At 40.7% G+C, this 272,500-nt stretch overlaps 4 protein-coding genes across 16 annotated transcripts in view; 1 reads left to right on the forward strand and 3 right to left on the reverse strand.

The window, feature by feature from the left end:
* The window catches only part of dcun1d4 (DCN1, defective in cullin neddylation 1, domain containing 4 (S. cerevisiae)), a 108,423-nt gene extending 82,611 nt beyond the window's left edge, over positions 1-25,812 (reverse strand). For 4 of the 6 annotated variants that reach the window (XR_011353589.1, XM_069924682.1, XM_069924678.1 and 1 more), the window contains exons 1-2: positions 25,402-25,812; positions 24,546-24,866 (exon numbers count right to left, since the gene is read on the reverse strand). Coding sequence is in view for 4 of the 6 variants with exons in the window: in XM_069924678.1 (XP_069780779.1) it covers positions 24,546-24,576 (31 nt within the window). In the remaining 2 variants the exon portion in view is untranslated. The remainder of the gene's footprint in view (positions 1-24,545; positions 24,867-25,401) is intronic. The other 2 variants (XM_069924681.1, XM_069924679.1) reach the window with 1 other exon arrangement.
* A 5,416-nt stretch (positions 25,813-31,228) lies between these two features.
* LOC138757422 (PGAP2-interacting protein-like) lies at positions 31,229-123,364 on the reverse strand. 3 transcript variants are annotated; one of them, XM_069924684.1, is made up of 16 exons: positions 120,211-123,364; positions 112,582-112,773; positions 105,332-105,452; positions 104,299-104,453; positions 94,630-94,822; positions 75,918-76,000; positions 72,957-73,211; positions 68,107-68,223; positions 59,576-59,667; positions 59,254-59,359; positions 56,378-56,513; positions 52,960-53,109; positions 51,551-51,695; positions 43,844-43,905; positions 37,181-37,336; positions 31,229-32,242 (listed from the first exon to the last, which is right to left on the reverse strand). In XM_069924684.1, the coding sequence occupies exons 1-16, from the start codon at positions 120,443-120,445 to the stop codon at positions 32,140-32,142; spliced, it is 2,301 nt and encodes a 766-aa protein (XP_069780785.1). In that variant the 5' UTR covers positions 120,446-123,364; the 3' UTR covers positions 31,229-32,139. The 3 variants fall into 3 exon arrangements, with proteins under 3 accessions (XP_069780785.1, XP_069780787.1, XP_069780786.1); XM_069924686.1 differs by lacking the exon at positions 120,211-123,364 and adding an exon at positions 117,324-117,498; XM_069924685.1 differs by lacking the exons at positions 112,582-112,773; positions 120,211-123,364 and adding an exon at positions 110,202-110,337.
* A 154-nt stretch (positions 123,365-123,518) lies between these two features.
* Positions 123,519-161,985, forward strand: ociad2 (OCIA domain containing 2). Of its 3 annotated transcripts, none has more exons than XM_069924689.1 (7): positions 123,519-123,626; positions 152,810-152,891; positions 154,030-154,083; positions 154,974-155,021; positions 156,578-156,707; positions 160,526-160,633; positions 161,808-161,985. In XM_069924689.1, exons 2-7 carry the CDS (start codon positions 152,858-152,860, stop codon positions 161,821-161,823), a joined length of 390 nt encoding a protein of 129 aa, XP_069780790.1. In that variant the 5' UTR covers positions 123,519-123,626; positions 152,810-152,857; the 3' UTR covers positions 161,824-161,985. The 3 variants fall into 3 exon arrangements, with proteins under 3 accessions (XP_069780790.1, XP_069780789.1, XP_069780788.1); XM_069924687.1 differs by lacking the exon at positions 123,519-123,626 and adding an exon at positions 143,316-143,474; XM_069924688.1 differs by lacking the exons at positions 123,519-123,626; positions 154,030-154,083 and adding an exon at positions 143,315-143,474.
* Positions 161,986-173,797: 11,812 nt separating this feature from the next.
* On the reverse strand, positions 173,798-230,770 carry LOC138757426 (OCIA domain-containing protein 1-like). Of its 4 annotated transcripts, XM_069924694.1 has the most exons (9): positions 230,296-230,384; positions 211,104-211,385; positions 203,946-204,030; positions 186,072-186,125; positions 185,947-185,994; positions 185,457-185,586; positions 184,016-184,227; positions 179,660-179,815; positions 173,798-174,470 (listed from the first exon to the last, which is right to left on the reverse strand). In XM_069924694.1, the coding sequence occupies exons 2-9, from the start codon at positions 211,134-211,136 to the stop codon at positions 174,433-174,435; spliced, it is 756 nt and encodes a 251-aa protein (XP_069780795.1). In that variant the 5' UTR covers positions 211,137-211,385; positions 230,296-230,384; the 3' UTR covers positions 173,798-174,432. The 4 variants fall into 4 exon arrangements, with proteins under 4 accessions (XP_069780795.1, XP_069780796.1, XP_069780794.1 ...); XM_069924695.1 differs by lacking the exons at positions 211,104-211,385; positions 230,296-230,384 and adding an exon at positions 230,682-230,770; XM_069924693.1 differs by lacking the exon at positions 211,104-211,385 and having other exon boundaries at positions 230,296-230,586.
* Positions 230,771-272,500: the final 41,730 nt, after the last annotated feature.

A 272,500-nucleotide genomic window follows, 5' to 3' on the forward strand; every position in this document is an offset into this window, starting at 1 on the left:
ACAGTAACGAGGACAGAGCGTGTGCTGGGTGGTGTGGATCATTAATGATTGCAGCTGCTCTCCAATACAGGGTATTTGTGTGTGTTCCCCCATACCATAAACCAGAAGCAGCTTATCAGCACACTTTCAACCATATATCTGTAGATTTTAGCTAGAGTTTCTGTTGTCATACCAAACCTCTGCAAATTCCTGAGGAAGTCGAGGTGCTGACGTGCTTTCTTCACAAGGCTATTAGTGTGTTAGGTCCAGGAGATCGTTCCACCCAAAAACTAAAATTTGTTCACCCTCTCAATCCCTGCCACAAAAGATCACTGGATTGTATACTTCAATATTTTAATTTTGAAGAGGGGGGGCATTTGAATATAAACTCCCTTTGAATTTGGCAAATATAGGTTCTCCAACACGAAACTATGGTCAGGGAGGCATAGAGAAAAAAAAAATCTTTAAGATTGTGAACTTATTGTCTGGGAAGAATGAACAGCACAAACAGTAGACCTGAATTGCTCAATCAAAAGATGCAAGATTTTAGACCATAATGAACAGATTACTTTAATGCTTCCTGGTGATTAGCATAGCTGTTAGCACATAGCTATAACAGCAGCAGCAACCCGGGTTAGAATCCAGCACTGTCTGCAAGGAGCTTGTACATTCTTGTGTCTGCATCGATCTCATCTGGGTGTCCTATTTCCTCCCATCCTTCAAAAAACATATGGAGTTTGGAGGTTAATTGGTATATTTGGGGGGCACAGACTTGTAGGCCGGAAGGGCCTGTTACCATGCTGCATGTCTAAGTTTTCAATAAACAACTGGTAATTCTATGAGGTATCAAATAATATGAAATGAAAGCAGATATTAAAGCATTGTTTATTCAAGAGAATCTTGAACAATTACACTTCAAGACAATTTGGAAGCACATTTGACACGGGACCTGGAGAGAATTTTCTGCAAATTTACTCAAATTAGGAAATGGGAAATTAATCAAAACAGGCAGCACTTCTAGAATGGAGGTGACACCAGCACGGTTGGTGACCCAGGAGGAGCAGCCATGGTCTTTCAACACTTCTTCACAAGGTCCTACAAAGACCCCGTACCTGTAGAACATGGATGACAGCAGTTTTGACTCCAACATCAGAGGACTGTATTAAAGATGACAGCAAACCATATTTAGCAGCTGAACATCAAGAGACGCAGGCACCAAAAGAGAATGCCAACACCCACCTCTTGCATTGGAGAAACAACAGCAGCAGATGAGGTCAGCCTGGGGAAAACCACAGGGAGACTTCTGTTGGTTCTGCTGGGATACTCTATGGAGTGCACTCAGCCAACTGTGGCTGCCAAGGTACATGCCAGCTCAGGGCTCGACAGCAAAAGTCCTCACACCAAGCTGAAATCTGCTGGCAATCAGGTTTGGGGCAAAGACAGTGACATCAGAGGAGGCAGTGAAATCCACAGCCGCTTAATGATGTTTTTTAGACTGCAATGTCAGGAGAGAGAAAAAATAACACTGAAAAAATGAACGTAATTACTACCTGTGTGGTCGTTCACATGGGATGCCTTTTTTGACTGCAAGTACCTGAGTGAACAGTCCCCGGTGATTGGACGTGCAGTAGAGTGGATGACTGTCAACGAATTTTTTCTGGTACGATTTACACTGCAGGCTTCCTCCAAAAAGTTGTAGGGGCCCTGCAGGATAAATCGTGGTGCAGGAATTGACTCAAAATTCCTGCACATTCCTTTTTGGATTGCCCGTGTAGCGGCAAAATTCCTTGATTATGCCATTACACACCTGCAGTCTAAAAATCATAGTCTCTGAATGAACTCTCTCTTGTTTATATAATGATGCTTGTTAACCTGGCAACTGTTTGCCTTTGCAGAGTAAACAAAGGAAAAATTGTTTATTTTGTGTACAGAACAATAAATTGAATCTTGAACAGGAATGAAGTTTTACATCACTTCATGATTTGATGCAAGTGATTTTCTTCAAGTGTCACTCCACACTATTTGAATTAACAATAATTGTGTGAAAGAGGAACTGTAGCACCACACAAAAAAAAATGCTGGCCATGACTATTCAATGTTGAAGTACTTCAAAACTTTCCAGACAATCTGCACTAAGGGGGTGAAACAAAGATGTCTGCAAACACTATGATTGCAGTAAAAACCACAGTAAATACTGGAGGAACTCAGCGGGTCACACAGCATCCATCGGAGGTAAAGATATATTGTTGACATTTTGAGCCTGAGCTCTTTTTCAAAGTAGAAGCAAAAAACAGGAAGGAGTGTCAAAGAAAGGGGGAAGAATGGGAGGCAGAGGAGAACAGACCAACCAAAAGTGTTAATTGGATATAAGAAAACATGAGAAATTATTTTGGCTCTATGAAAAGAGACAGCGAAAAGGACAGAGAGAGGGGGACAGAGCTAGAGGAAAGGAGACAGAGGAATGAAGATGGGATGGGGGTTTAACAGAAACCAGAGAAGTTGATGTCACATGCCATCTGGTGGAGGGTGTCCAGACAAAAGATGAGGTGTTGTTGCTCCAATTTGTGGGAGGCCTCAGTCTGACAGTGCAAGAGATCACGGGCAGACAGATCAGCAAGGGAATGGGGCAGGGGATTGAAATGGGTGGCCACTGGGAGATCCATGCTATTGTGGTGGCCAAAACCAAGCATGCAACAAAGAAATCTCCCATTCTATGTCTCTCAGACATAGAGGAAACCACAATAGGGCCACTGGATGCAGTAATAATTATGTACAATAAAACAATTTTTTAATCATGTGTCAGACGTTGAGGCTGCATTAAAAAAAACAATTTTGTTACCACCTGGTGGGCCCCAACATAATCTTGAGTTAAAAGAAATCCATTCATACTACTTGGTAATTTGGATCCACCAATATTATGCAACAGCTCAAGTTCAAAATTTACTCTTATGTGTAATTGAGCTAGTGACTAGTAATGCTATTGAGAAAATGCCCTCATCCCTTTTGTATCAATTATCTGATCTGATAATCAAGTATCTTCTGTTCCCTGTTCAATCAAGTTAGTTTTGTCACAAAAACACGGTGCACGTACCATCACAAAATGCTGTTGAATCACAAAACAATGCTTTTTCTATTGTCAGCTATACATTGGTTAAAATGGGAGGGGGTGAGGCAGGTGTAGAGGAGATAAAATAATCTCTACATTTTTGCACAAGACATAAATTTAGTGGACTGAAGCATTTCAACATTGAAATCAAGTTGACACCTTTTGCTCAAGTACATAATTTAATTCACTTCAAGTTATTATTGGTAACTTTAGTTAAACTACATAATTTAACCCCTAATTATATTATGGAATAATTGCCAGATTTTATTTAATTTCCATAGTGCTGGAAAACAAAATTGCATGAGGAAAAAAAAATCAGGATTGCCAGCAGAATTATCTCCAGGTACAAAAGCTAGTAGAAAAATAACTTTTAAATCAACACCTAGCAATAAAGGCCAATACACGATTTGCATTCGTAATGACTTATACCTGGAAGTCAACCTTTTTGTGATCCATGCACAAGAATACCTGGATGTCTCTGCAAGCAACTCATTTGCAGCCTCTCTCTACTTAGTTAACAGTTTGCCTTTTAATCCTTCCTTCCAAAGTGTCTAGCCTTAACCTTAAACTAAACACTATTTGCCATATTTTTAGCCTTTCACCCAAGACCTATATCCTATTGCAGAGTTCAAATATCCTTATTGCAATCTCATCTATATTCTGGCCATCAGCAAACATGGATTCCTTACACTCAGCCCTTCTAAGCCATTAGAGAAGTATTAGTTGAGTGTTTAGACCTGCCCCGAAACTCACATCCCACCTTAAGTAATCCTTATGCCATAAATGTTCTGTGATTAGTAAGGGATTGCTTAAGGTAGTTTGCAAATGGAAAGAAAGTTTGAAAACCACTGGTCTAGACTGATCCTTGGATGAATAATAAAATAGACCCATTTAATCAGATTATATGTGATAATCTTCTTCAGCATGATGCTGAACCAAGCCATGAAAGACCCCAACAATGAAGACGCTGTTTACATCCGGTACCGCACGGATGGCAGTCTCTTCAATCTGAGGCGCCTGCAAGCTCACACCAAGACACAAGAGAAACTTGTCCGTGAACTACTCTTTGCAGACGATGCCGCTTTAGTTGCCCATTCAGAGCCAGCTCTTCAGCGCTTGACGTCCTGCTTTGCGGAAACTGCCAAAATGTTTGGCCTGGAAGTCAGCCTGAAGAAAACTGAGGTCCTCCATCAGCCAGCTCCCCACCATGATTACCAGCCCCCCCACATCTCCATCGGGAACACAAAACTCAAAACGGTCAACCAGTTTACCTATCTCGGCTGCACCATTTCATCAGATGCAAGGATCGACAATGAGATAGACAACAGACTCGCCAAGGCAAATAGCGCCTTTGGAAGACTACACAAAAGAGTCTGGAAAAACAACCAACTGAAAAACCTCACAAAGATAAGCGTATACAGAGCCGTTGTCATACCCACACTCCTGTTCGGCTCCGAATCATGGGTCCTCTACCGGCACCACCTACGGCTCCTAGAACGCTTCCACCAGCGTTGTCTCCGCTCCATCCTCAACATCCATTGGAGCGCTTACATCCCTAACGTCGAAGTACTCGAGATGGCAGAGGTCGACAGCATCGAGTCCACGCTGCTGAAGATCCAGCTGCGCTGGATGGGTCACGTCTCCAGAATGGAGGACCATCGCCTTCCCAAGATCGTGTTATATGGCAAGCTCTCCACTGGCCACCGTGACAGAGGTGCACCAAAGAAAAGGTACAAGGACTGCCTAAAGAAATCTCTTGGTGCCTGCCACATTGACCACCGCCAGTGGGCTGATATCGCCTCAAACCGTGCATCTTGGCGCCTCACAGTTTGGCGGGCAGCAACCTCCTTTGAAGAAGACCGCAGAGCCTACCTCACTGACAAAAGGCAAAGGAGGAAAAACCCAACACCCATCCCCAACCAACCAATTTTCCCCTGCAACCGCTGCAATCGTGTCTGCCTGTCCCGCATCGGACTTGTCAGCCACAAACGAGTCTGCAGCTGACGTGGACTTTTTACCCCCTCCATAAATCTTCGTCCGCGAAGCCAAGCCAAAGAAATGTGATAAGTAGTCAATTCATGTTAACACATCTCACACTCTTTCCCCCCCACCCCCCTTTCCACTTAACCTCTTATGAACCAGCTTTTAATGACACTTTGTCAAGTGCTTCAGGAAATCTAAACATATTACATCTACACACTTCTTTATTCAATTCTGCTTCTTATATCCTCAAAAATCTCAAGCAAATTTAATCAAACAATTCCCTTTCATCAAAGCATAGTAATTGGTTTAATTATTTTTATTTTTTCTAAATAGTTATTTTTGTTCTTGGTTAAAGATTCCAGCATCTTCACAATTACAGGTATTAAGCTAGCTGTCCCTCTTGAACAAAGCATCCTCCATGGTTTTGTCTTCTACCAAACATCATTTGATGTCTTGACAATTGCTACAACTGTTTATTTTTTTTTAAAAAACTTTGATCCTAGCTAGGAATCTCACTTTAATCAAATTAACTAAGTTTTTTAACCCCCCCCCCCCTCCAAAAAAGTCACTCATGCCGGGGATTGTTATTTGGAACTTGACCACTTAGAACACTATAGCACTGTACAGGACCTTCAACCCTCGATGTTGTGCCAACCCAAATATTCCTTTTAAAAAAAGTATGAAGCCCTCTATTTTTCTTCCATTCATGTGCCTGTCTAAGAATTTATTACATGCCCCTAATGTTTCAAGCTTCCACTGCCATCTCTTCCAAGGCATTCCAGGCACCCACAACTCTGTGTAAAAAAAAAAAAAAAAAAAAATTACCCCCGATATCTCCCCCAAACTTCCCTCCATTTACTTTGTACACAAGTCCTCTGGTGTTTGCTTTTCCTGCCCTGGAAAACAGGCGCTGGCTTTCCATCCTACCTTTGCCTCTCATAATCCTGTAGACCTCTATTAAAGTCTCTCATCCTTCTACACTCCAAAGAGAAAAGTTCCTGCTCTGCTAACCTTGCTTCATATGACATTTTCCAATCCAGGTAACATCCTGGTAAATCTCCTCTTCCCCCTCTCCATAACTTCTACATCCTTCCTATAATGAAGTGACCAGAACTGAACACAGTACTCTAAGTGTGGTCTCACCAGAGATTTGTAGAGTTGTAACATGACCTCTCTACTCATGAACTCAGTCCTCCTATTAATGAAGCTCAGCATCCCATAGGCCTTCTTAACTATCCTATCAACCTGTGCCGCGATCAAGACTGATGCACTTATTTGGTCCCCAGGGTCCTTCTGTTCATCCACACTCAAGTAACTCACCATTAACCCTATACACAGCCTTCTGGTTTGTCCTTCCAAAATGCATCATCTCTATCTGCCACTGTTCTACTCAACTCTACATCCAGTCCATATCCTCTTGTAATCTTTGACAACCTTCAGCTCCATCCACAACTCCTCCATCCTTCCAATCATCTGAAGACTTACTGACCCATCCTTCCACCCAGGTCATTTATTAAAAAAAAACACAAAGAGCAGGGGTCCCAGAACAGATCACTGTCCCTCCAGGCAGAATACTCTCCTTCCAGTTCTCACAGGCCTCCAGGCAGGAGATTTATCAATCTTAATATTTTTCTATTTATTTAAAAGTTTTCATCCATAATGTAGTTAATTTAAAAAATTGTAAATGCATACAAATATTACTCATACATATAGTACATTGCATTTTTTAAAAATACTTTATAAATTTTAAACCACAATATAATTAATTACATTCAAATGTAAAGTTTTTTTTAAAATTATTACATGTGGTAATATACTCTCAGCCCCCTCAACCCACCCCAAAAGAAAGAAAAAAAGGAAGAAAACTGGAGAATGCCAAGAAATAAAAGATTTATACAGAAAAATCTATTGGAGGTAACCAAGAAGTGAGGTCTTCAGAGAATCAATCACAGATGCAAACCAAAATTTTGTAAATATGGGCTCCATATTTTCCAAAAAAAATATTTATCTTGCAAATTACATATAATTTTCTCTCATGGTACACAATTATGAAATTCTGCATGCAATCTTTCCATGCCTAAATCTATTTCTGACTTCCATGATATTGCTATACATTTCCTAGCAACTGCTAAAGCAATTAACACAAATTCATTTGGATAACTATTTAAATTTAATTTCCCAACTTAATTTTGATTTAGGCACTCCAATTTTGGGGACTTAGTTTGAAGTAACTTATGTATTACTGAAATAAATTTATTTACAGTAGTGTTAGAAATCAATAATTTTAATTCGCTTTGATTAGGCAACTTCAAAATAGAACCTTTTTTGGCAGATAAAGAAGATTTAACTTGGTAATAACAAAATAAAGTATTACTAGGTACATTAAATTTTCCCCTCATTCTTTCAAATATTATAAATCTCCCATCATCTTCCATCTCCAAATCCTCAAGAATTAGTTATCCATTGAAAGAGGAATAATCCTTTTTTTTGACAAAAAGTCATTTTCCTAGATATTAAACCTTTCATACCAATTTCATTATCAATATTATTCCATAACTCAATCAAGTATTTCAAAATCTATGATTCCCTACTTCCAAATAGCATCTTAGAATTCCATTTATAAATAAAATCTTGAGAACGTAGCGGCAGCTACACTGCTCCTTCAATAACACACACACAACCAGACGGGTTGAGCTAAGTGAGCAGACTGGTTTATTGCAGGCTGCTGGGTTGCACTTATACTCCCAGCCCGGACCTGGCTGAGAACCGTGATGACGTCACCTGGGCGTCACATGGTTCCCCAGTGCAGGTTTCTGAGCCCCGTACTGGAAGGAAGGGAAACCCCCGACGGCACCATTTTGGCCGGCTGCCCTGCCACGTGGCTTACAAGCAGGGCCAGTTCGGCTGCCTCGTGGTGATCCGCCACACGAATCCATATCCCCTATTGCATCAAATTCAACAAAAGCCAAAGCTGGAATAATATCCAAGTTAAACAATACATTTATAAATCTCAATTGAGCTGCTTTATAATAATTCTTAAAATGAGGAAGACGCAAACATTCCCCCCCCCTCGTTATATTTCCAAGTCAATTTTTCAAAAAAAAACCCTTAGCATTTTATCTTTCCATAAAAATTTCCTAACCTCCATTTTTAAATCCTTTAAAAATTTCGAAAGAATTGGAATGAGAATAGATTGAAAAGATATTGAATTCTATGGAAAAAACATTCATTTAACACTAATTAAAGTGATAGGTAAATTAATCCTTTTTTAAAAAAAATAAATCAGCAACAATTTTATTAAGCAAAGGTAAATAATTCAATTCATATAATTTTTTTAAAATCATTATCAATTCTAATACCTAAATATTTAATACCTATATCCAGCCACCTAAATTTTGTAACTATTTTGTAATCTGTATCATCACCCACAGTCAAGGGCATAATCTCACTTTTTTCCCCCCCAATTAACTTTATAACCAGAGACGTCCCCATATTCTTTCAATCTAATCTAATAAAGAATTTTTAGGATCAATTAAATAAACCAAAATATCATCAACAAATAAATTAATTTTATATTCTTCTTGATTCACTTTAATTTCCTTAATCATAAATTCCTATCTAATAAATTCAGTTAAAAGTTCAATTGTCAAAATAAATAAAGCCAGGGACAAAGGACAACCTTGTCAACTTGACCTAGTTAATGGAAAATAAGCAGGAATTTGTCCATTAGTAATAACATTTGCCAAAGGGTTTTTAATATAAGGCTTTAACCCAATTTATAAATGTAGAACCAGTACCAAACTTCTCCAATACTTTAAACAAAAAGTTCCATTCCAATCTATAGAAGCCTTTTCCGCTAATTAATCTTGCAATACAGTCCGCAGAATAGTTTTATAAATAAAACCAGCTTGATCCATACGAATTAAATCAGACAGATATTTAGATAATATATTTGCTAACAATTTTGCAATAATTTCTAATCTACATTCAATAAAGTTATTGGACAATAAGATGCAGGATTTAACATGTCTATCTTTCTTTTGTACAACTGCAATTATTGCCGTTGAAAAAAAATCCAGTAAAGAATGAGCTTCCATTACCTGCTTTAACATCTCCATAAAAAGAGGTATTAAAAGATCCTTAAACTTATTATAAAATTCAGACGGAAACCATCTTCTGGAGATTTTTCATTCTGTACTGAACTAAGAACTTCATTAATTTCTCTTATTGTAAAAGGAGCATCCAAATTTTTAAAATGTCAAGCTAAAACTTTATGAGCTCTTTCTCCTAATTCACATCTTTGCTAAGTTATATCAATCAATTTTTCAGTCCTATACGTCTGAATCGCATTAAAATGAAACTTTTTCTTTATTAATTGCTTTCTTTTCTCATCCAAAGGCTTTTTTGGGGGCGAATGCCATTTCCAAATTCTGTATTTCCTAATTGATTAATCTCTTTGGTGTAATCTTTCTTAATTTTTGAAGTAAAACATTATTTGTCCTCTTTAATGTGCCTTTAATGCATCCCAAACAACAAATTTATTAGAAAGATTTTCAATTTAATTCTAAAAGCTACTGAATATACTTTCTTATAAAATCACAAAAATCTGTATTTTTAAACCTTTTTAACAATGTTGAATTTAATCTCCATCTATAAACTGTTTGTTCCTTTTCCAAAAATAAATATGACATTAAAAGTGGCAAATTATCAGTTAAAATTCTGGCCTAATAATCTATATTCATAACATTTCCTTGTAATTGTGCCAAAAAATTTTAAATTATCCTAGAATAAGAATCAAATCTATATGAATATAAAAAATATTCCCTTTCTTTAGGATTTAATCTCCTCCAAATATCTATTAAATTCAAATCTTGCATAACATTCAAAATTGCCTTGGCTGCTTTAGTTCGAATAACTGATTTAATAGTTTTATCCAAAACTGGATCCCAACAACAATTAAAATCCCCTCCTTCCAATATTTTTGATTAGTCTCAGCCAAATGCATAAATGTATCTCTAATAAACACTTCATCATCTATATTTGGTGCATAAATATCCAATCTTCAGAATAAATTTGACAATTTACTAATACAAATCTTCCCACAGGGTCAATAATCACTTTTTAAAAATAAAATTGTTATTCCTCTCATTTAGAGTTAAAAATAGAAACTACCACATGTCCAAGGGAATCTCCTTTCAATTTTTAATGTTCTTTCTCAGATAAATGAGTTTCCTGTATAAAAAAAAGCAATAGCAACTCTAAAAATTTCTTCAAATAAGCTGTCTTCCCTTTTATCAGATGAATGTTAGAACTTATAAAATTCAAAGTCTTACTATTTACCATTATATTAAATTCAAAATAAATTCTAAATCCCCTCTGCTTCTCCTCTTGGACCTCCTACATTCTAAAATCATTAAGTATTCCTGGCATCTCCATCAAGAAAAAGAACAGAAATATAGAAAAGAGAAAAATTAATACAAAAAAAACCATCAAAAAAAGTACTACTGGCCTCAAAAATGCCCCACTTCCGCAAGGAGAAAAAAAAATTTTTCAGATAGTCTTCATCATCTTCAGGTAAAGGTGGCAGCTTCAAGATCCTTGTTAACTTGATTAACATCATCAAGACAAGCAATCTCCTGCTGTATCTCCTTATCTGACATTTGCTTCTTCTCAATCTGTGGTATGTCTACCGTTAATAAATCAACCTGTTGATCCATTTTATTATTTGGAAGAGAATTGGCAAATTCTAAAGCTTCCATCTCATTGATGAAGAATTTTTCCTGATTATTCCCCAGAGAAAATGAGTATTGCAGGATGGCGAAAAGGAAACTTATAGCCCTTCTTCCAAAGTACGGACTTTGCAGGATTAAATTCCTTTTTCTTTTCACCATATTCACACTAAGATCCGCATAGAAAAATATTTTTTTGTCAGCCACAATCAAAGGGCCCTGAAATTGATGAGTTTTCTGGTCCTCTACTCTCAAAATAGTCTCTTAATCTTGATAACGAAGACATCTGATCAAAACCGACAGTAGCATTTGACCCAACATCAGTTTCTTTCAAAGTGCTCTATGGGTTCTATCCAATTCAAGAACATTTGGAAAATTTTCAGGTCCCAAGGTCTTCAGAATCTATTTTTGAAAAAATTGCACTGCATTAAGACCTTCAAAACCTTCTAGCAATCCAACAATCTTTACATTATTTCTTTGTATATGATTCTCTAAAGCAGTGGTTCCCAACCTTTTTCTTCCAACTCACATACCACTTTAAGTATTCTCTGTCATTGGTGCTCTGTAATTAGTAAGGGATTGCTTAAGGTGGTATGTGAGTGGGAAGGGAAGGTTGAGAACTACTGCTCTAGACCCAATTGTTACCAAAATATTTTGCTTGAGAAAAATTGTCATTGGCCCATTTCCTTTGGAGTTATGAAACCATGCACATAACAAGTCAATTAGGCACAACTAAAACAGTGTCTTTCAAATTTATTTCTTTCCACCCACCTACCACCTTAAGCAATCCTTTAAAAATCACAAAGCACCTATGGCATAGGGAATACTTAAAATGGTATGTGAGTTGGAAAAAAAAGATTGGGAACCACTGCTCTAAAGTGTCAATTTTTTGTAAGTTTTTTTTCCCCCCGAACACTCCAAGCTATAACTGAATCTTCCAACTTATTAACCACATCTTTACATTGATCCACTTCATCATGATATTCTTGTAAATTTTCTTCAACTTTTTGAACTAGCATTTTCATTTATCAACCACTTTAACATCTCTTCATCTCCTCAATTATCTTCATTTCTCCTTTAACAAATTCAAATTGAGTATTTACATACTGTTTAATAGATCCATACTGTAAATCCATTTTCTAACTCATTGCTTGCAACTGATTTATCAATTGCCTGCTCATTACCTCGCCTTTTAATTTCAGGTAAATTTACCTGCACAGCCTCTTATTGAAATTGAGCATGTTGATACTGTTCTTCTGTCTCCTCCTCCAATCTCCTTTGATCTTCCTCCTCCTCCTGCTCCATAATTGCTGGTAGCTGAAAAAAGCGTTTCCTGCTCAACCTCGGAGTACAAAGTAGTCCGACCTTGAAATTCAACCTTAGTAAGAGCTGGTTTTTCAGTCTCCCACAATAATTCCAGTTAATCTGTTTTGTGCATGCACTCTTGTGCTTGTAAACTTTGTAGTTCTAGTCTTCTTCGGGATGCCAGTGCCATCTTCTTCCGTTCCCCAGAGAGATGGCGCTGGAATCAACTGAACTCTTGCTCCCGTCACTCTAGTCACCCGTGGAGAAGGAGAAAATCCAGCCCGAGGCTCCAATGTTGAGGTAGGCCCAATTTTTTCAAATCTGGCGACTTCTTCTAGAGCCAGTTTTCTAGTTGTTGGAGGCTTTCCCTTTCTCACAGCCATAGTTAAAACTGTGCAGGCAAGATTCACAATAAAGTTTAACTAAATTTTAAAGAAAAAACTTATGTTGTTATTAATTAATTCTCCCGGGAAAGCACTTTTCCATGCCCCTTGCTCACATCATCATGCCACAAACCACCACCACACCCCCCCCCCCCGCTCTCCTTCATAACTCATGACCCTCCATTTTTCTTACATCCATGTGCTTATGTGAGAGTATTTTAAATTACCCTATTGTGTAGTCTCTACCACCATACCCAGCAATGTGTTCCAGGCATCCAGCATTCTCCCCAAACTTGTGTCCATTTACTTTAAACTATCTCCTCTGGTATTGGTCATTGCCACACTGGGAAAAATATGCTGGCTGTCCACCCGGTCTTCGTGTCTTGTAACCTTTATCCTTTGTCGCTCCAAAAGAGAAAATCTCACTTACTTTTTTCATAAGGACACATTTTGCATCCTCTTCAAAATTTCCACATCCTTCCTATAATGAGGTGTCCAGAACTAAACACATTCAACATTTTTCTTAATCTTCTTTGTCGATTGTTCAAATCCCAGGCTGTCTATACTGAGTCTGTAAGTTCTCTGCTTGTTTGCGTGGGTTTTCTCCAGGGATTCCAGTTTCCTCCCACCGTTCAAAGCATATCAGTGGTGTAGATTAATGGGGTTTAAATTGGGTGGCACAGATTCATGGGCCAAAATTGTCTGTAACTATGCTGCATCTAAAAAAAATTTAAAATTATTTTCCTAGACCACTCCAGAAAACTTGCTGGATACCGTCGTAACATATTAATTTATGATTTTTATAAAATCCATTCCTCTAATGGCTTGAATTCACCAAATCATTGTTCTAAATAGGGTTTTAAAAAAAATTGGTTTTGGAACAGAGTACAATTTTAAAAAAACGGGCCCTACAGCCAAAGTATCTATATTGAGCATGATGTCCAAATCAAAGTAAAACTCTGCTGCTTGCACCAGAGAGATATTCCTCCATTTCCTTTTTTATTCATGTGCACCTAGAATCCTCCAACACTACTGCTTCCACCTACCCACAGCAGCCAGTTCCAGGCACCTGCCACTTGGTTTAAAAATAAATCTGCCCCTGCACACCATCATTAAACCTCTTCCACTCCAGTTAAACATCTGTCCCCATGTGTATATAATGCTTTTTTACCTGACAGAAAAAGATTCTGATCGTCTCTCGTGACTTTATAACCCTTTATCAGGTCACCCATCAACCTCCTAAACTTCAGCTAAAACAACCCCAGTTTGTTCAAACTCTCCATAATTCATACTCTCTCAACAAGGCAACATCCTAGGAAGCCTCTTCTGCACTCTTTCCAAGATCATCTTATCCTTCCTGCAATGAAGCACACATTAATCTAAGTGCTGCCAAACAAAGTTTTATATGACTTTCTTAATGTAGTTTTGTCACTTTTAAACTCATTTCACTGCCCAATAAAGTTCACAAATCAGACACCAACTTTACCACAACATTATCTTGTACGGGCAATGTCAATTAGCTATGAATCTGGAACCTCAGAACCCTCCACACATCAACACAGTGTGTATTGTTTCTCTTACATATGACCTCATGAAGTGCAACATCCCACAATTGTCCCAAAAACTCTATCTGCCATTTATTTATTATATGAAACTGATATCTTGATATTTTCTATACGGTCCACAACTCCCGTTATCTCAAGGAATCAATAAAAATAAAAAAATAATTCCCTCCCACAAACTACCAAAGAGTATTTCAATTAACTGGGCTTGCCATTTCCAAAATAAAAGATTTGCATTCAAGTTCCTGGCAATTAAGTACAATTCAATACTGTCTAAACATTGCTCAAACTCATTCAAAATGCAAATACTTCAACTGTGGCTGATACACTAAGAGCATTAATTTTTCTATATGATTATTAATCTTCCATACAGCATAAATGCTGATGAAAATAAAGAAAAGGATTTGAAATACATTTTCTACATTTTCTACATCATTACGTCTCAAACTTTGCTCGATGGTGATGCAGTGAGGACAAATGTTACTGATATGACAAACTCATAATCTGACGACAAAAGAAACAAAAATTCTAAAACAAAACAAAAATCCAAATAGCCTGGGAATGGGTCAAAGTGACCAGCCCCACACCCCCACTGATTGTCCGTGAGGTTGAAACAGGTAGAATATAAGAAGTAATATTTAAGATGGTGAAAAAAGGCCAAGAACCACTGCTTTACATTCTTTCTTTGGCTTGGCTTCGCGGACGAAGATTTATGGAGGGGTACGTCCACGTCTGCTGCAGGCTCATTGGTGACTGACAAGTCCGATGCGGGTCAGGCAGGCACGGTTGCAGCGGTTGCAAGGGAAAATTGGTTGGTTGGGGTTGGGTGTTGGGTTTTTCCTCCTTTGTCTTTTGTCAGTGAGGTGGGCTCTGCAGTCTTCTTCAAAGGAAGTTGCTGCCCGCCAAACTGTGAGGTGCCAAGATAGTCAATGTAGAAATCACATTTAAAAATAGCAACCGAACAAAAACACTTTGATAATCTGTATTTCAAACATAGTTCAGTACTAAGAAATTCTGCATGGAGATCCTGCATTTTGTGAATTAACTTTTGTAAGACAGAAAACTGACCAGTCTCTATTCGCACTGCAAGATACTACAGTCTTTGTTTTATCGTGATATTCAAGTGAGGAAAAGTGCATAGATCAGAAAGCTGGTTTAAAAAAAATTACCAGGCAACAGTGATCCCTGTGTTAGTGTATGTTCTTAAATTTGGATTGCCTAAATTGGGGACCCCAAGATAGTTGAAAGATATCATTAGGGCAATTTCCAGTCTTGGACAGATACCTTTTATTGTTGATTTTTCAAGATGAAAGAATGCAAAATGTAATATAACTATGAAGAGCAAGTCACAGGTTTCCAAAAGAAACTTAAAAAGTGAATAGTTTTTTTTTTAACTAAAAAACTGTTGGAGAATGAATAATCAAATAAAGAAGTATTTATGGGGCAAAGTGAATAACTAATAATTTAACACGGTTTCGTTGGGTTGTACTTGTCCAGTCAGCTGCTAATAAATTTGAATTTAAACATATACTATTAGACAAAGGCCTTGAAAGTGTTCAATATTATAACTGATGAGTTAGGGCTTTAGATGTCCTCAAAAGCCAATTACAAGCTTATGAGAGGACAAAGCCCCATTTGGTTTTCATTTCTCTAGCTAGGTAGTCACAAGATACAATTATTTAAGTATGAAGCATTTCATTCCTATTCATTTGCCAGTTACCCTATTAATTCATTCAAAATTACAGATTATAGCAGAACTTCCAAATTGGTGGATAATTAGAACTAGTGAATTTCCAATACAAAATACATCACCAAAGAAATAAAAGCACTAGTAGCATAGCGCTACTACAACTGTCAAAGCACAAACTGCTCCAAATAAGTGGCTACAAGCTAACAGCCAAATTGGAAAGTACCTTCCCAGGTACTTAATTTTGAAGAGAGATAAAAAGGAAGAGGGGTAACCATGAAACATAGAAAAAGGATAAGTGCTTGATCCAGCTGAAAAAAAAAAGCACCATTAGGTTCAAGTCATTGGTGGCTGTGTTCTGTAGGTCTCCCCAACAGCAGTAATGTTGGGCATGGAATAAATCTGTAAATTAGAGGTGTATGTAACACAAATGATGGGTGACTTAAATCTGCAGACTAGGGAAGGCAGATTAGCAGTAATTAATTTGGAGGGCAAGGGTTAGTTCCTCAAGATTTTCAAGAACACTATTTTAGACTGAGAATTGCAAAATAAATAGTGATAGTTCAAGAGATCATAAATTAAGTTATACATTTAATGGGCTTCATAAAGTTTGGAACAAAACATTTTTTTTCCTTTATTTGACCCTGTGCTCCACATCTTTAAATTGACATGAGATTGAAATGTACATTCCAGATTTTATTCAATGTTATTTTGATATATTTTGGTTTGACCGTGCAGAAATTACAGCACTTTTTATACATAGTCCCTCATTTCAGCTCACCATAATGTTTGGGACATTTGGCTTCACAGGTGTTTGTGAGAACTCAGGTATTTTTAATTGCTTCATTTGCATCTTGCAGCGTAGTTTCTTCATTTCTGTCTTCTGCAGACAAAAGTCATAGACACATCCACACCTGAAGAGTGTTTCTCCTCTGTTGGACAGGTGTTTGGGGATTTTTCTTCATTATGCTGTCATCAGCAGTGGAGGTTTTCCTTGGCCTACCAGTCTCTTAGGAATAGTGAGCTCACCAATATGCTTTTAATGAAGTTCCAAACAGTTGATTTTGGTAATCCTAAGGCTTGGGCGATGTTTCTTACCACATTTTTTTTCAGCCTCAATGGCTTCTTTGACTTTCATTGGCACAACTTTGGTCCTCATGTTGAAAATGACAACGACAGCCTCCAAAGCTTACAAGCAAGCCTAGGTCTTTCTTTTCCCTGCACCAATGAAGCAATTAAACATACCTGAGTATTCACAAACACCTGTGAAGCCAAATGTCCCAAACATAATGGTGCCTGAAATGGTGGAACTATGTATGAAAAGTGCTGTCATTTCTGCACAGTCAAACCAAAATGTAAACAAACAACCTTGAATAAAATCTTGAAGGTGCACTTTAATTGCATGTGAATTGTTTGATTAAAAATTGAAAACTATGGAGCACAGGGGGAAAATAAAATTTTACACTCCCCAGCAGCAATTAGAAGGCACACAAACAAATGAGTTAAGTTTAACACAAAATGTATTAATCAAACTAACAATAATAGAATTAACTCAACAAATTTAACACCTGAACACCAGCCTTAAAGGCAACTCTATAGTCAACAATAGATTATTATACAGTGTATGTGGGGGGGGGGGGAACCCAGACCATTACAGTCCAGGCTGAAATGCCCCAAAATTCCCAAAAACAAAAAAAAAAACTCCCCAAGCCAGTTATGTCAAATCAGTCAGGGGAACAAAAGAATGCCTTGGGGTTCGAATGAGGCCACCACTGCCCTTCACTTCCTTTATATAGGAATTTCCACAATAACCTCCTGGTCACTATAGGAGGTTCACATCTCCCAAGACTACTTTAGGGTTCACAAGTGCCCTTCTGGCACGCGAGTCTGCTTCTTTGGACACCTTGTCCTGAGTGGTCTCCAAAGCCCTCCTTAGGGTTCAATAATGCCCTTCTGGCACACAAGTCCTCTTCCTTGAAAGGGGATAGGAGAGGCACTGGTTCATCCCGCACACTCCACCAAAGACGCTCTCCAGAACTCTGCCTCAGCTCTCCCCATTGATGGAGAGAGGTTAACAGCTACAGGCTTGCTCTCCTATGAGCCCATGGACTTCCAGGGCTTGGTTCCCATGCTTTGACAGCTGTCAAAATTTCCTAGTGGCAGTTTACCGCTACTACAGCTCCCAGCAGCTGTCAAATCCCCCCCACCCCGCCCTTAGTGGTAGCATAGCGCTACTACAACTGTCAAATCCCAAGCAGGAAGTTCAGTCCTGTAAAAAAATTGTCAAGGTCCATAACAAAAGTGTCTTTGTCCCAAACATTATGGTGGGCATTGTAATGTTTGCAATATCTAGGGAATTAAGGGGCATAGCTCAGCAGGTGAACACAGAATGTACTTAAAAGACATGTTCTTACTGGGTAGTAGAGAAAGCATGAAGGGCCAAATTGCCAATATATATTTTTATTTCTTCAAAGTTTCAATGCAGTTTGAGAAAAAGACCCACAGATAGTGCAGATATGAAGAAGTTACATAGAAACAAATTTATTAAGATAAAAATTAAATTGCAAAGAAAAATCAGTCACATGAAATAAATCCATGCAAGATGTTTCAAATTATCGTGCTTCTGGAAACAATAATAAATGTAACAAATCACAGAACCTTCTCTGCAATGCAAAAACTATTTTATTCAAGAAAATGGTCTGCTTTGCCTTCAGAAATTCACTTTTTCCAGAAATTCTGACATCTGTTCATTGCTTTTGTATTCAACTCTGAATATATTTGAAGATTGAATTAATCAACTCCTCACATCTTATTAACCAAATTAAAATCTCATTACTTTGCATCATACTATTCACTATTCTTTCATAATGTTTTAGTGTTTAAGTGACAGTACACTTCCCAGAATGTAACTACAGTAAAATCTGTGTTATTCAGAATTCATGAAACTGGCAAAAAAATTCAGAAAATAAAGATAAAAAATACTCAAATTTATAATTGCCATGCCTTGCTGTTAGTTTGCCAATCACGCCACATGCAATCTCAAGCTTCAGAAAATTCACTTATCCAGAATCTATGAATCTCCATAGGTGCCAAATACCAGGTGTTTTGCTGTACAACATAATATCAATGATCAAAAGGAAAAAACATTTATTAACTGTTTAGAAAACTGCAGGGCCTTTCAGTGTACAATATTTTTCCCTTTGTATTACAAATGTTTACCAACTAAAGTGCAGCATATTCACCAGAATCAGATTTTATTGTCATGAACATGTCACAAAATGACTGGTAGTTGGTTTGTGACAGCGTCACAGTGAAAATATTGGTAGAAATTACATTTTTTTAAAAAGTAAATATATTTGTGCAAAAAGAGAAAGCAAGGTGGTTCACTGTCCACTCAGAAATCTGATAGCTGAGAGGAAACAGCTTTTTTTGGTGATGACGGGAGCTGTCTTCCGTAGTAGCAATGTGAAGAGGGCATGGCCTGGGTAGTGAGGGTCCTTGAGAAGAGGCTGCTTTCTTAAGACCCTGCCTCTTGTAGAAGTCTTCGATGGGAGTGAATGCCAATAATGGCACTGGTCAAGTTCACAACACTTTGGAGTCTTTTCCTGCCCTGTGCATTAGCACCTCCATACCATACAGTGGTGCAACCAATCAGAATATTCTCCACAGTACACCTGTATAAATTTGCAAGATTCTTTAGTGACGTACCAAATCGCAAACAACTCAAGAAGTATAGTCGCTGCCAAGCCTTCTCATGATTGCAGCATCATGGAAGCCCTACGACAGATTTTCAGAGATGTTGACACCCAGGAATTTGATGTTCTTAACACTGTCCACTGCTGGCCCCTTGGTGAGGATTCGTTTGTGTTCTCCTGATTTCCACCCTTGAAGTTCTCAATCAACTCCTTAGTTTTGTTGAGTGCAAGGCTGTTGTTATGACACCACTCAATTAGCTGATCTATCTCCCTTCTGCACCCTTTCTCATTGCCAACTGCGATTCTGCTGACAACCATGGTGTCATTGGCAAATTTGTTGATGGCATTTGAATTGTGCCCAGCCACACAGTCATGGGAGTAGATGTAGAGTGAGTAGAGCAGTGGGTTAAGCACGCATCCTTGAGGTGCACCTGTGAGGAGCAGACATGGTGTCCAATTCATACAGACTGTGGTCTTCTGATGAGGAAGTCAAGAATCACTCACAAGCTACCGACCATGATTTTACCAGAGTGCAGTGAAATGGAGATTCTAATTTGAAAGGGGATCACCAAGAAATTTACTTCAGTAATGTACTTTCTACTTCAATCAGGCACTCCTCAGCAGGAGTTATACAAATCAAAACAAAGATGGGAATCAGACTTGAATATCAGTATTAATGATAAGACCTCGTCTGATTTATGTCATGATTGCATGACTAATACAATTAATATATCTTACCCTGCAGAAATTAAATTCTAATATATCTGATGCATGTTTTATATGCAGGGAAGAAACAGGTATCTTCTTACATTCTACCTGGTCATGCTCGAAACTAAAACCTTTTTGGAAAAACGCAAGAATTTTATTGAACTAGATTATTTGGAAGCAATTTCCATTAAGTCTAGAATTGTTTCTCCAAGAAAATATTATGGTCACAAGACCTAAAGGGACCAATCAGAATTTCTTAAGATTGTATTATCAGTGGCCAGGAAATGTATTACGGTTACCTGGAAGCATAATTCCCTTCTGGATATGGCCCGAGGGAATGCAGAAATGCATAGTTGTGATCCCCTGGAGAAAATTTACTGTACTTACAATTTAAGGAAAAAAATTGTGTTTTTACAGGTATGGCAGCCACATTTACAAATACAGGGTTGAATACTCAGGCACTTATACTATTTTTTGTTTCTCCCATATCTCAGATCTAGGTAGAAAAAAAAACTATTTTCTGAACTGAATTCCAGATCCCAACAGTTCCTTTTTCTTTCTTTCTTTCCTCTGTCTTTTCTTCATTCTATTTTTTTATTATTTATTTCTGTTCTTTTCTTCTTCTCAGGGGGTTTTTGTTTGGGGGAGAAGGGATGGGGTCTTTCCTTTTTTGGAAATTTGAACAATCTGTATCAATGATTCCTTTTCATTTATTTTATATATTTGTGATGGTTAATTATTGATACTTGTTTGATCACAAAACTAAAATATTAAAAAAGAATCATTCACAAACTGTTGTGAATCTATTGGAATTCTTTCAGGAAGTAACAAGCAGGATAGACAGAGGAGAGTTAGTGGTTGTTGCCTACTTGAATTTTCAGAACGCCTTTGAGGAGGTCCCACACGTGAGGCTGCTGAACAAGATAGGAGCTCCTGGTACTATGGAAAAGGAACCAGCATGGATAGAAGATTGGTTGTTGTAGTTGAGAGCATTGGGAGCAGTGAGAGAATATCTCACTGTAGAAGATTGGCTGACTGGCAGAAGGCAAAGAATGGGAATAAAGGAAGATTTTTCTGGCTGGCTGCCAGTGACTGGTGATGTTCTACAGGGGTCAGTGTTGGGTCTGTTAATTTTCACATTGAATGTAAATAATTTAGATGACAGAACTGATAACCTTGTGGCCAAATTTGTGGATGATACAAAGACAGGTGGAAGGATGGATACTGTTGAGAAAGTCGGCAGTTTGCAGAGGGACTTGGAGGTTCGGAATTACACAAAGTAGCAGATAGAATAGTTTGCAGGAAATGTATGGTCATGCACTTTAGTAGAAGAAATAAACTAGACTATATTCTAAATGGGTAGAAAATTCAGAAAGAGCAAGGCCAAAGGGATTTATGAGTCCTTGTGCAAGATTCCCTCAAGGTTACTTTGCAGGTTGAGTCAGTTGTAAGACAAGTGCATTTATTTCAAGAGGACTAGAAAATAAAAGTAAGGATGTAATGGAGAAGCTTCATTTGACCACATTTGAAGTGTTTTGAGCAATTTTTGATCTCATATCTAAGGAAGGACATGCTTGTGTTGGGGATGGTCCAAAGGAGGTTTCTGAGAATCAATCCAGTGATGAAAGGTTTAATGTATGAAGAATGTTTGATAGTACTGGACCTGTACTTGAAGGATTAGGAGAGGAATGGAGAACAAAAGTGGAAATCTCGTTGAAACCTACAGAATATTGAAAGGGCTAGAAAGAGTGGATGTGGAGTTGTTTCCAGTATTAGGAGAATCTAGGACGAGAGGGTACAGCATCAGAATAAAAGGATGTCCCTTGACAACAGAGCTGAGGAGAAATTTCTTCAGTCAGTGCATATTTAAAATATAAACTGGTTTTCTATGCTGCAGTCATGTGGACTGAATGCAGAGGTTAGAAAATAAAAAAGATGTCATTATTTGACACTGTTTACATTTATATAGTCTCATGTGGCTTGTTTTCAAATGAAATGCATGCAAAGATGTGAGTTAAGTGCTAAATAAAAGGCAAAGACCATCAGAGTGGGATTTCAGAAACTACCCATGTGCTAGAGACATGGCTAAGGAGATGGTGCAGTGGTAGGTGGAAAGAGAAAGCTTCAGAATTTTGTGTCATTGGCCGCTCTTCCAAGGAAAATAGGATTTGTACCAGCAGGATGATTTGTATCATAACTATACAGGGACCAATATCCTTGTTAGTGCTGCTTCAGGTAGGGGGGGCGGGGGTGTGAAGTGGTTAAATTAAGAGTTGCAAGTGGATGCTAGAAGTGTCAAGACAAATAGTGGAAAGCAATGTTGTATGCCTGCATACAAAGACAGAAATATAAAAGTTGAGCATTTATTTCAATGAAGAAAAGTATTTTACAAAAGGCAGATGATTTTAGAGCATGGCTCAGCAGGTGGAATTATGAAATTAGTGAGACTTGATTGCAGGAGGGGCAAAACTGGAAACTCAATATTTCAGTGTTCTGTTGTTTTAGACATAGATGGAAGGGAGGGGGATGAAAGGGGGATTGGTGGTGTTATCAATACAGAAAAATGTCACAGCAGTGCTCATACAGGACAGATAAGAAGACTCATCTATACTATATGGGTGAAATTGAGGAATGAGCCAATTTGTAGAGAGATAGCAGATGCAAGAAACATCAGGTTGTAATCGCCAATTTTAACTTTCCACATAGCAACTAAAACTTCCATACTGTAAAAGGGCTGGATGGGTTAAATTTTGTCAAATGTATTCAGGAAAGTTTCCAAAATCAACATTTGGAATTCCCAACTAGTCCAATGTTGGATTTCCTATAATGGAACAAGATTGGACAGGTAACTGAAGATCAAGGGAACATGTTGGGTCTGGTCCAGTCCTCCAAATGAGATTCTAAACTGAAAAGAAAATTTTGATGGCATTTGAAAGGATCTGGCAAGTGTGGATTGGGACAAGTTGTTTTCTAGCAAATTTGCTTGATAAGTAAGAGGCTATCAAAAGGTTACATTTTGAGAGTATGGAGCTTTTATGTTCTTGTCAGATTTTAAGACAAGACTAACAGGTCTTGTGTTGGCTTTCTAGAAATATTGAAGACTGTCCAAGAAGAGGGAGATGCATAGCAGTTCCAGGTAGCAAAGTACTTGAGGATTAAATTAAATGGAGAAGCCAGTCAAGGAAGTTGGGGAGAAAAAGGCATAGATGGCTATAAAGGGAAATCCCAAGAGCTTTCCCACATAATATGAAAAACAAAAGTCACAAGGGACAAAATGTGTCCTCATGAATAACAGAATGAGCACTGGTGCAGAGAGTCAAGAGATCTTGAATGAATTTTTGAATATGTAGTCAAGAGATGGGAGACAGAGGCAAAACAGCAGTGAGATCATGGACTGTATAAAAGTAGAGGGGTGATGTTTACTGTCTTGAGGCAAATAAAGACAGATAAATCCCTAGGGCCTGACAATATAGTTCCTCAGATCTTGAAGCAGGCTAGTGCAGAAATTCAGAGGCCCCAGCAGAAATATTTAAAATTTTCCTAGTCATGGGTGAGGTGCTAGAGGATTGGAGAAAAGCTAATGGTCTGTTATTCAAGAAATGTTCCAAGAATAATCCAGGTAATTATAGCCCAGAAAGCCTGTCATCAGTAGTGGGTAAGTTATTGGAAGGCAGATAATAAGGCCAAATATACTTGGATAGACAGGAACTGATTAGGGGTAGTCAACATGTCTCTGTGCACGGTAAGTCATGTCTAACCAATCTTTATGAGTTTTTTGAGATTATCAGGAAAGTTGATGAAGGAAAGGCAGTGGATATTTACCAAGACGTTTAACAAAGTCCCATGGGACTTGAGTCAAGAAGGTTCACTGTCCAGAATAAGGTAGCCTATTTGTCTCTGCTGACAATGCTTGACTTGCTGATTTTCTCCAGTTTTTTTTTCCCCTCTCTGCTCTAGGTTCCAGCACCTTTGCTTTGCACTACGTCAAATCTTAATTTAAAAACATTTCAGTTTATATGACTGACAAATGAATATTTGTAAGGGGGCAATACTAACTCAGTAGGAATAATAGTTAACTTCCAGAATTAGAATCAGATCATAGGTGATTTTAACACATGAGGAACAGCAAATATTCTAACCAAAACTGCATTACAACAGAACCAATTTAAGAAAACGAAGACTTAAAAAGATTGCACTAAAAATTATTTAAACGACTCAGATTTTAACCGTTGGCTCCTTGTCGCTGCTTGAAGAAACTAGTTGATCCATCCAAATCTGCATTAATCAGTTGACAGAAACCAACACGAAACAGTTTTCAATCCGAAAAGTTGATTGATGTACTTCACTGACATCTTAAAGGACAAGCTTCTACAATTAGACAATTACATGCAACGAGAAACCAACTGACCTGAACGTAGAATAATCACCATATCTTGCATAGCCACACCAGTGGGTGAATATGCCAATATGGGAGAGTAATGAAAATAATTTGGGTTAAATAAAAAAGCAGAGATGTACCAGCCAAGAAATACAAATTGATTTTAACGACTGACACAGAATCGGACCAAGCAAAAGAGGAGTTTCGGTAGACTGGCGTGCACACGCAGCTTGACTTCCAATCAGAGATGGGAAGGTGGAGCTCCGTTCCGAGTGAGAAAGGATCTTAAGAATGTTTCCCCAGCTCGCTGCGCGCAAAGCACTGTGGGGGTTGAAGTTCCCTTGTGACGAGCTGCAACGCAAAACCAGAGAACGTGCCGTCATGAAACTACAATTCCCATCATACGTCACGAACGTTGCTCCGGCGTTGACGTACTCAACCTGCTCCTCCTCCTTGACAGCCTTAAATAAATGCTCAAACCCAGCTTTGGAGAGTTAAAAGTCCCCACGCCCATAACCGGGGGGGGGGGGGGGGGGGGGAAAGAAAGAGAGAGGAAAATGCATAGGACCCTCCTTCACCAGTAATAGGAATAACGCCCCATTTTTAATCACTGCATTACAGTTCTTCGCTTTCAACTGATCAACAGAACGGGAAAACAATCAATCTGCCTGCGGTTTTCCGAAAAGGGGAGGGGGTGACAAATGGGATGCAAGCTGCGCCATTGCTTCTCTTGCCACTCACGTAAGATCTTGATTCAACAAAACGATATCGGGGTGGCGTGAAAGGAAGGCAATACACATCATTAAAAAAAGACTTTTGGATGGCTAGTCGCCAATACCGACAGCTAATGAGGAACTGTGGAGTCGTGTATGATGCTAATACTTACTGACTGCATCGGCGTGCATTTTCAGTGCAGTGAAGGGACAGAACACCGCTGGACAACCGCTCCGCTCGTGCCGGGAAAGCCAGCCAGTAACGACGGAAGTCCCGCCTCAGCGCCGCAGCGATTGGCTGTTCCTCCGATCGGTGTTGAGCGTGGCGTTCGATTGGCTACGAGAATGTCAAAGGCCGTGTTCGCGGGTCAGCGGGCGCCGGCCGGAGCCCGTCTCCTCCGGCACGGTGTGTGGCGCGGGCTCCTCTGTTCAGGTTATTTATGATCGTTTTGTTCTTTGCTTGAAGCCAACGTCAGCTCATACAGCGTCCTCGTGTGAATTTTATTTAATCCCACGACTAATTTTCACTTCCCTCCCCCACCAGCTCTCCATCAAGCCACACCCTCGTCGCTGCAGTAAATAATAGGAGCCGGGGCCTATCCTAGCAACAGCAAGCAGCGGACCAATCCGTGAGCGTCCTGCCGCAGTGTTTACTGGGGGTGAGGCTAGATGGACAAGCTGATGGCGTTGAGGTCAAGACGATGGGTTTTTAATAGACTGTATGTGTCTTTGGCACGAATGGTGTTCAAGTCTTACCCGTTGATTGCTCCGATCCCACTCAGCGGAATAAATGACTCGTATTCCTCATTATGCTCAACTTAAAGTTAGGTCGTTCTGGCGTATGAACACTCGTCGAGTGGCACAACATGGAAACAAGCCCTTTGCTCAATGCTGATCCCACCTGACTGCCCTGCATAGGGAACCTATCAAAATGCCCACAAATGTTATTAATGTGCCTGCCTACATAATTTCTCTAGCTGCTCGTTCCAGATACCATGTGTGAAAGAATGCCCATCTCTCCTTCAAACCTCCCCCAGATACTCATGTTGCTTCTCAGCATCCTTTGCTCCACACCGACCTAACCTGTCCATTCCCCCCCCCCCCCTCCGAAAAGTCAAGCCCTTCAATCCTAGTAAAACTCTTGCAAATCTTTTCTGGTGCCTTTCCATTTTAGCAATATCTTGTGGTATGGTGGCCAAATGTGGCTGAACCAATATTTTGTACAATCGTAACATGGTGTCCAAACTCTCATACTTCAGATCAAGTATTGTATTATTGACATTACATGGAATTGCCTTTCATTTGTCATAGATTCGCCATTGGTCCGGTACCACTTATGGTTAAAAAAAGAGTGTCTGTGGATTCCCCTCCAGGGCTCTTCCAGCCTCTGAGCTGCAGAAGACTGCAGTTCAATTCAAAGCATCAGCAACCCAAATCCAAACCTTCTGCACCTAGGGCCCTCTGTGAGCCCTCCTTGGCCTCCGCAACCTCTCAAATCCAGATTCCAATAACTGTTTCTCATGAGCCAGTATCCAGTAGCCTGGTGTGAGTGCTTTTACCTCAAATCACCAGCAGCCCACAGCCTGTGTGGTTTCCTCACCCGCAAGTCACCAACAGCTCACTGCCTGTGTGTGTCCTTCAGCCGCAGACCCTCTTTGCTGGGCTTCCACCGTGGTCACCATTCTTATGGTCATCTCCACTGCTACACCTTTTAACGGGGCTGTCCTCCCTGCTAATGGTGCCCTGCGCTGGTCTGCCATTCCCTCAGAGTCTACAACCCCCTCAAGGTCACTGGCCATTGGCAATCAGCTGCATGGGCGAGCGCTCAGTCTCTGCTCCCTGCTCTCTCCGGGTCCACATCAGTGGCAGAACTGCTGTTGCAGCAGCTCCGGTGGAGCCTCCATTTAAAAAAAAATACATAAAATATTGGTGCCATATTCTGAACCCAATCTGTAGCCTGGAGAATCATTTGTAGTCTGGGAATCAAATACCTGTTTATGGAAAGAACAAGTTTTATTTGTAGTAATAATGCTTCTTGAAGTCTGTTTGATTTAGGTAAGAGGTTGGAATTAATGTATGCATAAAGCATACGTAGTTGAAGGTTACAAACATTTTTAATGAATGCACCAATTCGGAGATTATTCCAACATTCCTATTAAAATTTTAATAGGGGCCAATTCTCGCCTCCTGAAGAGGGAACCCTTCAGTTTCTAATGAATGTTCATTGACCTGAAAATGTTAACTCTGTTTTCAGTGTGCAATATTTATTGATTTCTAAAATTTTGCATTTCTGTCCATTTATTAAGATTAGTCTGAAATGTGGCCAAATATTTGTTCAAAAGGAGATGCCAAGTACAAATAAAAGCCAAGAGCCCATCTTTTTTATATGTGACTAAACTCTAGTGTTATTCTTTGTGTCTTCACTGCTTCTAGTTTTCAGCTATACAATCTTGAGTATCAGTTGTGTATTGATAACATTGTGTTGAATTGCCTAATATTTTAAATCTTTTACAAATCCTAGCCTTGGTTTTAACTTTGAAATCTTTTGCAAAACTAACTTGCAGGTATACCCTTTAAATGTTAACCATTATAGGTTCATTCATACAGCACAGAACAGACTTTCATCCCAACTCATCCATTACCACCAAGCTGGCATTCAGGGCTCGTTCCATTTGCCTGTATTTGATCAATAGCCTTGCAAGTTCTTTCTATCTATATAGATGTTCAAATATATTTTGAACCTTAAAATTGTACTTGCTTCTAGTTTTCTTTGGCAGCACATTCCTGATACAAGCCACCCAAGTGGAAATAGTTGCCCCTCAGCTTCCTCTTCCCACTTACCTTAAACCCATGTTAAACTCTAGTTATAATTATCTATCCTGCAAAAAAAAACTTAAGCATCCCTGATGGGGCAACTTTCTTCATCAAGACTGAAGTGGCTGGTTACAAGGAATCAGTTGTGGGTGACAAGCAAACAAAACATCTCTCTGAAAATTGACAAGAACTTTCCTGAGCCATTAACTATTTACCTTTCAAGCACCAAAGCCTGGTGAACTTCATAAATGTTAAATTATGTGCACAATATCAGAATTGCCTGCAACCAGTGAACTTGGAAGAGTGAGAAGTGAGATTGGATTGAATCAAAGAATTTTTCTGAACTTATACACACATTACATACATGTGCATTTAGAATTAGAAGGGGGTTGTTAGGTTAATAGTAACTTTAAAGTGTGATTGTTTTCATGTTTAAAGATATTTAAAAGCAACTTTTGTTTAAGTAACCATTTGTCTTGGTGAATAGGGGTCCTCTGAGCTATTACAGACATCCATGCCCTGTGGTTTTAACTCCTCAAATAAGAGATATAGGCCACTTTTATTTATTCAAGTCAAGCTTCTCTGAATTTTATACACATTCCTTCAGCCTTGTTCTAAAAGAAACTATTTTGATTTATCTAATCTTTCCTTATAATTGAAATTTTCCAGTGTTGTAGTGACCAAAACTATGAACAAGAACTGTGGCCTGAAAAATTGTATAAAATTCTCAGATGATTGTCCTGTTCTTACATTCTGAGAGCACTCAAGATTCATTTATGATGGCTTTTAATTAAGATCAAAGCTTTAATACCTTCAGTGATATTTTTTATTAATTACTCTGACCTTCAAGTCTTCATTGTCTTCCACATGTTATCTTAACTAAATATTAAACCAGGGTTCTAATCACATCTGCTCCTAACAAGTATTGAGCTGTTTTAACATTCAATATTTGCAAGCTTTGGTGATCTCTTTGGTGACTGTTCCTTACAGGTCTATTTTCTCCCTTTTTATTATTGCTCATCTTCTTCAATATTCATTCCTTCCTTAATTATTCACCTCAAGCTTTCTCTAATAATGCACATTTAATGTTCTTTGATATTTTGTACTGTTGAGAAACAGTGAGGAAAGAGGAATGATCCACAGGTAAATAGAGTAAGCAGACAGCTGCTGTGAGATCTGGGATGTCCAGTTACAACAATATAGCAGAAAAAGGATTGGCATCCCAGGGTGAGGAGATTGACAATAAAGGAAGAGCCAAAAAAGTGCAAATTATTGCTCACGAGGTGATGGAATAAAGGAAGAATGCACTTTGTGCAAAGATAAATAAAAGGAAAAGAGAATGTGCATACAATTAAATGGGACAAAAGTAACAATAAATAAGTGAATGAACCTATATCTATATTAATAAGGAATTCTCATTTGATTAAGAACATTTCTTGACCAAAAAAGTCAATAGACCACACCAGGCACAATTCTATTTTTTAATTATATCATTGTATTTTGAAAGCAGAACAAAAAGTTAATGTCACAATTTTTTTTTAAAAAACATGTTCTAAAATGATATTAGTAACTTCAGTATTAAAGTCTACATTCAATCAAATGCAAGACTATTGCTATTATTCCACAAAAATTACATTATCATGTACTTTTTTCTGTCAAAGGAATGTTTGCATTCATACACCACCTTTCACATTTGGAAGTTTTAAAACACTCGTTTTTCATTGTCACTGTTCTGAAGAATGTGCCACAAGTGATTTTGTTTCGGTAGCCATTTTTTTCCATTCACCCATTTCATTCTAGATTTAACTTGAACCCATAAATTCACTGAACGATTAATCTTTCAATTTTAACCTCAACATTTTGGATGCTTAGGCACCACCTGTAACAACCTCAATTATTTTCTTCAAACAAAATGATCATTGCATCATCCTAATTAATCTATATTGTGACTTTGTTTCAGTGTATTTTTCAGGATGGCAGTTAGACAGAAATCGATCTGCATCTTAATGTTCTTTAGAAGGTTTCCAGTATAATCCTCAATCATACTTCTATGTCAGTGTGCTTTATTCTCTATCTTCATTATTAATATTTATAAAGTGGGAATAATCTTAATATTTATTTTCTACAACCTATTTATATAGAGTAAAACACAAATAATCTTTTAATCATTCAGAAATTCCAATGGTTCAGCATCTTTAGTCCTGAGGTTGAACCAAGGCAATGCATGTGAGGTATGGCCTTAGTTAGAGTCTATGGCACGATCAATGACCACTTGCAGACACGAAGCAAGAGTCAAAGACTTTATTGATCAGAAGACCCACATATGCTTCAACATGCTGCTAGCTCAAGTCCAAGCCAGGTCTGAGGGAGGAGACGAGGGCTCTCAGCCTTTATTAGGGGATTTTATTGGGAGGAGCCTGCCCAGCCCCGTGAGAACATGCCCATAGTACTGTGTTCCACCCCAGAGTCTAGATTGCCATTTGGATAGATGACTAATATCAGGTGTAGAATGTGGATGGTTTTGTGGCCAGAGTTGAGGTATAGAATTCCCTTTAAATTCACCCAGACTTCAATTGTAAACACCCCCCCCCCCAACACTCATTGAAATCACAAAAACAATTACACTGCCATTTAACATATTTTAAAAAGTAAAATAAAAATGTGTTATCTGCATATGTGGGATGATTTGTTGCTATATGTTTGAGAACTTGAGAAATTTATTCCTTCTGTGTTATTTTTGCTGCTGCAATTTAGTTTTTTTTTCTGGCTATAAATACAAATCTTCACAAGAGATAAATACTTTCCCTGAATATTAAGGTACCCATTTATGAGTATATGCCATTTAAGGTTGTTAGGGATCATTTCATTTATTTTGGTTTAGTAATAGACATTTTTGATTCTATTAGAAAACATTAACCTTATACGTGGGTAGTGTAGTGTGCACGGAGCCAGTAAGGTGTTAAATGAAAACTTCATTGGCATTCACAAGGGCAAATTCCGGAGAATTCCGGGAGGGTAACAATGAGTTTGTGGTACAGGTACACGATCCTTTATCCGGAACCTTTGAGGACAGTGTGTTCTGAATTTCGGAAAGTCAGATTTAAGCCCACCTGAACTGTGCTGCCGTATCCACCCCCACCCCCTTCCAGTCACCCTTCCATCTGCCCCCACCCCTCAGCCGCCTGACTCATGCTGCCGCCTCTCTCCCCACTTGCCGGATTTTGGATCTTTCCGGATTTTTGATGTCTGGATAAAGGATCGTGTACCTGTACAAGTTACCATTACAAAGAAGGTGGTATTAGATTTATTTTACATCTTAAGCAGATTTTAAAGGTGGACAAATCCTCATGATCTGTAAATATGATTCACAGGCTTATATGATCATCGGGGTCTCTCACAAATTTTTAAAACTATGCTGGCCACAGATGAAATACAACATGACTAGAAGACAGCAAATTTTTAAATTTATAAATTTACAACACAGTAACAAGCCCACAAACCCATGCTGCCCAATCACATCCAATTGACTTACAAACCCCAGTACATTTTGGAGGATGGGAGGAATCAGGAACCCTTGGGGAAAACCCATTCAGACAAAGGGAGAACATACAAACTCCTTGCAGACAGCACGGGATTTGAACCCCAGTCCCGATCGCTGGCTGTGCTAACCGTGCCGCTCAAATGAGGTCATCTGCTCAAGAAAGGCAATAGGCATAAGCCAGGTGATTGTATAGCCCGTGAATCAAGTCAATGTAGGGAAGTTTCTATTACTGACTCCTAGATTTATTTATAACAGAAACATTGGAATGAATCAACACAATGCTGAGAATGAGATTTAAGCAGAAAACAAGTGTGTTTTGCAAATACACAAGAGTAGCATGTGATTTTGTACTGGACATATTCTTGAAAGGTACATACAAATGAGTATTTTTTTTCTAACTGACTGCTTCCACCCCCTCCCCACCCTTGGTAGAGGTGTATTTTTTTTTAAAGTCATGTTTCTAAAGTTCCTGCTCATGCAGAAAAATATTCTTAAAAAAAGTTAAACAATCTTGTTTATACACAGAAATAACCAATGTGTTCATAGGCATTTCATTTCATTTTTTCCCCTTTTCAATCTGATGAAGGAAGTACTTTGGTGTGCTCATATGAAAGTGGTGAATATGTTCATGGTTGTGCCCAACCTTAAAAGACCCAAACCTAGGAGAGAAATACTAATTGTATTAATGGAAACACCAAAGTTATAAATGCATGCACAATATCATATGGTACACCAAATATAATTGTTTCAATGGAACTCAGGGCAAAAGGTTCCGGGGGGTGGGGAGGTGAAGTTTTTACAATGTACCTAAGAAAGCGTTTGATCAGTATGTCTTGCAACTAGATTAGAGAAAGGAGAGTACTGGGGCTAATTTAGAAATTGTAGCCAAGAAAATGGGATTCAGTAGGAGAGCACTTGGTGGACATAGTGACTACAATTTTCAAGGTAGTTATGGTAAAGGATAAAGTTAGAAAATTAAGGTCCTGAATTGGAAGAATGCTGTAAAACAGGACCTGGCAAAACTAATGGGAGCAGTTCTTGCAATAATAAGCATTCAGAAGCAACATGTTCCAATAAAGATGAAAAGCAAGGACAAGAAGCACAGAATGTCGATAGATAGAGGGTCTGGAAAAAAGAGAAAAAGGGATGCACATTGAAGTAAAATGGGGCAAATATGACAGGGTGTGGAAAGTGTAGGGGGTACTTGGAGGGCAAGGGAGGGCACAAAACCATTAATGGACAACAGCAAGAAAAATCCAAAGCATTTTATAAGTACAGCTACAGCTGTTTGGATAACATATTTGCTCTTTTCAAATTGTAACCCAGAAATATGAAATAAGAAATAAAGGTCACTTTTACAGAACTTTTAAAAAAAATTTTTAAAAATTTCTTCCAACTTGTGTTTCTTGACGGTAGTGACACAGCTTCAGATTACGGACTTTTTTAGGAACACAATCCCTCCCCTTCCACAACAATAACACATAGGTAGGTTATCTGTACATTAAGAGGAAGAGGAAGGGTGGGGCTCAAAAAGGGCTGAAGGAAAAATATTTCTGGACCACGAGATCAGAAGATATATGGCTGTAACACAGGAAAATGTCAGAGGTGGGTTATCAGCCACAACCTCGATGAAATGACTGCAAGTTTGAAGGAGCAGATGGCCTATCACTCATAATGCTGGGGTTCTTGTCCTCGTGTGATTCTGACCAGCCACCTTATCTGGAATAGTAGAATAATTCCCTTAAATACTCTCAACTCCTTTCTCCTTGAAATGAGTCTATAACCACTCTACTGAACCACTCTAAAGTGCTTCAAAACAATTTTATGTGCCTTTTTAATCCCTTTTATATCCAAAATAGATATGATGACACCTTCATATTACTTGATAATCAGTGTCATTGCTGAAGTTTTGCAATCAAATTCTTTGGCTCAAGAGGCTTTGGCAAGAAGAGGCTGATCTGGTGGAGCAGGAGTTCAAGTTAGAAAGGGTCACCCAATTCAAGGAACAAAAAGGGTTCAGTGGGTAGACACAGGTAAAGGCAGGTTTTAAATATCATTTTTTTCCTCTAGTCATGGTATGTTAGCCGAAGGAGGGGAACACATCTCTTGCAGAATGTGGATTGTCAAGAAAGCCAGTAGTATTCCTAATGACTTCATCTGAGTGCATCCAGCTGCAGCTCCTTACAAACCAAGATAAGGATTTGGAACTGGAGTTGGATGAACTCTGGATCATTCAGGAGCCAGCGGGGGTGATAGATAAGAGTTGCAGGACTATCACACCTAGGAGGCAGGAGGAGGGTAGGTGCGTGACAATTAGGAGAAGGAAAGGGAACATGCAGATAGTGCAGGGCTCCCCTGTGGCCATTCCCCTCAATAACAAAAAACTATTTTGAATACTGTTGGGAGGGGGAGTCGGGAGCAACCTACCAGGGACAAGCCATGGCAATCAAGTCTCTGGCAAGGAGTTTGGTCCTGTGGCTAAGGAGGGAAGGAGGAGAGTTGTAGTGTTAGGGATTCCATAGTTAGGGGAATAGATAAGAGGTTTTGTGGAAGAGATCAAGTATCCCAGGTGGTATGTTGCCTCCCTAGTGCCAGAGTCCAAGATATCTCAGATCGAGTTCATGGCATTCTTAGGATGGAGAGTGAGCAACCAGATGTTGTGGTCCATGTAGGGACCAATGACATGGGTAGGAAGGGTGAGGATATCCTACTAGGAGAGTTCGGAGTTAGGCGCAAGGTTGAAGGACAGGACCTACATGGTTGTGATCTCAGGACTGTTACCCATGCCACGTGCTAGTGAGATTAGAAATAGGAGGTTAATGCAGCTTAACTGGTGGCTAAAGACATGGTGCAGGAGGGAGGGCTTCAGGTTTCTGGATCATTGGGTTCTCTTCCAGGGAAGGTGGGACCTGTTCCAAAGGGACTATTTGCATCTGAACTAGAATGGGCACAAATATACTTGTAGGAAGGTTTGCTAGTGCTGCTCCAGGGGATTTAAACTAGATTTGCAAGGGGATGAGAACCCGAGTGCCGGGGCCAAAAGAGGAGCAGAGGAGAGAGGGAAAAGATGTGAAAATTGCAAGCATCATTAGAAATCAATGGATTTCATGTGGTCCAAATGTTCTTGGGGGCATCTATTTCAATGCAAGGAGTATTGTAGGAAAGGCAGTGGAGCTTAGGGCATGGAGTGGCACATGAAATCATGACATTGTGGCCATTAGTGAAATATGTTGCATGAAGGGCAGGACCGGCGGCTCAACGTTATGGGCCTCTGTTGCTTCAGAAGCAATAGAATGGGGCGGGGGGAGATGAAAGGGAAGGAATGGCATTGTTCGTCAGGTGTGCTCAGGCAGGACAGGGCAGAAGGCTTTTCTACTGAGGCTAAATGGATGAAGCTCAGGAATGGGAAAGATATGACCACACCATGGGGTGTATTATAGACCACACATTAGGCTGTGGATGTTATTTACATGGACGTCAGAAAGGCCTTTAACAAGGCCCCACAGGGGAAGTTAGTCAGGAAGGTTCAGATGCTACATATTCATGGTGAAGTAGTGAACTGGATTCAACAATGGCTGGACAGGAGAAGCCAGAATAGTGGTGGATGACTGCAGACTGACTAGAGGTGTGCCTCAGGGAGCAGTGCTGGGATTATTGCAGTTTGTCATCCATATCAATGATTTGGATGATAAGATGGTAAATTGGATCAGCAAATTTGCAGATGGCACCAAGATTGGAGGAATTATGGACAGTGAAAAAGGTTTTCAAAGCTTGTAGAGGCATCTGACCAGCTGGAAAAATTGGTTGAAAAATGGCAGATGAAAGTGTGAGGTTTTGCATTTTTGAAGGACAAGCCAAGAAAGGACATACATGGTAAATGGTAGGGCACTGAGGAGTGCAGTAAAACAGAGGGATCTGGGAAATCAGATACATAATTCCCTAAAAGTGGCATTACAGGTAGATAGGGTTTTAAAGAGAGCTTTTGGCATATTGAATCAAAGTATTAACTTTAGGAGTGGGAGTGTTAGAGTAAAGTTGCCCAAGATACTGATGAGGCCAAATTTGGAGCATTGTGTGCAGCTTTTGTTACCTACCTACAGGAAAGATATCAATAAGATAGAAAGAGTGCAGAGAAGATTTACTAGGATGTTGCCCAGACATCAGGAACTGAGTTACAGGGAAAGGTTAAACAGGTTAAAACACTATTCCCTGGAGTGTGGAAGAATGAGGTATTTAAAATTGAGGGGAATATACAGAGTAAATGTTGGTAGGCTTTTTCCACTAAGGGTGGGCGAGATACAAACCAGAAGACTGGAGTTTAGGGTGAAAGGGGAAAAGATGAGGGGGGGGAACTTCTTCACATAAACATTGGTGGGAGGGTGGAATGAGCTGCATGCTGAAGTGGTGAATGCAAACTCAAACTTAACATGGATGGGAGAGGTATGGAAGCCTATGGACTGGGTGCAGGTCAGTAGGATTAGGCAAAAAATAAAATCGTTTGGCAAAGTCTGGAAGGGCTGAAGGGGCCCGTTTCTGTGCTGTAATGTTCTATGGTTCTATTGACAAGGACATTCTAATTCTACCATCTGATTCAAAATCTCAAAAGGCAAGCAAGTTTCAGGCTGACATTAAGGTAGATATAATGTTAGGAAATGTTCCCACTGGTTATTGTCATCTCCTGGAATTAGGTTTGATAACTTATTTAATATTTCATTTGAAATGGAATTATATTTTTTGTTCTCTTTGATCTAAAAGATAACAAGCTTGTGATCTGAACTATTTGAGAATTAATTTCAATACAAATCCATGCACTCAGTTCATTAATTCAATTGATAAGATTGAGATAGGCAAGTTGTTTCCATTGTTAGGGGAGACCAGAATTAAGGGACATAGCCTCAAGATTCAGAGTAGTAAATTTAAGACAGAGATGAAGAGAATTCACTGCCCATTGAAGCAGTGGAGGCAACCTCAGTAAATATATTTAAAACAAGGTTGAATATATTTCTACATAGTAAGGGGATTAAGAGATATGTGGAAAAGGCAGGTCGGTGGAGATGAGCCCATCATCAGATCAGCCATAAACCCAATGAATGGTGGAGAAGGCTCGACGGGCTTTATAGCCTACTCCTGGTCCCATTTCATATGTCCTTATGATTTTACTCATCGTTTTTATTGAGACACATTTAAAAGCAGTTCAGAAATGTGGCAATCAATGCTTCTGTTTCATAACCCCTGCCACCAAAGTTTGATCCTGATCTTGGATGCTGACCAGGTGTTTTTGCATTCCCTTTGTAATTGCATGGATTTTCCCAGTTTCCTTTCAAATCTCAAAGGCATTCTGGTTGATTAATTGTTTATTGTAGATGGTTGCTAATATAGGTGGGTAACAGGAGAATTTATAGACTAGATCTGATGGGCATGTAAGAGAACAGGTTACAAGGGAAGTGGAAATGGGCCTAATGGAAATGCTTCAAACAGCAGCAGATTCAGCAGGCCAAATGGCCTCCAATGTCACACGGATGCATTTTCAGTGCTGGAATACCATAGAGTGGATTAATTTATCAATGTCACCTTGCTATTGACCTTCCATCACTCACCTAGGGTTAAAGTGAATTTCTTCAGGCACTTCCTCAGGATCAATTTCAACCTGGTTATTATCTTCATAATGATTTTGGTCGTCAGGAATCTGAAATTTCCCCAACTGGATTTCTGTATCACTTAGACCGCCATGTGAAATGCGGGCATAGCCCAATCTAAAACAAAGGGGTAAATTGAATTTTAGTCAATAGACAAGATGTTTTGACACACAAGTTACACTGAAGCAACTAGTAGAGATTTTATTTGTTTGAACAAGAACCGTTTTGTTTTATTTTAGCTGCATTCACCCATATAGTGGAAATGGTCTTTGGTAACTTCAAATTAGGAAGGATAAAAGTGTTTACGCTCTTCAATTATAGTTTATGAAAATTAGTGATTGATTGTTCACTAATAGCCCCTTGATTGAATCACCCATTTTACAGAGCGTGTTAAAAGTTCATTTTTTGAAAATTGTAGAGAAAATCAAGGACTGCTATACAATTCCAATATTATATCTAATAGAGCCTATGAAATTATTTATGATTGCTTTGACCCAATGGAATTGATCACTTTTTACAGTGAAGGTCAACCAAAATAATGTCATGATGCAATCATATCCTGGGATCCAAATTTCCGGTTCCAATATTTTGATGGAAAATATTGAGAGGCAATTTTCATGCAGAGTGTAAGAAAGTTTTGCCACACATTTGACCCATCTTTCTCTTATGGCAAACAGAACATGAAGGGGTGTTCAAAAAATTATTATAGCAAAGTCTTATAAGATTAATTCAAATAAGCAATTTTTGATAATCTCTCACCTGACCTTGTATTGAAAACATCACCAATAAGCATCATCCAATTGATTTTAATTAAGTAATGTTACTGAATATGTGACATAATTTTGGAACAAAATAAGATGAAAAAATTGCAGGTTAAGATGTCTGCTTAGACCTTTTTGTATTGAACCAAAACATTGAAACTTGAAATGTAAATCATAGTTTTTAGAAGGGAATTAGATCAATACAAGCAAAAAAAAAGGTGATGAGAAAAGAACAGGGGAGTGAATGGCAAGTCTTGTGTGTCTGACTCCTCCTCCTCCTCCTCCTCTTCCACAATGGACATCTGCCTTTTCCTAACTGCTAGACAGTTAACAGCAATATGGCAGCAAATTCTATTAAGAGATCAAGAGCACTAGATCAAGGAGGTGTGAGCTGGATTCAGGGCCTTCAACACAGGTTCACCACTGAACAATATGGTCATATGGAGGTGATAGAGGAGGCTATGTTGGATTAGACAGTGAAATCCACAGCCACTTGATCTCTAAAGACATTCTCCTTTGCTTCTCTTTCTTGTTTTAACAATGGTAATGGCCAACTCCACCTTTGTAGGTTAAACAAAGGAAACATTTTTGTACATCTTGGGTACATGACAATACATCGAATCTTGAATATTTTGCAGGATGTAGACATAAATACAGGCGCTCCCCTACTTCTGATGGTCCAACATGATTTTTCGGAGTTACAATAGTAAAATAGCCTGACTGTTGTTACTTTCATGTAATACGTTAAAGGTCATCACAAATATCATTGATTTTTCAAAAAACATTGATCATTCCTGTAAGGTGAACTCTTTGTAGCCTCCTTGGTCAATCAATTCTTTTAGTTCAGTCAGAAAGCTCTCAGGGATTGATATAGTGCTATCGGGAGAGAACCGGGCAGTGGGATCAGTATGGAGACGGAGACAGATATAGCACTGTTGGGAGAGAGCAGGGCAGTAAGATCAGTGTGATGACTGATACAGTGCAGGTATACCTGTATTCTTTTTTGACTTAAGATGGGTTTGCTGGAATGTGACCCCATTGTAAGTTGAGGAGCACTTGTATTCAAAGTGCAATTGCCTCTTCACATTTACCCTTCTATGACCTTGGTAACAGGAAAATAAATCTGGGCTTTTATTAAATTTTTCAGAATTAACTACTTTATATAGCCCCTAAATATGAATTTTGCCTTTAATGTACAAAAGGTATGGTAAGAGGAGTTGATATCCTCACTCCTTGTTTTCTCAGACATTCAATAAATTACCTTAGTGATTAAAAATCTCTCTGGTTTGAATACACAAGATTCACCCTCCAAAACTTTGAGGCAAGGAATTTGAAGGGCTCAAAATCCTTTTGAAAGAGAAACTTCTCACTCATTTTAGTGTAAATAGCAGCCCCTTGTTTAGTGGCTGTGCCTTCTGGCCCTCGACTCCTACAAATAAAATCCAAACATTTACTATATATACTCATGTAATAGCTGAATTTTGTGGACCAATTTTAGTTAGGGCGTTAACTATTTACTACTTTTGACCATGGTAAGTTTGAGGCATCAGGAGCTTGGATGGCCGGGACCGGGTGTTAAGTGCATGTTCAGGGCATCGGGAGCTTTGATGGGCAGCCAGTCAAGGCAAGGATCTGCAGTCGGGAGCTCGGATGGGAGAGCAGTCAGGGCATCAGGAACTTGGATGGGCAGGTGGCTGGGGCCTGGGCGAGAGTCAGCAGTCAAGACATCAGGAGCTCCAATGAGCGGGCGGACAGGGTGTCAGGAGCTTGGATGGGCAGGTAGCCAGGGCCTTGGCAAGGAATGGCGATCGGGTCATCAGGAGCTCCGCTGTTCTGAGCTTAGACAGCTTGGATGGGTAGTGGTCAGGATCAAAAATAAGGAAGGGGATCAACTTTTTACACGCAATATGGAAAATACCAGATTTTGGGGCCAAAAATGGGTGGGTGCGACTTTTACACAGTATTGACTATTATACTATATCAACTATGTGTGTGGTCATACAACCACTACACTGGATGCACTTCTATCAGCCTACTGCAGGAGACAACCACTGTACTTGCAGGTAGGCAGCAGGCTCCACCTGCTGGCTGTCAATCACCAGCCCATATAAAGAGTTGAGCTGGCCCTTTCAGGGACAGACAGTCACAGGGAGTCTGCAAAGTTACTAAGACTGATGTGTACAAGTTTAAGCTAATTAAAGCCTGTTGTACCATCTGTGGACTTTGCATCAGAATTATTCGCACAGCAGCGCTCACAATAATGTATCCTGTTAATCCCCATAGAACACTATAGCACAGAAACAGGCCCCTTCAGCCCTTCTAGTCTGTGCCAAATCATTTCTTTTGCCTAGTTCATCTGACTTGCACCCAGTCCATTGCCATCCATACCTCTCCCAGCCATGCACCTGTCCAAATTCTTAAATTAAAATTGAGCCCGCATTTACCACTTCAACTGGCAGCTCGTTCCATATTCCCATCACTCTCTGTGTGAAGTTCCCCCTAAACATTTCCCCTTTCACTCGTAACCTACATCCTCAGGCTTTTTTCATTGAGTATAGGTGAGATACAAATCAATCTACATTCATGCTGTATATCTCCCTCATAATTTTAAATACCTCTATCAAATCTCCCCTCATTCTTATACAGTCCAGGGAATAAAGTCCTAACCTATTTAACCTCACCTTGTAACTCAGTTCCTGAAGTCCAGGCAACATCCCAGTAAATCTTCTCTACACTCTTTCTATCTCGGACAAGAGAACAGAATAAAAACACACAAAAATACTGGAAGCATCAAGCCCAAAATATTGGCAATATATCTTTGTTTCCTATAGACACTGAAAAGATGGGCTAAGACCCTCCAGCATTTCAGTGTTTTTAACCACAATTACAGCATCTACAGACTTTGTCTCAGAGGACACAATTTCAGGATAAAAGGGCATCAATTTTAAAAAAGAGATGTGGAGACTTTTTTTCAGTCAGGGGGTTGCAAGTCTGTGGAATTCAAGCGGCTGTGGAAGTGAGGTCATTGGGTGTATTTAAGGCAGAGATTGACAGGCATGTGATTAGTCAGTGCCTCAAGGGTTACAGAGAGAAACCCAGGGAGTGGGGCTGAGTGGGTGAATAGATTAGTTCATGATTAGAATGGTGGAGCAGACTTGATGGGCCAATGGGCCTACTTCTGCTCCAATATCTTGTGATTTCTACATGTCTCCCTCTTTTATTTTCCCCATTAAAGTTCACAATAACGTTCCATAACACTATTTAACAATCATTAATGGACTTCCAGTACACTTTCCCAATTGCTTTTATTCTTGTGTGAGGCATTTAGTTTGAATGTACAGTAAACCACCAGGAATGAAAATCAGGAATAAATAATAAGCTGCCCAAATTTCAGTTAAGCAGAAATATTTATCCACAATTTTTTTTTTTTAAACTTTGAAATATTAGTTAATGTATTTCATCAAGTTTATTGTCATCTGATTGAACAAGTGCAACCTGACAAAACAGTGTTCTCCAGTCATTGGTGCAAAACATGCAGACACACAACCAGACATAACACACATACAGGTAAAAAACATAGGAGGACAATTTTTAAAAAAAATATACTAAATAAATACATAGATATTGTTTTATACAAATGAGAGTCCAGAGTCCAACTTTGGAGTTGTCCATTGTATATGCATAACACATCATCATAAAATTAAATGCATAAATTATACCAAATTGATAGCTCAGCAACCTCATCTATTGGAGACATCAATTGCCTCATCAAATTGTATATTATTTTTCCCATTTGATTTTCACATAAAGAACACCTTGCCTTTTCACCAGCATGGATAGATACTCATCAGAAGCCAAATCATAACCAGATATCAAGCCAACCACACATTTCATTTTAAAGCACACTGAAAATCACAATAGAAAAATAGAACTACTGCAGATGCTTTAAGAAATTGGAAGTAAAAACAATTGATATTTCAGATCTTTCATCAAAACTTAGATCAATTAACCGGAAATGTTCACTGTTTCTTCAGTTAATACATCAGGTGTTGATATTGCCCATTAGGGAACATTTTAATGTAGATTTTAATTTAGGTTTTTAAAATGGGAATTTTAGTCAGGGGAGAATCTGTTTCTCAGCTCTTAAATGAGTTTCATATTCTTTTATCCAGAAGAGCTTTTGACAAAATGGTACTTGTCTGAGGAATTTAGATGGGGTACCCAATCTTCAAATCAGTATGCACAAGAGCAAAAATGAAGACAATGGGTATGAATAGGAATTTAGAATAAAAAGATCCAAAGTCACAGCTTTAACTGGAGCATTAAGAGGTTTGTTGTCAGGAAATCACTGTGCAAGAAAACATAAGAAATGTATAACAGAAAGGGTCTGATCACACAGCTCATGGATGGCCTGGCCCAGGTGGATTGTCCAATTGATCTAAAAACTTCAAACTTCATTTTAAATCTCAATTTGTAGCCTTAAACAAGTCCAACACAGGCAAACTTAGCCCTTTCATTGTGGCCAGACCCATCTTGTTAGAGCTTCCAAATAAAACAAGAAAATGCTGGAAAAGCCCATCACTGGCAAACACATTTTAAGGATATAATTGATCTTTCATATATTTTATGTTCACAATATTAAAAGGCATGTTAAAACAGCAATAATGATGTGATCTCAGACATATACAAATAGGCATAAATTGGGTAAATGCAGTGTCTTTTGCCTGGTGTAGGGGAAAAAAAATCAGTAACCAGAGGACATAGGTTTAAGATGAGAGGGGAGAGATTTAAATAGGAACCTGAGGGTAACATTTTTACAGAGGGTGGTGAGTGTATGGAACAGACTGTCAGAAGTAGTTGAGGCAGGTATATTCACAAAGTTAGGTTTGGAGGGATATGGGTCAAATGCAGGCAGGTGGGACATTTTGGTCAGCATGGGCAAGTTGGGGCAAAAGGCCTGCTTCCATGTTGTATGATTGGCAGTGATAAACTGTTTGCCCCTACCTGCAGTTGCAGGGTGAGGCCGCTATGTGTCACAATGTACCAGCCTAGTGTTTATCATTGAACATGACAGAATATTTAAACAAGGAAGTAGTGGGAGAATTTAAATTCAAGAAAGCAAAATATTGGAAGTATTTGAATAACTCACGATTTTGTGTCCCAACTATCTTGGATACACTAAAAGGCCCAGGGACTACCTACGTGAGCAGCTGCTAGGAGTTGGTACATTAAGCACCAATAATTCAATCATATCCTCACTCGAGTCAAAATTAACACTAGTACCTTTCCCATCCTTATTCTCAGATGATAAAAAAAACTCAAATAAAATCATCCTTGTGTTTACAGTCAACCTTTACAGTGGACCTGGCAGGCTAGACCCTGGTAAAGCAGTGACCTTCTTTAATGCCAATTTTGAATTTAGCCTTTCCAGACAGTGTGAGGATAATTTTAACCTTTTAGCTCTGGGTTTTAATAGTGAAGTTTCTTTTAATTGTTTTGGTAGTTTTGAAACTGCAACATCTTTTCTGAAAATGAGGAAACTAATGGACATAATATGTTGTAAATATCTATATACCACCTTGACAGAATGCAAGAGAAACCATTTACATAATGTTTAGATTGGGTTTTTAAGTAGTTATAATGAACCATTGCACCAATTCTGCCCAATGCAAATTCCTCTTCTGGATGGAAATACTGCTGCAGATCATAAATTGAAAACTGATCGCATTTGCCACAGATAGGTTCAGAATTGCATGTTATGCCATGACCTTTCCAAATCATTCCAATACTTGTACATTCACAATTATTTGCTTATTTTAATAGATAAATAATCATGACATTATGCCAAAGTTTTGCAACTAACCTTATTAGTCCACGGTACATGATGTACTCACACCACCTATATGAATCACTTGGATCTATGTCCTAAAAGAGAGAAAACAATCAAGAGGATATTGTAATTTTAGAATCAAGACAAACTTAGAACTAAAAATAACCCACTGTATTTTATTCTGGAGTGCTAAAAATGATGCATTTACAAATATACTTTCTGAATTCCTCTTCCAGATCTTTGTTGCAGCAAAGTCAAAATATTATTTTTTCACACATATTTAAAAATAAAATTTAAATATCATCTTTTATATGGAAACATGCAATTTAACAAAAGTAATTCCCTTGCTTATTTGCCATTTAAAAAATAAAATCATGCATTCTCCATCCCATCTTCTCTGAATCTCATTGTAAATGTATCTTTATCCTCCATTATTATGTTCGGAACAAAGCTCGCTCCCAAAATGTTAACTTTCCTCTTCACAGATACTGGTTGTGATGATATTTAATACTATGTATATCGTTACAGAGCACACACAACTTTCTCCAAACACCAGGCCTCAGGTTGAAATGCTCAGACGGCTCTTTGGGATCAGGATGTTGCTGAAGTGTGGGTACCACATCAAAATGATGTGCAATATTGCAGTGTCATCCTTCCCCACATGAATGAATTTTTTTTTTTTTTTTTTTAAAACTAGGTCTGAAATAAAAATACAACATGCATCTTTCCACATGAAGCATTCACTTTGGTTGCCTTCCCATAAATGCGAATAGACATGCAAAATATTTCCAGCATTTTCTATGAAAAGATGCCTTCTGTACCCATTTAAAAACCTTTAATCTCAGCATTTTTTAACTACACAAATGTATAACATCTAAACATAATTGGTGCTTCCAACAAAAGTATTACTATTTTTTAAATCCATATTAATTTTATAACCTGATACTCTTTCATATTTTTCTAGTGTTGTTTGCAATTTCTGCAAAGAATCAACCAGATCAAATAAATAAATATAAAACATCAGCAGCAAATAGGCAGATTTTATGTTCATCTTGTCCAACTTTGAAACCTTTAATATCTGATTTCTCCCAGTGGTTCAATCACAAGAATGAAAAGCACTGGGGACAGGGGACACTCCTGTCTACTGATCTACTCAGAGGGGAAACTGCTGACATTTGGCTATTAGTTGTAATTTTGGCTTGTAGTTTATCATAGAGTTTTAATTCAATTTATAATTATTCCAATTAGTCCAAATTTCTCCATGTTTTAAATAAGAAAGGCCATTCTAAGCGGTTGAATGCCTTTCCTGCATTGAGGGAGATTGCTATACTGGAATTCAATTTGGATTTCGCCACATATATTATATTGAATAGCCTATCCAGACCAAATGTTTGAAGAGCATCTTCCTTTTAAAAACCCCACCTGATCTGTATTAATTTAGGTAAAAATTGTCCTAGTCTATTAGCTAATGCTTTTGGCAATATCTTACAATCAGCATTCAAAAACAAGATTGGTCTATTTGATGAGGTTTTTAAAATGGGTACAGAAGGCATCTTAATGCCACATTGTTGACCTTATGGGCTCATAATATTTTTTGCTTAGTTTTAAAAATTTTTTTTTTCTGTTTTATAGATTTGTGTTGCATCTCAGTTTTTTATTCTCCAAGAGTCTATATTTTTCTTGTAAACCCATCCTCTGATACTCTTTCCCCAGTTCTGTTATCTCTTTCTCTAAACCATCCAATCACATTATATTCTCTTTTAAGAATTTTTGTATTAGAAATAATTTGCCTCTCAGATAAGCTTTAAGTGTATCCCATATCAAAAAGCAGTCATCAGTGTAAGAGAGATTTGTATCATAAAATAGTTCTGTCATTCTGTCTGTCTCCTAATAAACTCACAGAAGTCTGTCCTTTTCAACAATGTGGCATTAAGACACCATCTGTACACATTTTCTTGTTTTTCCACCAATGCAATAGGTTCATAGTGAGTGGACTAATAATAGCCTCGCCAAGTATTCAATTTTTTACTACTCCATTTTTTAAACTGTTCAGGCATTAAAATTAAAATCAATCCTTGTATGTGAGTCATGGACCCTTGAATAGAATGAGTAGTCTATCTCTCTGTGGGGTTGAGCCTCCTCCAGATATCAATCAGATTTAAATCTTTCATAAATAATAGTGTCACTTTTGCAGCCTTCACCCTCATTAGTTTTTGCTGATTTATCCAATTTCGGGTCTAGACAGAAATTAAAATTCCCTCCCCCCACCCCGATCAATATATTCTGTCTGCCTTCAGCTGCTTTTAAAAAGATTATCTTCATAAAGGCTTCATCGTTATAATTTGGAGCATAAATATTCATTAATTGCTTTTATACTGTTCAAGTTTTACGCCGCTCCAGCTTCTACCCCCGCTGGTTCGTTGTCCTGGGAGTCATTTTAGCGATCTCTGTCCGCATCTGCTGCTGCCGATGTGCTGACCCGATCTCCGCAATTGCGGGCTGCCACATGACCCCCCCACCAGAACTGTCGTTAGTCTATAGTGTCTGTAGGTATAGTCCCCAAAGTCTTTTGTGGTCTCCCTCTGCATTGAGGTGTTGGTGTCTCCACAGGTTCTGCTGGGTCTGCGTGGGCAGGCTTGAGTCTATCTGTAGTGAAGACCTTTGGTTTACTACTGACATCCAGCTCGAAGGTGGCTTCATTGTTAAGCATGCCAAGATCCATTTTGACCCTCAGAATCGCAGGATATAGTCAAGTATTTTATATTCTTTGACTGTAGTTGCCTTTTTCCATCATCAAACTCCTTCCTTTGCTTAATCAATTGGCCTAAAGTCTTGAAAGAATAACACCTTTCCAACATCAATCTCAAGCAGGCCATTGTGTTGCTTGGAGTAATCAAATGCTGCTACCAAAACAGCTTCCTGTTCCCGCTGCTCATCAGATTTTCTAGGCTAGAGGGTCCAATGAGCCCTTTCTATTTGTAGATTTCCATTGAATTTATTTTCTCCCAACACTTGTGGGATCCAGGTTTCACTGGGTCTTTCTCTTTGGTCTCTTCCTTCAAACCACTAATTCGAACATTATTACTTCTGCTGAAATTCTCCATGTGGTCGATCTTATCCACCATAGTTTGTTTATCCAAGTCCCACTTCTTTGTCTTCCAAAGCTTTCAGCTTTTCTTTTGTTTTAACCAAGTCAACTTCCATTTGGCTCATTCGTTTCATTAAATCGTCAATTGACTCTTTAATTTCAGGCATCTTCTCTGGCATATCTCTCAATGCATTTTCAACACCTATGAAACGATTGCATAAAGTCTCCATCTTCTCCAAGATTATATTCAGGTCTCATGCCAACCCCCACCCCAGTACTGCCGGGCTCAGTCGATCTCAAGACCGCTCTTGTGCCAATCACTTTCAGGCTTTCACTCGACTTTCCTGGCTGAGTCAGTGTCTGTTTCGATTTGGTGCTTTGCTGTCTTTGCTTCTTAGTGTTCATTCACAGTGAAAAAATTCTTAATTACAACTTTTAAATCATCTTTTTAAAACTCTTCATAGAGAGCTCATCCAAGACACATCTGTCTAGTCCTTTGCTTGGCCACGCCCCCCTGAATATTTGTCATCTTATTAAAAAGAACTAAACGCAAGACACCAAAAGCAACTAAATACAAAAATTAATTAAGAAAATAGACATTGTCTGCTAATTGGGTCAGAGAGGTTCCTCTTCATCAAGGTGAATAGACCGCGATAGAGTGGTCCAAATTTTACTCACCATGATTTTACAGGCTTGTAACAAGTAGTCACAAATATGAGTCACTTTAGATGTTAGAATCTGAATCATTAGGACTATTATTTCTACCATGTACTGGTTTGATATATGTACAACACATCTGAACAGGGGCTATTTAATGTGAAGTGAAACATGAAAGTCTGCAGACACTGATTATAGTAAAAGCTCAAAATTGCTGGAGGAACTTGGCAGGTCATTCAGCATCCACAGGAGGCAACGATATATAGCCAATGTTTCAGGCCTGAGCCCTTCTTCAAAGTAGGAGCAAAAAGCAGACAAGTACTTGAATAAAAATGCAGAGGGAAGAGGGCATAACCTTCTATTTTGCTTCCATTCAGGTGCCTGTCAAAGAGTCTCTTAAATAACCCTAATGTTTCAGCCTCCACCACCACCAAGGTATTCCAGACACCCAGAATTCTCTGCTTAAAATAATTTCCCTGATGTCTCCCCTAAATCTCCCTCCCTTCACTTTGTACTCATGTCTTCTGGTGTTTGCTATTCCTGCTCTGGGAAACAGGTGCAGGCTGTCCACCTTATCTATGCCTCTCATAATCTTGTAGACCTATATCAAGTCTCCTCTCATCCTTCTATATTCCAAAAGAAAAAAAAGTCCCAGTTCTACTAACCTTGCCTCATAAGACATTTTCCAGTCCAAGTAACATCCTGGTAACTCTTCTCTACACCTTCTCCATAGCTTCCACATCCTTCCTATAATGAGGTGACCAGAACTGAACACAATATTCCAAGTGTGGTCTTACCAGAGATTTGAAGAGTTGCAACATAACCTCTCTACTCCTGAACTCAATCCCCCCCCCCACCCAATATTAAACCCCAGCATCCCACAGGCCTTCTTAACTATCCTATCAACCTGTGCAGCAACTGGGAAGTATGTATGGATTTGGAACCCAAAGGTCCCTCTGTTCATCCACACTCTTAAGTAACCGACCATTAACCCTGTACTCAGCCTTCTGGTTTGTCTTTCTAAAATGCATCATCTCACACTTATCCAGATTGAACTCCATCTGCCACATTTCTGCCCAACTCTGCATCCTGTCTGAATCCTCTTGTAACATTCGACAACCTTCAGCTCCATCCACAACACCTCCAACCTTCAAATCATCCACCAACTTACTGACCCATCTTTCTGCTTCTTCATCCAGGTTATTCATAAAAATCACAAAGAGCAGGGGTCCCAGAACAGATCCTTGTGGTACTCTACTAGTCACTGACCTCCAGTACTACTCCTTCCACTACTCTTTGCTTTCTACCTGCAAGCCAATTTTCAATTTTTTTTTTTTAAAATACACACAGCCAAGGTCTCTCAGGGGGACGCAACTTGTCAAAGGCCTTACTAAAATGTTACTTCTTCCTTAATCTCAAAATTGTCCAGCACACAAGTCTGTTCTATTCTGACATCACCCTGATCAAGGTCCTATTCTCTTGTGAATACTGATGTAAAGTATTTAGGACTTCCCAAACCTCCTCTGCCTTCAGGCACATGTTGCCTCCTTTTTTCTTTAGCAGCCCCACCTTCATTCTTGTCATCCTTCTGTTCTTCATATACACATAGAAAACCTTGGGTTTCTCCTTAATCCTGAATGCCAAGGTCTCCTTAATCCCCCTTTGAGCTTTTTCTTGACTAGCTTCCTCACCTGTTTCATCAACCACGGTTCCCTTTCCTACCACCTTTTCCTTGTCCCAGTGGGACAAACCTATCTTGAACCATGCACAAGTGGTTCCTAAACTTCTTCCACATTAGTTCTGTGCTTTCTTCCTTGATCATCTGTTTCCAATTCACTCTCACTAGTTCCTGCCTCATCCTAATGTAATTAGTCCTTCCCAAATTAAGCACTTTCCCATTTTGTCCGCTTTCATCCTTTTCCACCGCTATGCTGAAACTCAGGGAGTTTTGGTCACTCACAAAAATGTTTCCCCACCGAGAGATCTGCCATGTTTATTATCATAGAATTAGATCTAGTAAGGTCTCTCCTTTCATCAGCTGATCCACATTCTGCGTCAGGAATTCTTCTTGGACACATCTGACAAATTCAACCCATCTATCCCTCTTGCAGTAATGAGGTGCCAGTCAATATTAGGGATGATGAAATCATCCATAACTACAATCCTGTATTTGCCACACCATTCCAAAATCTGTCTGCTTATCTGCTCCTCTGTGTCCCATGGGCTATTTGGGGGCCAATTGACTCCACAGTGATAGCTCCTTTCCTATTTCTGACTTCCACCCACACCAACTCAGTGGACATTTTCTCTGTAGCATCCTCCCTTTCTATAGCCATGATACTATCCCTGAGCAGTAAAGCTACTTCCCCCACCCCCCTGCCTTTCTACCTCCCATCGTGTTCCTTTTAAAAGACCTAAAACCCACTACCTGCATCAGCCAATCCTACCCTTCCTCCAGCCAAGTCTCCGTAAGTATTGGCCACAAAACTATAGTTCCACAAACTGATCCATGCTCCAAGTTCATCCCCTTTAATCCTAATACTCTCAGCATTGAAACTGACACATTTCAAAGCCTCTACCTTGCTACATTTATGTTTTGTCCCCTGCCTGTCCTCACTCATCACATAGCATCATGTGTTTGACCTTCTGTCCCATTTTCTGCACTCTGATTCTTATCCCCCTGTCAAACTATTTTAAACACTTCCCAACAGCTCTAGCAAACATGCCTGCAGGATATTAGTCCCTTTCCAGTCTGTTCTTTTTATACAAATCAGACATTCCCCAGAAGAGATCCCAATGATCGAGAAATGTGAACCCATCTCCTGCACCAACTCTTCAGCCACAACTTCCTAATTCTACCCTCTCTGGCATGTGGCACAGGCAGCAGTCCCAAGATTACCACCCTTGAGGTCCTGCTTTTTAACTTCTATATTTCTTCTTCAAGACCTCATCACTAGTCACCATGTGGATGACATCTGCCCCTCCCCCTCCCCCCTCCCTTCCCCCTCCTCCTCCAGAAAGCTAAGAACTCAGTCAGACACATCCCTGACCCTGGCACCTGGGAGGCAACATACCATCCAGGAGCCTCCATCTCCTTCACAGAACCTTCTATCCACTCGTCTAACCAATGTGTTCCCAATCACCATAGATCTCCTCCTCGCCCACTTTCCCTTCTGAGCTGAGGGGCTCGCCTCTGCACCAGAGACGTGACCATCACGACTTGTCCCCGATAGATCATTCCCACCCCCACAGCATCCAAAACAGAATACTGGTGGTTGAGGAGGATGGCCACAGAGGTGCTCTGCACTATCTGCTTATTCCCCTTCCCTCTCTTAACAATCACCCAGTTACCTGTCTCCTGACTGTTGGGAGTGACTGTCTCCCTGAAGCTCCTCTCTATCACTGCCTCTGCCTCCTGAATGACCAGTAGTTCATCCAGCTCCAGTTCTCCAACTTGGTCTCCCAGGAGCTGCAGCTGGATGCACCTCTTGCAGGCGAAGTAATCAAGGACAATTATGCTGTCATCCTGCAATCAGAGCATGCCACTGCCCTAGCTGTCTCTTCCTAATTTAAATAAATATCTTATCTGGCCGTATCTCACTGGAATCAAGCTCATCCTCCACTTCTGTGTGCTGAAGCCTTGTGAGCCAAAGCCTCAAAGTCCATTCCTACCCTAAGCCACTCACACATTGGCCGGTCTCCACTCACACTCTAGCCACTCTGGTTGTGGGAGGGGGTGCCTCTGTGAATGCAAAGTGGGAGGAAAGAAGACAGAGGGAAAGGGAAAGAGAGGCAGACAGACCTAGAGGAAAGGAGACAAAGGAATAAAGTGAAGGAGAGAGATGGGGGGCTTGTGGAAACCAGAAAAGTTGATGTTAATACCCTCTGGTTGGAGGGTGCATTCTTCCAGTTGAGACTATAGAGTAAATATTAAAGTAAAAACTTTTGAAGATTGCAGTCCTTTTATTTAGTTCATTTCATAAATGTCCTCTTACCTTTACTTTTCCAATGTTCCGAAGCTGTTGATAGTCTCTGGAACCAGGTGCAGAAGTAATGTAACCCAAAAATACAAGAGGTTGTTTGATTTCCTTCAGTATATTTGAAATGTATTCTGCCTGCAACTTCCTGTCCAAATCATCCCTGATAAAAGCAAATGTTGAAGAAACTTAATACAAAATCAACTTTTTTTAAAAAAAAAACAAAGTGAACTTTTACAAACAGACAATATTCCTTCTATTTACTCCATTGATCCATCTCAAAACCATCTTGACCTCACACCTCCATTATTCTCTTCCATCTCTACAACATTCTTAAATTTCTCATTCCTCCAATTCTGGCCTCCAGTGCACCGACTGATTTCTATGACCATTAGTATCAGGCCTTGACCTTTTGAAATCCCTTCTTTTTAGGATGTTCTTAAAAAATACTACAGGTGTCTAACTTTTTATCTGGATCTGGAATGGACACCTGCTATTGTTCGGAATCTTCCAGATTTCAGAATAGTTTTAAAATGGCGGCCCCTTTAAGCCCGCCCAAATCATGCTGCCGTCTCTCCCCTCCAAATGCTTGTCAGTACACTCACCTAAGTCAGGCTGCCATTCTCTCCCCCCCCCTGCCCAAGTCACGCTGCCGTTGGTCCCAAATCCCTCCCACCCCTCGCTCGCCAGAGTCATACTGCCGTCTCTTCCTCCCCACCCTGCTTGAGTCACGCTGCATCTCTCCCTTACCCCACTTCTTGGTTTCCCTGTGCTGGCGCTGGTGCACAGTGGTTTCAGCTGCGTGGGGGATTATGGGTAGCGCCAACAGCAATTGATCCCACTTTGAGCCACTGTTGAGACGACTGAAAGTGCAAAGACGCTGGATGGCCATCAGTATACGGCGATTCAGAGACACTTATATACTGAAAACGACATGGTATATTCCAACACAAGTTGAGCGAGGGTCATGCTCAAAGGGTAGTGAAGTAGTAAAACAATGATACCACTAATTAGCATCCCAGAATGCAATTGAGCCAAACTCCATCTTTGATGAGCAGGTGTCATCTGCCAAAAAAGTGCTAGCTTTTGGAAGTTGCTGTTATTGGAATCCCAGATAAAAGGTTAGGCACCTGTACTTTGATCCATTCTTTTGTCACCTAATGCCACCACGCAAGAACCGCTCATAATTTGTTTTAATAGCACCCCTCAAGAGAAGAATTTGATACAAGAACATCTCAGGTGATTTATAAATACCATCAGAAAATTATCTTGATGTTAACATACAGAGGTTGCAACATTAAAAAGTCATATGCAAATGTTTCTGGTAAAAGCAAATGTTAAAAGCAATGCATTGAATTCAGTCCAGATAGATCTACAAACAAAGGAAGCACTACAACATTATAAATAATATAGCAACAGTCACTTACTGATCATTACCAAAGTGAGCAACAACCAAATCCACAAGATTTCCTGAAATGTTGACAGTCATTGAAATGGCAGGAGCAATCTCTCCTTGCGGGGATGGAAGAAGATGGTGAGTAGATTGAATGATAGGGTATCTTGACAAAACCATTATTCTAAAACAAGAAATGAATTAAATCTCATTTTGACTGTCGCAGGATTACCAAAATGTTTTTTGAAATTACTCTATGCTGTGAAACCAATTGTTTCTTACAATTTTAGACCATAAAATAAAGGAAACATAACAGAACACGTGAATAAGGATTGTCTGTAAATCAGAGTAAATTTTAGCCAATTCTGAAGTTGAATTAGCTTTTGCTCAAAGATACAAGGAGAAAGAGGACAGCAAGTCAATGTCAAATGAAAAGCAGAAATTGGCTGATGCTCAAAATTTGCAACAACAGAAAATCTACTAAATACTCAACATAGCAGACAACATCTGCAGGGATGTTTCTCTGTCCACTAATGCAACACAACCTGCTGCAGGTTTCCAGTAATATTAAGTATTTCATTTTTAAAAGTAGTAAACATTCTGGTGTGAGATAAAGACCATTCCACCGCCATCCCTCCAGACTGAGAATAGGCTAAATAAAACAGTTCTAATATGAACTGTACAACAAGTTGTCTGAGAGGAGACACTGTATAATAGATCAAGTTAGTTAAGATGTGATGTTGTTAATCTCAATATTAAACAGATTACCAAGCAGGACCTTCAGGTGCAAGCCAAAGCATGGTGCTCCCCTTATTAGATGCTGGCCTCAGGAACCTGTGCTGCACCATGAAGTAGCACAAATTTCCCATCTTATACACTGGGAAATAAATATCTGTTGAATCTATGCCAGATAAACCTGGCAATTACAATTGTCCAACTGAAATAAGAGGCAGCTGCTAAGGGGAGAAGAGTAAACAATTAGTGGAAGTCCAGAGGGGTGGAGGGAGCAGAGAGGTGATGAGCCCTCAATTGTCACCAGCATTATGAAATGAAACCAGAAAATTGTTTCTCTGTAATTCCTGTCCTATAAAAATATTCTCATGTTATTGGATGACATTGCAGCCACATTATAATAAAAACAGTTTCGCTTTATCATGTCCTTCTTTAAGCCTGTACTTATTTTTCTTCATTCTAGAGAATGTTTCTTTTCTAGCTTGCTTACTCCTCATTCTTTCTTAGAGGGTAGACTACTAAACAGTATTTAGCAGTCCATGTACAAATCTAAATAGTTTCTATATGTATGACAAGAGATTGTTTCTCTTGTTCTCTCTCAATGCCTTCCCCACCCTGTAGAATAAAAGGCCATTGCAGTGTCATTCAGACTAATAAGTCCCAAAAGGAGAAAACCCTCTATTTCCCATACATCTGCCCTGGCTCCTTCCACCCTTCAACACCTGGAGGACAGGCTACCCCTCATCTTCACCCTACCATCCAACCAGCCTCTGCATCTAACATATTATCTGCAATTTCAAACACTTACATCATGATACCACCACTAGATAAATTTTCATTTCTCTGCCTTCCACAGGAACTGCTCCCTCCATGACTCCCTCATCTGCCCATCCCTTCCCCTTGATTTCCTCTTTGGTACCTACCTCTGTGACAGCAGGAAGGGCTACACTTGTGCCCACACCTCCTCGCTCATCACCATTTAGGGCCCCAAACAGTCTTTCCAAGTGAAGCTACACTTAACTTGTTAATCAGCAGGGGTCATTTATTGCATCCAGTGCTCCAGTTGTGGCTCTTCTACATCAGAGAGACTGGATGCAGTCTGGGAGATCATTAAGCAACTTTGCTCTGTCTGCTGCAAGAGTGGAGACCTCCCAATGGCCAACCATTTCAATTCCACACCCCACTCCCATGCCAACATATCCAAGGTCACCTGCAAACTGGAGGAACAACATCTAATACTCCATCTGCACACCCTCCAACCAGATGCATTAACATAGACTTCTCCAGTTTCCATTAGGCCCTTGTCTTCTCTCTTCCCCATCTCCTTTCCTCCAGCTCTCCACCCCCTTTAGAGAGCTATCCCCTCCCCTTCCCTTTCTATTCAGAGAGCTATTCCCTTCCCATATCACTTCCCAGCTTTTCTCTCTTCTGCCCTCCCAACCATATCCACCCATGTCCTCTTGCCTGTGGGCCCTTCCCCCCATCATTTCATTTAGCCACCTGCCTGCTTTTTGCTCATACTTTGATGAAGGCCTCAGGCCCGAATCATTGATTACATAACTTTGCCAGCACTTTTCTGTATTGAACTCAAGGAGAGAAAGGATAGTCTTCTGGAGAGGTTCCTCTATTGGAATGTTGTTGGTTAATACAATTATAAGCATAAAAAGGGAGACAAAAATGTATAATGTTTTTATTGACATATATCCAAATTCATTCAAAAGGTGTGTGTGAAATAGTTTCTTTATTTTTGCCAGACCTTGAATTGAATCCATTCTGAACTATGTACTTACAGATATAATTTCAGCTGGAGAGATGTGGGCAATGCCATACAATTTGACAATTTATTGGAATGGTTTTGCTCCCATTTCAATTGAGCCACATGTTGCTGAACACTCAAAAAAATATAACGGTACAAAAGTTTCTATCCTTAACCAATTAAGTTAAAGACCTGTGAAGAAAACTAAAGAAATAGAGCAATTTTGAAGAGAATTAGAAATGGGAAAAGGAACAGAAAAAATGGGTTGAAAGAAAAATAAATTAAATGCAAGATTGAAATTCATGTGATTAAAAAAAGCCTTGAACAATCTGAAGAAACAATGGTTTTATCTATAGATCTTATAGATCTTAATATGGATAATTCCAGACCTAATGATTAATAGTTTGTTTATTCTAACAGCACAAATTTTATTAAAATTCATGTACAGGATAATTGTGAGACATTTTTGTCAAATTACGCAGCAATCTGTATCAATTCACAACTCTCTGCAACTTGTCTCTGAATTGTTAATTTTTAAATCCCAATATACACATCTATATTGATTTCCAAACAGATTTTGGTCATTACTCAATAAGCAAATAACATTTCACTACAGCACACAAGGACACACCAATATTTTCTTACATTTTAGATAAAATAGAAAATATTACATGGTATGCCAATTGTATCAGAAATAGCCATGCATTTGCCAAAGTGAAATTTACTTCTGCATGAAGGTCATTATAAACAATCCAATACAAAGCTCAATATAAATAACCCAAACTATTGCTGAAAAATCACCAGGAAAATGAGTAGCAAATAAAACACCAACTCCACGAATGTAAACAAAAATCAGTGATTCATGGCTAAATGCTAGGGCCATGTTTTCATTCAATTGGTCCAGAAACAGATAAATTGAGGAGCAAACAAAGAAGACATATGTAAATGGCCATCACAGACTTACCCCCAGGTGTGATCTTTTGTGCTTGGACCAAAATCTGTGTGAAACCCCAACTTCTCCCCCAGCCACATGGTAAGATCGTTATTCCCCAGGAAAGGCTTAGAGGCATCACTTTCCAATAGAGTAATTAAATCAGCACCTATCATTGATAACAGAGTACTGAATTAAGAAGTTTTTCCGTTAACCAAATATGAGACAATACATGGAGACAAGTGAACACAGGTGCTGAAATCTAGAACAAAGTGGGTCAAGCATCCATGGGGGGGGGGGGGGAATGGACAGTATGGACAGTTAAAGTTTTCAATCAAAACCCTGCTTCAGGATTGAGAAAATGAGGACTGGTAATTGTAAAGAGCTAAGAGGAGGAATTAGTATGTGATAGGGATAAAGGGTGATATTTGGAGTGGGAGGGGTGGGGTTTAGAGGCAGAGACAGTAGATAGAGTTATAGGTGACAGCAGACAAAAGTAAAAAAGTAGGTGGAAAGTGACAGTGAAGGTGGAAACAGCTGAAGGAGATGGGTGGAACCATATGATGGAGGGATGGTAGCCAGTGGGAAACAGTGCGTTGGGGTGTGGGGTTCATGGGCAGGGGGAGAGGAACTTGGTAACAAGTAATCCATGCCCGATTTACCCTGAAGGAATAATCTGCAGCGAGATTTTTTTTTTCCCCACAAAGACTATATGTAGCTTTCACATTGGTAATTATTTCACCACACTTAATTGACGCTAAAAGCAACCTCTTAAAGTTTAGTTCTTAAAGATTTTTTTTTTATATAAAGTTTAGGAACTTCAAGATCCTTAAAAATCTAAACTTAAACTTTGGCATGAAGTAGAGATCCTGGGCAGGCAGCAGCTGTGGAGAGAGGAGATTGAGCATTTCACAATTGGAAGAAATGAGTGATTCAAACTAGTTTTCAAATGTATTGGGCTGGAGGTCAAGGTCAGGGAGTTTAAAAGGAAAAATCTGACAGAAGATGGAGGGCAGGAGAGAGTGAGTGACAGTACTGAAAGCCAGTATGAAAAAAAAAACAGCTTTTCAACCTGCTATTTTACACAACTTTATTCAAACAACTGCTACGAACAAAGCACAACCAAGGCACTCCACCGGCTGAATATTTGCTCCTATCTTTACCAAAGGTTTATCTGTGACTTCAGAGAACATTTACTTTCACAATTTCAAACTTACTTTTTTTTTTACCTATTATTATTGTTCATTTTAATTTTTAAAATTTATTTTCCTTGATTTTTTTTGCCAGTTGATTGCCCAGATACCAGGAGTTCTACTGCAAAATGACCCAGAGTGTGCAGAGCCACAATTCCTTTAGAATTCTGAATGGGTGGGTGGGGAGGGGGGGGCGGAATACAAGATTTGTTTTGGCATCACATTCAATGTGTATGCCAATGAACTGCATGGCAAGGACAAGCAGAAACTTATCCATGTTCTGTGTGAGATGAGAGCTGAGGGCCACAAACTCTGGTGGGCAGTGGGGTGGATCTAAAGTTGAGAAATTCCGACTGCAGGCAAACTGATTTGAAGCTACTTACAACAAGCTGAGTGGGTGAAAAAATAAAACATCTCTCTCAAATTCAGCACAATTTCCCCAGTCCCTTGTCAGATCTTCCCATTAAGCTCTTCATTCCCTTAAACCAGAATCCTATACTTCTCCAATTCCTGACACAATCACTATAGCACATTAAGCTTACTCCCAGTGCAAAAACATCTTTTACATACCAGCAACAATATTCCTCAATGCCCATTCTCAAATTGTTGGCATGAATAATTTCCTTCCGTTCCTTCAGAGAAATTTCACACAAAGGTTGGCCACAGGAACTATTCACCAACACCTTGTCCTTAATGATGAAACAAGTAACGACAGACGGAGTTGTGATGATACAACCACTGGTCTGTCTGTAACTGCCTCCACCTGTCTGCCTACTGCACTACCTACTCCCTGCCAATCACTGGCCTCATATAAAGGCTCACACCAGCCGTTGTGTAGGCAGTAGAATCTGTGGAGCCAGAAGGGATACTGAACCTGGTGTGCAAGGTTTAAGCTAATTAAAGCCTGTAGTACAGACTTCGTAGTTCAAGCAGGTTTGTTTGCACTGCAGTGCATCACAGGAGGTGACAAAGGTTATGCTGAAGGAAAATCCCTCTCCTCTCTTGAATCAGTTTGATCACAAATGTAAGCCAATTTCAAATAAAATGGAGGGGAGATTGTTTTTGACAATGCTTCTGACTTGGAAAATAAAAAGGAGTAGCTTCCCAAGTATTTGTTGGAAAAGTGCATGTGCACTTTTATTTGAACAGAATCAGGACATGTACGGTGTACCATAATGAACAATTAGCTGCCATTCAGCACCAGTTCAAAAGATAGTCATTGGAATGAGGTGTCAAGAGATTCTCCAGCCTCATACAATATTGACTCTGACGAGAAAATCTCTGTGGTGTTACATTCAGATAATCAATGATTCTAGATCACGAGAACAGAATAGGAGCAGACCATCCAGCCCATAGAGCCGGCTCTGCCATTCAATGAAATCATGGCTGATCTCATTTTAAACTCATTTCCCCATATCCCTCAATTTCCCTACTATGTCAAAGAAGGCAGCATCCCACCAACACCTCAATGAGAGAGGTGCAAGAAAATTGGTACGTGGAGAAATTCAAGATAGCACTTCAGCACTGAATTCTGCGTAACTAAAGACAAACCAGAAACTTCCATTTTGCTAAAAATACTCTTATACTAAAAATGGTTATTCACCAAGTATCAAAGATAAAGAAAAATGATGACAGGAAAGGTTGTGAAAAATAGAAGTACTTAAAATAACTTTTTTAAAAATTTCTTCAATAATTTGTCCAAAACAAAACACATACCTGTTTGTTCAATAAGCTCAACAGATCTTTCTAAACTTGACCAACCTTGATTGTCATACCCAAATCTGTAAGACCATATCATAGCTGAAAAATCTCTCTTCACAGACTGATCAGAAAAAATAGAAATAAAAAGTGAATCAAATTTTGAAGGATAGTGTCCAAAAAACATTGTAAATTCTGAACCTGATTAGATTTTATTATATATTGTACATTATGATGTTCATGCCAAGATTGCTTTGGTTTAGTTTCAGAATTGAATGCCAGTTCTGATTAAACTAACATTTTTAAAGTTTCTATAGAAAAATAGTAAAGTCTTACTCACTGGGATACCCACTGAATCGAGTAATTTCTTCTGATACAACAGGAACCGGTGACCTAATCCTAACAGACCCACACCTACAAACAGCCAAAGCACTACACAGGAAAAAGTAAAATTTGCAAAGAAATTTCAGAATATAAATATGACACTGTATTTCATTTCAACAATAGTTACAAGCCAAATACTTTCAAAATGCCAGCATTAACAGTGCCCTCCATAATGTCTAGAACAGACTTTTCCCCCTATATTTGCCCCTGTGCCTCACAGTTTCAAATTTGTAATCCAACAATTCATGTGGAATTTAATGCACATTCCAGATTTTATTCAAGATTATTTGTATACATGTAGAAATTACAGCACTTTTTTAGGGCACCATAATGTTTGGGAGATTTGGCTTCAGGTATGTTTAATAGCTTCATTGGTGCAGGTATAAGAGAGCTAGACTTGCTTCTAAACTTTTTAATCACCTTTAGAGTCTGTAGTTGACATGAGGACCGGAGTTGTGCCAATGAAACTCAAAGAAGCCATTATGAGGCTGAAAAAAGAATAAAACTAAAAGACATCACTCAAACCTGAGGATTATCAAAAAATCAACCTTTTGGAAGATCAGTATAAAGAGTGTACTGGGGAGCTTCGTAATCACAAAGGGACTGGTAGGCCAAGAAAGACTCCACTGCTGATGTCAGAAGAATTCTCATCATAATGAAGAGATTTTTTTTTGATCCAACAGATCAGAAAGACTCTTTGTGAGGAAGATGTGGATGAGTCAATGACTGCTGTCCTCAGAAGACTTTATGAGCAGAAATAGAGACACTATGCTGCAAGATGCTAAGCCACAGAAAGGGTGGCTAGATTACAGTTGGTTAAGAAATATTTAAAGGAGCCTGCAGAATTCTGGAAAAAGGAGTCTGATCTCAGAAGAGGACTGGTCAGTACTTAGAAGGGAGACTGTCCAGGATCACCAGGTGCCGTAGGTTTCTGTGAGGGACGTTGGACAGAGTGGTAAACAAAAGTTAAAGAATTTCATGCATGTTACATTCTAAATGTATTACGTGACAATAAACGAACCTTTACCTTTAGATGAGATGAAGATTGTCCTCATCAGAGTGATGGCAAGAGCAAAGTATGGAGGCATAAAGGAACTGCCCAAAGCATACCACCTTTTCCATGATTTGCATCTTGCAATGTAGCCTCTATTTCTATTCATGAAGACTTCTGAGGACAGTAGCCATTGGCACATCCACACCTGCCTCCTGAAGGATGTTTCTGATCTGTTGGGGATTTTTGTCTTCATTATGATGAGAATTCTTCTGTTATCAGCAGTGAAGGTCTTCCTTGGAATACTAGTCTCTTTGCAATTACTGAACTCACAGCACACTCTTCTTTTTTTTTTTTAAACTTTATTTAAAATTTTATGACATGAATAAAATAAAAATTACATTTAAAGAAATAATAAAAAATAAGATAATAAAAATTAGAATACTACATCATTAAACTACACAAATTAACCCCCCAATAATTATAACACAACATTAATCATCTAATTTAAAATTAATCCAACCCTCCCCCCAAAATAAAGAGTGAAGAATTAATTAACAATATTGTAAATAAAATAGAAAAAAACCCACTTACAAAGGATAAAACAACAAAAAAAATTACTAACAACAAAAAAAATATCAATACTAAAATAATACCCTTAAACATATATTTAAATCAAACATAATACATGTATTTAACAAATGAAATCCACTTTAAAACTAAGTTCAAATATTAAAATCATATATCAATCACATATCTGTTATTCAAAAAAATCATAATTAATAATACATAAATACAGAATTTCCATTAATACCAAGTTTCCTTTATAATTCATCGAGAGAACAAAAACATCCCTTAGAAAAACAATCAGATAAACTTTTTATTCCCTTCCCCTCCCCTTATATAAAAAAAGAAAAAAAAAGAAAAAAGTTTAAACTCTTATAAAATTCTCCATATTCTTCATTTATAACATCTTCAAAATACTCCAACGAAATTAACTTAATTTTATTAAACTCTTCTCCCTCAATGTATTTGTACTTAATTTTCTTCTTTTTCTTCTTATCACCTTTCCCCTCATCTTCCTCTTCATCTAATTCAACATCCTCAATTTTTAACTTATTATCTTCTGTGACATCATCCTCTTAAAAAAGAAAGAGAAAACCCCCCCCCAAAAAAGAGAAAAAAAAGGAGAGAAAAAAAACCTCCTAATTCCCTCTCAATTACAATCAGAAAACAAAAAGAGTTAAAAAAAATTATTTATTTTTTTTTTAAATAATAAAAAAACCTTCACTTCTTAACCCAAAAATTAAAAAGAAAAAAAAACAGGTTGGAGGTCACAACTACCTCCTCCTGTTTAAACCGCCCAAAGCGGTAACTCCCCCAAAATATTGGGTGTGAGATGACTCACAGGTAGCTGATGGCTTCTGGAAACTAGTGCCCACCCAGTTCCCTCTCCCAACTCCCATTTCATTAAACTATCATCATTATTTAAACTATTTAAACTCTTTTCAAAAAAAAGATAAAAGATTTATTTTTTTAAATCAACGTTACCACTTCGATCACCATTGCTTCCATTTCTTTTAAAAATCTGGATACCACCTTACATCTCTACTCTCTTTGGAGACCTTGAAGGACTACATCGTTCCTGAAACTGCATGATTGGTAGAGACTGAGCAAAGTCCATAACCTCTTTAGGATTGTCAAAGAATTTTGGCTAATTTCCATCCTAAAAAATCTTCAGTACCGCAGAATACCTGAATGTTGCCCTATGTCTTTTTTTCCACAACCGTTCTTTCACAGAATTAAATTCGCGTCGTAATAGCATAGTATTAAATCTCCATCTTGAAGCTTTCTGAACATCTTGTGAACTCAAATATTATAATAATAATGAATGATCCAAAACCAATCTAGCCTTATACTCCACAGATGTAACTCTATCCTGCAAATGTGCTGATATTAAAAAATAATCAATTCTAGAAAAAGAATTATGTCGCGAGGAATAAAAAGAAAAATCTTTCTCTGTAGGATTAACTCTTCACCAAATATCAATTAAATTCAAATCTGCCATCATATTAATCACTTGGATTGCCATCTTAGACTTCTTAATTACTCTTGAGTACTTATCCAATAAAGGCTCCAACACCACATTCAAATCTCCCCCAACATCACATTAGAGTTCAATTGTCCAAGTAATAAAGACATCCACAACAAAAGCTGTATCCTCAACATTAGGAGCATAAACATCAAGCAAAGTCCATGCCTCATTAAAGATTGTACAATTTAATTTTAATAATCTTCCACCATTTTTCTCTTCACTCTGTAACTAAAATGGTAGATTCTTATGTACCAAAATTGCCACACCTTTTGCCTTAGAATTAAACGAAGAATAAAAAACGTGCCCAACCCATTCACGTTTGAGTTTCAAATGTTCCTTATCTATTAAATGAGTTTCCTTTGCCATTGCGACCACCGTTTCTTTCATTTCTTCCAGAAATCAAATTCCCTTCTTGCAGCTCTGCCCTCTTTGGAGACCGTGGAGGACTACGTCATTCCTGAAATTGCGTAATTGGTAAAGACTGAGCAAAATCCATAGCTTCTTTAGGATTATCAAAGAACTTTGGTTGATATCCATCCTGAAAAATCTTCAGTACCGTAGGGTATCTAAATGTTGCCTTATATCCTTTTTTCCACAATAATTCTTTCACAGAATTAAATTCACGTCGTTGAAACATAATTTCCTGACTCAAATCCGGATAGAAGAAAACACGATTACTCTGAACCATCAAAGGAGATTTGTTTTGCTGTGCATTTCTAATAGCCATACGTAAAATAGTCTCTCTATCACAGTAATTTAAACAGCGAACCAGAACAGGTCTTGGATTCTGTTCTGAAAAAGGTCTCCTTCTCAAAGCTCTATGAGCCCGTTCCAATATTAAACCTTCAGAAAACTTATCTTGTCCCAACACTTGTGGAATCCATTCAGTGAAAAATTTTCTTGGATCTGGCCCTTCTATGCCTTCTGGCAAGCCGACAATTTTCACATTATTCTGTCTGGATTGGTTCTCCAAATAATCAACCTTTTTTGCTAAATTTTTATTCTGAATCTGTAACGTTTCAATTGTTTTATTCACATCTTGCAATTGATCTTGTACATCAGATAATCGTTGATCACACATCTCAAGTCTTTCAATAGTTTCGACTTTAAAAGCTCCATAATCAGCCATCTGTTGAGTATTGACATCCACCAATGCATTAATCTTAGAAGTAAGATTATTCATAGAATCACCTAAATGCATCATTGAAGAAAATATCTTATGTTCAAGACTCTTGAAAAGTATATCAACATCAGTAGATCCAGACATGGTGGGATTCTGCTGTTCTTGTGGAATCAGAGGACCTTCTATCCCTTCTTTTAATTTAGTAGCTTTTCTTGCAGTTTGACTCCGTGTAAGAGCCCCTGCCACAGACCCCCCAGAAGTATCAGGAGGCTGATGATCAGGGTTATCTTTGAACCAAACCTCCTTTAAAAGCTTTGTTACGTCAGTATCTGGAAGAGCTGATATAACTGGTGGTATAGCAGTCAAATAACAACTCTTTAACTCTCCAACTGGTGGCGCCCCAGCTAATTCAGCAGTCAAAGTCTCAGTAGATGTTGTTTGAAATACTGGCATCCGGCCAGCCCTTTGTTCTAAAGGCAGCTGAAAACGACCTTCAGAAAGACTTACGGAATCAGAACGGAGCTCCAAGGCCGAATTCTTCGCTTGTTTTCCTGGATCCATTTCACGCTGAGTCATGGCTTTTTGTAAACAAGCAGGCTCAGATAATTTCGGAAAATATAATTTTTTAACAATCTGTTGATGTTTTCTTTTACTTTTTTTTAAACAAATGAACCATTAGGTATTAATTCAACATCTCATACTATTTATAAACTTTTTAAAAAAGTTTTAACGGGCACTTAAAGACAAAACAATAAGTTAGAGTCAGGAGAGGACTGGAAGGCACGTCTGTTCCTTATGCCATCTTGCCACGCCCCCTCCACAGCACACTCTTCTTAATGATGTTCCAAACTATTGATTTTGCTCATCCTCATGTTTGGGCAATGTTTCTTCCTGTTTTATTCACCATCATAATGGCTTCTTTGACTTTCATTGGCACAACTCTGGTCCTCATGCTGAAAAATGGCAACTACAAACTCCAAAGGTGATCAAAAGCTTAGAAGCAAGCCTAGCTCTCTTATACCTGCACCAATGAAGCAATTAAACATGTCTGAGTACTCACCAACACCTGTGAAGCCAATTGCCCCAAACATTATGATGCCCTGAAATGAGGGGACTATGTATAAAAAGTGCTGCAATTTCTAAATGGTCAAACCAAAATGTACACAAATAACCTTGAATAAAATCTGGAATATGCACTTTAATTGCATGTGAATTGCTTGATTACAAATGGAAAACTATGGAGCACAGGGGCAAATAAATGGAAAAAAAGGTCTTTGTCCCAATTATTATGGAGGGCATTGTAGGAATGCCTACAGCAATGCCTCAACAAACAATTAGGAAGAGGAATGGACTTTTATTGAAAGGATATCAAGTGTAGAAGTAAGGATGTATTTATGCAAAATTACACAGTACTAGCAAGACCTGCCCAGAGCTTTTGTCTCCATATTCAAGTAGGATCTGCTTTTATTGATATCTGTAATCAAGGGGTTTGTGGATGAAGATAGGTTGAGCCTATACTCACTGGAGCACAGAAATAACCTGATTGAGATTCTGAAGGAGAATGGATTGCGCAGATATTGAGATGATGTTTCTCCCAATGGGGATGTACAGAATTCGGAAACATTATTTCAGAAATAAGGGGTCACTCATTTCAGATAATGAGCAACATGTTTCTTCAAAATTTGTTGATGAGTTAAGAGTCACAAAAACTATTCAAGGAAGTGACAGACATTTAAACTACAAGGGAGTCGTAGGATAAGGGGGTAGGACAGGAAATTTGCCCAAGGTCAAGATTGAATCAGACATAATCTTATTGATCAACAGCACAAGTTCAAGGTTTATTCCTACAGGAATAGGAAGAGGACAAAATGTTGGGCAGCAGCTCTTTTCCTATCCTGCAGTAATGCCCCTGAGATACATCACAGGCTGAGATTTTGGGTGATGATTTTGAGTGCCTTCAAGAGGAAGATGGACAATCCCTGACAAACACTGAAATAGTTATGTAAAAGATAGCAAATACACTTGAACTGTGGCAATATCCTGATATCTTTGGTTACATGAAGGAATGTAGAGGAATTTTTATTTAGAGGATGAATAGCCAAGGTAACATTTATCACCCTCCCCTAATTGACTTTGAAGTGGTGTTAAACCCTCCTGAAGAATTGTGCATGTGGCAAAAGTATTTTCTTAGTGCAGGCCAATCTGATACAACTACCATATATACTTGTGTAATATTCGAGTTTTGGGGACCAATTTTTAAGGTAAAATTAAGAGAGGTTACATGCTACTTTTGAGCACATTAAGTACTTGTGTCATTTGAGGCGTTTGGAGCTCTGGACCAGGTGATAAGTCCGCGATTGGGGTGTCAGGACCTTGAATAGGTGGGCGGCCAAGGCAAGGGTTGGTGGTCAGGCTGTCAGGATTTCCGGTGGGCAGGCAGCGGGTTGAGGATCAGTGGTTGGAGGGTCAAGAATTCAGATGGACATCAGCAGAGGCAAGGATCCGCAGCATTTGGAGCTCGGGGGGGGGAGGTGGGTGGGCGTGGGGGGTGTGACAGGCAGTTGGGGCGAGAATCAGTGGTCAGGGCCCAGTTAAGAGAAGGCAATCAGTGTTTTGGGAGCACCGGTGGGTGGGTAGGTGGCCCAGGCAAGGGATGGCAGTCAGGGCATCAGGTGCTCAAATGGGCAGGCGTCCAGGACAGAACCTGGAGTCTCTAGTCAGGACGTAGATTTTTACACGTTAACAACAATTACACGTGCACATAGGTTAAGTACCCAACCTGGATGTTTGTTGATGATACTAAGATTGGAGGCATTGTGGGCAGCAAGGAAGGCTTTCAAAGTTTGCAGAGGGATCTGGACTAACTGAAAAAATGGGCCAGAAAGTGGCAGATGGAATTTAACGCAGATGTGTGTGAGGTGTGCATTTTGGAAGGACAAACCAAAGTAGGCCATACACAGTAAATGGTAGGGCACTGAGGAGTGTGCAGGAACAGAGATCTAGGAATTCAAATACATAATTCCTTGAAAGTGGCTTCACAGGTAGACAGAGGTGTGAAGAAAGCTTTTGGCATCTTGGCCTTCATAAATCAAACCATTCAGCACAGGAATTGGGATGTTATAGTGAGGTAGTATAAGACATTGGCGAGGCCAAATTTGGAGTAGTGTGTGCAGTTCTGGTTGCCAAACTACAGAATGTCAATAAGATGGAAACAGCACAGAGAAGATTTACTAGAATGTTGCCAGGTCTTCAGGAGTTGAGTTACAGGGAAAGATTAAACAGGTTAGGACTGTTCCTTGGAGTGTCGAAGAATGAGGAGAGATTTGTTAGAGGTTTACAAAATTATGAGAGGCATAGACAGAGTAAATAAGAGTAGGCTCTTTCCCCTTAGATTAAGAGAGATAAATACAAGAGGACATGGCTTTAGAGTGATAGGGGAACAGTTTAGGGGGAACTACTTCAATCAGAGTGGTGGGAGTGTGGAAAAAGTTGCCATCTGATGTGCTAAATGCAGGTCACTCAAGTTTTAAAAATAAATTGGATACATTGATAGGAGCAGTCTGGAGGGTTATGGACTGGGTGCAGATCATTGGGACTAGTGATATATATACATGTTGTAGAACTGAAACCATTTATAGATCAGACCAAGTAACTATGATCTGAACATTTATGAAGCAAGTGAGTATTTTTTGCAACAATAGCTTGTTAGCATAGATGTTTACCATATTCTTAGCTTCATAGCTTTTTTTATTTTTCAAAAATATTTAAATTCTACAATCACCATGGTGGAGTTTGAACTCCTGAACTTTTAAACAAGTTCTTTGGCATGAAAGGTTGGTAAAATAACAGTATCTTTCCAACAATACTTTTTTTAAAAAACCTTTGTGGGATTGTTTTGCTTTGTTTCCAAGATTACAAGGCAAAAGAGTGGATCTGAGGAAGATCACAAATTGATTGTGTTTATTCTTCATTATTCACACCAAAAGTAAAGTTAAAGAACAGTCTTCAATGCATACATTTATCATAATGGATGGCATTTAAAGGGCTTTTTAAAAATAGTTTAAAAGTTTACTTTAGACCTGTTTGTTTACACATTACCTTATATACAGTGAATTCAAAAGGTGCTTTCAAAATTTCCAAAATATGTCCTACTTGTAGATCTTCTCAAAGCAAAAAGAAATTTGTAATTTCAAATTTGCATTGATAAGAAATATTTAAAAAATAAAATATAGCCATCCAAATGGAAATTTTTCCCCAATGTAGTAGTTATATACTTACATTGTTTGACATACTTCACCAAGAATTTGAAAAGAGCCATATTTTTGCTTTCTGTTGGGACCAATTTAGGCCGTTTACCAAAGAATAACCCCAAACCAATCAAATGCATGAGTGTTCCTGGAAAAGGAAGAAAATACCAAGTTTAGGTTTTGGAATCAATGCAATGCTAGAAGCAAGCATCATGTCCACAAACTTTCAGTAGAGCCATCCAGTCAGTTCCACACTCTATTCCCACATCGACACATCTTGCCATGGCCTCATGCAGTGCCAAACTGAGGCTACCCACAAATTGGAGGAACAACACCTAATATTCCATGTGGGCATTCTTCAACCAGATGGCATTAACAGCAACTTTCTAGTTTCTGTTAATTCCCCCATCCCCAAAGTCTCCCTTTTTTCCCATCCCTATTCCTCTGACTCCCTTCCTCCAGTCCCCCATCCCCTTCTCTTCCCTATCCATTCAGAGAGCCACTTCCTCTCCTTTTTCTCTTCTCCTCTCCCACCAAAAAATGCCTATAATTTCTTCCCTGTTAGCCTGAGTTCTACCCCTACCCTTTTCCCCCTCTTCTCCTCCCCCCCCCCACCTTTATATTCAGGTGCCTGCCTGCTTTTTACTCATACCTGGACAAAGGGCGCAGGACCAAAATGTTGGTTACCCTTGAATTCCTATAGATGCTGTGTGACCTATGATTTTCTCCAGCATATTTGTATATTGGATTACAGTGCCAGCGCCTGTAGACTTTCTTGTTTAAGGATGCATGCATCAGGTTCAGTATCTATGTAAAATATTACTTCAGCAATATAATTACTGGGCACGAGCATTGTGGTGTCTGGACTCAGGAGCACAAATCATTGCTGATTGCAAAGAAGAAACTGAAACAACCTGTAAAGAAATGCTAAATGTCTAGTTGTAGTCAGAGTAGTGTAGCATGGAACAAGCCATTCGCTCCATGTCGACTAAGTTGAGATTCTGGGCTTGACTAGTTTGCCTGCATCTGGTACCTCTCCTTCCAAGCCCTTTCTGAGCATAAATCTGTGCAACCATCTTTTGAATGTCAAAATCATGCCCACTTCTATAGTTTCTTCAGACAGCTCATTTCACATACAGACCACCCTTCACCTCTCACCTTAAACCTATGTGTTCTTATTCTACACAATCATCTACCTTGAGGTAAAAGACAGAACTTTACTTTATCCATGTCCTCTCAAGATGTTATAAACCTGTTTAATTTCACCCAGAGACTCCTTTACTCTGAGTAAAGACCCAGCCTTTCTAACCTCAAGCCCTCGATTCCCAGCAACATCTTAGTAAATCTTTGTGCTCTTTCCACTTTATTGGTGTCCTTCCTATAGCTGGGTCAGCAGAACTGTCCACAGTACTCTCACCAACGCCTTGTAATCAGTGAATCATGAGGTCCCAACTTTTGTACTCAACACCCTGCCCAATGAAGACCAGCCTGCCAAACATTTGTTCATCATTTTGTCCATCCAAGTTGCCACTTTTGGGAAACTATATACTTCTACTCTTCAGTTAGTTGTGGGTTAGCAAACAGATCACCTGAATGAGCATCTTTAAAACCACTGGGAAAAGTAGGTGTTCTTTTAAATTTCTCTATTGGCTAATTAGCTGCAACCAATAAAAAGAGGGGAAGCTCAAGCAAAGGTGTGTGCGAGAGAGCCTTTGACTCAAGAAGCCTCAGTGAGGAGCAGGAAAATGTTTTTGTAGTGATAATACAAAGTCAAATTAGAGGTAATGGTTGACATAGCAGTTAGTGCAAAGCCTATACAACGCTAGTGATTAGGAACGGACCAGGGTTTAAATCCTGTGCTCTCTGTAAGGGGTTTGCATGTTCTCCCTGGGTCTGCATGGGTTTTCTCTGGGGGCTTTGGTTTCCTCCCACCATTCCAAAATATAGGTTAATGGAGTGTAAATTGGGCAGCATGGTCTTGTGGGCTGAAATGGCCTGTTACCCCACTGTATCTCTAAATTTAAAATTTTTAAAAATTTAAAATTTAAATCAAGTTGGCATGCAGGAACAGGTGATGTGTTACAGCTGCATTGGCACCACTATTGAAGGAAGGAAGGAACGGGCTCCATCTGAACTGTGATGAGACCTGGATCCTGGTGAACCGCATAACTAGGACTGTGGTAGAGTTTTACACTAAATAGTAAAGGGGGTGGGTTCAACGGATTGGAGTGGGATGGATAAAGTAAAAAAGAGTGGAAAAAAGTAAAAGAAAAGTAAGTGAAAAGATGATAAAAAAGTGCAAAAGAGGCAAAGATGACCAGATTTTAAAAATATAATGGGTGCAAGGGCACTTTATCTGAATGCCTGCAGTATTCTGAACAAGGTCAGTGGCACAAATCAGAACCAGAGGGTATGGTTTTAGTGGCCATTACTGAAACATGGCTGCAGGGTGGAGAGGGTTGGGAATTAAATATCCAAGGATATTTGGATATAAGGAAGGACAGGCAAGAAGTTAAGGTAGGTGAGTAGTGGTCTTCAATAAGGATGAGATTAGGGCAATGGTGAGAGATGATGCAAGATCTAAGGAGCAAAATGTTGACTATTTGGATAGAGATAAGGAACAGTAAAGGGGGGGAAAAAAATCACAGGTGGGAGTTGTCAAAAGGCCACCCAATAATAACATTATAGTGGCACAGGTAATAAACCAAGAAATATTGGAGGCAAGCAAGGATGGAATGGCAGTTATTATGGGGGACTTTAACATGCACATAGATTGGGAGAATCAGGTTGGTTGAGGCAACCTTGAGGAGGACTTCATAGAATGTATGCGGGATGCCGTTCTTGATAGCATGCTGCTGAACCAACAAGGTATCAACATGCTATCTTGAACCTTCTCCTGTGCAATGAGGCAGGTAAAATTAGTCATCTTGTAGTTAGGGATCCTCTTGGGAAGAGCGATCACAGTATGATTGCATTTATTAGACAAATGAAGAGTACAATAGTTCAGTCTAAAACAAGTGTGTTATGCCTGAACAAGGGAAACTACAAAGGGATGAGGGAGGAGTTGGCCAGGGTAGATTGGGAACACAGGGTATTGGTGGGGGGGGGGGGGGAAAACAGTTGAGGAGCAGTGGAGGACATTTAAAGAGATTTATCAGTGATCAAAAGTATACTCTAGATAAAGGAAAAGGTAGGGGCAGCCAGCCTAAGGAGGTCAAGGAAGGCATTAAACTAAAAGCTCATGCATTCAAAGTTGCCAAGAGCAGTGAGAAACCAGAAGATTGGGAAACCTTTAAGAAGCAACAAAGAACCACAAAAAAAATGGAATATAGACTATGAGAAAAAATTAGCATTAAATATAAAACTGGACAGTTTTTAAGTTTTTAAGGATGGCAAAAATGAAAGTTGGATCCTTGAAAGATGAGAAGGGAGAATTGATATCGGATAATGAAGAAATGATTGAGGCTTTGAATGACTATTTTGTGTCAGTCTTCACAATGGAGTACATGAATATGTGAAAGACAGATGTTATGGGAAGTGAGGAGCTGGATGTAATAGCTGTCACTAAAGAGGTCACACTCAGAAAACGTGAGGGTATAAAGATAGATAAATCCCCTGGTCCTGATGGAGTGCATCCCAGGGTACTGAAAGAAATGGCAGAAGCTATAGTCGAGGCTTTGATAATAATTTACCAAAAATTCTCTGAACTCTGGGCAGGTCCCTGTGGATTGAAAGATGGTAAATGCAGTGCTACTATTCAAAAAATAATGTAGGCAAAAGGCAGGGAACTATAGGTCAGTTTGTTTAACATCTGTAGTTGGGGAAAAATGCTTGAAGCTATCATTAAAAAAATAGTGAGGCATCTGAAGCCAAATTGATCCATCAGGCATACAAGGAATGGATTCAGCAAAGGTAGGTCTTGCTTGACACATGTTCTTTGAGGACATAACGAGTATGATAGAGGAGAGCAGATGAATTTTGTTTACCTGGATTTTCAAAAGGCATTTGATAAAGTGCCGCATAAAAGACATACAGAGATAAGGATGTATAGAATTGGGAATGATGTATTAGCATGGATGGAGGATTGGTTATCCAATAGAAACCAAAGAGTTGGGGTGCAGGGATGTTTTGCTGGTTGGCAAACAATGGTGAGTTGGGTGCTGCAGGGTTCAGCGCTGGACCCGCAACTGTTCAGAGTATACAAGCGATCTGGAAACGGAGACAGAGTGTAGTGTATCTAATTTTGCTGATGACACTAAATTGAGTGGAAAAGCAAATTGTGTAGGTAGTGTACGGAGAGCCTGCAGAGAGATATAGATAGGTTAAGTGAGTGGGCAAGCATCTGGCAGATGGAGTACAATGTTAGCAAATGTCAGATTATCCTCTTGAAGGAAGAATGGAAAAAAATCAGAATATTATTTAAATGGCAAGCCCAAAACATTGTTTATGTATTTTTATCTTTGGTTTATAAAGGGCACTGTTTGATCTGCTGAGTTTCTCCAGCTTTGTGTATTTACAGCAGCGACACTAATCCTGCTTCAAATATACATTTTAAATAGTTGCGAAACTTGCCAATATTATGGCCATGATGAACACAAGATTAATTTTTTTATCTGCTTATTCTATCCATTTTAGGGCATCACAATCTAATGATTTGTTTGTCTTTGGTCTTTTGATCTTGAATTCAGTATTTTTTAAAATAATTCATTAAAAATGGCATAACTAAGTAGGTTATTTATTTATATATTTTTTTAAAAGGCAGAAATTACAAACAAAATTATTAAACATGAAAGGTTTTCTTTAATTTTTTTACTGACCATCAGAATATGTCTCCCCTTCTTAATGGATAGTTTAATTCATACTTTACTAAAAATCACATACCCAAAACCACCATGGTCTTTTCTCTTGTGATGGAACCTCCAGGTACAAAGTTGTAAGCTGTACACCATACTGTGCTAAGCATTTCCAACAAATATACCACCATTCCTGTGCCCAAGGCCTTTCCTGGATGTCCTGAACTTATGAGACGTTCAATGATGTGGGGCCACAGCAACATGGCATAAATGGCTAGCACAGCTCCTGCAGAAAATGCTCCTTCCCTCCGAAGGTAAAAAAGGCAAACAGTTGATGCTACTCCTGTAAAGGCAACAATGAAAATTCATTACCCTACAAGAAATCTCCTGGATATCTTCACACTACAATTAACCAACATAAACACTGAAGAATGAGTCGGAATTACATTCAATGAACCAAGCTTGCAGAAATCGTGGATCATAATTCTGGTAAAAGCCAGATCTTGTTGTGCAATTCCAGATCGAAAAGCCATCATAGGAAAAATGTTTTAAAAGCAAGTTAGCCATTCTGTAGTATTCTCCCCCTCCCCAACCATGATCCACCTAATTCTACTCTCCCCACTCCTTAAATGTGTTGTTTCACAATAAATACTTTCCTTTAAAAACTCAGTCTTTGTTTCAACAATGATTTGAGGCAAATTCTTTGAATAAAAGATTTTGTTTTATAAAAAACAAGTTGCTTTCCTTTGAGGATGCCCATTACTTGTAACCCTCCCACATACTCTTTGGTCACACCCTGTTGTTCACCTCTGGGAAGGGCAGTGAAAGTGCTGGCCTTTCTCAAAGAATCAAATAACATTGTTAAAATATTCACTGAATTAATCGAGGAGGCAGATACTTTAGAGTTGAGCCAACAAAAACAGCACTACCAGTACCACACCCATGTTGAGATCTGCTGGATTCTCTTCATGCCATATTCAACAAATATTCTAAGATTTGTCCTGGGCTCATAGAAGTAATTCTCCTCCTCAGTTGAGCTGTAATGTGTAACCATATTGGCCACTCAGATGTTATTTAATTTAGCAATATGCCTTCTCAGCTCGTCCCTGAGCAGAAACAGAGACATTGAAGGCAACTCCCATCTCTTGAAATGATGCTATGAGAAAATAATGGTGGCCTATTAATAAGTGTTTTCTTGACAGAAAGCTTTTAACACACATCTTAAATGTGCAGAACTGAAACTAAGTTGGCCAAATGGCAATTTTGTAATTTGTCTCATGGCCTGACCGGAATAAATTTCACATGCCTAATATATCTCTTGTATATCTTAGCAGTGAACCAGGCTAGTTATCTTGAATGCAGCAGAAATTGGGAAAGGACTTAATATATTCATGACCTTAGTTTCCAGTCCTTGCTTTGCCTTTTCCTCTCCCCAGAATGTTACCCTCTCCCCAATTTATCATTTATGCTAAAATTGTCTCAATCAAAAACTGCAGAGAAATGCAAGTTGTTTGAATGAAAATAGCTCTCAAATACCATTGCACCAAGATAATTCTTCAAAATATTCTTACTAATGGAAGGGAATAGAGTAAATATTTGCATTTATATTGTGCTTTTGTGGCTTCAAGATGAACCAAAACATTTAAATTTCAATGAAATACTGTTAAGTGTTGCTACAATTCGCACGCGCAAGTTTCCATATTACTGGAGACTCAATTTTCCATTGTGAGCAGTTAAACTTGTGTAATTGATCAGAAATGCCAGAAGGTGAATTCCACAGATAGTTAGTTTACTGCAAAAATTAACCACAGTCTTCTGCTTGGCAGAAACCTTGCTGTTGGTGGCACATCCAGAACAGGCAAGATTACATTTACCTGAAATGGTGTTTCAGTTTATGAAATGAATACACAGGTTAAAGTGAAGCATAAATAAATTAACCTGGCACAAAATGAACACATTTCAGATTGATATTCTGATTAAACCAAATCACAAAAAAAATGTGTAACCTGCTGCAGTGAAACAGGCAAATTCTAAGCTTCATGGCAAAAAACTGTAGTTTGATCACAAACATGAGCTACAGCAGCTTCACAAAGATTGGGTCCATAGATGAAAAGTTATAGTTAGGTTTCTTAATTATAATTACTGATTAGTCATTTGTGCTATCTGCCAAATACAGTAAAATTCCCATTATCTGGCATTTAAACTACTGGAAACTGAAACAACCAGCAACAAAGGAAACAAATAAACAAAGATACTTTTATTTAAAACTTTATTCATCCTTCAAAGTTTAAATACATGTTTAAAATTGTAAAATTAAATGTTCACCAAAGCAACACACATCCCCTTGGGAGCAAGCATTCAGCCAACAGAGGGCTGTGATCATACCCTGTTTGAATAAAATCTGAATAAAGTTGCATTTGAATAAAATGGCGGCGCCCAGGTTGAAGAGCTAGTCGATCCCACCTCTTGCTGGGGCAATACCCGCAAAGTGTCTCCTTTCCCCTGCCTGTTAAGAGGCTATCTTTATTAGGTATATTGGTAAGGATTTATCTGTAAACTTGAGGTGAGGGGGGGGGGGGGGTGTTAATTATGATGTCAGCATGGTTTACTCTATTAAAGTGAACTTTACATAATTAAAGACTACAATACTGACTTTTTCCCCCAAATTACTTTACATTTTACACTGCCTTTTGTCTTTTAAACAGTATATTCTTAATGCAGGTGTATTAGTTAGGCATTATAAGAGCAAGTCTCAGTCAACCAGAAAATTCACATTTCTGGCATCTATGATCCCTGTAGGTGCAATATAATTGGGATTTTATTGTATATGTTTGTCAGTGTTGAATGAGAACAGGACTGGAATAATTGAATAAACACTGAATGGTGAAAAAGCCCAGATGACCCACAGAGATCTGTCCATGAAAATATCAGCTTAGTTTAGGTGTCATAAGTCTACAGAGAAATACCAAATTATTGAAAGAAAGAGAGAAATAAGGGGAAGAAAATCATGCATCTCGACAAACACTTTCAGCCACTGCTGAACTCATACCTATAAGCCACAAGGCAATGCTGTCAACAGAGACACAAAACGATAACATGACACCGAGAGCCAGGGCAACCAAAATCACACCCCTGAAAGAAAAAAAGTGATTTTTATTTTAAAAATCATTTCCTACAACATCAGACTGAATTAACAATGTATTTTAAACTTCAACAAACCTCAACACCAGTAAGATTTTGAATTTCTGCAGAGAGAGAGGATTGGGCCAGATAGGCAAAGCAGCCAGTGAAAGATGAGAGGGAATGGACAACAGGAAGTCAAAAGTACAAGAGTTGTAACAGAGAACAGATAGAGCAGTAGGAGAAAAACGGCAATATCCTCTTTAAGAAATATGCAGATTGCTGAAATATGATTCAGGTCACTGCTTGGAGTGTGGGTCATTGTGATGGTTAACTGTGTAGAGCCCTTTTCCTCTGATCTCAAGAGGAATCACAGATTGCCAATTCCACCAACTGATATGGGGAAGGCAAATTATATATACACAATAAAATCCCCAGTTTCTGAAATTCAAGCGACCAACAACCCAAGCAACGGGCAAAAAAAATTGATGAAATTAAAAGATAAAAAATAGAAGTGTAAATAAGACTTTAAATAAAAGTTTAAAATTGTGAAAGTAAATATTCTCCAAAGCAACACACAACCCCTTGGGAGACTCTCTATCCAGTAAGAGTCTTTAGCTTTATTGGTATATTATTAAGTCGTTATAGAACCATAGAAAAATTAAACACAAACAGGCTATCCCAGAGGGTGAGAGTTAAGTATGTTGCGGTTACCGCAACATTGTGCGGTGGAACAAGGTAGTGCAGTTGTGATCTCACTGGACTGTACAGGCTGGCCTATCTCTGCCCCTGTAACTCCTTTCTGTAGGATCCCCAATAAAGGCCAATAGCTTTAATCTTCTTCCTCATACCAGTTTTGGATCTGGACCAGGAGCATATAGAGACATACCCAATGTTTCTGGATATTAAGTTGTAGCTCAATCAATAACCACAAGCAAACACAAAGCAAGCGGTTAAAGCAATGGTTCTCAATATTTTTATTTCCACTCATATACCACCTTACGCAATCCCTTACTAATCACAGAGCACCGATGGCACAGGGAATACTTAAATGGTATGTGAGTGGAAAGAAAAAGGTTGAGAACCACTAGGTTAAAGGCTTTAATATTCAGAATCATTGTACATTTCTCTGCCTGTTGCTGGGCCAGATCCAAGGTTGGTATGGTGGGAGGAGATTAGAGCTATGGCCTTTAATGGGGATCTTACAGGGTGGAGTTACAGGGATGGTGGCGGGTTAGCCTTTACAGTCCAGTGAGATCACACCTGGACTACCATGTTCCACCAGTGTTACAGTGCCAGCGACTGGGATTCAAATTAAAATTGTGTAAGTTACAGGAATTACTTGATTAAAATGAACTTTACACAATTAAGGACCACAATACTGATATTTTTTTCAAATTACTTTACATTTTGCACTGTCTTTTATCTTTTAAACTGCAGGTGTGAGTTAGGCATTGTAAGAATTTGTATCAGGCAACCGGAAAATTCACATGTCCAGCATCCACAATCCCCATAAGTGCCAGATACCGGGGATTTTACTGTAAATGGAAAAGAAGAAAAAAAAAGAAGCACATTTTGCAATAAAAGACAGATGCAAACCAAAAACAAAACATATTGAAAGCAATGACCAAGGGCTGATGCATCAGCTCAAGTACTTCATCAGAATAGGGTCAGGGTGGGGTGGGGGGGGCGGTTGCAAAAAGGGGATAAATGGGGAGAACAAGGGAACGTCTGTCTCAGGGTGAAAAATGAAATTGTCCAGGTAATAAATTATTTACAGAAAAAATAGCAAGTGGATCAGAAAAGGGAAAAAAGTACAGCGAGAATAATAATAGTAGTCAATCGGAATTGTTAAATTCAACTTTATCCTTACCCAAGCAGAAGCATTCAGGCACCAGGCTACATTTTGTCCATATCTTTATGAAGGGCTCAAGCCCAAAACATTAGCTATGCATCTTTATCTTTGAGTTTCTCCAACATTGTTTTACTTGACCAATTTGATATTGGCCACAACAGATGTCATCTCCAAAGATTTCCACAGGAAACCTCTATGAGACCATTAGATAAAGGAGCAGAAGTAGGCCATTTTGGCATGTCGAGTATGCCCCGCCCCATCATGAGCTGATCTGTTCACCCACTCAACCCCACTCCCCTGCCTTTTTCCCCATGCACTGATTATTCAGATACTTATCAATCTCTGCCTGAAATCCACCCAATGACCTGGGCTCCAGAGCCACCTGTTGGCAGGCAGCAAATTCTAGAGGTTCTCTAATCTTTGACTAAAGAAATTCCTTTGCATCTCTATTTTAAATGAGCACCCTTCAATCCTGGAGTTGTGCCTTCTTATCCTTGACTCCTCTACCATGGGAAACAACTTTGCCACATCTACTGTCCAGGCCTTTCAACATTTGAAGTTCATCTGAGGATTCCCCCCACACCTCATTCTTCTGAACTCCAAGGAACAGAGCAACCAGTGTCTACTGGTCATGGACTACATCTCTGCCTTCAATAACACAGTAAACTCATTCCTAAACCTCAGGATCTTGGCCTCAGTACCCATATCTGCAAGAGGATCCGTGACAGAGTGGCCCAGTGTATCAATTAACACAACACTATTACAGTGGCAGTGACCCAGGTTTGAATCCAGCACTGTCTGTAAAGAGTTTGTATGCTCCCCCCATGCTGGCATGGATTTGCTCGGGCTCATGGGCTGGAAGGGCATTTTACCATGGTGTATGCCTAAATTTTAAATAAATTAACAACCCCTGCATGATCATACTCAATACTGGCACTTTAGGGATGCATACCCAATCCCCGACTATACTCCCTCTACACCCACCACTATGGCTAAATATTGTTCCAATTCCATCTTCAAATTTGCCAACAACAGTCCTCAGGAATCAAAGAATAATGAGATGGAATACAAGAAAGAGATTGAATGTCTAGTGGAATAGTGTCAAGCTACCTTCTCTCAACATCAATAAAACAAGGACATGATCATTGACTTCAGGAGCGGGGCAGAGTTCATACCCCTGTCCATATCACTAGTGCTGAAGCAGAAAGTGTAGATAACTTTCAGGTTCTTAAGAATAAATATCTCCAATGCTCCAGCCTGGGATGAGCACATTGAAAATGTCACAAGACCTTTAGTTTCTCAGCAGACTAACTTTGGCATGTCCCCTGTCCCTCAACAACTTGTACAGATGCACCATCAAAAGCATACTTGCTGACAGCTGGGTATGAGAGCTGCTCTGCTTACGATCAGAAGCCATAGGTGGTGGTGAATGTAAACCAGAACATAATGAAAACTTCCTCCTCTCCATGAACTTCATCATCCTCTCCCTGTGCCTAGGAAAGGCAGCCAACATACTGAAAGACCGATCAAACACTAGATCCACTCTCTTCTCCCATCAGGGAGAAGGCTCAAGAGTGTAGATGCACATAGCCATCAGGCTCTTACATAAAAGCCTAACAGTACTCTCATGCTGCTCTTGCTTGATGCTAATTTCATTGTTATTCCATACTCTGCAAATTGTGCTCTTTACAAATCTATATGTAATGGTAGAGTTAACCTGATGGTCTGTTTATAACCATATAACCATTTACGGAGCGGAAACAGGCCTCGTTGGCCTTTCGAGTCCGCACCGGTTCACTGATTTTGTGCGCCCTCTTCAGGCAATGATCCCGATGGGTTTGCCCTCGAATTCCAACTTCAGTGGCTGAATTCTTCCGTTATTCCACCTTGGCAAACTCCAAGAGTCTCGTTTGCAAAACCTACAAATTGGGAAGATAAAGAGGTCCACGAGCTCCTTACCCTCCAAGCTCCATCAAACTTCCCCCGATGCACTGAGGAAAATATAATAGTAAATGTTTTCACAGGCAATCAATTTTCATTGTCATTTACCCTTTCAGATCACTGTAAAGTGCACAGGTATTAAACAGTATGAGAGATTCTGAATTCCAGCAGACTTTTTAATAAAATGGGTTGTTTTTTTTTTTTTAAATTCCTTCTATGAGGTTTTCTTCCCCCCACCCCCCCCCCCCCACCCCCATGGATTCCCACAGCCCACAAGTGGGTATCTAGCTATCAGTCTTACAATAATGAGGGAATATCACAAAATTTCACAACAAAAATAAATAAATTAAAGGTCATAGAGACAAGAAAATTTACATTTGGAAATGTGGGGAGGGGTGAATATATTTTCTCGCATTGAAGGTACACAGAGTTAACCTACCACTGTACATCAATTTCACAAAGAGCAAAAATTCAGGGATCAATTACTTCTAAAATAACTCAAAAGAACATCAGTTGAAAATAGCACTGGATAGTAGCTTGCTTATGCACAGATCAACAAAGCAGCTTCGTAACATGGACAGGTAAGAGCTGTGAAAATCATTAGGGACTCCATCTTATTTTAATCTAATGCGTCAGGTGATGAAACTTCATCTCCTTGTTATAACTCAAAGTAACACACAATCTCCTTTCAACTCAGAAGAACCCTTCTCACTTGTCTTTTGTGACAAATGACCTTAAAACCCAAATTAAATAATCCATTTTTGTTCACGCCTTTTTATTTCACACACGCATCAAAAATGGCAATCAAAAATATATTTGGACATTTTTCTGAAATATAGTTGCCTCTGGTGGGCAGAGCCACCCAGGACGTCAGAACTTGTCAGCTCTCTCTGTCAGCCAGACCCGTGCACAGGTATCAGAGACAAGGTGGGGTCGGATGTCAGTAAGTCTAAGCTCCAACTCGATGTTGGACTTGCCACCTTCAACCTCAGTACAAACTCATCAAACCAAACAATCAAATGCACACTGCATTTAACCCCATAAGGTCAATGCATTGTATAACTCCATTCATTTGAATGGGTTACTGACCATTCAAAAATAATTGCCGTTTCTTAACTTTATGTTTTTTAATTTGTTAATTTAGTGTATTAAAGAAATATTAATTCATCAGAAGCTGTGAAAGCTGGACTTTGAATGAGGGCAGGAGCATTTAAAAAGCACCAGGTCACATAGGTACTTGTTAATTTCTTTCATTGACTAATTAGCTGTAGTGACTACTGTGGGAGTGACCAATACAAGACTTTTGTGAACAGAGATGGTGGAGGAGTTGAGGTAAGACAGCCCACTCAAAGAACAAAAGGATTCAGCAAGAAGGCACAGGTAAGGACAAGTTTTAAAAAAAATATTTCATAGACAGTGTGAATGGCAGCCAAGGCAAAGATATGCTCCTCTTGTAGAATGTGGATGTTCGGGGAAGCCAACAGTATCCCTGACGACCTCTGTGAGATATGCATTCAGTTGCTGTACCTTACAAACTGTGTTAGGGAACTGGAGCTGGATGAACTCTGGATCATCTGGGAGGCTGAGGGGGTGACAGAAGTTGCAGGGAAACAATCATACCCAGAAGGCAGGTATCTGGCAGACAGGAGAGGGAAAGGGAGCAGATAGGTTTTTTTTTAAAAAACTTTATTTATTCATTCAAAAAACATATAATGACATATGCAGCAATTAAACATAAACATGAACTTTTTTTTATATAGAGAAGAAAAAAGAAAGAACATCCCCCACTCCCTTCAGCCAACTGGGAGCAGATAGTCAATGCAGAGTACCCGTGGCCATTCCCTCAATAACACATATACCAATTTGGATACTGTGGGGGGGGGGGGGGGGGGCGGGAAATGGAAAATGACTGACAGGGATAAGCCATGGTGATCTGGTCTCTGGCATGGAGTCTGGTCTTGTGGCTAGAGGGAAGCGAGAAGAGGCAAGCTGTAGTAATAAGGGATTTGATGGTTGGGAGGAAGAGATTGAGAATCCTGGATGGTATGTTGCTTTCCAGGTGTGATTGATTTCCCTATTCTCAAGAGGGTGGGTGAGCAGCCAGATGTTATGGTCCATGTAGGGACCAAAGACGTGGGGAAGGGTGATGAGGTCTTGCAAAGAGTTCAGGAAATTAGATGTGAAGTTGAAAGACAGCACCTCCAGGGTGATCTCAGTATTGTTACCCATGCCATGTACTCGTGACGATACAAATAGGAGAATAATGCAGCTGAATACCTGGCTAAAAAGATAGTGCAGGAGGGAGGGCTTCAGATTTCTGGATCATTGGGCTCTCTTCTAGGGAAGGTGGGACCTGTACTGGCAGGAGAGTTTGCCTCTGAATGGGGGGGGGACTAATATCCTTGCAGGAAGGTTTGCTGGTGCTGCTCCAGAGGGTTTAAACTGGATTTGCATAGGAATGGGAACCAGAAGTCAGGGAAAATAGTGTAAAGGGGGTGCCAAAAGATGTTAAGACTGCAAACAAAGACTGGAATCAAAGGGTTGTGTGTGGTGGGAATAATATTCTGAGGTGCATCTATTTCTATACAAGGAGTACTGTAGGAAAGGCAGACAAAACTTTGGACTGGCACAAGGAATTATGACATTGTCACCATTAGTGAAACTTAGTTGCATGAGGGTCAGGACTGGCATCTCATTGTTCTGAGGTTCTGTTGTTTCAGACACAATAGAGCCAGAGATAGAGACAGTGCTCAGACAGGACAGACAAGAGAGCTTGTCTACTCAGGCTTATAGGTGGAGCTGAGGAACAGTAAAGGTATATCTATATTAATGAGGTCAGGAGGCTACAATTGAGTTAAATGATTAAATGATTAGGGTTAGGGAGCATTTGAGATAATAGATAAGGTAATATAAAAACGGGGACAGTTGTTAAAGCAGTTCCTGGCTCAGGGACAGAATAGGACATGGTGGTTTTGTCTCTAGAGGCTGAGGAGTTCTCTGACAAGAGTGGTAAGTTTCTTTAATTAAGCTAGTTAATTAACGGAGGAATTGGGTAATGGAGGCAACAGTTAAGGCAGTCCGGTGTTCCGACTGAATGATGTGGGAAGTCAGGGACAACACAATGTTGCTGATGACTACACCTGCAAGAGGTGCACCCAGCTACAGCTCCTGATTAACAGAGTTAGGGAACTGGAGCTGCAGCTGGATGAACTTTGGATCATTCAGGAGGTAGTGATAGAGTGGAGTTTAAGTAAGGCAGTCACCCCTAAGAGACAGGCAGCTGAGTGACTATTGGGGAGGCCAGGGGAAGAGGCAGAGAGAGCAGAACATCCCTGTGACTGTTCCCATCAACAATGGGTACACCATTTTGGATACTGTTGGTGGAGGCAACCCAACAGGGACAAGTTGCAGTGGTCACATCTCTAGCACCAAGTCTGGACCCTCAGCTCAGAAGGGAAGGAGGGAAAAGAGGAGTGCAGTAGTGATAGGGGATTTGATAGTTAGGGGGAAAGAAAGGAAATTCTGTGGGAGATCGATTATCTCTGATAGTCTGTTGCCTCCCTGCTGCCAGGGCCTGAGATATCTTGGATTGAGTTCTCCCAATTCTAAGAAGGGAGGATGAGCAGACAACTGTCATGACCATGTAGGGACCAATTACGTAGGTAGGAAGGGTGAGGAGGTCTTGTGAGGATAGTTTAGGGAGTTAGGTACAAAGTTGAAGCACAGGACCTCCAAGGTGGTAATCTCAGGAGTACTACCCGTGCCAAGAGCTAGTGAGGTTAGAAACAGGAAGATAATGTGATATAGAGAATTTAGGTTAAAAAGACTTAAGTTAAAATGTGATGATTAATCATAAACAGGGAAGCCAGAACGGACAGAGAGTTTACTAGCAGTCAAGGACAGAAGGAGCTGCTGAATATGTTTTTTTAAACCTATCTTTTCATGGTCATAGTGAGAGACATGCAGGAGACAAAGGATTGATAAGAAGTGTGAGAAACAGAATTCAGTGAATGTAGAGTTCACAGCGTACGTAACGAACGTGATAATTAATAATGCAGTTATACTTAGAATGTTTTTGTAATACTAACCAATTAAAACAGTATTAATAAGAAGGGGAAGGGCAAATAATAAAGGTATAAAAATCAATGCACTGTATGTATCGGGGCTTAACTGGTGAGAAACCAGTTGAGTCCAACTCTGCAGACTTGTAAATAAAGCTTGTCGTGTCATCAGTTTTAAAGAGACTCATGTGTGAGAAGTTTTATTTCTGACAAATGGGGGCTCGTCCGGGATCTACACTCCGGCCGTGAGGGGAGGCGAGAAGAGGGACATCGGAGGCGGTGCACCCCCCTGAGTTCAGCGGCTCCTAGTCCCTTGCTCGTCGCTTCGGGCGGCTTGAGCGAGTGGTATCCGGACAGGGTGACACGACAAGACGGAGAGGAGAAGGGTGACGGTTCAATCCCCGGGAAGACACCGGTAAGTGACGACTTACGATTGTGGTGTGGGGATTGGGTAACAGGTGTAACGGGATACACCTGTTTGGATAAAAACCTAACGGAATAGATTAAGTATAGATCTTTTGTCGTTGTGTGAGGACCCTGTCGCGGGACTCTAGGATAGACCCCAGGGAAACCTCGGCGGTAACCGAAGGAGGGACAGCACCTCCGACGAAGTGCCGAGAAGAGAGGGGTCAACCCCAGGAAAACCTCAGCGGTAACCGAAGGAGGGACAGCACCTCCGACGAGGCGTCTGAGAGGAAGGGAGTAGGGTCCAGAGCGAGAGGGTCCTCAGCAACGATAAACAGATCTAGGTGGGAAAATGGGAGGATCAAAATCTAAGGGCTCGTCTGAAAATTCAGGACAATTCCTGGGAGTACCCCTTGATAGCCCTTTGGGGAGAATGTTTGAAAATTGGGATAGTAAAAGATATCGGGACAAAAACAAGAAAAAGATGGTCCAATATTGTCTCCTTTGGTCAAAACAACCTATTAAAGGTTCCTCGGTCTGGTGGCCGAAATTTGGATCTGATGAGGATTGGGTTAGACAAGCATTAAACATATATGTAAATTCGAGACCAAAGGTGAATCAAGAAGAGTCAGCATATGCATTTTGTTGGGTTCCCTGGCCAGGATCCTTAACAGAATGTTTTAAATTGAGAGTGGCAGGAGAAAAGAAATGGGAACCTCTGGACAACCTTCCCCCTCCTTATATTCCCCCGGTGCCTACTGCGCCCGAGGAAAGCTTATTACCGGAGGGGAAAGGTGATGAATCTGATTGCCCCGAAGGGGGCCGGGATAAAAAGGATGAATTAAGGGAGTCGGACCCTAAACTTCCACCGGTAAACCGACCCTGGACAAGATCCCAGACTGGTCCAGGACCATCAAAGTTTTCAATAAACCTAAATCCCCTGAGAGAAGTTCCTATGGGAGGACCGGGAGGGGGAACGGGATATGTGAATGTTCCCCTAACTAGTACAGAGGTGCGGGGATTTAAGAAAGAAATGAAAAAGTTATTGGAAGATCCTATAGGACTGGCTGAACAGCTTGACCAATTCTTGGGACCAAACACATATACGTGGGAAGAGATGCAGGCAATAATGGGAACATTATTTTCACCCCAGGAGAGGCAGATGATTCGACGGGCTGCCCTCCTCATGTGGGAATATGAACAACCTGGGGACCCTAGACCCCATGAACAAAAATATCCCTTAAATGAACCCAGGTGGGACAAACGAACACCCGAGGGATTGGCAAGTATGAGACAATATAGAGAGTGGACAATTAAAGGGATACGGGAGGCTGTGCCAAAGGGTCACAATTTTACCAAGGCATTTGGGAACCACCAGGGGAAAGACGAGTCCCCTACTGATTTTTTGGAGAGGGTGAGAAAGAATGTCCAACAGTATGCTGGTGTGGACCCTAGTACACCAATGGGTGAACAGCTTATTCGAATTGAATTTGTTTCCAAATCATGGCAAGACATTAGAAAGAAACTAGAAAAGGAGGAGGACTGGAGTGAAAAACCCCTAAGTGAACTGTTAAAAAAGGCACAAAAAGTATATGTGCAGAGAGAAGAAGAAGATCAAAAGAAGGCGACAAAGGTTATGGTACAGACTATCCGACAGATGAATGCTGAATCCAGAGGGGAAAGAAAACAAAACCTTCCTCTAAACAATCCAAAATATCCAAGAGAGGGAAGACCCCGGAGGTTCGTTAAGTGCTATTACTGCAATGAGGAAGGACACTTTAAGAGGGAATGCCCCCGATACAAGAGGGAATTGCGTGCCCTCGAACTTATGGAAGAAGATTAGGGGTGTCAGGGGTTCCAAATGTTAGGGACCAAATATAAGAGGGAACCCCTGGTAAAACTAAAAATTGGTCCCAAGGGAGAAGAGGTGGTGTTTATGGTGGACACAGGAGCGGAACGAAGTAGTGTAATAACTGTGCCAATCGGAACTGAGCCTATAAAAAGTAATTTGACAATTTCTGGGATAGAAGGGGCTCCCAGAATGGTATCAATAATTCCCCAAGTAACAGTGAAACTGGAAGAAAGAGAAGGGGTACAAGACCTCTTGTTATTACCTTTGGCTGGATTTAACCTCCTAGGAAGGGACTTACAGGCTCTCCTAGGTTTGGGTGCTCTCCCTGTGGACGGAGAAGTGCGAGTCCACCTCTGCGCTTTAAAGGAAGAGGATGAACGGCAGATTGACGAGAGAGTCTGGTATAAGGAGGGAAATCGAGGAGGTCTGGACATCCCACCTTTACATGTCACATTAATACCAGGTCATCAGCCGGTAAGGAAACGTCAGTATCCTATTTCTTTGGAAGGGAGAAAAGGGCTACAGCCGGTAATTGAGACTTTAATACGAGACGGACTATTAGAAGAATGCATGTCACCTTATAACACCCCTATACTCCCAGTAAAAAAGTCAGATGGATCCTATCGCCTAGTTCAGGATCTAAGAAGTTTGAATGCTATTGTTCAGACCCGCCACCCAGTGGTGCCTAATCCCTATACTATTATGAGTCGGATTCCCCCAGACCATGAGTGGTTTAGTGTTATCGACTTGAAGGATGCCTTCTGGACTTGTCCGTTAGAAGAGGAAAGTAGAGATATGTTTGCGTTTGAATGGGAAAATCCATGGACAGGTAGACGGAGACAGTTTCGGTGGACTGTATTGCCCCAAGGGTTCACTGAATCTCCAAACCTGTTTGGACAAATGCTAGAACAAATCCTGATGGACTATCCACAATCTGATGATTCTCAACTAATGCAGTATGTGGATGATTTACTATTATCAGGACCCAAGGAACAAGAAATGAGGAGAGAGACCATTAGACTCTTGAATTATCTGGGGAAAAAGGGTCTACGAGTGTCCAGAAACAAGTTACAGTTTGTTGAGAAAACTGTGATATATCTGGGACACCAGATAAGTAAAGGACAGAAACGGATTACCCCTGAACGAATTGCGGGAATCACTAGAATGCCTTTACCCTGTAATAAGAAGGAAATAAGACAATTCCTGGGACTCTTAGGATACTGTAGGTTATGGATAGAGGACTACTCAGCTTTGGTGAAGTTTATGTATGATAAACTGACAAATGAAAATGACTATCCATTGAAATGGACCCAGGAGGAGGAGGGATGGTTCGAGGACTTGAAACATCGCCTAACACGAGCCCCAGTGCTCACTCTGCCCTCTTTAAAACAGCCCTTCCAGCTATTTGTCACTCATAACCAAGGAACAGCTGTGGGAGTTTTAACACAGGAAAAAGGCGGTCAGCGACACCCAGTAGCTTTCCTTTCCAAAATGATGGACCCAGTGTCTCGCGGATAGCCGACGTGTATCCAGGTAGTAGCGGCTGCTGCTCTGTTGGTAGAGGAAGCACGTAAACTTACTTTTGGAGGAAAGATGACTGTGTACACCTCCCATTCTGTAAGTGTTTTATTAACACAAACTGCCCATCGATGGCTGACTGATTCTCGCATATTAAAGTATGAAACCATTTTAATGGTTGGAGAAGATTTACAGTTTGCACAAATTAATAGCTGCAACACAGCTCAATTTTTATACGGCAGTGAAACAGAGAAAGAGGTGGAGCATGACTGTGTCGAGTTGACAGATCTTCAGACCAAGACCCGAGAAGACCTTTGCGATACTCCGCTGGGAGAAGGATATGAATTCTACATTGACGGCTCCGCCAGATGTGTTGACGGAATGAGAAGAAATGGGTATGCTATAATAGAAGGAAATACTTGGAAAGTAGTAGAATCCACGAGACTACCCGGAAGCTGGTCAGCACAATCCTGTGAACTATATGCCTTGCAGAGAGCCCTCAGAATACTGGCAAAGAAAATTGGAACAATTTACACAGATTCCAAATACGCATACGGGGTAGTGCATACCTTTGGTAAGATCTGGAAGGAGCGTGGTCTAATTACATCAAGAGGAAAGGAATTGGCACACGAACAGATGATTACTCTGACTCTAGAAGCCTTAACATTACCCCAAGAAATAGCAGTGGTCTACATACCAAGCCATCAAAGGGGAGATAACCCAACAGCAATTGGAAACAGACTGGCTGATGAAGAAGCCAAAAGAGCAGCCATGCAACAAGAAGTCCGTTTGCTGACTTTAATCCCAGTAAGGCAAGGCATAAAGACAGCTCCCATTTTCACTGCTAAGGAAGAAAAGAACATGGATCAGCTGGGCGCAAGCCAGTTACCTGATGGAACATGGAAAACACCAGATGGAAGAATTGTTCTAAATAAAGAAATAACTCGCAATATTTTAAAACACCTGCATCAACAGAGCCACTGGGGCACCCAAGCCTTATGTGACACAGTGCTTCGAGAATATGTGTGTAAGGGAATCTACACCTTGGCCCAACAAGAGGTGCAAAATTGTTACCTATGCACAAAAATTAATAAGAAGATAATGAGGACAGGGACCATGGGAGGTCAACCATTAGCCATACGCCCTTTTCAACGTATCCAGATCGACTTCACAGAGTTACCTCAAGTTCAAAGATGGAAATATCTGTTGGTGATAATAGATCACTTTACCCGATGGGTAGAAGCCTTCCCAACAATAAATACTACAGCCTCTACAGTAGCTCGCCTCCTCCTAGAGCAGATAATCCCCAGATATGGTATAATGGATTCTATAGACTCAGACAGGGGTCCACATTTTTCTTCAAAAATCCAGCAATTGATTTGTGATGCATTACAGGTCTCTTGGAAATTACATACCCCTTGGCATCCACAAAGCTCAGGGAAAGTCGAACGTATGAATGGAACACTAAAAATCCAATTGACAAAGTTAATGGTGGAAACTAAAATGCCTTGGATAAAGTGTCTGCCCCTAGCCTTATTAAGAATTCGTACTGCCCCACGAAAAGATGTAGGGCTGTCCCCTTATGAAATGATGTTTGGGCTTCCCTTCTGGAGTACAGTTGAGGGGTGTCCCACCTTGGGGGAAGGGGATATATTTGTTAGGAACTATTTACAGGCACTGTCACGCTCTCTTACAGATTTACGAAAGAGAGGACTATTGGCACAAACACCGCCTCTAGACTTTTCTTTACACAAAGTGGAACCAGGAGACTGGATTCTTATCAAGACCTGGAAGACTGAAAAACTCCAGCCCCAGTGGGAAGGTCCATACCAAGTTCTCTTAACTACAGAAGCTGCAGCACGAACAAGAGAGAAGGGGTGGACACACGCATCCAGATTTAAGGGACCTGTAGAGGCGCCACAGGACCCTGATACGAACTCAGATTGGACTTGTATTCCTGGAGAAAAACCTCTTACCTTACAATTTCGCAAAAAGACTTAATTCACAATGTTATTGTTATGTTCTTTGATTTTTCTTAGTTTGCCTATGTCTTTATCAGGTGTGAAATGTAAGAAATGCAGAGATACAGTGGTCCTGTTTCAGGACCACATTTGGAGAAGAAAGGAAGGTAATTTCATTTCCCATACCTCAGTTCCTGAGAAATGCTGGGCAGAAAATACCACCCAACATCCATATACCCCTTGTGTGGAAAAAGAAGGAAATAATATGGGTCATTATATACAGATTCCTAATACCACTCCTTTCCCTCTTAACGGTTGGAAAGGTGACTCAAGCCCACCATGCCCTGATGGACTCTGGTTTTGCATACACCAACGTACTGTTCCAATGAGAAGTTACACTCCACACTCGAAATTGCCTGTCCCTTTAAGACAGCCGGACTTAGTTCGAGTCCATCCAAATAACCATGTAAGTTTCGGTAATGCAATTGGGGGAGATAACCTTTTTGTAGATCTGGCAACTAAAATTGCAGGAACTTTTAATGTAACCAATTGTTGGGTCTGCGGGGGTCCACGGATGTCAGAACAATGGCCTTGGTGGGGAGAACCTCTCAATTCATTGACCATGATTTCCCGCATTTGGACAACTAACCGAACGAGATCAAGAGAAACCTGGTCTCTCTCTAACATCCCCTCTGGTTTTTATTGTCTCTCACGAGCTGGCAAATACCCAGTAGGAGAAAGTCCCTGCAAGGCTGTATGGATTCGCATTTCGCCTGGTGTTTTCACTTGGTTTCCTAAACCTCAGACTTGGTTCTTATCTACTGTTTTTAAAACTAATTGCCTACCCCTGTCTAATAGCAGTATTCAGTTTTGGAATTGTACCACTTCCACCATCACAGGACCATACCAATCAAATCCTGTTCTTAAAAGAGTTTGGGAAAGGGGGTATGGAGTATCCCCAAATGGATTATTCTGGGTATGTGGTAATAAAGCTTATACTCGTCTTCCCTCACAGTGGAGTGGAACTTGTTTCCTAGGAATAATCCGCCCAGAATTTTTCCTTCTACCCCACGATCACGGTCATAAATTAGGCGTGAAGGTCTTTGATACATTACATCGTGAACCCCGCTCTACCACGGTACATTTGGGAGAATGGAAAGATGATTGGCCTCCAGAGCGCATAATTCAATATTATGGTCCCGCTACATGGGCTCAAGATGGATCTTGGGGTTATCGTACTCCTATATATATGTTAAATCGTATAATTCGCTTACAAGCAGTGCTTGAAATTGTTACAAATCAAACAGCTATAGCCCTGCAATTACTTGCATCCCAGCAAGGTCAAATGCGCTCTGCTATATATCAGAACCGTCTAGCCCTAGACTATCTCCTAGCCACGGAAGGAGGTGTATGTGGCAAACTTAATTTGACTAACTGCTGCTTACAGATTGATGATAATGGAAAAGCCGTTCGTAAAATCGCTGATAATATTCGTACATTGTCCCATGTACCGGTTCAAACCTGGCATCCTTTCCCACAATTTAATTGGATGGACAAATGGTTTGGAGGAACCTGGTGGCGTACCTTCTTGTGGATCATCGGAGGTATTTTATTCCTCCTACTTATTTTGCCCTGTATTATTCCCTGTCTACGCAGCCTGGTGATTTCCATGGTCGAACAAGCTATGCAACCAGGGGGGATGGGAGACCCTGTAAGACTTTTATTTCAGCGTGAGATTAATGTATCATAAAACATTTCTCTTCCCTAGCTTAGAATCCCCATTCATATCTATACATATATTCAACACATTTTAAAGAGAGAAAGGGGTGGATTGTGATATAGAGAATTTAGGTTAAAAAGACTTAAGTTAAAATGTGATGATTAATCATAAACAGGGAAGCCAGAACGGACAGAGAGTTTACTAGCAGTCAAGGACAGAAGGAGCTGCTGAATATGTTTTTTTAAACCTATCTTTTCATGGTCATAGTGAGAGACATGCAGGAGACAAAGGATTGATAAGAAGTGTGAGAAACAGAATTCAGTGAATGTAGAGTTCACAGCGTACGTAACGAACGTGATAATTAATAATGCAGTTATACTTAGAATGTTTTTGTAATACTAACCAATTAAAACAGTATTAATAAGAAGGGGAAGGGCAAATAATAAAGGTATAAAAATCAATGCACTGTATGTATCGGGGCTTAACTGGTGAGAAACCAGTTGAGTCCAACTCTGCAGACTTGTAAATAAAGCTTGTCGTGTCATCAGTTTTAAAGAGACTCATGTGTGAGAAGTTTTATTTCTGACAGATAATGCAGCTAAACAGGTGGCTAAAATTATGATACAGGAGGGAGGGCTTCATTTTTCTGGACAATTGGGCTCTGTTCCAGGGAAGATGGGACCTGTTCTGATGGGATGGTTTGCACCTGAACTGGAAGGGACTACCATCCTTGTTTTGCTAGTGCTGCTCCAGGGGGATTAAACTAGATTTGTAGAGGGAGTTGAACCAGTGTTGGAGGATGGTTAGGGTCATGCAAGGACTGCATGTAAAGACAAAGCAGAGGTTTGTACATGATGGAAATGATCTCAGATGTATCTATTTAAATGTAAGGAGTACTGTCGGTAAGGAAGATGAGCTTAGAGCGTAGGTTTGCATGTGGGATTATGACATTATTGCTATTAGTGAGACTTGATTGCAGGAGGGGTAATACTAGGAGGTGAATGTCTGGTGTTCTGTTTCAGACATGATAGAGGGGGAGGAATAAAAGGGGCAGGAGAAACAATACTAGTCAGGGAAAATATCACAGCTGTACTTAGACAGGACAGCACTGTGGACTCACCTACAGAGGCCATATGGGTGGAACTAAGGAACTGTAAAGGTGCGAGTACAATAATAGGCTCGTATTATAGACCGCTCAATAGTCCGAGAGAATTGGCAGTGCAAATCTGTCGGGAGATAGCAGACCATCGTAAGAAAAAAAGTTGTGGTAGTAGGAGATTTTAGCTTTCCGCATATTGTAAAAGGACTGCATGGCTTGGAGTTTGTCAAATGTGTACAGGAAAGTTTTCTAAATATATAGAGGTACCAATGAGAGAGGATGCAATACTTGATCTCCTATTAGGGAACCAGGCAGGTCAAGAGGCAGAAGTCTGTGTAGGTAAGCATTTTGGGTCCAGTGGCCACAACATCATTAAATTCAAGTTATGGATAAGGATAGGTCTGGTCCTCGAGTTTGAGATTCTAAATTGGAGAAAATTGTGGAAATGAGAAAGTATCTCTGAAGAGTCGATTGGAATAAGCCATTTTCTGGCAAGGATGTGTCTGTTAAGTGGAAGGTATTCAAAGGTAAGATTTTGAAGGTGGAGTTTGTATGTTCCTTCCAGGATTAAAGGCAAAATTAACAGCCATAAGGAACCTTGGTTTTCAAGGGATACTGGTTACATGATTAAGAGAGGTGTATAACAAGGAGCAAATGAGGCACTTGCAGAATATAGAAAATGTAAGAATACTGAAGGAAATCAGGAAGGCAAAAAGAAGGCATGAGGGTGCTTTGGCTGATAATGTGAAGATAAATCTGAAGGGTTTCTACAAGGAGTAAGAGGATAACAAGGGACAAAGTTGGTCCCCTAGAGGATCAGAGTGGTCAACTATGGATGGAGCCTCATGAAATGGGGGAGATTTTAAACAGATTTTTTTTTGCATAAGTATTTACTCAGAAAACTGGCATTGTGTGTAAGGATGGAAGGGAAACAAATAGAAGTGTCATGGAACAGATGGATATGAAGGAGGTGTTTGCTGTCTTACAGTGAGTAAAGGTAGACAAATTCCCTGGGCTGGATATAATATTCCCTTGGACCTATATAAATTATAATAATAATAAAAAGATTGGAAAAGAAAAAATATAAATTATAATAATAATAAAAAGATTGGAAAAGAAAAATATAAATTATAATAATAATAAAAAGATTGGAAAAGAAAAGAAAGGACCTGGAGGGAAACAAGTGTTGAAATTGCAGGGGTCCTGATGAATATATTCATAGTCCTTAGCCATGGGAAAGGGGCCAGAGGCTTGGAGAGTAGTTCATGTGGTCCTGATGTTTAAGAAAGGCTCCAAAAGTAAACCAGGTAACTATAGGCCCGTGAGCCTGACGTCAGTAGTAGATGAATTATTGGAAGGAGTTCTGAGGGGGGGGTGGCTATGATGGGAACATGTGCCATCAGTGGCACCTGCACCCATTAGATAACCCCATTCTGCAAATCTAACCTTGGTCTCCTGGAGTCATGCACCACTCAGCAGGTCAACAAAACTTAAATAGGTCCCTCTTCAATGCTCCAGTAATTTAGCTTATCCACACCCCCCCCCCCCCCCACACACACACACACACACACACACACCTTATAAATCTATATTCACATGGGGTGGCATACCACCACAAAGCAACAGTGAATCTAAGCCAAGGTTCCAGAAACTCACCAATTTGTCTTGTGCCTCAGGTGCGGCTCAATGAGTTCCAATACAAAGTCTAAAGTGTCCCAAGACATATAGAAATGACCCCCCCCCACCCCAACTCATCTTCATCAAAATTGTTTAGGACATAAGACCAGATCATGGGCCCGTGTGGTCTGTCTCTCCTTCACATTTTTCTGTCAGCTTCATCGTGCAAGCCCTGGACATCACTCCATGCCAGGTAGCATGTGCGTCAGAATCAGAGTCCCTGTTTGTAGTGTGTCACCTGGTCGACTATAGATTTACCATTGTCAGAGTTCAACCTAAGTCAGAGGTGAACGTCTATTTCGTCACTTAAGTGTGTCGAATATAGGTTTACCGTTGGAGTCTAACTGATCTCAGAGATGAATATCTGTATCGTCGCTTATGTGAATTTTTAATTGTGTACCGGTTAACATTCTCCTATTTGTTTCTCCTATTAATAAAAGTTGTGTGTAATTGAGACTCATCTCTGTGAACCTACCAAACCTGATTCTCTTCTCAACACAACAATGACACTGAAACTCAAAAGTAGAGCTTTCCATGCAACTAACAACTTACCCATAGGGATTTGGATCTGGTCCAGAATGTGGGTGACCTCTCACTGCCCATCGGGAAACCAATGAGACCTCTCCAAATATCCAGTGTATGAGGAACTGCAGACTTCCAAATGCAGCTCCACTCACAAGCCAATTCCGCCAATCAGACTCCATCTTTTCCACCGAAGATTTCATCTCCTTTTCCAAATGAAAATCTGTCACAGTCAATAAAGATTTCATTTATACACAAGTCATTATAATAATGAGATAAAGAGCTTATCCGTTGGCAACAAATGAATCCAAAGAACTGAGAAACTTCAGACAATTCAATTAGTTGAACACACTCAAAACAACAAGTGGAAGGCAAGAGTGCAGATGCTGGGCTGGGGAATTGAAAAAGATTTGCAGGAACTCAGCCAGTCAGCTGCACCTGTAGAAAGTAAAAGGCTTCAAAATTAAAGGTGATGCTGTGTGGTTAAGTCCTTCTAAAAATTCTGCCTCTACCCCCTTCTTGAGTTTCCATTTGCAAGAGCTTGCAAGTTCAATTTCCACAGGTAGGACCTTGATTGAGAGCAGGAGATTTTAAGTGGCAAAGGTGAGTGCTTAGCTAAATCTCTGGATCCAATAAAAGGAAGAGTTCAAGTGAAAGAGCTGTCACTGTAAGAGTGGGATGGATAGAGGATTTGGCTCAAGAGGCTTCTGCATGAAGAGGCAGAGGAAGAAGTGCAATGAGTGAAAACAGCTCAGGTAAAGCACAGGTAAAGACACGCAAGGCTTTTTGATGCAGCTGTGCTGAGGGGATTTGATTCAGGAGGCTAAGGAGAGGTCAAGCAAGTTATTTACCTTAACAGAGAGAGCAGCAGGAACGGCAATCAGGGAGAAGTACATTGCTCATGTAAGATATGATGCATTCAGCTCCAACAACACCATGTTAGTAAACTAGATGCACTCTGAATCACTGAGGCAGAGGGAATGATAGTCAAGAGTTATTGAAATGTAGTCACACCTACAGTGCCCTCCATAACATTTGGGGTAAAGATACTGCTTTATTTGCCTCTATGATCTATAGTTTTAAATTTGTAATCAAATAATTCACATGCAAGTAAAGTACACATTCCAGAATTTATTCAAGGTTATTTGGCTTGACCATCTATAAATTACAACACTTTTTATACATAGTCCCCTCATTTCAGGGCACCATAATGTTTGGGACATTCGGTTTAAGTGTTTGAATGCTCGGGTAGGTTTAATTGCTTCATTGGTGCAAGTATAAGAGAGCTAGGCTTGCTTCTAAGCTTATGACCAGCTTTGGAGCCTGTAGATGGCATTTTTCAACATGGGGACCAATTTTGCCAACAAAAGTCAAAGAAGCCATTATGAAGCGAGAAGCAGGAATTAAAAACAGTAAGACATCACTCAAACAGAAGATTTCATGAACAGAAATACAGAGGCTACACTGCAAGATGCAAACCATGGCAAATGTGGGATGCTTTAGATCTTGGGCAGTTCCTTAGACCTCCACACTGCTCTGATACAGGTCAATCTTGGTCTAATCTGTCCACAAGATCTTTTTCCAGATGGGTACAGGTTCTTTTAAATACTTCTTGGCAAACTGTCATCTGGCCATCCTGTTTCATGTCTAACTAATGGTGTGCAGCGTAGCCTCTGTATTTTCTATCCTGAAGGCTTCTGCAGACAATAATAATTGAGACATCCACACCTGCCTCCTAAAGAGTGTTTCTTGTGAAGAGTGTTTGGGGGAGATTTCTTCATTATGATGAAAATTCTTCTGTATCAGCAGTGGAGGTCTTCCCTGGAAGATCAGTCCCTTTGTGATTACTGAGCTCACCAGTTTACTCTTTTTTTCTTCATGTTCCAAACTGCTGATTTTGCTAATCCTAAGGTTTGGGTGAGGTCTTACTGTTTCATTCATGTTTTTCAGCATCAATTACTTATTTGGCTTTCATTGGCACAACTCTGGTCCTCGTATTGGAAAATGGCAACTGCAGGCTCCAAGATGATCAAAAGCTGAGAAGCAAGTTAAGCTCTGATACCTGCACCAATGAAGCAATTAAACATACCTGTGAACCAAAGTGCCCCAAACCTATGCTGCCCTCAAATTTGTGGGGGGGGGAAATACTACGTATAAAAAGTGCTGCAATTTCTACAAACCAAAATGTTTACAAATAACCTTGAATTAAATCTGGAATGTGCACTTCAATTACATCTAGATTTTAAAGTTCTCCAGTTTGTTTAACAAAGCCATTAATGGACTAGCCCCCTCCTACATCACTGATTTCCTAATGCCCTACTCCACTTCAAGACCCCTCAGATCAGCCAATTTAAGGCACATGGTTGTTCTGCGCTCAAATCACAAACTTGGGAGATCATGCCTTTGCTATTGCAGCCCCCAAACTGTGGAACAACATTCCTCCCACCATCAAATCAGCCCCTTCCCTTAACTCTTAAATCCAGGTTGAAGTTATATTTTTATTTGCAAGCGTTTTGAGGCGATTGTTGCCATCCTGTATGTACAATTCTGAACCTGTTTTATACTGCGCTTTAAATAGCTGCTTAAATTAAGATGCAATTTAAGATCTGTACAGCACTTTGGTCAACGCAAGTTGTTTTAAATGTGTTATATAAATAAAAACTAAACACATGAATTCTTTGATCACTTAAAACTGGAGGACAAGGGCAAATAAAGAAAGAAAGTGTCTGTCTTAAACATTATGGAGGGAACTGTATGGAGTGCAAGTTTGGGTTAGATTGATGGAATACCATGAGAACCCATGGCTGAGGATGACTAAAATCATCTTTTTGGAATATCACTAAGAGCGTACTGGTGAGCTCAACTATTGCAAAGGGACCAAAAAATAGGAATATAGAGGCCATGGGCCAAAAGGTCTGGGCTGTGCTATACTATTCGGTTTGAAAAATGTAAACAAATTCAGCAACAAAATTGAAAACTCGGATGTAATTGTATGAACCAAGTTTTCAGGGTGGTTTGTGTTAAATGACTGGTGCCTGCCTCCCTCAAGTTTTACAACAACTCTTGAAAGGAACAAAGTCCTAATTTATAGCTACACCTTCAGCAAACATTACAGGTACTGGTTTAAGGGGGGGGGGGGGGGAAGAAAGGGGAGAAGAGAGAAGAAAATCAATAAAACATCAAATGCTGGAAGTCCAAAGCATGCTGGAAACACTCAAGCAGCATTTGTGGAAAGAGAAATAATTTAAAACTCAGACCCTTTGTTAGAACTTGGAGAGGTAAAAGGTAACTTTAAGATGCCCAGATGATGGACAGCATGAAAAGCAAAGATCAAAAAGTGAACATGTACTAATACGGGAATAACAGGAAAAACAAGTTCCTGGAAAAATTAGAGAGCAACTAAATTTCCTTCTCAGTACTATTTGGTGAGAGATATGCCAAGCAGGTCAGCCTGTGCCAATAGGAAAAAACTCAGCCAAAGAAAAAATACAAATAGAAGACGCAATTGAAATGGACAGTTCTGATCAACAGAAAAGCTGAGTTGCCTAAAGCTGGAGAATTCAAGAGTCTGGAAAGTTGCAAAGTACCCAGATGGCAGATGTATACAAACACCTGACCCATGAACACTCCTACATACAAAAGAGCCCACATTAAATTCAAAAGTCTAATTTCCTCTCACTTTTGCATTAGTCTTGTGTTTTTATGCCAATTATTACAAAATAGTAATCACATCTTCCCAGTAATTTTTTAAAAAATCATGGGCACCTGGAATAGACTACAAGGGGTAGTGTGGATGAAAATATAATGGAATTATTTAAAGAGACGTGCAAAAATTTGAATCACGTGCAAGAATTTGACCCAAATTGCATCACGTTTGATGCAGTCATGGTGGGCCAAAGGACCTGTTGCTGTGCTGAACTGCTTAATATTCTAAAATCAACATGGACACAAGACCACAACATCACAAGATATAGAAACATAGAAGATAGGAGCAGGAGTAGGTCATTCGACCCTTCGAGCCTGCTCCGCCATTCAACGAGATCATGGCTAATCTTAAAGTTCAGTACCCCGTCCCCGCCTTCTCTCGGTAACCTTTAATACCCTTATACTGAAGAAATATATCTAATTCCCTCTTAAATATATTTAATGAACCTGCCTCTACTGCCCTCTGTGGCAATGAATTCCACAGATTCACCACCCTCTGGGTAAAGAAATTCCTCCTCATCTCGGTCCTAAATGGTTTGCCTATTATCCTCAAACCATGGCCCCGGGTTCTGGATTTTCCCATCATTGGAAACATCCCATCTGGGAACAGAAATTGGCCATGTGTGGTTTCACTAAAGCAGAGGAAACCATATTGTGAACTTAATTGCATTTAGATCAATTCTGAGTGAATGACTGCTTCATCTGGGTAGACTTGGGATCTATGGAGGATAGAAAAGGAAGTGATAAAAGGTCAGGTCTTGCATCTCTTATAGTTGCACAAGAGAGCATCATAATAGAAAGTGGTGGTTGATGGAGATGGAAGAATGGACCATGAACACAACTGCCCCTTCAAAATGATGAAAAGCAGAGTTGAGGAGAGGGAATTATTTGGTGAGATTCTTGTTGAAGTTTCCATAAAATTCAAAGGATAATCCATAGGGTGGATGGCAAGGGCCAGAAGAACTCAACTGGGGATCAAAAGTATTTGCATGAAATTAATAAGATGTCACTCCACAGTGGCAATGTTTCTAGCATTTCTTGTTCTTGCAGGAAGACAAGCTCACTCTCAAGAAGGGGTGGAAAGACAGAAGATCTAGACTACTCATTAAATCTCATCTGGGAATATTATTTTTCTCTACTCACAAAATCTGTGTTAATGTACAAGGAGAAAATCTAATTTAATTAATTCTGCAAACAAGATGTTCTTCCTTCTCAGCAGCTTTCCCATCTACAAAGCAAGTATTTTGAAGAGTAATTACATTATAGGAATCAGATAAACCAATTTGCTTTTTAAAAAAAAAGAAAAAACATAATTCATTTTAATAATGGCAGTTAAAGAATTTTCTAGAAAAACAGAAATTGAGTAACAAACCCTGATTATGCATATTATGCAAGTGGAGACAAGAATTTGTGCTCCTCCTCCAGACCCTACTGCCTGGCTGTCCTGGCCAACAGCCTCGTACAGGTTTAAAACCACCCATAGAAAAAGGTTTGGTTAAAAAAATTCTGAAAACCCACAGAAGTCCATGCCCATGATGGCAGCACCTGTGCTCAGCACCCCAAATTACAAAAATTTTGGGTTCTATGGGAGCAACAGGCTGGTACAGGGTGCCAGAGCAAGAAATAGTCACCCGGACCTCCCACCTTCCCACCCCCCCACTCCACCAACTGAAAGGAGCCTGGGAGAATACAGAACAGGATAGGGACCACAGTGGCAGACCAGTAAAGGCTTGGCCAAGCTGCAGGAGATTAGATCGTCGGAACCTGTATTCTAACCAGCATTCACGAGAGTGTGACTGGTTCCCAAGCTGAGCAGGTGCCAATAGCTTCCAAATTGCACCATGTATTCAAATCCAGGGGTTGAGGAAGGTGGCATATGACCCAAGATCAGGTTTACAACTGGAACACGAAAGGCCACTGAGATTACAGGAGCACAAGAGGCAGCAGGATCTACAAGCACTCAATGTCTCTAAAGGAGCCTCTCTCTTCTTGAATTCAAAGGGCAAGGTAAAACACATTTTGTGCTTGTGAAAATAAAGTCCATACAACATATAACAATTACAGTACGGAAACAGGCCACATCGGCCCTTCTAGTCCGCACCGATTTACATGAAACTCCACTAGTTCCACCTACCCATGCCCATTACCCTCCAACCCCATGTACTCATCTATCCTCCTCTTAAATGATAAGATTGACCCTGCCGCAACTACCTCTTCCAGCATATCATTCCACTCAGCCACCACTCTCCAAGTGAAGAAGCATCCTCTTGTATTACTCCTAAAGTTTTGCCCCCTAACCCTTAACTTATGACCCCGTGTTCCAATCTCCCTTACCCTCAGGGGAAAGAGCCTATTCACATCTACTCTATTTATTCCCTTCATTATTTTAACTACCTCTATCAAATCCCCTCTCAACCTTCTACGCTCCAATGAATAAAGTCCCAGTCTGCTTAATATTTCTCCGTATTCTAGATAGTGCAATCCAGGCAACATTTTTGGCAACCTTCTCTGCACTCTCTCTACCTTATTTTTTTTTTATTTAAAAACTTTATTCGTTCAAAAAACAAATAATATCTTCTATCTAATATGATAAATATCAGTCTTATCCAATGACTGCTGTACAATCAAATACATATGCAAGCATTATTAAAAACTTGGTCCTTCAGCCCATCCAGCCCACATTAGTATTCATCTGAACATAATTTTAATTACAATTAACCTTCAGATTTGTCTTTGTCCTTCATTTGCTTAATCAAATCTAATCTCAAATTTAAAAGTGAATTCTAATCTTAAGTTTAATCAGCAGTTTAAAAGTGAATTTCATTGCCCACATATTTGCAGTCAGTCCAAACTAAATACCTTGCCCATTTTTGACCCTCACCAACCATAAAAACACCACCACATACATTATACATTTTCAGAATTTTTCAAGTCGTGGCAATTTAAAAAAATTTTTTTAAACTTCTACTTCCTTTCTCATTAACAAGTGGTCTGCGTCTATAAAATGGTTTAAAGATTTTATTTACAAATCACAGGTGTTTTAAAACAATCCAGAGATGTTCAAGAGCTCATAATGCCTCAAGAAAACAATATATATATTTTTTTAAACTTTATTTAAAATTTTATGACATGAATAAAATAAAAATTACATTTAAAGAAATAATAAAAAAATAAGATAATAAAAATTAGAATACTACATCATTAAACTACACAAATTAACCCCCCCAATAATTATAACACAACATTAATCATCTAATTTAAAATTAATCCAACCCTCCCCCCAAAATAAAGAGTGAAGAATTAATTAACAATATTGTAAATAAAATAGAAAAAAACCCACTTACAAAGGATAAAACAACAAAAAAAATTACTAACAACAAAAAAAATATCAATACTAAAATAATACCCTTAAACATATATTTAAATCAAACATAATACATGTATTTAACAAATGAAATCCACTTTAAAACTAAGTTCAAATATTAAAATCATATATCAATCACATATCTGTTATTCAAAAAAATCATAATTAATAATACATAAATACAGAATTTCCATTAATACCAAGTTTCCTTCATAATTCATCGAGAGAACAAAAACATCCCTTAGAAAAACAATCAGATAAACTTTTTATTCCCTTCCCCTCCCCTTATATAAAAAAAGAAAAAAAAAGAAAAAAGTTCAAACTCATAAAATTCTCCATATTCTTCATTTATAACATCTTCAAAATACTCTAACGAAATTAACTTAATTTTATTAAACTCTTCTCCCTCAATGTATTTGTACTTAATTTTCTTCTTTTTCTTCTTATCACCTTTCCCCTCATCTTCCTCTTCATCTAATTCAACATCTTCAATTTTTGACTTATTATCATCTGTGACATCATCCTCTTAAAAAAAGAAAAAAGAGAAAAAAAAACCCCAAAAAAAAGAGAAAAAAAGGAGAGAAAAAATCCTCCTAATTCCCTCTCAATTACAATCAGAAAACAAAAAGAGTTAAAAAAAAAATATTTATTTAAAAAAAAATAATAAAAAAACCTTCACTTCTTAACCCAAAAATTAAAAAGAAAAAAAAAAAACAGGTTGCAGGTCACAACTACCTCCTCCTGTTTAATCATCCCAAAGCAGTAACTCCCCCAAAATATTGGGTGTGAGATAACTCACAGGTAGCTGATGACTTCTGGAAACTAGTGCCCACCCAGTTCCCTCTCCCAACTCCCATTTCATTAAACTATCATCATTATTTAAACTATTTAAACTCTTCTCAAAAAAAAATAAAAGATTTATTTTTTTTTTAAATCAACGTTACCACTTTGGTCACCATTGCTTCCATTTCTTTTAAAAAACTGGATCCCACCTTACATCTCTACTCTCTTTGGAGACCTTGAAGGACTACATCGTTCCTGAAACTGCATGATTGGTAGAGACTGAGCAAAGTCCATAACCTCTTTAGGATTGTCAAAGAACTTTGGCTAATTTCCATCCTAAAAAATCTTCAGTACTGCAGAATACCTGAATGTTCCCTTATGTCTTTTTTTCCACAACCGTTCTTTCACAGAATTAAATTTGCGTCGTTGAAACATAATTTCTTGACTCAAATCTTGATAGAAGAAAACAGGATTATTCTGAACCATCAAAGGAGATCTATTTTGCTGGGCATTTCTAATAGCCGTACGTAAAATTGTCTCTCTGTCACAATAGTTTAAACAACGGATCAAAACAGATCTTGGATTCTGTCCTGAAAAAGATTTTCTTCTTAAAACTTTATAAGCACGTTCCAGTATTAAACCTTCAGGGAGTTTATCCTGTCCTAACACTCGTGGAATCCATTCAGTAAAAAATTTTCTTGGATCTGGTCCTTCTATGCCTTCTGGCAAACCAACAATTTTCACGTTGTTCCGTCTAGATTGATTCTCCAAATAATCAACCTTTTTTGCTAAATTTTTATTTTGGATCTGCAATGTTTCAATTATTCTATTTTCATCTTGCAGTTGATCCTGTGCATCGACTAAACCTTGATCACACATTTCAAATCTTTCAATGGTTTCAAGCTTAAAAGCTCCATTAATGACTTCCGCCATCACATTAATCTTGGAAATAAACAGGTTCACAAAATTAGCTAAGTGACTCGATACAGAATATATCTTATCTTCAAGATCCTTAACAAACATTTCAACAGAAATAGATTCAGGCATAATGGGGTCTTGCTGTTCCTTAGAGACCACGGGATCTTCTGTCCCTTCCCTTAATTTAGTATCTTTTCTAGCAGTTTGACTTCGTATAAAAATCCCTCTCAAAGACCTCCCAGCAATGCCAGGAGACTGAAGATCAGGGTTATCTTTAAGCCAAATCTCTTTAATCATCTTCACTGAATCGATGTCTGGAAAAACCGTTGTAATTGAAGATGCATTTTGCAGCGCCACCACTATAGCAGTCGAATGACAACTCTTTAACTCTCCAGCTGGTGGCGCCCCAGCTGATTCAACTGTCAAAACCTCAGCAACAACACCTGCAGTGGCCACTGTGCGAAACACTGGCACCCGTCCAGCCCCTTGTTCTGAAAGCTGTTGAGTGCGACCTTCAGAGAGCCTCACCGGCTTAAAACGAAGCTTCAATGCCGAACTCTGCACGTCCTCCTCTGGATCCATTCTACGTTGAGACCTGGCTTCTTGTAAACAAGTAGGCTCAGACAATTTCGGAAAATGTAGTTTTTTAGCAGTCTGTTGATATTTTCTTTTACTTTTTTTTTGCATATAAACCATTAGGCACTAATCCAACACCTCTTATTATTTATAAACTTTTAAAAGAACTTTAACGGGCACTTAAAGACAAAACAATAAATCAGAGTCAGGAGAGGTCTGGAAGGCACATCTGTGCCCTATGCCATCTTGCCACGCCCCCAAGAAAACAATATTGAAGTATACATATTTCCTATTTGGGCAAATATTTAACCTCCAAATCTTAAAATATTCTACTACTTCAATGTACACTTTACCGGAATGTATTCTCTCCAAAGTCACTATGGTACCCAGTGCCAGCATTAAAGAGTTGAATGTGTTGCATGTCCACAATGGGTCCAGGGATGTGTACCAGATCCTTATTACAAGGTGCAGAATATGACCCAGAATGAAGCCCCAACAGCCACAGAGCCTACAAACCGAATAGAGAAATGTGTCAGCGTCTGTTTATTCTTTATGACGATACAAATCATTTGTGTTTGAGGAACTACAAGTACATGCTGCTTAATATCCATGATACATCCTGTGGAATTGAACGTTATGCAATGCGGATGTTGTGTCAGCAAAGCTATATGGGATGTTGTCATGTACCTGTAAGCTTTATTTGTAAGTAGGGACCAGTGCGGGGAATGCACAAGGGCAGCCGCGGAACTAATGTGGGGACAGACACGGGACTGTGGGGAGAGAGAGCAGGGCAGTGGGATTAGTGTGGGTATACAGTATACAATTTCCTATAGCAAGCAATTGCTTTCTCTAAATGCTCACAGTAACGAATTATGGGACCATGGACGCATATGCAATCAGACATTAAGCAGCACATATCTGTGTTCAACTATTTTATGTTAACAGTTATTTCTTTTTCCATTCATTCCTTAACACAAGTGGTATTTCAATTAATTCAACTACCTTAACTTCCACCACTCCCCCTTCACCCCGCCCCCCCCCCCAACCACTCTCCCCAAACACAAGTTGCCTACAACCTTCAGTGAAAGCCAAATTCAATCCACATCCAACGTGTCACAATTGGGATTGCAGGGTTACTTGCTAAAGCCACATTCGTATTGTATATAAAAAAAAATGAACGGCTGTTAATTTTTAAATAGAGGATACAAATTGATGTACAAGAAGCCACACATTAATTTAACAGTGTGTATTTAGTACCACTAAATTCTTACCAAGTACCATTCAAATACTTTCTGGTAATTAATATCACAATTTATTTGTTGCACCAGTATATTCTTTACTCAAATTCACCATTTGATCTATAAAAATAGGACAAAATATTGATACCTTTGCTGATCATTTCCTGACCACCAAGTGGTAGCTTGAACAAGTAAAGATGAAGATACACCAAGAGCCAACGTTAAGAGTCGGATAAGAGGGTTAGGGGCTTGGTATGAAGCAATACTCACTGCAAAGCAAAAAATAATATTGAAAGATCAAATAACATTTCTTTCAGAAGCTTGAAAAATATTAGATACTTTTAACACGCAAAACCATTTTTCACAGAAAAACCCAATAACTTGGTTTCAACAATGGTTTAGTGGTGCGACTCTTCCAACAAACAAGAAACTCAGAGGCAGTCTCAATACCACTAAATTTGCCTTCAATGGCAGAGATTTCACAATGTACAAGAGATATTGTTAATGTGACTTATAATGATGCAAAAAGCCAGCTGTGAATGGATAGCATATAGATTTGACCAATTTCATAACTATTCATTCACTGCAATTGTTACCCTTCAGTGAGACCAATTCATTCTGGCATGCAATTAGATTTCCTCTACAAGTATGACTGAAGTGGGTCAGCCCTGCAGAACAGGTCATCTCCAAAAGCAAAAGACAGCAGAAATAACAGAAATTCTTGCAAGTGTTCAATGAGCTTGATAGCATTTAAGGAGTGCAAGAAACAGTTAATATTTCATTCTTTGAACTTTCCAACCAACACCATGAAAGATATTTACAAACACATGTACAACTGCATTTCAAAAGAGACTCACTGCCACACCTTCAAGCGCAATTTGGAATAAATTGACTTTGACCTTCCACATGACAACATGTATTTCACAAATGTAGAGGGCTAAATGGTGCAGTGGGCTAAACCGTCGCCCATGCGGCTTGCCGAACAGCTACGCAGTGCTGCAGGCCTGTTCGCTACTCATTCACCTGGCTGGGGGGACCGCGCATGGCGCTGTGGACTGGGTCATGGCACACTGGAACACTTACTTTCAAGATGGCGCATTGGACCTGTCGTCTTAAGATATGAGCCTCGCAAGTGAGTGACAGGCACCGGGTGATGTCACTTCCGGTTCCGAGCAGGGAGGGGTTTAAAAGTGGAGGAAAATTCAAATAAAGTGTCTTTTCTGACTAGCACGGTGTCTGGTGTATTCATTTAGTCGCTCTACTGGAGTAGTCATTACAATTGGTGACCCCGACTGCAAGAATCAGCCGAAGCTTGAATCTACGGTCAACATGGATTGAATCTACGGTCAACATGGACACAATAATAGCAACAGCTGCCACAGCTGCAATTAACACAGTAAGCATTCACTTGCCACCTTTCTGGGCCCATCAGCCTCGTGTGGCTGAACCAGGCTGAGACCCAGTTCCACCTTTGTGGAATAACAGCTGAAGACAAGGTTTTGGCACATCGTTGGGGCACTGGATGCTGCTACAGCATCTAAATTCCAGCATTTCCTCCTGGATACCTTGGAATTAACTAGGCATGAACAGGACATGTGGCTTTTGAATACAGAGGGGTTAGGTGACAGGAATCCGTCCAGTTAGCTTGCACTAGCAGACAGTCATTTTAATTGTTTTCTTTTGAGACCTTATTCCTGGTGAAGATCCTGGGTCACGTCTCCATACCAATAGCAAACATGAATTTTAGCCATCCCTATGGTGTGGGTCAGGAGGCTGACAGACTACCACATGCCAAGGCAAGAGTCTGCCCACATACAGCTATATTCATGGGAGAAATATCTCCCATGCCCTGCGATTCAAACAAAAAAGACGAACGTACCAACAGGCACTGAGAATGGTGTTTTTACCACCGGCAGTGGGGGGAAAATACCTGTAGTTGCGTGCCCATGTGGCTACCATGACGGCAATGGCAAGCCTGAAAAGTTGTTAGGAAATGACAGAGCCAGCTGCCAGTAGTGAACTCGGCAGCTGGCACGAGTACTGGCCTTCTCTACCTTTATGATGACGCTTATAAGTGCAAATTTATCAGACAACAGACACTGAGCTCAGTTTGCTCCCACCAATGTACTTTGAAAAGATGCACAAGTGACAGGGACTTGCCCTTCAAGCTGCGAACGGGACTTCTATTCCCAGCTTTGGCATGCGACGCATCATAATTAAGATAGGAGAGTCCATTGGAATTTCATTTTGGCTTCCATCACACAGCCCAGCTTGGAAGCAGATTTCCTTCGGGCCCAAGACCTGCTAGTTGATGTTAAGTGAAAGCTAGTCAATGCTACTACTTTGCAAATGATGAGTTTCCCTACTCAGATACACACTCTATACACTGATACCTATGCAGTCTTGCTCAATGAATTTCCTGGTGTACTCTTTCCTAAATTCAGTTCCTCAACAACGGCCCATGGCGTGCCTCATTACATCGACACTTCAGGGCTGCCAATTTATGCCAGGGCTTGTCATCTCCCACCAGATAAACTACAGCATGCCAAGGCAGAATTTACTGCCGTTGAGGAATTGGGTATCATTTGGTGTTCCAACAGCCCTTGCGCATCACCATTACACATGGTGCCCAAGAGCACTGGTGGGTGGAGACCCTGCGGCAACTACCACAGACTCAATGATACAACTATGCCTGGCAGATACCCCATTCCGCACTTGCAGGATTTCACTGCCCACCTGCACAATTACCGTGTCTTAAGGAATATCATCAAATCCCAGACCATCCAGATGACATTCCCAAAATGGCAATTATTATTCTTTTCAGGCTTTTAGAACTCCTCATAATGCCATTGATTTGAAGAACGCTGCTCAAACATTCCAGCGGCTTATGGATGCTTTGGACAGGGATTTAGAATTCGCCTACATAGATTACATCCTCATCGCCAGTCAAAATGAACAAGATCACCAACTGCACTTACACCGCCTGTTCCAATGGCTAGATGAATTCAGACTTACCATCAACCCTAGCAAATGCCAGTTTGGCAGAACGACCATCGATTTCCTAGGGCACAAGATTGGGGCAGAAGGTGTGTTTCCCTTATCCACCAAAGTGGACGCTGTACACATTTTCCTGAAACCTACCACAGTTAAGGGAGGGCAGAAATTTTCGGGCATGGTGAATTTCCACCAGCCGCTGACATTCTTGGCCCAATATTTCAACTCTTCACTACAAAGCGCAAAGAAGTTACTTGGACCGCAGACGCGGAGTTTGCATTCACAGCTACCAAAGACCTCTAGCCAACAAGGCAATGCTTCGAATCCTAATCCCACCACCACCCTGGCACTCTCCAGTCCCTCTGATGCAGCAGTGGGTGCTGTTCTCGAGCAGTCCATCAATGGCCATTGGCAACCCCTGGCTTTCTTTAGCCATCATCTATGGCCATCAGAAATGAACTACAGCACATCTGATCGAGAGCTGTTAGCATTGTACCTGGCCGCACAACACTTCCAAAATGTTTTGGAGGGCTGCTATTTCATGGCTTTCATGGACCATAAGCCACTCACTTTTGCCTTTAGCAAGATATTGGACCAGTGGTCAGCCAGGCAACCCCACTTATCTTACATTTCTAAATTCATTATGGATGTACATCATGTTTTAGGAAAAAACAATCTGGTTGCTGATGTGCTGTCCAGACTGGCAGTCCATCACATCCAAGGTGATGTCGATATCTCTACTTGGCGAGTGCGCAGGCCGTGGACCTGAATGTTCAGGAATACAAAACTGCCATTATAAATCTAGACATAGAACATGTGGCACCACAACTAGGTGGGCCAAGTCTGCTTTGCGACATGTCAATGCACTACCCCAGGTCGGTAGTCCCCGCATCTTGGAGACTGTGCCTTTTTGACGAAGTTCATAACCTGTCCCATCCCTCCATCAGAGCAACAGTCAAATGTATGGCGTGGACTTAAAGATGTTGCGCAGTGGGCCTGAACTTGTACCCATTGCCAAACTTCCATAGTTCAGTGGCACACCAAGGCACCTCTCCAGTCTTTCTCAGCAATGTCCAACATTTTGAGCATGTGCATATAGACCTGGTCGGACCACGGCCAGTGTCTCAGAACATGAGATACATCCTCATGGTCATAGACCAATTCATGCAATAGCCAGAGGTCATCCCACTGCCATCCAGCAATGCTGAGACATGCACCAGAGCAATGATTGCCAACTGGATCTCAAGATTCAGAGTTTCCATACACGTCACTTCAGGCGGCAGAGCACAATTCACATCTGCGATATGGACTGCCCTTGTGGCACACAACTACATCACACCACAGAGTACCACCCAGAGTCCAATGGTTTTGTGGATCATTTGACCGCACTCAAAGCCCAACTCACTGGGCCCAACTGGATAGATGAGTTGCCATGAGTTCTGCTGGGAGTGCTCACCGGCCAGAAGGAAGACATGCCAGCATTGTCCGCAGAAATGGTTTATTGTTCAGTTCTCTCATTTCCAGATGGCTTTCACTTCTCGTCACTCCTGTTCTTCCGACCTGGATGAGCTTCAGCAGCTTCAACACCACGTCGCAGTAAGAAAACCGTTTCCAACCAACTGGCATGGAACCTCCAAACAGCATGTGTCTCCAGCCCTCCTCCACACTAACTGTGTTTGTGTGTAGACAGGCCCCAGGAACGCCATTGCAACAGCTGTATGATGGCCCTTTCCGCATGATCAAAAGGGATGGGGTTGTGTACACTTTAGGTATTGAGGGACATTCCCAACTATTTAGCTTAGACAAACTCAAACCAGCACATGCGGACCAGACTACCCCTATTTGCTGCCCCTCACCCAGGAGACGAGGGCATCCCCCTAAGGCGCACGCAGCCAATTCATCTCCTTTTGGTGATGAATTGGGGGGTGGCGTAGTGGGCCAAGCAATGCATTGGCCTGAACCGTTGCCCGTGTGGCTTGCTGAGCAGCCACGCAGCGCCTCTGGCCTGGTCGCTACTCACTCACCTGGTCGGGGGCCATGCACAGAGATTGGGGCACTCATTTTCAAGATGGCACACAGCTCCCGTGTTTATTTTAAGACACTAGCCCTGCAGGTGAGTGGTAGGCACACGGTGATGTCATTTCCTGTTCCGAGCTGGGAGGTGTTTAAAAGTAGACGCAAATTCAAACAAAGCTGATTAACACTGTGACTGGTGTATTCATTTAGTAGCTCTACTGGAGTAGTCCCTACAACATAAAAATAATTAAGTTATACTTCCCATCCAGTACTTACTCATAAAAAGATGTAAAGTACAATAATCCTACTTGCAATATATTGTATAATAGGCACTTTCAAATGCAGTAAAATGTTCCAAATTGCTTCACGGTATAAAATTGAACAGCCACGCAGAAAAACTGTTTGTAGGAATGCCTTAAGGGGAAAACAGAGGACTCGAGACAAGTTCAAAAAGATTACGAAGAAAAATGAAACTTTTTTTTTAAAAAAAAGAGTCCACATCCTTTTTGGTTTTTCTTCAACCTTTCTACCTTCAGTGTTCTCTTGTAGGTGTGGAAAAGCAATTTAAGTTCCCTTGTAAGGTGGACACAGGAAGGTTCAGCATCATATTATTCCAAGATGCAACTTTGCCAGGGGGTTTTCCTCAAAGAATTTTGTTTACAGAATTTGTGCAATACAGGAGAGTGGTGGGCAGAGGGGAGGTAAGTATGCAAGTAGGGTGGACAAGAGAAAAGAGCAGGGAAGAAACAGGTCAGCTGAAGCCCTGGTTTTACCATCATGCTGAGAGCAGCTTCCAAAGTGCTTGTCCAAATTATAAGATGAATGAGTCAACATTCCAACAACTTTTGGACAGACATCACTTGTTGACCCTTTAAAGACCAAGAGCCTGGACAGAAAAAACTCCAATCAACAGGCTTTACATTGGGCCTTACTGCTATTTCAAGCACTGGCTCAAAACCTTTCCCAAGAAGCTTTAACCAATATTAAACCCAAATGTGTCTGGTTTACATGAAGCCAGCACAACACTTCACAATTTCCAAGCAGTTAGTTTAAATGGAGTAATTAAAAATGTTTAGTCGGTGAAATGGAAACAGAAAATGCTGTAAATATTCAAATTAAGCAGCATCTGTAAGGGGAGAAAAGGAGGTAACATTTCAGGTCAAATGGCTCTTCATCTGAACCAATACTGGAGTCAACCAAGCCAGATCTAAAGAGCATGCAGAAAGGGACTTTGTTCATGCTGGTAAATTGAAACGAGTAGGCCATTGCGTGTCTCAGTGCTTGGGCTCCAGCTATTGACAAGCTGTCAACAATTTAAGTGAGCTGACCACCCCAGCCATAAAACTGCTGCAAGATCAAAAGTGTGCCTCCACTTTAATGACACAGAACATTTTCTCCATCACTGGCCAACCGTGCATATTTATGTTCTATCATACTTTTATCTTTATTTTTCTTTGTAACAATAATTTAAATAACTTTATCTGCCCTGTGTACCTGAGAAGCTGTACCAAGACTAATTGCATGTACAAATAGGAATTGCCTAATCAAATATTTTGATTATTTTTTCTGGGTTTTTTTCCACACTTCAGACAGAGATAAGCATCTTAGTTTTTTAGTCTAAAACATATTTGTACAAGGGCTTCATTTAACTCCCTAGCATTCTGAAACTTTATTTTTATATGTTGATGTTTCCAGTCAATTAAAAACATTGAGCAATAGCTTCTGCTACATTCTAGTTATTTTGCTGCTGTGTTTTACTATGCAAACTCCAAAGATGCACCATCACTTTTCACATCATAAAACTTTGGATTCATTGTGTTGGTGAATATCTTGCAGAAACAAATGAGCTCAGAATCAAATAATCTACTCACATTTGCATTCTAGGCTGAAACATGAAGAATGGAGATTAAAAATCAGAGGATTTGCAACTCATTTGAAATAAAGCACACAGATAACCTTGGCCCCGGATGTGATCTAACTGCACTCAGATGCCATTAAGTAACCTTGGACAATTTTACTTGGCAGCTGAACCATCATACTGATTTTTTTTATTGTTCTAGTGCACTTGGGGATTTGTTTCAACATCAACCTGCGCTGCAATGATATAAACAGGTTGACTCGCAGTAGCTGTTTAGAACAGAGCAGGTGCAGACTCAAAGAAGAAACAAGTTGTGAAACACAGATGTCTATAGATACCATGGTTGAAGCAAAAACACAATGCTGGAAGAACTCACCTGGTCACAGAGTACATTATGTAGCAAAGATGAAGATGCATAACCAACGTTTTGAGCTCAAGCCCTTCATCAAGGACCAGCTGAGTTTCTTCAGCATTGTTTTTACAAAGATACACTTATTTACCAATTATGGAAAAGCAAAACATTCACTTACCTAGAGTAATTAGTCTGAGAATGGCAAGGGTATACTTGTTGTTAGTCAATTTCCATACTGATGCAACTTTTAATATTAAGGGTGAGCAAAATACAGCAGCAAAGATTTCATAGCCAGTGATTTCCAAAACTTGAAGCGGAAAGTACCAGAGCATTGGGGACAAGGCATAATAAAGGGATAGGGAAATGTAACCTGAAATTAAAATGCAAAAACTATTTAGAAAGCCTAAAATTGCAAATCAAATTGTAAAATGTCAACTGTTTTCACTTATTTCTTGACGTCACTTTACATTCCCTAATTAAATTTCAAGTTGTAATATGCATTTATTACTTTTGTTCTTGCTATCAAAACAGATTCACAATTCATGTGCCTTTAAAAACAGCTCTGAATGGGGCATTATTTGTAGCGTATTGTATACCCAAATCAAAGGTAGTTCCAAAACTATTCTTACTTGTTGAAATAGCGCTCATCAGGAGCCTGGAAGAACTGAAGGTGACAGAGGATGATTTGACCAAATTGTTTGAGCAACTATGCAGAAGCATTTCAGCAAATGTTTGCATATAGAAGATCAGCAATTAAACTGAATTGTCATATTTGTACTCGTTACACAATGTCTTAGCTTTTTTTTAAAAAAAAAGCTCCAAGTCACAAATATACAAGTGTTCTATTTGCATTTCTCATTTGCCTCCAATACAAATCTTCCACACACTGGGAAATTTTTAATCAGACTTCCAAGTTTACCACAGATCTGGAATTTTATTCACTAAATCAATTAATTTCATTTACAATAAACTATACATTTTCACATTTTGAATGCACACTGTCTATTTCCCCAGGGTAAACTATTCTCAAACTAGAGGGCAGATTATGGGGAGAGGGAAGAGATTCAAGTCGAAGCTGAGGGGTAACTTTTTCCACTCAGAAGGTGGATGCCATCTGGAACAAGCTGGCAGAGAAGGGCGTAAAAGGAGAATCACAGCATTTGAGGGCCATTTGGACAGTTATAGATAGGAAGGATTAGGGATCAATGGGACCAGCTGGGAAAGCCAACTTGATCAACATGGACAAGTTGGACAGGAGGGCCTGTTCCAGCACTACTGTCCTTACAAGGTCCCAAACCAACTCCAAAATAATTATTAATGAGTAAAAATTGTTATTATTACCAAGCAGGATCATAAATACAATATCATGAACACAAGTGATTTTGATCAAGTCAATAACAATTTCTAAATCTTCAATTTGGAAGAAAGATCTTTAACACTCATAACTCAGGAGAAGGCAAAATATTTCATTCTCATAAACACAACTTTTATCGTCTCAATGAATTCTCATGACTTGATTAAAATACCTGTTATTCAACTATTATTCAAACCCACAGGCTTCCCAATTGATGCATTTAATTAAAATTCATATTTAGCAGGACATTTTAGGAAACAAAGTTCTGGTGAGAAGGAAGTTAGTTATAGATATTGGGAATCTATAGGCATTTCCAACAAGAGTCTTTGTCCAATTTATCCATATTCTGGCCCCTGCTCCACAATGCAGTTGTTCAGTTAAATTTCTTTGTCCATAGTGATTTTCAAATTCTCCACATTATGCAAACTACTTCATTTACAAAAATATAGAAGATTGGATGGTGTCCAAATGCTCAAAGGGCACGAGAAAAAGGAGGCTAATGATTTACAGTCCCAATGTCAACTGGAACTTCAAGTTTGCTCGAAGCTATAAAAATATAAAATAACTGCTTTTTTCAAAGAACCGTAGTTTGAAAATTTAAAATGGGACAACCACAGAAATAACATGGTGCTGATCATTTTGTGACTGAGCATAATTTACCAATTTCTCTCTACCCGTGTTTTCAACATCTTCCAACTTTGGGTAGAAGTTTGCTGGACAGAAGGGGTAACAACAAATATCCCAGAAAAGTCAACTCTCAGGATTCAGTCTTCAGGGGATTTGGAATAGCTTTAACCAAAAACAAAATTAATCTTGCTCTTTGGAAATTACATCATCAGGGAGCATGGCTAGCAGTTAGTGTAATGCTATTACAGCACCTGCAACCTGGGCTCAAAACCAATACCGTCAATAGGAGTTTGTACATTCTCCCTCTGTCTACGTGGGTTTCCTCTGGGTGTTCCCGTTTCCGCCCACCCTTCAAAATATATGGTTGTAGGTTAATTGGGTGTAAAGGGCTCAAGGGCCTGTTAAAGTTCAAAGTTTAAACTTCAGATTTATTGCATAACCCCACATAGATCCCCAAGATTACTTTTCCTGCAGGCCAGACAGAACTTCTTGGTGCAAAAAAAACTGTACTAAAGATACATATACAAGTTAAATACAAGCAAATGAAATGTAAATAAACTGCAATAGAGAAAATAAATGTTCAATAATAAGGCACAAAGTAAGAATCTGTAAAGAATCTCTAATTGAATTTGTTGTTTAAAGTCTGGTGGTGGAGGGGTAGAAATTATTCCTCAATCTGATGGTAAAAGACCTAGACCTCTTTACTGATGGCAACAGAACAGAACATCCTGGGTGGCGTGTTCTTGATGAATGCTGCTGATCTCCGATGGCAGCGTTCCATGTTGATATTCTCAATGGTAGGCCCGTATGTTGACTGATAATACAACCCACTACCATGGCATCTTCAGAAGACGTGTAGAGGTTATTGTCATACCAAGCCACACAGTCGTAGGTGTAAAGAGAGTAGAACAGGGGGCCATGAACGTAGCCTTGTGGTGATCTGTTACTAATGGAGATTGTGGCAGAGATGTTCTTACCAATCCTCACTATTGTGGTGCAGAGGGGAGACAACCCAGGATCCAATTACACAGTGGGGTGTTAACTCCCAGGACTTGGAGTTCGCTGGTCAGTTTTGAGGGGATGATGGTGTTGAATGTTACTGTGCTAAACATCTAATTTAAAATTTGATCTTTTGCCAGTCTCCTTTGTAAAATTATACAAGTTAAATGTTTCTATTGTAATTTTAACATAGTCCCCTGCATTCATGTCAGATTTTTAAAAATCTAAACATTAGTCTTTGTTTCACAACCACCCTTTTAAGTACATTTCAAAGGTCAGTTCAAAAGATCCACATACTTGCTCTTTCAGTATTTGCAGTAAATGGCTTAATTGAGAACCAAATAAAAGGTGATGACAATCCAAATTTAATTTCCCAAAAACCACATTATAGTAGATCTATGTAAATTGGGCAAATATGAATATTGTGTGCATTTAGTACAAACATTTAAAATAAAACACAAAGAGAAATTACAACCAATATGCAAGATCTAAATTGAATATAAATTTGTATCAAGTGGAAAGAATGCAGCTTGAGAGAATAAAAGGTGCCATATCATTCCTGTTACTGATAATACCAATAATCCCTTCCATTAATCTTGCCTAAAATAAGCTTTAAAAACTTTGGATAAACTATAGATTCCATAAATTGGTCTGTGAAGTACTGGTGCTTGAAATGATCTGCCAGGCAGAAATATCTGTGGAGGTGACCTTTCACACAAAATTGTTATTGGTGAATATATGTTGATCATAAAAGGGAGGGAAAGAGGAGGCCAGAAAATAGACAAGACTATGACCGAGTGAAGACAAAAGAGTTATCAATATGAAAAAGGATGATTAGGTACTTTATGTTCTTACACATAACACCTAAATTTCAGGTAAAGGAAGTTCTGGGTCCAAATTTACTGTAGCCATTAACAACTCCCATCCATCATTTCCTTTATCCCATAACTGTATAATTTTGCTTTGTCTTTACCAATATTTTTGCCATTATATAATCCAATCTTTAACATTTTAAATCCAGCCCCCTTTCTACTCTATACCAATTTTTCTTCAGTTTATTTGTTACACTTACAATTTTGTTTCCATTTTCAAAGATGGCTGGCATGTTATTTCCAAAAATAACTGAATGCCCCCAATATTAGAACTTTTATAAAAATATTTAATCTTATTCTGTGCTGCAAAGTCTTTGAAAGTGCGCAATAGGTAATTTTAAAAAAAAATTATCCTGGATACACGTGTAACCTTTATTGCCCCAGCCTTGTTGCCAAGAGATGGAGCCATTTTTTGGAATCACTGTTCGTTCCACTTCATCACCAACCATTGCCACTAGGCAAGCATTTTCATCGAGGATTGTGACCACAAAGAGTCAAGACCAGTGAGAACAGGCTTCCTCCGTAAAAGGATCTGACTGAACCATTTGGCTTTTACTGCAATCAGACTATTGTCTGGTCCCTTTGAGTAATTTTAGAATCAAATTTAGAAACAGTTTTAACATCATAAAACCACGAAATTTGAACTGTCAGATTATTGGCTCAGTGATACAACCTTATACAATTACCCAAGTAATATTCAGCAAATTCCACTTTATTGAGCAAAAAGTTTTAACATTTAAAAAATGTTGCTATGACCTCTAAAATAGGATCAATGATTTCTTCTCGATGTCAAATTATGTTTCCAGATTTTTAATCATCTTGTCTTAATATTAATTATAAATAACGCAGTTAAAAGGAAAATGGTTCAAGTTATACAATTTTCCACACTCCCAATTAACTATGCATATGAAACAATGAATGATGCAGTGTTTTGGAGAACAAGGTTAAATTCTGCCGGTGATATTCTCTGTAGTAAACCGACATTACCTACATAAAACGTTTTATAATTAAAAGCCTCAATTACTTTAACTTTCCGATAACTAACATAAAACAACCCAAGTTACTTACCCAAGAAAACTTCCAACAATAAGTGCCTAAACAAGGCAGACATTACTCCACAAGATTGACGAACAGTTGAACACCTTCGAAAGGCAGTGAGTGGTACAGATGTGTCAGCTCCACGATTACTCACTGGCTCAGCCACCTGAAGCCGACGCTCCTCCCCCGCAGGGAGGAGGCTCCCCCCACGATACGTGCGCACCTCTCACAAACTCCACACTTCTGCAGCAGGTGCAATCGATACCCTAGGATGTGTGCATCACCGGACTGATTTTTTACGTTTGCATGATAGACCGTCAATGCATTCAGGGCTTCTTCATTCCTATTATCCATGTTCCTCAGTTGCGCCTTGTGTCATAAATGCAGTGATTTCCCCCCCACTAAAGTTGTGGGCTGTGTTCAGTTTGAGCAAAGTCGGTGGAAGCCTTCAGCTGTCACCCCAGTGACAGGGGTGGTCAAGAAAAATGAAAACAGGGTGGATTTTATGTAAATTTCTGAATCAAATATTAAGAGTAAAATTCATTGGGATAGTAGAAATTTAATGCACTGACACCAGTAATCAAAGTAAAACTCAAAAATCTGCAGACACCCGTAATGACACAAAGCTGGAGAAACTCAGCAGGTCAAACTGCAAAAATAAAGATACATAACTGATGACCATGTATTGTCCAGGAACAGAATGTTCCAAGCCCAAATCAACAAAATCTGTTTACAATTTGAATGAAGAAAATGAATTTACAAAAATCTCCCAAAATTACATCAAACTTTAATCCTGCTAAAATTTGAACTGGGGCACAATGTCTTAAGCTGTTTGACAAGGCAGATGTAGGTTACAATATCTCTCAGATATTACATTGATACATGGGGGATATGCTTCATCAAAAACCACAGTGCAAGTTTGATCCCATGAGGTAACCAATAATACCTATAGTACTAATTATGCCTTGATGTAAAATGTTTGTCAAGTCTGCAAAGAATCATCCAGCGTGAAATCCCACAAGCAAAGGTACAGAGAAGAATTGTACATTTGTTCCCAATGTCTTTTTTGACATCCGTTTTTAAAGTACATTTGTGCATTTTTGCAGACAATCTGTTCAGTTCTCCAATTACAGTTTCATTCTTCAACCAGGCAACATCACCACCCTGGACAATCTACCTTTTTGAATTATTTATGTGACTATGGGTGTTTAAACTTTTAGGGTTTTTTCTAAGTTGTGGAACTTTGCTTATTTTGCTGACTATTTCTTATTTTAGAAGACATCACTGCTGAAACAAAAGTGTTTGACAGCTCATACGACAGACATCATGTCTGACAGTCACTAACAGAGTGTGAGTACGTGAAGTCATGTTGGAACCAAAACAGGATAGATAAATGGGTACACAAAATCTGTCAGGAGCATCCTACTGAGGTATTTTCTTGAAATAAGTAAGGGTGGAGCTGTGGTGATATGGGGTCATCCCGGTGACCTTGAATATAAAGCAGTCCAGAGCTACAGTCTAGCCTTCCAGGTTCGTCTTGCAGAGAGGCAAGACCTCTTAGTGTACATATTAGTTTATTAAAGCTGTCTTATACTCGCACTGCTGGTGTGGGTATTGTCAGTACAGGAGCGAAACAGCAAACAAGAGAGGGGATGAAATATTCAAAGACTGGCATCACGTTTTGCAGCAGACAATTTGTGTAAGGGCTCCATTCAGGAAATACTTGTGAAAAGCTAAACAAGGAAATGGTTTAACCTTTAATCAATGAGGTGATGTCAGTAATAAATGAAACACCTGTGGCGATGTGAGCAGTGGAAGAAACACAGCCAGCACGTTGAAGGTCATTAGCGACTGTTTTTATTCAGATTCAGCACTGGAAGGGATGCTGGAGTCAGAGAGAAACCTCTGAGGACGCCATTTCCCCATGGCTGCCCCGCCACGTGGCAATACAAGCAGGGCCAGTTCACCATGAGTATGTGTGCCGCCACACAACCCCCCCTCCCCCCAGAACTGGCTACACGTCCTGTCACTTTGGAGGCCAACCCCAGCGCTTGGGCGCGGCTGTCTGCACCAGCTGTGATAAGTCCAGATGGGGTGCCTTCAGGTGGTCCACCATAAAAAGTTCATCTCTGCCCCCCACCCCCCAACGTCCAGGGTGAAGGTTCCGCCGGACCGGTGCAAGACTTTGTATGGCCCCTCGTATTGTGAGAAGTGCCTTCACATTCACAAAATATGCTCGAGACAAAAGTTGAGAACAAAGAACATTTATTTACATTTACAACATTGCAAGGTTGGGTACTCTCCCCCTACCTCGGGAAAGTACACTGAGGGCGGGATGCTTCTTTGTTTTTATACATTTTTCAATTCACCTCCCCTTACATTTTTCTTACATTTATCCTTCTTGGTTTGGTTTGGCATTTTTCCCTATTCGCCTGACTCTTGACTGACTCCGACTTTCTCCTATCCCGTACTCACACCTCCTTTCCCCACCCCCTATTAAACAAGCCCTTTGTGTGTACATGCATATTTCTATATCTGCTTAAATTCCTCTGTTATCTTGTCTCTACTTTTTCATGCGCCATTTTACACAATGAACATTTTAGCTATTTCCTTGCTTTTTCTACCTTCTATAATTGTTTCTAAGTTCCATTAAAATAGTAACTGTTTCTCAACTCCTACAATAATCAAAAAGTAATTGTTTCTAAATTCCTACAGTATGGTCGCTGTAGTGGTGCACCTTGTGGTCTCCTCCGCACAAAAACTAACTGGGCCGAGTTGAGTTCTTTGGGGAGATAAAATGGCCAGGTGCCGTGGCGTACTGGGGGTGGGGGAACTAGGGAGGTCATTTACCTGCGTAGGTCCGCCATCAGGTTTTTGTCAGTGGTTGGGGTGTCAGGGTCTGGGCCAAAAAACTCACCCGGAAGGGAAAGCGGTGCGCCATAGACTATCTCCACTGCTGAAGCCTGCAGGTCCTCCTTGGGTGCTGTCCTAATCCCGAGGAGGACCCAGGGTAGTTCATCCATCCAGTCTGGTTCAGAGAGCCTGGCCATAAGCGATGCCTTCAGGTGACTGTGGAACCTCTCCACCAACCCGTTGGACTGTGGGTGGTATGCTGTGGTGTGGTGGAGCTTGACCCCCAGGAGCTTTGCCATCTGAGTCCACAGGGCAGACGTGAACTGCGCCCCTCTGTCGCTAGTGATGTGCGCCGGGACTCCAAAACGGGCGATCCTTTGGCTGACCAGAGTCCTGGCACACGTCTCTGCGGAGGCCTTCTTAATCGGGATGGCCTCCGGCCACCTTGTGGCCTGATCCACCACCGTGAGGAGGTAATAAGCCTCCTTGGACACCAGCAGGGGCCCGATAACATCAATGTGGATGTGTTGGAATCTGCGAACCGCTGGGTCGAAGTTTCGGATAGGGATCGCGTGTGTCGCTGGACCTTGGAGGTCTGGCACCTGGTACAGTTCCTGGCCAGTTCCGCCACCTCCTTCTGCAGCCCGTGCCACACAAACCACTCCACGACCATCCGCACAGTTGTCTTTACCACTGGGTGAGCGAGGTCATGGGTCAGACTGAAGACCTTTGCCCTCCAATGCGGTGGGACCACAGGGCGCAGCATGCCTGTTGAGAAGTCGCAGAGCAATGTGTCCGGGCTGCTGGGCACCCAGACATCCTTGAGTTTGAGGCCCAAAATGGTGGTCCGCAAGGCCTGCATCTCCGCATCGTTCCTCTGTGCCTGAGCCAGATGCTCATAATCCAGGCCAGACATGAGAGTGTTGATGGCTTGTCAGGAGAACGCATCCACCACTTCATTGTCCTTGCCGGCCCTGTGTCGGATGTCAGTCATGAACTCAGACACGTACGAGACATGGCACTGCCGTCTGGCGGACCATGGATCTTTGGCCATCACCAGTGCTTGAGTGAGGGGCTTGTGATCCGTGAAGGCTGTGACTGGCCAGCCCTCAAGGAAGTAGCGGAAATGGCGACACCAAATACAGTGCCAGGAGCTCCCGGTCAAAAGTGCTGTATTTGAGCTCTGGTAGGCACAGCTGCTTGCTGAAAAAGGCCAGCAGACGCCATTGTCCATTGAGCCACTGTTCCAGAACCCCCCCCACTGCCGTAGCTGAGGCGTCCAGAGACAGTGGTGTGTGCGCCTCCGGCCATGGGTGCACCATCAGCGTGGCACTGGCTAGAGCCTCTTTTGTCACAATGAAAACCTTGTCCGCCTCCTCTGACCACGATAAAGTCTCTGGGGATGAAACAATGGTAAAAGTTCACCATCCCCGCAAACTCTTGGAGGCCTTTCAGGGTGGAGGATTTGGGGAATCGTTAAACAGCCGCTACATTCTCCAGTGCCAGTGTGGCCCCAGCCGCCAAAATGATGTGCCTCAGGAACTGAAAGGACTCCTTGCCGAACTGGCATTTGGTCGCGTTGACTGTGAGGTCAAAGTGCGCCAGCCGGGCAAAGAGTCTGCGGAGGTGGGCCTTGTGTTCTTTAGACCAAAGGGCATATACAGAAACTTGAAGAGGCCGTCTTACCCACATTGTCTGGATGCACCAGGATCTGATGGTATCCCTGCACGAAATCCACTTTGGAGAAGACCCATGCGCCGTGGAGGTTGGCAGAGAAGTCCTGTATGTGGGGAACTGGGTACCTGTTGGGGGTGGTTGCATCATTCAACCAATGGTAGTCCTGTCACAATCTCCAGCCCCTGGATGATTTCGGGACCACATGGAGCGACAATGCCCAAGCACTGTCCGAGCGCCGGACGATTCCCAGTTCCTAGAGCCTGGGGAACTCTTCCTTTGCCTGCTGGAGCTTCTCGGGCGGCAGCCGTCTGGATCCAGCATGCAGCAGGAGGCCCTGTATGGTGATATGGTGGAAGACCCCATGCTGGGGCAGGGCGGCGTTGAACCGTGGCTCTAAGATGGCGGGGAATTCGTGGAGGATCTCATCGAACTCGTCCCTGGTGGTGGCTATGGTGGTGATTTCGGGCCTGCAGGCTTCTGCTGTGTTCAGTTTGGTGGAGTGGAACGTTTGGGCATTGACCAGCCTTTTGCCCTTCATGTCAACAAGTAGGCCATGAGCTCTGAGGAAGTCGGCCCCTAACAGCGCGGTGCCCACGGAGGCTAAGATGAACCTCCATTGGAATTTCTCCTTCCCGATCTGGATCTGTGCCCTGTGGGTGCCGTAGGTCCTGATGGTTGGCTGCCCGCAGGGTTGGACATCAAGATCAGGTGCAAGTCTCTAATGCTGTGAGGGGAAGGACTCTGAGCTCACCCCCTGTGTCCACCAGGAATCGGCGGCCTGTGGATTTGTCATCACATGAAGGAATTTTGTGAGGCCAACCGTCCAGCCATCAATGGCGGCTGGCCTTGTCATTTCCCTGAAACCCGCAGGGTTGGCAGCCCTTATGAGCTTATGCTCCCCAGCGCTGGTGGTAGAAACACCAGGTCGACTGGCCCTCCTCTGGCTCCTGGTCATGCCACCTGGTTGAGGGCTGCCTCGTTCTCCCTCTTTGTGCACCAGAGGGCACGGGCTGCTGCTCTCCTCAGGTTCGAGGTCTTCATCTGGATGTCCTCCAGCATCTGTTCCAGGAATATCTGGCGGAAGAGAAAACAAGACTTGTGGTCTTCCTCCAGGGCCAGCATTTCGTCCATCAGTGCTGGCGGACTATGGTCCCCAAGCCCATCTAGGTGAAGGAGCCTGGAAGCCTGTTTCTGGGGAGTTAGCCCGAAAGTTCCAAGCAGCAGGTCTTTGAGAGTGGTGTACTTGCCCGTAGCCGGGGTGTGGTGGATGATGACGTCCACCCTCATTGCCATATCTTGGTCCAGAGCGCACATGACATGATAGAACATTGTGGCATCTGAGGAGATGTTGTGGTGTTGAAATTGTGCTTCCGCCTGCCCGAACCACATTCTCGGTCAGTGTGTCCAAAAGGGGGGAAGCTTGATGGAGACAGCGTTAACCTCTGCTGAATCCATGGTGTTTTGAGTCCAGAAAAACATCTGGGCTCATCGGGGTCACCACTGTGGCGGTGTGAGCAATGGAAGAAACACAGCCAACACGTTGAGGGTCGTTAATGACTGTTTTTATTCAAATTCAGCATGCCCCTGGTGCATTGTGACATCATAATCGCTGCCCAGGGTGCGCGCTGGAAGGGATACTGGAGTCAGATAGAAACCTCTGACAATGCCATTTCCCCATGGCTGCCTTGCCACGTGGCGATACAAGCGGGGCCGGTTCGCCATGAGGATGTGTGCCGCCACACATCCAATATATTTTTGAAAGGATAAAGGCAAGAGAGAGGTCTGGAGATTGATAGTTTGCAGGTAAGACCGAAGAGAAAAAAAGTGCATAAAGTATGAGTTTAGAGAGAGAGTAAGCCAACTAGATGGAAGAGGACCTAGGGTCAAAAACACAGGAGAATAGAAAGAGATCTTGCTGCAATCACTCAACCAACAAGCTACTGAGGTTTTGAGGAACTAACAATAAGAACCAACATTGCTCAGTCTTCTTTATGCAGATACAACTTAGATAATATCCCTGTTGGTCTTATAACCAATGTATTTGTATCCATTCTAGTTTGTAGTCACCATGAACAATCCTCGTAAATTTAAATTAGATATGCATTATCAGATCTTACAAGAATGTTTTGAAAGGGAAGGAACTTTGCACAGTATTTCACCCATTTGAATTTGTTGCTCAATCTCACGTAGAACCCTCTTTTACTCTGAAGAATCTCCTACTTACTTGCATCTTTCCATCTAACACCTACTGGACCTTTGGTTCTTTCTTATACTTACAAAGTTCCCACTCCACTCTCAAATGATGCAGGGTCTCGACCTGAAATGTGGATAATTCCTTTCTGCCTTCTGAGTTCTTCCAACTTCTCCAAGGTAATAAATAGAGGTAAAACACAGGATTTTGTTGACACCTAAGTAATAAATACTTCAATTATTAAATTTACAATGACATTCTTCAACCAGGAAACAATACTACTCCATCGAAGCTAACTTTGAAAATTATTTATGTAACTATAGATGTTCAAAATTTTAACTTATTTTGGACTTCTCTGCTTATTTTACCTATTGCTTCTAATTAGAGCACGCTGCCCATTTGCTGCACATGGACAGCCTGGGGGACAGGGCCCCATCCATCCTCATGAGCAATATGCTGGCTTTGTCTGAGGGGCACAAGCCTTGCCTGCTCTTTGAGCAGATTTTTCTGGAGCAACTGCCTGAGGACGTCTGACTGCTCCTGGCCAATGAGGACTTCAGCAACCCCTGGAAAGTCGCAGCCCAGGCAGATATGCTCTGGATAGCAAAGTGGGACAATGGCTCATCGGTATAGGCCCCACACACATTGACCGACGAGGCTGCATCCGACAACGGAAAGGCAAGTGGACTCTCCTGCTGCCCAATACTGTTTCTACCTCCAACGATGCGATAGTGAGGTCCACTGATGCCAGCCCCTCCCCCCCACTGTGCGTTTCAGGGAAGCACCATGTCTAGCCATTGCTGATGGCCACGGTGGCTGGCCAGCGAGATAGCCTCTTATATATTGGAACACATTCTCAGGTCAGCATTTTCCTGGTGCACACGGACATGGAGGTCAGTGTACTTCCCCCCTCAACCTCCAACACCCAAAATGGGAAGCTGGGCCTGACCCCGAAGGCAGTGAACAGTAGCAGCATCCGGACTCTCAGCACCTGCACCATCCCGTTCTGCTTCATCGACAGCCGCTTCATGTAGACCTTCCCACTGGTGGCAGTGGCACAACCACTCCAGGGCGCAGACTTTCTCTGGCTGTACTGCCCACTGGTAGGCCTGAAAGGGCAGCAGTTGGTACACACCAAGACATCCCAAACTTTTTCCTTGGGTGAGGCAAAACTACTAGGCCCCCACCTTGACTCAATCACCCTCTCAGGCAATGAGTTCACCCACATCCTAGCAGAACTCCCTTCCATAGTGGTACCACAGTTTACCTTAACCAAGACCAAGCATGGGGTGAGGCACCGCATTCTCACAGAGGGGCCTCCGATTCATGCCAGGGCACGCCGCCTCCCTCCAGAAAAACTCAATCTCACCAAGGAAGAATTCAAGAAGATGGAGGAGATGGGGATCATGCGGCACTCCAACAGCCCTTGAGCCTCCCTTTGAACATGGTGCCTAAGACAGCAGGAGGTTGGAGGCCATGAGGAGACTACCACTACCTGGACGAGGCCACCATGCCAGACAGATATCCTGAACTGCACAAATGGGATTTCACAGCAGATCTACAGGGGGCATCTAATTCTCCAAAGTCGACCTTGTGTGGAGCTATCACCAGATTCCAATCCACCCAGACAACATCTCAAAGACTGCCCTCGTCTCCCCATTTGGCCTGTTCAAGTTTTGAGGATGCCCTTCGAACTCAAAAACGCAGCCCAGAAGTTCCAGAGGCCAATAGACGCGGTGGGACGGGATCTCAAGTTTGCATTCATCTACCTGGACGACATCCTGGTTGCCTGTCGCGACTGCAAGGAACACGCAGCCCACCTGCCACAGTAATGCACTCTACTGAGGGATTTGGCCTAACAATCAACCACCCCAAATGCCAGTTCTGGCTCGAAACCATCGACTTCCTGGGCCACAGGATTAACAGGCATGGAGCAATACTGCTGCCAGAGAAAGTAGAGGCCGTCAGGCAGTTCACCAAACCTCACACAGTGAAGGGCCAACAAGAATTAGCCTGTATGATCAACTTCTACCACCGTTTCGTACCAGCAGCAACCCACATCATGAGCTTCCTGTTCACATTAATGGCAGGGAAGAAGAAATAAATCACCTGGACAAGAAATCATCGGTGGCCTTCGAGAAGGCGAAGGAGGCACTGGCCAACACCACATTGCTGGTACACACCAGGACAGACATCATGGTGGATGCATTCAGCACGTCAGTTGGAGGAGTGCTATAGCCATTGGTCAAGGGTCAATGGTGGCCTCTGACTTTCTTCAGCAGGCACCTTTGACCACCCGAGCTGAAATACAATGCCTTTGACTGAGAGCTCTTGGCGTTGGTCCTCGCAGTCCAACACTTCCACTTCTTTATGGAAGGAAGACAATTCAAAGTCTTTACAGACCATAAACGACTGACCTTTTCATTTAATAACTGTTGGACCTCAGCAGCAGAGGCACCTGTCATACGTGTCAGAATTCACCTCCAATATCGAGCACATAGCTGGGAAAACCAACATGGTGGCCAATGCTTTATCATGGCCAATGGGACAAAGCATACAGACTTTGTCCCAGGGGATAGAATATACGGCCCTGGCAGAAGCACAGCCAGACTCTGAGATACCAGCATTCAGGACCGTGGTGTCAGGACCTCTGCCTGGAAGACACCCCGGTAGGTCCAGGTAACACAGTGATCCTCTGTGACGTATCCACCAACCATCCCCACCTCATAAAACCCATGGCCTGAAGGCGGCATCTTTGATGCGGTACACAACTTGGCACACTCGGCCATCAGGACAACTGTTTGCATGGTAGCCAGCAGGTTCATGTGGCACGGCCTCCAGAAGCATGTCAGCCAGTGGGCCAAAACCTGCTCACTGTGCCAGTTGTAGGAAGTCTGACAGCATACCAGGGCACCCTCCCCCTCCCCCAGTTGTTTAAGCCAGCATGAAGAAGGTTCAGCCACCTACATATAGATATTGTGGGACCACTACCAGTGTCCCGGGGGGCACGATACATACTGACAATGGTCGATAGCTTCACCAGATGGCTGAAGCAGTCCCACTGACAGAGCCAATGACAGAAGTCTGCGCCAGAGCTCTGATAAACACTTGGAATGCAAGGTTTGGACAGAGGTGCACAGTTCACTTCAAGCCTATGGATAGCACTGACAAACCTACTGGGAATGCACCTTCACTGTACCACAACATTCCAACCCCAGATAAACTGGCACCTAAAAGTGGCACTGATGGCTCGGCTCAAGGGACCCAACTGGACAAATGAGCTGCCATGGGTCCTGCTGGGGATCTATACAGCCCCAAAAGAAGGCTTAAACACCTCAGCAGCAGAGCTATAGTGTATGGCACACTTTAGTTCATTTCTGGGGAATTTGTGCCCTCTGCCAAAGACCCGGACAAGCCACCTGCAGCAACCCTGGAGAAGCTCAGGGAAAGATTGGGTACCCTAGCCCCAGTGCCACCCACATAGCATAGGCAAACACAAACTTTCATCCCCAAAGATTTGAGGACTTGCAAGTACATCTTCGTCTGTAGGTGAGCACATCAGGCACCATTATAACGACCATATGAAAGACCATACAAGGTGATCAGGCACAATGGGTCAACATGCATGCTGGAATTGATGGGAAAGAAGAGACATTCACTGTTGACCACTTCAAACCAGAACACTTGGATGCAAACCAACCGGTCAACACACAGGCACCACGTCACAGGAGCAGGCCACCCAAGTAAAGGTGGACCACATCAGAAGATGACACCATCCTCAATGCTGGTTCTCGGGGGAGGTGTGTGTAGTGGCCTGCTACCTGGCAAGAACACCGGCACTCAAAATGACAGACTAATGTGGCAAGCACAGAAAGCCTTCACTAATAGCCTTCACTGTCCAGGAGCCTGCATGGCAGGAATCACGGTTAATCAGAGGTCAGCTCGTTGGTGATGTCACTTCCGCCCACAGTGACGGGAATACTGGGCCCAGTGGTGGGAAACTGGGTCTATAAAAGGAGGGCTGGAGAGATAAATAAATCAGTTTTGACTTCACTTACACCCGTGTGTGTATGTCGTTCTTCTCTTGCTCTGCAGTAGCGCCTCACTGCAATATACACAATATTTCAAATACTTTTAAAAAGTATTAAAAATTAAACATGTTGTTAAAACTTTTATAATAAAAACATAAACAAAATACACAAATAACTAAAACAATTAAATATTTAAATTAAACAATTTAAATTCAATGAAAAATAATTAAATTATCTGGAAGTTGCCTTTTTTTTTATCTAGAAAGCTTTCTCACTGTTGAAATTAATGAAATAGCTGAATTTTAGACAGCTTTATCCTGCCACAGCTTCACAGAAACATTATAACTTAATTGCAGAAATTTCAGGAGAATTTTGTGGATTCTAAGTTAATTATAGGCTTTGTTCATGACCCAATTCTATTCAGCAGGTAGTTACACCCTTAGTTCAGGGCATCTTGAAGGGGCCCTTGAAGTCCACACTGAGATGTTCAAAGGGCCGGGTGGCTTTAATGACGTGGGTCTTCTCAGGCCGGAAGAAGTTGGGCTTGCACTCAGCGCATACTGGGCAGGCTTGCGTCATGGAGCAGATCTCCTCGACCATATAGGGCAGGGTGCAGGCCTTTACAAAGTGGGCGAACCTGGTGACCCCTGGGTGACAGAACTCCTCGTACAGTCTGTCCAGTTGTACGCTGATGCATGCCCCACGGGAAAGGGCGTTGGGCGGGTCATTGAGTTTTCCAGGCTGGTATAGAATGTCATAGTTTTTTTTTTAATTTTTATTTTTCACACCATAAACCACATTAACCATGATACGTACTTTTTCCTTTTCAAATATATACAGTGCCATTTTCTCCCCCCCCTCCCTCCTCCCATCCCACCCTCCCTACCTCCCCCCCCCCCCGTCCATTTAAAGTACAAAATCTAGGATACATTAAACCAGTCAAACAATGTTGTCATTCAATAAAAATAAACAAGAAATTCCACTGAGTCAATTCTTTTCATTTCCTTCTCTTTTCATTAATTTAGGAAGTGAATGTCCCCGGTAGGTTTTCGCTATTGTGTTTCATGTAAGGCTCCCATATTTGTTCAAATATTTCAATATTATTTCTTAAACTATATGTTATTTTTTCTAATGAAATACATTTATTCATTTCTATATACCATTGTTGTATTTTCAAATTATCTTCCGATTTCCAGGTTGACATAATACATTTTTTTGCTACGGCTAGAGCTATCTTAACAAATCTTTTTTGTGCATCATCCAAATCAATTCCAAATTCTTTGTTTTTTATGTTACTTAGGAGGAAGATCTCTGGATTCTTTGGTATATTGTTTTCTGTAATTTTATTTAATAACTGGTTTAGATCTTCCCAAAATTTTTCTACTTTCTCACATGTCCAGATTGCATGAATTCTTGTTCCCATTTCTTTTTTACATCGAAAACATCTATCAGATACTGTTGGGTCCCATTTATTTAACTTTTGAGGTGTAATGTATAGCCTGTGTATCCAGTTATATTGTATTATATGTAACCTCGTATTTATTGTATTTCTCATCATTCCAGAACATAACTTCTCCCATGTTTCCTTTTTTATCTTTATATTTAAATCTTGTTCCCATCTTTGTTTAGTTTTACCATTTGTTTCCTCATTCTCCTTTTCTTGCAGTTTAATATACATATTTGTTATAAATCTTTTGATTATCATTGTATCTGTAATCACATATTCAAAGTTATTTCCCTCTGGTAAACTCAGACTGCTTCCTAATTTGTCCTTCAATTAGGATCTCAATTGGTAATATGCCAGCACTGTATCTTGAGTTATATTGTATTTATCTTTCATTTGTTCAAAGGATAATAATCTATTTCCTGAAAAACAATTTTCTATTCTTTTGATCCCTTTATTCTCCCATTCTCTAAAGGAAAGGTTATCTATTGTAAAAGGGAGTAACTTATTTTGTGACAATATTAGTTTTGGTAATTGATAATTTGTTTTCTTTCTTTCTACATGAATCTTCTTCCAAATATTGAGTAGATGATGTAATACTGGAGAACTTCTATGTTGTACCAATTTTTCATTCATGTATCTTTTCCCCTATTTTATCTAATTCTAATCTAGTCCAATCTGGCTTTTCCCTTATTTGATAAAAATCTGATAGGTATCTTAATTGTGCGGCTCTATAATAATTTTTTAAGTTTGGCAGTTGTAAGCCTCCTTGTTTATACCATTCTGTTAATTTATCTAATGCTATCCTCGGTTTCCCCCCTTTCCATAAAAATTTCCTTATTATTTTCTTTAACTCCTTGAAGAATTTCTCTGTCAAGTGTATTGGCAATCCCTGAAATAGGTATAATATCCTTGGAAAAATGTTCATTTTAATACAGTTTATCCTTCCTATTAGTGTTAGTGGTAAATCTTTCCAATGCTCTAAATCGTCCTGTAATTTTTTAATTAGTGGATAATAATTGAGTTTATATAGTTGGCCGAGATTTTTATTTATTTGTATACCTAGGTATCTTATTGCTTGCATTTGCCATCTGAATGGCGATTCCTTCTTAAATTTTGAGAAATCCGCATTATTCATAGGCATTGCTTCACTTTTATTTACTTCAATCTTGTAACCCGACACTTCTCCATATTCCTTCAATTTCTTGTATAATTCTTTTATTGATAGTTCTGGTTCTGTTAACATCATCTGCAAATAAACTGATTTTATATTCCTTGTCTTTTATTTTTATCCCTTTTATATTATTTATATTATTTTATATTATTTTCTGTTCTTATCAATTCTGCTAGTGGTTCTATAGCTAATGCGAACAATAAGGGTGATAGTGGGCATCCCTGCCGTGTTGACCTGCTTAAGTTAAATTGCTTTGATATATATCCATTTACTGTCACTTTCGCCAATGGTCCCTTATATAATGCTTTAATCCAATTAATATACTTCTCCGGTAAACTGAATTTTTGCAATACTTTGAACAAATAATTCCATTCTACTCTGTCAAAGGCCTTCTCTGCGTCTAAAGCAACTGCTACTGTTGGCGCTTTACTCCCTTCTACTGCATGAATTAAGTTAATAAATTTACAAATATTGTCTGTTGTGCGTCTTTTTTTAATAAATCCAGTTTGGTCTAGATTTACCATTTTCGGTACATACTCTGCTAATCTGTTTGCTAATAGTTTAGCTATTATCTTATTATCTGTGTTAAGTAAAGATATTGGTCTATATGACGCTGGTGCGAGTGGATCCTTCCCTTGCTTTAGTATTACTGTAATTATTGCTGTTTTACATGAATCTGGTAAGCTTTGTGTTTTATCAATCTGATTGATTACTTCCAGGAGGGGAGGAATTAATAAATCTTTAAATGTTTTATAGAATTCTATTGGGAATCCATCCTCTCCTGGTGTTTTATTATTTGGTAATTTTTTTATTATCTCTTGTATTTTCCCTTCTTTCCCTTCGTTTTCAGTTTGGTATAATTGTTCATAGAATTCTCTAAAGTTTTCCTTGATCTCCTTTGGATTATATGTGATTTGTTTGTCTTTTTTCCTTGATGCCAATACCATTTTCTTAGCTTGTTCTGTCTTAAGCTGCCATGCTAGAATTTTGTGCGTTTTTTTCCCCTAGTTCATAATATTTCTGTTTTGTCTTCATTATATTCTTCTCCACCTTATATGTTTGTAGTGTTTCATATTTTATTTTTTTATCTGCCAATTCTCTTCTTTTAGTTGTCTTCCTTCATTGCTAATTCTTTTTCTATATTTACTATTTCCCTTTCCAACTGCTCTGTTTCCTGATTATAGTCCTTCTTCATCTTGGTTACATAACTTATTATTTGCCCTCTAATGAACGCTTTCATTGCATCCCATAGTATAAACTTATCTTTCACTGATTCCGTACTTATTTCAAAATACATTTTAATTTGTCTTTCAATTAATTCTCTAAAATCCTGCCTTTTGAGTAACATGGAGTTTAATCTCCATCTATACATTCTTGGAGGGATGTCCTCTAACTTTATTGTCAATATTAAGGGTGAATGGTCCGATAATGTTCTAGATTTATATTCTGTTTTTCTTACTCTATCTTGCATACGAGCTGATAACAAAAATAGGTCTATTCTTGAGTATGTTTTATGTCTAGCCGAGTAATATGAATATTCCTTTTCCTTTGGGTGTTGTTTCCTCCATATATCCAAAAGTTGCATTTCTTCCATGAATTTAATTATAAATTTGGTTACTTTGTTCTTTCTGTTAATTTTTTTCCCAGTTTTGTCCATATTTGAATCCAAATTCAGGTTGAAATCCCCTCCTATTAATATGTTCCCTTGCGTATCTGCTATCTTCAAAAAAATAACTTGCATAAACTTTTGATCTTCTTCGTTAGGTGAATATACATTGAGTAGATTCCAAAACTCCGAACATATCTGACATTTTATCATTACATATCTCCCTGCTGGATCTATTATTTCCTCTTCTATTTTAATTGGCACATTTTTACTAATTAATATAGCTACTCCTCTTGCTTTTGAATTATACGACGCTGCTGTTAAGTGTCCTACCCAATCTCTCTTTAATTTCTTGTGCTCCAATTCAGTTAAATGTGTTTCTTGCACAAATGTTATATAAATTTTTTCTTTTTTCAGTAAATTTAGCAGTTTCTTCCTTTTAATTTGGTTATGTATTCCGTTAATATTTAAAGTCATATAGTTCAGCGTAGCCATTTTATACTTTGATTATCTTCCCTTTCCGTTTCTCCATCATTACCTTTCCTTCTTATCCATTTCTACTTTCTTGTTTTGAACACTTTATAAGACAACATTTCTAAAACATCAAACATTTTCCCTATTCTCCTATTTAAAACTTCTTTAACCCCATTCTCCCCTCCCCCTCCTGAGTTGTCCTTTATCCCTTGTCGGACAACCACATCTCCCCTCTCCATTTGGATTTGCGGATTCACTCGCAAACGTCAGCTGATTTTGCAGTGACTGTAATCCTCCCCACCCAGCCCCCCCCAGAAAAGATTTCAATTTTCATATGTAACAAAGGTCACTCTTTTAATTCCCTCCTTATTCCCTCTATTCCATTTCCCTCCCTTATTAATTCTTGTCTATACTCTATATATTTTCCTCTAAATACGGATACATTCATGTATGCACACTATATATATATATACACACATATACCCCTTTACACACATACATATAGATCGTGGTAATTTTTACTCTTATTACATGTCTTCATCTCTCTGCTTGTTTTGTAGTTGTTCTGCAAATTTCCTTGCTTCCTCTGGATCCGAGAGTAGTCTGTTTTGTTGCCCTGGAATAATTATTTTAAGTACCGCTGGGTACCTTAACATAAAGTTATATCCTTTTTTCCATAAGATCGTTTTCGCTGTATTAAACTCCTTCCTCTTCTTCAGGAGTTCAAAACTTATGTCTGGATAGAAAAAATTTTTTTGACCTTTATATTCCAGTGGCTTTTTGTCCTCTCTTACTTTCTTCATTGCTTTCTCCAATATATTTTCTCTTGTTGTATATCTTAAGAATTTTACTAAAATGGATCTTGGTTTTTGCTGCGGTTGTGGTTTCGGGGCTAAAGTTCTATGTGCCCTCTCTATTTCCATTTCTTCCTGTAATTCTGGTCTTCCCAGGACCCTGGGGATCCAATCTTTTATAAATTCTCTCATATTCTTGCCTTCTTCATCTTCCTTAAGGCCCACTATCTTTATATTATTTCTTCTATTATAGTTTTCTATTATATCTATCTTCTGAGCTAACAGCTCCTGTGCCTCTTTAGCTTTTTTATTAGATTCTTCTAATTTCTCTTTTAAGTCTTTTACTTCCATATCTACAAATGTTTCTCGTTTTTCCATATTTTCCACTCTTTTTGCCAATTCTGATATGGCCACTTCCATTTTATTCATTTTTTCTTCTGCATTCTTAATTCTTCTTTTTATCTCATCAAATTCTTGTAATTGCCATTCTTTCACTGATTCCATATATTCTTTAAAAAAAGATACATCCATTGTCTTGCTTTTCTCTTCTTCTTCCACTTCTTTCTGTTCTTCTTCTTCTTCTTCTTCCTCTGGGTTGACCATCTGTTGTTTCCTTGTTTTCTTTTTACCTTCTTCTTTCTTGTTGTCGTTATTGTCTGTGTTCTGCACCTGCTGCTGTGCTGCAGGTGTCTCTCTCAGCTGTGGAGATCGACTCCGCAGCTGTTCCCCCCTCCCGTCAGTGTGTTTTTTTCATGCGCATCGCGCATGCGCGACTCCTCGTGCATGCGCGGTTGCGCACTTTTACTCGGCTCTGCGAGCCATTTTTGTAGTCCCGAGCCCGGGACCTCCACTGACCTGTGGGAGCGGGCCTCTCTCTCCGCGGCGGGCCTCTTCGGACAGGTAAGGCCTTCACCTTCTTCCGACGTCTTTCCTTCTTCTTTTCTTCCCGTTGTTTTTGGTTTTTCTTTCTTCGCTGCCATTTTCTTCACACTTTTACTTTCACTTTGTTTGTGCCTTTGCTTTTTCTCTATCTTTTTTTAACTTTTCTGGAGAGGGCTGGAGTTCCCCTACCGGCCACTACTCCATCACGTGACTCCTCGAATGTCATAGTTGAAGGTAGAGAGTTTGATTCTCCACCTGACAATCTTGTCGTTTTTGATCTTACCCCGCTGGTTGCTGCTAAACATAAATGAGACCGCGCGTTGGTCAGTCAGCAGTGTAAAATGCCTGCCAGCGAGGTAGTGTCCCCAACGACGCTGGCCTGGGCCTCCTTCTCGGCTTTCTGGGCTCTGGAGGGTCCTGAAAAAGAAGGCGACAGGCCTACCTTCCTGGTTTAAGATGATTGTCAGTGCAAGGAGACGCATCACTCTCCACCTGGAAGGGTATGGATTCCTCTACAGCATGCAGAGTGGCCGCGGCGATGTCTGACTTGATGCGGTCAAAGGTGCTCTGGCTGCCGCTGACAAGGAGAAGGAGCTGGACTTAATTAGTGGCCATGCCTTGTCAGTGTACTGTGGGACCCATTGGGCATAATAGGAAAAAACCCCAGGTAGCAGTTGAGTACCTTCTGGGTTTGGGGTGGTTGAAGGTCCATGAGAGGACGCATGTGGTCAGGATCTGGCTTTACCACCCCTTTTTCCAACACACAACCTAGAATTGAGAGGCGAGTGGTCCGGAAGACAAACTTCTCAAAATTGTAGGTCAGATTCAGCCATTTTGCCGTTTGGGAGAATTTCTCAAGGTTGGCATCGTGGTCCTGTGGGTCGTGGCCACAGATGGTGACATTGTCCAGATACAAGAATGTAGCTGTTAGGCTGTTCTGGTCTACCATCTGGTCCATCTCTCGCTGAAAGACAACGACACCATTTGTGACACTGAAGAGGACCCTGAGGAATTGATACAAACGCCTATTCGCTTCAAAGGCCCTGGAAGGGTGGTCCTCCAGGCAGCTCAGGAGCTGGTGGTAGGCTGATCGGAGATCGATGGTGGAAAACACACTGTACTGGGCGATCTGATTCACCACATCCATGATTTGCGCAAGCGGGTAAATGTCCAAGAGCCTGAAGCGGTTGACTGTCTGGCTGTAGTCCACCACGATCCGCAACTTCTCCCCATTCTTCAACCTGCACCTTCCAGGGACTTGCACTGGGCTCAATGATGCCCTCGCCCAGCAGTCTGCACACCTCACTTTTAATACATTTCCTGTCCCTGAAGCTGTATGCCGGCTTTTGGTGGCAATCGGTTTCCAGCCAAGGGTGAGGTTGGCGAAGAGTGCTGGAGGAGCGGCCCGGAGTGTGGAGAGGCTGCAAGTGGAGCATCAGGGTGCAGGAACTGGTGTGGGCTGTCACTGGTAGGAGGTCTCTGGGGTGGAGGGGTGGCAGACAGAGAGTGGAGAGTGGGAATCCCCCGTAATGCAGTGACACCGATTTAAAATGAAATTGGAAATCCAACCCCAACAACACAGGTGCACATAATTGAGATAGGACCAGAAACTTAAACCCTGTAAATTTGATACCCTGAACTTTCATGGTCACTACACAATACCCCTTGATGTCCGTTGAGTGGGCTCTTGTGGCCAGTGAGATCTTCTAGTCTGTCGGGTGAACTGCCAGCACACATCGTTGGACCAGGTCCGGGTGAATGAAGCTCTCTGTCGAACCTGAATCAAAAAGACAGTTAGCATACTGGCTGTTCACCTTGATCGTTTCCATAGCCTTAGCTAGGGGGTGTGGCTGGTTCTGGTTTAATGTCACTGATGCAGCAACCGATACAGGGAGTGGGTCTGCTGCCTGTGTTGGTGACTGTGGAGGCTGGCATGATGACATCACTCGTTGCTGGGGGGCTGTCTGGTGGATCCTCGCGTCGCTGAGGCTCCCTGAGCTAAAGTACAGTGCTTTCAACAGAGAGCTACTGACACTGTACTTAGCCATCTGCCACTCCCGGTACTTCCTAGAAGGAAGGTCTTTCACGGACCATATGCCACTGACGTTCGCTCTGGGCAAGATCTCAGCCTGCCAGCAGAGACATCTTATGTCTCGGAGTACACCACCGACATAAGGCACACCTCAGGAAAAGACAACATGGTTGTTGAGACAGAGCATCCACTCTCTGGCCAATGGACTGGACTTCATGGCGCTGGCGGAGGCACAGCAGCAGGACGACGAGATACCTCAGTACAGGACTGCCGTCACAGGCTGGAGCTTCAGGTCATCCCAGTCAGCATAGGTAACACTTCCTTCCTGTGTGATGGGGCCGCTGGGCAGGTTTGACCTTTCGCCCCAATGGCATGGAGGTGATGAGTTTTCGACTCCATCACGGGCTGGCAGATCTATCGATCATGTCTATGGTCCAGTTGGTGGCCAGCAAGTACATGTGGCACAGATTGCGGAAACATCTCAGCAGGTGGGCCAAGACGTGCATGCGGTGCCAAACAGCCAAGGTACAGTGGCACACCAAGGTCCCCCTGCAGCCTTTCGAACCAATGGAACGAAGGCTTGACCACATTCACGTGGACATACTGGAATCCTTGCCAGTCTGTCAGGGTTTCCGCTACCTGTTCACGGTGGTCGACCGTTTCACTGGTGGCCAGAAGCAATCCCCTGGCCAACACATTCATCAGGTCCTGCACCAAGGCACTCGTCTCGTCCTGGGTATCAAGGTTCAGGTTACCATGCCACATAACCTCTGACAGAGACGCACAATTTACCTCCGGCCTGTGGACCGATGATGCCAACCTGTGGGGCCCTGAGCGACACCACTCAACAGCATACTACCCACAGTCTAACGGGCTGGTTGAGCACTTTCACAAGCACCTCAAGGCTGCCTTTATGACTAGACCTAAGGGCCCCAACTGGGTGGACAAACTGCCATGGGCATTGCTGGGGATTTGTACAGCAATAAAGGAAAACCTCCTTACATCCTCCGCTAAGCTCGTCTACGAAACTCCACTCATGGTCCCCGGGTATTTTGTCCCACCAGCCAGAGGTCAACCACCCTCCGATCCCACCCTCTAGACACAAGCAAGCCAAGTTCAACATCCCTAAAGAACTCCAAAACTGTGAATATGTGTTCATGCACAGAGGGCCACACTGTCCACCGCCACAGACCCCTTCCGAGTCATCCAGAACAACGGGGCCACCTTTGAACTGGACATTGATGGCAAACCAGAGGTCTTCATTGCAGACAGGCTCAAGCCGGCACATACGGACTTGACTCAACCCGTGAAGACGCCAGCACCTCGACACAGGGGCAGACCACCAAAGACTTTGCGGACTGCATCCAAGGACACTATGAACTGTAGCACCGGTTCTGGAGGGGGGTCATATGGCAGCCCACCACCACAGAGATCGAACCAGCACATCGCATGGGGCACACGGTAGTAAACAGCAGCATAACACTTTGTAACACATCCCTTAACACAGCGAACCGGTGTGGTTGACAGCTAAAGCAGTACAAGAGCAGAAGCCCTAAAATGGCGCTGGCCAAGCTGCCCAGCTAACAGATCAGTAACAGGCTGGGGAAGAAGGGCATTCACAAGCAAGAATGTTCCCACCCACTATTGTTATTCATGCGGCTGATGTCAGCCAATCAAACAAATGGCAGGAACTCCAACTGTATAAAAGGACTCTTTCCAGCCTCAATAAATCTCAGAGCTTAACCTCCCACACTATGAGTGTGTTTGTTTCTTTGCAGCAGTTGACTACAAAATATAATATACCTCGTAATACATTATTTTGTTATGTTCAATTGAGGGCTTTTTAAAGAAAGAAACAAGGATCAGAAATTATTTAAAAAGATGGAATGATTAAAAAATTTATTTCAATTGCATATACATTATTACAAGAACAGACATCTAAAGTAGGCTTGTTTAATTCAAAAGAAAGATGGGAACGAGATTTGGACACAATAATAGATCAACAAGTTTGGCAAAATTTGTGTTAAGAAATTATGACAAATACTATTAATATACAATATAGATTACTTCATTATAATTTTTTTTACATCAACTGTATATTACTCTTCAGAAATTGAATAGATGGAGATTGGATTTATTGGATCAATGTTTTAGATGTGGAACAGAAATTGGAACTTTTCTTCATTCTACGTGGTCTTGTTCAAAGGTTAACCCTTTTTGGGTTTCTATTAGTAAATTTAGCAACAGATAACGGGAGTGAACTTTCCTTTAAATCCTGAATTACATTTGTTCAGAAATTTTGAAAGTGTCACTCCTAAATTATTGTCAGATTTTCAATTAAAATTTGTTAAGTTGGTTTTAGTAATAGCTCAGAAATGTGTCACTGTAACATGGAAATCTGATGTTTCATTAACATAGATTCAAAGTTGTATTCCATTAAAAAAAATAGGTCTACTTTAAGGGATAAATATTCTTTACTTTTGCAAATTTGGGGTCCATATGCTAAAATAATGAAATTAAAATTATGATTTTATTAATTTATAATTTCTTGATCAATGAAGTTTTAATATTAATTTTATGATGTTTTTGAAGTCTCTGATGGAATCCAAATTAATTATCTGTAATCATTTTATAATGAAATATCATGTATTTTAGTTCTGGGATTAGATTAGTTTGAGGGGAGGGTGGGTTAATGGGGGGGGGGGTTTCATTTTTTTTGTAGTAGTTAGGTTTTTTCTTTTTATTTTAGTTTCAAGATTTTAGTTTTTAGTTTTTATTTATAGTTTCAGCATATAATTCTTTTATGTTATGAGCCGAAAGGACCCCAAAACCCAGCAGCAATAGAAGGAGAAATGACAGGAGCAAATTATTTCCCTTATCTGCTCTTGTTTCTATGGTTCTAATGGTTGTAGGTTGGGCAGTTGTGTTAAAAAGAAAGAGATAAATCTAAGATGTTTCTGATAATCTTGTTCAGTAGAGATTAAGATGAAAGAGAAACAATTCAGTTTTGATTGCTGAAAAAATTCAAAAATCTGATCCTGCCAGTTATTTTATGGCAAATCATTAACATGTAAAGGACTTTGGGAAGACAGAGGCTATAACCGTCTCTTACAAATGTTTTATTAAATGACTGGAGGCATGCATGAATCTTCTTCATACATCATCGGCTCTATCTCTAGTGTACTCCAGTATACACTTTCTTAAATCTTATCAATTTCATCATGATTTTTACCACTTACTTACTCTTCCACTATTTTCTTGTATATATGAATTTCTCATATACAAAAGTATTGTTTGTTCCATCATAAAGAGTAGAAATAGATAAATAATATCAACAATATTAAGTTCATTCTGACAAGCATAGATCAGTAAAATACAAAGTTATTAAATATAATGAACATTTAATATTATTCACAATAATATATTTAATAACTCCTCCAGACCAATTCTGATTACCTTGATATTTATAACTTAAAAAATTCTATTAACCCTTCAGTTATTTCCACGAATTTACAGTGTCTGATTGAAGGGTTCAGACTGGATGGTTGTGAAAGTCCAAGGGGATGACAGCAGAGTCTCTCCAGCTTTCGGGGATAGAGTCGGTCACTTGGGTCAGAGATGCCCATTGCTGCATTTGACCTCATCAACACACTGACTGCCAGCCACTTCATCAAGGGATGGGTTTAGGAATTCTGAAAGGGAGAGGAAGAGATCTGAAGTTTGGAAATGGCATCATACTAGAGATGCCAAAAATGGCAGAAGATTATCTGGGTTAGAAGGAAAGCCTATAAAAATGGTGGGATGGTGATAACGCATTTGTAGGGAAGAGACCCAACAAAGACAAAGGTCTTATCCACCATGGAATTCTTTTGAGAAGTAGGATGAAAGAAAATTAAGCCATGACCAACATTGGAATTAGGAGGGTTGAAAATGGATGCCATCATGGCTTGGCTTTGCGAACCAAGATTTAGAAAGGGGCTGTCCATGTCTGCTGCAGGGTTTCTGGTGGCTGACGAGGCCAATGTGGGACATACATGCCCGGCTGCAGTGGCTGCAAGGGAAATTCTGTTTTGGGTTTGCTGCTGTCAGTAGAACAGTTCTGTACACACTGATCCTTGTGCCTTTCTTCAGATGCTTGTTGTTCCAGACTCTTTGTACAGCCTGCCACATGTCAAACAATATAATGGAAAAACAATGTGGATATAAATGAAGGGTGGAAATTGGAAACAAAATTAAAATATTAAATTCTGCACAGTTTTTCCCATTTGGAAGGTTCAACACAAAAGTGCTGGAGAAATGCATCAGGTCATGCAACGTTCATAGAAAACTGTTTCAGAATCACCCTCTCCTTTTTTCCTTGTTCCTGTGATTTAACACTGGCTTCATCTCACCACCTTACCTCCTCTAACATACAATACTTACAACACAGGAGAGATTCATCCCATCAATTCCTGCTGGCTCCTGGAAGGGCAAGCCCATCAGTGCCATTCCCTCTCTTCTTATTTCCCTATAGCCCTGAAATTAATTCTCTCTCTCATGATCCTCAACTCTAATTTTATTTTGCTAGGAAAAGTTAATTTACTGCAGTCATTTAACTTACCAACAGGTTTTGGGCATTTGGAGAACAAAGGGGAAACAAACATGGTCAAAGGGAGATAATACAAGTCCATCATCCAAGGTCAAGATCAAACCTGGGTCCCTGGAGCAGCGTGACCGCAGTGCTACTTGCTACACCCCCACCCCCACTTCTTCAAGGCCCTTTCAAGCAAGGAAAATACCTGACAGTAAAGGCAGAGGTTCTCCGGCCTAATGTCGGGAGACTTACCTTTCTGAATGTGCCAAGGCTGGCTCCGAGGCACTGAATCCAACCCTTTGCGGGGATTGATGATTGGCAGAGCACAGTGCTCCGCTGACCCACATGAATGTTCAGCAGTTGCAAGTGGCTGATTAGGGGCGGGCTAATGATGCTGTCAGCTTGCGACCCATCTCACCACTCACCTCTCTCCCTTCATGACTCCCTCAAGGTAGGGGCAGTGAGCAGGAGCCGTTAAGGCAGTGGGGGCCAGCCCATTGGGGCCGTGGGGCCAGTGGGAGCAATCAGGGCAGCGGGAGCCAGCGAGGGCCATCGGGGCAGGGGTCGTCAGGGGGGCGGTTGGTGCGGGGTGTGACAATCTCACTGGGCCACTTCAGCTTCAGGGCCAGTCTCTGCGGTTCAAAATATGGCAGAGCAATGGCCATCTTCCCTACCCATAATTCCCCTCACAGCTGGAACTGGTCTGGAAAATTTAGAGCAGTTCCAGCTGCGTGGAGGATTATGGGTAGGGAAGACAGCCATTGCTCTGCTGCATATTTATCATGCGTGGCATCACAGCACCAGTCACCCCTACTCCATCAGCTCTGGAGGGCGCTATGAGGTGCCACCCGACATGAATGTGATGCTGGAGCAGCCTTTTAGGCAAGTTTTAAGTTTTATCTTGGCACTACTAGGTGAAGGCCTGGCACGAATGGGCCTTCTCCCTTCCCCATCTCCTTTTGCGCAGTCATAATAAATTCTTATCTCTTCCTTATCATATCCAAAGACATCTTTTCTTGGTCTGGATTCTTCCCCCAGGCAGCACCATCTGAATTCTAAGATTTCCTGCTTTTGGCTCATTCCTTGAAGAAGGGCTCAGGCCCAAAAAAGACCGACAGGGTCCCTCCAGCATTTCAGTATGTTTTTACTGCAATCACAGCGTTTGCAGACTTTTGTGTTTCACCATGTTTAACTTCCCCACTATTTCTTTATTTCTCCTGCCTCAAACTGTTCGGGACTCACATTAACCCGAACAACAATTTTCCTTGTCGTCAATCGATGGAAGCTCTTTGTTTTTATATTTTTAAGTTTCCTTATGAATCCTTTGGTATTCCTTTGCTGAATTCTGAAATTTTCCCAGGGATCAGACAGGCTCACAGTTTCAGCAACTATGGTCACCACGGGACTAAATGGATTCTGTCAACCATTGGCATCATGTGAGGGAGAATACATTGTAAGGGAATGGGATTGTTCTCTGAGCCAGCATGGACTTCATGGGCCAAATATCTGCAGCGGTGAGATACATGCTGCAAGATATCACCTCCCTTAATCTTTATTAATTTAATTCAATCAGTTTGTTTAATCAAACTATTGCCCTTGCGTCACTAAAATCTCTTATCCACTGTGGTGCACTGAGGTAGCAGCAAGCAAACGCAAAACATTGGACAACAAGCTTTATTCAAGTGAAAATCTGAACACCAGTTCAGCTCCTCCTGTGACTGGCTCAGGAAGGGCCTGCTCAGATCTCTAGTGGGGTCGGCTGATGGACAGCCGGCCAGGTGGAGTCAGCCCCCAGGTGGTCTTCCTGCAGAGATCGCCCCCTGCTGGCGGTCGTATCACCACAGCCACTCGCCGAGCCCAGGAACGCAGTGCTTCAGGCTTGACTTTCAGCTTCTCTCCCCAGTTGGCAGGTGACGGCCTTTGGCTCCGATGATCAGATGGCCGGGGAAACGTTATCACGTTGCAATGGCAACGGCAGGGGATTTTAAAGTTTTGAAAATTGAGAATGAAACCATCCCCTTATTTGCGGAGACCTTCGTTCCACATTCAGAAGATACTGCGGTCAGGCAGACGGATTATTTTTTTTTGTGTGGTAACTCCGGCCTGAGTGAGGCGGGAAAGCCAGCGGACGCTGCGCTACTACTTCAAGACACAGCCCGAGAGCTGCTTAATGAGAAAGGCGATTTGGGCTGCAGATCCTTCCAAAAAGACAGGCGATGAACGAAGTTTCCCGCCCATGAGATGATTTGGAGGGGACACTCTCTGGCAATGTTCCAGTGCGTCAATAGGCGGAGTTACGTCCGATCCGAAGGGATGCGACCAAACAGGAAGTCATTGGCGAGGGGAGTCCGGTCGCGTACTTGCCATCGAGTGGACGTTATTGGCGAGGAGCCGCAATGTCCAGCCCAACTGCCCCGCGGCAAAATCAGCAGAAGCCACCGTGCAAAGGGGTAAGTACGCAGAGCCGGCCAGTGTCGGAGCTGAGTGCCACAGCGGCCTTGAAGGGGGGCATTCAGACGCTTGGCCGTTCACCACCCGAAGGAGCCGCTGCCTGGTCTTCATTTCCAGTTCCCAGCCCTTGTCCGAATTTCGCCTCACGGTGAGAGGGAGGAAAAGAGAGCGCCCGTCAGGTTCAAGTCTGCAGAGACTGGGGTGGGGTGCAATGCACGGGCAGGCGAGAGAAACCCAGCAGGTCACCCAGCATCCCATGGGAAGTAGAGGGTAGCCAGCATTTCGGGCCTGATGGGTGTATCCTGCAGAATTTCACCGAAACACTTTTGTGTTTTACAGAACGCCCATCAATTGGCCACCCCAATTTGTTTAAATAAAAGGAATGTGATTTTTTAATTGATTAAATGGGGGGTGGGGGGGGGGGGGGAGAGAGAGGAATTGTTGGCTCCATAAGTTGCTAGCAGCACCTAGTACATCACTCAACCATACTGAAGGAATCAAAGAACATGAGATGAGTGTAGAAAGGGGGTGTGACATGATTCATGTGATGTGGTGCCTGCCACATTGACCACCGCCAGTGGGCTGATATCGCCACCAACCGTGCATCTTGGCGCCTCACAGTTCGGTGGGCAGCAACCTCCTTTGAAGAAGACCGCAGAGCCCACCTCACTGACAAAAGACAAAGGAGGAACAACCCAACACCCAACCCCAACCCACCAATGTTCCCTTGCAACCGCTGCAGCCGTGCCTGCCTGTCCCGCGTCGGACTTGTCAGTCACCAACGAGCCTGCAGCTGACGTGGAAGTACCCCTCCTTAAATCTTCGCCTGCGAAGCCAAGCCAAAGAGAAGAAAGATGTGGGTTTGGCAGACTGAGGCAACCTTTAATCTCAGCCCATCCCTTGAGTGGTGAGCTAAGATCCACCTTGATTTTCTTGATTGTTCGAGCTGGTGCAAAGGGCTCTCAATAACCTCCCCCTACTTTCATTTTTTATGTTACTAAATCATGAATCCTGAGATTTTAAAATTCTGTTCTGGATTCATTACTTTCAGCTGAGTTTATCCTTTACAGCCCCTGCAATGTGTCAGAAATACCAAGAGGTGGCAGAAAGGCCCCTGAGTATTTAAGCAGCAGCTTTTCACAAAAACAAACAAGTCAACATTGTGTGATATCAATGAATGAAAAGATATGATCATATTTGCAGAGGTCTGGTGATTCAACTGATTTCTGATTTTACAAGGCAAATTTTTTTTTCCAAAATGTATTTATTGAACATCAAAAACAACTTTGTATGCATTGTACAATGTGCTCCTATACTCAGTTGTTCATATGCACCCTCAGATACATGTCTGGACTCACCCCCCCCCCCCCCACCCCGGCTACTCCCTGACCCCCTTGGCACCTTTGTTGACAGTATCATTGATATATTACCAAATGTACTGGTACAACCATCTCACAGTTAATCTTTTCCTCTGAAAGCAGTTGTAATTCAGAGAAATAATGCATAAAGGGCTGCTGTTTATGATCAGATTTTCTGCTGGACCCTCTTAATGTGTATTTGATTTTCTCCAGTTGATCTTTGACCAATTGTATTCTATTCTCACTTCCTTCCCAATCAACCAGTATCAATAGAAAAATATTTTAAAGTTTTTTTTAATTATTGCTTTTCAGAAGGGATTTTGTTTTTAAATGTGAGTTAAGTATCACTTACTGCCTAATGTTGAAGGAGAAACCTCATTTTCAAGTCTGAGGAGTAACTGGCAGACTTCCCTAAGGACTGAGATATGCTGATGGTATCAGAGGTATTCACTGGAGCTATGTGAATGGTCCTGCAGTGTATGGTCTTGAACTGTACAATTTAGGGACAACTTTGATAATATATTCAAGGTTGAATATTGATGTCAAAGTTCCAAGACTGTGGCTTGTAATTATGCCATTAGTAAAGAGGGTTTATTCAATTCAAATGCCAAGTTAAAAAAAATCTATTATTTTTGATAGAGCCAGAACCAAATGGCATCTTTATTTTTGCCTTATCCACCCATTTTTGTCTTCTTGCCCCCCCCCCCCACTTCTTCCAACCACATTTCCCCTGGATTCTCTCCCCTCTTTCTCCTCCCATCTGCATCTATTTGGTCCTGTCCGTTCTTCCCTTCAACAGCCTTTGTTTACTCATCTTTCTGCTCCACCCTGTATGGCTTATCTTCCTCTTGACCCCTTTGTTTCTCTTCCCTCTATCTCTCTTTTTCAGGCACCAACTAATCAACTGCCTCTGTCCATCCTTCATCACTCCCTTATTCACCAATGGGTACTGTCATCTGCCCAATGACTCTCACCTTGTCCATATTATACTAATTATCTCTCCTCTGAACTCTGCCTTAATGTAAGGTTCAGGCTTGAAATGTTGACAGTGTAGCGGCTGCTACACAGAATGAAACACACCACTAACATGAACTGTTTATTCAAACTTCTCGTGTGCCCTTTAAGAGCTCCACCCTGTGTCGTCGGTGGTGATGCTCACCCGAACCGTGCGCTTTGGCCTATGCCACGAGGAACGGAGGTCCCCCGACGGCACCATCTTCTCACGGCTTCCCCACTGGTGCAACGATACATGCAGGGCCGGTTTGCCACGAGTGATGTGCACTGCCACACAACCCCCCCCCACACCCAGAACAGGTTTACGCATCTCACCGCTTGGGCAGTTGACCTCGTCGTTTCGGCCAGGCTGTCACTACTGCCTGGCTATGGTCCAGGTGTGCCGCCTTGAGTCGGTTGACTGTGAATAACTCCCCCTTGCCCCCGATGTCCAGGGTGAACGTCTTGCCTAAGCATTTAAGGACTTCGTAGGGGCGCTGCAGGGGTGTGGTGTGTGGGCCTTGCCAGACAAAAACGAAATCAGCAGTGGCCAGCTCTTTGGGGATGCAGGACAGGTGGCTGCCATGGTGGGTCGGTGGTGGGGGGCGCTAGTGAGGCGAGCTTACCCTGCAAGTCTGCCAGCAAGGTCTGATTCTCAGTCGCGGAACCAATGCTTGGGCCGAAGAACTCCCTGGGTAGGGACAATGGTGTGCCATAGATCAACTCCATGGACGATACCTGTAGGTCTTCTTTTGGAGCTGTTCTGATGCCAAGCAGGACCCAGGGCAATTCATCCATCCATTTGGGGCTGGTGAGGTGACCCATGAGAGCTGACTTGAGGTGCTGGTGGAAGCACTCCACTAGGCCATTGGCTTGGGGATAGTATGCAGTGATATGATGGAGCTTGATCCCTAAGAGGTTTGCCAGCTGTGACCAGAGGGTGGATGTGTATTGGATGTCCCAGTGGCTTGTCATGTGTGCTGGGCCTCCAAACCTGGTGATTCAGTGGGCAAGTACATTCCTGGCGCAGGTCTCGGCGGACATGTCTCTCAGCGGGATGGCTTCCAGCCATCGGTACACTACAGTCAACAAGTAGCGGGCATCTCTGGACACCGGTAGGGTGCCCACGATGTCGATGTGTATGTGTTTGAACCTCTTGGCTGGGGAGTCAAACTGCTGTTCCGGGGCCTTTACACGGCGCTGAACTTTGGAGGCCTGGCTTTACATGGCACCTGACTTTGGAGTTTCTTGCCATCTGGGCTACCTGTTTCTTGAGGCTGTGCCACACGAAATGTTCTGCCACCATGCTGCGAGATTGGGTCTTGACTGAAGGGTGAGCCAAGTCGTGGACTATGCTGAAGGCCTGCGGTCTCCATTGCAGTGGGACTACCGAGCGCGGCGAGCCAGTAGAGACGTTGTAGAGCAGCATGTCGGGGATGTCCAGCAGTTTGAGGTCTTGGAGCCGGAGGCTCGTGATGGTGGTGTGGAAAGCTTGTGTGTCTGCATTCTCCATCTGCGTCTGTGCTAGCTGGGCATAGTCCAGGCTGGGGGCGAGGCTGTGGATGGTGGGCCTTGAGAGCACATCTGCAATGACATTCTCCTTACCTGCTCGGTGTCGGATGTAAGTGGTGAACTCCAATACGTAGGACAGATGCCGCTGCTGGCGCACCGACCAGGGATCCTTTAACATGGTGAGGGCTTGAGTGAGCGGCTTGTAGTCGGTGAAAATATTGAATGGCCTGCCATCCAGGAAGTACCAGAAGTGTCTGATGGCCAGGTACAGGGCCAGAAGCTCCCTATCGAAGGCGCTATATTTTAGTTCCGGGGGGGGGGGCGGAGGTGCTTGCTGAAGAATGCAAGTGGGTGCCACTGGCCATTGACTGATTATCCCAATACGCCCCCGACAGCTGTGGCTGAAGCATCCACTGAGAGTGCGGTATGGTCATCGGGCTGCAGGTGGGCCAGTAGGGTGGCGCTCGCCAGGGCTTCCTTCATCATGGGGAAAATGTTCTCGGCCTCTTCCGTCCATTTCAGGGTCTTGTTCTTGGTGATGATCAGTGCAAACAATGGCTGCATGATGCGAGCCGTCCCTGGGATGAAGCGGTGGTAAAAGTTGACCATCCCGGTGAATTCCTGTAGACCTTTGAGGGTGTTGGGCTTCAGGAACTGGCGTACAGCTGCGACCTTCTTGGGTGCTGGGACAGCCCCATCTGCGGAGATGGTATGGCCCAGGAACTGCAGGGACTCCTTGCCAAATTGGCACTTGGCCACGTTGACAGTGAGGCCGAACTCTATCAGATGGGCGAATAGTGCACGGAGATGAACCTTGTGTTCGTCGTGGTCCTGACGAGCGATGAGAATGTCGTCTAGATAGATAAACACGAAATCCAGGTATCTGCCCACTGCATCCATCAGCCGTTGAAATACCTGGGCCGCGTTTTTAAGGGCCGAAAGGCATTCACAGGAACTCAAATAGGCCGAATGGGGTGATGATGGCGGTCTTGCCGATGTCGTCGGGGTGGACTGGGATTTAGTGGTAACCCCATACCAGGTCGACCTTCGAGAAAACTCTGGCACCATGCAAGTTAGCCGTAAATTCCTGTATATGCGGGATGGGGTATCGGTCTGGCATGGTGGCGGACTCCTTGTGGGGCATGGCGGAAGTGAACTGTGGCTGCAGGATGGCGGGGAATTCATCGAGCATGCAAGAATACTCATCCTTAGGGGTGCTAATGGAAGCTATTCCTGGGTCGCATGCGTCTGTGGAGTTGAGGTGGAAGGATTGGAAGGTGCAGGTGTGTACCAATTGCTTGCCTTTGATGTCCGCCAACATGCTGTGCACACTGAGGCTCCCAGCAGCGCTGTGCACACTGAGGCAAAACCTGTCCTTGCCAATCTGAATCTGTGCGCTGCGTGTGCCAAAAGTCTTGATGGAGGATCTGTTGGCTGCCCATAGGGTTGGGCCTCGTGTGCGGGTCTCAAGGGTAGTCGGGGGAAGCACACTCAGTTCTGCTCTGGTGTCTACCAGGAAACGCTGGTCACTGGACCTATCAATCACATGCAGGAGGCTGTTTGTGTGGCCAGCCGTTGTGGCCATTAACGGCGGCTGGCCGGGTCGTGGGACCCCAGCGTTGATGGTAGAAAGTGTTGTTCTTCTAGTTTGTGCTGGGGGGCGCCTGTGGCTGATTGGGTCCTGGGCAGGCGACCTGACTTAGGGTGGCCTCGTTTTGTCGCTTGGTCCACCAGAGCACATCTGCACGGGTTGTGACTATGCGTGGGTCTGAGAAATCTTCATCTGCTAGCAGGAGTAGGATGTCCTCTGCCATCTGCTCAAGGAAAGCCTATTCTAACATCAAGCAGGGTCTGTGGCCCTCTGCCAGTGCCAGCATCTCATTCATGAGGGCAGATGGAATCCTGTCGCCTAGATGGTCCAGGTGTAGGAGCCTGGCGGAACGCTGCCGACAGGAGAGGCCGAAGGTCCAGAGGAGGAGGCTTTTGAGAGTGAGGTATTGACCTTCCTCTGGTGGGTCGTGGATGACGTTGTCCACCCTGGCTGCGGTTTCTTCATTGAGCGCACTCACAACATGATAGAACATCGTGGCATCTGAGGTGATGTGTCTGAAGTGAAAATGGGCCTCCACTTGCCCGAACCAAGTGCGTGGGCGATGCATCCCGGGGGGGGGGGAGGGGTGGGAGTGGGGGGAGAGTTTCACCATGTCCGCGTTGATTGCTCTTGCGTCCATATCGGGAGGCCAGAAAACCATCTGGGCTCGCTGGGGTCACCAGTGTAGCGGCTGCTACAAGGAATGAAACACACTACTAACACGATGGGGGTTTCAAATAAACTTTATTCAAACTTTGAGTGTACCCTTTAAAGGCGTGAGCTCCGCCCCCGCATCGGTGGTGATGTCATCACGCTTGCCTGAGGCACGCGCTTTGGCCTATGCCACGAGGCACAGAGGTCCCCCAATGGCGCCATCATCTCGCGGCTGCCCCGTCGGTGCAGCGATACAAGCTGGGCCAGTTCGCCACGAGTGATGTGTGCTGCCACAACAGTTCTTTTCTCCACTATTGCTGTTAATTTCCTCCAGCAGTTTCTCAAAAACATTCTTCTAAATAAATCTGAAGCAAGAACAGAACCATTTTCTGGGCTACAGTCACTCAGTCTGCATTTGGTCTCTGGGTTTGGATTTTGAGCAGTGAATGTGAAATACTGCTGGAAAAATGCACTGCTTTAATTAGAAGCAGTGTCTGTAGTCCTGAGCAGTGGGAGGGAAAGGACGATGATAGAGTGTTGGTAAGGGAAGGTTATGTTGGAGATTGGGGAGTGGGACCAAGGTGCTGCAAGGGGTGTTACACCTTTGGAGTGCTGGAAGAAGTAGGAAGAGGAAGATCTATTTGGTGGCAACGTTACTCTCCTGGTGTTTGAAATGGCAGGTGCTGATTATTGACTGGAAGAGAACAAGAGTGATATGATCATGGTTTTTGAGGGGAAGACGAATGGGTGTGTTTCGAGTGTGGAAATGGGATGGGTGTGGTCAAAAATCCCTGACAGCCATTGTGTAGAAAATTCTTGATTGAGCAAAAAAAGTTGCATCAAAAGCATTCATAAGGAAGTTGACATTGTCAAAATAGATGTAGTGGAGATGGAGAAATTAAGTTCAAATTTAGTCTGGAGAGGAGAGCGAGTGGGGTTAATGATGGTGCTTCTGCGGGGTCAATTGGCTTTTGGGTGTTCCCAGAAATGGAATTATTTGGACCTCCTTTCAAGGAACACAACTATTTAGCTCCTTGAATAATTGTTCCCTCCTGACCATCGTTATATCCTTTCTTTCTTTGGCTTGTCTTTGCGGACGAAGATTTATGGAGGGGTAATGTCCACGTCAGCTGCTGGCTCGTTTGTGGCTGACAAGTCCAATGCGGGACAGGGAGACACGGTTACAGCGGTTGCAAGGGAAAATTGGTGGGTTGGGGTTGGGTGTTAGGTTTTTCCTCCTTTGTCTTTTGTCAGTGAGGTGGGCTCTGCGGTCTTCTTCAAAGGAGGTTGCTGCCCGCCGAACTGTGAGGTGCCAAGATGCACGGTTTGAGGCAATATCAGCCCACTGGCGGTGGTCAATGTGGCAGGCACCAAGAGATTTCTTTAGGCAGTCCTTGTACCTCTTCTTTGGTGCACCTCTGTCTCGGTGGCCAGTGGAGAGCTCGCCATATAACACGATCTTGGGAAGGCGATGGTCCTCCATTCTGGAGACGTGAGCTACCCAGCGCAGTTTGATCTTCAGCAGCGTGTATTCGATGCTGTCGGCCTCTGCCATCTGGAGTACTTCGATGTTGGAGATGGTCGCTCCAATGAATGTTGAGGATGGAGCGGAGACAACACTGGTGGAACGTTCTAGGAGCCGTAGGTGATGCCGGTAGAGGACCCATGATTCGGAGCCGAACAGGAGTGTGGGTATGACAACGGCTCTATATACGCTAATCTTTGTGAGGTTTTACAGTTGGTTGTTTTTCCAGACTCTTTTGTGTAGTCTTCCAAAGGCGCTATTTGCCTTGGCGAATCTGTTGTCTATCTCGTTGTCGATCCTGGCATCCAATGAAATGGTGCAGCTGACATAGGTAAACTGGTTGACTGTTTTGAGTTTTGTGTGCCCGATGGAGATGTGGGGGGGCTGGTAGTCATGGTGGGGAGCTGGCTGATGGAGGACCTCAGTTTTCTGCAGGCTGACTTCCAGGCCAATCATTTTGGCAGTTTCCGCAAAACAGGACGTCAAGCGCTGAAGAGCTGGCTCAGAATGGGCAACTAAACGGCATCGTCTGCAAAGAGTAGTTATATCCTTTAGGTCATCAAAATATCAATGTCAACTTTCTAATTAATAATCATTCAGCATCAGTTGCCACTTCCAGAAAGTCGTTCCATGTTTCTGAACTCTGTTTATAGCAGGATATCCAACTTCATTCCTCAAAGCCTGATACCGTTTTAGATTATGACCTTTTTCCAGATTCCTCAGTCAGCAGAAATAGTTTCTCTCCAGTTGCCTTCATTACCTTTGCATGTCTTGAACATTTAAATCAAGTTGCTTCCCAAAAATTCTGAATTTTGCTACGCAACCTGCATTGCTATTATTTAATTTGCATTATCTCTATTTTTCTTTTAAAACTGCTTTATAAAGTTAAATAAAGTAAGTTATGTTAAACACTGAACAAAATGCTAAATACTTCTTCCCTCAATTTAAACGAACTGCTCCAACTTCACAGTCTATTAAAGGAGCATTGAGTCATGATATTCTGTTCCATAATTAATTTTTAAAAAATGTAGACGTGTAGCACAGTAACTGGTCCTTTCGGCCCACGAGCCTATGCCACCCAATTAACCTACACCCCTTCCCCCGGTACATTTTGAAAGGTGGGAGGAAACTGGAGCACCCAGATGAAACCCACACAGACGTGGGGAGAACCTACAAACTCCTTACAGACAGCATGGGATTTGAACTCTGATCCCAGTTGCTGACGCAATAACAGCATTGCGTTAATTGCTATGCTATTCCTGTCACCCCATTAACATCAGATGGAAAGAAGTGGAGGATCTGGTGGAAGAGAAGGTGCAGAAGATCAGGATGTTTACTTTTGACCTAAAAGATTTCTTCAAAGAAGCCAAGTATTTGGAGAAATTGACCAAGGCCATGCCTCTTCACTCTGCTACCAACGAGGAAAAAAGGTACAGGACCCTGAAGACGAGCACTCAGCAGCACAAGGACTTCTTCTTTACCTCTGCTGTCAAATTCCTGAATGATCAATGATCCACGAACTCTGCCTTACTTTGCACTATTTTTATTTATTTTGTAAGATGGTTTGCATGAGTGTTTGCACGGTGAGGTTGCTGCAAAACAATGAATTTCATGGCATGTTCATGACAATAAATTTTGATTCTGATTTAACCAAATTTCTGCAGCAAGAATCTTTTGCTTTAAATTTTCTTTTGTATACAGGATGGGTACACCTGGCATTTTGGTGATCAGAACACTGCAAGGATCATCATGGAGTGTAAAAGAGAGAGTTTCTGGTTCAGAGGCAAGTACTGATTTGTATTTTGAAAGGTTATCATACTTTAATTTTTTTTTTAAATCTGCTTTTTTTACAAATCCAAGCAATTCAAAGCTACTATACTCACGCGAATAACCCACTGGATTATGTATTGCTGGTTGTAATTATTGTGCAGTTTGAATGTGGCTGAATTATTGTCACTGATCCTTTTGGATTTTATTTTCTTAACTCTGCTTCTGACATACACACCTAACCCCAGCATATTAACTAGTAATTATGAACATTTGTATGCAAATTTTTTCTCCCAATAATGATGAGACCAATTTTATAATTAAGATATACACCATGTGAACACCTTCCGACCCACGAGCCTGTGCCACCCAAATACACCATTATCCTACAAACCCTGTAGGTTTTGAAGGATGGGAGGAAACTGGTGGACCTGGAGGAAACCCACGCAAGCTCAGAGAGAGCGTACAAACTCCTTACAGACAGCGCTGGATTCCAACCCGACCTGGGTCACTGGTGCTGTAATAGTATTGCGCTAACTGTGCCAGTTGTACATACACATTTCAAAGAATTGAGGAATCCATTCCTGCCATAGTAACTGATTTGACGGAATCATAATACATTTGTATTCAATTGTACGGATGCTTACTTAACATCGAGTCCACGCTGCTGAAGATCCAGCTGCGCTGGATGGGTCACGTCTCCAGAATGGAGGACCATCGCCTTCCCAAGATCGTGTTATATGGCGAGCTCTCCACTGGCCACCGTGACAGAGGTGCACCAAAGAAAAGGTACAAGGACTGCCTAAAGAAATCTCTTGGTGCCTGCCACATTGACCACCGCCAGTGGGCTGATAACGCCTCAAACCGTGCATCTTGGCGCCTCACAGTTTGGCGGGCAGCAACCTCCTTTGAAGAAGACCGCAGAGCCCACCTCACTGACAAAAGGCAAAGGAGGAAAAACCCAACCCCAACCAACCAATTTTCCCTTGCAACCGCTGCAATCGTGTCTGCCTGTCCCGCATCGGACTTGTCAGCCACAAACGAGCCTGCAGCTGACGTGGACTTTTTACCCCTTCCATAAATCTTCGTCCGCGAAGCCAAGCCAAAGAAAATTTGAGAAAATATTGTTTATCTGTGTAAATTTTGCTTTTCAGCTCTGCCATTATCTCTCGGAAGTATGCTTGTTACCCAAGGTTTGATGTACAAAGGTACGGTAATATAAAAGTTTAATTCATAATATTACAGTTGACAAAAATAATCAGTTGGTAAAATTTGTGTGGTAGTTCATCAGTTCCCTCTAATCAAGGAATGGTGTGAGAAGTTGTTCTCATTGTGAAGGAATGGTGTTGAGTTTCACTCCCTTACTGCTGCCTTCTTGTGGGCTTTAGAGAGGTAAAATCACTGTCTTTGTATCTCTTGTGGGATATGACTCCCTCTCCACTTGGTCAGTGGCAAGTGGAAGCAGGGCAACGATAATGTAGTTCCTTAACAAATTGGGCCCTTACTAAGATATAGAGGTAGAGAAGAGTGAAATGCTAAAATCTGTAGCTGCTGAGACTGTAGTCTTTGAAGAAGGGCTCAGAGCCAAAACATCGGTAATATATGTTTACCTCCTTGAGATGCTGCTAGACCGCCTGAGTCCCTCCAGCATTTCCGTGTGACATGGTCGAGAAATTCTGTGAGGTTATGCCCTTATTCTGGGCATTACCAAGTTCTTTGCTCAATGAACAAAATCTTGGAAAGATATTTCTAAAATAACATGCACTGGCCTGATCCTTTTCTTGTCATGAACATAATATACAATGTTTGTCAACATTTGTTTGCTGTAAAGCCACAATAAGAACTTGATAACTGACAAACACTCATGACTGTTGAGGTCAAGAGGAGCAATGGGAAACCAAATAAAAATGGATTTTTAAAAAAATGGGAACTGCTATTCTTTCTTAAAAAAAGTATTGATTCACAAAACAAACCATTCCATCATTGTAAAGTATTTAAAAATTCTTTCATCGCCACAGATTTGCAGAATTTATGCTTTTTATAAGGTCAATAACAAATAAAATGTCAATTAATTTTGTGTCTTGTGTCTCCTCTGTAGGAGTTCTTTCTCCTTCTAAACGGTTTGGTTCGGTTCCTAAAGTTGCATGTAAGTTGATGGTTTGCACTACATTGCAATGTTTTGCCCCTAGTGCTGAAAACTGCTTTCATGGAAATGGCTGAGTTCTTTCCATCGAGTTGTGCTCAATGGGCAGATTTTCCCCTTGCTGAGTCAAAATGGTGAGAAGTCAAGGACGAGTCTAAATGGCTTTCTCCTGAAAATGCCAGTTCTAGCTCTTCCCACTGATTGGAGGAAAAGGACAACTAGGAGTTGAGTAAGTTTATAGCAGGTTTGTTTTATTTTGGAGATTGTTTCCTGAATTTCTTTGGAGGAAGTAAGAGATGTGACCATCCAATGTGTACGACAGATCTGGATCACCTTGCAACAACTTTTCCTCAGTCCATTGAGGTGATACTTTGTGTAATGGAGCTGGGAATATCAAGTCCATTTTTGGAAGTCAGGTGTCAGGAGTTCAAGTGTTGTGGCTAATCCCTGAGACTCAGGCGTGTGTTCAGTGCTGGAGAATTAGATGGATTCTGACAATATATCTGGAGAAGTTGTGGACACAACACTGAGGGTATTCCTTCTGTGCTTTGAGGTGCCAGTTAATTTATTTGTGGCGAGAGCAGGAATCACTGCTGCTAACTTTGTGCTGGTTTTGTGGCCTTGATTCCCAAACACTTGCTCAGATGTGAATTTCATCATCAATAAAATCCCCTACTTTCATTGAGAAGTGTGTTATGGGACTATGGGAAGTGGTCCACACTTTCAGTGGTCTAATCATGGATGTTCTCAGAGCGTGGTGGAAGTTTGGGAGGAGAACTTTGGTTTGTCCACAGGGTCCATTGTCTCATTTGATTCAGTAAACAGCTCAGTGACAAAATAGAGCTTGGCCTCAGGATGTGTGCAGAAGTATTCCCTTTATTGACTGACATGGGAGTGGCCTTTCTTTCTGGGGCAGTGGAAGAGCGGGTTGAAATGTTTCCCACTTGCCTGTAGATTAACTGGTTAGAGTTGTGGAGCACCTTTGCTTCAAAAAAGAAAGATTGGGGAGGAAAAAAATTTGGGGTGATGATTTAACGTTGCTTGATACCAATCTGCACTGTCTGTTGTGGACCTGTTTGTCAAGATTGCGTTTTGCAAGGTATTGTAAAGCAGACATAAGATGGAGGTGAATTTCTGCTGTTAGATAAGTTTGAGAATGAATTTTCTCAGTCCGTTTCAGTTGATGAGGGGAAAGGCTTTCATGGGGTTAAAAAGAAAAGAATCCTGGTGAAGAATTTCTATCTGGCAAGCAACATTTTTTGTAATTTCTGCAACTGGATGTATATCCTTTGCCTAAAATGGCTGTAATTAAAGCATTTGAGATCCTCCAGCATGCTCTCCTCGTGCTAATTTTAAGTACGGTACTTAATTAGCCCAAACCAGGGAAATGGGGAACAGAGAGAGAAGTTATGTGTGATCAGATCAGTAGAAATTTCTCCCCATCTGGATTGCCTTTAGAGAAAAATATCTCTTCTCCCAAACACTTCATGGCAACCAACATTTCTCAGCAAAACCAGTCTTATCAATAATTTTCACCCTTTTTTGCTCTGACTCTCTAGTGGCTGGAATACTTGGATTTGTGATTGGAAAAATTTCGTACATGGGAGCTTGTCGTAAAAAGTTTGAAAGTGCAGGATTTGAGCATTTTGGTAAAAAACTGCCACCAGGATACATGAGGTTCCTGTTTGGGTGAGTAATTTACTGAGGTCACATATGCAGTATTCTGTCACAAATGTAATTGTACCCTTTCAGTGATGTAGCTGTAGCCTTGGTTCAGCTTTTGACCATCCCTGACTTTCCTCTATAACTTGTGGAATTCCACATCCTCTTGTCAAGTTCCTCTTAATCAGCTTCCAGAAGTGGGTGGGTGGGTGGGTGAGGGTGTAAGGAAAGTGAAATCTTTCAATTCTTTGCTGTCACCTTGCCAGTGATTTGAAGTCTATCTTTCATGAAGACCACATTTAGTAGGATTCCATTTTTTTTACATGTTTTTAGACATCTTGCAATCCCAACAACCTGTTACAGGATCAGCAATTAATCCACTCAGTTAAGAAAAGAAGACTCCTTTCGGCCCCTCTTACCTGTTCCATCATTTAATAAGATCATGGCTGATCTTTCCTGCACTAATCCAATGTCCCTGGTCTGCTATTTTCTCCGCTACCTGTATTTTCTCCGCTACCTGTATGGTTCCTGCTGCAACCATACAAATGCAATACCCATCCCTGCATTTCTCCTCTCACTTTCGTCTGGGAATAAATAGACTTTCCAGGTGAGGCAAACTTTCACACGAACCTCAATCTTGTCTATGGCATTCATTTGACAAGGTTCCCCATGAAAGGCTCATCCAGGAAGTCATGAGGCATGGGATCCATGGAAACCTGACTGCATGGATTCGGAGTTGGCTTGCCTGCAGAAGGTGGTAGTACATGGAACATATTTTACCTGGAGGTTGGAGACTCATGGCATTCTGTAGGGATCAGTTCTGGGACCCCTACTCTTTTTAATTTTAATGAATGACGGGATGACACAATGGTATTAAGTGCTGTGGACAGTGTAGAAGGTTGTGATAGATTACAATACAATATAGACAGGTGTAGAATTAGGTAGAGTTCAATCTGGGTAAATGTTAAGTGATGCACCTTGAAAGGCTGAACTTCAAGGTGAAGCACATGGTTAATGGCCGGATTCTTAACAGTTAGGAACAGAGGGATCTTGGGATCCCAGTCCATAGATTCCTCCAGGTTTCCACGCAGGTTGATGGGGTAGTTGAGAAGATGCATTGTGTGCTGGTTTTCAATAGTCATATTATTGAGTCCGAGAGCTGTGAGGTAATGTTGCAGCTCCACAAAATTCTGGTTAGACCGCACTTGGAGGATTGCATTCAGTTCTGGTTGCCTTATTACAGGAAGGATGTGAAAGCTTTATAGAGAGTGGAGAGATTTCCCAGGATGTGGCCTAGATTGGAGGCGAGTCTTGAAGCAAGGCTGACAAAGCTTTTTCTCTTTAGAGCGATGAAGGATAAGAAATGAGTTAATAGAGGTAAATAAAATTAATAGCAAGGCATAGATGGACAGCCAGCACCATTTTCCAAGGGCAATCATAGCAAATATCAGAGGACATCTGTTAAAGGTAAGTGGAGAAAGTTTAGGGAGATGACACCGTTAAGTTATGGGTGCCTGGAATGCTGGGAGTGGTGGTGGAGGCTGGTACAAAAAGGGCTTGGGTGCATGGATGTTAGAAAAATAGAGGAATATTTGTGAGGTTAGATTGTTTTGGAATAACTTTGTATAGATTGGCACATCGAGCACTGAAGGGCCTGTACTGTGCTGTAATATTCTATATTCCACAGGTTTTTGATGTGACCTCCTTATGTTGATGAGACTAAATGCAGGCTAGATGACTTCTTTTGAAGCTTGTGTTTTGTCCTTGGTACAATCTGGAACTCTCAGTTGCCTGACAATTTCATTTCCCTCACCATTCCCACACAGACATTGAAACAATATTGATCCTTCAGGTTATCCAACATTTGTAAAGTGTTGTATCTATTAACGTAGATTCCTCATCACCCATGGCCAACTCGCATCTCAGAACTTTGTTTAATTTAAATGTTAGACCCAAGTTTCAAATTGAATGAGATCATTTTGAATTATTATTTAAACCAGCCATTCTCAACAGATGCAGGCAGTATGGTCCTTGCCAGGGGCAAGAACACATTTAAGAAGAGGGCCACACCTGAAATCTTGAAATACTTTAATGTTTTTTTGTGTAATCAGTTAGAAGTATGGAAGAAACATAACTAGACTGCTTCACAGGAAAGTCTGCCCATAAATTTTGAGCAGTCCAAAGAGTGCCATAGCCAAAAAAGTTGAGAATATCTGATGTAAACTACCATGTTATAATAATCCATTCTCTCAAATGTTCCTAAATGACTACTTTATCAATTAATCCTTTCATATTGCACAATACATTTTTCAAAAGGTACTGATCTAGAAACCATCTCTTGTAACTCCCTCAATTCATTCTCGACACCAGTATTTCTCAATCTGTGGTTTGTGATAGGTGGTGTACAGCAATATAATAAAGATGAATGAAACTGATATTAATAAACAAGTCGAGTTACTTTGTTATGATAAGACAGATATGTGTTGGTATCTTGCATGCAACTATGTGTGCCTTCTAACTCCCTCTGGTGGTTAATTGCTGGTAAGCCAGAGCTATGGAAACCCAAAGTCAGTAAACACATTGAACATCACATAAATCTTCCCAGAGTTGATATTCACAATCACAATCTCCACACCGGTAGCTTTTACCCTGCACTTGGAGGAATGATCATAATGTAATGCTTTGAACAGTTTCCAAAGATCACCAACATCCCTCCTATGCCTTTTCCAGTAGTTTCTAAAATACTGTTTATGGTGCAAGTCAACTGGGATTTATTAATAACTTTTAGTTTTGGCATCTCTCAATGAAAACACTGACTTTGCATGTAGCTTAACAAACGATGCATTACATTAAAGGTTCTGTTCAGCTTTTATGAGCTCACCTCTTAAATTTGTTAAATTTGTTTTTCAACTTCCAAAATTTTTTGCTTCTTCCTAGCTGAACTGGTTTCCTACTCACCTTTATTCAATCCTCTCCTCTGTCTAGATGAAGTTTGCTCGTTCTTCCTGTGACTATGTATCCACATCCCAAAGACATGCAGGTTGGTTAATTGGCTACCATTAAATTGATCCTAGTATGCAGGTGTAAGGTAGAATATTAGGAATTGATGGGAATATGGGATTAATGTAGGATGGGTGTAAATGTGAACTTGATGGTCAGCGAGAACTTGATGAACCAAAAGGTCTATTTTCTTTCTATATGACTTGATACCTCCTGTTTCAGTTGCTTCAGGCTGTTGACCTTTGATGGTAATTTATTGCTCGCCAGTGTGGTGAATGAAAGGTAGAGGAGGACTTTGCAGTGTCAGGATGGCACATTTTCTGGACTATGGGCTGCTGTTCTAATTAATACTCACTGCAGATTTAATTCACTTTTTCTTTAAAGATGATGCAAGGCAATACAATAAAAAAATTTCTAACAAACCTGGTAAGTTTAAAGGTAGCACTGGAAATGCAGTCTTGGGAATGTTCAAGGGGGTCACTAGGCACAGAACCATTGTGATTTTTTGATAATTGGAGAGTAGATCATCAACTTTTCTGCAGCTGGGCATGGAAAGGAAAGAAACGATCTGAACAACAAAAAACCTATTGATGTTACACAGAGTGGGGAGGAGGCTGTTAATTCTCTGGCTGGGAACAAGAGAAACAGGTGCTATAAAGTTCATATTCTAACTCGACCTATTTGTGTAAAATAAAGAGTTTTAGTGTACCTTTTGAAAACAACTTGCTGGAACTATGCAGCTGATCATGGAGCTTTTGTGAAGAAATAATTAGCGTTTCAATAGAGTGATTCTGCTTTTCATAAACTTAATATATAGTGTTAACTTCCAAGATGATGTCTTTCAGTCAACCTTATTATGAGAGTGAGCATTGTAAAGGGAAGGATGGACCTCATCAACACACAGATGATTCAAATAAATCTGAGCAGCCCACTCCAGCAACTGGTGACTCCAGGTATGCTACTTCCCTATCTTTACTGTTTGGTTTACTTTGTGCATTAATAAATAAGCTAGAATATTAGAATAAGTTCAGTAAAACCCTGGTATCTGGCACCTGTTGGAATTGCTAGATGCCGGATAAGTACATTTTCCGATTGCTTAAGATTGTGTATTGTATGATTTGCGAACTAACAGTGAGGCGTGGCAGTTTTAAACTTTTGTATTTTTTACCTATTTATTTTCCACAATTTCTTTTTTGCCGGTTGCTTGAATTCCAGATAACGGGTTTTACTGTATATAGATCAAAAGTAAAAAGAAAAACACATTTTTGAAAAACTAGTAAGCATTGTCTGAGAGAATTTGGAAATATTCCTTAACCTTTGAAATTGGGTTATTTTTGCAGACCTTGGAATCAAAAAAATAAAGCCAGCCTCCTAGTGTATTTAAAAAAAAAATTCACTGGCATTCTGGAATGAATGTCACCAATGTGATGGTGACAGATGGGGTGGGAAATGTCAAGTGGTCAGTTCTTCCTTTGCACCCAGTTTCAAAACATGAGAAATCTTGTCTGCCTTTGGTATTGGGAGTTGAAACTGAAGGGAATACACAGGTGATAAGATGTGGCAGGTATGCCGCCAATTATTTTTCTGCACGACTGCTTCAGATCAATTGTGGAAATTTCAAGCCCTTGCCACTGTTGGGCCTTCCAAACTTTTTATTTTCTCTTGTACAGAACACAAGATCATAGGAAGTAGGATTAGGCCGTTTGGACCGTCGACCCTGCTTTGCCATTAAATAAGATCATGGCTGATCTGGCCATGGACTCGGCAGCCAGTGTGGAGTGCAGGATAAACACATTTTTCGGTGGCGGGTGGGAGAGGCACTACTTTTGAAAAATGTGCTCAGGGGGCTCTGGCTGTGCCTCTGGGATGGGAGAATGTGGACGTTGAGTGCATGAGAATATGTGGAGCTTGAAACTTACATGTTTAGAACCTAATTGAGAAACAAAGAAAATTGTTTTTATCAGTCACGGGAGTGACTTGCACCAATTCAGTTAATGCTTGTAATAATGGTCAAGAGCAGAAGTAATGGTTAATCATGATTTTATTTGGATTAAATTTTGTGTGTGTGTTCTCTAAATATGAATCCTTAAATATTTGGCAAATGATTCAAATATTTTTCTTTTTCAGTTCAAAGAATGCCTGAAGAATAAACATTTTATTCCATCTAAAACCTGGTGGTGATATTTCAGATACAGAATTTAATGTCATGAACAAGTTAAAAATTTGGAGTTTTTGCAGCAGTGTTAATAGTGAAAAAAAAATAATATAAACCACTTTTACAACAATAAATAAATTTAACAAAATAGTGCATGAAAAGTCTTTGGTTCATTGGTTATTCAGGAATCTGATGGCAGCGGGGAAGAAGCTGTCCTTGCGCTGCTGAGTGCTCGTCTGTAGGCTCCTGTACCTTTTACCCGATGGTAGCAGCTTCTTCTGGCTATCCATCCCAAAAGATGATGATGGTTCTTTTCAATCAGTTTATGGGGTTTGATATGAGGATACCCCACTCCTCAGAAAGGAACAGCATGAATAGACTTAGGTGAATAGAGGCTGCACAGATCCAGACCCATCCTCTCGACATCCCCTCCCAGATCCAGTGGCATGGTGAGATCCAAGATGGTTGGGGAAGTTCTGTTGCAGTGAATGGCCAGACCAAGCTTCAAAGAAAGGGATGCCCTTTCTATGCTTCATGGCAGATGTTTGCTAGATGGCAGTTGACCCTAAGAGAGGGTTCATCTGCCCTTTGATAGGTTTTGTTTTTCATCCTACAGGGTATCTAGCCACTCTCCTGACCAGGCAAATATGGTGGGGGAGCCGGTTTAGTCGCTGACCATGTGACAGGTAGTACTGGGTTACATGGTACCAGTAGCACTTAGACAAGTGATCTGACAAACATGACCGATGGTAGCAGAGTGAAGAGGTCATGGCTTGAGTGGTGGGGGTCTTTGAGGATAGAGGCTGCTTTCTTAAGACACTGGTTCTTGCAGATGTCCTCGATGCAATGAGGTTTGATTCCTGTGATGTCGTAGGCTGAGTTAACAACCCTCTGGAGTTTATTCTTGTCCTGAGAGTTGGTGCCTCCATACCAGACAGTGATGCAACCAGCCAGAATACTCTCCACACCTGTAGAAGTTTACGAGAGTTTTTGGTGACATACAGAATCTCCTCAAGCACCTCAAAGTATGAATTTCTGTTTTCAAGGCAATCCAGAGCTGAGTGGAGAACCAGCGATAGTGCATCTGCTGTGGAGCAATTGTAATGATAGGCCAATTGCAGTGGGTCCTGACCTTTGCTTTGGTACGTGTTAATTCTGGCCATGACCAGCCTTTCAAAGCATTTCATCACAGTAGAAGTTGGTGCAACTCATTGAGACAGCTCTCCTTGGGCACCAGGATGATTGATGCCCTTTTGAAACAGGTGAGAACCTTTAGATCCAGCAATAAGGTCAAAATTGTACATGAACACTCCGGCTCGTTGGTTGGTGCAGATTTTCAATACCCTGCCAGGTACGCTGTCAGGGCCTGATGCCTTGCAAGAATTCTCCCTTTTGAATGATGTTCTGACGTTGTCCTCAGAGACAGATATCACAGGCTCCTCACCCTTTCCAGGGATTCTAGAAGGCATTATTTGGTTCTCCTTCTCAAAGCGAGAATAGAAGGTGTTCAGCACGTCAGGTAATGAAGCATCACAGCCATCTATGGTGTTCGTCCTCACTTTGTAGGCTATAATGGCCTATATTCCCTGCCATATGTGTATTTTTTTAATTATACAATGTTTGGATCCCCATAACTCTTGATACTTGAAATGTTTATCAATGTTTTAAACTAATGGCTCTCAACCTTTTTTCCCCACTCACAAATAACCTAAGTAATTAATCCCTTACACACCACAGAACACCTGTGGTGTCCTGGTGAGTAAGGGATTACATGGTGAGTAAGGGATTACATAGTGGTATGTGAATGGGGGGGAATAAAGTTGAGAACCACTGTTCTAAACAGTAGATGAGAACAATACTAAATGGAAGTAATTAAAATAGCGGTGCTCTGTGATTAGTGAGTGATTACTCAAGATGGTATGAGAGGGAAGGGAACGTTGAGAATCACTGCTCTAGACCCAATTGTTACTGAAATATTTTGCTTGAGAAAAATTGTCATTGGTCCACTTCTTTTGGAGTTATGAAACCGTGCACGTAACGAGTCAATTAGGTACAATTAAAGCAGTGATTTTCAAACTTTTTCTTTCCATCCACATACCACCTTAAGCAATTCCTTACTAATCACAGAACACCTATGGGATAGGGAATACTTAAATTGGTATGTGGAAAGAAACAAGTTGAGAACCACTGTTATAAATGTATGCTTGTATGGCAAGAACAGGGTAATGGTGATGGTTTATATTTTGTTACTAATAGAATAACGATCACAAAACCTCAGATGATGTGATCTGTATGTATCGGTCCTCATCAAACTCTACACAAATTTAAACACACGTGCACGGTATTTCCAAGTCAGATTGATGGCCCTCCCATACCACAGTAAGAATGTAAAATCAAAACAAAGTTATTCCTATTTGAAAATTATATTCTTGTATATTTTTAATTTTATGGTGTTGGGAGTGATGAGGAGCTGGATCTGAATGTATAGGCTGAAGCCAGTTTGCCCCACTAGGCCATGCCGATCCCTGTGCCCCACTAGGCCATGCCGATCCCTGTGCCCCACTAGGCCATGCCGATCCCTGTGCCCCACTAGGCCATGCCGATCCCTGTTCTTCCAAACCTAGAGAAATATCAGCAGAGTCTACCAAGCAACTGGTATATAATTGTTACTGACTTCCCAAAATGCTCCATTTTCAGTACAGTCCTGAAATGGAGGATTTAGATCAGCTTATGCAAGAATGTATACATGTGAATCAGATGACATAATCTAAATTCCACCCTGGGGCCCAGGGATGTAGTTGAATCAAAAGACATAATCTAATTTACAATGTGAGGCCCAGAGAAGCAGTTGTCTTTTGTTGGTCGCAGACTGTTAGGAGACCTTGAAGATAAGTAAATCATTTATGCAGGGTGATGGGCTATGAGTAAATAATTTTTGGGTAATATAAGCCATGGTCCCACTGCTGAAGTTTGAGACTCTTTTGAGGGGTGGAAACGTCTCTCAGCAAGAAGAACTTCTAGACTCCAACCAATGTCCCGGTTGGGGGAGGTGGAGAAGCTGCTACCGGCGCCCAGACAACCTACTACAAGTGTGCAGTCGTTGCCTCACTTCAGCAGTTGGGACCAGTCCAGGCATTGATAAGTATAATTGGGAAGGGGTTCCATATTGTAGTTTGAATTCAGCTTTAGATTTAGCAATAAAAATTTGTATAAACTGTTACTGCCTTCCCAAAATGCTCCATTTTCAGTACAGACCTTTATTACACTTAATCAGCTATATTCAGCAGACCACATCATTTACATAGCCTCCAGACTCATGGGGAACAAGGACATGGCAAACTTATTGAATAACTACTTTAGTTCTGTCTTCGCTAAGGAAAACGTAAATAATCTTCTGGAAATAGTAGGGGACCGTGGATCTAATGTGAGGAAGGGACTGAAGGAAATAATTGTAAGTTGGGAGGTTGTGTTAGTTAAATTGAAGGGATTAAAGGTGGATAAATTCCCAGGGCCAGATAGATTGCATCCCAGAGTGCTTAAGGAAGTAGCACAAGAAATAATGGATGCAATAGTGATAATTTTTCAAAACTCTTTAGATACTGGATTAGTTCCTGAGAATTGGAATGTGGCCAATGCAACCCCACTCTTTAAGAGAGGAGAGAGAAATTGGGAAACTACAGACCAGTTAGCCTGACATTGGAGGTGGGGAAAATGCTAGAATCAGTTATTAAAGATGGAATTGCAGCGTATTTGGAGAGTAGTAATATTATTGGGCAGAGTCAGCATGGCTTTGTGAAGGGAAAATCATGTCTTACATATCTACTAGAATTTTTTGAGGATGTAACCAGTAGAGTGGATAAGGGAGAACAGTATTGGAGATATGGTATTATGGTTGTGACAGAATATGTTGTGTTTTATATTGTATTTAGATATGATTTTGGGAGATAAAATGTGGCAGGTTTTTTTAGTATAGGTCACATACAAATACTTCAAAACAGATCTCATTTAAAGTACTGGAGCTCCGCTCGAGCTAGACATTCCGGCTCCAAATACCTTTGCAAAAGCTTTGGAGAGTGCCCAAGGAATTTCACTAATGGATTGTTTTGAAAAGTTCAGAGCTGCAGTCTGTCTGGGTGGAATTTGCTGTTCTAATGGTTTTGCAAGCAGAGAGGAAAAAAAGTATTTTCTCAGAGAGAATTCAGTTCAACAGCAGCTGGGTCTGGTACAGGACGAGCTGGCAAGCTTGTGGAAAAACCCCATTTTGAAGACAAATTGTGAGTGCTTAGTTCAGCCTGGTCAAAGCCCTTGTGGTCCATACCACAAGCCAGAGGACTGGCTACCTGATGTTTCACCTGAAATAAAAGAAAAAGGAAAACTGAGGTGACCTGAAAGAAAGAAGTTATCATCTGGAGAACCCTGAAAGGGGCAAGTTTCTTCGGCAAGACACTGACATGGATGATTGAAAGAGATCAGTTTGTGTCCAGTGAACAACACATCTCTCTCTGAAAACTGACAAGAACCTTCCTGAGTGATAACCATTTACCTTTTAAGCACCAAAGCCTGGTGAACTTCATAAATGTTAAATTCTGTGCACAGTATAAGAAATGTCTGCAACCAGTAAACTTGAAGATTGGACTGTGAATCAAATAATTTTCTGAAGTTACACACACATTATATACACGTGCACTTAGAATTAGAAGGGGGTTAATTTAGGTTAAGTTAATAGTGATAAGTTAAAGTTTGATCCTGCTTTCATGTTTAAAGATAATTAAAAGCAACTTTTGTTTAAGTAACCCTTTGTCTTGGTGAATTTCTGTTGCTGCTAGGTTTTGGGATCCTCTGGGCTCATAACAAGGTGGATAGAGAATTGGTCAATGGACAGAAAGTAAAGAGTAGGAATAAATGGGTTCTTTTCAGAATTGCAGGCAGTGACTAGTGGGGTACCTCAGGGCTCCGTGCTGGGGCACAGTTTTTGTACATTATTTATCAACGATTTAGATGTGGGAATAGAAAGCAGCATCTCAACTTTGTAGACCACATGAAGTTAGGTAGTGGGGTTAGCTGTGTAGAGGATTCAAGGAGGGTACAGGGTGACTTGGACAAGTTAGGTGAGTGGGCCAAGAAGTAGCAGATACAATATGTGAATAAGTGTGAGGTTATCCACTTTGGAGGTAATAACAGGAAAGAGGATTATTATCTAAATGGTATCTGTTTAAGAAAAGGGGAAATGCAGTGAGACTTGGGTGTTGCTGTGCACCAGTCATTGAAAGTGGGCGTGCAGGTACGGCAGGCAGTGGGGAAGGCAAATGGTATGTTGGCATTCATAGCAGGAGGATTCGAGTAAAGAAGTAGGGAGGCCTTACTGCAGCTGCACAGGGCCTTGGTGAGACCACGCTTGGAATACTATGTTCAGCTTTGGTTTCCTTATATTAATAAGGACAACCTCATCATGGAGAAGGTTCACTAGATTAATACCAGGAATGGAAGGACTTGCATATGAAGAAAGGTTGGATCGACTAGGCTTGTATTCCCTGGAATTTAGAAGATTGAGGTTGGGTTTAGGGTGGTTGAAAATCAAATTAGAGCATCCACAATACAGTGGAGAGAGAATGTTAAAGTTTTACCACCAAGTAGGTTACATGAATTGGTGTGTAAGAGCAAAAATTAAATTCTTTAGAATGCTCTGATGGGGCATTCCATAAAAATGTTCAAACTTATATTGGCTACTGCATGTCAGATAATTTAGTTCTATACCCCCACCCCAGGGAGAGAGGATGAGTGGAATGGATCAGCTCATGAGCAGACTTGATGGGCTGAATGGTGTACTTCAGATCTCTCACCTGTCCTGGAGATCATTCCTTTCTCTCATCTCCTGCCAAAAGTCCTGAGGAAGCAATTGGAGAAGAAAATCCAGACATTTCCTTCAATAGATTTCCCCTCTATCCATGCTTTTCCTCCGTGGCACAAACTTAATGATTGCTGTATGGTGCTCCTGGAGCTCAAGACGATCGTGGCTCCTACCAACAGAATACACTTCATGTGGGATGACAGCTTTCTGCCTTTTCAACACTTGCTTCTTTCAAATTGTTTCTACCACTTCTGAATTAACCTTCATTTGACATTCTTTACTCAATGATCATGAGAGCATGTAACTGTTAACAGCAGCACAGGGCAAATGATTGGTGCAGTACTCTGCCCTTGCTCCACCAGCCCATTCTGCTGACAAAGGCACTCTCAGATTTTAGTTTTACAAATTATGGATTTGTATTTTAATGTAGGTAGAATTCAGTGTCTGAGCTGTGTTTTTAAAAATGTGCAATAACCGATTATAAAATTGAGGCATAGGAAAATATGATGAGGTATGTTTTGAGTGGCATGAAGTGCCCTGAATAAACCACTTGTATGCAGGACTTTTTTTGCACATTGGTCATGCCTGCTGGAGTAATGTAGAGTCCAGCTTGTATTGAAAAGGCTGATTGTTCCTTAAACATAGTTACTTTGAGTTACTGTTGTTACTACCGTGTTTCCCCCCACCCCCCAAGTATAACCTTTTCCCCTTTAGAATAGAGAAAAGTGTAAATTTTAAAGAAATGACCCACTGCAAACAAGCACAGATGTGGCCGTGTGACAAATTCCTGATTCAGTGTGAGAGAGATGGATATGAAAAGCCACTGAAAAAACATTGTTTCTCTTAAATGCTTAATTCAGATGTAACCTGGCACAGCCAGATTGTTATCTTAAAAATAAAAATAGTGGTAAAATGCATGCGTGTGGGTATGAAAAAGCTGGATACCTATTGAGGGAGAAAAGGAATAGAATGTGACACTGATAAGAGGTGGACAGTGAAGGGTGGAAAGACTTCTGTGAAACATGAACAGAAATAGCCAAGATGGGGGAAATTGCTATTTGTGCAGTGGCTTCAACAAAATTCACCATGAACTGAACTGTGATATGTAGTGTCAAAGTATTATGGTTTAATTTAAGATCAACAAACTCAAACTCAATACTAAGAGAATAAATTTAACTAATGAACAACACCAATCTTATCCAAAGCAGCTTTATGTGAAGCCTGTACGATCCAGATCTGATCAAGCTCCATTTATCTTCACTCGAGCATATACAATGCCCTGATTTGCCCTCCATAATGTTTGGGACAGACACTTTTTCCTTTATTTGCCCCTGTGCTCCAGCTTTGTGTTTGGAATCAAACAATTTACATGTAATTCAAGTGTACAGTCCAGATTTTATTCAAGGTTATTTGTATACATTTTGCTTTGACCATGTAGAAATTGCAGCACTTTTTATACAGTCACCCCATTTCAGGGCATCATAATGTTTGGGACATTTGGCTTCACGGATGTTTATGAGTACTCAGGTATGTTTAATTGCTTTATTGGTGCAGGTATAAAAGGGCTAAGCTTGCTTCTAAGCTTTTGGTCACCTTTGGAATTGAGTTGCCATATTTCAATCGGACCAGAGTGGTGTCAATGAAAGTCAAATAAGCCATTTTGATGCTGAAATACAAGAATAAAACAGAAAGAGAAATCTCTCAGACCTTAGGATTACCAAAATTAACTGTTTGGAACATCTTTAAGAATAACGAGGGTACCAGTGAGCTCTGTAACCAGAAAGGGACTGGTATTCCAAGGAAGACCTCCACCGCTGATGAGAATTCTCAACATAATGAAAAAAAAAAATTCCCTGTACATGTCTGACAGATCAGAAACACTATCCAGGAAGCAGGTGTGGATGTATCAATGACTACTGTCCACAGAAGCCTTCATGAACAGGAATACAGAAGCTCTACTGCAAGATGCAAACCATGGCAAATGAGCTGTGCTTTGGATCTTGTGCAATTTCTTTACACTTTGCTCTTGCAATCACTCTGATACAAGTTAATCTTGATCTCATCTGCCCACAAGACCTTTTTCCAGAATTCTGCAGGCTCTTTTAAATACTTCTTGGCAAACTGTAATCTGGCCATCCTTTCCTTGGCTAACTAGTGGTTTTCATCTTGCTGTGTAAGCTCTGTATTTCTTTTAATATAGTCTTCTGCAGACAGTAGACATTGAGATAGCCACACCTGCCTCTTGAAGAGTGTTTTTAATCTGTCATGCATAAGGGGATTTTTCTTCATTATGATGAGAGAATTCAACTGTCATCAGCAGTGGAGATCTTCCTTTGGCCAATATCTCTTCCTGTTTTATTCTTGTTTTTCAGTCTCATAAGATCTTGATCGACTTTCAATGGCACAACTCTGGTCCTCGTGTTGAAAAATGGCAACTCCAGATGCCAAAGATGAATCAAAAGCTTAGAAGTAAGCCTAGCTCTCTTCTACCTGCACCAATGAAACATACCCGAGTACTCACAAACACCTGTGAAGCCAATTGTCCTCAACATTATGGTGCCGAAATGAGGGAACTATGTATAAAAAGTGCTGTAATTTCCACATGGTCAAACCAAAATGTATACAAATTACTATGAATAAAATCTGGAATGTATACTTAAATTACATATGAATTGTTTGATTCCAAATTTAAAACTGTGGAACACATGGGCAAATAAAGGAAAAAAGTATCTTTGTTCCAAACATCATGGAGGGCACTCTAGATTTCTTACATACCTCAAGACAGCTCCCTCAATCTGCACTTAATCACCTTCAGAAGATATGATTTCCACATACGTTCCATGTTCCAATATCTTTCTTGTTGGTTCAGGAATGTGTCCAACTTTCAGTGTTTCGCATCCACATCTTTCCTCAGTGCGGTACAATCCAATTTCCACTCAGGCACTTGCATGACTGAGCAATGCAAAGCTCATCCATTCCCCCCACTGATTCCCATGGATCCCAAGTCTCCAGTTTCAATCTCCAGCCTCAAGGAGAGAGCATATGAACTTCAAATGTGCCCTATCAACCTCGAATGAGTTGATAATCTATGCCTTCCCTCACTTGCCTGTTTGTTTTCAATATCCTGCCATTCCCTTCCAAAAATACATCAGTTTCGATCATGATCGTATTTAATGTTACAATAATGTTACAATAAGTCAGCCTGAAGAAAACTGAGGTCCTCCATCAGCCAGCTCCCCACCATGACTACCAGCCCCCCCACATCTCCATCGGGCACACAAAACTCAAAACGGTCAACCAGTTTTCCTATCTCGGCTGCACCATTTCATCAGATGCAAGGATCGACAATGAGATAGACAACAGACTCGCCAAGGCAAATAGCGCCTTTGGAAGACTACACAAAAGAGTCTGGAAAAACAACCAACTGAAAAACCTCACAAAGATAAGCGTATACAGAGCCGTTGTCATACCCACACTCCTGTTCGGCTCCGAATCATGGGTCCTCTACCGGCACCACCTACGGCTCCTAGAACGCTTCCACCAGCGTTGTCTCCGCTCCATCCTCAACATCCATTGGAGCGCTCACACCCCTAACGACGAGGTACTCGAGATGGCAGAGGTCGACAGCATCGAGTCCACGCTGCTGAAGATCCAGCTGCGCTGGATGGGTCATGTCTCCAGAATGGAGGACCATCGCCTTCCCAAGATCGTATTATATGGCGAGCTCTCCACTGGCCACCGTGACAGAGGTGCACCAAAGAAAAGGTACAAGGACTGCCTAAAGAAATCTCTTGGTGCCTGCCACATTGACCACCGCCAGTGGGCTGATAACGCCTCAAACCGTGCATCTTGGCGCCTCACAGTTTGGCGGGCAGCAGCCTCCTTTGAAGAAGACCGCAGAGCCCACCTCACTGACAAAAGGCAAAGGAGGAAAAACCCAACACCCAACCCCAACCAACCAATTTTCCCTTGCAACCGCTGCAATCGTGTCTGCCTGTCCCGCATCGGACTGGTCAGCCACAAACGAGCCTGCAGCTGACGTGGACTTTTTTACCCCCTCCATAAATCTTCGTCCGCGAAGCCAAGCCAAAGAAAGAAGAATCATCCATCCAGAGTGCTCACACCACCAGCTCTTCCAGAAAGGTCCTTCGTCCCAACCTCCAAGCCATCACATTGCAATTTCACCTCATTTTCGGACCCAACATCCCACTCATTCCATTCTACATCCAGATCTTCAGCCTCAATTTATTGCTTCACACCATTGTTTTCTTCCTCTGGACTTCCATATTATCACAGGGGTAAATCTTGCCCAAACAGATGTGCAAGCCTTACTGACAGAATCACAATGACATATTCATTGGTTTGCTCCAAGACCAAATTCCAGATAGAGTATAGTGACAAAGCCCAGTCTTTTGCCTAATTTTCCCAAAATTCACAATTTACATTGGGTACAAGGGAAAACAAAATATTATATCTCTGATCCTACAAGGGTTGGTGCACAATCAGAAACTTCACTAACAATGTGAATTGTTGAACTGTGAATAAGGAAGTGAAAGGGAAGACGAGATTTTTTGAAATCTATTTTTGTTTTGGTCTCAGAGATCATGCAGGGCCACACCTGAAACATTACTTCAGATGGATGCTGTGTGACCTGCTGAGTTTCTCCAGCACATTGGTGTATTGTACTCGACCCAGCATCTGCAGACTTGTTCAACTACTGTTTTGATCTGCTGGTTGTAATTATCCAGTTGCATTAAAAAAATTTTTTTAGATATTTACTTCCAATTCAATAGTTTTTAAATTGTCTCTACATGCTAGGGACATCTATGAAACTGCTTCTTTAGCAGGCTGGATGGGGCCATGCCTTTGCCAAATGTCAAAGCTTTTAAAGGAGTTCAGAAGCATGGTTATCTCACTACGACACTGGAGACCCTTCAACCAGACAGTTTCAGGAGTACTCCATGTTTTCTGCCAGACAGCTTGTCCTTTTTCATCTGGTGTTTGTAGGCAATGTTCCTTGACTCGGGGAGATGACTAATAACCAAGTCAACTTGGTCAAAAGATATAGGAATAATGTGATAAAATGGTATTGAGGTAGAAGATTAGCCATGATTGTATGGCCAACAACTGGTGATGGAATCTTGAAGTTACATTTTCAGAAGCTTATTGTATATCTGAATTATAAAGATCAGTTAGCTCCAACCTCCAAGGGTTACATCAAAGCCAGATAATACATTGATTAAGCTTCACTTGGGATTTTGTCACAATCTTTGTCCAAACCTCACAACATTGAAGGGGTTGGGAAAACATATGACACATGGTTCCTACAACCATTACCTTTGAATTGCAATCTCCCAGCATTTGACCTTACAGTAGTTGCTTGGTAAGATATCAGAAGGTCAATAACTTGAAACCAGGGGAAGTAATAAAGTAGCTAGAGAAGGTCAAGGCAAATTTGGTGTCCTTTTGAGTTTCTGTCAAATGCTATCTCTTGTATGGCCCACAAGAATGGTACATTTTGGAATTAGTTCAGGTATTGGCTGCCAAGAGGCTTGGAACTCTTGAAAGTCAAGAAAAAATTGCTTTCAGCCATGAATGCAAAGACTGTGGGCTTGTCAGTTCTATTGCTTTCAGCTCCATTTCTGCCAGTTTATGGGTGAAGAAATGGTGGTGATAGGCAAGAATTCAGATCAAACTCAATTAATCAATTTTGTTTTAGAGCATTACTTGTTTATCCATTAAAGAACAATCCAATTTAATGCAATATACACATCAAATAATCACTACATATTAAGAAATTGAAGTGAACATTGAGACCGACAGCACAACTGTGTTGACTTCGGACTGCAGCCAAGCCCATCATCCTACTGCTAAATTATCACCACACAGGTTCCTCAGCTATGTTTCAGGCTGATGACTTTTCATTGAGGTCTGTCTCAATGGTATTGTCAAAAATCTGCCGAAGCACTGAAATTGTCTTTCAAAGACACCTGTTAAACACCATTTAAATTTCTTATTCCTTCAAAACACCCCTGCCTATGTAATTCTCCAGCTAATTTTGATTAATCGAAGGGAAGAGTTGAACGGACTGAAAGAAACTACAGACAATAAATATTGGACAGAAACTAAGCACTGTGCATTTAATTGTTCATAGGTTTCAAATTTAATCCCAGATAAATTGCTTCATCATAATCAAAAGAACGCATTCAGAAACTATCACTTCAAAATAGTCCACTACATTGCTTCAATTTGATTAACAGCAGCAACATGGTTCAAAATTTAGCATTAAGTAATCATTCATGTTTTAAATTTAGACATACAGTACAGCACAGTAACCCTTTCAGGCCCACAAGTCCATGCCACCCAATTGACCTACAACCGCTCTTGTCTGTTCGTCACACCTTCACGTGAAAGGAAGATTTTACTTTGAACATTTTTTCTGTGGAAAAATGTTACATTGAGATATGATTGCATATTAACAAGTGTGGCACTCCTGAAAGTCATAACTCTAATAATAAGAAAGAGATATGATCAATCTTTGACTGAAAAGTGGCATTACCAGTAGTTGACCGATGCAATGGATTCCATTGCAATGCGGACTGTAATTTGTGTCATCACATCTATTTGGTGTCAAATTTTAAAAAAAGATAGTCCAGCTTTCCAAATTAAATAATGCTGAAAAATATGTTGACAACGAACATCTGAAAGCCCATCTGGGTTTATTTAAGGTTTCTTGTTGACAGTGTTTCTTATTCTTCCCAAGCATCTCCATATTTATTAGTTTTTTCTGCAGGAAAGAAAAAACAGCACCAATTCAGTACGCAGCATTAGATAAATTACAACATAACTTGAATATTAAAACCACTTCTTTCTAGTTAGCCACTGCTATCCGAGTTTCATTTATTTTCAAGCAAATCTAAATTCATACAACTGTTGAAAGTAGAAGGGATAGGGCACAATTAAAGAGCATAGTTACAATGAGAAATATCAACTGGAACAAAACAAGGCCAGGATGAGAACACTGTTGTGAGATTCATTCAAGAGCCTGATGGCTGCAGGCAAGAGTAAAAATACAATGCTGGAGAAACTCAGTAGGTCAAACATATGTACTAATATATATAGGTCAAATATATACTATATATAGCAAAGATAAAAAATATACAACTAATGTTTCAGGCTTGAGCCCTTCAAGGTATGAACAAAATGTAGTCGGGTGCCTGAACAAAATGGTGGTGGGCATACCAGCAAATAAAGGGAGGGGGGGGATGGCTCTGTGAATGGAGATGGAAGGGGGTAGAGAGCTGAGGAAAGACAAAGGGACAGGGAAGAGGGACAATGAGGAGCAGTCTAGTGAAAATTGAAGAAGTTGTTGGAGTACCCAGAAGGAAAATTAGCTGTTGCTCCTTCAAATAGGTTGGCAGTGCATGAGTCCATGGACAGTCATGATGGCGTGAGACAGGGCCACAGAACTGAAATGGGTGACCACCGGGAGAACCCTGTCACTGATTTGGATAGAGTGAAGGTGATCAGTGAAGCAATCTACCAGACTCCGACCAGTCTCTCCAATGTAGAGAAGGCTACATATAGGAATATTAGATGTTGTCTACCCTGAATGCAAAAAACTGCTGCATGTAAGAAATTGCCTTTAAGCCTGTTGGTGAGTGCTTTCACATACTTGAACCTTCCCCCAATGGGAGAATGATGTGATGGGTCTTTTAATAGATTGGCCGCCTTTATAAGGCAGTGGGAGATGTTGATGGAGACTAGAGGAGAGGGAATTTTGTGTGAGGTTCACATGGATTTAACAATTAAAAATTACACATATCTACTCAATCAAAAAATAAAAATAACATTCAAGTTTTAATAGTGGAAAATCAATTATTTTTGTGATAATTATCATAAAAAAGTCATGACTCCTGCATCTATTACCCAATATCACTGTTAAAAAAATAAATACAAATTTCAGTGCTTCTGCAGGACTACAAAGTTGGTTTCCAATCCACAAATTTAAAATGACACTTCATACTAGATCTAAGTCACATAACTTAGTAACACAGGCCATTCAGCCCATCATCTCCCAGCAGGAAAATCCTATCAATATCCATTTCTTTCTCTGCTGTACCACTGCAACTTATTCTCTCTCACACACAATTAACTTGCCTCGTAATTATTTGGCAGTAACCTGCACCAAGGAGCAATTGGAATGCACGAGGAAAGCACAGCAAATAGATGAAACTCACATGATGGAGAGAATGTGCAATAGCTACCATGTGAGGTCAGGATTGATCTCCAGAGCTGTCACACTAATTTGGCTTTTCATGGGCAAAATGCCTTCTCCATTCTCTCATCAGGGAGAAGAAGGTGTGAAAGTGCACACCAATAGGTTTAAAGACCTTTTTTCACTGCAGCCATCACACTCCTGAATGAACTCCATTGCAGTGCTATCTTGGTTTGTGCTAAATGATCTTCCTTTTCATTATAATCCTCTCCTCTGTAAACTGTGCTCTTTACACAGCTGAATTTAAAGTAACTCACTTCTCACTGTGAAAAATAAACAAACACATAAGAACTTTCTGAAACATGGAAGTCCACTTCTTACCCTAAAGTATTCATAACATAACTTTTGAACAAAATCTGTTTTCTTCATCTGTGGTGAAATGTGAAGTGAACTTAATTACTTCATCATGGACTACCAAACCTCTTGCAATTATCATCGGAAGGAGTAGTCATATATGCTCACGTCAACACTGACCCCAGATCCAATGAAATTAGATCAAACATGGGCATGAAACTTCCTCATGATTACCATCTACTGACCCTCCTCAATATTGCTTATGAAGAATTAATAAGAATTGGAAGAACTGAAAGTAGCAGTGGCACAGATTGCAGCATGTCAAGGAAGTAGGATAGGGTGGGGAATTTCAAAGTTATGACAGCATCACCACATACTGCGCTGGCCAAAACCTGAAAGTTATTTACCAGATCAGGAATAGGGCCTTTGGCCCATCATGTCCATCACAATGTTTCTGTCCATGTACACCAATTTCCTTTGCTAAATGAAACAAACCTGTCAGTTCAAAACTGGGCATATCCAAGGTGCTATGGACCATCAACAGCTAAAATGCCCACCAAATCCACCATTTCCTAATGACTACAAGACATAGAAGCAGAATAAGGGCATTCATCCCATTGAAACTAAACCTCCATTCAAATCATGACTGATGTATTTTTCTTTTCAATTCCATTCTCCTCACTTTTTCCTCATAACCTTCGATTCCCTTAGTAATCAAGAACTTATCAACCCAATGACAGCCTCCACAAATGTTTGAGGCAATGAATTCCACAGATTCACAACCCTCTGACTGTAGAAATTTCTCTTCATCTTTGTTCTAAAGGTATTTCCTTTTATTCTGATGCCTTGCCCTCAGGTCTAGACACTCCCACCACTGGAAACATTATCTCCACCTTCACTCTATCCAGCTGTGTCAATATTCAGAATGTTTTGATGAGATTGCCCCTCACCATTCTAAACTCCAGCAAATACAGCCCAGAGCCACCAAACATTCTTCTCATGTTAACCCTTTCATTCCTGAGATCATTCTCATAAATCTTGGAACCCTCTTTAACACCAGCAAATCCTTTCCGAGACAACTGCTTGAAATACTCCAACTGTGGTCTGACCAATACCTTCTGAACCCTCAGAAATAGACATTTGCCTTTATATTCTAGTCCTCTCAAAATGAAAGCAAACATCGCAGTTGCCTTCCTTACTACTGACTCAACCTGCAAGTTGACCTTTAGGGAATCCTGCACAAAGACTCCCAAGTCCCTTTGGACCTCTACTTTCTGAATTCTCACTCCATTTAGTCCCTCTTCCTCAACATTACCCAGTCCTTCCACCTATCTGTGTATTGTCCACAAACTTAGCCACAAAGCCATCAATTTCATTCTCTAAATCACTTACATATAGTGCAAAAGGTTGCTGACACAACACTGATCACCAGTCACTGGCAACCAGCTGGAAAAGGCCACCTTTATTCCCATTCTTTTTCTTCCACAAATCAGCGACTCTTCTATCCAGACTAGTATCTTTTTCATAACAACATGGGTTCCTGTCTAATTTCACAGCCTCATGTCAAAGGCCTTCTAAAAATCCAAGTAAACAAAATCCAGTGACTCTGTCCTGCTCATTATTTCTGAAAGAATTCCAACACTTTTGTCAGGCAAGATCTCCTCTGAAGGAAATTATGGTGACTTTAGTTTATTTTACCTTGTGCTTTAGGGATTGAGGAGAATGGGTGGGTGGGAGGGAAGGATCTTATTGAAACATTTTGAATATTGAAAAGCATAGCTATAATAGATATAGAAAGGTCATTTCCCATGGTGGGACAGTTTGGGATAAGAGGGCACAACATCAGGATTGAAGGTCATCTGCTTGGAACAGAGGTGCGGAGGAATTTCTTTAGCCAGAGGGTAGTGAATCTGTGGAATTTGTTGCCACAGGCAGTTGTGGAGGCCAAGTCATTGGGTGTGTTTAAGGCAGAAATTGCTAGGTTCTTGATTAGCCAAACTCAAATATTATGGGGAAAATGCCTGGCAGTGGGGCTGAGTGGGAAAATGGATCAACTCATGATAAAATGGCAGGGCAAGCTTGATGGGCTGAATAGCCTATTTCTGCTCCTATATCTCATGGTCTTTCAAGTACCCCAAAACCTCATCCTTAATAATTAAATATAGAATATTGCCAACCAATGAAGTTAGGCTAACAGGCCTAAAATTTCCTGTTTTTTGCCTCTCTCCCTTATTCAAACGTGGAGTGCCATTTGCAATTATCCAGTCCTCTGGAAACATTCCAGACTCCTTCAGCTATTCCTGAAAAATCATTAGTACTGCATTCACAATCTCTTCAGCTACCTCCTTAAACTCAGGAATATTGTCTGTCCAGTGCAGGTGACTTATCCGCTTTCAGCTTCCGAAGCACCTTCTCAGTAATGGTGACTACACTCACTTCTGCCCCCAACTTTCTAGAATTTCTGGCACGTCACTGGTGTTCTCCATAATGAAGATTAATGCAAATAACCATTCACTTCATCCACCATTTCTTTGTTTCCCATGACTTCTCCAGCATCATTTTCCAGCAGTCCAATATCCACTCTTGCTTCTTTTTTACTTCAATATATCGGGAAAAAAACTTTTGGTATCCTCTTATGTTATTGGCTAGCTTACTTTCATATTCAATTTTTTTCCTCCTCTTATTGTTTTCTTTTGCCTTCTATTGGTTTTTCAAAGTTACCCAATCCTCTGGGTTCCCACTAATTTTTGCAGTACATAATGTCCACTCCTTTGCCTTTATGCTGTCTTTGAGTTCCCTTGTCAGCAGAATGGCACAGGCAACCCTTGGCAATTTTCTATGGACTGAAATCTGAGTTATTGCTGGCTCACCCTCTCTTTAGAATGCTTCTTTATCAGTATGGAGAAAGTAACGCAAAACATTTCCTGCATATTTATTTAGTGAAGTAGCCTCTATTGTTTCCTTGGGTAGTGAATTTCACAGGTTCATTATTCTTTGGAAGAAGTAGTTCCTCTTCATTTGTATTAAATCTACTTCCCTGAATCTTGACTTCCAGTTTTACCTACCAGTGGAAACCAATGTACCAACTATAATTGCAACAATCGGGACACCAAGTCACATTGGAACCAGATACATTTGCAAGATATTGCATCATAACCAATATTTACCAAGATTTGTTATAACCAGTTGAAGAAAACTTGATCTTTACATGCATATCATTTTGATTTGGACGTTTCAACACTCCTGGACATATTACTCAATTACATTCATATTCTTGGAATTTTTAACCAAACCACTGGTTTACTCCCATCACAAGAACACTAGCCATTCATTTGAGAAGCAACATGTGAAGATGCAATAAACGGGCCTTTTCATTCTCCCTCAAAAAATCCATAATTGAGCACCTTTGTTGCTAAATATTCTCTGAGCTGCTGGTTTTTGCAGAACCTCTGCCTTTTGTGTAATGGTAACTTCATACTGCTCCCTATTTTTGTTTCTCAATTCATCGTATGTCATTGGCTTCCTTTGAGGTTTTGATTCTTCGCTCTTTGGATCAGGTGCTGTGGTAACAAAAAAAAAAGTCTCAGCGGCATTTCCCTCAAATAAAACAAGCTACAAGTTTGCTCACCTCACAAAATACAAACATATTTCCATTTATAATGCAATCTGTGGTGCTGAACCTACATCTGCAGCAAAAAAAAGAGTAAACTGGTCATGCTACCCAAGTCAGTTCTGCATGCTCAAGCCCAGGCACTGAAATCCACTCTGCTGTCATTATGAGCAGTCTTGCAATTTATGGAACTTCAGTCATTAAGAATATTATTAATACACTACCAAAAAATCTTGAGTAAGAGGATATGTTCAAAAACAGACAAGGACAATAATAGCACAATACGAAGAATGGATTGAAAGCAATAATTTTGCATATATTACATTCTATTCCAGAAATACTCCAAGCTTGACAGGTCAAACACATCTCTCTTCTTTGGCTTGGCTTCGCGGACGAAGATTTATGGAGGGGGTAAAAGTCCACGTCAGCTGCAGGCTCGTTTGTGACCGACAAGTCCGATGCGGGACAGGCAGACACGGTTGCAGCGGCTGCAGGGGAAAATTGGTTGGTTGGGGTTGGGTGTTGGGTTTTTCCTCCTTTGCCTTTTGTCAGTGAGGTGGGCTCTGCGGTCTTCTTCAAAGGAGGTTGCTGCCCGCCAAACTGTGAGGCGCCAAGATGCACGGTTTGAGGCGATATCAGCCCACTGGCGGTGGTCAATGTGGCAGGCACCAAGAGATTTTTTTAGGCAGTCCTTGTACCTCTTCTTTGGTGCACCTCTGTCACGGTGGCCAGTGGAGAGCTCGCCATATAACACGATCTTGGGAAGGCGATGGTCCTCCATTCTGGAGACGTGACCCACCCAGCGCAGCTGGATCTTCAGCAGCGTGGACTCGATGCTGTCGACCTCTGCCATCTCGAGTACTTCGACGTTAGGGATGAAAGCGCTGCAATGGATGTTGAGGATGGAGCGGAGTCAACGCTGGTGGAAGCGTTCTAGGAGCCGTAGGTGATGCCGGTAGAGGACCCATGATTCGGAGCCGAACAGGAGTGTGGGTATGACAACGGCTCTGTATACGCTTATCTTTGTGAGGTTTTTCAGTTGGTTGTTTTTCCAGACTCTTTTGTGAAGTCAAACACATCTATTAAATCATAAATGACTGTCTATAAATTTGATATGCTGTATATTCTCCAAATAAATAGAAAAATACATCAGACTGGGCTTATACATATGACATTAAGCAACAGTGGACAAGGAAATGCAGATGAATAACAAGACAGTGGGAAGGCACAAGAAGCATGAGTGAGAAAGGAAAACAGCAAGAACGGATATTCAGAGAGAAAAGGGAAATAACCAAAGTTCAGGAAATGCAATTTATCAAAATTAATATATTTAGTAGTATTGGTGAGCTTGTTCAAATTTTATCTCGTAGGAATGTTTGAAGGCTTCCTACATTTAGGAACGGATAGATTCTACTGGATGGAATTTGGTGGCAAAGCCAAGATTTGCGCTGTTCAAGAGATATTTTATTGAAAATGAAACCAGTAAAAGGAGTTTCAACAGTAATAGCCATAATATAAAATATGGAGTATCAATCAATGGTTTATTTTTTGTTTGTGTATTATTTAAATTTAGATATACAGCACGGAAACAGGACCTTCCGGTCCATGAACTTGAGCTGCCCAAATACCCTGATTAACCTAAACCCCACCCCCCCCCAGTGTTTTTGAAAGGTGGGAAGAAACCGAGCACTTGGAGAAAACCCATGCAGACATGGGGATAATGTGTTGAGGGCGAATTATATAAAGTTCAAAATTTGCAACATTGGCTTCAAGGTCAATTTTTACAACTGGTCTTGAAAGGGTAGGCAATACCATGATGGTAGAACTTAAACAATAACTAACTACAAAATTGATTATATTATTTGAAAGCCACAGGAATCCAAAATTTTAAGTATCAAATTAAAATGTGTAAGTTTAATACCTACAGGATATGAAATCACTAAAATGTTAACGCACATCTGTTCCATAATAGTTACCAGTGAAAATTGTTCCATTTAGAAAGGAAGCAGTTTCTGTTACATGCAGGGATATAAAGAGGGCAAGTTTGAAAAAGGTCATTAAGAGTAATCCAGAACTGAAGAATAGATTTTTATTGTACAATGTTAACCTTCTGCTTCATTAAGTCAAAATAAAACAGAATATACAAGTTCTGTAAATGGTTTCACAAATTAGAATGACCAAATCTTTCTATACAGTTTAGAGTTTTAGTTGCTCATTTAAGTAATTTACATGGTACTTGAAATGCTTTACCATTTCTAGCACCATTAAGTTCACCTCATTGCACAGTGTGATCTTATTTGTTCAAATAAATCATTATAGATGAATTTTAAAACGGGAATCCATATTGCATGTAAAATGAGCAACAGACTGTGGGCAACAGTCCTGTTATTCAGAGATCGCCTTCTTTGTTTTGATACAACAAGAAAGACACTCAAATATACAATAAATCTTTGCAAGATTCTTAGGAAAACAGATAGTTTGAGGAAAGAAAGTGTGCTGTCTCAGCCAGTCTTCAATTTCTAGATCTATGTTCTCTGGTGCTTTCACTCAAATCTGAAATTAATCATAATCAAATAATACACAAGTTTTATTGATCAAATGAATGTTAGAAATTTAACAGGCTAACTGAATTTATGCCAAATGGTGCAACAATGTCAAACTGAGGAAAGCTCCAGATTGAACTGATAAGCCAGGAACCTCATCATATATTTTTTTTTAAAAAAAGGGTAGATTCCTCAGGGGAATTAAAAGTAGGCCAAACCTTATACTTGCAACTGCATAAATGCAAGTAAATGCAACAAACTCAAACTTGCAAAAAACTGTTTGGCACTGCCAAGTTGGTCAAGCTCTAATGCTGGGTAGTGTAACGTGAATTTCAGTGGTTTTCCAGAAACTATACTGGGAAATTTGTCTGCACGAGGTTGGATCCAGGAAGAAGGAAGAGAGACCTCAATCATTTAAATGACTGATGTGGCTGCAAGGATATTTTAACTTAAAAACAATTTAAATTAGCAAGTTAAATATATTTATTTTCTTGTACTTGCCAGTGAAGCTTACTCATTTTCAACATTTTAAAAAAAGTTGTTTGTGAATGTCAGGAATATTCAAATACTGGCAACTTTTAACAATATGCATGCCTAAGGACATGACATCACTAGCTATCAAAGCAATTCTCGGAATGGGGCTTGCCCATTTACAATTGTAATTCCTGTAATTGGGGTGAAAAGCCAATCTGTAGAAGGTTTAAACTAATTTGTAGAGATTAATATTTTAAAATTGACTTTAATATGATTATGTAGTATTTCCTATCTATAAATCAAGATTTGTCACAAATGTTGATTTTTTATTGAAGTGCTATGGCAACAATGCTTCTGTAGCAATTGACAATGATATAATTGTCAATCCCAAAGTGACAGGTCATCTATGCAGGAACTTCATTGGAAATTTTGCAACTCTTTGGGAGACAAATGAAAACTACATCATGCAGAGATTTTAATTTCTCAGACACAATACGTTTTTAAAATAGTGAATATTTCTATAAATGCTTCTAATAGCATGAAATTATATTGATATATACTTCAAAAAGTATCAAAAGTATATTTAAAAATCTTGAAAAATATTATCTCCAACCATTAAAATAGCAAGTCATAAATCAATTCTCCATTCTAAAATTATGTATCAACAAATTGCAAAATATTTTTATGGGCCTGCCAAACTGCACTTGCATATTCACCTAATATCACATTTGAGCTTGACAAGAAGAGTTTTCATGAAAAAACAAGAACTAATTAAGTGTCTCATATCCAGGATAAATATGGATTTCTATATCCTTCAGTCAGTTATTTAACCGACAGATTTATTTGAAACATCCAGTTTGAGATTTCTATTGCAAACTTGTATTGTTCAAAGTTTGTGGAAAGCCACGTATGTTTTCAAGAAAGGTTAAAATCCATAAGGATGTCGCATAAATTACAGCTACACAAAGAATTTAAATCTAACAAAATTTAACCCATTAGTCAAACAAAATATTTAGCCACATGATAAAGATATTGAAAGTGCCAATAAAATTAAATAGATTACGCTTTAGAAACTATTAAAGGTACCCTTCAAAGAAATATGCTAATGAGAGCACAAAAAAACAACATTTCACCTGAAGCATCGACAATCCCTGTAGGAGCTGATTCACTTTGGGTAGAACTAAAAGGAACAGCCTCATAGTTTGGCTCTAGGGAACGATTACTATAGGTGTAATCATCAGAAAAAGTGAAAGGACTATTTATTTCAGGTTGAAACGTTGAAGTAGAAGAAAATGCTTGATGTTCTCCAGTCTTCTCTGAGAATTCAGACTTCGGATATGAAAGTCTGCAATGAAAAAATATTTACTTAGAAGCTTCAGCAGAAAAAAATCCAATGTATAATTTAAGACAAAATTTTCTAATAGAAATAACTTTACTCGACTTCTTTGTGTTAAGACAATAATGATGTTCATATTCTCTTTATAGAATAACATTTATCAGAAAACTATCATGACATTGGTTGATGTGCTTTATACTTAATGGTTACCAGTTTCAAGATCAGTACAAGATAACAGTGTCAAGCACGATTGCTTGACAAAGACGCTGATCCTTGTGATAGGGACAAAATCAAAAGATCTGCTAACCAGTCTCCCTATTATCACCAGTGAAGAGTCCCATTAGCTCACTAATAATACAAGTTTAAAATTAATATGCAGTCTTTTAAAATTAAGACTAGGCAAAAATATTCCTCCTGAAGTGTCTAATATGTCGCAATATGCATTGTTCACAAAAAAAATGGTTCAAGCAATCAAGGATTGTTATATTTAGTTTGTAAATAAGCAATTCTAATCTAGTTATTCTAGATTATTATTCTAGTTATAGAATAGTTATTAGGAACTGAGAAATTTGTTACTGGTGTCCATTTGAAGACACTTGCAGTTCTCAGAAACGCTAACCATTTAGATGCAATCACAAAAAAAAAGGCTCGCCAATGGCTATACTTCATGAGGAATTTGAGATGTGTTATGTTACCAAAGACTCTTGCAAATTTCTACAGGGGTACAATGGAGAACATTTTGACTGGTTGCATCTCTGTCTGGAATGGAGGTGCCAATGCACAGGACAAAGAAAAAAGACTACAGAGAGTTGTGAACTTGGCCAGCACCATCATGGGCATCAGTCTTCACTCCATCAAGGACATCTACAAGAGGCAGTGTCTTAAGAAATCAGCCTCTATCAAGGACCCTCACCACCCAGGCCATGCCCTCTTTAAACTGCTACCATCAGGAAGGAGGTATAGGAGCCTGAAGATGAACATCCAATGGTCCAAAACAGCTTCTTCCCCTCCACTATCAGATTTCTGAATGGACAACCTCACTTTCTCTTCTTTTGCACATTTATTTTTTTAAATGTAATTTATAGCAATATTTACACCTGTAATGCTGCCACAAGACAACTAATTTTGTGACACATTCATGACAATAAATTCTGATTCTGATAATTTTGAGATTTATTTCCTCAAAGAACACTAAATATAACTATTTATTTAAAATACACAAAATAATAGCAACTTACTGAGGTGAAAATCTTCTACGTCCTTGTCGCAGAGCATCTCCAAGTGGCGAATTCTCCAGTCTCATGAACTTCTCTTGGCATGTTCTCATGTACGAAATCTTTCCGACCAGGTAACCACAAATACCTGCAACTGATGGAATGCAATAAAAAAAAAACGTAAGGAATTCTAATCTTGGTTTTCTTCATAAATTCTTTATAAATCTTTGAATTAATTCTTGATTAATTCTAAGTTGATTAACTCTGGGCACACCAATTTATATACTGTCAACTGCTTAGAGGGGAGAGAGAAGTGATGGATTAGAGAAGTGCATGATTCAAAGTCTTCAGTTACAGAGAAAAACTGAAATTTCTTTCCCATCAACAATTTTTTTAAACCATTTTTGCATTCTGCATCATGAAAATAAAGTTTTCACAGATTAAAAAAATTCTTCCATAAATACCAGAAATTGGTTTCTCTTACGCTTAAAAAATGAATACAAGCTTCACTCACATGCAACTTTTGGTATCGATCCAAACCGAGTTGAAGAAGAAAGGATTCCTAAATAGAAAAATTTAAGTCAACCAATGAGGAACATAATAATTTTAATCAAAAAATATTTATTTCTTAAAGATTACCTTTAGAAATGAGAACTTGGGTTATGAGCATGCTCATTCCAGAAAAAGGTAGTGCTGAAAATAACAATAAAGCAACAAATTATTATTTGATTGAGAAAGGACTATGCAAAATTACTGCTAAAATTAAAAACTGCAATAAATGTAAAATACTTTTCCTGTAACAGTTTTGTTAATCATCATACTGAAACATTGCAATGCAGAATGCGAGGTGAAATACTGGTGAGCCAGATGTTGCAAAAATTTCTTCACCAGAAGATTAAAATTTAGTTTGGTTTTAAACTGTCTGCTTCAGTTCAAAGGGCATATATTGTGTTGTCAATTGGACAAAGTATTTTTCTAAATCATTTGAAAGCACTGGACTTCAGGAAGGAATATAACAGACAAATTGTTGGAAAATTCCAGTTGACGTACTTTATAGAATGCAACTCTTAGTTTATAATTGGAAAACAAACCTAGACACTGATTACAATCCAATATGAAAAGAAAAAAAAACTTGTGGAGTTCTATTGTAAAATGTGCAAATATTATACATTTCTATTGCAAGTGTGAAATTTGCTAAGCATTTAAAACACAAAGCAGTGTACACTAAATCATTAGATAATTATTTTGGAGAAATTGACCGATGGATAAAATTTGGCCATCAAAATAGAACTCTCTGGCATGGGTCTTTTACAATAGTGGGTGTATCAGTAATTAATTAGTTGGTACTCATCTGAACAACTGATAGTATCCTTAATTTGCTGGAATAATTTGTTCATGCTTTTGGAATGGACCACTTTACTTAGCCAAAAGGAAAGAATATTTTCACTGAATCCAAGGAAGTCTCTATCCTATGAAACAGAACACAATGATAGCTACTGGAATTGGACTTTGCAGGATCAATGGAGGTGAGCATTAATGAAGCAAAAAGAACTACAGATGTTAAAACATTGCTGGAAACACTGAACAAAGAAAAAAAAAATTCAAATTAATTACCCTTCTTTAGAACATGAAAAGTGAGAAAATAAGTAGTTTTAAGCTGCAAAGTCAAGGAGGGTGGAGAAGGAACATCTGTGATGGGTGGAAACCAAGATCATCCAGATATTGTAATTGATCTTGATGCCAACAGCTATAAAGTAAACAAAAGTGTATGCTAAAAACACCGAGGCCGAGTACAGCTGTTGATAAAATAAGGAACAGGTTTTTTCGAAGTTAAAGGTAGCATCAAACATCTGACTTCTAATTTTTTTCCAAAACTTCACTTGACATAATGGAAGAAAGCCACTGAAGTAGGCGGATTGCAATCTTTCCACTTGAGTAATATAGCTCTCTTTGCCATCAAAGGCTACTCTCCTTTGGGCTGAATCAGGTGCAAAGCCTGATTCCTATAATGTGATCCTCAAAATAGCTGCAAGTTTGGCTGTAAATCTAGGTTTAACACTTTAGCTAAAGTTTCAAAAACACCTTGCCAAAATCTATCTAACTTTGTACAGGACCAAAACATAAGTATCAAAGTGGCCTCTTTGGATTTACACCTATTACAAATAGGACTTATGTTAGGAAAAATACAGGCCAATCCGTCCTTAGACATATGTGCCTTATGAACTACCTTGAACTGAATCAAAGCTTGACAGACACAAATTGAAGAAGTATTGACAAGTCGAAAAATTCTTTCAAGGTTATGATTCCTTTATCTTTCCACAGGGCAAAATTTGATAACCATTTATTCAATATTTTCTGCAACTCAAACGAATACACAAAATGGAACCACTTCCAGTTTGTTTTTTTTTTAAATTCAAGTGCGTTGTGTTTACTCAGGAAGAATCTCTTTTCTACTGACCAGTTGTTTTTGTTTTTATTTGTGGGGTTTTTAAATAATTTTTTCATCAGAGTTAGAAGTTATTTTTGTTTTATACATTAACTTTTTATTTCCTTACTCAATGTAACTGTCAATATATGGAAATACTGAATTAATTTGAAAGTACAAGGCTGTTATATTTAAGGACAATGTATATTACTTTTTCACATTTCTGTATATATATTATTGTTTTTTTTCTTTTTTTGTGGAAAATTAATAAAAAATATAAAATACCAGAACAAAAGAGAATGTTGATAATATTCTGCAGATCTAGCGGCACGTCAGCTTAGGGCAAAAAAACCCAAACAAGTGATTTGGCCATTGCAAATTAGAGAAATTAAAGATAGTATTAAATCAGAAGAGATTTATAAAATTGCCTAAATTCATTGAAGATCTCAGGATTCAGAACTCAGAAAACAACGACGATGAGCGATAATCAGTCAGAAACAAAAACAGACCAAAAGCTTTTTGTAATGCGTGTCGAAAGAACCAAAGACTTGTTGATCCAAACCAAGGCTTTTATTAACTAAAAGACTGGAGGATATCACAAGTAGGTCGACCAGTCCAGAATGACCTGGTCTGGCTAGGAGCAATCCTTTAAGACCTGCCAGTAGGTGTGGCTACACTCTCAGCCAATCACAGTCATCCTATACTACCATCTGTACATATACACATAGGTGATAGAATCTGTACTATTATACTTTTGTAGGAAGATAAAAAGATAAATGAGGCAAATATGGGTCCCTCACTGACAAGTTTAAAGTGGGAAATAGGAAATGGCAGAATAAATAAATACACTATGTTTCCGATTATCTGAAACGCTTGGGACCGGATAATGCTTGGTTAAGCAGATTTTTCCAATAATTTCTCTAAAGCAGCCCAGTAGAATCAGGAGAATACTTGCATTGGCTGTCATTGATTCCTGATACCTTCCCACACAGTCGCAGATCCACAACACCTCTCTACTGCCGTTGCCAATCCTGCCTGGGAGCCCAAGATCTCACCTCACCTGTAACTGGTAGGAGTTTGCACAGGGATTGTCCTCCAGTAGAATTTCAGCAACCCTGCTGAAAGGGTATTTGACAGAAGGAGTGGCTTGGGCGAGCAAGGTGACTCCATGGCTCGGGTGGGCGAGCAGGGGGCCAGCGTAGCTCGGGCGGGAGGGGCTGAGAGCATGACTCGAGTGGGGAGAGCGCACGGCTTGGGCGGGCAAGCGGGAAGAACCCGTGGCTTGGGTGGACGAGGGGAAGAGCGCCTGGCTCAGGCAGGGAGAGAGCGCAGCATTCAATTCAAATTCTAAGAATGCCACAATGCAATATATCATGAAGTTGCAGTAACTCATGGCAAAAAATGTTAATTTATAAATAAATGATTAGTGCTATCCTTTCCTTCAATGTGTAACCTGTGGACAAATGTTTCTTTGTAAAATTGATTCCCTGTAGCCCCACTTGAGCACGGTGGGTAAATTATTTTCAACTATTTTTTCAAATTGTGACATCATGTCTTATCTGAAATTTATGTTTTGTTACTTATTCTGAATTTCAGTTGATCAGTTTTCGGTTAATCAGAAATGTACTGTGAATAATCTGCCAGACAGGTTAGAAAATTAAGGGTTTAGTGAGAAAGAGGAACTAAAAAAATTAATCAAAAAGACCAGACGTAAGAAGTTTGTGAATTTGAAAGTTGATAAATTCCAAGGATCTAACTGTTCCTACCTCATAGTTTAAACAGATGTTCTTTTAGAACCACACTGGGCCAGTGTTTTTTGTATTGTATAATTTGGATTAGAAATAGGACTTTAAATGAGTTAAATATGATTCAAGTAGCAAACATTTTAATAAATCAAAAATATATCTAACATAAATGAGAAAGCAATGGCAGAGTGTAGAGAAAGGTGAATGAAAATTAAAACGAGAGCAAAAATTAGAAAGCAAAAGTATTCAGCAGAAACTAAATCCAACTAAGTTACAATTGTAAAGTTTCAAACTTTAATCTCTATCAGTATGTACGCAGGCTATGCAACAATATAAATGAATTGACAGTACATCTAGAAATAAATGAACTAGTTTTAACTACTTCAACATAGATATGGCTGCATGGTGACCAGCACCAGGAGTTCAATTTTCCAGGGTTTCAATGCTCTAAATTAATAGAAAAAAGGATACAAGGTGAGGTGTCGTTAGTTAATGAAGATCTCAATGCAGTGGCAAACAGTGATACGGATGCTGAGAATCATGATGTTCAAATGGTTTTGGGAAGGGGGATGGGAAAGAGGAGAGGAACACATTTTTTTTGTAACTTTTTATTTATTGCACTATGAACCATATCAACCAAAATATGTACAAATGTTTCTCATTAAATATACACAGTGACATTTTCCCTCTTTTCTCCCCACTTCGCTCCTTCTAAACCAATAAATATTAAACATATAAAATACAATAAAACAACATCTTCACACAAAAGCAAAACAAAAAATATCTTCTTATCACTTTAGGAGATGGAGGTCTGAGGCCGGCATTTTCTGTTATATTTCATGTATGGTTCCCAAATTTGTTCAAACAATGTCATTTTCAACCGCGCATGAAAAAAAACACACCGACGGGAGGGGGGACCAGCTGGGGAGTCGATCTCCACAGCCGGCAACGACAGCTGCAGAACACCTGCAGCAAGAAGAGACCACAGAAGACAATAGAAACAAGAAAGAAGAGAAGGAAAGGGCACCAAAGAAACAACAGATGGCCAACCCAGAGGAAGAAGAAGAGGAAGAGGAAGAGTACAGTGAAATAGAAGAAGAAAAGAAAGGCAAGATAAAGGATATACTTTCTCTTATTAAAGGATACATGGAGTCATTTAAAGAATGGCAAACACAGGAATTTAATGATTTAAGAAAAAGAATAAACACAGAAGAGAAAATGAATAAAATAGAGATGACCTTAACAGAAATGGGAAAGAAAATGGACAAGATGGAAGAGCGGGCAGTAGCAGCAGAAATGGAGGTAGAAGACTTAAAAAAGAAATTGGAGGAATCTAATAAAAAAACTAAAGAGACACAAGAACTACTAGCTCAAAAAATAGATACAATGGAAAATTATAACAGAAGAAATAACATAAAGATAGTGGGCCTTAAGGAAGATGAAGAAGGCAAGAATATGAGGGAGTTTATAAAAGAGTGGATCCCTAAGACCCTAGGATGTCCAGAACTACAGCAAGAAATGGAAATAGAAAGGGCACATAGAGTATTGGCCTCTAAACCACAACCACAACAAAAACCAAGATCTATTGTAGTAAAATTCCTAAGATATACTACAAGAGAAAAGGTACTGGAGAAGACAATGGAAAAAGTAAGAGAGGGCAACAAACCACTGGAGTATAAAGGGCAAAAAATCTTCATTTATCCAGATATAAGTTTTGAACTCCTAAAGAAGAGAAAAGAGTTCAATACAGCAAAGGCGATTTTATGGAAGAAAGGGTATAAATTTATACTAAAGCATCCAGCAGTATTGAAAATATTTATTCCAGGACAACAAAACAGACTATTCTCGGATCCAGAAGAAGCACAAAAATTTGCAGAACAATTACAAAAATAGACTGAGGGAGGAAGACGGGTAATGAGAGTTAAAATGATCACGATTGATATGTATGTGGGTAAAGACAAAAATAGACTGAGGGATGAAGACGGGTAATGAGAGTAAAAATTATCACGATTGATATGTATGCGGGTAAAGAGGTATAAGAGTGAATAGAGACAATGTGCATACGTGAAAGTATCTGTACTTAGAGGAAAATATAGATAGTATAGACAAGAATTAATAAGGGAAGGTAATGGAATAGAGAGAATAAGGAGGGAATTAAAAGAGTGACCTTTGTGACATATGAAAAGTGAAATCTTTTCTGGGGGGGGTGGGGTGGGGGGAAATAGCGGTCACTGCAAAATCAGTTGACGCTTGCGAGTAGATTCGCAAATCCAAATGGAGAGGGGAGATGTGGTTGTCCGACAAGGGATAAAGGACAACTCAGGAGGGGAAGGGGAGATTGGGGATAAATAAGATAGAAATAGGAGAATAAGGAAAATGTTGGATGTTGTAGGAATGTTGTCTTATAAAGAGTTGAAAATAAGAAAACAGAAATGGAAAAGGAGGAAAGGTAATGATGGAAAAACGGAAAGAGAAGATAAACAAAATATAAAAGGGCTACGCTGAACTATATGACTTTAAATATTAATGGAATACATAACCAAATTAAAAGGAAGAAACTACTAAATTTAAACAATGTCATTTTGTCTTTTAAATTATACGTCTTATTCATTTCTATGTACCACTGTTGTATTTTCAGGCTCTCTTCCATTTTCCAAGTTGACATTATACATTTTTTTGCTACCTCTAAGGCTATCATAATGAATCATTTTGGGCTCTATCCAATTTGAAACCTAGTTCTTTACTTCTTATATTATTTAAAATAAAAATTTCTGGATTTTTTGGTATGTTTTTTTGTGATTTTGTTTAATATCCGATTTAGCTCTTCCCAGAAAGTATTCACTTTTGTGCATGCCCAAAATTGCATGTATTGTTGTTACAATTTCTTGTTTACAGTGAAAGCATCTATCCAATATTGTTGGGCCCCACTCTTAATTTCTGAATAACCAATTATATTGCATCATACGTAGCCTTGTATTTATTGCGTTTTTCATAGTTCCATAACATAACTTTTCCCATGTTTCGTTCTTTATCTTCATGTTTAAATCCTTTTCCCAGCTTTGTTTAGGTTTGTACCTTATTTCATCATTTTCCTTGCATTGCAGGTTAACGTACGTTTGTTATAAATCTTTTAATTATTATTGTGTCTGTAATTACATATTCAAAGCTGCTTCCTTCTGGTAGTCTCAATCTACTTCCATATTTGTCCTTCAACTGTTGAAATGTTAAGAAATTATTTCACAAAAATACAATTTTCTATTCTCTTGATTCCTTTTCTCTCCCATTCTCTAAAAAATAAGTTGTCAATTGTAAAAGGGATTAGTAGATTTTGTATCAATAGCATTTTTGATATTTGGTAATTTATCTTTTTTCTTTCTATATCTATCTTCTATATTTTAACTAAATGATGCAGTACTGGTGAATTGTTATATTGCACTAGCTTTTCATTCCATTTATACAGTATATGCTCCGGTACCTTTTCTTCTATTTATCTAGTTCTAACCTAGTCCAATCCGGTTTTTCTCCCGTCTGGAACCTTAATTGCGCAGCTCTGTAATAGTTTTTGAAGTTTGGTAACTGTAATCCACCTTGATTATAACTCTCTGTTAATTTGTTTAGCGCTACCCTTGATTTTTTCCCCTTTCCATAAGAACTTCCTTGTTATTCTCCTTAGTCCTACAAAGAATTTCTCTGTTAAGGGAATTGGTAACATTTGAAATAAGTATTGTATCCGTGGGAATACGTTCATCTTAATGCAATTCACCCTCCCTATCAACGTTAGCGGTAATTCTTTCCAGTTTTCCAAGTCTTCCTGTATTTTCCTTATTAATGGTTGATAATTTAGTGTGGAAAAAGTGGTTCAGGTTATTGTCTATCCTGATACCAAGGTATCGTATCGCTTGTGATTGTCATTTAAATTGAGATTTTTTTTGAGTTCTATATGGTTCGCATTACTCATTGGCATCACTTCACTTTTACTTGTGTTGACCTTATACCCAGATATTTCTCCATACTCCTTCAACTTCTTCCACAACTCTTTTATTGATATCTCTGGTTCTGTTAGGTATACTTTGATGTCGTCTGCAAATAGACTGATTTTATACTCATTCTCCTTTATTTTTATCCCTTTTATTTTATTTTCCTTTCTTATCAGCTCTGCCAATGGTTCTGTTGCCAAGGCGAACAATGGACATCCCTGCCTAGTTGATCTGCTTAGTTTGAACTGGCTTGATACATATCCATTTACCACTACTTTTGCCAGCGGTCCGTTATATAATGCCCTAGTCCAATTAATGTATTTTTCTGGCAGATTAAATTTCTGTAACACTCTAAATAAGTAGTTCCACTCTACCCTGTTAAGGCCTTTTCTGCATCTAACGCAACCTCCACTGTTGGTCTTTTATTCCCTTGAGCTGCATTAATTAAATTAATAAATTTACAAACATTGTCTGCTGTTCGTGTTTTCTTAAATCCAGTTTAGTCTTATTTTTGGTATACAGTCGGCCAATCTATTCGCTAATAATTTTGCTATGATCTTATAATCTGCGTTTAGTAAGGATATTGGTCTGTATGATGCTGGTGTTAATGGATCCTTCTCTGTCTTTGGTATTACTGTGATTATTGCTGTCTTACATAATTCTGGTAAGTTTTGTGTGTCTTCCACCTGATTCATTACTTCCAGGAGGGGTGGGATTAATAACTCTTCAAATGTTTTATAAAATTCTATTGGAAATCCATCCTCCCCTGGTGTTTTATTGTTTGGTACCTTTCTTAATATGTCCTGTACTTCCTCTATTTCAAACGGTTTTATCAGTTTATTTCGATCCTCTCCTTGTAGTTGCGGCAATTTGATTTTAGCTAAGAACTCATCTATTTTATCATTTTTTCCTTCGTTCTCAGTTTGGTATAGATGCTTATAAAATTCTTTAAAGTTTTCATTGATCTCTATTGGGTTGTATGTGATTTGTTTATCCTTTTTCCTTGTCGCTAATACGGTTCTTTTAGCTTGCTCTGTTTTAATTGCCAGGCCAATATGTGTTTTTTCTCCAAATTCATAATACTTTTGCTTTGTTTTCATTATGTTCTTCTCCACCTTGTATGTTTGTAATATTTCATTCTTTTTTTTTGTCCACCAATTCTCTCTTTTTCTTTATATCCTCCCTTTTCACTAATTCCTTTTCTATAATTGCTATCTTTCTTTCCAACCGTTCTACTTCCTGGTTGTATTCCTTTTTCATCTTAATTACATAGCTTATTGTCTGTCCTCTGATAAAGGCTTTCATTGCATCCCATAGTATAAATTTTTCTTTTACAGATTCAGTGTTTATCTCAAAGTAAATTTTAATTTGATGTTCAATAAACTCTAAATTCCTGTATTTTACGTAGCATGGGGTTTAACCTCCATCTATTTGTTCTTGGTGGAATGTCCTCCAGTTCTATTGCTAATAGCAGGGGTGAATGATCTGAAAGTAGTATAGTTTTATACTCAGTTTTCCTGACTCTCCCTTGAATTTGGGGTGACAGCAAAATCGTATCAATCCTTGAGTATGTCTTGTGCCTACTCGAGTAGTACGAATATTCCTTCTCTTTTGGATGTTGCCTCCTCCATATATCCATTACTTTCATTTCTTGCATTGATTTAACCATAAATTTGGCTACTTGATTCTTTTTGTTTGTTATCTTTCCAGTTTTATCCAACACTGGATCCAAATTAAGGTTAAAATCCCCTCCTATCAGAATGTTTCCCTGTGTATCTTCAATCTTCAAAAAAATATCTTGCATAAACTCTTGATCTTTATCATTAGGCGCATATATATTGAGCAAACTCCAAAATTCTGAGTATATCTGACTCTTTATCATTACATACCTTCCCACTGGGTCTGCTATTTCCTCCTTTATCTTGATTGGTACATTTTTGTTAACTAGTATGACTACACCTCTAGCTTTTGAATTATATGATGCTGCCGCTACATGTCCTACCCAGTCTCTCTTCAATTTGTTATGTTCCGCCTCGGTTAGATGTGTTTCCTGTACAAATGCTATATCTATTTTTTCCTTTTAAAATAATGTTAGTAGCCTCTTCCTTTCAATTTGGTTATGTATTCCATTAATGTTTATGATCATATAATTCAACGTGGCCATCTTAGATCTTTGCTTTCACTTCTTTTCCACCTCCTCAGCACCCCCACCCCTTTTTTCCATTATTGTTTTTTAAGTTTTCCTTTTTTATCTCAATATATGACAACACACTTAAAACATAAAATACCCCAACAATCCCCACAACCAATAACACTTTAACCCCAAAATGACATTAAACCCCCACCCCCTCTTTAGGTTGCCCCTTGTCCCTTGCTGGGCAACCACAACTCCCCTTCCATTTGGTTTGTGATAATACTCACAAGCGTCAACTGATTTTGCAGTGATGGTTCCCCCCCCTCCCCAGCACCCCCCCAGAGAAACACTATTTATTTTCTGTACATATAACAAAGCTCTCTTTTCTCCCCCTTCTTTCCTTCCTTTCCCTTCTCTTTTTCATCTTTAAACCTCTGTATAAACATTGTCTCTCTTTTATATATTTTTATACATTTTCTTGCCAGTCTTCTTTCTTGTTACTCCTCATCTCGTCTCCTGTCCTGCAAATGTTTTGCAAATTCTTGGGCTTTCTTTGGATCCAAGAAGTCTATTCTGTTCCCCAGGGTTAAATACTTTGAGTACTATTGGATGTCTCAGCACAAAGTTATAGCCTTTCTTCCATAAAATCATTTTTGCCCTATTGTACTCCTTCCTCTTCTTTAAACGTTCAAAACGTATGTCCGGGTAAAAATTAATTTTTTTGTCCTTTATATTCCAAAGGCTGCTTGTTTTCTCTTACTTTATTCCTTGCCCGCTCCAGTATGTTCTCTCTTATTGTATATCTTAGAAGTTTTATTAAAATGGATCTCGACCTTTGGTGTGGTTGCGGCTTCAGTACTAGTGCTCTGTGTGGCCTTTCTATTTATATTTCTTCTTGTAGGTCCATCACTCCCAACACCATCTTTTTCTAAATTCCTTCATGTCTGTCCCTTCTATTTTTATGTTTCTTTCGCCTACTGTAGTTTTCCAACATGACAATTTTCTGGGATAACAAATCTTTAAAAGAAACAAAGAAATCCTTAATTTCTTTGTCTCTTTCTTCCAATTTTCCCCTAATTCATTTATTTCCATTTCTACAGCAGTTTCTCATTCTTCCACATTTTCTACTCTTTTCCCTATTTCTGTCATGACCAACTCTAAATTTTGCATTTTGTCTTCTGCTTTTTTAATTTTTCTTTTAATTACATTAAATTCAAGTGTTAGCATTTCTTTTAATGACCTCATTTGGTCTTCAAAAAAAGCTTTATCTATAGTCTGTCCATTTGCTTTACCTTCTTGGTCTTCTTCCTTCTTTTTTTCTGTGCTTGTGTCTTCTCTTCTCTGTGTCTCTTCAGCTCTTTCTGATGACCCACTTCTGTTTCTTTGTCAGGCCTCCAGTTGCTGGGCCTCCTGCCGCAGGTCGACCCACTGCTGGGCCCCCTGCCGCAGGTCGTCCTGTTGCTGGACACACCGCTGCCGATCGCCCTCTACTAACTCCTCGTTTCGTTGCTCACCGCTCTCCTGCTGTTCCTGACTCTGCGCATCCCCCAGTTGAGCAACCCGCCCCTTTGCTGGGCGCCCTGCTGCTGTTCGTCCCTCAGCTGGATGTCCTGTTGCTGTCCATTCCTCAGCTGGCCCCCCCTCCCACTGACATCTTTTTCTTTTGTTTGTGCACTGCGCATATGAGAGGAGTCGCGCATGCGCAGTTGCGCACCTTTGTTTGGCTCCGTGAGCCACTCCGTCTGCCGGTCGGGAGGTCATCGCTCCTCCGGGCACCTTTCAGCTTCGAGGGTTGGTCGATCCTCTTCATGGTGGCTCCCTGCTCCAGTGTGCAGGTAAGGCCATCTTTTTTTTTAATCCTGGGGATTTTCTTTCTTCTCTTTTCTCTGTTATTCTTGCTTTCTCTTTTTTCGGTGCTATCTCCTGGCTTTTCCTTGTAACTTTATTCTTCTTTTTCCTCTGTTTTGTGTTTATTAGGCTCTATTTTTTTTTTTTTTCGGACTTTTTTTCCTTCTCTCTGGAGAGGGCTGGTTCTACTCGACCGGCCACTACTCCATCACGTGACTCCTCTGAGAGTGGCCTTTAGGCACCTACTGTTGCTTCATCATAGGACAAAACACCTGTTAGATATTAACGAGCAAAAAAAAATGATTGCAATTACAATAGGTGATTTTAATCTGCACACTAATTAGAGTAATTAACCTGCCATAAGTCGCCTGGAAGAGGAATTTATAGATTGCATTAGGAACAGTTTCCTTGAGGAATGCATTTCAGAACCCACTCAGGAATAGGTAATTTTAGATTTAGTCATGTATAAAGTAGGATTAATAAGAAATCTTGCAATTACTAATACTTCAGGAACTACAGATTCAATTCAAGGATGTAAACTTCACAATGAAAACCAGTACCCTCATCTTAAGGGCAATTACAAAGGGACAATAGAAAAGTTGTCTAAAGTGGAACAGGAAGAAGGCCAAAGGAACAGTCTGTCGAAGAGCAAATATTTAAGCAGCTATTCTGATGAATACTCATCAGAAGTTGGAAAGAAATGGCAGATGTTTCTAAGAAATAATTTGCAATAGTCTTCAGTGAAGGAACTTTCCAAAGTTAACAGATAGACCAATTTTAATCAGGAAGACAAATCCTATCATACAGGCCAGGTAATGGAATAATTAATGAATTAAAAAAAATAGATAATCACCAGGACCTGATGACCTGCCCCAAAGGATATTAAAGGAAATAGCTGCAGTGATAATATAACCATTGGATAAAATGTTTCCAAAATTCATCAAGTTCCAGGAGAGGTACCAACAGATTGGAAAACTGCAAATGTCATGCTTTTACTTAAGAAGGGAGAGCTGGCTCTTCCTTCACATTTGTAATCGACTTTGTTTAAGTTGAAGGCACTGGTTTTCACTGAGGTTTTCATTAAACCTAAAGTTCCTTGAGGATTTTAGGGCATTCTGGCACACAACACTCCACTGAGAATATTTTATTGTCATATACATCATACAATGTACATATACACTGAAATTCCTATTTGCTGAAGTGGAACAGGTAATTAGTTCAAAAAATATCAACTAAATTAGTGCAGTATACATATTTAAATTAAAAAGAAACAATAAATACAAGTTAAACACATAATAAATATTCAATTTTCCTGGTGCACAAAAATATGACTTTGTATAGTGCAGATCGCCCATATTTCGTGTACTGAGGGGAAGATTGAAAGTTTGAAAGTTTGAAAGCTGTTGGAGAAAATGATCTTGATCCAAGAGATGCAGATCTTCAGGCTTCTCTACCTTCATCCAAAAAGAGGCAGTGAGAAGAGATTGTGACCGGGGGGTTATTTATGTGGATGACACAGCACCCATCTTCAATGGGTGAAAGATTAGAATCTGTGATGGACTGGCCAGGTTTGTCACCTTCAGTGGCCTTCTGCATTCCTGAGAATTTAAATTCCCCAACCAGGCTGCGATACAACCAGCCAGTATACATTCCACAGTGCACCTGAGAAGTTGACATTGCAAATCTCTTCGGAAAGTTAAGGTGTGCCTTCTTCATAGTTACCTCTATGTGCTGGCTTCAAAAAAGATCTTATGAAATCTGGACACCCAGCAACTTAAAGGTTCTGACTCTCTCCACCTCTATCCCATTAACCTGTCCTTTCTACAATTAACAATAAGCTCCTTGGTCTTGATGACATTGACAGCAAATTTATTGTTCTACAGCACAACCCAACCAGATTCTCAATTTCCCTCCTGTATTCAGACTCACTCATTTCCAGTTATTCAGCCAACAATGGTGGTGCTGTCAGCATATTTGTCTGTCGAGTTGGAGCTGAACTTGACTTTGCATTCATGAGTGTACAGGGAATGTGTAGGGGACTAATGATGCAGACTTAGTTAGCCCTGTATTAATGGTCAGCATGGAGCAGGTGATGTTGCAGATTCACACTGATTAGGGTTTGGTGATGAGGATCCAGTTGTGGAGTGATGGATAGAGTCCCAGACCTTTAGGAAACAGCTTGGTCATGTTTTGCTGGTATGATGGTGTTGAATGCCAAGTTGTGGTCCGTGAATAACAGTCTAATATTGATGATCCTGTGGTCTAGTTAATCTAACATAGAATGGAGTACCAGCAACATGGCATCTGTTGTGACAATAGGTGAACTGAAGTGGGACCAGGCCCTTCCTGATTTAGTTGATTCACTCCATAACCAACTTTTCAAAGCATTTCATTTTAGTGGATGTCAGTGCTATTGGCTGATTGTTGGTGAGGCACATCACCTTGGTCTCCTTTTACACCAGAACAATGGATGTTTTTTTGAAGCAGGTTGTAGTGAGAGGTTGAAAATGTCCTTACAATTTCAACCAATTGGTCCGCACAAGTTTTAAGGTCACTGTCAGGACAACTGTCAGGAGAAACTCTTTACTCAGGCAGTGAGGAATGAACCTTTGGAATTCTCCATTACAGTCATATGTAGAACTTCAGTTGTTACATTTATTAAAAACCCAAATTAATTGCTTTCTGGGCAAGGAATTAAAAAAAAGTGCAAGAAAATGGCAGAGACAGATCAGTCATGATTGCAATGATGACCTGCTCCTGCTCTTACTGTTTATATTCTTGTTATGTTTAGAAAACTGAGTTAATAATGATGAGTTTATTGAACAATGTACACGTTGTTAGGAATACGATTTTTCGTCAGAACAAGCCCATTCTAACACACAAGAAAAACTGGTGACTTAAATTTAATGAATTCATTTTACATCAGAAATATTTTTCAGGTTTTGATTGAGGGTCATTGGTCTTCTGAAGTAACTAAGGTTCCTCTCGCCACAGATTCTGCCTGACCCACTAAGTGTTTACATTTCATTTCACCCTCGTGCATATAATTCTTGTCTCCAAAGTTTCCCTTATTTTACTCGGAGCCCTTACTTTTATTTTAGTCATAATCTTAATGAAGATTTATTTGTCAGTTTTCTTTAACTGGAGTCGGGCTCCAGCATTCAAGGAAAATGTTCATTTTGCTAAAGAGAATGCATACTTTATTGAAAGAAGTCTAACTTCAGATTGAATTGGGGTCCTCAAGGAATATTAATGAGAAGATAAAGTAAGGTGATAATGGAATTCCTATTAATTGAGACAAAAATAATGCAATTTCAAATTCAATAAAAGACAAGAAAATGATATAGCAGCAGATGAAGTTGGACAGAGTTAATATCCATTTCCAAGAATTTTAACTAAAAGATATTTGATATGTTGTTTTAACTTCCAGACAACACAGTATTAGTCAAAAATGTCATTCACATTTATCAATGCAATGAGAATACTGGAACCGCTATCAAATATTTATTATTTCATAATGCAAGATATAAATAGGTGCATATGCATCACCATTCTATATTGAGCATAACATAATAATGATATTCAAAGATATCTCATGGATCACGGAAAACTTAGAGCAATTCCAAGAATTACTTCCGGACGACCAATGAAATCATATTTTTCGACTAGTAAATATTTAATCAATTTGTGTCCGTCATTCCTTGATTCAGTTCAAGGTGGTACATCGGACACATATGTCTAAAGATAACTTGGCCCATATTTTTCCCAATGTAAACCCTACTTGTGATAGGTGTAAAGTTAACTCATATGTTCAGGTCATGTTCAAAACTAGATAATTTTTGGAAAGGTGTCTTCGAAACCCTAACAGAAGTTCTAGGATTAGAATTACAACTAAATGTATTAACAGCTATTTTTGGAATCATACCAGCGGAGACTGGGCATATTCCTGTTTCGGCACCTTGCTGTTTCAACATTATTGGCTAGAAAAGCCATATTACTTAAATGGAAGGATCCCAACCCACCTACTTCTACTTCTACTGCTGTCAGGTCATGTTTAAGTTTGGAGAAAATTAGGAGTCTGACATTTGATGCATCTTTTAAATTTGAAGAAGTTCAATATTTCCATACAGTCTAATAATCATAATTTTATACTGGATTCTCGCCTAGTTCCTTATGATAAATTTGGTTTTAACCAGGAAACCCTTTGTTTTCCTACTGTACTCTCAGAATGGACTGCCCAGTCGCTTTTTCTTTTTTTTTTTTAAAGATTAGTTTGAAGGGATTTTGTACAGGTACAAAAATGTCCTTTATCCGGACATCTAAAATACAGAAAGCTCCAAAAACCAGCATTTTTTTCTTGGTGCTGTTACAGTAGAGGGAGAGAGACAGCAGCGTGACTAAGTTGGGCATGGGGCGGGGGGGGGGGGCTAGAAGAGACAGCAGGGCGACTCAGATGGGTGAGGGGGAGAGAGATGGTAGAGCAACTCGGGCGGGTAGGGGGGAGGAGAGAGAAGGCAGTGAGACACGGGCGGGGGGGGGGGGAAGAGATGGCAGCCCGACTAGGGCGGGCTGGGGGGGGGGTGGTGTGGGGAAAGAGATGGCAGTGTGACTGGGTGGGCGAGGGGGAGAGAGACACCAGAGCGACTGGAAGGGGATTCAAGAGATTTAGTGTTAAATAGATATAAATAAAAATAATTTACTTTTCCACAGATTGAAATAACATCAAATATCAGAGAATAGCAATTGAGCAAAATGTTGAGAGAGAAGGAGGGGCTGCTTAAGGATAAACGAGCCTTGAAGTGAAGGAGTTTGGGGAGGTCCTAAATGAATACCTTGCTTCAGTATTCACCAAAGAAAATGACTTTGGTCAGGTTGAGGACAGCTTGTGTGCTGGACCATGTTTGAGATCGTGAAAGAGAAAGTGTTGGATCTTCCCCAGGTTGCTATGGAGTGGAGGGAAGAGATAGCTGGGGTGTTAGCTATGATCTTTGTATCCTTGTTGGCCATGGGGAGGAGCCTGAGGATTGCAAAATGACAAGGATTGTTAAGGACAGCATTTATGAGAATTTGAAGAGGTACAGTCTTTTCAGGGATAACCAGAACAGCTTTGTGAGGGGAAGATCATGCTTCATGAGGCAAAGTGAGTCTTTTTTGAGGAGGTAACAAAAGAAATTGATAAAGGTAGGGCAGTAGATGTGGTCTACATGAATTCTGGTAAGGCATTTGACAAGATCCCCCATGAGAAACTCGTTCAGAAAGTCATGATGCATCGGATCCATGAAATCTTGGCTGTGTGGATTCAGAATTGGCCTGCTTGCAGAAAGCAGGGAGTTGTAGTGGACGGAAAGTATTCTGCCTGAAAGTCAATGATGAGTGGAGTTCCACAGCAATCGGCTTTAGGACCCTGCTCCATGATTTTTATAAATGACCTAGATGAAGAGGTGAAAGGATGAGCCAGTAAGTTTGCAGATGGTATGAAGGTTAGAGGAGATGTGGACAGTGTTGAGGGCTGACCTAGGTTACAAAAGGAAATAGACAGAATGCAGATTTGGGCAGAAAAGTGGCAGATGGAGTTCCATGTGGATAAGTGTGAGGTGATGCATTTTGGAAGGTCAAACCTGAAGGCTCGGTACAGGGTTAATGGTCAGATGCTTAACAGTGTGGAGGAACAGAGGGACCTTGGGGACCAAATCCATATGTCTCTCAAGGCTATCGCACAGATAGTTAAGAAGGCCTATGGGATGCTGGGCTTCACAAGCTTGGGATTGAGTTCAGGAGTCGCGAGGTCATGCTGAAGTTCTACAAATCTATGGTGAGACCACACTTGGAATATTGTGTTCAGTCTGGTTACCTCATTATAGGAAGGACGTGGAAGCCAATAGAGAGGATGCAGAGGAGATTTATCAGGATGTTGCCTGGATTGGAAAATAAGTCTTATGAGGCAAGGTTAGCAGAGGTGGGACTTTTCTCTTTGGAGCAAAAGAAGGGTGAGAGGTGACTTATTAGATTCTGAGAGGCATAGATTAGGTAGACAGCCAGCACCTTTTTCCCAGGTCAAGAATAGGAAATACCAGAGGACATCTGTACAAAGTGAAGGGAAGAATGTTTAAGGGAGACATCAGGTGTATGTTTTTTTACTTTTTAAAAAAATAAATAAACACAGACTGGGTGCCTTGAATGCTTTATCAGGGGTGGTGGTTGAGGCTGAAACATTTGGGTCATTTAAGGGACTCTTAGACAGTACATGGATGAAAGAAAAATAGAGATTACAAGGTAGGAAGGGTTGAGTAATTCTTTTTTGGTAGGAATATAAAGGTCAACACCACATTGAGGGCCGAAGAACTTCTACTGTGCTGTCGTGTTCTATGCTCTATGTATACATACACCTATAATAGAAGCTCTCCTGATTGCATTCCCTGAAGACTCTCCTTTCTTCTTCAGTGGGAATGTATGATGCATCCACTGGACTCTGGAGAATAGCAAAAGATAAGATTCATTTTTTATCCAGATAGAAAATAAACAAATTAAAATTTAACTACATACTTAGTTCACAGTCAGTTTGTAAATTGAAAAACAAAGTGAAATCGAGCCACTCAAATTTTCAGTGCAGAATCAAATTCTGACACAAGACCCTGATGAAATTATATATAAACTTTGTCCTTACTGGGTCGCTACCTATAAAGGTTCTTTCGAAGCTTAGTTATTGATAAGGTGATTGGTTATTTTTTTTCTTTGTTTAAAATGTTTGGCAGTTATTCAGGATTACTTTATTGTAATGTAATAATACAGAACATGTAATATAACACAAAATTGTCTTCTGCCTGCCAAAGAGTTGCCACTAGTGTTGTCTAGCACCTCTTACAGCAGCAAGAGAAAGAGGAGTAAAAGTGAGCCCCTTCAGAGTCACTGTCTGTGGATTGGCCTCCAGCACTCCCGCAGCCTCTGCAGCTGCCCAGATGTCTGTTCAGCAACCCAAACTCCAGATCCAAACCTCCAACACAGTCAGAAATCTTTCAGCACTCAAGGACCCTTGTGAGCTCTTCTTACCCTCAGCACCTTCTCAAATCCTGGTTCGGATACCCGGGTACCCATGAGCCAGTCCACAGCAGCCTGTGAAGGTGCTTCAGTCACTTAGTCCACTACCATGGTCATTGTCCCATCTTCTTGGGGAGATGGGGGGGGGGTGTTCTTCCCATTTCTGGACTGGTCTGCTGCTGCCTGCTGAGCACAGGCACCCCTATCTTGGGCACAAACCCTGTGGTTCCAGGATTTTATTTACAAACACAGTCAGCTCATTTAACAGGCTGCTTAAAGCCTATATGGAGCCAGCATTAGGACCAGGCAGTTGAACCCTTCTGAACAGTGCTGTGTCTCCACTCCCTACTCTCCGCTAGCAGCACTTTGCTATTACAATGGTTCTGTCAGTGCCACCATTTAAAAAGCATTTAAAACTTCCAATGAGCCTTTTTAAAAAATTTTATTTCATTCTTTCAATAAACTTTACCTACAGATAAAGATTTAAAAAAAATACAGGTACATGATCCTTTATCCAGAACCCTTGGGGGACAGTGTGTTCCAAATTTCAGATTTTTCCAGATTTCGGAAAGCCCATCCGAATTGTGCTGCCATATCCACCCCCACCACTTTCTAGTCGCCTGGCCGTCTCCCCCAACCGCCAGTTCCTTGCCACCCGGATGTCTCCCCCAACCGCATTCCTCAGCCATCCGGTAGTTTCCCCCAACCGCTAGTCTATCGGCCGCCCAGTAGTCTCCCCCGACCGCCGGTCCCCACTTGCTGGATTTTGGAGCTTTCCGGATTTCAGATGTCTGGATAAAGGATCATGTACCTGTATTGCAAATAAATATGTTCTTCTGTGGCTTGCAAAGACAAAGGAGTTCCATTTTTGTGGAAGTTGCTCATTCAACAGTTTCCTTTTAGAGACTTTCTTTAATTCATAAAATTATTTTGTTTATTTTTTAGTAACTTTCCTTAATATTAAAACAATATCTGATGTATTTTTTATTGAAGAACCCAGGCATGTGACATTTTGGTAGCTGAAAAATAAAACTTTATGCAGAAAAAAAACTACAACTCAGAGAAGTGTGTCTCTATTCCAAATAAATCATTTGATTTGGGTAGTGTATTTGCACTTGTCATTTGAAAGGAACACAGTTCCCTTGAAATTTTGGACGTTATTGGAAAAACACTCAGGAGGGAGTGAGACTTGTGAAGTTATCCAATCACAGCATGTTTTTAAATTGGAAGTGAAGGCTTTGAAACTATGTATTATACATCTCATTGATATTATTGCTCAAGATCTTGTGCACTATGTTAGTTTCTACTCACCACCTATAATTTTGCAGCTGACTGAATTGAATGCCCACATGCAAATCAGAGGAAGGATGCTTTAAAAAAAATCCCACTTTTCCCCACTTCCGTTTTAACCAATTAAGAAACCCAAAAATTAGTAATAGTAGGGCATAATAGTTGGAGAGACTATATGCATCAGCTAGTACAGGCTGTACACAAATTTGTTACTTTGAAGACGAGAAAGGACATTGGGTGCTTTTTCCAGGGATACAGGTGGTATGGAGTGTATTACAGCACGGTCGACCAGCCCAGACTGACCTGGGTCTGGTTAGGAGCAGCCCTTTATGACCTGCCGGTGGAACGCTTAAGGAGCACTTGATTGACTTGCGGCCATCTTATCGAACACAGAACAGGAATGACTCTGTGCAATAATGGACAATTTCGTTGATTCTGCCTGTCAGGGGAATTATTGAACTCCACTGTGACCAAAGGAAAGGTCACTTTGATCGACCAGTAACTGGGCTTTGGAAGCATCGTGCAAGGAAAAGGTATGAAAGGATATTTCTCTAGAAGAAACTCAATGATTTGTGATTTTTCGGCAGTCTGGTCACTCAATCTCATCCATCTCCTACGCGATGACTTCTGTGCATCAGTTTAAAAGTATGCATTTCGACAATGGATTTTTAAGAATGAACTTTGGAATCCCTTTCCAGAATTGTGCCTAAGCTGTAATGGTTTGGGTATCCCACACACACAAGTATATTTGCATATAATTGGTTTTGATTTGACTAATATGCTATATTACTAGTAGTTATTAATAAATAGTGTTTTAAAATAAAAATATAACACTGCCTTAGTGAATTTTCATTGCTGCTGGTCTGCAACATAACAAGTTGAGGTCTCATCCAGGATCTGACCAAAATTGAAGCTTATTGATAAATTGATTTTCGATTTGATTAAATTGAATTTTGAAAGCCAATTAAAAGTCGTGTTGGTGTATGGGAAAACACCAGCAATGGATATTGATGAGTTTTTGAAACCTCTGTGGGTTTGCAGAGGGTGAAAAATAATGAATTGGTGGTTATTGCCCAAAAGTTGGGACTTGTGGTGATAAAACCATCTATGAAAAAGGTGGAGATCCGGAGAATTATAGTTAAAAACTATATAGCAGCAGGAAGTTTGGAGAGGAGTTAGAACAGTTTCCTGAGAGTAAATCCCTTGGGTAGTGGTTACTGTTGGAACAGATCGAGTTAGAAAAATATAGACTTAAGGTGGCGGAAGCAGAGGAGCAAAGGCAGTTTGAGAGAGATAAGATGAGAAAGAGTTCCACCTTCTGGTAATAGTAAGAGGTTTGTGACCAGTAGGGAGGTTAGGTTAGTTCCTCAATCTGATATTTTGAAAAATTTGTTGAGAGTTTAAAGTGGCTTCAAGACCTCCAGGCTTTAGGAACTACAAACTGGTGAACAACTGCCCATTCTTCACCGCAGTCCTTCACGTTACAATGCATGATTAAAGGGAAGGCCCAGCAAGCTTACAACCGATCAAGCTGCTGATCATGAGACTGTAAAGCAAGCCATAGTTAAACCTTATGAATTGGTTCCAGAAGCTTATAGGCAAAAATTCAGGAATTTGAAATCAGTGAACCAGTCTTATATGGATTTTGCGTATGACAAAGCTGTGTGCTTTAACATTGCACATCAGAAAAAAATTGAGGATTATAACCAACTGAAAGAGCTGGTGTTAGATGAGGAAATTAAAAGGTGTGTTCCTAATGACATGAAAGCATATTTAGACGAAAAGGGAGTGGAAACTTGGCAGGAATCTTCTAAATTAGTGGATGTGTATGCTTCCAGTGGAGGGAGTTTCATTGTTATTAAGAAATGACCTTGCAGAGGGTAAAGTTGTCCCTGCAGTGCGGTCGACAGCTAAGCCAGTCACTGATGAGACAAAGACAGATTCTGATATATATCCAGCCTGTGCAGTGACTCAGGCTATGGCTAAAAAGCTTGCCAGTGCAAATAGTCCTGTGCAGAATGATTTCACAGGGTCTGGAATCTGTGATAGTCCAAAACAGCACTCAGGTTGTAATGACCTGCCAAAGACTTTACCTCCTTCTTTACTGGACCAGAGTCTAGTGTTAAACCAAGTGTAAAGATTTGTTATCCTGAGAAGAGTTTGTAGCAGGACAGATCAAAGATCCCAATCTTATTGAAGAGATAAGGCTCTCTCTGATGATGAAATCAAGAAAATGCCACTTGGCTATTATTTCAAGGATGCCATGTTGATGTGGAAGTGGAGACCACCTGATATTCCTGCCAGTGAAGAATGGGCAGTTGTTCACCAGTTTGTAGTTCCTACAGTCTAGAGGGATGAAATTTTAACCATTGCCCACAGCACGTCCTCAGGTGGTTATCTTTGTGTAAGGAAAACTATGTATAAGATTATGAAACAATTCTATTGGCCTAGTTTAAGAAAAGGTGTTGTGCCATTTTGCCATGTGTGTCACATTTGCCAGGTGTGTCACATTTGCCAGGTTGTGGGCAAGACCAATCAGGTTCCCCCAGTGGGTCGATTACAACCCATTCTTGCTTTTGACGAACCCTTTTCTAAAGTTATTGTGGATTGTGATGGCCCATTGCCCAAGACAAAAACTGGGAATCAATATTTGTTAACTGTCATGTGTACAGCCTTCAGGTTTCCAGTAGCAGTATCATTTAGAAATATTAAAGCTAAAACATTGTCAAAAGCTCTTAAAATTTTTCACTTTAGTTGGTTTGCCTAAAGAGATTCAAACAGACTAGGGAAGTAATTTCATGTCCAGGCTGTTTCAGCAGATAGTTTATAAATTGGGGATAACCAAATCACATCATCTACATATCATCCAGAATCTCAAAATGCCTTTGAGAGGTTCCATTTGACCCTCAAAAATGATGAGGATCTATTGTTTTGAGAATGAGAAGGACTAGGATGAGGGTGTCTATTTGCTTTTTGTTTGCAGTGAGAGAATCAATGCAAGAATCATTAGGCTTTAGCCCTTTTGAGCTGGTGTTTGGACATTAAGTTAAAGGACCCTTCGTGTTGTTGAAGGAACAATGGGTTAATGAGAATGTGCAGTTGAATTTGTTAGATTCTGTTTTAAAGTTTAAAGATCATTTCCAGAAAGTCTGAAAATTAGCTCAAGAGAATTTGAAAACAGACCAAGACATAATGAAGGTCTGTATGATTAAAAAAAGGCTTGGGTGAGAACTTTTCAACTGGGGTGTGATAGTATAGAATTATTTGTATATATTTGCTTATAGCTGTTGTGATTGGCTAAGAGTCATAGCCACGCCCACTGGCAGGTCATAAAGAGCTGCTCCTAACCAGACCCAGGTCAGTCTGGACTGGTTGACCGGGCTGTAATACACTCCAGTCTTTTGCTGATTAAAGCCTTGGTTTGAGTTAACAAGTCTTTGAGTCATTCAACGCGCTGCAATTTAATCAGCGAAAGTTTCAAAGGGTGGAGCAAATGCTGTGACCAGAACATCTCAGCATTGACCCGCAGTCAGCTACTGCCCAGAGTGACTTTAGGCACTGGGTGAGGTGCTTCGAGGCATACCTGCAGCAATCAGACCCTATTGTGGAGGAAGACGCAGACAAACTACTGATGCTGATGTCCATGGTGTCCTCGAGGGTCTACGAGTACATCCAGGACGTGATCTCCTACACGACTGCCATGAATGTGCTTAGGGGACATTCAGAGTGACCTGTGAACAAGCCTGTTAGGCCTATGCTGCCAACCAGGAGGCAGCAGCCCAGTGAGTCCTGCAGAGCCTACCTCTAGGCACTGAAGTTACTGGGGAGACCGTGCGCATGTACTGACAAAATTGCAGCCAGGATCACTGATGATCTCATCAGGGATGCTTATGTGATTGGGGTCCAATCTAACAAGGTGACGCAACGATTGCTAGAGCACAGTGCCTCGTGCGAGGCCCAACCATCTTCCCCAAATTCAAATCTCTGGTCCTCAGACCTATCATCCACTGAGAGCGAGAAATTGACCCCGCGACAACGCTTGATGTCACACCGCAAGCACAACGCGCGGAAGACAACGCTCTACCCTTGCTGTGGTGACGATGAACGCTGACGCAGCCCACGTGCCCAACCGAACCTTCGAGCCTGCAGGCCTCGAGGGACTACCTGCCATTGCCTCCGACTGCGGCCAGGTCCCGGATGGTGCAGCCGCTGCCGCCACCACTGAACAATGATCCCGCCGACCTCCACAGCCTGCCGCTGCACCCACCAACAGCGGCCGACCTCACAGCCTGCTGGCGCTGCCTACCGCTGCCGCCGGCTGACCTCCACAGCCTGCCGCTGCCGCCGACCTCCACAGCCTGCTGCCACTGACTGCTACCGGGCAGAAGGCCCCACTGCAAATCTTCATTGCGAGTATTGCAGCCTCCACAGCTCGCTGCCGACGGCCCGTCCACACGAGTGACGTCATTACGTCAGTCCACACTACAAGCAGCAGCCTCACTCCCCCTATTGGTTGCTGCATCCGTGACACTAGACCAGGACCAGCCATATCCCCTACCTAAGGCTATGGAGACTATTAATGTGAACAGTCAATACACTGTCTATTTGATTCAGGATCCACAGAGAGTTTTATCCACCCCGACATGGTCCACCGATGCACACTGACAGACCAAAAGATCTCACTGGCCACAAGAGCCCACTCAAAAGACATCAATGGGTATTGTGTGGTGACCCTGAAAGTCCAAGGTGTCAGATTTACAGGGTTTAAGTTGCTGGTCCTGCCCCAATTATGTGCACCTGTGTTGTTGGAGTTGGATTTCCAATGCCATTTTAAAAAAGACCTCACTACGGAGGACCCCACTCTCCACTCTCTGTCTGCCACCACTCTACCCTGGAGGCCTCCTGCCAGCGATAGCCCACACCAGTCCCCGCACCCCGACGCTCCACTTGCAGCCTCTCCACCCTCCAGGTCATTCTTCTAGCACTCTTCACTAACCTCACCCCAAGCTGGAAACTGATCACCACTAAAAGCAGGAAGTACAGCTTCGGGGACAGGAAATTTATTAAAAGCGAGGTGTGCACACTGCTGGACGAGGGTATCATCGATCCCAGCGCAAGTCCCTGGAGGGCGCAGGTGGTAGCTGTGAAGAATGGGGAGAAGCTGCGGATGGTGGTTGACAACAGCCAGTTAACTGCTTCACACTCTTGGATGCTTACCCTCTTCCGCGCATCACGGATGTGGTGAATCATATCGCCCAATACTGTGTGTTCTCCACCATCGACCTCCGATCAGCCTACCACCAGCTCCTGATTCGCACGGAGGACCGCCCCTTCACGGCCTTTGAAGCGAACGGGCATTTGTATCAATTTCTCAGGGTCCCCTTCGGTGTTTCAAATGGCGTCGTGGTCTTTCAGCGAGAGATGGACCGGATGATTGACGAGAACGGCCTGACAGCTACAGTTCCGTATCTGGACAATGTCATCATCTGTGGCCACGACCTGCAAAACCATGACGCCAACCTTGAGAAATTCTTCCAAATGGCAAAACGGCTGAATCTGACCTACAATTTCGAGAAGTGTGTCTTCCAAACAACATGTCTCGCAATTCTAGGTTGTGTGGTGGAAAACGGGGTGGTAATGCCAGACCCTGACTGCATGTGCCCTCTCATTGTCCTTCCACTGCCCCAAACCCAGAAGGCACTCAAACGCTGCCTGGGGATTTTTTTCCTACTATGCCCAATGGGTCCCACAGTACGCTGACAAGGTTCAGCCACTGATTAAGTCCACTTCCTTCCCCTTGTCAGCGGAAGCCAGAGTGGCCTTTGACCGCATCAAGTCAGATATCACTGTGGCCACTCTGGACGCATAGACGAATCCGTACCCTTCCAGGTAGAGAGCAATGCGTCCGATTTTGCGCTGGCAGCCACCTTAAACCAGGCTGGTAGGCCTGTCATCTTTTCTAGGACCCTCCAGGGCCCTGAAAGCCAACACTCTTCTGTCAAGAAGGAGGCCCAGGCCATCGTAGAGGCGGTCCGTCATTAGAGACACTATCTCGCTAGCAGGCAAATTTACACTACTGACCGAACAACGCGCCGTCTCATTTATGTTTAGCAGCTGCCAGTGGGGTAAGATAAAAAAAACAAGATCGGCAGGTGGAGAATCAAACTTCCTACCTTCAACTACGAGGTTCTGTACCGGCTTGGCAAACTCAACGACCCGCCCAACACCCTTTCACGTGGGACATGTGCCAGTGTACAACTAGACAGGCTGCAGAGACTCCACAAGGAGCTCTGTCACCCGGGGGTCACCAGGTTTGCCTACTTTGTAAAGGTTCACAACCTGCCCTATACGATCGAGGAGATCCGGTCCATGACTCGAGCCTGCCCAGTATGCGCTGAGTGCAAACGCAATTTCTTCCGGCCCGAGAACACCCACGCCATCAAAGCCACCCGACCCTTTGAACGTCTAAGTGTGGACTTCAAGGGGCCCCTACCATCAACAAACCATTATACTTATAGTCTCACGATGATTGATGAATACTCCCGCTTCCCGTTTGCTATCCTCTCCACAGTCATAGAGGCACTGCACGGCATCTTCACCATTTTCGGGTACCTCAGTTACATCCACAGTGACCGGGGGACCTCTAACCCACATGGTAACGGATAGGTTGAAAGGGAGAATGCCACCGTCTGGAAAGTGGTCACGCTTTCCCTCTGGTCCAAGGGCCTCCCCACCACTCACTGGCAGGACACTCTCCTAATCGGCCTACACTCTATCAGGACCCGGTTATGCACTGCCACCAATGCTATACCACACGAATGTAAATTTTTGTTTCCACGAAAATCGAAATCGGGAACGACACACCGGCTTGGCTGACAGTACCTGGACCTGTCCTACTGAGATGTCATGTCTTCTGCTCCAAAAACGACCATGTTACGCTGCTACACGCAAACCCACACTATGCCTATATCGAGTACCCGGATGGGCGGAAGGACACAGTCTCACTAAGGGACCTGGCCCAAGCTGGGTCTAACATTGTCACATTCCAACCCCAATCCCCAACCGTTCCTCTCCTAGGTTACATCGTGGAGAACTGCAACAGTAGACTGGACCAGACCAAGGCCAACGACGCCTGCAGTCTAGGTGAGACTGCGCCCACACCCTCAGTCCCCAGCGGTGATGCCCTCTCAGCTACTCCGATCACATCTGGCAAATCAGGCCTCCAGACCGTTACAATCCGTGAACACTGTATGGCCCTAATATTTTTTCCCTCTCTCCTTCTCTTTCCTTCCCTCTTATTCACCCCAGGGTCTTCCTAAAGAAGGAGTGAATGTGATAGTACAGAATACTATACCAATGTATATTTGTATAGATATTTGCTTATAGCTGTTGTGATTGGATGAGAGTCATAGCCACGCCCACTGGCAGCCCAAGGGCTGCTCCTAACCAGACCCAGGTCAGTCTGGACTGGTTGACCGTGCTGTAATACACTCCAGTCTTTTGCTGATTAAAGCCTTGGTTTGAGTTAACAAGTCTTTGAGTCATTTGACATGCTGCATGGGGCATAAAGTGTTAATCCTTTTCCCAACAAATTCCAATCCCCTAAGGTGAAATTTTCAGGACTGTATGAGATAGAGTCAAAGGTGAATGAAGTCAGCTACACAGTTAGAACACCTGAGCGGAGGTGCAAAACCCAGTGTTGCCATGTCAAAAATCTTACTTTTGCCATTTTAAAATCTTATTTTGAGAACTTGGCTTTCAGCAAGGAACAGTGGTATTGATTGTTGATAGAACTAAAGAGTCTAGGGACCATGAAATGGTACAAGATGACTCTTGCGAGGGTTCATCTGTTTAATTGTTTTGCAGAATTTTAATGCTAATTTGGCTCATTTTCAGCCCCAGGAAAAGGAGCAAATGAAACAGCTCCTTTTAAAATTTAGGAACTTGTTTCCAGATGTGCCTAAGAGAACCCTAATAACTTGTCATGATGTTAATGTTGGACAACCTTTCAGACAATATCCAAATCAAATGAATGCTGAAAAGTGCAGACTGGTAGATCAAGAGATTGAATATATGTTAAAGAATGATATTATTAGACGTTCTACCTCAGATTGGAGTTCACCTTGTGTTCTGGTACCTAAACCTGATGGGATGGTTAGATTTTGCACTGATTATAGAAAACAAAAAAAGATGCTTGTCCTATTCCTAGGGGGATGACTGTGTGGACAAGGTTGGAAAGGCTAAGTTTCTTATAAAGATGGACTTATTAAAAGGCAACTGATGCATTCCTTTAACAGGAAGAGGTAGGGAAATTAAACATGAATACAGTGTTTTACCATTTGGATGAAAAATGCTCCAGGGATATTCTAAACAATGATTAATTCTGTGATTCAAGGTTTGGAGCATATGGATGCTTATAATGATGATTTAGTTACGGGGAATGACACCTTGTAAGCACACATCTGAGTTAGAGAAATTGTTTGACAAACTTTCAAAAACAAATCTCACTGTTAATTTAGCTAAAAGTGAATTTGGCCACGTTACTGTGACTTATCTTGGTCATGTTGTAGGGCAAGGCACGTTGGTGCCTGTTCAGGCAAAAGTTCAGATGGTTTCTTAGTTTCCTGTTCCCATAGGTAAAAAAAGCTGTTGGGAGGTTTTTGGGAATTTCAGGCTATTATTGAAAGTTTTGTAAAAATTTGGTAATATCGCCCTTCCTTTGACTAATCTTCTGAAGAAGGGCAAAAGATGTGTTTGGACAGAAATTTATCAGGAAGCATTTGGTAAACTGAAAGCCATTTTATGTCACCAGCCTGTGCTTAAGTCAACGGACGTTGAGAAGCCATTTCTTTAGAAGCTGACGGAGCAGTGCTATTACAAAAGAACGGTTGTTCTTTCATAGTCAAATATAAAGTGAAATAATCAAATAATCCTTTAGTATTCTTGAGTAAAATGTAAAACAAAAATAGACGATTGTTAAATTGGAGTTTAATTCTGCAGGAATATGATTTCACGATAACTCATATTAGAGACAAGGATAATGTATTTTCTCATTGTCCTTCAAGATGTTAAGTTTCAATGTTTCACATAAAAATGAAACAATTTCTCTCTGCTGCTGAAAAATGTTCTATTTGTCAGTATTATATCATGTAACAATAGTGAATGCATCATTTCAAACAATGTAGGTTTCAGTTAAAATTTTGCTCTTACAGATCAAAATTTTCTTTGTCGGAGGGAGGTATTACAAGCTCCTGTTTCCTTTAGTGAGAGTATTACTTTAAGGGCTAGTACAGGCTGCAACCATTTACAGCTTTGGAGAGACTGGATGGCATCAGCTAGTACAGATTGTACCCAAATTCACTAGTTTCAAGAAGGGAAAGGACATTGGGTGCTTGTCCTAGGGACACAGGTAGCGAGAGAGTTCTGTGTGGAACACTGAAGGAAGAGCACATGATTGACCAGTAGCTATCTCATGACTGCGTGATTATGGACAATTTGGCTGATTCTCCGTTAGGGGAATTTTTAAACCCCACCGTGACCAAAGGAAATGACATTTTAATCAACCCGTATCTGGGTTTTGGAAGCACCATGGAAGTCACACGTTTCCTTTCCCTACGCAAAGGAAAAGGGAAGTTGTGACAACCGTTCGTACTAAAGGATATTTCTCTGGAAAAAATTCGACGAGAATTCGTGAGTTTTCGGCATTCTGGTCACTCAACCTCTCCTATCTCCTACGCGATGACTTCTGTGCATCAGTTTAAAAGTTTGTGTTTCAACAATGGATTTCTAAGACTGAACTTTGGAATCACTTTCTAGAATTGTGCCTTAGCTGTAATGGTGTATCAAATACACACAGACACTGTTTGTGTTATATTATTAGTAGTTACAAATAAATAGTGTTTTAAAAGAAAAATATAACACTGCCTTGGTGAATTTCCATTGCTGCTGATCTGTGACGTAACACAAGACATCAATTAATGGCACAAATAAACATATATAATTTAACAAAGAGCCTGCAGAGATGCACTTGCAAAATAACGAAGGTAAGGAATGAAAAATTCCATGCAAACTAAATGAGTGGTGAATGTACTGTGGAGAAGAGATTATTTTCCTTATTCGTTTGTGTGGCAATGAATTAGAGAATAAACTACTTCGGATTTAGTACTGCAAGAATGGGAAAGTGATGCTTTAGTAATTTAGGGTCACTTCAGGGAGCAATGATAAATATAACAATTTTAAAATAAGTGAATGATTTAGTTCAAACCAAAATTAGGGCCTATAAGTAATTCAAAACGAGTGCAAAGTGTACACGTCAGCTACAGTTGACAGGGAAGGAACATTTCAGAGGTATGATACTTGCCAGGGTCAATTTAGCAAAGTCAAAGATTCTTGAGCATGGCAGCAAAACATAGGAGAAATTGAAAGGATCTGGAACTCTGTCCCTTTGCAACTGGATCCACTACTTCATCAGCAGACCCAAATTAGTATGGATCAGCATTATCCTCCACATTGACTATTAAATATAAGAAACAGGGAAAAAAGATGCTTGGGCACTATATTGAATGTAAAAAGAATCTTAAGAAAGAAATTAGAAAAGCTAAAAGATATGAGGTGCCTATAGCAAGTAGGGTGAAAATAAATCCAAAAGGTTTCTACAAATTTGTAAATAGCAAAAGGAAAGTGAGAGATAAAATTGGTCCAATAGAGAATCAGAAAGGACAAATGTGTGTGGAGTCAAAAGAGATGGGGGAGATCTTGAACAGCGACTTCACCAACATCGAAGTCCTCGAGATGGCAGAGGCCGACAGCATCGAATCCACGCTGCTGAAGATCCAACTGCGCTGGGTAGGTCATGTCTCCAGAATGGAGGACCATCGCCTTCCCAAGATCATGTTCTATGGCGAGCTCTCCACTGGCCACCGAGACAGAGGTGCACCAAAGAAGAGGTACAAGGACTGCTTAAAGAAATCTCTTGGTGCCTGCCACATTGACCACCGCCAGTGGGGTGACATCACCTCAAACCGTGCATCTTGGTGCCTCACAGTTCGGCGGGCAGCAACCTCCTTTGAAGAAGACCGCAGAGCCCACCTCACTGACAAAAGACAAAGGAGGGAAAACCCAACACCCAACCCACCAATTTTCCCTTGCAACCGCTGCAACCGTGTCTGCCTGTCCCGCATCGGACTTGTCAGCCACAAAAGAGCCTGCAGCTGTCGTGGACATTACCCCTCCATAAATCTTCGTCCGCGAAGCCAAGCCAAAGAAAGAAAGATACACCTGAAGCTAAGTGCTTTGTCCCCTGCACTCCTCTCTGTGCACTCATTACTGCGTAGCCAACTTCAGCTCCATCTCAATCTACAAATTCGCAAATGATGCCACTCGAATTTGTTGGCCAAAAAAACTGGAATTGACAAGTCAGAACACAGGTGGTGCCAGAATAACAATCTTGCTCTCAACATTACCAAAGTCAAGGAGATAAATTGTTGATTTATTGAAGGGGAGGTCGAAGGACCACACGCCTCTCTGCATTGATGCATTGGAAATGGAGAGTTCAAGATCCTGGGAGTCCATATTTCAGAAGACTTCTCCTGGAGCCAGCACGTCGAGGCAACCATGAAGAAGCTACACCAATGCCTTGAATTTCAAAGGAGTCTGACGAGAAATTACTACATGGACTTCCAGTTGGGTGTTACCTAGATGATAGCATTATTACGAGCCGACACGACAGTGAACACTTACAAACCCTTGAAAAGGTTTTAACCAGACTACAGGCTAATATACGATTATGAAAGGATGTGCCTTCATGTGCCCCTCAGTAACACATTTTGGAGTGCGAATGAATCCAGTAAGAACAGAAGCCATTTTCAAGGCCCAATACCCAACTAACAAATCGGAATTACAGTCTTTCCCAGGACTTGTTAATCACTAGGGAAAACATATCCCTATAATGTCTACACTATAACGCTATAATGCAGCCGCTGAACCAATTACTCAAGAAAGATTAAACATGGTATTGGAACACAGAAACTAAAAACATAGTCTATCAACTAAAAGGAAATACTAACGTCAATAAATAAGGTGCTGATCCACTATGATCCTAGTAAAGAAGTTACACTAGCCATGGATTCTTCACCATTGGGACTAGGAGTGGTACTATCTCAAATCACAGAAAAAGGTGAGCAACCAGTAGCGTATGCTTCGTGAACATTAACCACAAGCGAACACAATTACGCTCAACTAGAAAATAAAAGGATTGGCAATAATTTTTGGTGTAAAAAAATTCCACCAATATCTTTACAGAAAAAAATTCACCCTGATTCCTGGTCAGGGAGAATGAGGTAGTCATAGATAAGAGTTACAGCCAGGTGGTCACGCCAGGGCCCCAGGAGGACAGGTGGGTCACGGTTAGGAAAGGGAAGAGGAATAGTAAGGTGGTAGAGAGGAACCCTATGGCTGTGGCCCTCAACAACAGGTACTCCTCTTTGGGTTCTGTTGAAACAGCTCAGCTGGGGAAAGCGTCAGTGGGTGTGCCTGTGGCACTGGGTCGGCCTCTGAGGCTCAGAAGGGTAGGGAAAGGAAGAGAAGGGCAATAGTCATAGGGGACTCGATAGTCAGGAGTACAGACAGGGGATTCTGTGGACAGAGTAAGGAGAACTGGATGGTGGTTTGCCTCCCTGGTGCCAGGGTCTGTCCAGGATGTTGCTGCTCGAGTCCAGGACATCCTAAAGGGGGAGGGAGATGAGACAGAAGTTGTGGTACATGTAGGTACTAACGACATAGGGAGGAATAGAGAAGAGGTCCTGAAAAGTGAGTACACGGAGTTAAGTTTGAGAGAGCCATGGTTCTCAAGGGAACATTGGAAACTTGGTTCAAAAAAAAGAGGGAGCACTACAATAAATACAAGAAACAGGGAAAAAAGATGTTTGGGTCCTATATTGAATGCAAAAAGAATCTTAAGAAAGAAATTAGAAAAGCTAAAAGAAGGTATGAGGTGCCTATAGCAAGTAGGGTAAAAATAAATCCAAAAGGTTTCTACAAATTTGTAAATAGCAAAAGGAAAGTTAGAGATAAAATTGGACCAATAGAGAATCAGAAAGGACAAATGTGTGTAAAGTCAAAAGAGATGGGGGAGGTCTTGAACACTTTCTTTTCCTTCAGTATTTACTGTGGAGAAGGATATTGAACTGTGCAGGGTAAAGGAAGCAAAGGGGATTAAGATTAAGAAAGAGGTAGCACTGGAGCTTTTGAAATATATAAAGGTGGATAAGTCTCCAGGTCCTGACAGGATTTTCCCCAGGACCTTGAGAGAAGTTAGTGAGGAAATAGCGGAGGCTCTGGCAGTGATTTTTCAAATGTCATTAGAGACAGGTATAGTGCCGGAGAATTGGCGTGTTACGCATGTGGCTCCTTTGTTTAAAAAGGGTTCGAGGAGCAAGCCTAGCAATTATTGACCTGTAAATTTGAGTCTGTGGTAGGTAAATTGATGGAAAGCATTCTTAGAGATAGTATATATGAGTATATGGAGGGACAGGTCTGATCAGGGACACTCAACACAGATTTGTGCATGGAAGGTCGTGTTTGACCAATCTTGTTGAATTTTTTGAAGAGGTGACTAGGAATGTTGATGAGGGTAGAGCAGTGGATGTTGTTTATATGGACTTCAGTAAGGCCGTCGATAAGGTTCCCCATGGGAAGTTAATTAGGAAAGCTAAGTTCTTGGATATTAATTTGGAGATAGTCAAATGGATTCAACAGTGGCTGGAAGGAAGGTGCCAGAGAGTAGTAGATGATAATTGTTTGTCAGGATGGAGGCCGGTGACAAGCGGTGTACCTCAGGGTTCAGTATTGGGACCGTTGCTGTTTGCAATATATATTAACGATCTGGAGGATGGGGTGGTAAATTGGATTAGTAAATATGCAGATGATACTAAAATAGGGGGAATTGTGGATGATGAAGAGGGTTTTCAAAGATTGCAGAGGGATTTAAACTGCTTAGAGGAGTGGGCAGAAAGATGGCAGATGGAGTTTAATGCTGATCAGTGTGAGGTGCTTCATTTTGGAAAGAATAATCAAAGCAAGACATATGTGGTAAATGGGAGGGCACTGAAGAATGCAGTGGAGCAGAAAGATCTAGGAATAACGGTGCATTGTTCCCTGAAGGTAGGAGCGCATGTAGATAGGGTGGTGAAGAAGTCCTTTAGTATGCTTGCCTATATAAATCAGTGCATAGAATATAGGACTTGGGAAGTAATGATGAAACTATACAAGGCATTGGCGAGGCCAAATTTAGAGTACTGTGTGCAGTTCTGGTTACCGATTTATAGGAAGGATATTAACAAGATAGAGAGAGTGCAGAGAAGATTTACAAAAATGTTGCCTGGATTTCAGCATCTGGAATACAAGGAAAGATTAAGCAAATTAGGTCTTTATTCCTTGGAACGTAGAAGGCTGAGAGGGGATTTTGATAGAGGTGTTTAAGATAATGAGAGGGATAGATAGAGTTGATGTGGAAAGGCTTTTCCCCTTGAGAGTAGGAGAGATGGATACAAGAGGTCATGGGTTGAGAGTTGACGGGCAAAGGTTTAGGAGTAACATGAGGGGGAACTTCTTTAGTCAGAGAGTGGTTACTGTGTGGAATGGGCTTCCAGGAAAGGTGGTGGAGGCAGGGTCAATTTTGTCATTTAAGAAAGAGTTGGATAAGTATATGGATGGGAGGGAGATGGAGGGATATGGGCAGAGTGCTGGTAAGTGGGATTAGAGGAGAGTACTTGGATCAGTGCGGACTAGAAGGTCAAATTGGCCTGTTTCTGTGCTGTAATTGTTATATGGTTAACAAGCCTCTTCGTTTAATCCTGGGGCCACACAAAGGTATAGCAGTATTAGCTGCAGCCAGAATTCAAAGATGGGCCATGCTACTAGCGGCATACAACTATGATATAAAACAAACCAGGAACATTCAACAGCCATGCAGATGCCTTATAACGCATTCCGCTACCCGAGAAAGAACAACGAGAAGAAATTATTAAATGGAAAGCAGAGATAGCAGCTATCAACCAAGAACAACTTCAACAACTGCCAATTACAGCCCAGATGATCGCAAAGGAAACCTGGAAAGAGACAACTTTAATTAAGATCCCATACTTCACCCTTAATAGGTGGCCCAAATCTGAAGTCATTCCAGAAGATCTAAAACCTTACCACATGCCACCATGAACTATCAGTCGAAGAAGGATGTTTACTATGGGGTACCTGTACAATTATTCCAGCCAAATGGCAAATTACCATGTTATCAGAACTACACCACAACCATCTGGGAATGGTATGAATAAAGCCACTGGCCCGGATGCTGGTGGCCCTCCATAGTCAGAGACATTGAAACAACAGTAAGAGAATGCAAAGTACGTCAGTCAATGCAGCCAAAAAATGCCGCAAGCCAAAGCTAACCCATGGAAATGGCCATCCAAACCCTGGCATTGGATTCATGTAGACTTCTCTGGACCATTCATGGGTGAGACTTTCCTAATAGCTGTGGATATACACTCCAAATGGCCAGAAGTTTCACAGCTGAAAAATACCAAAGCAGATCCCACGATTGACTATCTACGAACCATCTTTGCCACTTACAGATTGCCTCGTGAATTAGTTATGGATAATGGTCCTCAATTTACATCAGAACATTTTTTAAAATTTATGCGCAATATTTTTGATTTTGATTTATGCAATTTCTGTGGTGTGAGGTACAATTAGTGAAGAAATTTTGATTGTATGAATCCATATTTTACATTTATAATTAATGTCATGCTATCCAAATACCAATCAGACTAGCATCTTTCCATTATCGCAACTCCTAAATCTGATCGTTGATCTCTGTAAACCTGGTTTTGCACTTTTAATTTTGGAGAGCCAAGTACATCTTTGATACAAATTTAGGTGTATTCCCCAGCCAAATCGTTTGCTCCATCTCACTAATTTCAGGTGGGGCCAAGTTTGGTCTCCCTCTTTCTCTTAATGACCTTGACTGAAGAAATTAAAATATCCCATAGCTACTCCATACTTATTTCTTAATTGTTCAAAAGATGCAAAGAAATCCTTCCATATAACAATCAACATATCTTATTCCTTTGTCATATCATGAATTCAATATTTTGTTACCCAGATTCATAGGTCGTAGTACATTTTTACATCATGGTATCCTCAGTGATATACCCACTTCATTCACCCCCCCCCCAATACATTAATTTCTTGCCATATTCTAACCATGTGTATTAATATAGGATTATCTAGTTTTTTTTATTAATTTAACATTCCACTTTATTTATGTCCTTCATTGTCTCCTCTTTTATCAAATGCAATCCCATTCGAATGTACAAAGGGGGACTCCCCCACCCCCCAAAGTCTTCTCAATTTATAGTCCCATGCCAACTTTTCCAGTGCAATTCTTGGTATTTTGTTATTCCATAGGAATGGTCTTATATAATTATGCAATAATTAAAAAAAAATGTTAGTTAGTGCAATAGGCAATAATTGAAAGAGATATGTGGTCTTCATTTTTATACAATTTACTCTTCCTATTAATGTAATCAACAGAACTTCCCATTTCTGTAAAACTTTTTTTCTATTTTTTCTAATAGAGGGGTATAATTAAGCCTATATAAATTCTGTAAATTATGATCTGTCATTATTCCCAAGTATTTAATTCCATCTTTCTTCCATTTAAATCTACTACAAATCTTTCATAATCAAAATTCTGCAATGGCATTAACTCATTTTTATCCATATTTATTTTATATCCCAACATTCTTCCATATTTTTCTAATATTCTTTCAGCTGGGGCAGAAATATATACATCATCAGCAAAGATACTAATTTTATGTTCTTCCTGTCCAACTTTGAAGCTTTAAAATCCAGATCTCTTCTTATAATCTCCACCAGAGGTTTAATAGCTAGTATGAATAATGCTGGAGATAGGGGACACACTATTTCATTCAGAGCCATTCAGAGCCAGGTCTTCAGCGCTTGACGTCCTGTTTTGTGGAAACTCCCAAAACGTTTGGCCTGGAAGTCAGCTTGAATAAAATTGAGGTCTTCCATCAGCCAGCTTCCCACCATGACTACCAGCCCCCCCACATCTCCATCGGGCACACAAAACTCAAAACGGTCAATCAGTTTACCTATCTCGGCTGCACCATTTCATCGGATGCAAGGATCGACAACGAGATAGACAACAGACTCGCCAAGGCAAATAGTGCCTTTGGAAGACTACACAAAAGAGTCTGGAAAAACAACCAACTGAAAAACATCACAAAGATTAGCGTGTACAGAGCCGTTGTCATACCCACACTCTTGTTCAGCTCCGAATCATGGGTCCTCTACCGGCATCATCTACGGCTCCTAGAACGCTTCCACCAGCGTTGTCTCCGCTCCATCCTCAACATTCATTGGAGTGACTTCATCCCTAACATCGAAGTACTCGAGATGGCAGAGGCCGACAGCATCGAATCCACGCTGCTGAAGATCCAACTGCGCTGGGTAGGTCATGTCTCCAGAATGGAGGACCATCGCCTTCCCAAGATCGTGTTATATGGCGAGCTCTCCACTGGCCACCGTGACAGAGGTGCACCAAAGAAGAGGTACAAGGACTGCCTAAAGAAATCTCTTGGTGCCTGCCAGTGGGCTGATCTCGCCTCAAACCGTGGATCTTGGCGCCTCAGTTCGGCGGGCAGCAACCTCCTTTGAAGAAGACCGCAGAGCCCACCTCACTGACAAAAGACAAAGGAGGAAAAACCCAACACCCATCCCCAACCAACCAATTTTCCCTTGCAACCATGTCTGCCTGTCCCGCATCGGACTTGTCAGCCACAAACGAGCCTGCAGCTGACATGGACATTACCCCTCCATAAATCTTCGTCCGCGAAGCCAAGCCAAAGAAGATATAACCATATAACCGTTTACAGCACGGAAACAGGCCATGTCGGCCCTTCAAGTCCGTACTGGTTCATTTGAGCAACTCCACTAGCTCCTCCGCAACTATGTTTTAAAGGAGATAAACTGTGGCAGGTTTTTTAGTGTAGGTCACATACAAAGACTTCAAAACAGACCTCATTGAAAATGCCAGAGCTCTGTTCAAACCAGACAGTCCAGGCTCTGGGTGCTTTTGCAAAAACTTTGAAGGATGCCTGTAAGGACTTCACAAGTAGGTGTTAATTGGACATGCTGTAAAGTAATGGATTATTGTTTTGGAAAGCAACAGATGAACAAACTCAGAAGATTAGGTCCGGAGCCGCAGTCTGCTTGAGTGCAGTTGGCTGTTGTGACAGAGTATATAGATATGTTTTTGGCGGAAAAATTGGGGAAAGGTTTGTTAGAGTAGGTCACATACAAACACTTTAAAACAGATCTTATTTAAAATACTGGAGCTCTGCTAATGCTACACATATCGGCTGCACAGCTTTTGCAAGAGCTTTGGAGAGTGCCCAAGAGACTTCACTTGTTTACAAAAAGGCAACAGATGAAAGAGCTTGTTGGAGCTGCAGACAGTCTGAAGGAGAACTTGCTGTTCTAAGAGGGTCATGTGGTTTTGCAAGCAGGCTTTCTCTGTGTGAGAGAGCGAGACAGAGATCACTTCTACAGTGTTACAGTCAGCAACAGCAGTGGGGACTGGAACAGGACAAGCTGGCAAGCCCCATTTCGAAGACAGGTTTGTAAGAACTTTGTTCAGCCTGGTCAAAGTCCTTGTGGTTCATGCAAGAGGAGAGGACTGGCTGACTAATGTTTCACTTGGAATAAGAGAAACAAAAAGGCACTCTGAGGTGACCTGAAAGAAAAATATTATCATCTGGAGAACCCAGAAGGGGGCACATTTTGTCAGCAAGACACTGGAGCGGCTAATGGAAGTAAATCAGTTGTGGATGGCCTGAAACAAGAAATCTCTCTCTAAACTGACAAGAAACTTCCTGAGCGGTAACCATTTACCTTTCAAGCACCAAAGCCTGGTGAACTTTATAAATGTTAAATTCTGTGCACAGTATAAGAATTGCCTGCAACCAGTGAACTTGGAGGAATGAGAAGTGCACTTAGAATTAGAAGGGGGTTAAGTTAGGTTAGTTAAGTCGATAGTGATAAGTTAAAGTGTGATTCGGTTTTCATTCTGTTTTCACACAACCATTTGTGTTGCTGAATATCTATTGCTGCTGGGTTTTGGGGTCCTCTGGACTCGTAACACTGTTCTAAGAGGGTCATGTGGTTTTCTCTGAGAGAGAGATTTCTATAGTGCTTCAGTTCAGCAGTAGCAACTGGGACTGGAACATGACAATCTGGGAAGCTTGTGGAAAAACCCCATTTTGAAGACAGGTTGTAAGTTCTTCGTTCAGCCTGATCAAAGCCCTTGTGGTCCATATAAGAGGAGAGGACTGGCTGCATAATGTTTAACTTTAAGTAAGGGTAACAAAAAGGAACTGTGGTGACCTGAAAGAAAGGGGTTTTCATCTGGAAAACCCTGATGGGCCAAGTTTCTTCAGCAAGACACTGAAGTAGCTGATCAGAAGGAATCAGTTGTGGGTGTCCAACAAGCAACAAATCTCTCTCTGAAAACTGACAAGAACCTTCCTGCTTTTCAAGCATCAAAGCCTGGTGAAATCCATAAATGTTAAATTCTGTGAACAGTACAAGAATTGCCTGCATCCAGTGAACTTGGAAGAGTTAGATCAAAGAACTTTTCTGAACTTACATATTATATGCATGTGCGCTTAGAATTAGAAGAGGGTTAAGTTAGGTTAAGTTAAATTAACAGTAATAAGTTAAAGTTTGATCCTGTTTTCATGTTGAAAGCAACTTTTGTTTAAGTAACCATTTGTCTTGGTGAATTTCTATTGCTGCTGAGTTTTGGGGAAAATAGATGACATTTGGTTATTAGTTATAATCTTGGCTGTGGCTTATGATTAAGTTTTTAAACAAATCCCACCTGATCTGGATGTATTAATTTTGGTAAATACTCACCCAATCTATTGGCTTGTGCCTTTGCTAGAATTTTATAATCTGCATTCAGGCGTGATATTGGTCTGCATGATTGAGGTTTTTAGTGGGCCTTTACCTTTCTTCGGTAGCACTGTAATTATAGCAGTTGAAATGGTTTCTGTGAGGGTCTGGGTCTCCACTGCCTGGACGAGCACATCCATCAACAGAAGCTGGTTTAATTCCACTTCTCATTTCCACATTGATCCATCTGTCTGTCCATGGCCTCATGTACCAGCAGGTTGAAGCCATGCATAAATTGAAGGAATCGCACCTTATATTCTATCTTGGCAGTCTTCAACCAGGCAGCATCAATATCAATTTCAGGAGTCTGCTCATCCTATACCATGCTTATCCTATACCACCCTCCCTGCTTTCCCTATTCTTTTCATCCTTATCCCTTCTTCATTTTCCCTTTCCCAAACCTCCATACCTTTCTGTCACCCAAACCATGCTGCTTTCCATCAGCCTTTTACCTCTTTCCCATCACTTTAAGCTCCATTCTTTTCTCTCTCCCCCCCCCCCCCCCCCCCCCCCATCTGTATTCACCTATTACCTGCCAGCCAATGCTCTCCATCTCCCCCTGCCCCCAACCTTTTTAATTCAGGCATCCAACCAATTCTTGATATTTCTGATGAAAGATTTTCAGCCTGAAACATCAAGTATTAATTGATTTCCACAGATGCTGCCTGACCGAGGTCCTCAGTTTTCGAAACATTAGGCTTGGGGGCGGTGGGGGGAGAGCGGTTTACCCAAACAAGTGAAATTTGAGGTGTTGTTCTTTTGTGGTGTGTTCTATGACAGTGGAGAAGGCAGACAAGATGGCTAAGTGTTCAAATAGGAGTAGGAATTAAAATTCACCAAGATGGCCAGCCAAATCATTTCCTCATTTATGTTTAGTCTTGTTCATGCAGAGAAGGCCAGATTGTAAGTGCCTGTTTCATCTGGAAGGGCTGTTTCACTTCGTGGAGAGTGGTGAGAGAGATGGTGAATGACCTAGTGTGGTATTTACTACAGCTTTAGGGGACAGGGAGAGGTGTGGAGAGTAGACCAGGAAGTCATGAAGAGTGTGCAGAAAGCAGAAAAGTGACAGAAAAAAGGGAAATGTGACGTTGTGAGATTATAGAACAGAACATCTATTTTGAACTTATCATTTCAATTTCTCTTCACGTCCCAGCAGATCTCGACTCTGCGCCTTTTGTGTTTGTCAGCCTCCCAACACGGGTCATAGCTACAGCATCCCTACATCGGGCTATACAAAGTGCTAAAAAAAAAGTTCACACTACTGTGGACATTGAGGGGAAACGCGAACTATATACAAGGGACCGGCTTGAACCAGCCAACGTGGATACTGCCGAGCTAGTGCTGTTTCCACCACCACATCACCATGGTTGCCCCTCCAAAAAAGCCTAAGACTCAGACTATTGTACCGGGGGATTATTCTGGGGGGAGGGGAATACTGTAGTAGCAGCTGGGGGGTGGGGCAAGGCTTCACGTTTGAATCGTCCCTGTAATGCCGGCCGACCATGTCCCGGGGGCCCACGCTGAGATGACACTAGACCCCCTCCAGCTCGAGAAACACATCAAGAGCATCATGTCACTTCCAGTTTTGGAACAGACAAACCAGAATTGACTTAAAAGTGGTCTTTAAAAAAATATTAAAACAGTTCTATGCTGATTACAACGCGAGGCAGTGTTTTCCTTTGCAGCTCTGCCTTAAAAGGAGCCACATGAACATTGATTTTCAAAGATAACCTGCACCTATGTTCTTTTCCTTTTGTGCACCTCTTCCATCCCTTCACACCCTCTTCATTATTTTGTACATCTCCACAAGATCTCCTGCTCCTGAACTTTTATCAGTGTAGTCACAGGCTATTCAATTTTCTTCTCATAAGCTAATCTCCTTATTTCTGGAATTAATCTGGTGAACCAACTTCATCTGCACCACCACCAAAGCCAGTGTCCATTTTCTTAAGCAGGGAGATCAGAATTGCACACAATATTCCAGGTATCATTTCAATAATACCCTGTCCAGTTGCACATATTTTTTTCTGTTAAATTCAATCCCTCTGGCAATGAAGGCCAACATTCTATTTGCATTCTTGATTAATTGCTGCACCTGAATGAAAATTTTGTGTCATGTACAAACAGTCCCACATTTTTCTGCACATGATGGAATTTTTGACTGTTTAAAGCAGGGTTTCTCAACCTTTTTCTTTCCATTCATACACTTTAAGTATTCCCTAGGCCATTGGTGCTCTGTAATTAGACTGAGCGGTTGGCACTGAAAAGAGATTGGAAGTGTTCTGACCATCGGTTGAGGATGGAGATCTTGTCGCTGAGGAGGACTTTGCCGTCTGAGCTGCGCAGCGGGCTTTGGACTTGGGGTGAGGGTCCGTACACAGCCTTTAGAGCCTCGTAAAAACCCCTGAAGTCGCCAATGTCTGCGCTGAGCTGGGTTCGTTTGGCTAGGCTAGTCCACCACTCATTTTGGATCTCCCAGAGTTTGCGCTGAAGATGGCTGCATGCACGACGGAAGGCTCGTTTCTTCTCTGGCCAGGACGACTTTGCAAGATGAGCCTGGTGGGCAGCTCGCTTCTTTGCCAGCAGCTCCTGGATTTCCTGGTTGTTTTCGTCAAACCAGTCCTTGTTTTTCCTGGAGGAGAAGCCCAGTACCTCTTCAGTGGATTGCAGTATGGCGTCTTCGGCTGATCCCAGACGGTTTCAGGGGACGAGTCCGTTCGGCGGATTGCATCCTCGAGCTTTGCTTTGAGGTTTGCCTGGAAGTTTCCTCTCACTTTGTCTGACTGCAAGTTTCCAACATTGAACCTCTTTCTGGGGGCTTTACTTTAATTAGTAAGGGATTGCTTAAGGTGATATGTGAGTGGGAAGGTGGAGAATCACTGCTCTAGACCCAATTGTTAGTGAAATATTTTGCTTGAGAAAAATTGTCATTGGCCTATTACCAAGCACATAACGAGACAATTAAATATGATTAAAACAGTGGTTTTTAAACTTTTTATTTCCACCCACATACCACCTTAAGCAATCACAGAGCACCTAGGTATGGCATAGGAAATACTTAGTGGTATGAGAATGGAAAAGGTTGAGAACCACTAGTTTAAAGGATCTGTCATAATTCCAACAGTCTCCTGATTACTCATTAAAAACTATCTCCATTAAGAATCTCACAGGAGTAAAGTTAATGTGTTTCAAACTCTGGAAGCTCCATTCCAGAAAGAGTTGCAGTATGCAGATAACTTGCTCAAGTGCAGTTCAAAAAGCAGAGCTCAGTCATTCCCAAGTACAAAAGATCCTTAAGGAGACCTTGGAAACTAGTAATCATGCTCCACCTCTTGGGAGTCATCTCTCATCATGACCTTATGTACACGGTAAAGGAACAATTTAACTTTGAAACCATTGTCCTTGGAAATTATTCCCATTTCCAGACAAAGCATTGTTTTCTGACTATGAAAATAGACTTATACTGCACTTTAAACGAATTCTACAAAGGCCCAGTTCAATATGATCTACAATAATTAACTGACAAGTCTATGCAATGGAATGCACAATCTCATTTTGAATTGGGGCTTGATGAGTAAAACTGTATTTTTCACTATGTGGCTAATGCAGACCATCAAATTGAATTATTAATTTCAAATTGTACTTTGCATTCTTTGCCTCTCATTGGTAAAAGAAACGTTGCATCATATTCTGGATATCTTGCACATTGTCCCATTTACACGATACCCCACCCTTTCATTATATTATTGCCCTACCTGCAATGTTTAAGTGTAGGTTGACTTGCACGGAGAGGATACAAGCCAGATATTCACTCGACCTTGCACACGTGACGATAAAAAAAATTTGAACTGGCTGTGACCTCCAGTTTTAACTCCCTGAGCCAGTCTTTAGTCTCCAAAAGGGTCGTTAACCCACTGCCAAGAATTAATTTATTGTCATGTCAGTAGAATTGACGCTGTAAATGTCAGTAAATATTGACGCTGAATACGGGAACAAAGAGGTACAGACCAAAACGTTTGAAAGAGGACACGTTATGCAACAAGGTGCGCATATGGCGTAGGGGTAAAGAGAGGGGGAGTCACTTGTAGGACGAATCGCAACCAGTTTGGATAGAAACACTCGGATGTTTTGAGTACGACAAATGCCGAGAACAGTAAAGGCTCGGAGACGAACAAAGCCCCTGGCATCTCTGCAAACTCACTGTTTCTGAGAGAAAACATCACGAAAAAAAAACGGAGACCACAGATTCACGGGTCCTTTACAGAGAACACGGCCCTGACCCCTTGTGCCTGGAACCAGCCTCCCAACGAACTGACTCCCCCTCCCCTCCCCCCCACCTCGATGTGCCGACAGCAAATCACTGTGAAGGGAATACCTGGACGGAGCCGAGTCTGGGCCCGGGCTCCTCTTCCTCCCCGCCCAAGGGGTGCTCCACCTCAGACGAAACTCGCGCCATTAACTGCCCCCTCAATGCGTTCGGGACACTTGTCCCTCTGAAGATTGTGAACCCGGAAATATTAGAATCGTTGTACCGGAAATACTTCGTGGACGGGCCCCCCCCTCCCCTAAACAAAGTGAGTCTCCAGAAACTCAAGGAGAACGAAAATGCGTTGGATCAAAACAACCTCCACTATCTGAATGCCAATCGCAATCTAGGTTCATTTTTATGTGCGCCTCTATAAAAAAAAACGCTTTATTGACATCTTAAGTATCAAAGCAATACACTAAAAACAAACAGCGATTTGACAACATAAAACCCACCATCCAGCTCATACTCATCCCACTTTTTAACCCTCACTTCCTCGTTTGCCTTTAAACAAACGGCAGACCGGAAACTATCGGAACGGCGTCGCACAATGACCGACACATCTTTTCACCAATAGGCAATCAGGTGACCCGTCTGATGTGATGTCATCGAACCAATCTGACGAGGCAAGAGGCGGGAGTTCTGAGAACAGCGAGCCTGGTTGTCACGGAGGGAGAGAGAAAAAAAAAGCGAGCAGTGGCCGAGAGCGGGACGAAGGGCAGTGGTCATCGGGTGCAGGGAAAAGCGGGAGGGGAGAGGAACAAAAACGAGGAAGCATCAGAGAGGGGGCGGCGCCGGCAGTAACCAGCAGGAGCTCGGGTCGATCCCGGACCAGGCTCCGGTACCGGGACACTGAAACGTACCAGTCCGATTCCCAGCTCTACAGGTAGGCGCCATGCAGAGCTCCCGACCTCAGGCATTCACGGCGTGTTTTTGGAGGAGGCCACTCGGGCGGATCGTCCCTGGAGGGCTCACTCACGTACCGAGGTGGCTCTTGGAACGAGAAAGAGAGAGGGGAGGAGGGAGGGGGCAAACAAAGCGTCTGGGAGGCCGAGCTCGTTTCGGGCCCGAGTGAACAAAGCTCTTTACTATTACTTGTTCGGCGTGTGGTTGGCCTGATGTGCACGGGTGAGATGGAAAGCGAAATGTTTTGGGCACCGAGAGCTAAAGAGAACCCTCTGGGAGTTTAGTGCGCGATGTCTCCGTGGTTACATTCTCTCCCTCAATGGACAGGTATATGTGTGAGAGAGAGAGGGTCTGACCGACTCTGGGGTTTCCCTTCTTTTCAATGTTGTTGGAGGATGAAGATGCCTCTATATTCTGCTATGTGATTATTGTGTCTGAGAATGCGGGTGCGCCAGAGAAAAATGCAAACTCTAAACTCGGAAGTTATGCAAGTCTCTACAATTGCAAATTTGCTCTTTTAAGTGTACCTCTTTTACCAACCTGCCTTAAGGTGTGATTTTAGGTGGCCTTTGGATGATTGCCCGTGAAGAATTTTTTTGTGTGTGCCGAAGTTGGTCGTATGTCACAGTTTAATTAACCCCGTCCCCGTTTTCATGTGAGAATGAGCATTTGTGAACCTCAGGTCTAATATGAACATGAGGCTAGTTTCACTTTCTAAGACAAAACTGCAGATCTGAAAAAAAAATCGTTTGTTGGCCTCGTGAGCGATTTTACAATACCATGTTTTTATTTTCATGTTTGATTATTGTTGCTTGGAATCCTATATTTTAAACGATGCAGCAGATGACCTCTAGATAGTCAAGCAATGATAGTGCAAAGAATAGGTCACTGTCTCACAACATGACCTAAGAGAAAGGGGGTGAACGATGTCAATCTGCTTGTGCTTTATTATTAATGGTTTTAATGTGCTTCGAGAGGCTGTTTTTGCAGCACATTAAAGCCAATCTCCCATCCACCTTCAATCCACACCCGTTTGCTTACAGGGCGATTGACTGTGGATGCTATTGCCACTGTTCTTCACTTAGTATTGGCCCACTTGGAACAACAGGGATGCTAATGTGAGGTTGCTTTTTATAGACTTTAGTTCTGCTTTTAATACTGTTATTCTAGACAGACAGGTTGGTAAAAATGACAGGATTTTTCAGAACAATTTGTCTATGGATCAAGGACTTTTTAACAAACGTTCCCACACTATAAAAATAGGCACTCATTATTCCCCTACTCTCACGGGGCTGTGTGTTGAGCCCAATGTTGTGTTATCTTTTTACCTCTGACTGTCTTTGAGTATTCCTCTAATACACACATGTCAAACTCAGGCCTGCGGGCCAAATTTGGCCCGTGATATAATTATATTTGGCCCGCAAGATCATATCAAATATGTATTAGATCTGGCCCCCGCGCCAGTATAGCGCATGCACAGCTAATACTACAAATCCCAGAATGCTTTGCAAATGCGTTGGCGCCGGCCCGTCAGCCCGCTAATCTCCCCCACCTCCTCTGTTTACGTTCATTAGCATCTGCGACCTGTCGCCTCACTCACATGTAATAAACCCCTTAGGAAAAATGGCCAAACGAAAGACAGAAAACAGGACCTTTCAAGACAGGGATGCAAGTATCTGGTTTAGACCCAGGTGCATCAGAGTAAATCACAGTGTAGCAAGCTAAGCTTGGATTCATATTTTCTTTGGTCAACTTTAGACTGTTCATAGTTGAAAGATTGGATTTTCATTGAAGCAAGTTATTTTTTTGACTTGTTGGCTTGTGAAAAAAAAACATTTAAAAGGAGCTTAAAGGCTATAGAGAAATATTATTTATTGAATATTTTATTTCTCATTTCTTAATGCTTCTTCTGGAAAGAGTTTAACCAAAACTATTATTAAACATTTATTTTAATAAGAATAAGTTTAACATTACATATGTTGAAAGAAGAGAAAACATGCAGATGTTGTTGAAAATTTTCAATAAATATTTAGTTTGGCCCACGACTTAGTCCAAGTTTTTAATTTTGGCCCTCTGTGAATTTGAGTTTGACACCCCTGCTCTAATACCATCATAAAATTTGGGATTTCAAGGGGGACAAGTCAGCCTATAGGGACAAAGTCCACAGTCTGTCAGTGTGGTGCTCGGAAAATAACCTGGTATTGACGCAACGGCAATAAAGTACTTAATTAATTCCATTTTTGATATTGGTTGTGCCTCATTAGATGGCTATGTTTCATGCCACCACTGGATGACTGGAGATCTCATTGAAACTTTAAAAAATTCATACAGGTATTAGATTTAGGGAATTGTTTCCCTTGGTTGGGTAGTTGAGAATAAGGAGTTACAGTCTCTGAATAAGCAGTAGGCCATTTAGAGCCTAGATGAGGAGAAATTTCTTTACCAAGAAGGTGGAAAATCTTTATCTCCAGATGCGGTGGGGGGGTCAGCTTCACCATTGAGTTCGTTCAAAATAGATCAATCAAAGGATATATTGTGCAGGAAAATTGTTAAAAATTAGCCTTTCTTGTTGAAAGTCAAATCAGTGTCAAATGGATTGATCTTGCTCCCAAATGTTTTTAATGGTCTCATGATGATGTCAATTCAGCCATGCTTTTTTAAATCATTCATTGTATTTGCTGTGATTTTAATAATTTGAATGAAATATTAGATCATGTAATTAATGGATTAAGGTGAAAACAGTTTAGTGTCTGATAACAATCCTCAAGTTCAAGTGTATTTATCATCTGATTGTACAATCTGATGAAACCACATTCTCTGGCCCACAGTGCAAAATATGCATATAAACATAACACACATACAGACAAATGATACATATACGCAGTACATGTATTAAAATAAATGTTATTAATAATTAGGATGGTCAGAGAGAGTTGTTTTAGAAATTATTCAACATCTCACTGCCCATGTGAAGAAGCTATTCTTCAGCCTTGTGATTCTGGATCTGATATTTCTAAATCTTTTTCCCTCTTTAAACAATGATCCTGGGAAATCACATCAATGGAGGTGGGGAGGGAGACCCCAGTGATCTTCTCTGCCACTTTTCTAGACCTGTGGATTGACCTCTGATCCATTGTTCTTCTGTGAAGCAGCCAGGCAGGATGCTTTGCGTAGATCTCCTGTAGACAGAATGGAGGCAGGAACCCTTGCCCATCTCAGCCTTCTAAGAAAGTGCATTTGCAGTTGTGCCTTCCTGATGAGCGAGGAGATGTTATGTGTCCAGGATTGGTTGCTTCTTAAGTGGACTCCGAGGAACTTGATGCCCTCCACGACTGAGCTATTAATGTGTAATGGAGGGTGGTCATCCCCTGTATTCCTCAAGTCCACAATCATCTCCGTTGTCTTGTCCACGTTGAGACTTTTCTGAGATTTTCCACCTTTCTCTGTATTTCGACTTATTGTTGCTGCTGATGAGGCTTTCTACAAAATTGATGACTGTGAGATGCAGTTGTGGGTCACTAGCATGGACAAGAGCAGGCTGAGCACCCTAAGATGCTTAGTGTGATGGTGCTCGATGTTCTGATGCCAACCCAGACAGACTGCAGCTTTGTGTTGGGAGATCCAGAAACCACATAGGTTCTTTGTCTTAATAGTTTAAGTTTATTTGTCAGAAAATATATCTAGTACAGTGAGGAGGGTGCTTCTGTGAGCAGACTAAAGGTTATTCTTACAGCTGTAGAAGAGCACAATTTACAGTGAAGGTAAATTCCTGCATACAGAAAGAGCCTTCCAAGAGAGGTTTCAGAGATAAAAAGCAAGCAGAAGGTGGTTGCAGTTGCGGTGGGGGGAGCTGCTGAAGAATGATTGCCTTGAGTCAGTGGATTGGGTATTGTTCAAGAACTCATTTGAGCCTTTGAATGATTTCACCAGGGCCATAACAGATTTTATTAGAACAGCTGTGGAAGAGTGTTGTCCCCTCCAAATTGTTCTGTGTTTTCCCCAACCAGAAGCCCTGGATGAACAATGAAATCTGGAATCTGCTGAGAGCCATATCAAAGATATTTAAGTCCAGAGATCCAGAAGAGCACACAAGGTGCAGGTATGGCCTACATAAAGCCATTTTCCTGGGTGAGGTGAAGATTCCAGATGAGAATGGAAACAACAAAAGATAACCAGACAACTGTAGTAGGGCCTAAATGACATAACCTGCTAGAAAACCAAATCTGATGCAATAGGTGACAGCAAAACTCCACTCGCAGATAAGTTCGATGCCTTCAATGCCCGATTTGAACACCGGAACAAGGAAGGAACCACTGCACACCCCTACGTCCTCTGGTGATCCTGTTCTGTCAGTATCTGAAGCTGGCATGCGGGATGCCTTCAGGAGACTGAATCCAAGGAAATCATCCATTCTGGATGAAGTACCCGGTCGAATACTGAAAACCTGTGCTGATCAACTGGCTAGTGTATTCATTAGCCCCTTTTCTGCTGGAACCTTGGACCAGGAATTGATTAACTGGTTAAGGGTCCAGTTGAAAAGCAAATCAATCAGCATTCCGGCATCAAATCATGCAAAATCTATTCTGGGATTAATGGCCTTGACCCCTCCTCACATCCCCAGCATAAGCTGACGCTGACGTGCCGATCAAACCAGTGAAAAAGGACAATTGTATCCTAGGTCTATTGTTGAAGATAGACTCTCCTATCCGTAGTGATGACTTGTGGTCAGTGGGAAAGCAGTTTGTAGCCAGTTAAAAGTGGCCTAGTGGGAACAGCAAGGACACTGCACGGCCAATTAACTGGGATGCCTGTGAAAACAGGCTTAAGCTATATTTGTCATCTCATTGACAAAGAGTGGTACCCACCTGTTTCAGACAGGCTTCAATCATCCTGTTGTCCAAGAGAATCAAGTCAAGTTTATTATCATTGGATTGTATTAAGTACAACCCAACAAGACAATATTCTCTGGTTCTCGATGCAAAACACGCAGACACGCCACCATTCATTACACACATCCAGACAAATAATACATATGCAGGACAGGCATTTTATCTATAAAAAAGTAAATAAATATTATTTTGTACAAGTGAGAGTCTTGGATGTTAAGTGAATGCAGTCCCTTTGGCCATTCAGTATTCTCACTGCCCACAGGAAGAAGCTGTTCCTCCCGTGGCGCTGGCTCTGATACTCCTGTATCTTTTTCCTGACAGGACTAGCTGAAAAATGTGTGTGGGTGGAAAGGGTCCTCACTGATTTTGTGTGCCCTCTTCAGATGACGATCCTGGTAGACAAGGTTGATGGGGGCAGAGGGAGACTCCAGTGATCCTCTCTGCCACTCTTATGGACCTGTGTATTGACCTCCAATCCATTTCTTTGCAGCAACCATTCCACAATGTGAAGGAGCTGCCCAGAATGCTTGCAATAGAGCTCCTGTAGAAGGTTGACATAATGGTGGCTATAAGTGCCTAAACTACTATCGATCAATGACCCTCATGAAGTGTTTTGAGAGGCTGGTGTTGAGATATATCAGCTCCTGTTTGAGTGGTGACATTTTGCCACTCAGACAGTGTTCCAATTTGTCTACCGGTAATAGGTCTGCAGCAAATGTCATCTCACTGGCTTTATACAAAAGCCTGGAACACTTAGAGAGCAAAGGTCCATATATTGGGATGCTCTTTATCTGCTACAGTTTGGCATTCAGCACCATCATCCCCTCAAAACTGATCAGCAAACTACAAAACCTGGGCCTCAATATTCCCACTGTTTAATTAAACCCTGCGTTTCTTCATATCCTGATCCCAATTAATGAGGATTATTAAGAAAATTTCTTCCACAACTTCCATTAGTACCGGTGCATTCTTTGCCCCTCTGCTCGTTTTACATCGATGACTGTGTGACTCAGTACGACAGCAACATCTTGTGCAAATTTGCTGACAATGCCACCATAATCAGGAGGGAGATTAAAAACGTGGCTGAATGGTGTATGAACAACAACTTCTCATCAATGACTCCTGCTCAAGGTGGTGGACACAGACCAGTACCTCACAGGCAAAACTCCCTACGATTGAGAAAATCTCCATAGAATGATGCCGTCAGAGAACAGCAGCAATTATTAAGGATCCACATCACCCAGGATATGCTCTGTTCTTGCTGCTGCCATCAGGAAAAAGGTACAGGTGCCATAGGACTTGTACCACCCGGTCCAGGAATAGATGCTTCACTGAATCATCAGACTCCTAAACAACAATCAGCGACTCTTACTTTGCTCATTATTCATTTCTGAATATTTAATTTTCTGTATTTATACTGTCAATTAGTTATATTTAATTTTTTTTAAATTTAGACGGACAGCATGGTAACAGGCCATTTGACCCACTTGGCCCACAGGAAAAAGAATCCCAGAATTGTATGTGATTTCATTTATAATGACAATAAATTTGAACTTTGAATTAACACCAAACAAGGGTGACATGATAATGCTGCTGTGGGGTTCATTCAGGAGCCTGATGATTTCTGGACAGAAACTGTCTTTTAGGCTATTGCATGTGGTTTCACAATCCAGCCTTCTACCTGGTGGAAGGAAGGAGAAGGGAGTGTGCCTGGGTCCTACTGGATCCTTCAGTATGTTGACAGTCTTTCCTAGGCCTGGCCAGTCTTTCCTAGGCCTCAGCAGTGGAAGATGTAGATGGAGTGCATGGAGGGAAGGGAAATTTGAGTTATGTTCTGAGCTGCATTCATTACCTTCTCCAGCTACTGATTCTGAGCATAGCTTACTGTGATACACCCATCAAGTATGCATTCGATGGTGCACCTGTAGAAGTTGTTGAGGGTCTAGAGGGGGTATGACTTCTAAGAAAAACTGTTATTGCTGTGCTTTATTAGCAACCACATCAATGTGCTTGTCCTAGATGAGGTCACTGGAAATATTTAATCCAAAGAACTTGAAGCTCTTTACTCTTTAGGCTTCAACGCCATTTATATGGACAGGTGAGTGGACACTGCCCTGTCTCCAGAAGTCAGTGAACATCTCTTTCATTTTATTGATGTTGAGAGAGAGGTTGTTGTCACTGATGTATTCCTTTTAGGATAAAACTACAGAGAGAGAAAGCTGGAAACATTTAAAAGGTTAGGAAGTAACTGTGGAAGAGGAAACAAAGTTAATATTAAGGTTGTAGACTCTATCAGAATTAGGAATGGGAGAAAAAAAACAAGTTGATTTTAACACTTTGGACGGACTCTGTTCATGTTTTCAGAGATTACCAACAAGTGCATATACTCTTTTTTTTTCCAATCTTTTTATTATTATTATAATTTATAAACACATAGAGTTCAAAGAGATATGAAAAATACATAGTAAATAACGTGCATATACTCCATGTCCCATTTTCAGGGATAACCAATAAGTGCATATATTTCGTGCCTCTGTTTTCTAGGGCTTGTTTTATTCCCAGCCACCAGCTGGTTCGTACTGTAGTTTATCCTTGGACCCAGTCTGGCATATATATTATTTATGAAAGGTTAAAAATAGCTAGAGTTCAAAGGGTTAAGCTACAGAGACTAGACCACGGTAATATCTTTCACGTGTGGCTGGGTTTGCTTGAATGATTAAAAGGGGCAATTAGAAAGAGAATATTTCAATAAATGAACATAAAAGCTCTGAAATGGAGCAACAGTAGGGTAAGAAAAAGGAAAGTAAAAAGTGTGAAATGCCCAGCTTGAGTAAAGTGATATGCTTATCTTTGGCTTCATCCATTGTTGGGGCAAGGCTCAACTTAAACTTGAGGAACAATGCATCGTATTTCTCTGGAAAAAAACTTTAAAACCTAATGGTTTGAACATGGATTTATCTAATTTAGCTAACCTCTACCTGATTACAATTTCCTTCATTTCTTTACCTACTCCTGTACTGATTTTTTTCTCTTCTTTGGCTTGGCTTCGCGGACGAAGATTTATGGAGGGGGTAAAAAGTCCACGTCAGCTGCAGGCTCGTTTGTGGCTGACCAGTCCGATGCGGGACAGGCAGACACGATTGCAGCGGTTGCAAGGGAAAATTGGTTGGTTGGGGTTGGGTGTTGGGTTTTTCCTCCTTTGCCTTTTGTCAGTGAGGTGGGCTCTGCGGTCTTCTTCAAAGGAGGCTGCTGCCCGCCAAACTGTGAGGCGCCAAGATGCACGGTTTGAGGCGTTATCAGCCCACTGGCGGTGGTCAATGTGGCAGGCACCAAGAGATTTCTTTAGGCAGTCCTTGTACCTTTTCTTTGGTGCACCTCTGTCACGGTGGCCAGTGGAGAGCTCGCCATATAATACGATCTTGGGAAGGCGATGGTCCTCCATTCTGGAGACGTGACCCATCCAGCGCAGCTGGATCTTCAGCAGCGTGGACTCGATGCTGTCGACCTCTGCCATCTCGAGTACCTCGACGTTAGGGGTGTGAGCGCTCCAATGGATGTTGAGGATGGAGCGGAGACAACGCTGGTGGAAGCGTTCTAGGAGCCGTAGGTGGTGCCGGTAGAGGACCCATGATTCGGAGCCGAACAGGAGTGTGGGTATGACAACGGCTCTGTATACGCTTATCTTTGTGAGGTTTTTCAGTTGGTTGTTTTTCCAGACTCTTTTGTGTAGTCTTCCAAAGGCGCTATTTGCCTTGGCGAGTCTGTTGTCTATCTCATTGTCGATCCTTGCATCTGATGAAATGGTGCAGCCGAGATAGGTAAACTGGTTGACCGTTTTGAGTTTTGTGTGCCCGATGGAGATGTGGGGGGGCTGGTAGTCATGGTGGGGAGCTGGCTGATGGAGGACCTCAGTTTTCTTCAGGCTGACTTCCAGGCCAAACCTAATAGTTTCTCCCTCTACCTGTCTCTCCACCTCCAACACCTTCTGTAACCTCACCTCAATGACTTTACCTCAGCTTTTTTCTCCCTTTATGTATGTCATTTCAGCTGTTCTTTATTTGTTGGTGAAGGGTTCACACCTGAAACATTGACTGACCATTTCTGCTCATGAATGCTGACTACCTGCTGAGTCCTTCCAGTAATTCTTTGCTTGCACAACCAAAAAAATGGCTAGAGCTGCTGTAGTGGCAGCACTGCCACTAGAGGGTGCTAATAGGGATGTATTACAGACCACCAAATGGGCCAAGAAAATTAGAGGAACAAATTTGTAGGGAGATAACGTATATGTGTGAAAATCATAAGGTAGTGATCATGGGAGATTTTAACTTCCCACACATTGATTGGGATACCCATACGGTTAGAGGGCTGGATGGGCTGGAGTTCGTTAAATGTGTTCAGGATTGTTTTCTAAATCAGTTAGTAGAAGAACCGACTCGGGACGGTGTAATACTGGATCTCCTGTTAGGGAACGAGCTAGGTCAGGTAGCGGACATTAATGTTGGAGATCCAATTGGGTCTAGTGATCATAATTCTGTTAGTTTTAGGGAAGAGCAAGGAGAGGCCTAAAGTTGAGGTTCTGGATTGGAAAAGAGCAAATTTTGAAGGAATAAGAAGGGATTTGGGGAGTATTGAGTGGGACAGGATATTTTCAGGTAAGGATGTTAATGAAAAATGGAGGATATTCAAAAAAGAAATTTGCGGGTACAGAGTAGTTATGTCGCAGTGTGGATCAAAGGAAAGGCTGGAAGTCATAGGGAGGCTTGGTTTTCGAGGAATATTGGAAATTTGGTTAGGAGAAAAAGGGAGGTGTACAAGAGGTATAAAGAGCAGGGAGCTGAGAAGTTGAAGGAGGACTACAAGGAGTGTAGAAGGAATCTCAAGAAAGAAATTAGAAAGGCCAAAAAAAGGCATGAAGAGGCTTTGGCTGACAGAGTAAAAATAAATCCAAAGGGTTTCTATAAGTACATTAAAAGTAAAAGATTAGTGAGAGATAAAATTGGACCCCTTGTAGATAGCGAGGGTAGGCTGAGTGAGAAGTCTGAGGAAATGGGGGAAATTTTGAATGATTTCTTTGCCTCGGTAGGGAAAAAAATGTTGAACCAGTTGAAGTAAAGAAAAATAGTGGGGAGGACATGAAGCATATAAGGATAACCGAGGAGGTAGTGATGGCTGTGTTAAAAAAGATAAAGGTGGATAAATCTCCTGGACCGGACAAAATATTCCCTAGGACACTCAGGGAGGCTAGTGGACAGTTAGTGGGGCCATTAACAGAGATATTTAGGATGTCACTGGCCACGGGGGTGGTGCCAAAGGATTGGAGGGTGGCGCATGTGGTTCCTCTGTTTAAGAAAGGGTCCAAATGCAAACCTGGGAATTATAGGCCTGTAAGTCTGACGTCTGTGGTGGGCAAGTTGATGGAAAGTGTTCTGAGGGATGCTATTTACAAATTTTTGGAGGTACAGGGATTGATAGGGAGTAATCAGCATGGTTTTGTCAGGGGTAGATCATGCTTGACAAACCTGATTGAGTTCTTCGAGGGGGTTACAAAAAAGGTTGATGAAGGGAAAGCTGTGGATGTTGTCTATTTGGACTTTAGTAAAGCTTTTGACAAAGTTCCCCACAGGAGGTTAGGAAAAACAGTGGAGGCATTAGGTATAAATAAAGAGGTAGTGAAATGGATTCAGCAGTGGTTGGATGGGAGGTGTCAGAGAGTAGTGGTAGAAAATTGTTTGTCCAATTGGAGGCCGGTGACTAGTGGAGTTCCTCAGGGTTCGGTCCTGGGTCCACTATTATTTGTTATATATATTAACGATCTGGATGTAGGGGTGGAGAATTGGATAAGCAAGTTTGCAGATGACACAAAGATTGGTGGTGTTGTGGACAGTGAGGTAGATTACCATAGATTAAAAGGTGATTTAGGAAGGCTGGAGGTGTGGGGTGAGAAATGGCTGATGGAATTTAATACAGATAAATGTGAGGTGCTACATTTTGGGAAGGCAAATTTAAATAGGTCATGTATATTGAATGGTAGACAATTGAGGAGTGCAGAGCAACAAAGGGATTTTGGAGTTATGGTAAATAGTACCCTCAAGGCTGATACTCAGATAGATGGTGTGGTGAAGAAGGCATTTGGAATGTTGGCCTTCATAAATCGGAGTATTGAATTCAAGAGTAGGGAGGTTATGATGAAATTGTACAAGGCATTGGTGAGGCCAAATTTGGAGTACTGTGTACAGTTTTGGTCACCAAATTATAGGAAAGATATAAACAAAATAGAGAGAGTGCAGAAAAGGTTCACGAGAATGTTGACAGGATTTCAGGGTCTGAGTTACAGGGAAAGGTTGTGCAGACTGGGGCTTTTCTCTGAAGTGTAGAAGATTGAGAGGGGACTTGTTAGAGGTGTTTAAGATTTTAAAAGGGACAGACAGAGTAAATGTGGATAGGCTTTTTCAATTAAGAAATGGGGAGATTCAAACTAGAGGACATGGTTTAAGATTGAAGGGGGAAAATTATAAGGGGAACATAAGGGGAAATTTCTTTACGCAGAGGGTGGTGGGGATGTGGAATGAGCTTCCGGCAGACGTGGTCGAGGCGGGATCATTGGTTACATTTAAGGAAAGACTGGATCGTTACATGGATAGGAGGGGACTGGGGGGGTATGGACCGGGTGCTGGTCAGTGGGACTAGGAGGGTGGGGATTTGCTACGGCATGGACTAGTAGGGCCGAACTGGCCTGTTCTGTGCTATAAGTGGTTATATGGTTATATGGTGAGGACCCAAGAGAATGGGGAGTGGTGGTACAGTGCTGCTCTGTAGATTTCTACTGCCTGGTCCTGATGCCCATAGCACCAGTCAAGCTATTAATTTTTAAAAATCCAGCAGCCACAAAGGTCTGTGCTCAGGCTGGTTTTACCTGTGCTGGATGGTGTTGCAGACTGGGGGAACAGCGGACTGGTCCAGAGCACCAGAAACAGGGAGAACACCATCCTGCATGGGAGGCTACCCAACAGGGAAGCTGACCACAGCAGTGGACAAGCAAAGGGCTCACACAGGTATGGGCTGTTGGCAACTTCCCACACAGCCTGCAGGCTGCTAGTAAATCTTGGTGGAAAGACCCATCCAGACAGCAGGCTGTTGGACACTGGCTCATGGGAATCAGGTATTGAAATTGGAATTAGAGAGGGTGCTGAAGGCAAGAAGAGCTCCTGAAGGGCCTGTGGTATTAGAGGTTTGTACCTGGAGCTTGAGTTGCCAATGGATTGAACTGGCGACTGTGAGAGCATGAGAAGCGAATCGATGGACTGTCAGTATGTATCTCTGAGGGTACTCTCTTTGCTTCCCTTTCTCTTATTGTTAGGGGCACCAGGAATGCTTTGTTTGCCTTACAGCAGAAAAGTTGAAGTATATAATGTCTATTACATTTTTTATATATTATTACGTGACAATAAAAGGAACTTGAACCTTTTTTTAAAATCTTTAAAAGTTTTCCATACATATAATTAACAATTATATAAAGGAACTTGAACCTTGAACGTGGACCAGTCTGAATTCTCTTTAGTAAGGAGGTGAATTTTACAACATACTAAAAACTCAAACTATTGAATTCATTGACACTCAAGGTGAGATTGAACTATTTTCCATTTTTTTTAGTCCAGGTATCTGGATCTTTTCTCATGTAACATAACCATTACAATATCTTAGAGGAGAAGTTTGATCTAAATATGAGGGTCCAGTTTTAAACTTCCAACAGCACTGAAGGTGAGCATTGTTCACTATAAAAGTGCTTTTTGTGTCTTGGATTGAGGAACTCCTTTATTTATATGTTTTCACAGCATCTTTACATTTTTCTTTGTTTACAGTAGACTGAATCTGATTATGCTCTGAAGTACACATTTCGGAGTTATGTTGTACTTGTGTAAGCCATTCACTATTGTTGCTATTGAATGTCAGTCATTATACTAGGTATATTTGTAGTGTGACAGAATATAGATATGTTTTTGGGAAATAAATGAGGCAAATTTTAATGAAGGTCACATACAAACACTTTAAAACAGATCTTATTTAAAGTACTGGAGCTCTGCCCCATGCTAGACATGTCAGGGCCAACAGTCTTTGCAGAAGCTGTGCAGAGTGCCCAAGAGACTTCACTAATGGATTGTTGTTTACAAAAAGGCAACAGATGAAAGAGCTTGTTGGAGCCGCAGATTGTCTGCAGTGGAACTTGTTGTTCAAAGTGGGTCATATGGTTTTGCAAGCAGAGAGAGTCAAGGAGGCTTTCTCTCTGTGACACACACACACACACACACACACACACACACACACACACACACACACACACACACAGATCAGTTCTACACTGTTACAGTCAGCAGCAGCAACTAGGGACTAAAACAGGACAAGATGGCAAGCTTGTGGAAAACCCCATTTGGAAGACAGGTTGTAAGTGCTTTTCAGAGAGATTTGTTGTTCCAGGACACCCACAACTGATTTACTTCCATCAGCCACTTCAGTGTCTTGCTGACGAAACTTGCCCCCCCTCAGGGTTCTCCAGATGATGACCTCTTTCTTGCAAGTCACCACAGAGTTCCTTTTTGTTTCTCTTATTTCAAATGAAACATTAGACAGCCAGTCCTCTCCCCTTGCATGAACCACAAGGGCTTTAACCAGGCTGTCTTCCAAAAGCTTGCCAGCTTGTCCTGTTCCAGTTCCAGCAACCTCTGCTGGCTGTCTCTCTCTGATTCTCCCCCCCACCCCCCACCCCCAAGAGAAAGCCTGTTTGACTCTCTCTGCTTGCAACACCACATGACCCTCTTACAACAGCAAGTATCCTGCAGACAATATGAGCCAGCATTCTTTTTCATCTGTTGTTTTGGGTAAACATGAACTGATGTCTTTTGAGCATTCTTCAAAGCTCTTGCAAAAAGGTGTGAGAAGCCACTGTCTCCAGTATTATCAGAGCTCCAGCATTTCAAATAAGATCTGATTTAAAGTGTTTGCATGTGACCTACCCTAACAAACCTTTCCCAATTTCAAAATACACTGTCACAGTACAGAGTGCCCCATTTATAATGATGACTATACTTTAGGTGTGCTTCATTTGGGGAAAAGTTGTATAAAGGTTCGGAATGTTGAAAGGGATGCGAGTTCCAATTTCAATCCACAACTTATCTTTGTATTCCATTAAAAAAAATTCTGTCTGTGTATATACTCACTCACATGCTCTCGCTCTCTCTCGCACTCTCTCTCTCTTTCCCCCACCCCACAATCCTTTTGGTGTAATCCAGACCGTGTGGGTATTGCATCCTGGTCCTGATAGCTGGTGCTGTAAAGGCATTGCACTATCTGCTATGCCAACCATGCTGCTCTTTCTTACAATGATGATCAACACTCTATGGCATTTCCCCATCCGGCGTGTTCATTATGAATTCAGAATTCTGAGATTTGCAAGCACAATTGTCCATTATTGTGTGGGTTGCTTTTTTAAATGGTTTGCTCCAAGGAGCCCAGAAGCCTTTAATTTCAGGGTCAATTCTTTACAACATTTGCCTCTCCCAAGTTTAACTAAATTTAAAACACTGGATCTGGAACTTGTGTTTGTGTTACTGTTCAGATATACATTTGGAAGAATTATGATCAACAAGATCCACATTGTTGGTGATAAATTAGTTTAACTTACCTCCAAATGGTACAGACCACAAAACAATGTTAACTTCGAAATGAGTGAACTGATGATAATTCTCTTCTGACCTGAATAAAACCTGTTGTTATTTTGTGCAACTTATTATCTTTTGTATAATTGTTATTTTTAAATGCTGTGTCTAACAGTATGTAGGTTTATTCGGTTTCGTATCCTGTGAGCATATGTGGCTCAGCCACTTTCAATTGAGTTACATCTGTGTGATAATTGAGTATTGTGTGAAGCTGATCATTTGAACAAAGAAAAATGCTCTGCTGTACAGGGGCAATTTCAGTTTCAACCATATATAGTTATGTGACATTCGTATGTCGGAGTATGGAAATATGGCAGGACTGGTTCTTCTTTATGTGGCTTGTTGGCTTTCCATTCAGTGTTTTGAGATTTTAGATCTTCCTTTTATACTAGATAAAACTAATTCTCTTCAGGCAACAATCCCAGCCTTACAAGCACCTAGCATTGAGATTCTTTTATCGCAGTAGAAGCAATAATGTAATGTTTAATTGGGGAAGGTTGGGGCATGCATTAGACTGAAATCAATGAAAGTGCTCAATGTAAAATAATTTTTGAATTTGTCAAAACATTTGAGCCAATTTAGTTTTGAAAAGTGATAATTCATAGACCAGCAGCAATAGAAATTCACAAAGACAATGGTATCTTCAGAACAATAATTTTTATTAATAACTATTAATAATATAAAATCTTATTTGACTCTAAACTTAGCCCCAACTATATGCGTGCGTGCGCGCGCGCGCGCGAGTGTGTGTAGGGGAGGGGGAGTGGGGTCACTCAAATCATTACAGCTTGGGCACAATTCTGAAGAGATTATTCAAATTCAAAGTTCAGTCTTCAACATCTTGTGTTGAAACTTAGAATCTTTAAATTGATGTTCAGAAGTAATTATTAAGTATTTTGAGACATCTAGTCATCAGACTTCTCAAAACTCACAAATTCTTGTCGAGTTGCTTTCAGAGAAATGTTTCTTCATGCGAATGGTTTCACAATTACCTCTCTTGCAAAGAGATTACAGAATTTATGATTTCTGTGATGCTTTCACAAGCCCAGGCAAGGGTTACACAAAATAACCATCGGAATGGTTATGTTCCAACTGAAAGAATGATCTTGCTTTCTTTTACCTAGATATGGGTTAGTCAACAGTGACCATTATGATAGCCACAGCAGCACTGCTCTCTCTTGATAAAGTAAAAACAGTTGAAGTGGCTATAGTTTTCAAAGCCACTCCAATTCTGTGTCCAGATGATTCTGGTTCAAATTAAAATGCTGCTTCAAGAGTCTTTAATCACATGATTGCTTTGATCACTGTGCTCTATTAGTTCTATTTTTTTCTCAAAAAGATGAATCAACAGCAGATGATTAAATGGGTTTAAATGGGTGTCTTTTTGAGTAAATGTTCATTGTCTCTGGCTTTCAATGGAGAACATTAACACTAATTTCTGGCTTTAACACTAATTTCTGGCTTTAAACTGAACAATGATGAACAATTATAACCTTCATCTCCTACTTTTAATGAAGCCTTTGCGTCTGGTTCAAAATGGTGTTCTCTATGTGTGTCTCCCTGTCCGTCCCTCAAAGTAATTTTACAAAATATAGATAATAATCCAAAGATTAATAATAACTTGAGTCTGTAACAACACGAGCATGTACAATATTTGAATCTGATCTGTGTGCAAATTTTGAAGTGTTTTTTAAATTTTGTTACATAATGCAAGTGAGTTCAATGGTGTCTCAAGAATGTGCTGCTGTTCAAAGAATACCTGACTGATGTGATCTTTGCTCACTTTCTTGCCTGTTTGCCCATAATCCGTGACTCCCCTGTAGTTCAATCTGTCTATCTCAGCCGTGGAACTTATTGAATCATTTAGTCTCCATAGCTCTTTGACTGTAGAATTCCACAGGTTCACAATCTTCTTGGAGGTGGAATTCCTTCTTGCTTCCATTTTAAATGCTTAAAATATTCTGTGCAAGGTACCAGGATTCCACTGTACTTTAACCTTCTGCAGTGTCTCCATTTAAACAATATTTTCTTTTTCTTCCTACAAAGTTGGCTACTTCATACTTATCCCATTATTGTGCAATGTCTCTTTGCAGTCCATGCGTCCTCCACAGTTTTTTCATACTTTGATGAAGGCTCAAGCCTGAAACGTCAGTTATGTACTTTTATCTTTGCTTATAAAAAACACTGTTTGGCCTGCTGAGTTTCAACAACATTTTGTTTTTACTTTAGTATTTCCCATTGCCTTTTTAACAGAGATAATTTGTTTCCACTTTGATTTTGTAGTTTCCAAGGGGGGCAATGCGGGTTCTGCAGACTCTGCCACTGTGACTTACGACAGGTGAATAGTTTGTGAGTTCTTATGCTAGGGATTCTGGGCCTTGATATTCTTGGTACTGTAGCAGCATGCTGCTGTGGCATTCGGACTGGCGAAGAAGGTATTGTAATGTAAGAATATACCTGTGCGTGGGGAAACCTGCTATTGTTTTGCGGGCGATGACATCAGCAAATGGGGGCAAACTGCGAGAACACAAATGGTATAAAAGTTGAGTTTCAGCCCCAATAAAACAGAATTATACCTGACTACACTCCTGTGTGTTTCTTCGAGTAGCGCACGGCTACAGTACCACCTTAAATGCTGTTCCTCCATTCTGTCCTGTCATGGACTAGCACTTCGGAGGAGCTAGTAGGGATTCTGCACTTTGATCAAAGAAACTTTGATCACCTGTTTGATCAATTTCCTTTGTCCTGGTTATTTCCTTCCACAACAGAGCTTGAAGTAGTGTGTCTGTTTTCTGAGTCAGGGTGTTGGGCATGCAAATAATTTGCCTTGCCTTAATTGATGACTAAAAGTAACTGATTTCAATCAGGATATTGGTCTGGGGAAAATACTGACATTGGTTTGGTTATTCTTCCAATAAATTTAAGTGTTGGCCATAGTTTTCTACTGCCTTGCGATGCCTTATTTAGCTTGTCTAGCTCACAGAAGCATATAGAGATCACTTCTTACCAGTAGACCTTAAGTCTGATTTGGAGAAAGGTTTCTTGTTAAAGCTGGAAATTAACACTATATTCACACTAGGTTTGTTGAAGGTGAGATGCACAGTTTCTACCCATCCTTTTCATTAATCAAAGACTAAAAATGCTGGTGAATTTTGTCTTCCTTTGCTGGGAGATGCCAAGATATGATAAGTGTCCACCTTATTCCCAGATCTCATCGTGAATGCTTATTATTGGAGTGGAGTGTGTTGCAGTATAGATCAGACGAGTGGAGGATCTTGGTTTGTGGATGTTTAGTGCAAGACTGATCCTCTCATGTGCTTTAGTGAAAGCCTGCTATATCATGCCATATAGCTTGAGAAAACCAGATGCAGACTGCAGCTTGACGACCAAGGCTTGAGTGACTTTGATTCTGGAGTCTGGTCATCAGAGGTTGAACAGTTTGTTGTAGGTCTGAAGATCAATACTGCACCCACAGAAAATTTGTTGAATAGACATTCACCAGTCACCCTTGTATTATCATCAGATTTGACTGCAATACACTAGGTCAGTTTATCAGAGATTAATACAGATTGCAAATAGTTGAGACTTCAGAAATTGCAGTTTTCCAGCATGGCCCAGCTATTCTGACCCTCTTCTGTTGGTTAGATTTTCCTTTATTAATGCAAATATTGCCAATGACACACACACTTTACCTTATACTTGACCGTTTTAATGCATGTTTTCAAATGCCTTTTAGAAATCCAAACAAATCACCTTAATTATTGACTGTTTTCCTCTCTGATCATTATCTCTTCAAAGAAAATTATAGATTTATTAAATGCTATTTCCTTTGGAAAAATATCTGTTAACTCTGCTTGTTGTATCAATTATTTCCTTAATAATGAACTTCAGCATTTTCATACATGCAAATCTTAGGCCGACGGTCTAATGATTACTACTTTCAGTTTTGTTTCTTTCTTGACGAGAAGGTTACATTTTGAATCTTCTAATCTGCTGGAACCTTTACAGAATCTAAGGAGATTTTTTAAAGATAACAGTGAGTATATCTGGTTTATCTACAGCAACATTTAAAATTCAAGGGTACAGGCCATTTAGAGTTGGGGGGGGGGAAATCAGTCATCCATGTATTCCATTGGTTTGCCATCTAATTTCTTAGAGTGGTGATGAATGTTTTAAATTCCTCTCTCCCCCTTTCCCTTATGATTTATTTTTCTTCCAGATGCCTTCTGTAGTGAAGGCAGAATTATTTATTCAAAGTTTTTAAAAAATTTCCCATTATTCACAAGTCTCACGCTCTAAGTCGGTTTATTTCAGCTGCTTTCATTCCTTGTGATTTTGTACCTATTGTTACTGCACATTTTTATATCCCATGCTACTTAACTCAAACTATTTTTAAAATTATTATTCCCTGTTTTCTAATTCTTTTCCCAATGTTCTAAGCTACCTCAAATCTTTCCAATCTGCATTTGGGAAATTTACTTTGGTTTGTTGCCACTGTCAACTTCTATTATTAGCTAACAATGGATCCTCCTTTTCACTGAGAATTTATTTCAGAATAGAAGATAACTTTGAGAATTACAAAATAGCTCTTTCAATGTTCAGTGCAGCTCCTCTACCATCTTACCTTTTAATCTACTTTCACAAACCACTTAAACCAACTGTTTCTAAGATTAAAGTGTCAGATCCAGGTTTCTTAAACTTAATATTTTTTTCCTTTTATTTATTTGATTTTCAATCAACATGAAGTTACAAAACAAACAAAATCCATGTGATCTACAAAGAAGGAAAAATCAACACATTATCACAAATATCAAATTCTACATTATTGTTTATAAATACAAAATACACACCAGGACAATCCTTAAAAGTCGGAAACAGAAAAAGGAAAGATCCCCTCCCCCTTTCCTAAGGAAAAAAAGAAAGAGGTAATTCTCCCAAAAAAATGACTAAATTATCTTTTTCCAAAAGCATTAATTACATACAGATGAAACATTACATGATTCATCCAGAGCTTACTTCCTCCCTTAACGGATAAATGTCTTTTCATAGACATCACTAGGGGGAATCATCAAAGTTAACCCCCTTGTCTCTTAAATATGAGTTTAATATTCTTAAAAACTTGTAACAATTTCTGAGGTTGTAAGTAATCTTCTCCAGGGGAACACAACTATGCATTTCTGAGTTCCAGCAGGTCAGACTCAGTTGGGAATCAGATTTCCAATTTTAGTAAGGGGGCTTCCTTAGGACCAAATTATTATTCAGAATTCCATTTATTTATATATATATATATATATATATAATTTTTTTCTGCTATCTTCTCACCAACCTTGTGTATTTCTCGGGTTGTGGCCATGCTAGGTGGCTGAGCAGACATGTTTCTCTGAGCTCTCAGAGGAAAATCCTCTAAAAGAAGACCAGAAAGTGGTTTTAACGAAAAACTTTCAACTACAAAAGTGTGGATACATCTTTTAAAGATTAATATTGAAAAATGACTGGAAGATCCCATGGGAAGAAGCCAAAATCCATCATAGAAAAAGCTCTAGTCTCACCAGTTGCCTTAACAGAAAGTGCAGGTGGAGGTGCCTCCTCCTCTCAATTAACTTTGAAACTCTGCTGCAAGAGATTGGAGGTCTGGGTCAATGTTTTACAAGTATGGAGAATGCCATTAAAGAGCTTATCACTAGAGTGAGAGATGTGGGTGAAACTATTAATGATTTAAATGAAAGAGTGGACAGAACCGAGAAAGATCTTGCTAAACATGATAAACAAATCGAAGAACAAAAGAAACAAGCTGAACAATGGGCAACAGATAAGCAGCTTCTTTTGGACAAATTGGATCATATGGAGAACTTCAGTCGGAGGAACAATGTACGAATTGTTGGCCTGAGAGAAGGTGCAGAAGGCAGAGGTGCTGTGAAATTCTTTGAGATTTGGATTTCTTAAGTCCTTCGCACCAATGAACTCAGCGACTGAGTGTACATTGAACACGCTGATCAAACATTGGGTCCGAGGAGAATGGGTGAAGCCTGTCCTCGACCCATTCTGGTGAGATTGTTGAGCTTCAAGGATAGAGAGACAATCCTAAGAATTGTTTATGAAAATACTCGAAACTCTGGTTCTCACTTGAAATGGGACAATGCAGAGATCATGTTCTTCCAGGACTTTTGTAGTGCAGTGATTCAGAGAAGACAATTTGCCATGATCAAGAGGCAACTCTGAGAAAAACAACTTTAAATGCACAATGCTGTTCCCAGTGATGTTGAGAGTGGACATTTCCTAAGGCAATAGAAGATATTTTAAAATTAAAGAAGTGGAAGAGTTTATTTGACAACTATGACAAGGGACAGCAAACCGACAGTGAAAGACTGGTGTAAATAAGATATTTAAGAATGTAAAGTTTTTTTTTGTGTGGTGGTCGTTTTAATTTTTTATGGTGAAATGTCAAATTTATATCCTATCTTATGACTTTGGGAGCTCAGAGAATGGAAAGAAGCTTCTGAAGGTGTCAATGGGGGGATAGTTTTCAAGATGGCACTTCTTTCTCCCTGAAGACTTTCATGGGCTTTTCTTCACGGGCCTTGGGGACTTCCTGTCTGCGTCAGTGCTGGGGCAGAGGTTGCATTATTTTTAAGGCGAGGTCACAGATCATGAAACAGTTTACATACTTGTACATTTTCACAGAATTTTAAATATGTTGTTATGGATAAGTCATTGAAGTTTATAAGTTTTAATGTCAACGGTTTGAACGAGAGAGTCAAAAGGAAAAGAATACTCTTTTATTTAAAAAAAAAGTTAAAAGCTGACAAAGTATTTCTCCAAGAAACACATCTTACTAAAGTGGAACACAATAACTTGAGGCGATCGTGGGAGGGGGTGGTGGGGCAGGCCTTCTCTTCCTCTTTCAATTTGAAAGCAGTGGGCGTGGCAATTTTGATTAACAAGAATGTCCCTATCACTGTATATATAAAAAAATGTCTCTATGGATAAATGGCAAACTTTAATGAATATTTATGCCCCGAACTATGACAACGAGGTCTTTATGAAGGATGCATTTTTAAAAGCCGCAGAGAGAGGGAAAAATATATTGATTAGATGGAACTTTAATTTTTGTTTGGATTGATCCTAGTTAAATCAGGAAAAAATGGTAACAAGAGCCAAGGCAGCTAAATTAACACTCTCATATATGAAAGATTTAAACTTGATGGATGTGTGGAGGCAGTCTAACCCTAAGGAGAGAGATTATTCAGTTTATTAAAAAATATATGACTCACATATCAGAATAGATTTATTTTTGCTATTGTTGAGTCTGAAGGATCAAGTAAAATAGAATTTAATGTGGAAATAAATTGGAGATGGAAATCGGGGAATTAGAAAGGAATATCAAAGGACGGGAAATAAAGACAAATATAGATCATAGGAAAATAAGAGAATCCAATACAACACCAGACAAACATATAGAATAGAAAAGACTATTAAATACAAAACAGAAATACTATGAATTCGGAGAAAGAGCGCATAAAGTATTATCATGGCAACTGAAGGCTGAAGAATCAGCGAGAGTTATAAATGCTATACAAAAGGAAAATGACACTTACATACAATCAAAAAGAGATAAATGAAACTTTTCAACAATATTACAAAAAATTATATAAATCTGGCTCGCTGGGGGATGAGGCCAAAATAGATAAGATCTTAGATAAAGTGGAAGTCTTGAAGTTGTGATTTACAATTCACCAGGGATGAAATTGAAAAAACACTGGGGACGATTCAAACTACCAAACCTCCAGGTGAGGATGGATTTCCATTCGAGCTTTATAAAGAATTGAAAGAGCTGTTAATGTCCCTATTTATGGATGAAATAGAACAAGAAGTGAAAACCAAGAAATTACTGGATTCCTTCTCAACAGCAATAATTACTGTGTTGCCCAAAAAGTACAGAGGTCCTATGAAAACTTCATTTTATTGACCAATATCTCTTGAATGTAGATTATAAAATAATAGCAAAAGCATTAGCAAACAGATTGGGATAATTTTTAGCTAAATTAATTCACGTAAATCAAGTAGGATTTGTTAAAGGGAGCCAAGTGTCAAATAACTTGGTGTGACTTTTTAACATAATACACTTAGCTCAGTCACGGAAGGACCCCAATATAGAAGTATCTCTTGATGCAGAAAAGGCATTCGACCGACTTGAGTGGCCTTTTTTTGTTTAAAACATTGGAAAAGTTAGTTATTGGATGACGATTTATAAATTGGGTTAAGGCTCTATACCAAAATCCACAGGCAAAAATAATAACTAATAACCAGATATCAGGAATTTTCCCATTAAGCCGTTCAAGCAGGCAGGGCTGTCCCTTCTCTCCAGCACTATTTGTTATGGTGAAAGAACCTCTGCCAGAAATGATCCTAAAATTAAAGGCTTCAAAGCCGATCAAGTTCAACACAAGATTAGTTAGTTTGCTGATGATGTGCTGCTGTATATGTCTGAACTCAAAGGTTCCATGGAGAAATTATAGAAAATTTTAATAAAATATGGGAGAGTATCAGGTTATAAAATAAATATGGAAAAAAGTGAAATTTTACCAATAACAAATCAAAATTATGAGTGCTTTAAAGTAAACAGTATGCTTAAATGGAAAAACTATGGGATTAAATATTTAGGAATTATGCTCGATAACAATTTGAACAATCTATAAAAATTGAATTACTCTCCCTTATTGGCAAAAATAGAAAAAAGGTTTGCAGAAGTGGAAGGACCTGCCCCTGACCTTAATAGGAGGGGTTAACTGAATTAAAATGAAGATTATGTCAAAGCTCCAATATTTGTTCTAATCAATAGCAATATATTTATCAAATTCATTTTTTAAAAATAATAAATGGTATGTTTAGGCAATTTTTATGGAACAATGATGATAGCATTGGACAAATTGACATGTGACTACAAGTCAGGGGTTTGAAGCTTCTGGATTTTAAGAAATATCTGGCTTCAAAGCTGAGTTTTTTTTTGGCATTTTTTGAATCTGAATCACTGAATTGGGTACATACGGCGCTATGTGGTTTGGAGGAAACATCACCCAAAGATTTTGTATATAGGTGGAACTCTAATCTAATTAAGAAAATGTCTTCTAATCCTATATTGATTAAAATATGGCAAGACCTCAATGAGATAATAGGAAGGAAAACTGGAATTTCTATAAGGGCTCCATTATGTAACAGTCCATTGCTGTGTATGATTATGGGGAGTAGGATTTTAAATATTTGGTCCCAGAAGGGGATTAGGCATATTGCAGATTGTGATAAGGATGGAATTTTAATGTCATTCGAACAAATGAAGCAAATGTATGATGTCCTGAAAGTCACCTTTCTTTGCTATCTGCAATTAAGAGCTTTTTTAAAGAGAAATTTGGGGAAACAAGTGAATTGTAATGCATTTTATGAGTGGGTAATATACCCAAGTTTACTATTTGAATTTATTTTGCCCTCCAGGTGGATGGGGGAAAAAGATCAGAATTCATAGATCAAGGGAAAGATGGGAAGCAGATTTAACAGTGAACATATCAGAATATTCCTGGGCTGAATGGTGGAAAGAAGGGCTAACATCGATTATTAATGTGTGGTATGGTTTGGTGCATTACAACTTTCTTCATCAATTATATTTGGCTCCGCAAAGATTGCACAAAACAAAGCCTGAAATATCCGACAGATGTTTCTGATGTGGAATAGAAGAAGGAACATTTTACCATTCCATTTGGTCCTGTGTGAAAGTAAATGTTTTTTGGCAGGAAGTGTTATCTAACATTACAGGAGTCAGCTTCCCTAGCAATCCAGAATTATATTTGTTGGGGAATTTTATAGACATCAGCAATCATTTAACTGAGTTCCAAATCTCATTTTACAATGATTGCATTGGCGATAGCTAAGAAATGTGTTGCCATCACGTGGAAATCAGATACACCAATTACTCTGAAGAGATGGATAACAGAAACACAGTTGAATTCCTATGGAAAAGATTACTTATAATTTAAGAAACAAACATAATACATTCCTGAAGACCTGGCAACCGTATTTGATCTTTATTGGTGCAAAAGTATAATTTTCTTTGGCTTGGCTTCGCGGACAAAGATTTATGGAGGGGTAATGTCCACGTCAGCTGCAGGCTCGTTTGTGGCTGACAAGTCCGATGCGGGACAGGCAGACACGGTTGCAAGGGAAAATTGGTTGGTTGGGGTTGGGTGTTGGGTTTTTCGTCCTTTGTCTTTTGTCAGTGAAGTGGGCTCTGTGGTCTTCTTCAAAGGAGGTTGCAGCCCGGTGAACTGTGAGGTGCCAAGATGCACGGTTGGAGGCAATATCAGCCCACTGGCGGTGGTCAATGTGGCAGGCACCAAGAGATTTCTTTAGGCAGTCCTTGTACCTCTTCTTTGGTGCACCTCTGTCACGGTGGCCAGTGGAGAGCTCGCCATATAACACGATCTTGGGAAGGCGATGGTCCTGCATTCTGGAGACATGACCTACCCAGCGCAATTGGATCTTCAACAGCGTGGATTCGATGCTGTCGGCCTCTGCCATCTTGAGTACTTCGATGTTAGGGTTGAAGTCGCTCCAATGAATGTTGAGGATGGAGCGGAAACAACGCTGGTGGAAGCGTTCTAGGAGCCGTAGGTGATGCCGGTAGAGGACCCATGATTCGGAGCCGAACAGGAGTGTGGGTATGACAACGGCTCTGTATACGCTTATCTTTGTGAGGTTTTTCAGTTGGTTGTTTTTCCAGACTCTTTTGTGTAGTCTTCCAAAGGCGCTATTTGCCTTGGTGAGTCTGTTGTCTATCTCGTTGTCGATCCTTGCATCTGATGAAATTGTGCAGCCGAGATAGGTAAACTGGTTGACCGTTTTGAGTTTTGTGTGCCCGATGGAGATGTGGGGGGGCTGGTAGTCATGGTGGGGAGCTGGCTGATGCAGGACCTCAGTTTTCTTCAGGCTGACTTCCAGGCCAAACATTTTGGCAGTTTCCGCAAAACAGGACGTCAAGCGCTGAAGAGCTGGCTCTTAATGGGCAACTAAAGCGGCATCGTCTGCAAAGAGTAGTTCACGGACAAGTTGCTCTTGTGTCTTGGTGTGAGCTTGCAGGCGCCTCAGATTGAAGAGACTGCCATCTGTGCGGTACCGGTCGTAAACAGCGTCTTAATTTTTGAGGTCTTTCATGGCTTGGTTCAGCATCATGCTGAAGAAGATTGAAAAGAGGGTTGGTGCGAGAACGCAGCCTTGCTTCACGCCATTGTTAATGGAGAAGGGTTCAGAGAGCTCATTGCTGTATCTGACCCGACCTTGTTGGTTTTCGTGCAGTTGGATAACCATGTTTTTTTTTTAATTTTTTAAACTTTATTTAAGATTTTATAACATGAATAACATATAGGATTACATTAAAAAAAATTAAGAATAAAATAATAAAATTACAATACAATATCAGTAATCTAAATAAATTATACCCTCCCCAATAATTATTGCACATTAATAACCCAACTCAAATTAGTCCAACCCCCCCTTTCCCCCCAAAATAAAGAGTGAAGAATTAATAAAGTTAATAATATATGTGAGAAAAAAAACCCACTTACAAAAAAAACAAAAACATAACCGATTAAAATACTAACAAAAAAAAGTAATTAATACTAAGATATCAGACTTAAAAACCATATTTAAATCAAACTTAAATGCATATATTTAACAAATGGAGTTAAGATGAAACATATATTTAACTCAAATTTAATATAAAAAATTAGTAAAGTTAGTAACATTATCTATCAAAAATTCTTAAACAATAATCAATTCTTAAAAAAAAATTGTAGCATGAAAAAAAGATTAAAAAAAACTTTCTCTATAGAGATAAACCTTCACCAAATATCAACTAACTTCACATCTATCATCATATTAGTCACATAAACCACCATCTTAAAACAAAATTCAAATCTCATTAAGCATTGTACAATTCAATTTTAGTACACTTCCACCATTTTTCCCTTTTACTCTTGAATAGTTATCCAATAAAAGCTCCAATACCACAAAATTCAAGCCTCATTATGAATTGTACAATTCAATTTATAACTTTCACCATTATTCCCTTCGTTCTATAACTAAAATAGCAAAATCATATACACCAGAATTACCACTCCTTTCACCTTAAAGTTAAAGAAAAAATATTAAAAAAAACTTATCCATCCCATTCACATTTAAATTTCAGATATTCATTATCTACTGAATAAACTTTACAAAAAAAACCACATCTATTTTTAGTTTTTTAAACAATCAAATACTTTCTTATGCTTTTTTTTATATTTAAGCAAAAACAAAACCCCTTCACTCTTTAATCTAACAATACAAAACAAAAGGAAAAAAAAACGGGTAGGAGGTTAAAAATACCCCCTCCCGTCTAAACCGCGCAATGCGGTAACTCCCAAAAAAAAATGGGTGTGAGATAACTCACACGTAGCAGATGACTTTCAGGAAATAGTGCCTATCCAGTTCTCTCCCCCAACTCTCACTTCATCTTAAACTAACATCCTCATTATTTAATATCCCTTTTTTTTAAAAAAAAAACATTAAAAAAAAGGACAACTCTTCTGTTAATCAGCTCCAACTGCCAAGTCACCATTACAACCATTCCTTCTTGGAGCACTGCTCTTTTCTTCCATCTCTTGTCTCCTTAGAGATCGCGGCGGACTATGTCTCTGTTGAAACTGAGTAATTGGCAGCTCTTGAGCAAATACTATAGCTTCCTTTGGAGAATCAAAGAACTTTGGTTTTCAATCAAAACAGCTGGATATCTAAAGGTTGCCTTGTAACCTTTCTTCCACAACAACTCTTTAGCAGGATTGAATTCCCGTCGTTGGAACATAACTTCTTGACTCAAATCCGCATAGAAGAAAACTCGATTATTTTGAATCATCAAGGGTGATTTTCTCTGTTGTGCATTTCTAATAGCCACTCGTAAAATTATTTCTCTGTCGTAATAATTCAAGCAATGAACCAAAATAGGTCTTGGACTTTGACCTGAAATAGGTCTTCTATGCAAGGCTCTGTGAGCACGTTCCAGTATTATACCTTTCGGGAAATGTTCTTGACCCAGCACCTGCGGAATCCATTCAGTAAAAAATTTTCTTGGGTCTGGTCCCTCCATACCTTCCGGCAAACCAATAATCTTTATATTGTTCCGTCTGGATTTTTCCAAATAATCAATCTTTTTCACCAAATTTTTATTTTGAGTTTGTAAGTCTTCGACCATTTTGGTCACATCAAAAACTTGATCCCGTATTTCGTCTATATCTTCTTCACACGAATTAAATTTATCTCTCACTTTAAGCTTAAAAGCTCCAAACTCAGCCATCTGTTGAGAATGTATTTTCACCAAAGTATTAAACCTAGTATCAAGTTCAGTCATAATCTTGAATAATCCCTGCATTGTATAAGATAATTTAGATTCAAGATTCACAAAAATCTTTTCAATTGGAAGAGATTTTGGCTCAACAGATTCCTGCTTCTTCTCCAAAAGATCTTCTATTCCTTCCTTCATTCTGGTTGCCTTCCTTGTAGTATGACTGCGTGTGGAAACCCCAGCCACAGCCTCTCCAGCAATGACTGGAGGACGCTGGCCGGGGTTTTCCCCAGTCCATAATGTATTAAATTCTCCCAGTACATCAAGTTATATAGGTTCTTGTATCTCAAGAGATGCAGTTTGCAGCGTCACCTCTACAGATGACAAATGCCTTTGAGTAACTCTTTGTTCTAAAGGCTGTTTGGCGCCCTCTTTAGGGGGCTCTACCGATGTAACATAGAGCTCTACATCCGAACACTGTACCTCTCTCCTGGGATCCATTTCACGCTGAGTCCCGGTGTCTTTCCTGTAGGTAGGCTCCAAAACTTGAACTTTTGGAAAATGTAGTTTTTTGATGATCTGTTGTCGTTTTTTTTTTGCTCTTTTCCACCAATTGTACTATCATAAGTTAAATTAACAGCACTGAAATTATCTAAACTTTTAAAGAATTTTAACGGGCATTTCTAGACAAAACAATAAGATAGAGTCAGGAAAGGACTGGAAGGCATGTCTGATCCTTACGCCATCTTGCCACGCCCGCAGTTGGATAACCATGTTGAGGAACTTTGGGGGGCATCCGAGGCGCTCTAGTATTTGCCAAAGCCCTTTCCTGCTCACGGTGTCGAAGGCTTTGGTGAGGTCAACAAAGGTGATGTAGAGTCCTTTGTTTTGTTCTCTGCACTTTTCTTGGAGCTGTCCGAGGGCAAAGACCATGTCAGTAGTTCCTCTGTTTGCGCGAAAGCTGCACTGTGATTCTGGGAGAACATTTTCGGCGACACTAGGTATTATTCTATTTAGGAGAATCCTAGCGAAGATTTTGCCTGCAATGGAGAGGAGAGGCGGCGGCCCCGGCCTCAGTTGAGTGAGGCAGGCGGAGGCCTCGATCCGGGCAAGAGCGAAGGGGAGGCGGCGGCCCCGGTCTCGGTCGAGTGAGGAAGGCGGAGGCCCCGGTTCGGGCAGAAAGAAGGAGGCGGCGGCCGCGGTCCGGGCACAGGGAAAGCAGCGGCGGCCCCGGTCCGGGCAGAGGGTAGGCGGCGGCGGCCCCGATCCAGGCAAGAGCAAAGGTGTGGTGGCGGCCTTGGCCTCGGTCGAGTGAGGCAGGCGGCGGCCCCGATCCGGGCAAGAGCGAAGGGGAGATATCTATACAATATAAAATACAACATAAACTGTCACACCATCTCTAACAATACTTTCCATGAAATTACTCACTGCTGACATCAAACTTACAGGGGTTTACTCCTAGCACCTTTTTTAAAAATGGAACTACATGTGCTACCCTCCAATACTCTGGCACCATTCCCATTACTAATGGTATTTTAAATATTTCTGTCAAAGCCCCTACTATTTGTACACTCACTTCAAGATCCTAGAGAATATCTTGTCAGGACCTGGAGACTTATCCACCTTTTTCCTTAAAAGCGCCTGTACTTTACCCTTCTCCTTAGGAAATATTGAAGAAAAAACATTGTTCAAAATCTTCCCCACCTCCTTTGGCTCCATGCCTTCCACTCTCATCCTCTAGGGGACCAATTTTATCCCTCATTATCCTTTTGTTCCCAATATATCTTTAGAAATCCTTTGGATTTATTGTCACCTTACTTGACAAAGAAACCTCATATTTCCTCTTAGCCTTCCTAATTTCCTTCTTCTGGTTATTTTTACATTCTTTATATTCCTCAACCATTTTCTTTCCACTCACATATCACTAAGTAATCCCTATGCCATCAGTGCTCTGTGATTAGTAAGGGATTGCTTAAGGTGGTATGTGAGTGGAAAAGGAAGGTAGAGAATCACTGCTCTAGATCCAATAGTTAATGGCTCATTTCCTTTGGAGTTATGAAACCGTGCATATAATGAGTCAGTTAGGTATGATTAAAACAGTGGTTTTCAAACTTTTTCTTTCCACCCATATACCACCTTAAGCAATCCCTTACAAATCACAGAGAACCTATGATGTAGGGAATATTTAAAGTGGTATGTGAGTGGAAAGATAAAGGTTGAGAGCCACTGCTCTAACACCTCATTTACTTCATGCTGTCTATACTTTTTGAATACCTCTCTCTTTTTCTTAACCATATTTCCAATAACCCAAGAAAACCATGGCTCCCTAAAACTTTTAACCTTTCCTTTCATTCTAACAGGAACATTCTGTCTCCATACCCTTAAAATGTCACCTTTTGAATGCACTCCGTTTTCCTTCTACATCCTTCCCATACCTTCCAAATCCATTCTCCTCTCCTCAAAATTAACCTTTCTCCATTCAAAATCTCAACCCTGGGTCCAGACCTATCTTTCTCCATAATTATTTTGAAACCAATAGAATTGTTATTACATTCAAAGTGCTCCCCAACACACACCTCTGACACCTGACCTATCTCATTTCCCAATAGCAGATCCAACACTGCCCCTTCCCTAGTTAGTATCTCTATATTATTGATGTAGAAAACTATCCTGCACACATTTAACAAACTCCAAACCATCCAGCCCATTTACAGTATGGGCATCCCAATTAAAAATCTCCCATAATCACAATCCGGTGCTTACTGCAAATATCTGCTATTTCTTCACAAATTTGTTCCTCCAGTTCCCTCTCCATATTATGTTGTCTATAATACACCCCCATAAGTGTTACCATTTCTTTCCCACTCCTCAATTTCATCCATAGTGCTTCCTTTCCAGTTAAGATGTAAACAGTCCTGCCGAAACAGTACTCACCTTCCCTGGAATGTTGCCCAATTATCTACAAATCTAAAGCCCTCCCTCCTGCACCATGTTTTCAGCATGTGTTTAGCTGCACCATCTTTCAATTTCTTACCTCACCTGCATGTGGCACTGATAGCAATCCTGATATTTCTGTCTTAGAGGTCCTGACCTTTAACTTAGCTCCTTGGTTCCTAAAATCACCCTGCATGACCACACCCTTTCTTCTCACGTAATTGGACCACAACATCTGGCTGTTCTCTCTCCACTCTCATTATACCATGGACTTGACCTGTAATATCCTGTACCCTTGCACCAGAGAAGCAACATACCATATGAAATATCCAATCTCCTCTACAGAATCTAATATCTAACTACAGAATCTCCTATTACAATCCCTCCTCTTATCCCTTCCCTTCTTAGTCATAGTACCAGACTCTGTGCCAGAGACCTGATCACTACGACTTGTCCCCAGTATGTCGACTCCCTCTCAACAGTAGCCAAAGCGGCATACTTGTTCTTAAGAGGAGCTCCCACCAGAGAACCATGCTCAGCCTGTCTATTACCCTTCTTTCTAACCATAATCCAACTACCTTCCTCCCTACTCTTAAGTATAACATTAACCCAATAACTACAATCTGTAACCCCCTCGGCCTCCCAAATGCTCCTAAGCCCGTTCAGCTCGAGCTCCAATTCTGCAATTTAGGAGCTGAAGCTGGTTGCACCTCTTGCATATGAAGTCCCTGGGGTCACTGCCACAACATACAAGAGGAGCATTTCCTTGCCTTCCATTTCCTCCATTTTCCTGAATCTACTCTCTTACTAACTAATTATTCCACAAACCCCTCTTAACTTTAACTATTTTTCAAGTCTTAACTACTTTGGTAGCTCCCCAAACACTAACAGCTCCTCTAACCCTATTTCTTTTCTACTTTTTAAACTCCTTATCTTTTTCCATTAACTCTAACTCGTACTTTAACTCAAATCTCTCATAACTCCACTCTGTAACTAAACTTTTCTTCCTCACTCAACCATTCTCCTACCCTAAATCTTTTTAAATCCCTCCCTTTTTTTAATCTAGCTCACACTCACCTATCACCTTCTATTTTACCCTCCAACTCTCAATAACCTTCTTTCACTCCTTAAAATTTACACTAAAAAAAACTTTAAAATCTCCCAAATTTTTCCTGCTATTTATCCATTTATTTATTTATCTATAATTTATCGATCTTTATTTATTTATTTGTTTTTTTATTATTTATTTACAACACCATACTTCCATCCTAATTATATGGCTAGTGTATCTCCTGGGGAAGGTGAAAAATCAAGAAAAAAACCAGCCATTTTAAGAGAAACTTGGAAAATTCCTTCCAAACTTCCTAATGGGAGATCACTGTAACTTGTTGCAGTGATATATACACACCAATGTTCTTTTATTACTTTATTAACAATTTATCTAAATATATTTAATTATCTTACTTACTTATAATTAATTAATACTCCCTCTATAATAATCGCTATCCCCATCTCTGTTGCTTCACCTTTGACAATCTTGGATCCGTGCCGCCACTACTCCTGCTTCAACTGGACCTCACAGGCTTGGACTCCCCACCACTACTCACTGAGACTTCTGCCTCGACTCCTCACTGACTCCATTCTTCTCTGCTGCCACTTGAATGTTTTCTGCTTAATTCTGCATGTAGCCTGGGATGGCTTCATTATTTATGGAGTTGTGAATGGAAGTAAATACTGAAATCATTAGTGAATATCTGCTTTGGATCTTATAATGGAAGGGAGGTCATTGAATACGAACTTGGGAAACTTCTGTAGTGTTGACCTGGTGCTGAGTCATTGAGCTCCACCAACAAATAGTCAATTTCACAGGAATAATTGTTCAAGTTTATTATCATCCAATTGTACAAGTAAAACCCAATGAAACAGCATTCTACGACCCTTGGTGCAAAATAATGCAAACACACATCCAAACATAGCACATATATAGAAACATGATTCATGTGCAGTGTGTATATACATATATGAAAATAAATAAATATTGTTTCATAAATATTAGAGTCTGAGAAGGTTTACGTGAGCAGTTTGTTCAGTCGTTCAGCAAACTCACTGCCCGTGAGAAGAAGCTGTTTCTTAGCCTGGTGGCTCAGGCTCTGATACTCCTGTATCTCTTTCAGGAGTAGCTGAATGATACCGTGTGCAGTGTGGTTAGGGGTCCTCAATTATCTTGTGAGTCCTCGTCAAACAACGATCCTAGTTGTTAATGTTGATGGTGGAAGCCCAGCAGTCCTCTCTGCCATTCTTGTCCTGTGGATTGAATTCATCCCAATGCGCTACAGCAACTGTATCATACTGTGATGCAGTTGGCCAGAACATTCTCAATAGAGCTCCTGTAAAAGGTCGACAGGATGGTGGCCGGTAGCCTCGCCTGCCTCAGTCTTCTCAGGAAGTGTAGCTGCTGTTGCACCTTCCTGACAAATGAGGAGATGTGTGACTAGGTTAGGACTGTAAAACTTTAAAGCACTTTCAGCCCTTCTTGTCTGTGCCAAACCATTTTTTTGTTAACCAACCCATATCTCTCCCATCCAGGTACTTGTCCAAATTCTTTTTAAATGTTAAAATTTAGCCCACATTTATCACTTCAGCTGGCAGCATGTTCCATACTCCCACCTTCTCTGTGAAGAAGTTTCCCCTCATATTCTGCCTTAACCTGTTCCCTTTCACCCTTAACCCATGTCCTCTGGTTTGTATCTCACCTACCCTCAGTTAGAAAAGCCTATGTTTATCCCCCTCATAATGTGAAATACCTCTATCATATCTCCCCTCATTTTTCTATAGTCCAGGGAATAAAGTCCTAACCTGTTTAACCTTGTTACTCAGTTCCTGAAGTCCAGGCAACATTCTAGTAAATCTCTGCACTCTTTCTATCTTATTGATATCTTTCCTGTAGTTAGGTGACCAAAACTGCACACAATACTCTAAATTTGGTCTCACCAATGACTTTTACAACTTTGCCCTAACACCCCAATTCTTATATTCACTACTTTGATTTGTGAAGACCATTGTGCCAAAAGCACTCTTTACAACCCTATCCACCTGTGACGCCACTTTCAGGGAATTTTATATCTGTATTTGCAGGACCCCATGTTCTTCTGAACTCCTCAATGCCCTACCATTTACCATGTATGTCCTTTCTTAGTTGGTCCTTCCACAATGCAGCACCTCACACCTACCTGCATTAATTTCCATCTTTCATTTTTCAGCTGGTCCCGATCCCTCTGCAAGCTGTGAAAACCCTCCTCTCCATCCACAGCACATTCAATTTTTGCATAATTTGCAAAATTGCTCATCCAATTGACCACATTATCAACCAAATCATTGATATAGATGACAAACCACAATAGTCTCAACACCAGTCCCTGAGGCACCTCTCTAATCACAGGCCTCCAGTCTGAGAAGCAATGATCTACCATTACTTTTCCCATCCACCCATTGTGAAATCCAGTTCACTACTTCATCATGAATACCTCGTGTCTGAACCTTCCTGACTAACCTCCCATTTGGGACCTTGACAAAGACCTTATTAAAGTCCATTTAGACAACATCCACAGTCTTTCTTTCAATATTTTTCCTATTAACCTCTTCAAAATACCTAAATGGGCTCAGAGAAACTTGGTGCAATCTACTGTCTCCACTACCAAACTATTAATGTATCGTGGTCTTTTTTTAAACTTTATTTTTAAACTTTATTTAAAATTTTATGACATGAATAAAATAAAAATTACATTTAAAGAAATAATAAAAAATAAGATAATAAAAATTAGAATACTACATAATTAAACTACACAAATTAACCCACCCAATAATTATAACACAACATTAATCGTCTAATTTAAAATTAGTCCAACCCTCCCCCCAAAATAAAGAGTGAAGAATTAATTAACAATGTTGTAAATAAAATAGAAAAAACCCCACTTACAAAAAAAAGGATAAAACTTAACAACAAAAAAAATTACTAACAACAAAAAAAATATATCAATACAAAAATAATACCCTTAAGCATATATTTAAATCAAACATAATACATGTATTTAACAAATGAAATCCACTTTAAAACTAAGTTCAAATATTAAAATCATATATCAACCACATATCTGTTATACAAAAAATCATAATTAATAATACATAAATACAGAATTTCCATTAATATCAAGTTTCCTTTATAATTCATCGAGAGAACAAAAACATCCCTTAGAAAAACAATCAGATAAACTTTTTATTCCCTTCTCCTCCCCTTATATAAAAAAGAAAAAAAAGAAAAAAAAAGTTTAAACTCTTATAAAATTCTCCATGTTCTTCATTTATATCATCTTCAAAATTCTCTATCGAAATTAACTTAATTTTATTTAACTCTTCTCCCTCAATGTATTTGTACTTGCTTTTCTTCTTTTTCTTCTTATCACCTTTCCCCTCATCTTCCTCTTCATCTAATTCAACATCCTCAATTTTTGACTTATTATCTTCTGTGACATCATCCTCTTAAAAAAGAGAGAAAAAAGAGAAAAAAAACCCCCAAAAAAAGAGAAAAAAAAGGAGAAAAAAACCTCCTAATTCCCTCTCAATTACAATCAGAAAACAAAGAGTTTAAAAAAAAATTTATTTATTTAAAAAAAATAATTAAAAAAACCCATCACTTCTTAACCCAAAAATTAAAAAGAAAAAAAAACAGGTCGGAGGTCACAACTACCTCCTCCTGTTTAAACCGCCCAAAGCGGTAACTCCCCCAAAATATTGGGTGTGAGATAACTCACATGTAGCTGATGAGCCCCTAGTCCTCCTGAAGTTCACAGTCATCCCTTTAATCTTGTCCACATTGCTCCATATCATGAGATTTTTCACCACTTCTCCATAGAACTCATTATCATTGCTGATGAGGCCAAATACTGTTGTGCCATTTGCAAACTTGAAGACACTGTTGGAGCTGGATCTGGTGATGCACTTGTGTGTCAGTGGCATGAGCAGGTGTGGGCTGAGCACACAGCCTTGAGGTTCACTAGTGCTCAGCCTGATGATGCTCGATGTTCTACTGTTGACCTGATAGACTATAGACTTTCCACTAGGAAATCTAAAATCCAGTTACTGACAAGGGTGCTGTATCCTAAGAGGGCAGCTTCTCCACCAGCCTCTGGTGAATGATCATATTAAATGCTGTGCTTAAGTTGAAGAATAGCAGCCTGGCATTTGAGGCATCGTTCTTGAGGTGGGTCAAGACAGAGTGGAGGGACAAAGCTATAGAATCATCTGTGGAACAGATTTGTCTGCAGGTGAATTGAAATGGGTCCAGTGTCTCTGGGAAGTATCTTTGATGTGTACCATTAAAGTATTACATAATGGTGGAGGTCATTGCCTCATGAAGGCCTGTTACTGTCATCCTCTTTGGTATCTTGATGGTGGCTGTCTTGAAACTGCTGGAGTGTTGTGCTAAAGATGTCTGTAAGGACCTCTGTCAATTGGTCTGGGTGCTGAAGAATTACACAGTGTACCTTGGGCTGGAGCTATGCAGTGGGCTCATTTATCGCAGGGATGGAGCTTTCTTCTGCCTCCTCCTGTTCTCTGTCGAACCATATATAGAAGATGTTGAGTCTGTTCTGGAGATGACATTGCTTTTGACTCGCATGGTTTTCTTAAGGCCTCTTATAGTTTTGATCTTTTGCCGCATATGCCTCGTCTTGTCGGTGTCGCACAGCTGAATCTTGTAGGCATTCCCATGCTTTGCGTTCCAGATTGCATGGGAGAATTCAGCCCTGGCTGATCTTGGTGGCATCTTGTCTCCCGACTGCTTTTCTGTAAAGGCAGATAATGAAAACCAGTATATTTCTATTAAAATTAAAATAAAGAGATGATTTATAAATACATTTGTGACTGGAAGACTGAAAAAGGTCTTGGCAGTGAGTATGGGAGCAGGGATGTCATGTGACAATTATACAAGACATTGGTGAGACCACATTTGGAGATATGTGTGAGTTCTAGTTGCCCAGTTATAGGAAGGATGTTATTCAGCTTGTCAAGGTGTAGGAAAGATTCACAAGGATGTCCTTTGGACTGCAAGTCTTGATATGTAAGGAGAACCTGGATAGGTTGGGACTTTTCAATCTGGAGCATATCGGGCTGAGGGGTGATCTTATCGAGGTATTTAAAGTCATGAGGGGCTTAGATCAGGTGAATAATCACAGTCTTTTTCCCAGAGCAAGGGAATCTAAAATTTATGGGCATGGAATTAAGATGAGAGGAGAAATATTTAAAAGGGACTTGAAATGGTAGAACAAGCTGCCAGATGAAGTGGTAGTGGTGGTACAACAGCAACATTCACAAGATATAGTATGTCGAGAGAAAACATTTAGAGCTACATGGGCCAAATGCAGGAATATGGGACAAACTTGTGTGGGTAATTTTATCAGCATTGATGAGATGGGCCATTCCTGTGCTTCAAACTTTGGGATTTGAGTGGTTCTATTAGATTTTTATTCCATGTGTATTTAGTCATGTCAAAGCTTTTAAATGTTGTATATTGCAGCATACAAGTCAACCGGCATATAATCAACTCACCCCCCCCCCCCCATCTTTTTCAGTCTCATTTTAAAGGTCTTATGGTATTTCCAGTGTATAGGTCAACTCCATTTTTGGTGGCCCCGTTGACTGGCATATGTTGACCCACCCCCCCCCCCCCCCATCCAACCAAAAGCTTGCGATACCTGAGATGGGCTGTTGACTGGTGTATACGTTGACCCCCGTAGATCGTGCAAATTGATCTGCTGGGCGTTGGCTGGAGGTGATTGTTATCATGGAGGGTCCATCAACGCAAGGCAGCATGCAATGAAAATTTGAAATGAGCATTAAGTTGAAAATGATAGAAATGGCCAAGAAAACTAACAACTACACTCCTGCAAGAAAATATTATGTGCATGAGAAGTTGGTAAGAGATTGGAGGAAGAAAGAAGAGACTTTAAGAAAAATACCAAAAAGGCAATGTTCATTGAGAAAAGGAATCACTCGTTGGCCAGAGTTGGAAAATCATGTTGCAGAATGGGTACGTGAACAGACCCAAATTAAAATAAGAACATTTGCACTGCAGCGGACCATGTCGCACCCCCTCCTCAGTGATGATTTTGAGGCTACAGTAGGCTGGTGAAATAGTTTCATGAACAGGAAAAATCTGGTATTATGCCAACAAACAAAAAATTGCACAGAAACTAACAAAAGATCTTGATCGTAAAGTTGTAAATTTTCACCAGTTTATTATATGTAACCGGCAGAAACACCAGTTTGCATTGGCAAATATTGAAAACTTGGACAAAACCCCCATGAATTTTGACATGACAGGCAATAGAACAGGGGAATGGAAAGGTATTAAAACTGTGCAAACCAGAAGTACAGTCCATGAAAGAAGCAGGTTTACCATGGTATTATCATGCATGGCCAACAGGACAAAGTTAAGACCCATGGCAATCTTCAAACGCAAAATGAAAATGAAATTCCTTGCAGGTATTTTTGTAAATTTTCATGAAAAAGGATGGATCGATGAAAATGGTATAAAACTATGGATAGACAAAGTGTGGAACAGGTGGGCAGGGGTTTTATGCAAAGATCGGAGTTTGCTGGTTTTGTAGCCACTTAACTGAGAACACTAAAAGTAGATTAGCTCTACATAATACTTGACGGTTATCCTGAGAGGTTTGACCCCCATTTTTAAAAAAGTTTTTTTTGGGTTTCATGACTCAACTTGTACACCAAAATATACAGTATATATTACTTATCACTACATGACAGAAAGATGATATTGTTTTGATGATGGAGCAAAGATTAATATTAATATAGCCAGTATTAGGCAATTTTCACTGAGAGGTTGGGTTATTTTCTCCCAGTGGAGGCCTAGGGTGATAATAGTAGAGGTATATAAAGTTTTGAGGGATAAAACAGAATAAATATTAGGAATCTATTCCCTTAGATCTGGATTAAACAATTGGAAGAGCATCAATTTAAAATAATTCATAGAAGGATCAGGAACATTGGGGAAGATTGAAAAATTAAAGAAATGTAAAGGTTGGATGTGCTCCATGGACCAATTGTTGGAATGTGGGTTTAGATTAAGTAACTTTTTATTAAAATTCAAACATGATGGGTTGAATTATAAGTATTTATAAGTACTGCTTATAAGTATTTTATTCTAATTTCAGTTAATGGCATAGAGGCAATGTAATTGTGGCAATGAGAGGCCACAATGAGGCAAACTTGTCAGAAATGCAAAGTAACTAGTTTAGATGGATTGGTTCCAATCAAGATTTGCTTTCTTCTGTGGAGGATCCATGATAATTTATGCTTTTGCTGTAGATTCTCTTCTCATGTGTCGTGCAGCAGTAACTCCTTTTCCTTTATCACTTTTAATTGAACTGATGGTACTCCTATTTGCTGGTGTACTTTAAATTAGTTCCAGTAACCTAACTTTAAACTGACAGAACCACAAAAACTTCAGATGCTGTTACCATATAACCATATAACCATTTACGGAGCGGAAACAGGCCATGTTGGCCTTTCGAGTCCACACCAGTTCACTGATTTTGTGCGCCCTCTTCAGGCATTGGTCCCGGTAGATCTTCATTCAATAATGATGGGCGAATTCAATGCAGGTGGAGGCAAATTTGATCAATTTGCTAGTTGAGTCTGCAACAAATAGGGGAATGAGTAGCAATATATTTGAATTGCCAGAAGGTAGTGGAGGCAAGGTAAATATACAAGTTGAGAATACACTAGATTGTAGGCAATTTATTGGAATGGATATAAAATTAGCCAAACAAAATAAAACAGAGATTTGGGATGAATAGTAATTTTTCAATTGATATCAGTAATTGCCAAAAGGATCATTGCTGGGGCCCAACAATTCACAATCAACATTAATGAATGGTCCAAGAGTCATGTAGCCAAATTTGCTGGTGCAGAGGTGGATGGGGGAGTTGAAAGTACGTTAAGAAAAAAGAGTTGATGCAAGCACTCTCTTTTCCGCTGGACAAAAATGTGGAACCTGATCTACATTTTGGTTTTCCTAAGGAAGAAATTAGGTGACAAATGAGCCAGTTGGAAATCTAATGAGTGAAACTAGGTTAAAGAGGTAGACTCATTAAACTAATGTTGTCTAGGGAATCTATGTCCGTATTATGTACTGTAAGACCAGCTGGCAATACATTTGCACAGTAATTTGTGCCTTGTCAGGATACATCAAAACTAAATCCGAATCAGTAGGAGACAGCAAAGCTTCTCTCCCAGATGAGCTGAATGCCTTCTGTGCCCAAATTGACCGTCATAATGAGGAAGAACCGCTGCACACCTGCAAGTCCCCCCTTTACTGTCACTGTCATTATCCGAAGATGACGTGTGAGCTGCCTTCAGGATATTGAATGCAAGGAATTTATCTGGTCTGGACGGAGATCCAGGCTGAGTACTGAAAACCTGTGTTGACAACTACCAGTGCATTCACTATGTCGTCAACTTCGACAGGGAGTGATACCCAACTGCTTCAAATTAGCTTCATTCTTGTTGCACAAGAAAAGTGTGGTGACCTGCCTAAATGACTACCAACCGGTGGCACTCGCATCCACAGTCTACAGTGATGATGTGTTCTTAGAGGCTGGTGTTGAAGCATATCAACTCCTTTCTCAATGTTTTGACATGGATCCATTCCAATTTGTCTACTGCAGCTGCAGGTCTGTGGCAGATGCCACCTCAATGATTTGGCACAAAACCCTAGAACACCTGAACAACAAAAATCCATACAACAAGATGTTCTTTATTGACTACAGTTCAATATTCAACACCATCATCCCTTCAAAAATAATTAGCAAATTCTGGTCCTCAATACCCCACTGTCAAATTGGGTCCAGGATTTCCTTGCCTCCAGACCACAATCAATGCAGATTGACAATCTCTATCAGTAGTGTTGCATACTTCACTTCCTACTCCACTTGCTTTACACCCGTGACTATGTGGCTCGGTATGACAACAGCATCATGAGCAATTTTGCTGATGATAGTACTATGGTGGGCTGTTTAAAGGGTGTGATGAAGCTGAATGGTGTTCATCAAACTCTTACTCGATGTCTTTGTTACATGCCCAGAGGACCCCAAAACCCAGCAGCAATAGAAATTCACCAAGACAAATGGTTACTTAAACAAAAGTTGCTTTTAATTTTCTTTAAACCTAAAAACAGGATTAAACTTTAACTTATTACTATTAACTTAACCTTACTTCACCCCCTTCTAATTCGAAGTGCACACATATCTTCTTCTTTCTTTGGCTTGGCTTCGCGGACGAAGATTTATGGAGGGGGTAAAAAGTCCACGTCAGCTGCAGGCTCGTTTGTGGCTGACCAGTCCGATGCGGGACAGGCAGACACGATTGCAGCGGTTGCAAGGGAAAATTGGTTG

The sequence above is a fragment of the Narcine bancroftii genome, chromosome 3 (genome assembly GCF_036971445.1).
Source record: "Narcine bancroftii isolate sNarBan1 chromosome 3, sNarBan1.hap1, whole genome shotgun sequence".
Lineage (NCBI taxonomy): Eukaryota > Metazoa > Chordata > Chondrichthyes > Torpediniformes > Narcinidae > Narcine > Narcine bancroftii.

Excerpts from the sequence above, each read along its gene's own strand:
- LOC138757422 (XM_069924684.1), bottom strand. The coding sequence starts at position 120,445 with ATGGCAAAGCTCCTGGGGGTCAAGCTCCACCACACCACAGCATACCAC. Across the intron at positions 59,668-68,106 it reads GGTGAAGTATGTCAAACAAT|TGCTTTGGCTGTTTGTAGGT; the intron begins GTAAGTATATAA and ends TTTCCTGTGTAG. Across the intron at positions 59,360-59,575 it reads TCGATTCAGTGGGTATCCCA|TCTGTGAAGAGAGATTTTTC; the intron begins GTGAGTAAGACT and ends TTTTCTGATCAG.
- LOC138757426 (XM_069924693.1), bottom strand. The coding sequence starts at position 230,376 with ATGGCGCGAGTTTCGTCTGAGGTGGAGCACCCCTTGGGCGGGGAGGAA. Across the intron at positions 186,126-203,945 it reads GGAGAGCTTCTATTATAGGT|CACTACCTTTTTCTGGAATG; the intron begins GTATGTATACAT and ends TGTTATTTTCAG. Across the intron at positions 184,228-185,456 it reads CGTAGAAGATTTTCACCTCA|ACTTTCATATCCGAAGTCTG; the intron begins GTAAGTTGCTAT and ends TTTTCATTGCAG.
- ociad2 (XM_069924687.1), top strand. The coding sequence starts at position 143,421 with ATGTCCAGCCCAACTGCCCCGCGGCAAAATCAGCAGAAGCCACCGTGC. Across the intron at positions 143,475-152,809 it reads AGAAGCCACCGTGCAAAGGG|GATGGGTACACCTGGCATTT; the intron begins GTAAGTACGCAG and ends TTTTGTATACAG. Across the intron at positions 154,084-154,973 it reads CCAAGGTTTGATGTACAAAG|GAGTTCTTTCTCCTTCTAAA; the intron begins GTACGGTAATAT and ends TCTCCTCTGTAG.